At 36.6% G+C, this 288,358-nt stretch overlaps 13 protein-coding genes, 2 long non-coding RNA genes and 3 other non-coding genes across 26 annotated transcripts; 13 read left to right on the forward strand and 5 right to left on the reverse strand.

Annotated features, from left to right (window-relative positions):
• The first annotated feature begins 3,027 nt into the window (after window positions 1–3,027).
• On the forward strand, window positions 3,028–8,688 carry LOC137391890 (uncharacterized). Its single transcript, XM_068078438.1, has 8 exons — window positions 3,028–3,124; window positions 3,682–3,771; window positions 4,817–4,902; window positions 5,903–6,026; window positions 6,398–6,460; window positions 6,567–6,659; window positions 8,083–8,211; window positions 8,522–8,688. The coding sequence occupies exons 1-8, from the start codon at window positions 3,043–3,045 to the stop codon at window positions 8,530–8,532; spliced, it is 678 nt and encodes a 225-aa protein (XP_067934539.1). The 5' UTR covers window positions 3,028–3,042; the 3' UTR covers window positions 8,533–8,688.
• A 147-nt stretch (window positions 8,689–8,835) lies between these two features.
• LOC137391920 (PAN2-PAN3 deadenylation complex catalytic subunit Pan2-like) lies at window positions 8,836–42,777 on the reverse strand. 2 transcript variants are annotated; one of them, XM_068078479.1, is made up of 27 exons: window positions 42,639–42,777; window positions 42,171–42,479; window positions 41,880–42,049; window positions 40,397–40,517; window positions 40,118–40,195; window positions 37,153–37,304; window positions 34,936–35,056; window positions 32,776–33,009; window positions 32,364–32,665; window positions 31,098–31,287; window positions 29,747–29,875; window positions 29,150–29,296; window positions 27,646–27,695; window positions 27,371–27,513; window positions 26,877–26,989; window positions 26,107–26,270; window positions 25,816–25,887; window positions 25,328–25,460; window positions 24,454–24,648; window positions 24,253–24,343; window positions 23,977–24,134; window positions 17,468–17,553; window positions 15,712–15,805; window positions 14,706–14,864; window positions 13,197–13,290; window positions 9,923–10,054; window positions 8,836–9,805 (listed from the first exon to the last, which is right to left on the reverse strand). In XM_068078479.1, the coding sequence occupies exons 2-27, from the start codon at window positions 42,426–42,428 to the stop codon at window positions 9,702–9,704; spliced, it is 3,690 nt and encodes a 1,229-aa protein (XP_067934580.1). In that variant the 5' UTR covers window positions 42,429–42,479; window positions 42,639–42,777; the 3' UTR covers window positions 8,836–9,701. The 2 variants fall into 2 exon arrangements, with proteins under 2 accessions (XP_067934580.1, XP_067934579.1); XM_068078478.1 differs by having other exon boundaries at window positions 25,328–25,475.
• On the forward strand, window positions 18,096–22,242 carry LOC137391921 (uncharacterized). Of its 2 annotated transcripts, XM_068078481.1 has the most exons (3): window positions 18,118–18,216; window positions 19,813–20,004; window positions 20,810–22,242. In XM_068078481.1, exon 3 carries the CDS (start codon window positions 20,862–20,864, stop codon window positions 22,005–22,007), a length of 1,146 nt encoding a protein of 381 aa, XP_067934582.1. In that variant the 5' UTR covers window positions 18,118–18,216; window positions 19,813–20,004; window positions 20,810–20,861; the 3' UTR covers window positions 22,008–22,242. The 2 variants fall into 2 exon arrangements, with proteins under 2 accessions (XP_067934581.1, XP_067934582.1); XM_068078480.1 differs by lacking the exon at window positions 19,813–20,004 and having other exon boundaries at window positions 18,096–18,216; window positions 20,810–22,241.
• Window positions 42,778–51,880: 9,103 nt separating the features above from the next.
• On the forward strand, window positions 51,881–63,187 carry LOC137390228 (rac GTPase-activating protein 1-like). Of its 2 annotated transcripts, none has more exons than XM_068076540.1 (13): window positions 51,881–51,985; window positions 52,582–52,676; window positions 52,763–52,870; window positions 53,123–53,256; window positions 53,540–53,901; window positions 54,156–54,294; window positions 56,541–56,683; window positions 56,825–56,988; window positions 58,280–58,387; window positions 58,496–58,713; window positions 59,811–60,067; window positions 62,157–62,226; window positions 62,686–63,187. In XM_068076540.1, exons 1-13 carry the CDS (start codon window positions 51,907–51,909, stop codon window positions 62,741–62,743), a joined length of 1,935 nt encoding a protein of 644 aa, XP_067932641.1. In that variant the 5' UTR covers window positions 51,881–51,906; the 3' UTR covers window positions 62,744–63,187. The 2 variants fall into 2 exon arrangements, with proteins under 2 accessions (XP_067932641.1, XP_067932642.1); XM_068076541.1 differs by having other exon boundaries at window positions 59,823–60,067.
• A 665-nt stretch (window positions 63,188–63,852) lies between these two features.
• Window positions 63,853–71,686, forward strand: LOC137389496 (uncharacterized). The gene is made up of 3 exons (XR_010978068.1): window positions 63,853–63,899; window positions 71,288–71,375; window positions 71,609–71,686. It is a non-coding gene; the product is annotated as an uncharacterized lncRNA (long non-coding RNA).
• A 5,312-nt stretch (window positions 71,687–76,998) lies between these two features.
• On the forward strand, window positions 76,999–86,749 carry LOC137390301 (lysine-rich nucleolar protein 1-like). The gene is made up of 6 exons (XM_068076635.1): window positions 76,999–77,091; window positions 79,131–79,205; window positions 80,778–80,858; window positions 84,435–84,515; window positions 84,708–84,788; window positions 86,081–86,749. Exons 5-6 carry the CDS (start codon window positions 84,767–84,769, stop codon window positions 86,542–86,544), a joined length of 486 nt encoding a protein of 161 aa, XP_067932736.1. The 5' UTR covers window positions 76,999–77,091; window positions 79,131–79,205; window positions 80,778–80,858; window positions 84,435–84,515; window positions 84,708–84,766; the 3' UTR covers window positions 86,545–86,749.
• A 174-nt stretch (window positions 86,750–86,923) lies between these two features.
• On the reverse strand, window positions 86,924–90,317 carry LOC137390728 (uncharacterized). The gene is made up of 4 exons (XM_068077051.1): window positions 90,130–90,317; window positions 89,545–89,663; window positions 88,813–89,059; window positions 86,924–88,682 (listed from the first exon to the last, which is right to left on the reverse strand). The coding sequence occupies exons 1-4, from the start codon at window positions 90,315–90,317 to the stop codon at window positions 87,569–87,571; spliced, it is 1,668 nt and encodes a 555-aa protein (XP_067933152.1). The 3' UTR covers window positions 86,924–87,568.
• Window positions 90,318–91,415: 1,098 nt separating this feature from the next.
• On the forward strand, window positions 91,416–107,417 carry LOC137390150 (protein phosphatase 1H-like). The gene is made up of 10 exons (XM_068076422.1): window positions 91,416–91,557; window positions 92,197–92,666; window positions 94,282–94,408; window positions 94,696–94,785; window positions 97,434–97,604; window positions 101,818–101,930; window positions 103,853–104,056; window positions 105,157–105,328; window positions 105,469–105,626; window positions 106,553–107,417. The coding sequence occupies exons 2-10, from the start codon at window positions 92,353–92,355 to the stop codon at window positions 107,088–107,090; spliced, it is 1,887 nt and encodes a 628-aa protein (XP_067932523.1). The 5' UTR covers window positions 91,416–91,557; window positions 92,197–92,352; the 3' UTR covers window positions 107,091–107,417.
• Window positions 107,418–108,192: 775 nt separating this feature from the next.
• LOC137389623 (ATP synthase subunit gamma, mitochondrial-like) lies at window positions 108,193–114,514 on the forward strand. The gene is made up of 7 exons (XM_068075682.1): window positions 108,193–108,300; window positions 108,765–108,799; window positions 109,025–109,156; window positions 112,761–112,962; window positions 113,149–113,292; window positions 113,681–113,901; window positions 114,219–114,514. Exons 1-7 carry the CDS (start codon window positions 108,269–108,271, stop codon window positions 114,320–114,322), a joined length of 870 nt encoding a protein of 289 aa, XP_067931783.1. The 5' UTR covers window positions 108,193–108,268; the 3' UTR covers window positions 114,323–114,514.
• Window positions 114,515–127,935: 13,421 nt separating this feature from the next.
• On the reverse strand, window positions 127,936–135,278 carry LOC137390729 (UPF0462 protein C4orf33 homolog). Its single transcript, XM_068077052.1, has 5 exons — window positions 135,260–135,278; window positions 133,281–133,371; window positions 132,299–132,350; window positions 128,299–128,492; window positions 127,936–128,051 (listed from the first exon to the last, which is right to left on the reverse strand). The coding sequence occupies exons 1-5, from the start codon at window positions 135,276–135,278 to the stop codon at window positions 127,952–127,954; spliced, it is 456 nt and encodes a 151-aa protein (XP_067933153.1). The 3' UTR covers window positions 127,936–127,951.
• A 541-nt stretch (window positions 135,279–135,819) lies between these two features.
• LOC137390730 (uncharacterized) lies at window positions 135,820–141,268 on the forward strand. The gene is made up of 5 exons (XM_068077053.1): window positions 135,820–135,900; window positions 136,821–136,968; window positions 137,738–137,897; window positions 138,053–138,291; window positions 140,760–141,268. The coding sequence occupies exons 1-5, from the start codon at window positions 135,820–135,822 to the stop codon at window positions 141,266–141,268; spliced, it is 1,137 nt and encodes a 378-aa protein (XP_067933154.1).
• Window positions 141,269–144,431: 3,163 nt separating this feature from the next.
• Window positions 144,432–147,445, reverse strand: LOC137391678 (uncharacterized). The gene is made up of 3 exons (XR_010978152.1): window positions 147,365–147,445; window positions 145,483–145,587; window positions 144,432–145,014 (listed from the first exon to the last, which is right to left on the reverse strand). It is a non-coding gene; the product is annotated as an uncharacterized lncRNA (long non-coding RNA).
• A 7,899-nt stretch (window positions 147,446–155,344) lies between these two features.
• Window positions 155,345–223,432, forward strand: LOC137390731 (uncharacterized). Its single transcript, XM_068077054.1, has 41 exons — window positions 155,345–155,457; window positions 155,603–155,698; window positions 158,405–158,452; window positions 159,669–159,780; window positions 163,845–164,005; window positions 164,217–164,435; window positions 166,017–166,181; window positions 170,976–171,174; window positions 171,371–171,540; window positions 171,722–171,886; window positions 172,058–172,216; window positions 172,842–173,009; window positions 173,108–175,792; window positions 175,999–176,144; window positions 178,426–178,555; window positions 178,828–179,025; window positions 179,147–179,299; window positions 179,556–179,666; window positions 179,820–181,521; window positions 181,927–182,051; window positions 182,982–183,146; window positions 183,287–183,394; window positions 184,052–184,165; window positions 187,742–187,883; window positions 188,452–188,609; window positions 189,591–189,599; window positions 190,054–190,172; window positions 194,146–194,317; window positions 201,945–202,073; window positions 203,524–203,634; window positions 203,850–204,122; window positions 206,387–206,482; window positions 206,579–206,630; window positions 206,988–207,165; window positions 207,903–208,038; window positions 208,595–208,753; window positions 209,960–210,062; window positions 210,830–210,877; window positions 219,013–219,452; window positions 221,399–221,584; window positions 223,322–223,432. Exons 1-41 carry the CDS (start codon window positions 155,395–155,397, stop codon window positions 223,430–223,432), a joined length of 9,984 nt encoding a protein of 3,327 aa, XP_067933155.1. The 5' UTR covers window positions 155,345–155,394.
• On the forward strand, window positions 195,746–195,818 carry Trnak-uuu (transfer RNA lysine (anticodon UUU)). The gene has a single exon. It is a non-coding gene; the product is annotated as a tRNA-Lys (tRNA).
• Window positions 199,132–199,204, forward strand: Trnak-uuu (transfer RNA lysine (anticodon UUU)). The gene has a single exon. It is a non-coding gene; the product is annotated as a tRNA-Lys (tRNA).
• Trnat-cgu (transfer RNA threonine (anticodon CGU)) lies at window positions 206,664–206,735 on the reverse strand. Its single transcript has one exon. It is a non-coding gene; the product is annotated as a tRNA-Thr (tRNA).
• Window positions 223,344–261,473, forward strand: LOC137392236 (uncharacterized). Of its 6 annotated transcripts, none has more exons than XM_068078896.1 (38): window positions 223,344–223,428; window positions 224,871–225,043; window positions 226,275–226,484; window positions 228,390–228,537; window positions 228,719–228,831; window positions 229,425–229,616; window positions 230,911–231,005; window positions 231,335–231,472; window positions 231,575–231,694; window positions 232,994–233,191; window positions 233,977–234,159; window positions 235,331–235,522; window positions 238,046–238,174; window positions 238,621–238,641; window positions 238,994–239,119; window positions 239,595–239,708; window positions 241,535–242,755; window positions 244,746–244,788; window positions 245,810–245,941; window positions 246,298–246,455; window positions 246,670–246,849; window positions 246,990–247,160; window positions 247,259–247,421; window positions 248,733–248,943; window positions 249,289–249,309; window positions 249,657–249,807; window positions 249,914–250,125; window positions 250,553–250,691; window positions 250,831–250,968; window positions 251,190–251,357; window positions 251,457–251,633; window positions 252,214–252,342; window positions 252,756–252,887; window positions 256,495–256,656; window positions 258,658–258,715; window positions 258,799–259,224; window positions 260,018–260,203; window positions 260,809–261,473. In XM_068078896.1, the coding sequence occupies exons 2-37, from the start codon at window positions 224,941–224,943 to the stop codon at window positions 260,197–260,199; spliced, it is 6,456 nt and encodes a 2,151-aa protein (XP_067934997.1). In that variant the 5' UTR covers window positions 223,344–223,428; window positions 224,871–224,940; the 3' UTR covers window positions 260,200–260,203; window positions 260,809–261,473. The 6 variants fall into 6 exon arrangements, with proteins under 6 accessions (XP_067934997.1, XP_067934998.1, XP_067935002.1 ...); XM_068078897.1 differs by having other exon boundaries at window positions 251,460–251,633; XM_068078901.1 differs by lacking the exon at window positions 252,214–252,342.
• An 8,651-nt stretch (window positions 261,474–270,124) lies between these two features.
• On the forward strand, window positions 270,125–288,148 carry LOC137390732 (uridylate-specific endoribonuclease-like). The gene is given in 16 exon segments (XM_068077055.1): window positions 270,125–270,145; window positions 270,786–270,828; window positions 273,835–273,957; window positions 274,513–274,630; window positions 275,351–275,553; window positions 277,776–277,999; window positions 279,008–279,074; window positions 280,251–280,408; window positions 281,703–281,814; window positions 282,132–282,254; window positions 282,447–282,593; window positions 283,017–283,131; window positions 283,713–283,933; window positions 284,834–285,039; window positions 286,739–286,805; window positions 287,337–288,148. Coding segments are annotated over 16 exon segments (2,112 nt in total). The 3' UTR covers window positions 287,501–288,148.
• The last annotated feature ends 210 nt before the right edge of the window (window positions 288,149–288,358 follow it).

Genomic DNA, 288,358 nt, shown 5'->3' on the forward strand with positions numbered 1-288,358 from the left:
AATATCAAATATGTATGATCTAGTTTTAGTTCACATGCCTGACTGGCCCTGATTGTACAACATTTTATAGCAGCAGTATTCTGTCCCTCACCAAAGGAGTCTTTTAGGCCGAACTCTGACATCCTCGGCCTCAAGCCAAACAGAAGAAACCCTTGAACATTGAGATTATTTTTAAGTTTATCGCTGTAATGTTTCCCATTATATGAATACTAAATGCAATATTAGAAATTAAACACCTCTAATATTTCACCTTCACTCTTACAATTAATATCTTCCTTGCATTCGTTTTTATACAATGATATTATGGAATATATATAAACATACCTTTTCTTACAAAATTAAAAAAACTATAGCATTTTTTACGCAGAAAATGAAAAAAATTAGCAATTGTATGTCCAAATTATGTCCAAAGTTTTAAATATTTCTATAATATATGGTTTGGCTACTCTTTTTGTTGGCTTTGTTGAACTCTTGGCACAACATCAGGGTTAGATTTGTTTTGTATAGCTTGTTTCGGCTATGTCGCGATAGTTTCAGCTATCGAGTGATGCTTTAGCTATGTAGTGAGAGCTTTAGCAGTTTTTGAGCTAAAAAGTTTCTGCTCCATATGCTAACCGAGCTAAACTAACAGGAAAGGTAGTCATGGCTAATTTAGTAGAAAGTGAAGATGTAGCCGTTCAGACTGTAACCAAGCTGCTTGAACAGAATGAGTTTGTTTGTACAGACAGACAAGTTTCTCAGGTAAGTTCATGTCTCAATTGATTATAATTTTTAACACATCAATTCTTTGGAAACAAAATAACTACAAATGGTAGCATTCTCTGAACTTATCATTGTCAATTTGACGGGTGTTTGAGACAGCCTTGAGTTGTCCAATTGAAGTTTTCTCCAAATATGGTCTACTAGGAGAATATATAAATTGAAGATGTTTTGTATACATGCATTTGCTAAAATGACCAAAATATAAAGTTTCGCATTTTATACTATATTTGTTGTTTTCTGAGTTGCTAAAATGGTTCAGATATTATATCAGAACAGGGTGTGTCTTACTGGCCGTTTTGTGATTTATCACAAATTGTTATGGTGTGATCAAACAACTCCTAACATTTACTTAGCATTATCTATTATCGTCTATTGTAAACCTTCTATGTTTTAAAAAAAATACTTTTATGATAGTTTAGGAATACTCTAAGTTTGTAATATGTTTTTCTCAGCCACCTTAATATTATCAATGATATACAGCCCCCTGGGGGCTGTATGGGGGCTGTATATCATTGATATTATCTAAGGTATTGTATGCAGTAGTCACCCTTATCATAAACTAACACAAAGTAAAACATGTTCACACAATCTACATGTTTTTTGTCAACCAGTCAACTAGGTGTCACGATTTAAGCTTCAGCCATCATCTTTATCCCGAGCAAGTGAGGCATATTCGTGTCAGCTGTATGGATAATGAAGCTGTTGTATATGGTAAGTTTACGCCTGAACAACTACTGTTTCAATTTAGCTTGCGTTTTTCTGTATAATTGCTTAGTGCATTTGATGATTCATGCGGTTTCTTGCCTGCCTTTATGTTGCTCAAAACACTGTTTTTATGCAACAAGAATGTTGCCCGTGTTTAGTCCACTAAATGCTCTTTTTGCAAATAAGCTAATCAGCAAAGTCTTGCTTCACTTGTATACTACATGTATATTTAAAGGTATCCTTCCATCTGGAGTTGTTTTCTTTCCTTTTCCTGAAGGTTCAATAGAACAACAAATTAAAGGTATTCCTTCTACATAAGTTTTTATGTACACATTTGTGTTATGTTTTGCCATGAACAACAAGTTTTGCGAGAGATAAAGCTACGATTGCCTTGTTACAGATGGAGATGATGTGCAAGCATTAACTAATCAATTGAAAGAGGCTTTTCAAGTTGACTTCATTTGTGAGCTGAAAAGATCTATCGCTCAAGGTATGCTTACTTATTCTACTCACTACCTTGTTACTACTAGTGCTTGTCAGTTTCAGAATAAGGCTAAGGGAATTAGCTGCAATAGGAATTCAATGACAATATGAAAGAAGGAACAACATAGTTAAAATTGAAATATTTCATGCTAACTCATTCTGATCTGCTGTTTTTTTCACATTGTGTGCCAGAGTTCTCCAATCCAGCCTGCAAAGGAAACTACGGTAAGTGCAGTAATAGCTGCAAGAGTTTGAATGAAAGTATTAAAATGAAAAAATGAAATGTATTAACAAACAGCTTATTAACAGTGGCTGTTAATATAGTTGCCTGGCCCGTTGTCATTGGCTTGTTTGAGTAAACTAGTATCTGTATCGCCAAACTTACTAATGAGAGCCGTTGGAACGAGATGTAGTGATGTTGCGCGGAACGCAGAGTGCTATGCATATTTTAACACAGATAATGAATCATATCACCCGATGAATCCATTGCATCTCACGTAGCCTAATGGGTTAGGTTAATGCCTGGTGAATGGGAAGTTCCAAGATCAAATCTTCTGCGATACGGATTTTCATTACTAGATACTAATCGCTATAACTGAACAGACCAAATGACAGATAGACGATAAACTTTGAAATTTATATATAATGATAAAATAGTCATAGCAAATGTCATTGAAAGCCTAGTGCTTATTAACTAGCTTACTGGAATTTTCCATCGGCAATGTGCCAGGCTAATAGTGGTAGGTGAGCAAGTGAGCAAGTGGTACGCGACTCTCATCACTTCTCATTGTTTATAAGCTGATTTCTAATACCATTTTCTATTAGCAATGTGCCAGGCTAATAACAAGTAGTAAGCAACTCTCATAACTTCTCGTTGTTTGTAAGCTGATTTTTAATACCCGGGCAACGCCGGGAGGAACAGCTAGTATACAGTATGTGTATGCATAGGTATATGAATCATGTATACGCATGTACTTGTATACATGTATGTATGTGTAGATATGTATATAATTAAATAATTTGAATGTAAGTTTTAATATATTTATAGACTTTGACAACCCTGTGCGAAATCAAAGCTTAAAGGTACTTGGTATGAATTGGCCTTTAAACCGTCGAAGATTACAATATGAGCCTGAGAACTCTTCACTGACAATCTGTAAGAAAGATAATTTAGGTAAATGTTTTCTTCTGTTAGAAATGTACAGCTACACATTACACAATGCTAGAAGTATAGGTATTTAAGGCAAGATATGAAATTGCTAGACGTTTCTGAAAATATAAATACCTAATTTTATTGAATGAAACCCAGGTTGAAAGAAACATCTTACATAAATATCATCTAAATCATCAGAGAAGCTTGCCAACCCAAGTAATGTGTACATCAACAAGCTACAATAAAAGTGCCCCATGATGGCTATGGAAACAGAAACACAATAGTTGAAAAGGAGTCATGGCTAAACAGTTAAATTATTATGACTTATCTTCACCACACAATCACTGCATCTAATGTTGCAGTTTTGATTACAGTGAGTTGGAAACTGTCTTAAGATTTTCACAAACTGCAATCTAACGATTCAACAATAAATTCCTTTCTTTGATGTGCCATCTTGTGATGTAATATGATGCAAAACAATGAAGTTGGGCTGGAATACTGCGGAGAACACAGAATAGGCTCTTGTTTGATAAAATCTATCTTGATTACTTGTGTTTCTGGAAGGCGTTTATTTACAGCTGAATTCACCTTTGTGGTCCTGGAAGATAATTACGATGAAAAGCCAACTTCAGAGCTGAACACAAGTTCACATAGCCACCTAAAAAACCGTACGTGTTTTTAAATTATTTTCTACCAGACTATAATCTCTACTGCTTACATAGTTTTTATAACAAAATGGGAGATTTTACAATTTTTTTGCGGCATCAATTTACAGTGAAAATGGGAAGTTTATAAATCTGTCAATTTTTATAATTTGTGCTCATTTTGTTTTGCAAAAAGGAGTGCTTGCTTGCTAGAGGCTTCGTTTACAATAGGAAATATTTGACAAAGAGAATACTGAATACCCAGTAACTGACGAAAAGTTGGTACACTATTTCAAGGTCAACTACTTCAAGGTCAATTTTCAAAAGGAAAGTGTTAGAGTTGTATTTTAATAAGTCTGTTGAAGGAAAATGATACAACCATCTTGTTCGTATCCTTTCTTTTTCTGGCACATTATGAAAAACATCCAAGATATCGTATCGTCTGCCAAACCAAATTTGTGTATGTTAATAATGCTCGCCTTCGTACTTGTCTTGTCAATTAACCACTTTCGTAATGGTGAGTTTTGGTCTTTTTCTTTAAACCTAAATATAAACAAATTGACAAAAATGGTATGTAACAATTATATTATTAAACTACTTCTTGAAAAATAGGAGCCAGAACTTTTCTCGCTAGTCAGTGCAAGTGGTTTCTAATGCGCAGCAAAAATCTGTGTTTGGATTTTAGAGCTAAGGTGTGGTTGATTTTTTATGATGTAAGCACATCAGTGCATGTCCTTAAGTAGCAAAAATTTTTACAATGTGCGCAACTGTCCTCAGTTCAAGTATTTTAAAATGCTGTTAAAAATTCCAACCACTAAAAAATTTTCAATCTGCCATCTGTCTTTGCTACTTTGCTTTGTTCATGTTTTACTCTGAACTGAACGTTATTTCATGAAGTAAATTATAAGAAAACTATCACACTGACTCAAATAATCCTTACTATAGTAAGATCGTGGTCGTCCGTCTGTGCGAAACCATGGTTTTAGGTTGAAAATATTACATCGTGCGAGATTTAAACTCAATTACACAACTTACCATTACATTTGCAGATTCACATTCGGTGTTTTAGATTACGAGAGCCTTTTGGTCAAAGTTGTGCTACTCTTGTTTGCTGAACAAGGAGAGTTTACTTGTTCAGAACTCGCACATATTAAAGTAAGTAGCTTTGTCTCACCTGATAACTAATGTTTGCTCTCACTTTCATAATTTTGTTATTAAGTTTAATATTATTAACATTCTGCTGTTTAGAGGTACATCTAAATCTATTTGTGTCAAAGTCACTATGCAGGTGAAGCAGACACATTTTAATGACTTCATTTGAAGATGCTTAAACTGTTATACCTATTATTCTCAAGTGAATGACATTAATATTACTATATTTTTTGAACACTACACACATACAAACAAAATCATTTCTAGTATTTATGAATAAAAAATGGCTCTTCGTAAAGAACAAGATTTGCAAACTATAAATTTAATTTGTCATCTATTCTGATAAAATGACACGAGAGGTTAAAAAAAATAATTATACACTTGAAAATATAAATTTACGCCTTTGATAAAATGGAAAACCAGTGAGCTGTTTACACACACATATGTTATATGCCAAGCTATGTTGGCAGGTAGAACCAAGTTTGGTTGATAATAATGTAGTACTAGATAAACCATCTCAATATTTAATGCAAAATAATTAAATATAATTGAATAAATATATAATACATAAAAATTTGAAGCAGAATGTCTTTCATTCCTAATTCTTCTGATTTTATTAAACAAAGCCTGTTTTGTTTGTCACTAATTGCACAAAAACACAAACTACTTCATCTAAAAGTTCATAATTTTGTAAGAACCAGCACAGACTTCTGGAAGGCTTGTAAAAAAGTCTATTTTGAGGGCGGAGCTAAAGTTGTCAATTGTACTCAATCAGAGATTACGGTAGAACTAATTTGAATAAAGACTAAAATCTACAGAAACTAAGCAATTTTTTTATTGCCTTTTAGCTATCTACTTTTTGATAATAATGTATTATTTGATGCTTAACCAGAGTATGTGTGAATAAAGCTGTGGTCTTTGTATAGTGGGAGACTATTTGACATATTTGATATTTCCTTTGGCATTTCTTCCATGTTAGCTGATGATTGGTCTGTGATTTCAGCCACCGTATGTATACATGAGCACTAGACCAGGATGCTATGAGTTCAGTCTGGCACACCCTCATTACCCTGACCAGGTGGTGCTTATCCGTATAAGCATTATGACATTTGGAGTTGCATTCCACTGTAAGCTTTTAATCAAATCTGCACATCTAACGCGTGATGAATGTCATATGGATTTGTCTCCTTTAAAAAGAAGATAACTAGTAAATAAAGGGAAGTGTTTTAAATCTTAACAAATAATGCAAAAAATGATAAACATACTTGATAAATTGGTTTGTAAAAACAGTGAGATGTAGGCAGATTTTATGATCTGTGGGCAATCTTATGCCATTTTCTTGCTAATGAGTAAAGCGTATATCGCTGTTGATGATGGTATTTCTATATCAAGCTCTTCAACTAGCTAAGCATAACTAAATGATAGTACTAACAGCCTTCAAAACTTTTATTGGGTTTTTGGCCAAGCTTCAGAGCTCTGTTAATTTTGAATTTTTTAGGTCATGCTCCTAAATACATTTACTTCTGCTTCCGGAATGTACCAACATTAAAGCAAATCACTGGTAAGTCTTCAGCAATACAGCTGTGTGTATTAAATATATGGTTTTGTATGCAAGTCCAGAAGTCAAGTAGGTTTTCCTAAAGGAAATAACTCAAATCTGTTTATAGATGATTCTTCTGAAATCAGACTAATGGCTATGTTGCTGGAGAAGCAGTTCATTGAAAGGTTTATAGATCCCATCAAACAAGCGATGGACAAAGGTATCCTTGTGTTAAACTAACAAACTGACAGCACCATATGTTAGGCAATTTTGCAATTATATTACCTGATAGGAACAGTTACGACCAGGGACTAATTGCCTTTAATGCTAAGGAGCGAAATGTGTTTGTAGATATTTACTGTCTAAAATACTCAAATAGTATCTCTAATCTGCCTGACCATCCATTACATTCCTACTTCCCTAAAAATCCACTGCACATTATACCAGACACCGACATCTTACCAATCCACGTTCTATAGAACAGCATTATGCCAAGGGAGCTTTTTCTTTTAATACACATAATTTCACTTTACCATTCTTTATTTTGTCTCATTGCGTAATTTACTTTGAACAGCATCGTCTAGTGATAATAAAGTTTATATCTATATATACAATACATGTAATTACATGCTACCCTTAATGCTGGGGTGTTAAATGTGTTTGTAGATATTTGCTGTTTAAAATACTCAAATAGTATCTCCAATCTGCCTGACCATCCATTATATTTCTACTTCCCAAAAAATCCACTGCACCTTATACCAGACACCAGCACCTTGTCAATTTACAGTATAGAGCAGAGTTATGCAATAAAAGCTTTTTCTTTCAATACACATAATTTACTTTACTATTTTTTGGTTTTGTCTCATGGTCCAATTTACTCTGAATGGTATTGATCGGTGTGAATAGTTAATACCTACCTATCCATTTGACTTTGACTAATTTGCTCGTTATTGTGCAGCTTCATCGCAATGTTGTCTAATTGCACATTATGAAAGGAATTGATGATTAAATCATAATTTCTCCACTTTGAAAAACTTAAGTTTAACGGGCTTGAAAGTCATTCCTGCAGTACTCATGATAGTCAGCAGTTTACTGCTGCTGTTTGAAAGGTTTTGTTGCAGTGAACAGACCAATAGCAGAGCATGTTGATGTTTAATTGATTTACACATTCCTTTATTACTAGTGCTACCATAAAATGATAATTTGCCACTTTGAAGCTTTTTAACACTAACCAAACTTCAATCTGTTTTTAGGATTGTCTGTATGTTTTGAATCCAGTGTCAAAAGTAAATATCACACTTCACATCACAAGGCTAAACTAATAGATCGTCTATCAACTTCTAAAGCTAATTCTATGCTGGATACAAAAACTAAATTTTATAAGTGTCCAGTATAAATATTAATATTTTAATATTATAAATGTGAAAAAGAAAATTACAGCATTCATTAGCTCTCAGGATCATTATACTGCGACTTGTACAGATGTAAGCATTCCTACGTTCAATGAAACTTTATGAAAAAGGTTTCAACTGATTCTTGGTTATCTTTGACGAATTCAGTAACTGTTATCCTTGACTAAAACAGCCAAAATAGAATTAGTACTGGTATTATTGCTGAATTTATTGAAGAATTTGTTTTAACAGAAAAAACAAATCCATCTGCCTCGAAAGATTTTGAGTCGCTTACTAAAGGATGGTCCTACAACAGACGTCGACTTTGGACAGGCAACAAAAGTGATCTAATGAATAACTCTGCAGATGGGCAAAACTGTGGTAAGATATACAAAATTAGTTTTTATTTGACGTTTGCCTTAATTAATAACTTCCTATCACACCGCTTCCTTATCATAGCTCATAGCTTCAGAGCCTAAATTTATACGGTAATTTTTTGGCAAAATTTTGATCTACAATGTACATTTAATCTTGAAATTTTGTATTTTATAAATGTATTTCATGTATTATTTTATTCCTAAATGTGGCAAAATGCTGGAACACGAAAAAACACCTTAATTGAATGTTTCATATTAATGACAAGCCACAGACTCTATCTATCCTGCAGGCTCATCAAGTGATTATTTTGTAGATGATGATTAAAATATTGATGATGAAATCATTTGCTTGGTATAATATACCAAGCAAATACCATTTGCCCTGACCTATAATATATTCCTTGAACTCGAGATAGATGATCCCAGCATTGCTGTTTGATCTATTGCATGACTTCACCTAAGGCTGAAGGACAGACCAGAACTGTTATACCTAGTGTAATGCTCGTGCACAGTATTGAATGCCAATTTTAATGAGTGTATATATCTCTTGGGGTGTAAGTACATATCTGCTTGTGATACGGGATCAAGTGATGGAAAGAGTAAGGATTACCATTATGAGAACTCCCAATAAATTTAAAACCAAGAGTATGAAACACGTTATATTTCAATATACGCCTATGTTATACGAAGACCAATCGAAAAGTTCAAAGACATTTGCGAAATACATGCCATACTAACAATGACTGTGACATGGAAAATTATTTATCTGTTGATATCTTTAACAACATCAAATTTATTGAGATGCTACAGGAATATAACAAACTGTAAAGAAATTCATCTAAATTCTCTGTAAATATTTGTATTACATCACCGGAAAACCTGAAGTATTACAAAAAGACTTACCAAGAACCAGAAATGTTTGAAAACCTTCACCAAAAACGTAAGCTATAAAACAGACTCCCATTTTCTCCTTTAGGCCAGAATACCGAGGTATTGAAACAAGAGTCATGGTGAATGGTAAGTTTCAGTAGCTATATTTATAAGAAGAGATACAGTAAGTATACTTTCACTAATCAGAACAAATACTAATCATTAAAAGCCGCCTTGCCAGTTTACTTTATAAAACTACTGACCGAGTCATGGACCTCGTATTGCAGTTTGTCTCAGATAAATAAAATAGCAACTCTGATCCATCAGGGCAGTAGTGTCTCACTAAGACTATAGAAATTACTGTGCTACTATCATAGTACTAAAAATAGTTAAAATAAGTTGAAGAGATCAGAAGCTCACAGAAGCTACAACAGGACATGCTCCGAGAACGCAAAAGGTCCTCAAAGGGCAGACTGCTGGGCGGGATGAGATTGCATTTGAAAACATCATGCTAGTTTGAGAAACCGTGGTATGGTGGATTCCCGTCATGGCACAATATAAACACCACTGAATGCACAGCATAAAAAGCTTTTGACCATGATATGTACTCGCACAAGTTACAAGCTATTGGTCTCCAGCCGCACCGCTATCCGCAGCTGGCGCACGATATTCTATACCAGGAATTCCTTTGGGAGCATTTTCTGGTATCTTCCAATTGAGCTCTCGCCCTGTAAATACATGCTTCTGTTGACTATGGCCAAGAACACAAGAGTCAAACAAAATGACATTAGAATAAAAAAAACCATTGAGCCAAAATCCTTCAAGGTTCGAATAATGATACAAACCTCGTTCATATAGATCGAGGACATATCTTTTGGCCTCTCTATCAGTGCCCAAAGTCTTGTACTTGAAATAGAGTTTCAGTGCTGTCTGCGCATCCTCTGTAGAGTCGTGTGTCTCAGACTGAATAGTCTCCCCTGTAAAATGAACAGCCATTTTGAACTAAGATGCAACTCCCACTCACAGCCTTAACATACGTACAATTCAATTAACATGATTGCGACAAATACTCGGAAAACAAACAGTTCATCTCAGCCGTCCCGAAAATGGAATCTCTCTGAAAACGGCTCAAATGTGATGTAGTCGCGACCTCAAATTCGCTTCTGTTTACACTTTCATGCAACCTCAGTCGTTGAAATATTTTCACAAATATACTTCACGCATTCAATAAACCATGTCTATTGTCCTTACGCATTTATTTCATTATCATTGTAATACAGGCACTTTGAACACTGATATCTTATGACCTAAAATTAGTTTAATTTTTCGACTTTGGCTTGAGGTGGTGCATATCATCTTCTGATAATGAAGAGCCTGTTGGTCCCCTAAGTAAGTCGAAAAACGCTGCGGAAATTGCTGACACCATTTGGCGGGAATTATAGGTCACATGATCACATTATGACTAGATGATTTGATCAAGCTAAAACGAAACTAAAAGTAGCGAGCATCTATATTTGATAAGGGCTTTTCGGTAAAACCCGAAGTGTTTGTCATAAACTAGTGCTACGAAACGTTTTATATTGAGCCTTTTATTGGAATTTCATTTCACGTGATAACATCAAGTGTCAAAACAATAACCACATCGAGTTGAGTATGTCATCAAAATAAGGGATTCCAACCTACGACCATTTTCGTGATGACTGTTGGTTTTTGAGCTTTTAAGAGCTTGTAATCACATTTCCACATATTTTGTACCTACAACACATCAGAGTAAAACATGGTGAACCTTTTGATACCAAATAACTATAATGTAAATTTCGTTGCATGTCAACCTTTAACCATTAAGCTAATATAATGTAGTCCCACTAAAATTTTTAAAAACATGTTTTAAAGATGAAATTGCACAAAATGTTAGCAAATTTCGTATCAACGTTCTTCTACCATTTGTAATTTTTTTAATGTTTGAGGTGATCTGACTGTCATTATGTTTCAAGAGTACAATTGACAAAACCTGATTGTGGTTACAACTCTCAGATTAAGCGAATGTGTGATTATACGTCTATAGTCGTGAAGAGACTGACAGAATAGAGTCCCGCAATACTGCAACTTGAACGCAATAGCCGATATAAACTATAGAAAAAAACAGCGATGACATTTCCCACATATTTTTCTTCTGACTGAGCGTTTTAGCCGCGATTAAGTTTAGTCAATCTTAATCTTGAAACATCCTGGCAGTGAGATCACATCAAATATTAAAAACAATCGTAAATGATAGAAAAATACTGATACTAAAATTTTGCGCGAGTTCATCTTTAGAAAGCTTTGATAAAAAATAAGACGAAGCTTTAACCATTAGCTATATTGTGACATTTCTTGTTATAAAAAACACCAACTTATACGCTCATTAGAAACAGACAGGTAGGTTAAAATGGTCATGTCTAAAAGGCTTTCCAGGAACTACTTACTCTATCTTTCAGCATTGAACAAACAAATATGCGACAGGTCGAGCCGAAACATTCAAGTCTTATTAAAAATCTCAATGATATAGCGGCATCAAAAGGTTTTTGATATAGTTTAACAACATGTTATACAAAGTGACACAATTTCAGCATCTAAAATTAAGCGCATTCGAATAATAAACAAAATGTATCGTAGCTTAGCCATCTGTTAGCCTGTGTAAATGCAATGCGTATCCACATTATTTGTGCTCGATTCCGTCCAAACTTCACACGCATAGGCTCCGTGCCTTCACACAAGTTGCTAAAAATATTTGGCATCTTTCAGGTCCCTGAGAACCAGCCTCTTAAACACTCACCTGCGAGCTATCTGATTGACAATGAGACAAATCGTGGGCAAAAAACTCCATGGTTTACTACATCTAGTACACTAGAAAAGCTCATCTCATGGCGGTAAGATACAAAAAACGCAAACAGCAGATTTGATGCTAGGTCATGACCATAAGTGGTAGCACCCGTCAGGTTTATTGTAGGTTTGTATTTACAGTAATAGCATTGCATCAACGATAATTCGTAGTCTTGAGAGTAAAATACCCATTTTATATATCATCTGAAAGCTGAGATTCTGGCCTATGTCACTAATTACACATAAAGCAGACAACAACTTTTTCGGAAGACTTGTAATTCACTCAAAATAATGCGATATATTGAGTGAATTTGTAAATCTGCTCAGTTCGGTACTGCTAATCCTTTTGAGTAAGGTACAATTTCATTACAATAGGTAACAATAATGATATGAAATATCTTCCTAAAATCTACACTTGACGTTACGTCCACCTTAATGTTGTTAAAAAGTTTTAGCTCAACATTTAGTGGGTACAAGTGTGATAGAAGAGTAGTATATTTGAACTTCAAAAATGCCACGTGCAATTGGTGAAACATTGAGAGCTATAATTCTTCAGCTGTGTTAGCAAGGATTGGGTTATAAAAGTGTGCCTAATCAAACTGGAGCCAACAAATCTACTGTAAGATATACAATTAAGAAGTATAAAGATACAGGAGTTGGTGAACAGCATGAGACACTGATCCCTGGCCGTCATTAAATTTAGGGGTTACCCTACAAAATATTAATACTGTTTGACCTTCCAATAGACAGTTCACAGATAATAATCCAACTTTCAGATGCTTGTGTTACAATTTCAGAGAAGTTTGTACTCAAAATAAATGTTTATACCTTATCATACATACAACTTGGCTTCAGTACAGTGTCAAATAAACTTGCATCTACTTTTTTCCAAAATATTAATTTACACAAATTTAATAGCTGAAAGCTAGACCTTGAAAGCTTTCATTTGATATAATTATAACTCAACTTAAGAAGCTACCAGCGGTTAATAACGTGCCAGAGAATGCTAAAATGTCGAACACATGCAGGGGTGCTAACACTAATCTTATGATCATGACTGTATCTGCCGATGCACAAGCCATGCAAAAGACGCTTTAAAAACCACTAATATAACTATATTATGCCAATGCGCAAGAACACAATGATGTCGAAATGTCTGCATATAAGAAAAACATCAGTCCGAGTGGCCATGCTTTTAAACATGGTGTCGAACTAATAGATTATCTAGCAAACAGCACGAATCAAACAGAAACCCACCTAGAAAATACCATGCTAAAAACTTGAGAGAGATCATCCGTTGCCTGTGTAGATGGAAGAGCTCTGCAGTGTCACAAACTTGCTTGGGTGGAATCTATAAAGAACTTGACGGACTCATACATTGGCATATGACATAAGGCTGACTCATACCATAGCATATGACATGCCTGAGTCACATTTATGGCAGACTTACAAAATATTCCTAAAGCCCAAACCATTTGAGCAAAAAAATAGCTACTGTGAATACAATCAGCAATTTCAATCATGCTGTTAACTCCTTAATGGCGTCTCCATTATGCAAACTGAATGAACATAATCAAAGAGGATTCGTGTTTTGTGATTAACTGCGAACAAAGTCGATGTTATCAAATTAATAAGCACCTTTCCTGCCTATTCAATTGTTTGTTTGCAGCTGTTAAACACAATGCCTCTAAAGCACTGCTAGTTCCATGTTAAACTGAAAGAATTGCCTCATAATCGATCTACACACCCTTCGTCCCTAACCTGGAACAGCCTGTTCTGGCACACACTTGATGACAGAAGCCCTTCACAAAAATGTTGAGAACTTTTTTGGAATTTCAAGTTCAGTGGCGGATGCCAATCAGGCTTACCAATTTGCGCAAGACGTCAAGATAATGCAACATTCAGCCACTACGCGCTGCATACCGTAAAACCTTTATTTGAACGCCATGGCACTCCATTTTTAAACCTTTCTTCAGAGGAGCAGTTTATTAGAGGTGTCGTTCAAATAAAGGGTGGCGTTGTATTTTTTAAACACCGCGTCAAAATGCTGAGAAGATAAATTTAACTCTTTCACAGGTGAATCGAATTTTGCCTACATGTTGTACTCTCCTTTGGGCTGTGCGATATTAACCCTTTTGGAAGCAAGAAATTTGCTAATTTACCTTCAACTTAAAACAAAGAACTACTATTAGCCTGATACATTTACCAATTATTTCTATGGGGTTGCAATCAAAGTTTTTAACAAAAAACCTAAAGATTTGGAGTTGGAAAACAGACTTCGATATGAACAGAAACAACGACCGAATTAGTTGTTATTGATGTAATTGAGTCATTATTAGCACATTTTTGTAGACACTTTTCTACTGATCACTTGCTATTATGGGCTGCAAAGATTAAAAATATCAAATAGTTGCGGTCAAATAGAAGTGGGGTTCAAATAGAAGTGACGTTCAAATAGAAGTGGCATTCAATTAAAAAGTTGCGCTCTATTTTTCAACCCTTCTCCCATAGAGGCACTCAAATCAAGGCGGCGTTCACATACACGTTTTACGGTATTTACTTTGTAGCACTTTTACAGACAAGTATTTATAGGCAGCCTATTTATAGTGCAAATAGATTTTGGAATGACATGAAACATAAATAATAATACATGAATTTCAAATCAGAGGCTTACAACAGATCCTTACAACATAGTGAAACAAGCTAAACTTTGATTAGGGATTTATGTAATGTATGATCGTGAAAATACAAAATTATATATCATACCACAATGTTGATGACTCTGAAGTCTTTCTTCAAGCCATGACCAACAAAGATAACACCCTTGTGCACCATATATCTGAGCCTAATATACATAGACTTGAGAGTGGTGAGGTGCTTGGAGGAGAGAGCAACATCTAGGTCCCCAGGCTTGATTCCTGAAAACTGAGGAACAACATACAGAGTGTTATACACATGATCTGGTATATTCAAACGCGAAAGTCACATTTGTATTTAGAGTAATGCTAATAATTACTGTGTCTCAATGCTTCAGCGATAAGACTTTTCTAGCATCTTTCACAAGCAAAAATATAAAATTTGAGCCGCCCGAGAAAAGCAATTATTCTTCAAAATGTGTTTCCTCCAAAAGATTCCAAAACGAATAAAAATGGCAACTTGAAGATTTTGATAAAGTTTTTATCAAAGACAGCTTGCTGCTGTTGTTATTTATATTAATTTATTATAACTAAACTTGATATAAAATTACTTGAACTTCAAACTAAAATCACCAAAAACTGACTACTGATAAACTTATAAATATAAAGAAATGCAAACACTTGGATCATAAACATGACAGAATTATATTTCCAACTCATAAAAACTCAAGCATAGAAACGCAGTTAACGTTTGCATCTTTTTCTTGCGACTTTCTTTATGACCTCTGCACACGGACATTGCTGCTGCGACTAGCATACCTAAAGTTGATGAAATAAGAGAATCTGTTAAGCCAGTTCAATAGAGATAACATCTTTTAAAAAACTTTTTTTTCAAAACAAAGAACAAAAAACTAAGATTGATGTGTATGCGAGGGTTCATTGTTTTTGTACATATTGCATCTCTCAACTGCCTACACAATAAAAAACCCAAGTGATCTTATCTGACAGACCCAATAGGAATTGAACATTGCAAAACACCAATCTGCTTTTGTGAAGCAAATAGAGCGGCACATTAGTATAGCGTTGAAACTTTTGGCAAAAAACATTTAATGTGGGTTTGAGGGTGAAGATGATACCTGTGTGAGGTAGTCAACAACCTCCTCCTGAGTGCTGATATAGTCATCCATGAAAGGCTTGAACAGCAGCTTCTTATCCAAATATTTACCATCCCTGCAGCCAAAGACGCATGTTACTCATTGTGGCAATGAAACAAACAGACTAAATGTTTGCCGTCTAGAAAAGAGCATACTTTCTCTACAAGGTGAATACATATTTACTTACAACTCAATACCTAATCACAAATATACTCAGCAGTGAATGTCATCTAATTAAAACACTCCGAGCTCTATTTTTGATGTTTGCAGCACGCTCCTGGTCATGAAATCTAGCAAAGCACCGACGATACGCAGCTTCTCAGAATATCAACGTATCATTGCTAATACACTGTACAGTAAGAGTTGGGGCTTTAAGATTAGTACAAACAATTTCTCTCGCAAACCCAAATATCACAAGACTATTCCCAAACTAGTGAATAAAATCTGAGGGTAGCAAAATGCTGAGCTGTTGAGAGGTGAACCCGCATATCTAACCTATGAATTGAAGCTAAACTGCTCTGAGAATACACCCACGCCAAGTGAGCAACCACAAAAACACAAGCTAACTTTCATAATAACAGACTCGGTTGACCTGAAGTGAAATACTAATTTTGCTATGTGCTTCCCAAAACTATACTTAGCATTCCTTGCAGAGAACAAGTTATCAATAAAAACATGTGAATTGCTAGTATCAATGGATCATACGTAAGTTAACCCATACTAATCACACTTGCATTTACGACTTGTACTAAAAACACACTTAACAAAGGAAATGCAAGAAAAAGAGGGAACTGGTCAACGCAAGATCAGTAAAAATGAAAAACCAGCCAAAAATGCAAACAGGTTGAAGGAGAGCAGAAAACTTGTTAAATGTGTGTTAGCAAACATAATAAAAAGTGAAAAGTTGTTTTCACATGAAACAAAAATCAGTGCTGAAAGGTTAATACAAGACAGCGATACAACGGCCGGCCGCTGCTAATCCAATACAAGTGCATAGAGGGCTGCAATAAGTGCCGGCGATCAAAAGTAGAGCGAAAATGATATTAAAACAGCCTTTATTAGAGATTCCATTTCTTTGAATACGTTAACTGAGTTTGTTTGTTCTCTCATTCAATATGTTGAGACGGGCATAAAATACATACATGTAGATATAGGACACCCGCAGAGGTTTTTCAATAAGACAAGTAAACAAAAGGAATGTTTGTTTCTAACTTAAAATCAACAATGACTTTTAGCATAAAGAACCACGACCTCAGTCCATCTGAATATATGCTACAAGTCTATGACAATAAAAGCTATCAATCTATTTCTATCAGTTTGCTAAGCATAAATACTACCATATATAACCTTGAAACTGGTTGTGTGATACATGAGGCTGAAACAACCTGGCTCAATAAATCCAATTTTTTGTTCTATTTGAATGCTTTGGTTACACGGATACAAAGAATAGCAAGCAAGTAGTAAACTTTTCACAACGCTCATAATATGAACTAAACCGTTTATGCAACCACTTCTATCGACTTGTAACGATCAACGCAGCACGAAGCCTGTGACAATCAAACTATTGTGAGTGGAACATTACTTTTGACAAAATATTACGGCTTTAGAGATAGCCATAAGCCAAAGCCAGAGCTATTCAGTTGAAATCTTTGGTAGAAAGACTTGACTGCCAGCAATCAATGTGGCAGACAGCGACAGTAGAGAGCAGGAGTTCACTGAGAAGACAACTGTAACATACCCTCGGATGCAAGTGACTCTTGCTACAGACATCTGTGATGGCTTGATTGTTGACTTGGTCCCATCACTTCTCAACTCAGACTCCTCCTGTTTAATAAACAATATTATTATTACTTCAAGTACGAGTCATACACATTCAGGAAAGTCTGTTGATTGGAGACTAGCTCAATTTTTTCAACTGCGGGCGGTTGCAAAGCCCGCAGATATGACATTACTCAATCAAGTTAGAAATATTTGAAAATGTAGCCAACGAATACTTTCTTTATAAGGAATAAGGAGTCTCTTATGAATACATAAACATGTGAGTAAGAAAGCATGACATCGCACACTCAGGTGAAGCTGCTGGCTTGGATAAACTCCATTGTATGACTAAGTTTGATGTTTATTTTCACCAAGCGGTCAAATGGTCAGTGTTCTGAATCAAACAACATACTCAATAATAATCGTATACTTAGGGAAGAGTTTCAGTAGATAACATGTTGTTGACTAGAGGCGATGCAAATATTTACACATCAACTCCGACGACAGCCATACAGAACTGCCGTTAGCAATTGAGAGCATGCAATGTGATTGGCCAATTGGGAAAATAAGAGAGCATTGTTTAGACTCAGTAGTTGAATAGCTCAAGTGAGAAAGTTCATAACCATGAGAGTGCAGCCATCGAGTAGGGTGTTGAGAGTCATTCCGCCAGCAATGAAAATTTTAAATAAGGATTTTAAGGAAGACACAAAGTCATTCACGCCGAATCAGGTAAGATAGGTGCATAGATGTAACACATACTATTTCTATACATTTTTTACAGTTGGTAAGTAGTAAATGATTTATGTTAGCCAGGTGATAGTGACATTATCCATGGGACAAAACGCGATTTATTAAGCAATTCCTTATAAAGATATGCACTGTAAAGTATACTTGTTAACTAGAGAATGCAATTTGCAAATAGACCATGTTTTGAAGTATGTCGTTTGTAACCAGTAAAATTAAAACGCCAGCGATCAGCCATAAAAGACAAAAGTTAAGTGTGTGAATTTATAAATATTTTACGATATATGCTTGAAATTTGCATCTATCCATTTCTACATTTAAAAAACCCAGTATTTCTACTTTGCTGCTACCAACGAGGCTCAAGTGACTATTCAAAAATGAACATTTAATGCTTAAATACAAGTGATCAGATGAAAGCCTGGAAACTAAAACCTTATAACAATCTAAAGCAATGGCCCTACAATGAAATTTCTCAAGCCATTATATTCTCAAATGTGTTGTGCCACCAATCTTCAGCGTATCACGTGTGCGTGAGTGAGGTAAGAAACTAGCCCACTAACAATTAGAAATAAGATCCAATGCATTTCAGTATTGAAACTGTAGCTTTGAACAGTGCTTACTGTAAATGAATGCAAACATTAGCAACCAATATAAGTTTGTTCTTTAACAACTGTCAAAAGCTTTTGATATTTATAATGGTCTTATTTAGTGCCTGTTATATCTACATTTAGTACCTGTAATGTCTACATTTAGTGCCTGCAATATCTACATTTAGTGCCTGTAATATCTATATTTAGTACCTGTAATATCTACATTTAGTGCCTGTAATATCTACATTTAGTGCCTGTAATATATATATTTAGTACCTGTAATATCTACATTTAGTGCCTGTAATATCTACATTTAGTACCTGTAATATCTATATTTAGTACCTGCAATATCTACATTTAGTGCCTGTAATATGTATATTTAGTGCCTGTAATATCTATATTTAGTGCCTGTAATATCTATATTTAGTACCTGTAATATCTATATTTAGTACCTGCAATATCTACATTTAGTGCCTGTAATAACAACATTTAGTGCCTGTATTATCTACATTCAGCACCTGTAATATCTATATTTAGTACCTGCAATATCTACATTTAGTGCCTGTAATATCTACATTTAGTGCCTGTTATGTCTACATTTAGTACCTGTAATATCTACATTTAGTGCCTGTAATATCTATATTTAGTACCTGTAATATCTATATTTAGTGTCTGTAATATCTATATTTAGTGTGGTAATATCTATGTTTAGTGCGGTAGTATCTGTTTAATGCGAGTAATTTTGTGGTAATAAGATACATATTTAGTGGATGTAATATATAGATTTACACAGAAATCACTCCATTAGTGATTGTGTGCATGAGAATCCAAAGCCTGTCAATACTGTGATGAGATAGAACCCTTGCCGACGCAGTTATGATATACTGTACATGCACATAAAAGTTAAAAAGTAGACAGACAATGGCTTCAATTGAAAGGTTTATCAAAGGAAACTACTATAGGCACTATATTAAAGTAGTTTCTTTCCTAGATCAACAGTATGCAGTGTCAGGAATTGAACAACAATAGAAACCAGAAGCCAGCCAAAACTAGATGCTGAAAATAACTCTACACGGATGTCATTACGCATGTCGTTTATGCGTTAAAGCCTTTCATGATGGTTATTTCAGATTGCCCCACATTCCTGCCATGTCACGCGCCATGCATGTGACTCAATGAAAATGTAACTGCTTATAATTTTGTATCAAATTTGAGGCATTACTTACCTAAATTAGTAATGCCAACCTTGACGCAGCCAACAATAATAACTAACAATAATAGTAAGGCCAAAAATATAATTATCTTTTGTATTATGAAATGATGTGTAAGTTTACTAGGGCTAGATGTGAACTGCCTAAATCCATTGCAGTATATCCCTTAAAGTTCTAAGATATTGCAAATTCAGCTTACTTCAACAATATCGTTTGGGTGTTTCATTATTTAAAACCATTAGGCCCTCCATTGAACGCTATTACTAGGAGAATCTGCATATATAAAACTGTTCACACGAGTTCTTTAGAAGCCTTGTCAACATTTCTCTGACGAGTATGTCAAAGTGCTGAGAGTTGTTTGAATCTTTAATAAAAAGTAATATCAGCATCACCATTTAAAACATCTCTGATGCACCAGGCGATTGAGTTCAACAAGATATGTACAACATTCTAGATAAGCTAGAATAATTTTGATAAAATATGGTGATTGGAGAGATATGATTTGTTAAGACAACCGAAATATCAGAAAACCATAAAAGGAAAATTATTCGTGCTCACTAGATTTTAAGCTCTGCATTTACAGCTCTGTAAATGCAGAGCTCAAAATCTGTACCTTACATCTTATTTACAACTCATATTAGATCATATTTACAACTCTGTATTACGATTATTGATTTCGGTCGTTTGATAGGGTCGTTTGCTAGTGAAAGATTTACAACATATATTTAACATGCATATATTTAATCTATGATGTTTACTAGAAATATTGCTTTTCAGGTAGAAACTGAAAATAAAACAATTCTCCTGAAAACAGCCTGCCAATGCAACTATGACATCTGATGTTGATGAAACAAAAACACAAGACAGCCTGGAAGAAACGAAAGAGAAAGGTCGTAAAAAAAGAAGCATGTCCCTATATATGACTAGTGAACATACTGAGAGCTATTATCGTCATAGATCAAACAGTTGGCCCCCTCGACATAGCGACCATGCTTGTAACAAGAGCGATGACTACCAATACTGGAAAGCGACAATTAGCGAAAAGCACATTTTAGCTGTCATGACAAATATCTCTCACATTGTCCTAGGCTTTGCCATAACTCAGCTCGGTATCGTTGGCACATGGTACCAACACTATATGAACTTTGCCAAGGACCAACTTCAGCACATCGTATATATTTGTGTACTCTTCATAATACTAGGTGTCTACGGAATGTGCATTGTTGTGAAACGCCTAGCGATCACTAAAGCACACAGAGTTGCTTATATTGTTTTATCGACATTTGGCATCATGGCTAGCTGCTTTATAATGGCCAACAGCTTCAGAATTTTGGTATCTGACCGCTATCAATCAGAACAAACTGTTGTTGTATTGTTCGACGGACTCATGTTGACCCTCTCCGGATTTGAAATACCCGTAACGTTAGTCGCACTCTATGTCACCACCCCAAATCCTCATCACCCACCTACACCACTAGAAAAAGCTATGTCACCAAATAATGAGAAAGCGCTGAAGCCACACCATCACATCTGTTCAATTTTCACCATAATTCTAAACGTCGCTCATATAGTTCTCGGCCTGTGCATTACCGAACTAGGCATGGTGGGAATGATGTACAGGAATGTTATGAACATAGATAACACTGGCTTGTTTGCTGTAGTACTTATAAGTCTCAGTTTCATCTCTGTTGGGATACTGGGCATTTACAATCAGCTGACAGGGAAAGCATTTTCTTCCTGCAATCGGTCAATATACACAATTGCTTCTCTGCTTGCCGCTGGCTCAGCTGCTTTTATAGTGAGCGTCACTTCACTAACAATGTCAAGTAGTCATTATTATACTGGTATCGAGGCCATCGTGGCATTCGATGCCATGATACTGAGCATGAGCAGCATTGAACTGCTGGTGACAGTCGTGGCCATTGCACTTTGCCTCCTACCCATTTGTTTAGCCAAACTTGGGCAGATACGCTGACCAGACGGCAATTTCTAGTTGTACATACCTGTAATTGTATAATTGTATATTTTATATCTTAGTCACATTGACAAGAAAAATATAAGCGGAATTATAGAAACTATAAATCATTTTAACAAAAATCTCCTTGTTACCTTCTTGTTTCAAGAATCTCCTTGTTAACCTCTTACAACTGAAGTTTCCCTATTATACACCAAAGTAATAATATCTATATAGGCTCCAGATACGAGCATAATAAAAATAGAATTCACACGCTCTTTTATCATGAGACAATTTAATGTAATCTTTGCTTTGTTAAAAGCCATGTCAAACCTCCCTAGCTGGAGGCTGGGGAATAAAGATTGCATCATGGATTCAAACCTGCAAAATTCAGCTTTGCCGCCCGACATGCCAATAATTCAGCTTCCACCATTTCAGAATTATTGTATATATACATTTTATCTGCGCTTACTAACATACACACACACCAAACTGCCAGGGTAGTACCACTACATAAAGCAGTAAACAAGCAACGAATGACCAGCATGTCTAGAGTCTGCATACACTTTCATAAACAGCGTCAATACACATGCAGATGAATGATTACGAGACACACAGACACAAGCCAGACTGGTCTATTCTGTACATATTTTAAATCAGATTACCAATCTACTAATACCAATATTGCTATTGTCCGTTTTAAACCTACACCTGTAAGAAAAAATTTTAGTCGAGCGTCACAAAAGAAAGAGTAAACTTGTTAGTAGAAATAGAGCATTCAAGTCAATGAACAGACGGCAGTGTGACAGAAACAGTCCGAATAGCTAGAACTTTTATCGATCGATTAAGCCAACAAATAGTCTATAAGTGAACAAACAATGGACCGAGGTGTATTGTCTAGCTGACCAACTGCAAATCTGCTATCACTGCGAATTAATTGCTATCTACAGCAAGTTATTTGTGCAGGATGATTGCGGATCAGAAGGTTTTCTGTTCTGTTGTTGTTCTCTAAGCATTCAACCAATCATTTATGGGTGACAGCATCTGCCTAAAACTACTTTATTTTGATGATCAATAAATTTAGTGAGATCGAGGCCATGGTGATTATCGTGGCATAAATTTAAATGTGGCAGTGTAAATGTGGAAACAAAAAATGTTTAAAATCATTTTTGTTTATAAGAGGTAATATTTTTTAGAGGAGACATTTTGTCTCCCGAGGATTTTGCATGTAGAGCCTGTTGAAGGTAGAGGAATGACTGCAAATGCCATATTATTCCTACCATAATGTATCTTAATGCAACTACAGTCCATCCGCTGCAATATTTACTTTGGTATGTTAAAACCGCTATATATTAGAAGAAATATTATGATAAGAATACATTGCACTCCATTTAATTCGTACCACATCTCAAGAACTTAACAATGGGTGCTTCAGCTAAAATGAAAATATCGTCTACAAAATGATTTGTCTTCAAAACATATTTTTCATCTTTAAAACAGGTTGAGATGATATGAATTATCAAAAATATGGAAAATTATATTATTGACAACATAATTTACAGCAATCCTTTCCCATTCCTAGTAACACCAGAGCTATACTATAAACTGCTCCAATGACTATATTGTCAATTATTCCAAATTTTAAACTTACTGAAAAGTGCGCTAAAGAATCTTGATTCCTCCCGCTTTAGTCAAGTTGACATGTTTATAGAAGATTTAGGTCTATCAGCCACATGAGCAAAAAAAAGGAGGGGGGGGGAGGGTGTGCGGCCCAAAAACCACGAGAAAAATCCGTTCTTTGCAAACTAATAGTTAATATTATGTAAAAATTGATTCTGGTGCATTTAAGAAACCGGATAAATTTTATTTAACTTGTTATACCATACGAAACTGGCTATTGTTTCAAATAAAAGCTATTAGCATTTGCTGTACTAACAGTGACAGGAGCAGCTAATGCTATCAACAAGGAATTTTGCTAGAGAATACAAACCTGATTGAGGGATACAAACTCGGCATCAATACCAACTACATCTCCACTAACAAGCTTTTCCTCCCCTGTTAACGGTATGTTGGTTACCGAGCGGGCCCTGTCGCTAGCCAGGGCCGCCTCAGAGAAGAGGGACTCATAGTTCTCAAATGGACTTTTCACTGCGTAAAATATTAATACAAATCTAAGTGGATACTCGTCGCACAAAGCGAATGGAAGCATCCAAATTCCAATAATCAATTGTACTTGAGCAATCCATCAAGGCACATAAACACTCACATGTGATCTTATAATTGTCATTATATCTGCGGCGAACATAGAAGAGTGCACAGGGCCACTTCCATTCCATGTTGAACTTGACAGCATCTTTCTAAAGAGAGGAGTTTTAATGACAACTAAGGACACAACTAAGGACACAACTAAGGCATAGTAAGGCCGTAGAATGAAGGCAGTTACATGTATTTAAACCTGCTGACTAACCTTCTGTATGTCTATGATGGAGAAGTCATTAAACAGATAGAACTGAGTGGTAGTTACACCCTCTTTCCGTTGATGGTAAGGCTCTCCTACATGGATATGAGAGACTAGATTGTTGCCCGCTTTAGCTTCCCTAATATGGGCGACACTGGCTAGTAGCTCGTATATAACTACTCCATCCTCACCGGAACAGCGGCCCTGTAAATGAAACAGAGCCACTGGACAAGGTGATACAGGCTACCTAGCGCTTTCCCTTAAACAGACATATTGACATCAGAGTAGTTTGGTAATTGGAGACTATGATATTCAAACAATACGAACTCTATCACCCTCGCAATTTGTCAATTGCTGAGGTAAATCTGATACAAGTATCATTCCAAGAGTGACTCGGTGACCTCAGCAGTTGAATAATGTGTTCTTGTGTATTCGCTTACTGCAAAGCAACATCTCAGCAGCACAATGTTTAAACAAACCTATGGTGATGAGGTAATATAAATATTTGAACCGGGTCAAAGCTCGCAGGAAGACTCTCGAGGTCGGTCAGTAAATAGACACATACAAGTGGTTCAATAGTACGAAAAGAAATTACACAATTCAGTTTGCTCACTTCTTAAAAGCGATATCATCCCTCTAGAACTTTAAATATAATCTATTACCACTCTAAAACAAATCATATTACTCTTTTGCAACTTTTATAATAAGATGATAAAATGATATATCGCTTAACTGGACATGTCTTCACTAGTACCAGCTATAAACTACTGTGATGCTATACCAGAATTGACTTGTAATGTGCAGCAGCAATCAAATCCTATTCAACTCGCCTATTGCTATGGATATTAGCACAGAATCGACTATAAATAAATAAAATGTTTACCTCATAAGGATCCTCCACATCTGTCACAGATACTTGGCCATCGGGAAGCAGTTTGACAGCCAGTCCGAGTGACACCCAACTCGGTGGATCAGACTTATTAACAACAACATGCCCAGCCATACTGGCCATGTCGCTGCAAGAACAACAACTGTACCCTTGTGATTAATATTGAAAATATAATCCTATTGCACACCTGCTCCTCCTTGAGTGAATTATCCAGCAAATGCTACATCTAAAACTTTGAGAGGCAGATTTGGGATATATTCAATGAAATAATATCTTTATATTTTTATAGATAGACCATAGGAGTTGCTTGATCTAACAAACAAAAACAACCCAAATCCCAACAAACATAAGAAGCCTAGTTTAAGAATGGTTTCACCCTCTTTATAAAAGGAGAACAACTCCTGCTATATTATTGACAGTTATTTTAAGACTTTTTTACATACATGTATTTAATCCTGTGATAGTACAAATATGATACTTACTCTCTTCCTTCATGGTAAAAGTAACAGTCGGCTCTCGTGCAGCCGCTTCCATAGCGACATGGCTTCTTATTTCTAGAAGAATAAAAAACAATTAAATTCGCACTTCGCTAGTTTTACTCAGTTGAAAAGCACATTTTTCAGAAGGACAACAAAAAAGATTGTGTTTATAAAACTGAAGTTAAACTGGTGCGGACCTGTAATCAGTCGCAGTTTTGCTTGCTGACTGAGCACAAAACCATTTATAAACGTGCCGCTCTAATTTATGGAAACAAATAGAAGGTATAATCTTACACATTTCGCTTTTCAGTGGTCACAGGCTCTGCGTATGAATTATGGGCATGCTCCTGGGCCACAAGGTCAAGTTGTCGTTTCCAGAAATCACACGTTGTAGCATTATCTACTTGACAATTTAGTCCGATAACATCTGGTAAGTTCTTGAGCAATCTTTTTTGAGTCTAGAAACGTGGAACAAAAGCATTGAACAGCCAAGTAGGGCTTACAAAAGCACTGAACACCCAAGTAGGGCTTACAAAAGCCTTTACACATCAAATATGCATTATAATAAACATGAACACAGATACACACAGAGATGTGCATTTGTAAAGTAAGTTTTATACAAAAGGTGGGTCCAGATACATCAAACAAGAATATATATATACTGTAGATTAAATGCTACAAAAGAACACCATACAATCATGTACACTGTAGATTAAATGCTACAAAGAAACACCATACAATCATGTACACTGTAGATTAAATGCTACAAAAGAACACCATACAACCATGTACACTGTAGATTAAATGCTACAAAAGAACACCATACAATCATGTACACTGTAGATTAAATGCTACAAAAGAACACCATACAATCATGTACACTGTAGATTAAATGCTACAAAGGAACACCATACAATCATGTACACTGTAGATTAAATGCTACAAAAGAACACCATACAACCATGTACACTGTAGATTAAATGTTACAAAGGAACACCATGCAAGCATATCCATTCCAAGTACACATTATATTACGAATGATTAGAGATGTGCCCTCTACTCACATGAGGCTGGAAGCCATTACACTTGTTACAAAATGAAGGTTGATTTTGACTGGCCATCATGCTCCCGGCTACCACACTGGAAAATTGCACTCGAGGAAACTCAAAGCTCACCGCTGCAAAAAAGAAGTATAGCAACTCAACTGAATTAGATATCCAGATATATATCCTGGACAACCTCGATTGTCAGCAGCTGACCTCATACTCATCAAATGATGCAGCAGCGAGCAGCTAATAACTGCGCTTACCTCCTTTCATTCACCTCGTTTACTCTAAATTAAACCAAAGTTTTCCTCTTTCAACAAAGCTTAATCAGCTACAACAATGGATGTGCTTACACTAATCATTTTTAAAAGCCAACCATCCGTCAACTCCTCGTCACCAGGTTTACTGCTTACTAAAATGACGAGGCCTTGCGCAAACAATTTTCAAAGAATAAAAATGCTTAGCCTTAATCCGTGATAAGACTCATTACAAGAAGCGAACAAGCATCTCACCGTCTACAGGGGCTTCTGGATAGATCATATTATACATAAAGGCCTGCGAGTCCCTTTCAGAAGAACTCGCACACTTGCTGCACTCTCGTATTGTCGTGCTTGTAGTAGCAAACAGCTTCTCTATCACTGTAGGCTCACCACTCCTGCAGAAGAAGCAGCCATGTCATGTCTTACTCTAGTATACATATATCCGATAGGGCTGTAGAGAGGGAGGAAAGCGAGAGGAGAGAGGAGGTAAGAGGGTAAGAATACCAAGGACACACAATGGAACATACCTATCATCAGTAGTAGAAGAAACTGTATCATTGGAAGGTCTGCATATCTCCTAAAATATGAGTATATTGCAGGACTAGATAGATACGGATGATAACGATGAACAGAGCGGTCAACAGCTACAACCCATCATGACACACAACACCGGTTATATATAGCTGTACTGCAAGTTATTGGTGTACTAGTGAAAGTGGGTCTTCCTCGATGGCGCCTGTAGGCTTTATGTTGGTCATTACTGTGAAACGTTATTTTATGAGATGATACCCATTAAGATGTTTAAATATATTTTTATGACAAAGAAAAATAAAACAAGAGCTGCTCATGCAGCATTTGTAGCAATGACAACTCAAAACAGGTGGCAGAGTTGCCTTGTGCAGATTGGCTACCTAAACGAATTAATGGAAGCAACTGGCAAAAGACACTCAGTAAGTGATATATCAGATAGGCATAAGCTTCAGAAATACAGTCAAACATGGATAACTCGAACTTCACGAGACCGAGCGAAAGTGTTCGAATTATCACAGCGCTCAAGTTATCAGAGCTCTGTCACAAGTCCATGTATTTACTTATTTATTAGTAGATACATGTACATATACAAACTATAATATAATTCAAAAGCACAAATGGCTTGTTTCAAATTAAATGCTTCTAATGTAAAGTTTAAAACATTTTTATCAAAAAGTATAGAGATTTTTCTATCACTTGAGATGCGTGTGTTGTTTGAGGTGATGTTATTGCCAGGACGTTTTTTAGATTGACATCAGCAAAACTTGATCGTTGTTGAAATGCTCAAAAGAAAAGACGTCTTTTTCTTTTGAGCGTTTTACCCACGATCAATTTTGCCGATTTTTCTTGAAGTTTATGCAAAGATTACCTCACTTTACCTTGCTTCCGAAGGGCGATCGCTAAGTGGATGTTTGGTATAAATCAAATTTCACCAAACCTTGAGAAAAGTCGTTGACAAAAATATTTTGCCGATGGTGGTCATAACGACGCTTATGAATTACGAAAAGTTGAGGTTTACCTCTATGGATTGGAATAAAGTGATTTTCTAAAGCGATAACAACCATTTCGGTAGCCGTTGGGCAAAAAACAGTTCGAGTTAACAGTGTTGAGTTCGAGTTATCTATAGCAATTTATCATTACGTGGGAACGGACCAAAGAAACCGTTCGAGTTAACCATGTGTTCGAGCTATTCGTGGGCGAGTTATTCATGTTTGACTGTACATGCTATAATATTTATGTATATTGGCATTTTAATTGTAAAGTTTAATAATATGTACAACAAATAAACATCTCAGCAACATAAATAAATAATAACCAAAATGAATAAACAACACACTTTAAAGGACAGTAGAATTGACAAACTGAACAAACATGTATCCTAGTCTGAGAACCACAATAAAAAAACTTGAGCCACTAAAATCTTGCTTTTTGTCAGCAGTTATTGCAACAAGATAATCAGAATGGAAAAGTCAAGATGGAGAAATAAAGTGACAAACTCACAGTATGGATTTGCTGTAGAACAAATCTACTCCAATTCTGTATAATTCTAGCGAGATTCTTTTTGCTGGCCTCATCGTCATCGCCAAAATTGAGCTCGAGAGCCGATGCTTCTGGGATTGTTCTGAATGCCCGCAGAAAATTGTTGGCCTAAAAAAACCATTATTTCCATCGCATGTTTTACTTAATCCATGACAACATGAGCAGACAACTGCTACTACACACAGTAGGTAGATTACAATTGATGAATACATGAACAGATAACTCCTAGTACACACAGCGGGTATATTACATGTACATTTAATGAATACATGAACAGCTCACTGCTTCTACACACAGTAGGTACATTACAACTGATGACTACATGAACAGATAAGTCCTAGTAAACAGTAGGTACATTACAATTAATGACTACATGAACAGATAACTCCTAGTACACACAGCGGGTACATTGATGATGACATGAACACAACCCTCAAAAGTATGATTATAATTTAATCAACTGCAGGTGGACTATGCCAGCCCCTTGTGTAAGTGATAGTAACTTTCCAAGCTAAGATATGTCCGTGGCAGCAGGAGCAGCCAGAAAGTGGGCCTTACCTGACATGTCATCCCCTTAGACACATCCAACATATGAAAAAGGAAACCGAGCTCACAAGCGAGACAGAACTCTTGCTGACAAAGGTGGTTGAGTAGAGTGGCTCTCAAAGGCTCAATGAAGTAAAGCACCTGCAATTGTAGCGCAACATGTTTGACAACTTACAAGGAAATAGAAAAAATAGGAGGGCTACTCCATGAATCAACCAACTTCAAAGAGACAAATTGGAAGACAAAATTCGCAGCAATAAGAGTCCCACTATGATATCATGCCACTTAAAAGTTCGCAAACATTGTAAGGATGTTACTGACTTACTGATTTAATTTACCACCGAAAGCGGTAGCATTAGCTATCTGTTAATGTGAAGGCGATCAAAAACTGGATTGTGATAATTTATGTTAGCAGCTTCAAGGAATACATTATGTACTCTAACAGAAACATTTGTTATGTTTTACTTGCAACATTGTACATACAACGAAAGAAATTAATATAGTGCGACCTTCACCTGTCCTATATATACATTGTATATGCAAACCACATGAGAGTGGCATACAGATTGCAGCATGACCTATAAAAATTTAAAAACTACCCATTCAGTCCTCGGCGTTCTTATGATCAACTTGCACCTAGACTTGCACATACAAGCATTTTTATGAGGTTTAGTTTTGTCTGCGTCTCTCCAATGAGTGAGACTCACTGAAGTGAGAGTCACACAAGCTATCACGGACCGTTCAACTCATACTCCAATAGTAGTTTATACTGCCTGTCAACTAGATACTCTAGCTGCAGTTCAACTATTCAGTATATTTTACTGAATAGTTAAACTGGGTTTCTCCAAGCACTTACATGGCTCGTCTGTACATCACTGCGGTACCATGCAAGCTTTAAGGTTGATTTATAAACATCTTCACAGATCGTACAAACAACAACTTTTTCTTGCTAGGCAGTAAATATAAAGGTTGCACTGACTTCCCATGTTTGCTACAACCCCTGTTAGCACGCTGTCACTGACAATAGTTGGCATTGCTAATGAAAACAAAAATCCAATATGTAATCCTAACAGAAACTATAAATAAAGGTGAAGGAGCATTATCAAGCACTCGTGATAGAACAATTTTGTGAACCCCCACACGAGCCCGAGGTCTAGCACTCATACCTATAATAGACCACAGTGAGTTGATTGAACATCGTGAAGGATGCCATAAATATCTTTTGCTGTAACCTTGCATACACAGCGTGTCGTATGTGATGGGTTAGAAAATATTTACGAAGACCAGGAGCTGATGAACTGTTGTGAGACAGACGAATGGCTGGTTAACATTTTTAAGAGACATGAATTGACAGGATATTTACCTGCAGCATGCTGTTACAGTAAGCATTAGGTATATGCGTCTCCAGACCGGCAAAATGTGTACGATTATAGTGCCTAAAGTCAAAGTCCTCGACTCCCAGCTTCGAGTACTTTATTTCAACCTTGCGGTATTCCTTGGGCACTGTCATAAACGGGTCGTCCTCTCTGCCAATAGGAGAGGCTGGTACTTGTCTGCAAGTGACCAAAAATATTTGTAGATATGCCAGCATTTAGCACTGGTAAAAATGTTAGTGAAATCACCTCCACCAAATACAGTGCACAGGAGGTTAAACAAACGACATAAACAAAAAGGTTTCCTTATCATTTCATTGCTTCTATGACAACATTTATTTACTGGATGATAAACAAATTTAACATACCGTAAAACCTCTAATTGAACGCCATGGTGCTCTATTTTTCCACCTTTCCTCTACAGTGACAATCAATTGGAGGTGGCATTAGAATAGAGGCTGGCGTTGTATTTTTCAAATGGCTCATCAGAATTTTGGGAAAATAAATTTAGCTCTTTTTCCGGCGAAGTGCTGTCGCTTATATTTTGTCCTCTTCCGGTGGAGCAATATTAACCTTTTGGATGCAATAAATCTGCTAACTTACCTCAAACTTGTCAAAGATGTCTTAATAACTATGCATTGGGAAACTGAGAAATACCTCTACTGGTTGTTTATCTCTATATATTGTTTGCAATTAACCAATGATATCATAGCTTTATTATAACAATACATAGATATTATATACTATATATTGCTCGCTAAACTTAATCTTCGTACCATCATAAATGTTAACTGTTTATTATATATAGTACTTCTAAGTACAATATCAAAACCGCATTAAACAAGGAACTACTATCAGCCTGAGACAGTTACTAATTATTTCTAAGGTGTTGCATTCAAAGTTTTAACGAAATAAAAGAAAATCTTTGGAGTTGGATAAGAGAATCAATTGTTACTGATGTAAACAATTGATTATTAATAAAATTTTGTGGACACTTTTTTACTGATCAATGGATATTATGGGTTTGTAAAGATCAAAGCTTGTCAAAGTGGTGGGCAAATGGAGGTGGCAACTAGAGAGTGGCGCTCAATTTTTCAACCCTTCTCTCAGGGTGGCAGTCAAATAACGGTGGAGTTCAATTAGAGGCGGCATTCAAATAGAAGGTTTACGGTACATAAAATCACCATCCACTGTCTAAGTTGAGTCATTGTGCAGTAGAACTAAATACCAAAGAATTACCACACAGCTTGTCTTACCCTCTAGACCTGCCTCCACGACCACTGTGCCCGCCTCGATGTTGACGACCATCTTGTTGGTTGCTCGTGGTTTTGTATGGGAAACGAACATAGTTGGCTGGGGCTTTACTATAGCCTATGTTCCCACTCATGGTCATATTAGCCAGAATGCTGGGGTCGATGGATGCTGGCTCTCTATAAACTCTCTGTGTGTAGGCTGCAGGCCAATCCGACAGTAATGAGCCATGTCCAGGATAAGGCATGGGTACAGATGCGTAGACAGCCATTGGGTCATCCATAGACATGGGAGGCGGTGGCTCCACCTATATAGCATCAGTTAAGTCGAGTAAATGATAGTTACAAGATATCTACAGAAAAAACAACTTTATAAAACAAGTAAAGCTTGACAACTATAAATGTTGTAATTACTTACAACATCGGCAAATGTCGTTTCTTGTGAAAATTGATTGAATGGCGACACACTGCCATCTTGAGAATTGGTTGAATAGAGATGAAGGCAACCACCTTGATCACCAAAGACGAGATGTTGGAGCGTAGAAGAGACATCCATAGCAGATATCGGAGCAGTAGCAGCCTCTAGCAAGCAAACGTTGTGTGTTGGTGATGTCATGGCAGCTGTCGTGTCCATAATTTGATACTGTCCTCTCTTGAGAAAATGAGAAATTTGCAATACAATTGGCGCAGGGTTGGTTTGATATATATCGCTTGATATATAAATCATCGATATATATCGCCGATAGATTTTGAGTGAAAAAAATCGTTATTTTTGAAAAATGGCTATTTTACCATTCCGTTTTCACCTTACAACTATTGCCAAGTCTAAAAATACAAAATAACACCTAAAATTGTCAAATACTTGTACAGAGGCCTAATAGGCTTTCCCAACACAGATAAACAAGGACAGCCAGACCAAGGCAGTGACATTGGTTATCCCACGATCAAACACGAACGTAGCGAATGTTTGGGAGCTTTATGATAAATGCATATGCGCACACAACTTCCGAAAAATTATCCATTAACGGCCATTACCAAACCCTTGTACCGAAATCCAATCAAAAAATGTAACCATTTTCGTGTAGAGTCGTTTAAGTATAATAATGATACAAAACACATATAAAACTATTTAAATATGTTTTAAGTCTTTGAAAAGTTACTGCAATATCCTAAAACTTACCCATATGATCGGATTATACATAACTAGACAGATTGATTTGGCCTAAAATCGCCATTACAACTTGACTAGCGTTTTTTTAATTAAAATTAAGACCAACAAATGAAACGCGATTAGGCCGTGTGACAGGGAGTAGAACCATTAAGTCGTGCGCATTTCACGAAAAAAACGTGCACATTTCACCAGTCTGTGGTATTGTCCAATTGCCGAAGGTTTCTGTAATTAACGTAGAAGTACTGAAAAGTAATCATTTCTTTTTTTGCCGATTCTACCGTACTCTGACATTTTGGACACTTATAATGAGTACTTTGGTATTCCAACTGATGTCCAAAGCAGTGAAAGTAAAGGAAATGACGATGATATTTTTCTAACGATTCTTATAAGATTATTACAATATTTAATTGTAAGAATAATTATTCGATTTTATGAGATTATTATAATATTTAGTTATAAGAATAATCATTCGAATTTACAAGATCGCAGTATATAGTGACAATGCACTACGTTACTGTTATTTCTTTTTTAAAGATTTTCTTGATGATAATGCGGCTGTGCCCAATATCGCGGTACTGCCAAGCCGTTTTTAATATCTGCAAAATTATGTAAAAGGCCTACATTTTCTTATAGATATACATCTATTTCTATGACAACCAGCTAAAATCTGTTTAGATTTTTAAATTCAGCATAATTTTTAGATATAAATACAGAAATCTAGATAAATATCACAACTTCTTGATATTGGTTGCTATGACCAATGATATACAGCCCCCCATGAAAATGGTTTTACTCTCTGCCACATGGCCTTATCGGCGTTTCGTTGGCCGGTCTTAATTTTGATTAAAATAGGCATGTCAAGTTTTTATTTTGATTTTAGGCCAAATTAATCTGTCTATTTATGTATAATCCGATCAGATAGGTTAGTTTTAGGATATCGCAGAAACTTTTCAAAGACTTGGTAACATATTTAAATAGGTTTATATGTGTTTTGTATCATTATAATACTTAAACGACTTTACACAAAAATAGTTAAATTTGTTGATGAGATTTCGGTACAAGGGTTTGGTCACGGCCGTTAACGGATAATTTTTCGGGAGTTATGTGCACATATGCATTTATCATAAATCTCCCAAACGATCGCTTCGCTCGTGTTTGGTCGTGGGATAAATATCATACATATCAAAAATATCAATAAATATCATGATATATATCAGTGATATGTTATTAAAAATATCGATATTTTTGCCAACCTTGAATTGGCGTCATCAATAGACTGTCATCAAAGGTTTGTGTGTCACGTTCAAATCGTGGAAACCCATCGAAAATTGCAAGTTTACTTGCTGACATCGATGAGTTAGCGATAATACAGTATATCGACAGATCTCTATGAATTGATATACTCACATGTGAAACAACAAAGACTCTACTCGTGTAGCTGGGTACAAATCGCAAATAGTATGGTTCAATCACACACTGCAGGTTGGCTACTGACCTCATCATCCTCAGATCGTACAGCATTAGAAACCTGAAGAAAATGGGCGCTGATTAACGCTTTCACAAAACACAACAAATGGCTAGATGATCTGACCTGCTTTCGCGCATCAAGCTGCAAAATTACTGACAATTTTAAACTCTTACACGGTTATGAAAAGTTATTGATTTCACCATTAACATTCTATTCTAGTATGTTGAGCTGTGTTCTTAAAGAAATAATCCAAACTATTTTATACGTTTCTATAATACTCCAGTGGGTGTCTTATCTCAGTTTGCGTTAGTGTTGTTTTAACAAGGTGGAGCTTGTGCAATACACCTAACCCTTGTCGACCCACTACGTGATAACACAGTAGGCGCTCCAACAACGTAAGTAATCCGTTCTCGGAACGCTTACGTTATAGGGAATTTACGTGATAAGAACAGTAAAAGACATGTAAATTGTCTAATCCATTCCAAGATCTTTCCAAACTCTTCTCTTTGGCCATGCCAAAAGGAAAAACTTGACTTAACTCTTTTAATTTGTGGGCTGTACCGTAACTGCAGTATTATTCGTTTGCATCGACAACTTTTCTCCTTTTTATGGTCAATCTCACTGGTTTTATAGACGATGATTGCGGTAATTTTACAACAATTTGATAGGGACTGCATATTTTTACGTTCATTTACAATGATTTACTTTTTTTTTAAACAGCAAAGTCTATTATGCAAAGTAAAACTAATAACAAATACTTTATATGTCTACAATAAGCCAAAACAACAAAATCTCTACTATAAAAGCAGTTCTACCTGTTCGTCGTTTATAAGTATTCAGGGGTTATGGTTAGGATAAAAGATAACTTTCGATGATACTCCAACTCGTGACAACCACATTGGTAGACCAACACTGTAACAACTGCACCAATCAATTGCCTTCAAGTATTTATAGACAACTGCGCAGCTATGCTATTCTCCTTTTTGTCAACACATTCAACCATATACTACGACGAACTAGAATGCCCCGAAAGTTATATATGTAATGGATATAATGCTGTCCACTTGGCGCTTTTTCTTTTGCAAGTACGGCAAGATAAACTAACATTCAAATCAAATTTGAAAACTCGCTCGACTTGACACTTTACGTTATATCTTTATTTATAGTTTTAGTTATATCTTTATTTATATATTTTTTAGTTATATCTAATTCTTTAAGTAGGAAGCAAAAATTTCACATAAATTTTTTACGTTACCTGGAATTTACATTATAGGAGATATACGTTATAAGAGCAAGCATCTACTGTATATATGCAGCTTTCCTCCGGTGCAAAGGTGATGCATATTAAAAAGTTAATAACGCTCTTTTATCTGTTATCTTTTAGCTGTTTTGTCTCTGTTCACAATCAAAAACTGTGAACAGAGACAGAAAGAGACAGCGAAAACAAACTCTGGCTTTCCTTTTATATGGCTAGAAAGAATGTTACTGCTTCATTTAAAAAACAAAACACAGTAATTGAAATTAGCCACTTACGTGAAACAATGTCAAATAATATCAATTTTTGTGTGATGCTCTAAATATTGTGGATCATGAATCACACCTGAAAATATCAATTTATAACAATATAAGGTAAACGCCTTAAAAATACATGTATATAGTAATAGATGCTATAGCAAACCAGGTCTAAAGTTATTATGAATATTCTACTGGAAACTGCTATAGCCATGCACTGTGGTTTATAGGTAACATGATAAAAAAAGGTGGATATTTAATATAGGCAGTTGAACCAACAGACACCTACATTGATTTTGAGAAAAACCCATTCTAAAAACTAGCTAACCATTGAGAGACACTAAAGAAATTACCCTTTAAAGCATTTTTGTATTCCAAAAGGTTATAAGTGGTTAAATAGGTTATATGTGTGTTAAACACAGCAAAACCTATTCCATATTTTTACAGTTTTACAGGTCATGGCTTGACAAACGCTAGAATTGGAATGTGTCTTTCAATGGTCACTCATGAAGATTATTCATCTGTTAAGAGAGACAACACAAACTGCTTTCCAAACTACATTCAGGGAGTAGGGCACACAGACACTCGAATGCCTAAGCATATTTAGCAGCTACCCACTCTATACTTCAATATTCGAAACTTACCCATCTATCTGACTACCGCCACGCATAGGAGGGGCTTTTGAGAAGCCACAGGAAACGATGTAGTTCTCAAATGTGTCAAAGTCAGACAGCGTGTATGAGTGAGCCTGAAACTGGTTCTCGACTTTTAGCGACCGCGGATCTCTCAAAGAAATCTATATACATAAAAATGTACAAAGGCGATGAAGAGATGTTATGATAAATTAACAATGACCAGCATATTTGACTCCGTGTCATCTTCAGCCCAAAAAATCACATAACATGAAGATAAAAGCACAATTACTTATATTAAAAAACACTTACTTCCATTCTGCTTAAAAATAAATTGATTAAAATTGGGCTACAGAAAAAGTCACCTTTGAGTAAAAATACTACACTTCTATAGGCGAAGTACCACATCAGCCAAACATAAACCGAATTTTTCTGCATACGCTTGGTCAGCATTGTATGAATAGCGTACGCTTTGTCAGCATTATATGAATAGCATACATTTGGTCAGCATTACATGAACAGCATACGCTTGGTCAGCATTATATGAATAGCATACGCTTGGTCAGCATTATATGAATAGCATACGCTTGGTCAGCATTATATGAATAGCATACGCTTGGTCAGCATTATATGAATAGCATACGCTTGGTCACCGTGATATGAATAACATACGCTTGGTCAGCATTATATGAACAGCATACGCTTGGTCAGCATTATATGAATAGCATACGCTTGGTCAGCATTATATGAATAGCATACGCTTGGTCAGCATTATATGAACAGCATACGCTTGGTCAGCATTATATGAACAGCATACGCTTGGTCAGCATTATATGAATAGCATACGCTTGGTCAGCATTATATGAATAGCATACGCTTGGTCAGCATTATATGAATAGCATACGCTTGGTCAGCATTATATGAATAGCATACGCTTGGTCAGCATTATATGAATAGCATACGCTTGGTCACCGTGATATGAATAGCATACGCTTGGTCAGCATTATATGAACAGCATACGCTTGGTCAGCATTATATGAATAGCATACGCTTGGTCAGCATTATATGAATAGCATACGCTTGGTCAGCATTATATGAATAGCATACACTTGGTCAGCATTATATGAATAGCATATGCTTGATCAGCATTATATGAATAGCATACACTTGGTCAGCATTATATGAATAGCATACGCTTGGTCAGCATTATATGAATAGCGTACACCTGGTCAGCATTATATGAATAGCATACACTTGGTCAGCATTATATAAATAGCATATACTTGGTCAGCATTATATGAATAGCTTCAGTTTACCGCTGCGGTATAGATATGCTAATAACATAACACTAGACAAGTCTACCAAATTATGTCTGCTGTTTGCAAAACAACTCCCACCACACAATCACACAACAAATATTCCGACTAGCATTAAGCTGTGAGTTGATTTCTTTCATCTTCAATCAGATAGCCCACAGATGAGTAGATGTTCAACACTAATTGCTACACAGCTTTTATGACAACAGTTTATGAACACGTTCATCGAGGGCATTTGTCCTTAACACATGGGAAGATTAATTCTTGAGTTTCCAATCAGGTGGGTGTTTAAGAGGCTGGTTCTCAGGTACCAGACGGAGTTTAAAAACAAATATTTCTGGTGACCTGGCAGAGGGCACGGAGCATATGTGTGAGAAGTTAGGACGAAATCGTCAAAAAAAAATCTGAAAGCACATATTGTTCACACAGAATAACAGACACAATGGCACAGTGGGATTTGTTACTGGAGATTCAAAATGCGTATATAGTTTATGCTTAGGCAGTTATCGTAGGCAGTTATCTTGATAACGCCAAAACTGTGTCACAGAAATTGATAGATGATACTATGATCAAACAGTGCAGCATTTTAGGGCTTTGTAGATAACATTTGAAGTTAGGAAAAATGCTAACCTTCAACTTCTTCTAAGGAGTGATTATACACAGGCTCAAATGCAAAAATGAAGCTAATGAGATACAGCAAGAATATGAGCTCGACTAGACACAGAGCAAACATATACAGCAAAACCAATGAATCACACATCTAAACATACTGAACTAGTGGTCTATTGGCATAATAGTAGCAGTGACCAGATTTCTTCCTTTCCTATTTTTAGAGAAGTAGCTGACTGAATCAAATCCAACTCAAAAAATCTTTCTATGAATGTTCAAAACTATGTACAACAAACAATTTCTCACTAAAAACCACTACTAACAACATACAGTTATTCATTATTATACTATTATATTATATATATTATATTATACTATTATATTATTATACAGTTTATTCATTATTATAACAGGAACCAAATAAAATATTTAAGCCACCCGTATAAGCTCCGCTAACAAAAAGAAAAGTTGCTCTTATAATTTCATCAACTTCTCCTGACACTACCACAAAGAACAATATTTATTCTCGTAGAGGTCAATCAAAATAATAATAACAATAGGCCTATTATGATTAAATTACTAGCAAGCAAGTAAACAACTAACATACGAATAGCACAGAGATTATATGAAAAGTTGGAAGGGCTGCAGCGCATACAAATCAATCATATCACTAAGTCTATAATATTGGGTGTGCATCTAAAAACTAAAAAGGTGATAAATACGGGAGGAACCCTAATAGCACTCATTTGAGATGTAGTGTTTCACAGACAATAGGGAAACCCAAACCTGAATTGAGACGACCTTGTCTCACTATAACGCGGATTTATTAACGAACTGAAGTAGAATTTTTCAAATAACTCGTGAGTTATCACTGAAATAGTTAGCAGAGAGCAAATGAACATATAGCCATTGTTTGGTTGCGATTGCAGTGAGGTGCTGTAAAAAACTAAAGCTACTGATAAAGCAGAAATAGTTTTCTACCAAATCAATAAGCTGAAATTCGATGACATGCGTTATGTATGTAAACAGTTATTAAATCAAACAACACTCACCTTGCCTGTTGTATCACCAAATAGAAAATGCCTGTTAGTTGATCTCATAATGGCTACTCCAACATCATCTACTTGATGCTGTGAACAAACATCTGTTATTATACACAGTTTAATAGAGAACATGTCTACTGGCAGTATATTACTTTTACAAAAACCTTTGTAACAAGCTAATATCATAGTTTTTGAGTCTCTGTTCATATTTTCGATGATGTGTAATTTAAATTCAACATTTCAAACTTCTGATACCAGTTGCAGTCATTTAATATGTTTCCAACAAACCTTATTAATTGGTTGCAGTCTAGTCAAATCCATTTCAAACACTGTAGATTGATGTCCGCCAACAAGTAAACTGTTGTTAGGTGTGTGAATCATGCACTGCATATTGTGAAAGTCCGCAGCTCTGCAAGAAAGCAAGCCAAAAATCCTTGAAGTAATAGAGTTCATGAATAGTTTTCATTAGCTCATAAAAGCCGTGACAGAGACCAACAAGACTAGCCGTAGAGGTGGAACGAGACATCTCGAGTATCGACCTGTCTCGTATCGGTCTCGAGTTAACTATTGCCAAACTCGAGACAGGAAATAGAACTAAAGCGCCTGCGCACGGTCGTTAAAACATGGCTTCTTGCGGTAGCAACAACTCCATATATTGTAACGGATTGCGGGCAGCTGCCTTTAAAGTTCTACCCGGTCCGTTACTACCTGTGGCTATTGATTATGTTGGCCACTGAGTCTAATCATGTAGTCCGGACAACGACCCTGTTATATTTTAGTTCGGTTCTGTGTTCTTAAAACAGATACCGGTCGTATCTAATTGCTCTTCGGATAATCCAATTTAATAAATTGGATAACTTTTGCGGGTAAAATGTCTGTATTTTATCGTATCGTGTCTAAACACCAACTGACCTTCATAAAATTCGGGCCTCTTTTACGTATATACTACCAATCGCGGGTAAAACTTGCCCGGACACGGAGAAACGAACGAAAGGCCGTGTCGACCATAGTCCGTGTTCGGTTAACAATGACGTTTTTTCAACTCAATATAAGAATATACATGTATACAGTAATTAATATAATTTCATGAGTACAATTTAAATATAATTCACATACTACAGTTAACACATAAACAAAACTTAACATTAATGAAACGATAAGAATGAAAGTGTTATCGTGTGTTCTTTTAGTTGCGGTATTTCTTTGTAGAGCGACGGCTATCGGTTTCATTACACATTACATTAAAAAGTAAGAACTATTCAATAGATGGTAAAAATATACATGTACAAAGCAATATGTTTATAATAATTATGATCAATCAAGCTCAAAATTCTTAGAATATATAACTTCGGTATTCTAGAGCTGTTTGTGTCACTTTTGTTTACAAAAACTACATGCATATCACTATAATAATTAAAATGTTGTATTTAAATCGTTTACACCAGTTGAAAATTCAATTTAAAAATAGATTTATTAATTTATATATACCGAGTAGCTAGTACTTGTGTAGTGAAATCATCACCAAATGCTCATTATTTTACTGTCTCGTGTCTCAAGTCTCGACTTTTCACAAGACAGTGTCTCGAGTCTCATCTCGAACTTAAAAAACCTGTCTCGTTCCACCTCTAACTAGCCGTATAAATAACTTTGCTAGACCTGAGACGCCAGCGATTCTAACTTTCTGCTAAACCAGTAGACCTCTAAGTATCGATTTAGTATTTTTCATATGCTGATATTTCTTATACACCTATTCTTATATACCGGTACTTACACAAAACGTTGAGCAACTCGGCCTGTTCTGTAATGCAACCTAAGTTCTTCATGAGTTAGCGTGTAGACACCAGGCTGGGATGGCAAGATCTGTACAACTTCATCACTAGCGTGTACTCTAAATGCTGTGTATTTGTTGAGGTTAGATCCATAAAATGAGGCAACATAGCCCTAGAAATGATATTTGAAGAGCCATAAAATGCATTATAAAGGTCTTAAACAGTTGCTATAATTACTTCAACAAAATTTTTTTGAACTATGCAGAACTAGCTACATTAATCAAATCTCTTACCGCCCGAGTACCAAGCCACACCAACTCTTCCAAGTGATCAAATGCAGAGGCACTGATACATGAACCACCAGGTTCTCCCAGAACACTTATCCGATGGTTATATTCAGAGTCTCCAAATGGCGTATGCATGTCTGTGTGTGGGAGTGCATTAGCCATGGCACCCATATGATAAGGATTCTGCATTTGCATTCCATGGCCACTGGCCTGCTGATTGGAATGGTGTGGCATCATACCACCCATATGGTTAGGGTAGTTCATGTTTAAACTTTGCGGTAAGTTATGTTATAAGCATCCGTGAGTTCTGATACCCTGCAAACATGAAAGCTACAATAGAACTTTCCACTTCGTATCAAAGTTCTCCTACAATCGTTATCAACACCGAATCAATCTGAGATTTTTAAAAAAAATTGAAAACGATGAAGGCTTTATTTAGACAGCAATGACACGCAGTTGATTGAAAATATTTACAATAAATGCAAAGGTTTCCCAGTTTACAGTTATAAATCCGTGTTTTACTATCCGCAAACGGTTGACAATGCAGGTTTGGCTGTTGTGTTGTTGGCGATAATGAAACGCAGACACGATGTAATAGCTTACAGTGCATTCGATTTAATTAAAAAGTCTTGTACTTCGACATCGTGTTCGTTCGCCCACGTTCATGCTATTACTAATACTAACTGGCCGCCACCACCACGATTTGGGTATGTTGATTCGCGGAGAAATGCGGTTCGTAGATGAGAAGATAACTCCCATTACACGCCACTGATGATCTCAGGAAAAACAACTATATTACACATTGCTTGAGGATTACAATTAGTTATAAATTTTACTCTAACGCATCTACGAAATAGGCAATGCAAATGGCTCATACATAGAAAATTTGAACAACGTTGGTGGTAATGCTAATGAAATGCAGAAGCAGAAAACGGATGAGTCCAAGACCAGATGCGATTTGTCACGTTAGAGCAATTAGAAGAGACTCTTGAAACAATATGTGACCTTAAAAGAAGACAATTGTTAATGTAGTGCTATACTCAAAGTATTTCCCATATAATATTGTCAACCAAAATATCTTGACAATGCTCCCATAAGCTACATGGTATTGTATAAATGGCTGCCATAGATTGCAAAGAAAAAGTTATTTTTATTACACTTAATTATTACGCTCACAAGTATAAAGATATGTATGCAGTGAAACTTCGACCGATTAACTATCAAAAAAGGCTCACTTTTATTTATTAGCCAAAATACAACGAAAGTTCTAAAGGTCCAAAGGCCCTGAAGAAGATTCAATTAGCCGATTTCTTTCTGGCGTCCATACATACTATACCTTTGTCTTTGGCATTATTTTACAGATGAATGCATTCAGTATTATCTAAAGTTAGTTGCAGAGCTTTCATTTACATGAAATCTAACGCTAATCTTTAACATATTCAAGCTTCAAAGCTTTAACATATTTAAGTCGTCTTATTATAAAGCCGACAATGCTTCACAACAGCATGAGCAACGATATAAACAAAGCTCCATAAAGCCGACAATGCTTCACAACAGCATGAACAACGATATAAACAAAGCTCCATAAAGTTCAAATACCACGATATAAGCGCCTTCAAATGAGTTTTCTAATTTACACGACATCAAAAACCATCAATAAAAAAAGCTTTGCTTATCACTAATGTGTTATGTCACACCACTGGGCAAAAACATCATTGCCGCTTTGTAACCTTTATACATGTATGTACAGTCAAACATGGATAACTCGTCCACGGATAGCTCGAACACATGGTTAATTCGAACATTTCCTTTGGTCTGTTCCCACGTAATGATAAATTGCTATAGATAACTCGAACTCAACACTGTTAATTCGAACTGTTTTTTTGCCCAACGGCTTCCGAAACGGTTGTTATCGCTTTAGAAAATCACTTTATTCAAAGCCATAGAGGTAAACTTCATCTTTTCGTAATTCATAAGCGTCGTTATTACCACCATCGGCAAAATATTTTTGTCAATGACATTTTTAAAGGTTTGGTGAAATTTGATTTATACTGCGATACGATGAATAGCACGGGCTAGCCGGGTCACGCGCGCAAGGATTTTCGCCACGCACATACAAAACAAAAATCGCATGTTGTTTTGTATGTGCGTGGCAAAAATCCTTGAGTGCGTGACCCGGCTAGCCCGTGATGAATAGTTTTCCGATGTCGATTCCGTGTTGAATCAACGTCGGAATGTTGAATGTTTAAAACGTCTTAAAAATTGTTGTAATTAAACGTATACGTTGTCTGAGCTACAATAAACTATTCATCGTTTGACCTAAACACAGAATACGTGTGTACATTCAATAAGTATCTATTAAAAAAGCGTGAGTGATATAGAATGTACCGTAAAACCTCGTAAAACTTCTAATTGAACTGCCGCGGAGTGTTGCTCTTAACGAATCCCAGGTAAAGTAAGGTAATCTGCATAAACTTCAAGAAAAAACGGCAGAATTGATCGTGGGTAAAACCCCAAAAGAAAAAAATGTCTTTTCTTTTGAGCATTTCAACAACGATCAAGTTTTGCCAATGTCAATCTGAAAAATGTCCTGGCGATAACATCACCTCAAACAACAAACCAATCTCAAGTGATAGAAAAATCTCTATACTTTTTCATGAAAACGTTTTAAACTTTACATTAGAAGCATTTAATTTGAAACAAGCCATTTGTGCTTTTGATTTATATTATAGTTTGTATATGTACATGTATCTACTAATAAATAAGTAAATATATGGACTTGTGACAGTGCTCTGATAACTTGAACGCTCTGATAATTCGAACACTTTTGCTCGGTCCCTTGAAGTTCGAGTTATCCATGTTTGACTGTATTTGAAGTTTTTTTCAAAACAAAAGAGGTTACAGAGGCGAATGCAAAATTAGCTGTTTTATTGCTCAATTTGACTAAATAAAGTTGGTAACAATTAAAGTGGCAAGTACCGGTACATAAATTGGGAGCTAACTAACCCAAGCTATAAACATACAATTGTTATTATTTGTCTATTTTGCTGTTACATTAATATATGTAAGATATATTTATCCTCAGAGATTTTCTAGCCCTCAAATAATTATGAGCCCGTGTGTGTGTGACAAACCTTTTGCACAAACAAAAAACACCGTCTGCCCATTATGTCACTACTGAGAATATGTTTTTGTAACTGTAAGTAGTATAGGGTAATTTCTTAGTTTAATTTTAGGGAACCCAAAATATGCTATAAGTATAATAGAGCTACCGCCATACTAGTTTTAGCAATCAATCACACTAATTATGACGATAATAAGCTGAACGATAATTACCAACATCAGTTGGCTTGTTCATAATTAAACCAGGATTACTCCAAGTATTTTTTTCCATTACAGTTGGTCATTTTAAATAAAAGCTACCACCTTAGCTATTCAAAATTGACAAAAGAAAAACAATTTACGTATTTCATTCTTTGCAATGATTGGTCCTCATTAGACAGACTAGAATTTCCATTGTAACTCCTATCAAAAATCAATTTCATTTGAGATTCATTTAAAAGTGCTCACAGATTTGTGGTTAATAAAAGGTGACTTTTGAGACAATGTCAAGCTGTCAGAAATGATGGAGTGCGGCATAAATGTCAAAGCTTTTTGTTTTTGCATTACAATAGGAGTTGTTTTAAATGTATCAACTTTCACGCGCTGACAAAGTTCTGTATATGCAAGTAATGAGACTAATATGCTGGCCAATATGGGGCTCAAACATTCAGTTTATTAGACTGCCGCTCAAATCAACTGACCTCATCAGGTACCTTCCATGGCCAATAACGGGATAAGATTAGAATAAGGATTTGTGACTGAAAAAGCGATCAGACGGATAGACAATGGTTAATAATAATAGTACGTATAGATATGATTTCCTCAACTTTCCCTTTTCTAATCGATGCCATTTCTTAAAGGTTGACTTGCAACAAAATTCACATTACAGTTATTTGGTATCAAATGATTCACCATGTCTTACCCTGTTGTGTTGTAAGTGCCAAATATGTGGAAATGTGATTACAAGCTTTAAAAGCTCAAAAACGAAAAGCCGCCGTAGATTGGAATCTCTTTATTTCGATGACGTAGCCACGAAATTTGGTTATCGTCTTGTCACGTATGTTCTCACGTGAATTGAAAGGCCAATACAAAGCTCAATATAAAACTTATCGTAATACTAGTTTATGACAAACACTTCGGGTTTTACCGAAGACCCCGAATCAAATATAGATGCTCGCTACTTTACAGTTTTGTTTCGGCCTGGTCTAATTGGCAAGTCGTAATTTGATCATGTGACACAATACTTCGCAAATAATTTCTGCAGCACTTTTCGATTATCACAAGTGACCAACAGGCTCGTCATGATTATCAGACAATGATATGTACTCCTTCGAGCTAAGGTTAAAAAATTTAACGAATTTTTACGGTAAGTTATAGGATATCAGTGCTAAAAGTGACAGCATTACAATGACGATAAAACAGACGCGTAAGAACAATAGACATAGTTTTATTGAATGCGTGAAGTATATTTGTGAAAATATTTCGGCGGATAAGGATGCAAGAAAGTGTAAACAGAAACCATCTCTCACAACTACATCACATTTGAGCCGTTTTGGAAAGGGAATCCAAACTACGGCAGTCTCGTGTGGCTGCAATTTTCTGTTTGTTTTTGATCTTTTAAGAGCTTGTAATCACATTTCCACATATTTGGCACCTACAACACAACAGAGTAAGACATGGTGAATCTTTTCATATCAAATAACGGTAATGTGAACTTTGTTGCAAGTCAACCTTTAACTAAGCCTAAGAATAGATTCTGCAAACATATTAGACTAGTCACAACACTTTGTAAAGTATTGTTAGAGCAGTATCAAACCATGTACAGTCAGCTAACTTCAATGTACAGAAAAGACAGAGCTATTAGTAACAAACTTAATACTGAGAAAATTACACATGATTTTGTTAACATATCCATGCGTACTTGGCACATTCTTATTAATCATTGCGAGACCTATAGCAGCAGTTTATGCAACTAAACAATACCAACTTCAGTGTTTTCACCCAACACAAAGTATAATCTATAACTAAAATTTATCTTAATACATTATCTATAAATGAAAGTCTATGGCAAATAAAAATTTATCTCACCATAATTTATTTGAAATTGTAACCACTTTGGAGAAGCGCTACTAGAAAAATCAATAATTTAATCTTCTCCTCAACTAAGATTCCAGTAGTATAAACCACAACAAACTCAATTTTCAAAATTGGTTTGCTCAATAGATATGGTAGCAACTTGAAGTTATATCCAGCAAATGTGAACACAAGTATAATTTGCATGTCTTGCATTAATACAACATAAGTGTGGGAATGTAATAGAAACATAATTTATAAGGTTATCAAAATTGTTGTATTCTAGGAACTTCTGTTAATACCTATTATACAGCCATTGTTTGACAAGGCTTAATCAAACTATAAATACATTGCTGAAAGCACAAATTAAAGAGTGTTTGTGCGAAAGTCACTTCAAAAGACTTGTTATTTGACGTCAGTACAACAAAACGATCACTGAATAGCCATTGTCTATATAAAAATAAAATCTTATGGGGTCACAGCAAGCAGCTGCTGTTTTAAAATACTATGTTTGATTATTCTCAATTGAGAATATGGTGAAAAAACATGTTGTCCGTCACAACTATGTATTAATTAAATTTGTCATGGTAGTTTGTTATGCATTGAACAGTTTCAACAAATAATCATTCGGGGATTAGATCATCAGGTTCAAAGGTAACTTTCCAGATTTAAAATTCATCAACAGCTAACAGCAAAAATTTAAACAGGTTGGCTAAACACTGCTAAACTGTGTAAGGATGAAATGGTATTATCACGATAGCCCAATTTTCTTTGCTTTATTTGGTTTTTCTTCGCTCTGGTCGAGTTTAAAAAGTACCGGTATTCAAAAGTTACAAAATAAAACCAATTACAGAAAAAAACAACGTTATTCTATTAGAACGTGTTCTATAATAATACACCTTTGATAATATTGCCAGCTTTTTAAGATGCATTGGCAAATATATACCACTTAAGATAATATGGCTAATCAATATTTATGTCATGCAATAACTTTTTAAGCCTGACTCAGGGGCAATGTAACGCCCAACCGTTGTCAAACGAATCGATTTTTACAAAGCCCAAATCATGACAACTCGAAAGCGATACCTTATGTTTAAAATATCTCTAGCTAGATATACTTATGGTGAAATAGTAACAATTTATACAGGCATATCGTGCATATTTTAGAACAATCTTCAACAACATTCGCTGCGATAACCGAGAGAAGCTGGCGAACGAAAACGACAGATAATATTTTGAGGCGAATGCATTTTAGTACAGGTCCTGACACCGATAAAACGATTTAACCAAAAATTCGATGCTGCTATCCACGCATTCACTTCTTTGCTACAGAAGACATGAACAAAGTACGTCACGTGACAACCAATTCAGAGCTTTTATCTGCTATAGCCTCAGTTATAGCCTCGGAAACAGCAACGGTTTTATCGAAGCTATAATTCGAGTAGCCCGACTTTTCCCGAATCACAGCAGTTCTGAACATACTAACTGTAAGTGCGCGAAATTCGGATTTTATGAAGTGAATTTTTTTACATAAAGGTAACTATCATCAGCAAAATTACTACATCCTCACAAATGTAACGATTTAATTTGATTTTTTACACACAATAGGTCAGTAAAAGAATTTTAGATTGTCGGTTTTGAATAAAATACATCGTGCCCATCGTCAATACCTGTGGTACCTTGTGGAAAACATATAGCAAATTATGACTATTGATTACCACAATAAAGATTGCTCATATATAATACCACAAATAGGGACTCGTTGCATCGCATGTTGGAAAATTTGATTGTTCAGCGTGAAGACTCGTGGTATGCTAATTAATGCAATTACAATTGAATTATAACAAATCGTTTGCGCTAACGGGTAGATGATTCAAAACATTTTTTGTGAATTTGTACAGAAAATGCAAATAAAATATTTAAAAATCTCGTTCTATCTGTTCAATCCGAGTTTGATATCGCTTGCAAATAGTTGCAGTAATAGACAGACTAGTGATAGCACAAAATTCTGGTACGCTGCAAACAGACCTGCCAACCCAAGAGTGGGGCAATGCGTGAGATTTGGTTTTGGGGCAATTGATGTATCAATGATAGTATATATAAAATTGTGGAAATTGGGGCAAAAATCTCACGCATTTCTCACGCATTTTCATTTTTTCTTTGGGGTGATTTCGTGAGTCTCACGCCCAATGCGTGAGAGTTGGCAGGTATGGCTGCAAAACTCTTTCCAACTGCGAAAGCACAGTGTTACCCGCGGCGTGTGTGTGATTGGCGATCGTTCTATCTAGAACTGCTATTTACATGGCAGCATATGAAGCTGGTATAGGGTTCCCATCTTCTCATAGCAAATAAGGCGATAATCTTTATGGCAATATTCAATTTTATTTTTTTAGCCCTCCATGCTCTAGCATTAGATATCATGAGCGAGCAAATGCTGCTACCCTGGTATAAAGCCAGGTGCAAGGCAGCTAGCTTCGACCAGGTTACGCAGATTTCTATCAGCTTCACAAGTGAACAATCAACTTAATTATGTTGGTAAAGCGGAGCACAGAATTAGATGCGCACAATTATTAGATTCAACCAGAACTTTTTGTTTTGTTGGCTAACTCGCCAGCAGCTCCTTTTTTATTGTTATAAAATAAAAAAACGTGCAATTCAGCCAGTCATGCCATTCTACTCGCCGGAGCGCGTTGCAAGACAAGGGAGAATACCAAAATTGTTCTATACCTTAATATTACCTATAGAGTATATGCAATCATAATAACTTTTAATCAATTGTGGTTCTATGTCAATCACTGCTATATATTTGGTCCGCTGTTTACCAGTCACATTGAACACATTGTCTGTTACATGTATGCCACATGAACTGTTTAACTTTACACGCTAGCCTATTGATATGCAAGTATCTGACACAAAACATTACTTGCTGGTTCTGAGATTACAAAGTTCATGCAAGTTGGCACTCACATGCCCCAACAAGTGGTGGTAAGATATATTTCGGATCAAAACACGCAATGTGTAACATGCCAAATGTCATGGTGTACTTATGTGAGTGTATTGCTTACACAAAATTCGCATGCTGTAATGTGCACAGAAATCGGTTGTTCTCTGATGAAATATTACAGTTGATGTTTGGTTTTAACTCATCAACCATTGACAGAGGTCTTTAAATAATTAAAGCAAACTTTGCTACTTCATACCCTAAGCTTCAACTAGCTTTTGATGTTGTGGTAGTTCTTGTTAGACTGTTACATTGATGTTTGAATACATAACTGCTATTTCATTATTAACTATGCAGCTAAATTGAAATTAAAAGCTTTTGAATGTATGTGCAGATCTTTGCTTTTTTTAATGTGTGCTGCATAAGCATTTTTATCGTCTTTGTACCATATTCTGTAAAACGTCAGAGCATTCCTTGGTTTTTGTGAAAAATTTTCAGTATTTTCAAAAAATAATATACAGTCCATGTTTGTTTGCTACCAAGTATGAAGGAGTGTGTTTGTTTCAGTGGGCCAACACAGTATTTTTTATAATCAATTATGCGAGATATACATGTGTCTATTCATTAATCTGGCTAGGTCTAGTCCTGGTGAGCAGAGGGTTGAATCTGATTCATTGTTTGAGTCAGCAAGTTGCAGTGCGCCAGCTGATTTGCATCAGTTCCAGGGTGCTAAAACAACATTAGTGCTATCTCTCTATTTAGAAAATCACTGGTGGTCCCGTCATCTTACAAAAAGCTTATGTAAACCTTATCCAGATGCAGAAGGAAATTTTATTGTCAACGTACAAGAATTAATTTTCAATGAACTTAATGACACTTTTGTAAATAGTGATACTCACTGTTCGACGATGTTTATAAAATAATTTGTTGCATACAATAGGGTTAATGTTGTATCGTCTGAAGGAAAGTGCAAAATATAGGCGACATTTGATGCGTCCGTGTAAGAGTTAATGCGCCACTTTTAAGAGAAGGGTTGAAAAATACAGCACCATGGTGTTCAAGTTAAGGTTTTACGGTAAATATTATTGTAATTTCACTCTATACCCAGCCAACGCTGGGTCTCAATGCTAGTAGATACTAAAATCATATATATATGTATATATTATTATACATAGAAACTAAGACACATAAGGAGCTCAACTACATTTTATTCACTTTAAAAGTAAATATATATTTTTAATCAAACTGAGTTTATATATCTTCTAATTCGATAAAATCAATTTGAAGGCAAAAAAAACAATCTCGTTTAATTTGTGTACCTTAAATGCTTTTGTATTTCAGTTCGTGTTGAGTGATATTATTTTGTTTCATAAATGTTTGAATGAGTTAAATTGAACTATGATTCTGTTTACATAAGGGTGAACTTCAGTGATGCTCATATTCTCAAGGATTATGTTCATGGTAATTGAGCTCATATCTGATATAACAGACCTTTTTGCGTGTGCCTGTTAAATTTAGGGAAGAAATGGATTTTATTTAAAATATCACGCTCTTATTGTTAATTTGTTTTTATCTAGTCTTGCTGTTGCCAATATTGTCACGTCTCAAGCTAGAATATTGTCCTCCATGGATTGGAAGGAGCTTTCTCTGGTAGCCCGGTATGATGATTCTATTCGACACCCTCTCTTTACCTTCCAAGAAGGAGGTGGGTCGCAGGAGTAGTTCTACTTGCATCTTTTATTTTAGCACAGTTCTTTTGTTAGGTGTACTTATTACTCTTATTTCAAGATTGTTTTTGATCAGTTTCAGTATCTTATTAAGTTTTCAAATATGTAATACATTTTAGTACATTGGTTCGGATTTGTAGTGCAGTCTGTAGCACATTTGTTATAGCTTGCATTTCCATTAAACCGGGTTAAACAATCTTTTGCAAGCGATTAGATCACTCGCTTTTTAACTATAACAACCATGCAAGTCGCTTTTATCGTTTAGCATGCGCAGATTACAGTATATCTGATATGTACAAAGCCCTTATTGATGCCAAAAGTTTTCCATTGAACTATGGTCCGAACAATGCTTTTCTGGATACTTGTAGTGTCCAAATGTAGTGTGAATATGTATTTTTATGAATCAGTCATCAAACTATTATGAAGTACCCTAAAACAATAAGGCTTATGTTTAATTAGACTTGCTCATTTGTCTGAGTTCAACAATTTCTGCCACATCAGGTCTTGTCCGTAATCAAGACATAATTGACACACAATCTTGCAGCATAAAATTATCAATTGAACATGATTGTAGACTGGCGAAATTTTATCAGTCATGAGCTGAAGGTCCGTCAAGAGCTTCGGGGTAAAAATAGAGCAACAGATAAGTTGGAAGCTGACTTGAAGCAAGTAAGTGTCGTTAGGTTATGATAGGTATGACAATCAGTTCACTGAGGATACTGCGCTTTGTCTAGCATTGCAATGCTTTCTCATAGGCCAACAATGAGCGAAAAAGACTCGAGTTCACGCTTGCACAAGTAAGACGGGAGTTGGAAGAAGAAATGTTAGAGCGCAAGCGGGTACAAACTGAGCTGGATCAGTTGGTATGCTTCCTCCTATTAGTAACATATACTGAATTGTACCAGTCGAGATAGCAATTTTCTCCAATTAGTAATGTCTGCCAGGTGGTAAATTTCGCTCCTATTTGTGACATATACCGAATGATTGTGGTGGGGTGGGGGCAGTACTTACTATTAATAACATATACAAGTGGTAGTAGTAGGGGTAGTACCTTTTTTCCTATTGGTAGCATATGACAATTGTTAGTCAATAAGGGTTTTCTTACCTTGTCATAGGCTCGTCAGATGCAAATAATCAAGGAACTCGTTGGGAGCAAAGGCAACCAGAGCTACAATTTGTTGAGTGAGGAAGAGCGGCAAAAGTTGGCATTTCTAAACAATTCAAATCCATATGGCTGGGGTAGTCCAAGGTACGTTCTTGAAACCCAAAGTTGCTAATGTAGTGCTACTCAGTCCAACTATTATTCTTGTATGGTGGTAGGCTCTTTAAATGATTGGTTGTATGTCGTCTTGAGGCCAGCAAATATATTTATGCGATTAGTAGTTACTCTTCCTTGCTTAGTCGCATGTGTCGGTCTACTTTTAGAGTAGCGGTAGTAATAAAGTTTGTCTTCTATTATATATCTTAAAAGATTGTGTCCTTACACTATGTTGATCACCTGGCATTCTGTAGAAATATTGAAATTATTACAGCATGATGGATACAGGTCTGCTGGATGAGTCTTTATCACTACTCTCGGAGTCCGAGTATGATAAAACAGGTGATGACATACTCCAGTCTCGCGTTGTACGCCGCAGCAAACGTAGGTCACGTCCAAGTGAGCCTCGGAGTCCTTACCGTGTGCCCAGTGAGGCAACATTGAAGAACTACTCTGTGGAGCCAACAGCGCCTCCTGAAAGTGAAGAAAAAACTCCACCAAAGAGACGTAGATTGCTTGGCGGCGATACCGAGACTTCAATTGAAACAGATGACAGCAGCACTCGACCGCCGCCTCAAACTGATGTGAAACCAAGAAGGTCAAGTCGGAACAAGATGAAACGGAGTTTGTCTGCTGGTGCGATAAACATCACAATATATATGTATTTTATTATATAGCAGGTCGTAAATTTGCTTCAGTAGTCTTTTTAATGCCATCTACCATTCAAAGCAGTCAAGACACTGTCAAGTACTAACCTACTGTCAAGTACTATCTTACTGTCAAGTACTATCCTACTTTATCTAGATATTATTGAAATCTTTTAATCGGCATGCCTTTTGTAACCACATTTCAGCAACAAATGTTGGTAAAACTAAGTTTTTACTTTCTAGGCGCTCGTATCGATGATGAAGATGTTGATACAGATTCATTTCATGACATTGACACTGGACGCAGAGTACCTTTAAGCTCAATTCCTCCGAAGAGTATTCTTAAGAATGGAGGGTTTGAATCTCCTACCTCACCACCTGAGTAAGTGTTCATTCGAGAATTGGCAAATATAAAATTGCAAATGGCACATCAGGTTATCTATACTTGTTTCCATCCAAACTGGCTCACTAAAGGCTGGTTCCCGTATAGGCTGCAAGCATTGGCTACTGGCTTGTTGGACTAGCATAAGTTGGTGCTCTACATTCTGAGTACTATTATTAGCTCTCGGCAGCAATCAGAAAAGTTCAACATTGTTCAACTTTTTGGAAACTTGTAGTAGACAAGATCTTTTCAAAATGTACTGAATGGGTGAAGACCAGCATGGGATATGGGAACCATGCTTACCAAGTTCTGTCTTCTGTTACTAACAGCAATTTTTTAAACAACCTTGACCTTTCGTAGCAGTTTGGCCAAGCGTTACTGATAAGGCAGGTTTTGTGGGCACAAGCTGCCAAGCCTCGTGTCCTAGTGTTTTTCTATTCAAAATTTCTGTGAGTCTCGTGGGCGATATGGCAACCACGGTTTATGTACATTTGTGTTTGAAACTGAGTTTGCGAAGGGCTAACAGAACTCAGTTTACTCTTGCAACTCTGTTTTAAGGAACAAGCAAAACATTGCACGCCTTGCATTAGGGACTTGAGGCCCCAACTCAAACTGAGCACATGCAACCTAACTTTATCCTGTAGACATTAGTTCTCACTGTATGCCAAGGAATTGAGTGCTTACCTTATACTAAGAGCCCAAGTCCTCGCCTCTAGCTGTATACAAGAGACCCTACTGTATACCGAGGCCTTGAGTCTTCACCTTATACTGAAGATTTGACTTCTTGCCTTAAACTGATTGTAGAATAAGAATCGGTGATATACTGTAGACGCTCTTTTAACGTAAATGTCCTATAACGTAGATTCCACTTAACATAATGGATTTATGTCAATTTTTTCATTCTCATTTTGTAAAAAATTTTATATGTCGTAAGGCGTCAAGTCAGTGCAAGTTCTCAAATTCAATATTGGTAATGAGAATCTCATAGTTAGCCTTAAAATATCGCTTTCTCTCCTGCTGCATTTGAGAGAAAACATTGTCTTGGGGCATCTCTATCACATATGCTAGTATGCTAGTAGTCTAGCGTTCTTTGAGAGATCATCAGGTGTGATGCCAATAAAGCACAGAGAATAACTGGTATCTGCACAATTATTCAGAAATAACCAAAGGCAGATTGGTGCAGGTGGCAGATTGGTGCAGGTGTTGGATTAAGTGGAGTTTGACGAGTTTAAGTCTCGTTGAAAGTGATTCTTTATCCTAGCCTACAACACTGGCTCGTAGCTATAAGCGGGTACAAGAGACTGATGAAAATGTCACGAGGAGCCCGTAAGATCACAAAGGGAAAGACGTCAAGCAAGACATTAAAAAACTAGGCATAGACGCTGCCACAGCTAAAACCTTGACACGGAGGAAAGAAGAGATTGTTGACACGCAGTAAAAGTCCTAATTGAAAGAGGGAAATTTGAACAAATAGAGCCTTTCGATGATGATGATGAGGACGGCTTCGGAAAGACGGACAGACATACACCACCCTTATTATAGCAAAGATATATTTTTGTTTCACTTTATTTTAGACATACTAAATTTTTGTTTCTTTGCACCATTCAGAAAATATCGAAATCAAATTGGCATTGAAGGCGTGCGTTTCTCTTATCTTGGTGTAAAATTACTGTAATCATTGGCCCTAAACCAAGTGGAAGTGATGAGAAAAAAAGAGAGTTGTCGATACAAACCCGTAATACCACAGTTGCTGTACAGTCATTAAAGTAAAAGGTTTAGTTTTTTTTTAAGGGTTTGTGTGGTGAGTTTGGGAAGACCTCGCAACGGATTAAGCAATTGTCATGTGTGTTACCGGTCGTATAACGTAAAGTCCTTATAACGTAAACATCCTCAAAACGGATTATTGACATTGTAGGAGCATCTACTGTAGTATATATATATATATATATATATATATATATATATATATATATATATATATATATCAGCTAACGAGATGTTATTGGGCCCAGGATGTGCTGCAGTAGGTAGAATAGTTTATTCAAAGAATTGCTAAAAGCATTGGTGTGTTAAATTGAACACTTAACACCATAAACCTAAAAGCTCAAACTGGTTTGTCACTAAATGTACATGTATGGCAGATTATTCACAATTGGGGAATATTGAAGAATGCTTATGCTATGTATCAAATAGCACCGTTGGCTACTATCATAACTTCTAATGCACGTGAGCTGTATTTCATTCAGGTCACCGACAATCAAACGATGGGCTTCAGCTAGTAAACTGCAGCGCCAGCATAACCTCTTTAGTAAAAATGTGATGCGACCCGAATCTTGCACTCCATGTGGCAAAAAGATCAGGTTTGGACATCGGGCATTCAAATGCAAAGGTATTTCTTCCTAAGATTTAATCATCAGTTACTAGTTTGACCTTTGTAAATGCCTGCTAGAGTGTCTTTGGATTGTCACATGGGTATCTACAATGATGCCCTCTAAATACCTTTCTCACACATAAGACGCTTATCTTTTAGATTGCAAGGTGGCAAGTCATGTCGAATGCAAGGCCAGACTATCTCAGCTCTGTATCCCGACTGATGCTACGCCCTGCAAGGGTACACAGGGCAATCGTATCATTGACTTCGCACCACCAGATCCCCCTTTTGTACCAGCAATTATCTTGCAGTGTGTCAATGAGGTATGCCTTTGTCATCGTTGATACGCGTCTGTCATACATCTTTATTGTTGCTCAGTTTCTGAGCTCGGCTTTTGCAGAACAATTTACTTCCATTTTCTTTTCAATGGTCCACACCTAGCTAGAACGCCATTAAAAGAATAACTACAACAATACATTGAGTATCATCAAACACGAGTGCTAAGGAAAAACTTAAGATTTTTAAATGGTACTCTTTGTTTTTTAAAAAGCGATCATAACTTTGAACAAACCATAATGACAAAAAGAGATCCAACAAGATGACTGCGCGTATAACACCCACTTGCAGTTTTAGTTGGTGAGGACTGTCCTAAGGTGAAATTCTAAGAATGTCTCACCATTCCTACCTAGTTAGCAGGTTTTAGACCATAACCATTTTGTTCCTTTTAGGTGTATTAGACAGTTGAAACACCTTTTGAAAACAAATTTTGACGCGAAGTTCTAGTAAATGGCAGTTTTCATCTTGAGTGGTCGCTATTCAGGGATAGCATGCGCTGTAAAAACGACATATCTCCTTGATCAATGTTAAAAGCAGGAATATTATGGATCAGTTGTGTGTCTGTTTCGGTGGCTGACATGTGTCGTAAAGATGTGATTGTGCCAAATTTTAGTTGATTTTAACAGAAATTAACTATGTTTTTCTATCATTTGAGATGTTGTTTGTAGTTTTAGGCGATCGCACTGTCACGATATTTGAAGATTAAAATCTACAAAAATTTATCATGACCAAAAATCTGACTCAGAAAAAAAAGATGTGCCCAGGCTTACCCAAAATGATGTTTATAGTGAGACAGCCTGTCACTATCTCTCGTATTCACATCGGCTATTGCAATAAAAGTCTAGTCCTCTATTCGCATATATTTTATTTTGTATTTGCTCATGATTGCTAGAATAAAATTTTAACGTTTTTAACAATCACATCTTTAACTGGGGTTTTGTGTGTGAAATGAGAAAAAGGTGACATGGGCTCGTGTCATATAATCCGCCGGGGCAGTTTAAGAAATCTGACTGGAGGATGTTTGGTAGTTTTTTAAGTCTTAAGCAGGTATGACTTTAGTTTCAAGATGAAATACACCTGTGTAATTTGTACCGCTGACTTGTCAATCTAGAAACACAAGTGCAAACTACTGACTTCACCCTCTCACCTTAATGTAAAGGTACCTTTTCTACGTTGATAGCCAGTTAGAAACACTCGCATCAGGAGATTTTCTGTCACATATAACATCTGCTGCCAAAAAATTATATGTACTTAGTTTTGCTTGTACCTGCACCATAGGTTGAGTCAAGAGGTTTTAATGAAGAAGGGATCTACAGAAAGTCTGGCTCTGAACGAGAAGTCAAAGAGCTAAAAGACCGATTTATGAAAGGCAAAGATCCTAAGTTGGTAGGTCATGGCGAACATGGGTCTTTATGACTAGCGGAAGTAGCCTCCTAACCACCATCTTATTGGTCCCAGCCACCACTTTATGCACTAAACTAACCCTGGTTGTAGGATTCGGTCTCAGACATACACGTCATCTCTGGATGCCTCAAAGACTTCATACGCAATCTCAAAGAACCTCTCATCCCTACATCTCTCTGGACGTCATTTGTCAATGCTGCTCACTTGACTGGTGAGCATCAAAGGTCACGCGGTGTGCGAGAAGCTATCAAACAGTTGCCTTCTGTCAATCGAGACTGCATTGCTTTCCTCATTCTTCACCTGCAGAGGTGAGTCTTCAGTCCTTAGCATTACATGTTTCGTGCAGTCTTATTGCATTACAGTCATACCTCACATTATACAAGCTTGATGTGTTCTCGGCTGAGCTCGTATGTCAATTCACTCGCATCTCAAGGCACTATTTCCTATATGAAATAACCAAATACAAATTAATCCGTTACCATACTATGAAAAGCCACATAAAACAGGATATTACGACGGAAAATGTGTGTTAACTGTTGTAATTCAGTACCTACGCCAACAAAGTAATAAATATCTATTTATTACTTTGTTGAAATAGATGTTAGTTGTTGAAATTTACAATAAAATGTAACATTATGTACACTGCTGCAAGTTTTTACCTTCAAGACTGACGTAGTGGCTAACAGCGGTCTGAGACTTGACAGCAATGCATTTAGTACACTAAACTTTTGTGATGCTACAAAACAGAAACTTTGAATTGAACTAAAATGATTTTAGCTTACTAAACACACATTTGAAGTTAAGTTTTAAAATTCACTAAATTGACTTTAATTCTATTGTTGTAATTTTTATTATCTATTTTTGGCTTGGCGTTTTTTGCCTCGCATTCACTACAATTTTTAGCCATCCTTTTGAAAAAGAACTTTTGTCAAACTGATTCGAGGAGAAAGACCGAGCGATGCTGTTTTCGAAAGTGGCCGCTTGCATGCTTGGCCATATAGTGGCCATCAAGAACCAGCTCGTATCTCAAAGATACTCGTATCTCAAGGAAGAAACTTGCTCAAAATGCTTCTCAGATCTCGATTTTCTTGTATGTCGAGGTGTGACCGTACTTGCCGAGTATATGGCTAACTTTTTTATGCCAAACCATGTTCATCTGCTGCTTTGTTTAAACATAAGAGTTGATTCTGACTTGAATCAGAATCAAACCTTATGTTGATAAGGGTTTCTCATTCAAGTGTTTATTTTTTGATCAACCTCGAAATACTTTTTACAATTATAGAAATTTAACCTTTCTATCTAGTTCAGCTGTTGATATGCTAAACATTTTCTTTCGCCCATTTGTGACGTATTTTATTGTTGTTTCATTTTCGAACTGCTCACATAGTTTTTCATTTATAACCAGGGTGGCTGAAAGACCCAATACACGGATGGGAATAGACAATTTAGCTAAAGTTTTTGGGCCAACTATGGTTGGGTACTCCGTCAAGGCCCCCGAGCCTGCACAGATGATATCAGAGACGCATCCACAACAAGATGTGATGACTTCACTGTTGGAGCACAGCACAGAATTTTGGACAAACATTCTCCGTAACAATTACAGTGATGCCGGCTCATGCGACTATGATTATGCTCAAACTCCTGAGACTGCTAGGCGTGGAGGTAAATCATCTCATTCTTTTCAAATGTTTCACACTCTAAAGCCTGGTTTCCATATACGTCGCAAAGCACCGGCAACAGTACCGCAGGCTATTAGCGGTGAAATGGGGACATACGCGCCGAGGATTGTCGGTAATTGCCGGTGTCATCGCAATAGTTTACCGCTAATGTCGCAGAAGGGCGCAGGCAAAAACCTTCTTAAAATGCACTGTGCATGTGAAGGTCACCATTATAGAAACGGCATGGCGAGCGAACATTTTATTTGATTCCGCGATTATGTTTAGCGATGCAGCTTATATGTGAACAGATGCCACCGAGCCTAGCATCGCAAGCATTTTGCTGGCGCAAGTTACCGCCGGAGTCTCGCAATCGATATGGGAACCAGACTTTAGCCACTCGGTGTGGCCATTCGGTGTAGTCACTCGGTGTAGCTACTCGGTGTAGCCACGTGACTGTCTTTAAAGGTTGACTTGCAACAAAATTCACATTACAGTTGGTATCAAAAGATTCACCACGTCTTACTTTGCTGTGTTGTAGGTGCAAAATATGTGGAAATGTGATTACAAGCTTCTAAAAGCTCAAAAACGAACAGTTAATCGCAGCCATCACGAAAACGCCATAGGTTCGAATCCCTTTCCAAAACGGCTCAAATGGGACGTAGCTGAATGCGATGGTTTCTGTTTACACTGTTATGCAACCTCACTCGTCGAAATATTTTCACAAATATACTTCACGCATTCAATAAAACCGTGTCTATTGACACGGTTTATTGAACGCGGTCCATACGCGTTTATTTCATCATCATTGTAATGCTATCACTTTGAGCACTGATATCTTAAAACCTACCGTAAAAATTTGTTTGTTTTTTTAACCTTAGCTCGAAGAAGTGCATGTCATCCTCTGATAAACATGAGAAGCCTGTTGGTCACCTGTGATAGTCGACAAATGCTGCAGAAATTGTTCGACCTGTTTGGTAGGAAGTATGGGTCACATGATCATATTATGACTAGATGATTAGGGCAAACTGAAGCGAAACTGTAAAGTAGTGAGCACCTATATTTAATAAGGGCTTTTTGGTAGAATCCGAAGTGTTTGTCATAAAACTAGTGCTACGAAGCGTTTTATATTGAGCCTTTTATTGGCCTTTCATTTCATGTAATAGCATCACGTGTCAAAACAGTAACCACGTTGAGTACGTCGTCGAAATAAAGGGATTCCAAGATGTGACATTTTTGTGAAGGCTGCGATTAACTTCGTTTTTGAGCTTGTAATCACATTTCTACATATTTTGCACCTACAACACAACAGAGTAAGACATGGTGAATCTTTTGATACCAAATAACTATAATGTGAATTTTGGTGCGAGTCAACCTTTAAGGTGTACAGAATTACTGTTTTGTTTCTGTGTTAGTTTGTTAGCACTATCTGTATTACTAAAAGGAATTTGGAGCAGGAACTTGGAGCAGCACGGAAAATGAGCCACCACTGAATGGCAGGTTTAGGAACTTTTCTAATATAGCCGGTACTCTTTTAAGCATGTTCACATTTATTAAATGTTGAAAAAGATGTTGCTACGGTTGCATGGTTACCGTAGCGATAGACAGGCTTTGAAATTAGGGTTGCTTCATGATTTATACACACAGAGATTACTTACAGGATGTTCCAGTCACTCCAGACATACAATAGGCATAATGTAGAACTTTACACCAGATTTTCTATCATCCATAAGATTACATATCAAACAGAATGGTAACTGTGTTTTCTGGTACAGTTGAACAATCAACAATTTTTCTTCATTGGAATTCATATTATTTTTGTTCTTGATTTTGTTGCGTCGATTACTTTAATCAGATTTCCTGTACATGTACTTTAGTATATCAGGATATTAAAGATTTTACTATAATGATCGCAATTACTTTGGTACAAAGGCGAAAATCTTGTTATATGGTTTATTCTAATATTTTATTCACAGATAATATTATAACTTTTCAGGGAATAATCTAATTGTATCATTTTTATATAATTTAGTAATAGCAATACTGTTTCATTAGTTTCCTATCGTTTGTCCAATTGTGATATTCTCCTCCTATAGGTTCTGACAGCGATGCTTCGGTGCCAAAATCGTCTGCTAAAGTCCGACAATTTTTTGGCGAGTCTCCAAGGTTTGTGCACATTTTACTGCAGTATTATAATATACTCTTAGGACTACTATAAAAGAGTAGCATGCTTTGTGAATTGGCGAAATAGCGAATCTATTCGGCATCACTTTTGTACTCCTGTGGCATGACACTGGCTCACACGCAGTGCTGTTCTATCAATTCTCTAACAAGGAATTCATCCTAAAGTAAGTGCTTGGACACCATTTGCTGCCCACAAAGGAATAATTTTATTGCTGTTTTTGGGTATTTAGATATTTGAAATAGATGTATAACTGGCAGATTTTGCTAGTTAGCCATGAAACACAGGAAAACCTAGTAGAACTAGTTTTATAGTTTGTCCGTAGAGATAGTCATCTAACAAAGAACTATTAGTTGAATTCATGGAATTTAATGGAATTACATTACTAGCTGATGTTTCACCTATGCCATTATCTGCTCTAGACAATTCTCTGCTCATTTCAGATTTGAAGAGAGTCAGCAGCATAACCGGACATATTTCCCATCACCAATGCTCAAGTAGAAAAATACATGTCAACTATATACCGTGATAGTTATTCAAACTAATATATATTTTAATGACAACTACTTACATTCTGTTTTCTAGTATATCTCTTCTTATTTTACACCTCAGTTTATCTGCTGAATACCAGTGACGTATTGTTCCTCTGCTGAGTATTCGCAGTAGGTTGGTATCAGTCTAGTTGTTAGTATTGATATAGTTAATAACATTCCCCTTGTGCTGTTCATCAGTGGTAGGCTGTGTTGTCACTCTACATACGTATATAGGCTACAGATCGTTGTTATGCACTTATGTTTATACATTTGCTTTTGTTTTCAATTAAATCTTGATGAGCACTCGCAATAAATTCCCTGTAGTATCTATGAAGAACGATATTGTACAATTTTACTTTTAGTCTCCTTCTTGTGCACAAAAAATTTAAATAATAAATTCACTGATATTTTAGTCTAACTTATAAAAGTGGTTCACAGTTATGCATGCAGAATGGTTCTAATCTAGCAATCGTTTGATTCCGAACCTTTCAGACCATGACACTCTTCAAGTGCAATATGTATGTGTATTAGCATTAAAATATATTTAGTTACCTACTTGTAAATGCTAAACACAATTCTGTTCTTTACCTACCAAATAATAGAAGACATTGATGAAAATATTATAGCCATATTGGATATATCTATATAAATCACAATCTTTTAGTGCTCATGGTTTTCAGTTGTTGGAATAAATTTTTACTGTATTATATAAGTTCAGGATCCACACCAGCATTGTATAGCGGTGTACCTATTTTACCAAGGCTACGTATAATAGTTTGCTGGTACCTGAGTGGAACGTAGAAGAGTTTAGACATTTGAAGTAGGATTTTGGAGGTTTTTTAAAAGTTAGTGTCTCAGTAACATGTTATAAATTGGAGGCGTGGCATTTCCGCCACCACGGCTAGCTAGCTATAACGTCATTGTCTAAACTCTCATACGGTAATCGTAGACTCAGGCTGGTACTTTTAGTCGCCCTGTAGGATTAAAGTAAGCTCATTGGCTATGACCGCTTAATAAGCTGTGATTCGTGGAGCGTCCAGTCACAATAGAACTAATATGCGCTTAGCAAATTTACATTACTTCTATGAACAAAGATGTATACAAAGGGCTGCAAACTGCACGTGGTTCGGTTCAAGAAAATGATAGAACAGCATTGTTAAAAATAAGTTACTATTCCTGCGTTTTAAGAAATTAATTGGTGTCTTCATTTATTGTAAATTTAGTAAAGTTATGAACGTATATAGTTGCAAGTTTTATTATGAATTTTTCCATCTGAAACATCTATATCGATGTATAGCTGGAAAATCAAGTCTGCTGAAGGGTTTGTCGTGAGAAAGGTTGTATTCGTTTTGCATCTTCATCCAGGCCTAATTTTTTGGTTGGGGGCTGTATATCATTGGTCACTAGTAGCAAATCAATATCGTCAAGATAATGTCTACAGTAGAAATGCTACATTGTAATAATTTTTGTTGTTTGTTTTGTACATCTCAAATGAGTTTTTGTAACTGAAACGAAGCTTATCTATAGAAGGCCTTAGCAAGTGTAAATAAATTTACTATGCCGAAGTTACAAATTTTTTATTCTACATTTTAACCGTGCTAACATGGTTAGATATATATGCTTTGCAATTTTGCTAACCCTTCTGCTCGTTGTCGCTATTGCTATCGCGTTGTGATCTGGTCTGAACGGATGTTCCTAGGTTTGCCTTGTGGTTTAGTTTTGGTGGTTTGGTTATACAAAAATTTAAAAGTCTGTGACTATCTCAGAAGTTTTCAGAATAACGTGCTCTCTGTCTTCTATTATGTGCGGAAAAGTTGTACAGTAACCGTGCAAAATGAAATCCTAATACCTGCAAATATTCTAATATAGGAACTGTTGTATTGATATGTTTTATATGTTGCTATTATTCAATATTTATATCAGATAATATATTGTAAAAAAACTACTGAGATAAAAGTGCATTAGTCTCCGAGTGCAAAAACTAAAACTGGAGTAGTTCCAAAACAAACCAGTTTTGTATTCTGAAGACCTGAAGCATAACTCCAAAATATACATGTATACAACTATGCAACATCTCCCTCTTGAGAACATAGTCGGTCACTCCACAGCTGCCCTTGCCATTTCACTAAATTTGGCTATTCATAAATGCCCTTCATGAATACGATTAAGTACATCTCTCCTCTCCAGTTTGTTTGTTTGTTAGTTTGTATTTTCATCAAGAATCAAAGAAACATAATAGAAAAATCAATCTATATTTAATGATGAGGGCCCACGTGCACAATAGCGTAGCTAGTCGAGGTGCAGAGCCCGGGTAGACAGTCAACAAAAAAACAAAAGTTCATTTACTGCAACAAAAAAAGCTATGTCAGAGAGTCAAGGAGCCATTGTTTCAGAGTAGTTCGAAAAACAGTGTGATTTCCAATCCGCCTCAATCCGACCGGCAGTCCGTTCCAGGCAGCCGCCAGCTGGTAAGCACAACGCCTGTGGCCAGCAGCAGAGGTCGAAGGTGGCAAGGGAAGAGAAAATTGAGAGTTTCTGGTATCATAAGGTGGATCTGGCTTAGATTTAATATAGCTTTTAAATTCAGAATGAGCCAATGTGCAAATACGTAAAAGATATAATTCATGAATAGGTAGAATATTTGCTTTTTTGTAAAGATCAGAAGTATGATAGGTGGGGGGTTTATTAAAAACTATTCTCAATAGTCGATTTTGAATTACCAAAATTTTATTTAGGTGACTCCGTTGACTTTACTGTTGATCAGACTGTTGTAAAGCAAAATCAAAACATTTCTAGGTAATAATCCTGATGCTATATAAATCAGACCCAAGCTTTGTCTAAGTTTTGAACGGAGGCTGTCAATATGGTCTTTCCAGCTTAGTGAGCTATCAATGATAATTCCAAGAAATTTAACGTTATCTGAGTAATTCAGTTGTCTGTCATTTAAATAAACCACTTCGTTTAATTGAAGTCTGTTTTGGGGATTTTTAATTATCATATAATTAGTTTTATCTACGTTTAACGTCAGTTTATTAGCAAAACACCAAAATTTTAACTTCTCTAGGTTCAGGTTGATTTGAGCTATGTCTCTATTTAGATTGTTACTCTCAAAAAATAAAGTGGTATCGTCTGCAAACAGAATTGTTTCAAAAGAATTTGCGCTTTCAACTAAGTCATTGATATAGAGGAGGAATAAGGTAAGACCCAAGATAGATCCCTGGGGTACCTCACAGGTAATGTTTAGAGACTGAGATGTGACTTTGTTTACATTTACACATTGTGTTCTATTAGTTAGGTAGTGTTTTATTAGATCAATAGAGTTGTATTGAAAGTTTAGGTTTTGAAGTTTATGCAAGAGGATTGTATGGTCAAGGGTATCAAATGCCTTCGAAAAGTCTATAAATATACCAATAATCACCAAGCTGGAGTTTAGCGCTGCAAATGCATTGCTCACAAATTCTATTACAGCATGGTGAGTACCTTTGTTTGATTGGAAACCATATTGGGAGCTAGATACTATATTTTCTTCTTGAATGTGCAATTGTAGCTGGGTGTCTAATACTGATTCGAACCCTTTAGAAAAAATTGGGAGTATGGAAATAGGGCGGTAATTAGTTAGACTGGATTTACTAATTTGTTTTTATATATAGGTAAAACTTTGGCACATTTCATTTTAGAAGGCACTGAACTAGTCAGGATAGATTGATTTATTATGTGCGCTAAAGGAGCGGCAATGTAGTCCGCGCTATCCCTAACTAACCTCGCAGGAATTCCATCAATACCTTCAGCTTTGTGCTCATTTAAATTTTTTAAGAGTTTGACAACCAAGTCAGCATCAATTAGATGAAAAGTAGATGGTTTATGTTGCGTTTGCTCAGAGAATGGATAGCTTGGACAGGATGGAATTATATTAGCTAGATTTGGCCCTATTTCAGTAAAGAAAGTGTTAAAAGAGTTTGCTATATCTAAGGGTTCACAAAGGGTGTGTTTATCATTATCTATAAGCTTTTCAATAGTCGAAGGACAGCTATTTTTGCATCCACAAGCTTCATTTATAGCTTTCCATAGCTTTTTAGGATTACTAGAAAGCTATGGAAAGCTAATCCTAGGTAATTCTAGGATTACCAGTCAGTAAAGGTATGATGACCCTGTCATGGTAAAAGAGCAGGTCATGGGAACGGTAAACCGACATAGCTCCTTTTCCTCTATTAAATTCTTCGAACATCATCACTACATGACAGATATGCTGGCCAGTCTTTTTCTACATTTTACCTCACCCCCTGAAGCATATCATCAGATCTCTGAGATTTTGATAGGCTCTCAAAGAGAGTGTCACTGGCAGGAATGGCCATTTTGAAGCTGTTTACTTCTTTCTTCTGTTGCACAAATAACATGTACTGTCAGGTTGCTTGTAGAGTACATTTAGAGAGCATTAGTCGAGTTGTATTCTTTTACGCAGCAAAAACTACGTGGAACTTGTTGAGCATCAGCCTTAGTTTGAATTTCTGCGTCCTTGAAGTTGTCTTGTCCGAAGGTAGATAACTGAAAATCGGAACAAACTGCTTGTGATCCGTTTTAACAGCGAAGTCTTCCAGTCTTAGTAGATACTTGCAATATTTCTCCTATGCCTAGTTTGAATACCTCCTCTATGACAGCATACCCTTTGTCCGATTGAGTTAGAGCTCAGCTTGCTGTTGCCACCCGCTTCTCACTACTGTCTGGTTGTTTAAAGATGACTGGCCCTAACTCTTGGATGCAACTGTGGAAGGTAATGTCCTCTGATTAACATCATATGGAACCGGCATTGGAGATTTCAGGAACTCCCTCTTGAGTTGTTCAAATGCCTTTTGTTGCTTACATTCCCATGTCTAGTCAAAATTTGTCACATTGTCAAAGTTCTTCTGGAGAAGACCCCTTAGAGCTTTGATAGTTGTTGCTTTGTTGGGACTAAATTTGGCTGACTGATTCACCGATCCTAAAAAGATTTTGATATCTCTTGGCTTTGTTGGAGTTTGGAAGTCCAATATACTCTTGATTCTTTCCTCACTGGCATGTATGCCTTCGGCATCTATTGTGTGTCTAAGGAAAGATACACTTGATATTTTGAATTCACATTTATTTTTATTTTGAGTCATACATGTACCTTTGATCTTCTTCAATACTTGCTTTAATCTCTCATCATGTTTAGCCTCGTCTCTTCTAAAAACTGGCACATCATCCATATGTGCCAATACTTCAGATCCCTCTAGAATTCTCCACATCTTTCAGTAGAGTTCTGGTGAAGAATAGTCTAAATGGAAGTTTTTTTTATGCGAACTTCCCAAATGGTGTCAGGAAGGTAGTTAAACTTTATAATGTTTACACAGTGATATCTTTTGGAATCCACTAATAGCATCGAATTTGAAGAAACTGTCCCTGATACACGTGACAAGCTGTCTTTAACTGTTAACATTAGGAATACTTCACTCTTGACATATCTGTTGAGCAGAGTCGCATCAGAACATATTCTGACAGTACAATTGCTTTTAGGGATTACCACCATAGGGAAACACCAATTTGTTGGCTTAATGACCTCTCCTATCTCTCCTAGATCTACCATTCGCTTGAGCTTCACTTTGGTTTCATCGAAAAGATATATCGGTACAGCCCTAGGAACATGGATAGCATATGGCTTTTTATCATTTGATCATTTTATCGCTTGATATTATATGAAATATTGTTCACTTGTCTTAGGCCTTTGAAAACTGATTTATATTCATCAATTTTTTGAAAAACAGTGTGTTTTGTTAATCCAATAGTTTCACACACTTTTGCTCATTAGATTGTCATTCTGTTTCTTTACTACATACATGTATGTACAGTCAGTATCGCTGCAATCACCATACGATAACACAACTATACAACCAGAGCCAGCACAAAAATTTTTGTTTTTTGTTTTAGAATGGCGAGGTCAAACAATAAGTAATATCAATCAATTGATCAATCATAAATTCTTTTGTCTGCAAAGGTTAAAAACTCCAAATCATTTTTACCTTTTAGACAGTTTTTCAGAAGTTGACTAGCCGTATACTGTGAAACCAAATGATAATTGCTTACAAATTAATGAATAATAAAAATATGGCCAAAGCAGGAGAGATAATATAGTTCTCATCTCACATTATTGCCAATGTAATTGCCAAGACATTGTATTGCATACGCGCTGGCGCCGTGACAGCACGTAATGTTGACAAGTAGTCAGTATTTTGAAAATGATACACTGTAAATCCTCTAATTGAACGCTACCTCTATTTTAACGCCACCTCTAATTGACTGCCACTATGGAAGAGTGGTTGAAAAATAGAGCGCCACCCTTTAATTGAACACCACCTCCATTTGACTGCTACTTGAAAATTCTTTGATCCTGACGAACCCATAATAGCAATTGATCAGCAGAAAAGGGTCCACAAAATCGTATCAATAATGAATCGTTTACATCAAACACAATTAATTCTCTCGTTGTCCAACTCCAAGTCTTTTCTCGAAGTTTTTTTCTTCATAACATTTTGAAAGCAACATCATAGACATAATTACCGTATGAGACTAATGGTAGTTCCTTGTTTAATGCGGTCTCAATACTTTGAAGTACATGGTTTACATTTATGATAGTATATGAATGACTAGTTTTAGGCTGTAAGTTTTGCTAAAAAGTTCAGCTAAAAAATTGTTTGGACGCTAATATCAACTAGTTCAGCAGTGCAGAAGAAGGGTTGAGGTCAGAAAACATTGTGGAAAGTATTGAACACCCAGAAGATGTTTGTTTTATCGAAAGCAACAATCAGAACGCAGCTGGCCGAGCAAACAATGCAAATATTTTTGTTTCAGAAATGATAATTTTTCTTTCCGCATGTATTATAATTATGGTTCATTTATGTCACTTGTTCTTGAATATATATTTGTAGCGCTTGATAGATTATTGTGTTATAACTTCTAAATTTGCAATTTCATAGCATATTATTTGATAGCATCATTGCAGTAATCTGATCTTACAATGGATCGACGCTCGTAACTCTTCTATTGCACATAAATAGCTAGTTTTGGCTGCAAACTGTATCAAACATATCAATGAGTGCAATGAGTTTTTTTTGCAACATTGTTGAATATAGATATAAAATAAAAATATGTCTTCAAATTTAGAATGAAATAAAAATTGAAAACTCAAACAAATTGCAAACAGGACACGGGCTATAATATCATTGCAGGTTAATTGCAAACAATAGATATCAACCGGTAGATACAGTTTTTTGACTTCTCAATGCATATTTATCACGAGAGATCTTTGACAGGTTGGCGGTAAGTTAGCAGATTTATTGCATTCAAAAGGATTAATATCGCTCCACCAGAAAAAGAGTGCAAAATATAGGTGACATTCGTGTCACCTGTAAAAGGGCTAAATTTATCTTCCCAAATTCCTGACGAGCCATTTGAAAATACAACATCAGCCTTTATTTGAACGCCACCTCTATTTTACCGCCACTAGAGAAGAAAATTGAAAAATCGAGCGCCATGGCGTTCAATTAGAGTTATATGGCATGTCATGTATATAGCATTATGTAGTATTGTAAACATTGCCACAATACAATCAACCCTACAATTTCATTTCAGCGCTAAAAGTTGGTCTGGTATTAGTATTCATACCAACAGGAGATACAGAAAAGTCAGCATGATAAAAACCATTCTCTGTTACAGTACTAGCAGCCTGATTATTGGATGAACCATAACAATTACAACAATAAATAATGCACCATAACAATTACAACAATAAATAATGAACCATAACAATTACAACAATAAATAATGCACCATAACAATTACAACAATAAATAATGAACCATAACAATTACAACAATAAATAATGAACCATAACAATTACAACAATAAATAATGAACCATTACAATTACAACAATAAATAATGCACCATAACAATTACAACAATAAATAATGAACCATAACAATTACAACAATAAATAATAAACCATAACAATTACAACAATAAATAATGAACAAATAAATGACAGCAATATTCATGACCAATGTCAATATTCAGTTTGATGCTGGCACAGACAAGATTCATTATGAAATCGTTACCCAAGCCGCTAGTCTGTTTGCACAGATATGTATTGTTGCAGTACGCATAAACGAACGAAACTTTGTACATATTCTTTTTAACATAATAAATAGACTTGTCGTTTGTCTGTCTCTCTTGTGTGTGTCTTCAAGTATTATAATCCGCTTTTTAACCTTTTTGTTCATACTCGGGGGAATTATATTGCTTACAACATGGATGGTGGTTTCTATCATCAGACCTCAGTCTGTAGCAATGGAGCCGTTATATCATAGTCATAATTGGTGGCAGCAGTAGTTGAAACTATTTTAGTGTGTATCTATATAGCAGCAGCCAACTTGAAGTATGTTAATTATTTTTAATGGAGGAACACTTTGGAGAACAAGATCTATTTAGGTAATTTATTGTAGGAAGTTTCTCTGAGTCTGAGTAAGTCTGAGGATCTACCAGACATGAAAGAGAAGAAACACAAGAAACGCAAGCTGTCGGAGCAAACTGGTAGATATTGTTTTGTTAGTTAAATATTACGATTAGTTTTGATATCAAGTTTAGCTTGTTAAAGCCTTTTCATACCTTTTGCTAATCTTGCTGTTATGCTTTTGTATATACATGCACATGTATATTGTGAAATTTGTATTTGGTGGATTGGGAGTATTACATCATTGAAGTTTTTAACATGTGCCGTACTAAATCAATAAGGATGCATTTTAAAAAGGATGCAATTATTTTAGTGGAGCCTTCTACTGAGGAAATTCAAAAACCTAAGAAAAGCAAGAAAAGCAAGAAAAAGAAACCAGAACTCGTGTCAGGCAAGTATCTAAAGCAATCTTTCTTTGCCATCCTTTCTGGTACACTCGGCTCATAATCGTTTTGTTTTAAGTTTTTTACCACCTACTCATGATTAGCTAATCACTGAGTTGTTAGCGTTTGCTGTATGTTATTTGTATGTCTTGCATATACATAGTATCCATATAATTATCCTATACAGTCCAACTTTATATGCACAAATTTAATTCATTCGGAAATCTGCTTCAAACGTTAAAACCATCATATCTTGCTATACCGTAGTAACTTGCTATACCGTAGTAACTTGCTATACCGTAGTAACTTGCTATGCCGTAGTAACTTGCTATACCGTAGTAACTTGCTATACCGTAGTAACTTGCTATACCGTAGTAACTTGCTATACCGTAGTAACTTACTATACCGTAGTAACTTACTATACCGTAGTAACTTAATATACCGTAGTAACTTACTATACCGTAGTAACTTACTATACCGTAGTAACGTACTATACCGTAGTAACTTACTATACCGTAGTAACTTACTATACCGTAGTAACGTACTATACCGTAGTAACTTACTATACCGTAGTAACTTACTATGCCGTAGTAACTTGCTATACCGTAGTAAAGTATAAACTAACTTTTGGGCTTCTGTATAATTTATATGACTGTATAATTGAATTTACATTTTAATTTTTGCCATCCTTAATTTATTTCCCAAACTAATGTTTTAAAAAGCATCAGATGTTGTGTTAACAATTTCTTTCAGTGTCAAGTCAAATATTTACTCAAATTTTACATCATTTGTAGGAAAATTTATGTTGTGTTGTATTAATTATATATATTAAACTAACACAAACTAAACTGTTTAGTCTATATATATTTTTAACATTTTCCCACGACCAAACACGAGCGGAGCGATTGTTTGAGAGATTTATGATAAATGCATGTGCACACAACTCATGAAAATTATTCATCAACACCGTCGCAAACCCTTGTAACCGAAATCTCATCACAACAAATTCAACCATTTTGCAATGGAGTCGTTTAAGTATAATAATGATACAAAACACATATAAACCTATTTAAATATGTTACCAAGTCTTTGAAAATTGTTGACAATATCCTAAAACCGACCCATCTGATCGGATTATACACAAATAGACAGATTAATTCGGCCTGAAATCGTTATTAAAACTTGACAAGCCTTATTTTTATCAAAATTAAGACCGGCAAACGAAACGCCGAGCGACAGAGAATAGAACGATTAAGTCGTGTGCATTTCACACAAAAAAACTGCGCATTTCACCAGTCTATAGCATTGTCTAATTGCTGAAGTTTTCTAATATTTTTCCGTTTTTAATATCTTGCAAAAATATTTAATTATAAGAATAATTATTTGATTTTGTAAAATTATCATAAGAATAATTATTCGAATTTATTTGTTCGAAGGCTTCTGTAATAAACTTAGACCGTTTGAGGCGTAGACCGATTTACAGGTACGAAATTGTGGTACACAGTCTATCAGCCTATGTTTTTTCCCAATTACCGAAGGTTTCATTAAATTATTTAAAACGTTAACCAAAATTCTTTACATCTTATGTACAAGCTAGGGCCGAACTGCAACCCCCCTTTATGACGAAAACACTTTTTTATTTTGCTCCAGTTTGCAGAAAACTTCTAGACGTGTGAACGCTCATACTTGCTTTCTGCTAGATCGCTATCAAAACCATTCTATATTCAACACAACCAACTTTCAAACTGTCTATATTACTCAGCAGCTTGCCATTTTACTTCTAATATTGCATTTCAGAGATATAATAAACATATTTCCTTATTGCTGTTGTTAAATTACATACATTACAGTAGGTTAGGCCTACAGCTTTAATTAATATTCATTTTATTGTTGTAAAACATAGGTTTGAGATAGTAGTAGATTAGCTGTGAATTTTTCACAACCTTTTGTTTTGCATAATTGACTTTTTGAATTTAATCTCAAAACAACTTGACAACTACCATGGACATACAACTTCCCAGAACACTACATCGTGGCCGGCGCAGTGGCCGTCCACGTGTCTCTCAATTATTACAGCTCAATAGGAGGATAAATAGAAGGTCCTCACAGCAACCATCAACATCAAATGCTAATGTTCAACAACACGCTACTCAAATTAATAACAACAACTCACCTGATTCAGAGAATTCTTTAGTAGATGTTGTAGGCGATGTAAATGACATGGACTTGGCAGTCCCTTTGTTTCCAGATGATGATCATGATTTTATGGACATCATTGACCATGCAAATATTGCACAAAACAATATTGCTCCTCCTAATGCTGCCCCCTTCATCACATTTCTCATTTTCAATCTTTACGTTGTCCTGATTTTCAAGAACTGCCTAACAACTTTCTAGACAGACTTGACAACAACATATCACAGCTCACATGTACTGGATGTAATGAGAAACATTTCATTACATACAATGCTCCAATACAACTATGTCATATGTGCCAACAAGTTCCCCTGTCAAATTCCTAGATTACTAGAATTTCCTTTTTGTCGTGCTCCCTCAAGTTTATTTCATATCATCTCGAACAACTCTCATTTACACTATACTCTGTCAATTCCTGCTGACAACTACTTTTTCAACAACCAGCAGTACCCTTTCTTTTTTCCATTATCACTTATTCGATTATCAGGTCGTGGGCTGTATGACAGGGGAATTTCTAGTATATTTTCACATATAAAGCTGCAATGTTTAGAGAAATTTTGAACAGTAGTGTAGTTTCAATCGTTTTTGTTACTTGATTGGCGATAATTTCATTCCAAATAGAAATTTTTTTCAAATTACGGTTATGTCACGCAAGACTCATAAAACAAGGCAAAGGTTAGTCACTCAAATAAATGATTTGACATATACTGTTTAGAATACCTTTATCTGTTAACAAAATGTTTGGTAGATTCCAATGTTGTATGATGAAAAACTTGTATGTCAAACCAATCGTATGTAGGGCTTTGGTTGTACATATATAGGCAGTTTGGCTGTACACGTATAGGCAGTTTGGCTGTGCGCGTATAGGCAGTTTGGCTGTACATGTATAGGCAGTTTGGCTGTACATGTATAGGCAGTTTGGCTGTACATGTATAGGCAGTTTGGCTGTACATGTATAGGTATTTTGGCTGTACATGTATAGGCAGTTTGGCTATACATGTATAGGCAGTTTGGCTGTACACGTATAGGCAGTTTGGCTGTACATGTATAGGCAGTTTGGCTGTACATGTATAGGCAGTTTGGCTGTACATGTATAGGTATTTTGGCCGTACATGTATAGGCAGTTTGGCTGTACATGTATAGGCAGTTTGGCTGTACATGTATAGGTATTTTGGCTGTACATGTATAGGCAGTTTGGCTGTACATGTATAGGCAGTTTGGCTGTACATGTATAGGTATTTTGGCTGTACATGTATAGGCAGTTTGGCTATACATGTATAGGCAGTTTGGCTGTACACGTATAGGCAGTTTGGCTGTACACGTATAGGCAGTTTGGCTGTACATGTATAGGCAGTTTGGCTGTACATGTATAGGCAGTTTGCTTGTGGGGTACATACTATACATACTTCACATAGTATGTGCTGATTGCAGTTAAGCCATATGTACTGTGATTTCTTTAAATGCAATGTACATACAGTAGTTGTTCTATCATGCTTGTCTTATGGCGAGAATTTATGTGTAGTTATTATCATGATTATTCATTGGAATAATCATGTAGGCAATGCTATGAGCTACATAGCATTGCCTACATGGGGGTTTGTTTTGGCCATATATATCGATCTAACTTTTCTCCCAAACCAAAGTTGGAGTTAGAAAACACATGTCTCATTCCTGAATCTGAACGCAGTGCCTTATCGTACAAAAACTTTACATCTCAGCAAAAGTTTTTAGTATTTTCAAGGGAAGCTGAGGTTTATTCATGACATATATCAGTATGTTGGTTCAGTATAAAGGCTACCTCTATCACTAATGCTGTCTATTGATCAAAGCACTCGTGAACTGAGAGTGCTTGTGTTCAGCAGTCTTGTAGCTGGTTTGGTTTTATATTCTGTAAAGGCTTTAAATAGTAATAGTGATATTTTAAATTAATTTATATTCTAATAATAGATGAACCTGCCGCTGGTGATGATGCAAGAGATATTGAAACCAAGCAAAGTGTTTGTAGGAGTAAAGATACCATATTAGGAGATCTTACAGAGATACTACTGTATTTAGTCATAGCAGTCTGTATATCTACTCAGCTCCCTTGTAAACATTATTCTGGTAGACAATGAAGATCACTCATCAGCCAAAAGTCCGTGGTTTTATTCATCTATTTCATGCCTTGACCATCATATCGGTGCTGTCAAATGCTTCCATGGAAGTTTAAAAAGTATTCCTCGCCGAAAGTTTAGCCGGCAGTATTTTAAAATTACATATATTTGTACCAATATAACTTTTATGATTCACCTTTTTGCGTTGGTTTTGATGTTAGAAAAACGAAAACTGGTATGAGTGACAAAAACACTTTCGATGCAAGTTCCCAGCTGTGATTTGAGGCAGTCCTTTTTTTTCAGCAAAACACAGCCTTATAATGGACTACGATGTCAATATTGATGACTAGCCAATGCGTTAATGCAAGACAAAAAGCACTCCTGTTTGCCGCCATTCTTATACGTTTTCCCATCTAGTCACTACACTACGATGTTATGGTTAACTAATATGGCAGATAATTATAACGCAAGGGCAAAACAGATACTATAGATACCAAAATGTCTTCGCTGTATTTATGTCCCGCATAAACTTTCAAGCGATGAATTACACCAAATCAGCTTATGCTATCTGTGGAGTGCGAAAACAAGAAATTTTTCCTTCACAGAAATAGAAAGTTTCACGAAAGACATCTGTTTAAAACCTATTAACGGATGCTCTGCTTTTATAAGGGTTTTGAATGGAGAATTTTTAGGTAATCTAGTTCAAAAAACGAGCAATTTTAATATTATATTTTATACAGCATCCGGTCAATATTTTGCAAAGATTGTGAATATCTCTGTCAATTTTCGCGACTTGAAGCTGTTGATAAAACCTGGTATTTAGTCAACATTACGCAAAAATATTACTGAAACCTCAATTTGTTATGTTATCCGCTGCTAATAATGCAATAAGAATTTGTGCTGTCAGTTAACCTTTAACAGCGCAAAATAATAGAACTCTAATTTTTGGATCAGAACAGATATGCAATCGTACATTGAGATCTCATATCTAATTGATTTGTTGTAATAAATAAATAGCATTACCTAACTTGTTTTAGTTGAACATAATGATTGCAATCCAACATTGCCTAAAAAGAAGAAAAAGAAGAATAAAGATGATAAAGTAGGAGACTCCTGCACTTTGGGTAGGAAGTTTATCTGTACTTGTTGATCTCTAACAACAGGTTTTCTACAAGTGTGACACAATATGACACAAGACATGGCCATGAATTATAAACACCTTGTGCATGCTAGGTAAAAGTTATATATGCTAAGTATCCATACAGTGATAGCGTAGGGACACCTGGGTGAGTCAGTGCCGAAGGGCTATGCTGGGCCGACAAGCAGATCATATTTTTATTGGGTGCTATAGTGGAGCGATGGTTGTGTGACACCTATGTTCGTACACAAGTGTGACACTGTTACTAGCTACGACCGTTTCCATGGCACAAAGATGGCGCATCACATGTGTGTTTCACTTTCAAGCAGCAATCATGAATTGTGACAGAATGGGAGCCACACAGATGTTTCCACGATTGCATTGCAGCGCCGTACGGAGGTGTGTTGCTAGGCTATCAGCTGTATGGACACTTATATTAGAAGCATTTATGGTTTATTCACAGATGAAATTGTGTACAACATGGAGGAGTACGTCATCAGCAACTAAATGCCAGTATTTCCTGGTAAGAAGTTGTAGTGAACCTTAAAGGCCAATGTTAAGATTGCTCATAGTAAATTTCTCAGTCGATGTTTGTTCTCTGCTCATGACGGTTATCCTGTGGTATTTGACTGTGTGACTTTTTGATAGCCCTGGCAGCATATACACACGATGAGCACATTTTACATACTTAGGTACACAAAACTGGAAACCTGATTAGATATTTATTTTGCCAGCTATGTTAATTCTTGGTAGTAAAACAAATTCACCTGTAGACTCCTGATTGGCTGGAGAGATTCAGATGATCATTGAGCAATTTTCTGATTGTAAGTAACAAAATAGTATGTTGTCTCTTGCTAAAACACTGCCCATAGCTACAGTAGATTCTGGCAGTTCGATCAGTTTGGCAGCTCAGATTAGATTAGATCAGGTGCTCAAATTAAGGGTGTAGATACTGAACCATCTGGTACACTACTAATATTTGCAAAATTCTTATAAGCTCACTATTATTTCCTATAATATTATAAAAATCACACTGCGAAACCCATCTATATATGGAAACTCCAGCGTTTTTGCAAAATGCATTTTTCAACCTTTATAAAAACCTTGGAATTACACAGAGAAAGCAGTTTTTTCAAACTATGATTTTTATAATGTGGTAGGAAATCATATAGGTCTCACAGGGTGCTTGCAAATGAGGACAGTATTGAAATGGGTAACTTATTAGGATGGCAGCAAGGAAGTAAGGTCTCACGCCTACTTTCTATCAAGCCAAAACCTTGCACTGGTAACCACCAAGAGAAAAACAAGAAGTAGTTGTGTAAATGAGAATATGTGTTGTTTTCCCACTTATGGTACCGCAGATGGATTACAGTTGCGATTACTTGTTGAAAAGTCGCAGCCAGCAATCAACACAGGTAAATGGAAGGTGTCTTCTCCTAGCGTATCCAAAGCCAGGCTGGCAAAGATTTAGTCATCAGAGTGCTTGACCAGCTTTTTAAGCAGATTCATGGAGAGAACAATAACTGCATGCTAAAAAAAATTCTCAAATTTTGAAGGGAAAAAATTGAAAATCAGATGAATGAGATAAAACCATTAATTCTAAATTATGATTGGCTTCTTTACACAAATAGACAAATTGTTGATCTGTATTAAAGTTTAGTAAAGATTATTCGCGGATTGAAGCCAAACGTGACATATTTGTAATTATTCGAGCGCTTACTATTGTGGAAATTTAATCTCGACAGATATATTCTTTAATCTGTTTGCTGTAGTAGCTAGTACCCTGGCAGTTCTATGCACTCTGAGATATTGTCAGGTGTAATAACTATACGTACAATCATACCAAAATGCAGCAAGGCAATCCATTGGTACAAGTGGTAGAGTGTCTGTCTACCAAGCGGAAAGTCACCAATTTGATTCTCATTGAAAACAAACTTTTTTCCTAACCTCTAATGATGGCTTCAGACGGAGGCACACGACTCCTATTATAGTAAAGATTAGATCATTCTTATGCTGTAATTGCAGATGCTGACTTGAGTCCAAAATCGTCTCGAAAGAAAAAAAGTAAAGAGCATGCCGCTAAAGATTGTGGTGTTTCTGGTAAGAAGCTTTTATGCAGCTTTTCAGTTTTTGCCTTTTTCTTTACCCAGTGCCTGTACTTGTTTTACATTATTACTGAAATACGTAAGACAGATACTGATACTTGACATACTGATGACAGCTTTCGAGCTCCTTTCGCGTGCCTCGATGCGCTTTGCTCAACAATGTTTTTGGATATAGGATGTATATATAGGTCAAAGGCTTATGTTATGTAAGTTCTAGTCCAGACGCTGCTTACCTGTTCTATACAGATTTATATATGATTTAATTTTTTCTGTTTCTGGGACAGGCTCTAAAAATTGTGAGATGTAATAATATGTATTTTATCTTATTAATTCTTATCCTTCTTATTGTTTGATGTGAGTGTATTTAATAACGTGTAATAATAAGTGTATTCTTTAATATTGAGTGCAACACTCGATATTTTTACTGTGCAGAAGTTGTATTTACGCTTGAAAAAATTTCGTTTGAAATTTCTGATTTCAATTTTTATTCTAGCCAATTTTTATTCAACCATTTTGATGGAGATTTTCAGGAGATCCTTTACTTAAAAATAATTAAGAATAATTGTATTTATTCTAAAAATATAAGGGAACATTTGAGCATTTATACATTAAATTAATTGATCAAGTCAATTGTTCATGTATGTGCTAAGAGACAAAGCTCTTCATTTTAACATCTTTTATATCATATTTCATGTTTTGATAAAGAAAAGTAATTTGGTACTCATTTGACTATATTGAAACAGGCTGCAAGTGTAACATGACGGTGCTTTGGTTTGGCTGTGATGATCTAATCAGGTCTTCTACTGACCTATTAAGACTATCCTATGCTATTATTATTACTAGTACGCTGGCAGCTCAAGATCCTATGTAATATCTACGTGCATAATTATTCCACAATGCAGCAAAGTAGTCGAGCAGCGCAGATGGTAGTGTGCTTGGCTGGGAATCTGAATATATGAGTTTGATTCCCGTGTGGTGCAATCTTCTTTCCTATTGATCTTAACGTGGCTTTGGACAGACGGACAGGGCTTTTATTATAGTAAAAATTGATATACTTAGTCGAGTCTCTTTAGAATATTTGCTACCAGTAAGGTCTGCTTAAATGGCTTTGACAAGACAAACTTACTAGAGCTACATTTCTTCTAAGAATAGGCAAACTACAAACACAAGCTCTATGTTAGGATGTGTTGATGCCACATAAGGTAGTTATGCATAGATAGCATTGCATATAGGCAGCCCTTGGTTACTGTCATTTGTACCAGCATGAGAGACTAACCATCAGGCTTACTACATTATAACTACCGGTATGTTACTCCAATAAACACTGATGTTTGGTAGTTCTGAAATCACTTAGTACCTTTGGTTCCGTGATTGTTCAGAGTTGTTTGCCCTTGCTGATTTTAGTTCCCAGATCACAACAAGGCTCTTACTTGATAACATACAATAATGCGATCATTCTGGTTTCATAACAAATGTGGTCCAAAACATTAAGACGTCATATCTAATTGGTTCGTTGTCGTGAATTGAGAATATGATGAACTACCTATAATATCTTGTTATGTTTCAGATAACGATGTTGAGTGTCCTATTATACATAGAAAGAAAAAGAAGAATAAAGAGAACGTAGACAAAGAACTGGTAGATTCTGGTTAGATTTTAATTGTTCCTCTGTAATTCTTCTTGTATCCAATCATTCTTTCATGCATTATGATGTATCAGATTTTAATAACATTTGCTGGTTTAGTAACGACGCGATATCTTAAAGATGTGGTTGCGTCAAATTTGAGTTGATTTTAAAAGAAAGTATTTTTCTTTGTCTCTCAGTTGATATATTATTTGTTGTGTTAGGCAATCTCATTGTCAAGATATTTGAAGATTAAAATCGACAAAATTTGATTGCGGTAAAAATGCTCAGGCCAAAAAAGCATGTTCAGACTTGCCCAAAATGATGTAACGCGTGATACAACCTGTCTCTATCTCTTGTATTCACATCGGCTATTGCGATAAAAGTCTAGTCCTATGCGGCTCTATCGGCATATATTTTATCTTGTATTTGCTCGTGTTGGCTAGAATAAAATTTTAAATCCAGCTACAGATACATTATTACCAATGTCTCAAATGTCTCAAACAAGGAAAATTACAAGCTTGTCATATTAGCTTCTTCTAAATGCTCTGTAAACATCTCAGTACCGACTACCAATTCTACCGGTCTACGGTAATTCTGTCAAGCAAACTATGTAGAACAAGGTCTTTATATCGGCACAGTACCGTCGTTACCTACACTAATGATGTACAGCCCCCCCCCCAAAGCCCCGCTCACATTATCCCCACCGCCTATCCTAGGAGGGGGCTGTATATCATTGCTCACACCGAAAACTAGTTTCTTACTAAGTAAAATAAGCAAACCGCGTCTTTGAAAAGAATATGTTGCGAAACCAGCTACATCCCTAAAAGTCATGTACATTGTATAGTCGACTGTCAACTTTATCGAGTCATTATTGGTATCAATGTGTAGAAAAAATTCACTGGTCACAGTTGATTAGTCGATTCAAGTACTGAACAAATGGTCGGACTATGCCAAAGTGCCTGTCCATACAGTTCTGATTGCACTTCATAAATTCATCTATCAGACAAGATTTCAGCACAGGTGTCAACGGGGCTATGATGTATTTAATGTTCTGCAAATCATGTTTTGCATTATCTTCAACAATATTATTTTATTACATAATTTTTACAAGCAAAAGATTTTCATCTCATCATAAAGCTTTTATTAAAAATATCTGTCCAAGTCGAGGCCACTCACATAGTTACAGCTCATACAATAGGACAAATTCGTCTACTGCAGCAAACTCAAACAAAACATATCATGGTTTATGCAGCACACATTCAAGTCTCTCTTTCCCATTTATGGCAGTTTCCACACTGACAAAGCTGCTTCTGCGGGTGAGACCACATAAACATCCTGTAATCAGTAAAACAAATGCAATAAATATATGTCATTCATAGATATGTCATTCTAACGCGTATGTACTGAAAGCTTTCAAATTTGGAGTTAGATAGGTTGCGAGTGTAATTTTAAAAACGAATAAATGTTTAACAAAAGCATAAGTATGCCAAGCCAACGATTCAAAGCTTTGGTTCTGGAAATTAAAGATGTGCATTGATCAATCGATTTTCTTCACTTTCTACAAGTGAGAAGTGAACATCTAATGTCAAATCATAAATCTAATATACTAGCTAAAACTGCGAAAGAAAATTTAAAGCAAATATAGCTAGGTGAAATGATAAAAAATTATAAAATGATTGGTGAAAGCAAAAAGTTATAATTCTATTAATTAGTACATGTATTAATGAGTACTAAAATTATTACCTTGAGAATAATATTCATGAATCTAAGCCATTGTATTGCCAGATGCTATGGATTAAAAAGAAGCCATCAAGAACTCACCGTACATACGTATCTCGCACACGCGCACAGGAAATTACATTATGACCTCAAACAGGGAAACATAATCTGAATGTAAACTCAACAGTATATCTATAAGAGACTCAAAGTAAAAGATAAATTTACCTCCATTCTCCTAACTTCCCCTGTAGCACATTAACCACCTGATGCTTAGAAAACTCGGAGTCACCTCCGCAGTAACTTTATAGTAATTTTTACAATTCTGTTTTTTGTCAATAAAACGTGTCGATCGAGTAATTCATTAAAGTAACGGTGTTAATTAATTTAGTAAATATCGATGTCCATGCGATTTAATAATAGAGTAAAATCCCTAAATTTGAGATCACAGACAACGCGTCTTACAAGTGATAACATTTATTACGACCTATATAAAAATTTCGTGCTGATGATTGGCTAATGAAGCGATCTTATATTTATCGCATGTGGACTCTTTTCAGATGTATCACTGGTTACGTCACGAATGAAGCACCCGCTGGAATCTGAGCTTTTTAAAAGATGGCCTCATTCAAACGCATTTATCTCTGGACAGGGTTAGTCTACAAAGATGAAAATGACATCAAATTGTAGCTGATGTTTTAGCCTTTTTATTGGTTTTAATTTCATTAAATCGATCTTTTTGACGCAACCACATCTTTAAGTTCCTGTTTACCATAGATCCTTTTTTTTAAATAACAAGTTTCTCCACTGTTTACCTTGACCACTCTTAATTGTAAACCTCGTGATAGAGTTAGCATGTGGTTACAGAAGTTGCTGTAGAACAAGTGGAGATAATGACTTAAGATAATGGGTGTTAGTGAGGAATACTTGCTTGCTTTCTCTTATGGCAATATTTGGTCCAATATGTGATAGTTTTAATACACGGAGCAGCTTTTGGAATTAATGAACTTTGTAGGAGTTTGACTGTAAATAGAAACTTGGTTCAGGTTTGTTTGATATAAACTCTGAATCCATTGAAAAACAGATAAAAAGAAATTAGAACACTTTCACAAATAATGTTTTAGGGTTATGCTACCCTGATATTTACAGTTCTGATCAGCATCTAAGTGCCCTTAGTGATAATAAGCTAACTGTGTTATTAAATATTCACTGTCTAAACTACTTAGAGTGCATCTCTTATCTGCTTGACCATCCATTATATTCCTACTTCCCCACAGAAACTACTAGTAATAACCAACAACTAACCGATTAGTAGCATATTTGCTGTTTAAAATATTCAAATCGTATCTCCATTGTGCCTGATCATCCATAACATTCCTAATTCCTCAGAAAATGTGCAACACTTTATAGCAGACACAAACGCCTTGCCATTTTACATTATAGAACAGAGTTATGCAAAAAGTACTTTTTCTTTTTTTCAATAATTTTAATTTATCAATTTTTATAATTTTTTTATCGTTACATTTGCTTTGAATGACATTGACTGGTGATAATAAAGTTCATATTTATCTATTGATGGAAAGTAGTACGTATACTATCTACCTATTTATTAAATGCTTGAAGTTATTTTCACAAAGTCATGATATTTATATCGTGCATTTCAATATTCTGTATTTTAGCTTCGAAAAATGGGGTTTGAGGTCTTGCATCAAATCAGACTTTTTACTCTTGGATGCACAATATATTGGGCAATTATATAAATATATTATGTTTATATTAATTTATTTATTATATAATATATATTATATTAATCCGCTGCAACAACTAGCTGAATTGTTGCAGCGGATTAATAATACAATAGAATCACTTGTGGTGTTGCAGCCAGAGAAGATGACTGTCATTCAGCCTCCCTTAAAAAGAAGAAGAAAACTAAAGATGATGTTGAGGATTTTAGCACTCCTGGTAGGAACTTAGTAACTATCCTTTCTTTCATCTCTTCTGTTAAATACCTGCCTTAGTTAACAGCGCATTGTTACAATTCAAACATCTTATTCCCCGCCTTTGAACAGACATGTAATAATACATAGAGATGTTATCTCTAATTAATCTTCAATGTTCAATTAATAACATGACTAAATAAAGTTACTGGTGCAGAAGACGGCTGTAGTCCATCATCATCTAAAAAGAGAAAGAAGAAGAGTAAAGAGAAAGTGATGGAGGAACTGAACCTTTCTGGTAGGAAATAACGCATTACGATTCTCTTTTAGTTCTTTTGTACGTTGTGAGTTATTAGATTCTCTACAAATTCGCAGTCATTAATATTATAATACTTTAATATTATAATACTTTTATATTATAATACTTTAATATTATAATACTATTATATTATAATACTTTTATATTATAATACTTTTATATTATAATACTTTAATATTATAATACTATTATATTATCATACTTTTATATTATAATACTTTTATATATAATACTTTTATATTATAATACTTTAATATTATAATACTTTTATATTATAATACTTTTATATATAATACTTTTATATTATAATACTTTAATATTATAATACTTTTATATATAATGCTTTTATATTATAATACTTTAATATTATAATACTTTTATATTATAATATCATATATAATATGTTTCTGACTTGAACCTCTTGCTAACTACCATCAATACTTGATCTCTATGCTGGGTATAACAGTGTCCACTCTTTCTCAAAAAATGTGTATTAGATCTCTTGTCAAGTCAGATTTTTCATATTATACAAGCTTTAATATAGACGAGCGGTAAGCCCGGCGTTGCTTGGGATATTGTCACATTTTCAATCAAATGGCCTGTAGGTGGGTGTTTAAGCGGCTGGTTCTCAGAAACCAGATAAAGTTCTCAGAAACCAGATAAAGTTCTCAGAAACCAGATAAAGTTCTCAGAAACCAGATAAAGTTTTAAAACCAAATATTTTTGGTGATGTGGCAGAAGGAACAGAGTATATTTGTATGAAGTTTGAATGAAATCGGCCAAAGAAGTGAAACTACATAGCGTTCCGCAGACTAACAGACAAACACACAAAGAAAACGTGCTATTAATATAGATATCTGTATTTGATGAAGTCGCTGAACTGTGAAACAGACAAGAATTGTTATATTTATCCAGAAGATCAAACAGTGCAGTTGAACTCATAGACATTTGCATGAATAGCTCATTGGTTTTCAAGATTCTCAGTTATTCTCAATAATCAATAAAATGGCTGCAGGGGTTTGTATTAGTTGATAACATGCTCAATCCCAAAAGTTTACTTTTACAGTAAATTTAGCCAGTTGATGATATGGAAAATTCTAAAATCTCTATTAGCACTTGAGAATAAAACATAGCATTATGAGAAGACAGACAATAACACAGACAATAACATTGTATTGTACTGCGTGATATTTTTTAAATTTTGCAGGAGTGTGCCACGATCTCAGTTGTTTGTATTGATATGGTTGGGAATTATTAAAATCTATTTTTAGAAAATGAGACAGAGTTGGTTCCACGAGATACTGCAGCCATGGATGATGCTGAAGCCAAAAAAAGAGAGAAAAAGAATAAAAGGCGCAATCGGAAATTGGCTACAGAATCAGAAAATGAGGCCAAATCCGTACAACCGGCAGCGGTTACTATGGGTCAGTGGAGTACTGCCGATTTGGGCAACTCGGACAGACAGAATAAGTTTTTTAAATTGATGGGTGGCTTTGGTGCCTCGCATAAAACTAACTTGTCAAACTCGAATGCGTCACCGAAACCTTTTGCTGCCAAGTTCAACGCAGCACTCGACAAAAAGAGGGAGTCTCAACTGCAGAACCGACTTGAGCAACAGTTCGACCAGGCAAGATTCACAAGTTTGAATGCCAAAGGTCTTGGACTTGGCTTTACTCAGCCGAAAAAGAACTCGATTGACATCTCAGCTGTTCGGTCTAAAAGGTTTGATGATTAGTTGGTGCTGATCATTTTATTCCTATTGTATTAATATTTACGGCATACCTGTGTTGCTCGCCTCTCAAACTGGTATTGTTTGTAATTTGGATTGAAATATTTCAAGTCATATACGTGTATAGGACTTGAAATAAGCGAATAGAAATGTATGTGGTGTGATCATATCTGTACAGATTGTTATTTTCTATTATTAAAAGGATGAAATGTTCAGAATTTATCCTACATAATTATTCAAAAACATAACTTTACAGCTGCTTGGTTTACATATTTGAAATCAAGACAAGTGTGGGTTAATTTAATATATAATTTATAGCTAGCTAATGACTAAATTCACTATGAGTAACAATGTTGTACATGAGAATTTAGTTTTCCAACAAAGAGATCCAGTTTATTTTACACACCACTAAATAATTGGTTTCTTGTCCATCGAATTAATGAATACAGGAAGTACATACGTCCTCACTGTGTCTACAGCTAAATGAATGGGTAAGAGTTGATAGCTATAATAGCATGAAAACACAGTTGTGGGCAAATATCTTGTATTGTGCATAATTTGTCTTTCAATTCTCCCTCCACATCGGCTCTGCTGTCTGTGACTTCATCACTCATTAGCTCAGGAAGGTTTCATTGTACTTCTAAATTTACAAATGCCATTTCTTCCTGAAACCACAACTGAAAATAAATATAGTTTGGAATCTGTAGGAGCAGACAACTTTTGATATTCGTGAGTGTAAAAAAATATTCTAATCACTTACATTTATTGTGCATCCAGCTGTACAATATAATATCAGTGTTTGGTTTGAGATGGCCATTTAGCAAGATCTGAAGAAATAGTCACGATGATATACAACTCTTTAGGTCATTAAAATCCTATGCTAAGGCATATCGTATTTACTCACGCTGATTAACGATGGCCTTACAGTACAATAAAATCACCATCGCAACAATTAGATGTATGGTAATAAGCGTATGAAGTACCGCCATGCATGCAATTAGCTCCATCCTGCCCTTAATGAGTTGATAATTTATAGTTTGTTTATCTTGAACAGCCACCTATGTCCATTTGTTGGCCTGCCATGGCGTTTTGGAATCTTCATCTTAGGATGAACCGCCTGTAAATAGACAGAGGAGTCCATGCTTTCGCTGTCAGACATTGTGTTTGATCTGCCCGAGGAACAAATTCTCGCTGCAAAATTCCAGCGAGAAATTTTTCGTTTTTTTCTTTTTCTTAAAGGTTTCAAGTTTATCTGTTGTCTCGGATTGGTTATTGTTGAGAGAGTGTCTAGAGGCGTGCTATGAGCAAGCGGAGCACCCATGCTCGAGCTCCTACTGTTTCTACTCTCCGTTTGGTTGTTGATAACAACATCAGGGTAGACTGTGTCTGTGCGGCCATTTTGGAGAAATACCGCAGCAGTGTTTTTACTTTGAATTTCATCTTTACCATTTTCAACATGAGGAGAAATGGTCTTGCTCGTATTGAAATCTCCATTTGAAGTATGCTGTCCATTATCTTTCCCTTTTGCACTAAAGATCTTAGCCTTAGTCCTCGAGTCACAATCCTTTGAAGAGAATTGCTCTGGAGAGTTGTCACAGGTGCCTGAAACAAGAGAATCCAACCTATCCAGAGCACTAGCTGTCGTGTTCACTGGATCTTCAGAGCTCCTTATAGGTAATGCAGTGAAATCTAGTTCACTCAAGGAATACTCTCTTGCTGGTAGGTCAGGCGCTGAAATACTGGAGCTTTCCTCACTAAATAGGATAGATGTTCTTTGTGCCGATGTTGTACCACCAGGCGCAAGTGGCTTTTCGCGATGTTCGACACCACAGAATTTTATCGAGTCAGACAGCTGTAAAGTGCCTTTTCGTTTGTTCAGTTTGCGTGCTAGTTCCTCTACAATCCAACATTCGATGTCTGGTGGCAAAACCCGTAGGATTCGTTCGATACTGATCTTTGCATCAGTAAAAACAACTGTCTTTGGTTCGGTGGTCTCCAAGAGCTTCGCAAAGTTAGGACACACATAAGCTAGCCTCTCTTGTAACTTTGCAGGTAAGGAAAATACTAATTTGAGGAGGTCATTGAATGCTGATGCTTGCCAGGCCTGAGTAGATGCTGACTCTCCAACCATGCGGCATACGTTTCTGTAACACAACAATACATTCTTTTACCTCATCAGCTAACAAAACCCCAATATTGACCTTAGCTTGCAGACACAGCATGCTCGATACTGGTTAGTAACAGTTCTAGTTCAAGTAACATTTTATTACTTACTGGCACAATAAATCCATCAGCTCTTTGTGCTCATCTATCGAGATTGATCCTGTTCTTAGCTCCCTCTTCAGATTGCCTACTTCCTGCTGAAGCTCTGCGTTATCCATAGTGAGTTCTGCTGTCTGTAATGACCAGTCTTTGATGGCAGCCTGCAACTTCTCATTCTCTTCTTTTAGCTTACTAACTCTCATCTGTGTCTTTTGTAACATCGCTAAACCTTCCTGGTAGGCCAGCTGCAATGTTGCTACTAAAATAATGAGAAGATCTTTGTGCAAAAGTCTGTTAGCACACAAGATTATGTAGTTATCTATTTGTATCATTGACATGATTGTCTAGCAAGTTGGCAGCTTTGGTCTTGCATAACTGACATGGGTGTAGGCGTTCAACCTAGAAGTTTCTAGATTATAGATTTTTATCTTTTCCAGGTTGATCCAAAATAAATTTTAACTTTTGGGATTCTAGCAGTTGCGCAATTTTCATTGCTATTTTTATCGCACTTTTTTTTATGTATTCATTGTAATTTTGCCTAAACAAACTTGGTTTATCTTAAATTTATTTCACCGGCCGATATCAACAAAATCAAATCAGGCTGTGTGGGCAAAAATAATAATAATGCATTTGCGCTCTGTGTCAAAGGTTTTTGGTTAATTCAAAAAGTTACTTATATTAAAATTTAAAGCATATGCTATTAAATATGTTTTAATAAAAGGAAGCATGTTTTTATTCACTTACGATCTTGAACAGAAACTCTCACAAATAGCCTGCCTTGATCCATGTCAGCATAAGGTACTATATCCCTGTTGTTAGGGCTGACATTAGCCAGCCTCTCTAAGCCGTAAGGTGTTGTTAGTCTAAAATCAATCCAACAGATTCTTCATAATTTTTTTATGCCTTATTATGGGGAACACAGGCTAGTCAAACACAGCATTTTTAGTGAAAGTGAATATTATACTCTGTATAATGTCTGTGAGATGAAACCTTTGAAGTTAAATTGTTTGCTTCACAGAGTGTTGATTATTATCATAATTATTTTGATTATAAGTAAATATGTAAAATTATGTATTCATAGTTTTCGTTCATACAATTAAATGAATAAATTAGAAGAGCATTTTTAGACAAGAAAATTAGCACAGATTTGTTGCGTAGTATTTTCTTTTAACTGTTAACTTCCTATTTAACCATTACAAAATTTATATCTAGGATGTGTCCTAGATTTGGTGCTACCGACCTAATTATACATTTAGGATTTGATTACAAGTACATATATTAAAAGTTCTGGAGAGGTAAATGACTATATAGCAATGTTAGAAGCCTTACCCCCAATTGAGAAAGTCCCAAATATAATGTCCTGATGGATTGGATATAGTTGGACTAGAGCTGTAGTCTTTAGGCCTCCTCTGGCTGCCAATTCGAATGTAGGAGAGCAACCCAGTTTTATCAATTTTTGCCTCATTCATAGACGACTTTGGGTTTTTGCGCGAGTCTGAAGGCGGTTGCTCAGCCATCGCACCAAATGTGATATTATTTCTGCTGCCTTTGCGCCCATTCAATATAGACAATGTAGACGGGTAGTGATAATTGCTAGCTAATGAAACAGCTGCTTACACGCATACAGAGGGCCAATAGATCATGCTATACTCATGACAGGTGAGCTGTGCAAAGGTGTTCATATTCTGCACCCAGAGTAAATTGAGGCAACAATTGATACCATCAGTATTTCATGTATTTTCTTTTCAGCTGTTGTTTGTATCATAAGCCTCCGCAATGTAAAACACCAATGTTACACACAAATAGAAATTATCAAAATATGTGAAAATAATCACTATCTTAAAAAATTGTTGTCACTGAATAGTATTTTTTCCAATCTAATTTGTGAAAATTTTCTTTCCTGACTATTAGAACCGTGGATTAAATGCAGCTTAAAATGTTCTTCTGTGTTTCATATTTACTAACAGAACTTTTACTTATTTGAAGTTAGTATATATTACATAATGAAAAATAAATCATCTTTTTCATAATTTGCAAGTTTGTAAATCATTTGCATAAATTTAGTGATTTTGGTTGAACTCTTTGAATATAAAAAACATGTGCCTAATGATTATAAGCCTATCAAGAATCTGCTGTTGAATGTGTGAAAAATGATTGGTTAAAGTTAGTTGTTTAATTAAATATGTTGATCCTTTATAACCTTGATAACCTCAATCTTGAATAAATGATAGCTTTGCTACCAGTAGTATCAAAATTTTCTTTAATTGCTCATGTGCAGTTGTGTGATGTGGACTTGTTTGAGTCTTGAATGTTTTGGTATTAGCAAGTTTTGTTCTGGTTTATTCAGTATTGCAAAACAGTTAAGGATATGTCAATTTGTGTAGAATGCATATATACATGTACTGAACGTGGGTTTACAGTATCTTTGTGTACATGTATTTGAAGTTTGTCTCTCGGCGACAGCAAGATGTTCTATTCGCCATTGTCTGCTCTTGTTCAAAGTTTTAGTCTACGATATTTGTACTATCGCGCTATTGACCATAGGAAAAGTTGCTACTAGTCACCTTAGTCTGACCTTCAGACAGTTTTGCGTGCAAAGTATTATTCAGCGAAGGAGCGCAGCTAGGCCCTTGCTGTTAGAGATAGGTTGTTCAATAGCTTTCGTTGGCATATAGAAGCTGTTGTTCGGCGTGATTGATTAATGCATTAGTTTTTAGTTTACATAAACTGTTCTCATAAAGAAGTATAGAAGCAACGGTAAGGGATTTATGTATGGCTATCACGAAAACATTAGGAAAGTAAGAATTTCAAAGTTACACTGTATTGTTTTATTGTACTCATACCTGCCAACTCTCACGCATTGGGCGTGAGACTCACGCAATCACCCCAATGAAAAAATAAGAATGCGTGAGATTTTTGCCCCAATTTCCACAGTTTTATACATACTATCATTGATACATCAATTGCCCCAAAACCAAATCTCACGCATTGCCCCACTCTTGGGTTGGCAGGTCTGATTGTACTACTTACTGCTGCAGTTGTTGTAATTAAGATATTCTGAAAACCTTTACTTTGATTCATTCTTTGAAAAGGTGTCGTTGAAAGTCACGAATTGAAATTGAAAGTCACGAATTGAATTGAAAGTCAGAATTCAAATTGAAGAGTGGTCGCATTCGTTATAATTGACTAACCGAAAAGTAGTGTTGCCGTGAATGCGAACATTCCAAATGTAGCAAATGAGTACATTCGTATGATTACTTGCTCAGTTTTAGTAAGTACAGCCAAATTGTAATTTTGCAAATACGTTGTATTTGATTTCATGTAACTGCTCATGCGTTGTATAGGCCTACATGGCATATCAATTTGATGTCCTGACTCAAATCTCTTTACTCATAGGTTGACTCATCAAGCTTTTGTTAGCGAATTACGCCTTAGCATCAAATCTAAAGATCAAGACACTTCCCAAACTGGATATTATTTGAAGAAAACATGAAGAAGTGAATCTGCTGCTGTCTCTTGCAACGTTTTTTCTGAATACGAAGACAGTTCGTTATGTTTAAACTTTTGCGCGACTGGAGTAGTGGGTTTACTGCAGTTTCAGAAACGAATGCTAAAAATCCAACAGACAAAGAGAACAACGCTGGAATGGGAAAAGGTAACAAAACCTCAAATCAGAAAAACTTTAAACTAAAGAAGAAAGATGTAGTAGAGGAGCTTCTAAATCTAACAACTAAGTATCCATATTCTCGACCAACGTTTATGGGTCTGCAGTCCTATGACGAGCTCCAAGTAGCTTTAGAACATGCAGAAAGAGTCATTGTTTTGCCCAAGCGGTCTACACTGCCGAGAACTGCTGGATATGCTGAGTAAGAATTCGTTTTATACAAGTTTTAGCTACACAATTACTTTTTGGCATCTTGATTGGGAATCTCCAGTCAGCTAATCTAGCTTGATGTTTTTTCATATTTTAAAATCATCATTTCTTGGAGCGAATGGATAAGAATGCACATGTTTTGGCTAATTTGTTCAAAGGTCTAAACATGTACCTACCATTGGAATAGATACTTTATAAAAAGCTACTTATAAAAACTAGTCCTAATTATAAAGTATTTGCTGTTTAAGAAATTAATATTGTAATAATCAATGAAATGGATTCTTAAAGACGTGAACATAGGTACTGCTTTGGCGGTACAGGAGGTTAATAGTTGATAGGTTGGTAAGGATATGGCATCATTTATTTATTTTTTTTAAATTGGTGCTGTTTTAAATTTCATTTTTAATTGTGTTCTGCCTATCCACTTTTAATCCTTTCAGACTTTTTAAACGTACATATCACTCGTTCCATGAGAAATGGTAAACGGTTTTTTAAGAATAGGTCTGAAGATGTTTGCTCGATGTTCAGGAAGACTTTTTCTTTTTCCTCTTCTGACCACTTGTTACTACTGACACTGGTCTTCCTTGGATTCACCATGTTAGTACTGCAAAGATAAATATGAAGCAATGGCTATTATTATTTAAATGCTGTAGAAGCAAACGATGTGAAAGATAACTTAATTTACAAAACTGCAATGTTGTGAGGAACGGCTGGTGTTATATGTTAGAAATAACTTGATATATCAAGCCAGGTATTTGCTCGAGTTTTACATTATTTGTCGAAAAATTTGTATGTTGAGATTATTGTAAGTTTAGGTTTGACAGTATGATGAATACATTGAGTACAGTTGCTCACTAGCAGTCCTGTTTGAGTGTCTCTATAAATTACTTGAATCCTCTTTAGGTGTGGTATTCTAAGCTGTTGTTTATGTTATACTTTCTGTTCTACTCTTATCTCTTTGTCTGATTGCCTATTAGTACATTTATGACTGTCAGATTTTTCATTCTTTCCTTTAGTTTCAATTATTTTAGCTAATTTTAATTATTTGTTTGCAGTTAATTTATTGCATTTAACTTTATTCAATGTTTTTATTTTTGGCTTTAGTTATCTCCTCACTTTGACATCCTATTAATAAGAAGAAATATGTGCAATTTAATGACGTAGGTACAACATAATGCAAACAACGATGGCTCATTTTGCCGCGTCATTTATGCATCGCGTACCACTGTGCTTCAGTCTCGCGCATAAACAATGACATAATAGTCGTCGAGTTCTGTATGCCGTAAGCCTATACTGTCTCACTTTGTTTCTAATCAAGACAATGACGGACGACCTTGATGATGTCAACTAAGTTATGTTAGCATCTGAGTACATTCTTTGTTTGCCTGAGATTCATAGTCAGAGTTGCTTGCTATATTCCCCAATCTTTATAATACTAGCGTGTCGTATGTCATGAATGCCTCTGATTGTTATATTTTGTGCATGCGTAATGATGCCACTATATCACATCGCTTTATATCTAATCTGTGTTTTATTATCCTAAAGTGGGAAGCCTCTGTACTGTGAAGTGCTTGTAGTGGTGATAAGACATCCTTTCTTTATTCTAGGTGCACAAATGCTGGTAAGAGTATGTTCAATGAAGACCAGGCAGCTGCCATAGAATGTACTCTTGCTGTTGCTGATGAACAGCTTCCTGACCCATTGCTCACATCTTCCGACCTTATCATGGCTTTGGTACATCTTTATCTCTTGATTGTGTCTTTTCTTTCTTGATTTCTGTCATTTCATTTCTTATACTTTTTTGGCGTGTAATGAGAAAACATCAAATTGTTGATGATCCCAATGCTAATAAAAAGTTATACATACAGGGATAGTTTCCTCACCCAGCCAATGATGTCCACAGCTGTGTGTAAACCTTTTATTTATCTATCTGACACGTATAAAATTCTCAGGATACAACTAGCTGAGACAGAGTCTTCTACTTGTAATAAATGAACAAGTAATACTTGCTCTATGTTCAGGATCAGCTGACGATATTTGGAGTGTTTGATGGCCATGCCGGTCCTGATGTTGCTGTCACTGTCTCCCACGAGCTGCCGCATCGGATTAAGGTTAGTTTGGGTACTGGTGAGAGCTCACATCTGACCCCCACAACATGTGGTTGTTTCTTGCTACATACTAGTACACAGGCTTCGACAGACGGGAGCCAGTATCTGTTAGATTAGCAAAACTATCACATTCACCCTACTTCAATATTTGTAGGGCATTTTAATGAGACTATATTTAGCTTTGTATACATATATATATATATAGTATACAAAGCTATATATATAGCTCAAGATATATATACCTGAGGCGAGTGCTCAAACCTGGGAATTTGAGCACTCGCCTCAAGAACTTAGCTGGGAACAGCTAAGATCTTGAGGCGAGTGCTCAAACTCCCAGGTCTCTGGTAGGAGACCCGAGTTAGAGCAGAAATTACCACCCATGCGGGTTAACCGGGGTGAGGAAACAATTTATATATATATATACATATACCAAGCTGAATACAAAGCTATTAAAGCATATATATATGTTCTAATAGCTTTACTAGGAAGAAGGAAGTACACATTTTCATGTGCAAGTCGTTTGTATAGTGAATATGACTAATTGCTCTGACATGCTAGCATTGGTAGGAGTTATCAGTGTGCTTTGTTTAGACCCTAGAGCAAAAGCTATGTTTCCCTTTTTTCTTCGGGCAGATTTTTTTGGTTTGCTGGAATAATTGTTTGCAATCAACGAAATCCACTCATGCATAACAAGGGGGAAATTTTTTGTAATCACTCACATTGTTGACATTTGTTACTGTCATTAAACCATAACTGTCACGAACAACTTTTATCGTATTTACTAGGTAAATCAGACACGCTGATTCCGATTTTGTAATCAAAATAAAGATTAGGCCACTAACTTTCAGAGTAATGAAAGATTTTTTATAGCGTTTTAATATCGGTCTCGAAAACAACACGATCGGCATAACAAGCTCCGCCCATAAATACGTGACGTAACCTAGCTTTTTAAGAACAGAAGTTACGTAGGTATGTTTAGACCGATTTAGAATAATAGAGATGGGTGTTTTAAAATCCATTAATGTCTAAATTCAGCCTTAAAAATAATATCAGTCTTTTCAGAAAGGTAGATAAGCTATTTAGCATTGCATATTTAAAAAGCGCGATAACAACGCTAGCTTGTGATAAAACCGCGCTTTTTGAGCTAATTTTTCTCGGTGTCCAGCCCATTTAAACATCATGTAGCAAGTTGCGAGCAATTTTAAATAGTTTATATCCCTTTCATAAAAACTGAAATTATTTTACAGGCTGAATTTAGATAATAATGAGTTTTAAGACACCCATCTCTATTATTTTAAATCGGACTAAACATTCCGAACTTCCATTCCTGCAAAAGCTAGGTTTCGTCACATATTTATGGGCGGAGCTTGTAATGCCGATTGTGTTGTTTTCGAAATGGACATTGAAACGCTTTAAAAAAGCCTAAATGACTTTGAAGGTTAGTGGACTAATCTTTATTTTGAGTACAAAATCGGAATCAGCGTGTCTGATTTACCTAGTAAATACGTTAAAAGTTGTTCGTGACAGTTATGGTTTAAAATAACAACAAGCTCTGAGCTAGTACTTTGCAACCTGTGGACTGTAGACTAGTGGCCTGTAGACTGCAACCCGTAGACTGCAACCTTTGAACTAGTGGACTGCAATCTGTGGCCTAATAGACTGCAGCCTGTGGACTAGTGGTCTACACCCTGTGGACTAGCCCACTGCAATGCTGTGGACTAGTGGTCTATACCCTGTGGACTAGCCCACTGCAATGCTGTGGACTAGTGGACTGCAAGATGTTGGCTAGTGAAACCACAACTTGTTGAATCATACAGTATTGTAGCATTGTTATGAGGCAGTGTTTAAAACCTACATGTAAATAATGAGATGCTTATCATGTGGTTCATAGTAATGAAGGCCGTGTAATGTGATATCATAGTGCATGTATTAATTTTGTTATCGTTTTGAGCGGCTATCAAGTATATCTTAGTTAGGGCAATCTCTGTACATGAAATAAAAACCTGGCTGTTAAGAGTTAAGCCTCCATTTCCCACATCAATGACAATTTCTTGAAACTCAATAAATGTTAGCCACAGATCTTTTAATGTCTTACTCAACATCATGAGATAATTGTCTTTCACAAGTATGACCTGTTCTCATATACATAGTGTGTGAGTGGTCTTCTTAGGAAGATTAATAGAGCTTTTTATACTTGAGTCAGGAGGTCAAGATTTGATACTAGGATTTGTCATTGTCTATTGCTGACTGGCCGCTCGATACATAATAGTGCATCGAAAGGGATAAGCTCACAAAGAAAAATGGATGTAGTGAAAGTTTCAGCCGAATTGTCAAAATTATATTAGGACAAGTGTTTCTCTCTATTATCAAGCAAGAGAGCTAATAATGTGAATGTTCAATTGAGTTACTTGTAAACAAATACGTAAATTATAGAAATGTTTTTGTCTTAAAACAATAGATGTTAGAAAGTTTCAAAAATATAATTAAACAAGAACTAAAACGTGTGTAAATTTTATTGGTATTGCTGCTATCATGAAATTCTTACACTATCATGGGCAGTTAACTCCTAACACTTTTAATGATTATTACCCCATTTTCATGAAGAAATGTTTATTAGTTGGTCTGTCATAATAGTTTTGAGGTTCTTTCAGGAGCGAATATCCTCCGTCTTGCCTGAGCTGATAATGGCCATGACTGATGCAAGAGAAGAGGACCTGTCACCGCAGACAATCAACGCACCGGCATCGTTTTCCGCAATAAAAAGAAAGCCTACTGTTGATCGGCTCATTACTGGTGCCTTAGAAACTGCTTTCCACGACATGGTAATTAATGTTGTATCTTCTGTATGACACACCATTTTCTTTCACATCGAGCCTCCTAACACAATATCTTAATAGCATTAGCTGTGAGCTCCAACACTGCTGCATAAAATATTAAGTCCATCCGTACGATTCACAGCTGTCAGCTATGTAAATCTGTCAATGATGTTTTGGTTTAGTTATTCTTTATTAACATAATCTGGGGAATACCTTAACACAAAAAGTAGATAGTTTGTGATGAGCTCCAATGTGGATACTGTTTAGTCATCAGAGGGGAGGTAACTTCAGTTTCAGCTGAGTCGATTAAGAACCAGCATTTTCATTGCTTACTGACAATAAGCAATAAAAATGCGTGTGTATAAATATGGTAGGCGTTTCTGTAGGAAGGTCTCGCTGCTCAATGGATTTGATTGATTTGAAAGGTTTCCATGTATAGATTGGCTGATTAAGGAATATATACGCATTTGTTTTTATAACCTATTGACACTTGTGATAGAATCTTCCGGATTATTTCGGCCTCATCCGTGAAGCATGAACTGCGATCGCTTATTGCTCAAATTAATTTCAATTTACAACAGTGGTGCCTGATTTTGAAAATTTCCTACATGGAAAGTTTTTTGTTGTTCGTCATTGGCAGTTTGTATAAAGGATTAGTTTGTGCAGTCAACCGAAATATCTCTCTAAGAAATGTTCACTTCCTTCTCTCCATGGATACATGCTGTAACCCATGTCGGACTACATCAAACAAGCAGTGCACTGAAGGTCAAAAGCCTGTGTTAACATTACAGAAAAATATTTACACTAGAAATTCTCCTGTCGTACAGCCCACGACCAAAGTGATATTGGATAAAAGAAAGAGTACTGCTGGTTGAGAAATGTAATATTAGCAGTCAAATGGCACTGCAGTGCAATAGGAGAACTGCAATGGTAGCTGCAATAGTAGCTGTAATGTACTGGGTGTTATTATGTACAACAAACAGCAATAATGAAAGGAAAATATTATATGTTTATATCTCTTCCCTGCAATAGGAGAAATGCAATATTAGAAGTAAAATGGCAAGCTGCTGTGTAATATACACAGTTTGAAAGTTGGTTGTGTTGAATGTAGAATGGTTTTGACGGCGATCTGTAACCAAAGTGAAGAAATGGGTCATGATCACAGAAACCATGTTGGGTGTGTGAGATTTAGAGTTATCTACACTAGCAGAAGGAGAATATTCTCAGTTATTTAGCAAAAAAATTTGATTCCAGCTTAATTACAGCAGATGTTATGGTCAATAAACTGAATGCATGTTTACCATTAGTGCGAAAACATAGTTCTGAGAAAACTAGTGTTAAAGTTTGAGAAACAAAAACCAATGCACAATTTTGTTTACATTTTAAAACGTCATAGCAACCAATATCAAGAAGTTGTGATATTTATCTAGATTTTTGTATTTATATGCAAAAGATTATGCTAAATTTAAAAATCTAAACATATTTTAGTTGGTTGTCATAGAAATAGCTGTATATCTTTAAGAAAATGTAGGCCTATTACTTAATTTTGCAGATATTAAAAGCGGCTTGGCAGTACCGCAATATTGGGCACAGCCCAATATCATCAACAAAATCTTTAGAAAAACAATAACAGTAACATATTGCACACCATCGGTCACTATATACTTCGATCTTATAAATTCGAATGATTATTTTTATAATTTCGAGTCTTAATTTTGATTAAAAAAGGCTTGTCAGGTTTTAATGGCGATTTTAGGCCAAATTAATCTGTCTAGTTATGTATTATCTGATCAGATGGGTAAGTTTTAGGATATTGTCTACACTTTTCAAAGACTTGGTAACATATTTAAACAGGTTTATATGTGTTTTGTATCGTTATTATACTTAAACGACTCCACATAAAAATGGTTAAATTTTTGGATGAGATTTCGGTACAAGGGTTTGGCTACGGTGTTGATGAATAATTTTCGGGAGTTGTGCACGCGTATGCATTTATCATAAAGCTCCCAAACACTCACTTTGCTCGTGTTTGGTCGTGGGATAATGCTGATAATGTATCTGCTAATCATCAGGAGCGTGACATTGACTTTTCAACCAATGCCATGCATTTTAATTTGGGTGGTCTGTTTAAAGGATTGGATAAGAATATGTTTACCACATGCTAGGGTTCGTCAGGATCGTCACAGTAAGATTTAGTAAGATTTTTAGAATTTCAGTTTTAGAACATGTTGCTCTAGAATGGCTTTGTTGGTGCAAGCCTTAGATTCACGCCTTCAGTATACAACTTAATAATGTTTCGTCATTTTTTAATAATAAACTGCATGCAATATATATTATATTAGCAATATATATTATTTCACCTGTTGCTGTAAAGCACATCAATCAGTTAAATAAACGAGTATAATTAAATCATTGTTGTTGCAGCATGACCTCTAATGTATTTTAACAGGACGATTATAAATCAATATACAATTGTAGATCTTGTGTATTAGGGTTTAAGTACCATGAAACGGTAGGGCTCATTTTTTTGCTTTTTTTGGGCGTGTAATGAAAAACATCATTTTTTAGATGATTCCCGATGCCAATAAAGGTTATACATACATATGGCTTATAAACTAAAAGATTTCATAACTGAATTGTTGAAAATGTAATAAATAATAAAACATTTTGTATCATGATTTACAATCCATCCTCAGCCTACTATCACCACTATGTGCAAATCTTAATACATTCAACATTCAAGTTGAACAATTATTTGTCTCCATCTATGGAGTAACTTGCAACATACGTCAGCAAAAGAAATTTTTTTTTTAAATCAGTTTTATTAGTAAAAGTAAAAAAGCTGAAGAAATTAAATGTAGAAATGAGAACAATTACTCTATATCAAGTTAATTGAAACAATATCTAAGGTGAGGCGGAGTAGTAATGCTGTGTATTGTAATATTCATTCTGCCACTAAACCTACACATTGCTGCACCTACACTTGTGTTTACATGTCTCCAAAGTAAAGTGACAATAAAAACCTCTTTTTCACTGATTAGTACTTTATTAATTTGATATTTTACATATGATTTAGGTCTCAAATTTGTTTTGTCACAAAGTTATACACTGCGTGTTTGTTTTAATGCTATATGTAATTATATGTGTTTATTATTGTTTTTAGGCTTTGGAACGAATTAAACGCAATGCAATATATTCTTCTTATAAATATATATGTTCTGATTTACAAGTTTTTTATGCAAAGAAAATACCAAAACAGATTACTTCCATATGCCAGGGTTTGACTGTATAAAAGCAGTTGCCTTTGAAAGTAGCACCTGCTACATGATATCCCATGCAGTGAGTTGGGTCATATTATACAATTCTCTATTTGTTGATCAGGTCTCATCATGCTGTGCAGCTCATTTTTCAACTTTTCCTAGGGATATTCTTGGTTCAATATAATTGAAGTTATTCTCAAACCTCTGAGAACTTTGAAATACTTCAAGCCATTTGCTGTAGTATTTTTTAACAGAATTTAAATGCTGACAGACCTAACAGCTCTGCTCTACAACCACTAATAATAGTATTGGGATATTCTAACGTGACAATGCATTGTCAGCAACATTAATCAGCGTATCTGATAGTAGTGTCAGCTGCTGACTCTCAGCATACGCTAGTGCTGCACCTTCCAGCTTGTGTGATTCACTGAGTCAGAGTGCATACACCAAGCCTTCCTGGAGTTGTTATCATCAAATGGCAGCAGGAAACAATCTTCCTATATATCTCTCAATACTGATGTGCATGTACCACCATAATTGTTAGAGCAATGTTGTCGAGTGCTGATATAGTGGTTGCAGCCAGCATGGCTACATTCCCACTCTTGATGCATAAAGGCAAAGACGCTTTAGGCTGTTGGTGACATATGGCTTAAATGTCATGCCCATCCTTTTTACAGCCTTCTGATGCTGTTGCACTTTACAATCATGTTCGGTTGTGTTATTTCTAGCACTATTCTGAGACGATTCTAAGAGGGCTGGCCCAGCCAATGATACGTTGAGGCTTTGTCTTACAATGTGTTTTTAGCATTGTAGTTTCTAGCGTTGTAGTCTTAGATTATCATAAGAATAGGAGGTGGAGTTGTGTTCTTTTGATGTCATACATAAGCCCTGCTGAGCTGTAGGCTAGATTACCTTGTTCTGAGGTGGTCTTGTTGTCCAATGTCTGGGTTATACTGTAGGATCGCAACCTGGTAGAGGATGAGACACAGTATACAGTGAAAGGAGGATGCGCCACACTTGTCTCACTCTTCTACGCTAATAAACTCTATGTGGCCAATGCTGGTGACTGCAGGTTCGTCTTCTCTTGTTCAGTGGAAATACTTGATGTGGGCAGTGCCATTTCTATTTAATTCACCCGCTAGCAATAGCTACATCACACTATATCGCCGTGTCTTGGTGTTGATAACACAATACTTTGGTGCTCGTCCGGTGATAATAATGTTCACACTATCACAAACCCATCTGCGTTTGCATCAGTGAATATTCGACGACGTAGTGTTTTCATTCTTTTTAACATTTCTTTCAAAGAAACGTTTTTGTTGTCGTGTGCTACTGTCAAATACTGGCCCCACAGCAGCTATCAGGAACGCAAATAAATAGATCACGGCTATCCGTGACGGCGAATTACCATAGCCGAAATGGTGCACATTGTACAGGCTGTCATTGGTGCTTGGCGAACTATCTGGAAAGAATGATAGCTGCAAATTTTCCCGACGTATCCGCATTGCTTTGTCAAAGCCATCGGTTTACGTTGCATACAGTCAGTGATGAATGCCAAAATGCCTCCAACATACGCCGATATAGTGTGAACCAGCCTTAAGAGAAATCATTACGTAAGTGCCACGCGGTCGCCACTGTACCCTCAGAATATGATGGCACCTGTTCAACTGCTAGTCCGGTACACCTGTAACTACTCCATCTTGTAGTGATGGTCCTGAGTAACTGTTCCTCAGCTTAGCCAGGTTATTTATACGTTAGTTGCGTCATACGTTCAACTGTCGAATGGTATGAACCTTAAGTCCACAGACTATATGAAATGACTGGTTGCTCTATACTATCCTTCATTTTTTGTGACGTCATTTCATCAGTGCAGGACTGTAAATTATCGTGGTCCGTCATCTTTGTAGACAACTTTTACCATTGAAAACATGAAGCTTCTCCAATTAATTTTCGCGAACGCCGCTGATGTTCGCAATTTTGTATAGCTACGCTGAACACTTTTCCAGAGACTTCCGATATAAACTTGAAATAACACAAAAAATACTATTCAAGAACGTAAGGTGAACAAGAATCAGGATTGTTTGTCTACAAATATGGTGGCGTTTCTGCGAACGAGAGCATGTGCATATGAATTTATGGCATTAATGGAATTAATTAATTAAAAAAACGAATGATTTTAAGCACGCTATTGAAAAAGATATGCCCAATTTGTTTGCCAAAATAGTTCGTGACGTTACAATAAATTATGCATAAAATATTTAAATTGTTGTTTATCAAACTATCTGTCATTCAACACAGACACGTCTAATCGAACATCGACTGTCTGTTTAACTAACCTTAGCAATGTGCGACGAGTCTCTACCATTTATAGCTAGTCCAGCTTGTGTTGTGCCTCTGACTAAAGTTTAGTCAAAATCTCAGGCTAATATCTTGTCGCAGTTATTATTCACAGTTTTTTCACCAAACTGACTATCTATGACTAAAATGACAGCTTGCCTTCATTTGCAGCCATTTTGCTCCATGCTGTAGTAGGCAGGTCGAGCTAATATCTATTGGCATAGCTTTGCATGAGGCTGTAGTACTGGTACTGTGACAATTGCCATTGTGAATATGTGTACATATGTGCAGTAGCTCAATATGCTGCCCAATCTCGCTGGTAGGGTTGACAAAATCTTACTGTTCTTGTAGATAATTTAAAAATCACTTTTATGAGAATGTCGATAGTCTTGTTTACATAGTTCACAGTGGTCTTCAGATTAGTTGGCAAGAGTATATGACTCAATAAATTCCACCATTTGTGCCTACTGCAATCTCTAATATGTTGGACTGCTGCCAAAGCACAATTATCTTCAGCGAGGAAGTTGAAGTCTTTTATTGGCTATCTAGATCTATGTGGTGCTCGCTGTCACCCATCACCACTTGCTATAGGCTGCCAGCTTGTCACCACTTGCTATAGGCATAGAATGAACACGATATTTGGGATATATTCTTTAGAGCTGTGATGAGCCTAGCAGGAGAGGCAATTACCATGTCTACTGACTTCACCCCTGAGTACGAAAGAAGACGATTACAAAGCATTGCTGAACGTCACCCAGACTTGCTCGGTAATGATTTCTGCCCGACTCAGTTCACCCAGCGAGTTACTCGTAAAGATGTTGGCACACAGATGCTCTACAGGGACTCCATGATGGAAGGATGGTCAGTTTCCTTTGCGCTGCCAGCATTGCATGCTGCTAGTACTGCATACTACCGTGTATTGAATACTGCTTGTATTGCATGCTGCTTGCATTGTATGCTGTTTGTATTGTATACTGCTTGTACTGTATACTGCTTGTATTGTATGCTGCTTGTATTGTATGCTGCTTGCATTGCATGCTGCTTGTATTGTATACTGCTTGCATTGCATGCTGCTTGTATTGTATGCCGCTTGTATTGTATGCCGCTTGTATTGTATGCCGCTTGTATTGTATGCTGCTTGTATTGTATGCCGCTTGTATTGTATGCCGCTTGTATTGTATGCTGCTTGTATTGTATACTGCTTGTATTGTATACTGTTTGTATTGTATACTGCTTGTACTGTATACTGCTTGTACTGTATACTGCTTGTATTGTATGCTGCTTGCATTGCATGCTGCTTGTATTGTATGCTGCTTGCATTACATGCTGCTTGTATTGTATACTGCTTGTACTGTATGCTGTTTGTATTGTATACTGCTTGTACTGTATACTGCTTGTATTGTATGCTGCTTGTATCGTATACTGCTTGTATTGTATACTGCTTGTATTGTATGTTGCTTGCATTGCATGCTGCTTGTATTGTATGCCTTTTGTACTGTATGCTGTCTGTACTGCTTGCTGTCTGTATTGCTTGCTGTCTGTATTGCTTGCTGTCTGTATTGCTTGCTATCTGTATTGCTTGCTATCTGTATTGCTTGCTGTCTGTATTGCGTGCTGTCTGTATTGCTTGCTGTCTGTACTGCTTGCTGCCTGTATTACCTGTTACTTGTATTGCGAGGCTCAAGACAATAGATTTAGATGCGAGGAGATCTCACTTCTACCAGGGCTTGTTAAGGTCAAATTCATTGCAATTTTCCAGTGTATGTTTTTAGAGATAACATTGATTGAGTTCACCAATTTGGCCTTTCTTATAGGTTGTGTAACAGTTTGTAATTTTATTGGACGAGATTGTATGCTTGCTCAACACAGCTATATTTTTTGGTTGATTTATGTACCAGTCATATCAAGGTGTTAGGTTATTCTTTGGTGTTTGTATTTGCTGGTTTCTTTACTTGTTGAAGGGCATATAAGACAGTTACTCAAGAGGATTTACGGTTTCCGATGATTCTTGGAGACGGACGGCGATCCAGGCTTCTGGCCACAATAGGGTTGACTCGAGGTCTTGGAGATCACAATTTAAAAGTATTTGACTCCTGCATCAAAGTGAAGCCTTTTCTCACTTGTTTTCCTGAGGTGAGTAAAATGAGAGATTATTTATTCATTATTTTCATGTTTACATCCTTTTTTAGTCTACAACTTATAGTTGAACATGATAGTCTATTCATGATATCTGGAAGTTTATAAATCCTTACTTTTCATTTGTAATTATGCAGGTCAAAATATTTGATTTGGTAACGCACCACCAGGAGCTCAGCGCTAATGATGTGCTCATCATGGGCACAGATGGATTGTGGGATGTTATAACCAACCAGGAAGCTGTTGATATGGTTAATGAAGTTTTAAAAATCTCTCCAGCAAGTGATGTTACACGGTATGTTTTGTACCCGCAAAATTTGAAGCGATGTTTTTTAAGCGGAAATGTTTGCTAGTGCCAAATTTTTTTGATGCAAAACTGGTTAAAAGACATACTGTTATCTTTGCTCGTGGCATATGTATTACCGCTGCCACCTACAGTACAAACCTCAATGAGACCTCATAACATTAAACACTTTAGTTTTTAGGGATTGATTTTAAAACATAAATTTCAGATTCTTCAAAACGTTTTAAAAATCAGCTATGAAATGATGCTACTTCTTTTAATAAAACTGCTTCTGTGCATTTCAAATTTTTCCTAAAACATTTTTAGTTACACCAAATGCTACTGATTTCCTGTTGCAAATCGGCTGCTCAACCATCTCAGACCTAGTCAGCCAGTTGAGCGATTGTCCTCTATCTAAACTAGTACCCCAGCAGTGTAATGTGCCGTGAGAGATCGTCAGGTTGGCCGATAAAGCACAGAGTATAACTATGTGGACAATTATTCATACAGGAAGGCAGTCAATTGGCACAAGTGTTCGGGTGTCGGGCTACTATGCCAAATGGCATGAGTCTTAATCCCTTGAATCTTAAAGGAAGCAATCCATTACCCCAACCTCTAACTGTGGCTCCGAATAGACAGACACGGCTCTTTTTATAGTAAATATTGGTTTAAAATTAATTTGCACACAATTGAAGCGTTTTTATGAAATATTTTAAAATTGAAGTCTAGATTTTAAGTCAAAATTGATTGCTTTAATATGGTTAATTTCAAACGTTTTTTATTTTTATTAGTATAACTAACAGTGCCAGGCTCAATAGTCACTTATGGCACCTGAACACCTTCATGCAATCCAAAGGTTATCATTTGCTACTCGTCAGCTCTGCATTGAGTAAATCTCTTGTCTATTTGTTGATTATCAGCCCTCTGCTTCACTCCAGGTATATATCAGCTGCCCAGGCATTGGTTTCCTATGCGAGAGGATTGCTAAAGGCAGACAGAAAGGATGTCTGGTTGCTTAAGGGTACAACTTCCTATGCTTCTCATGATGACATCTCATGTTATGTGATCCCACTGCTAGCAAAGCCGCAAGATTCTGTTACGGTTTCTGAATCACTTAACACATCGAATGATGCGAACTCCGAGCTAAGCAGTACCAGCAATGGAGAGGAGTCTTCACCATCCGGTTCTGACGCAGAAAGTGCAAATTCGCAACAAACACATGATAGCACTAGGGCAGCAGGTGCTAACGTAACTAGTAGTAGCTCTCCAAGTGTCTCCCCAGTCAGGGAGAATATTTCCAATAATGTTGGCCAGTTGAAAGCAGTGGATGATAGTGCTCAAGGTGAGCAAGAAGGTGATACGCAATCAATTAGATTGGACAGTACGAGTGGCGAGGAGGACAGTGAAACGTTGAAGAAACAAGGTTTGACAGTAAATGAAGCTGAGGCCGATAACCCCGTCTCCACAGATCTTTAAGTTTTTGTTGGTGATATATCAAGTATTGCTTTTGAGTTCTACTGTATTGAGATTTTATTTAAACATTCATGTTAAAAACAAACACCAAGGCTATTTTGGTTGCTATACCTGACTACCAGTACTATGCAGTCAGATTTAATGCATTCTTTTTGTATTTATTCGTCCCCATAGTTTATGTTTCTCAAATCATTATTTATTCTATTATAGTTTCCAGTATCCAATATGGCTGTCCTGAGGTTTTTATGCTTTTAGCTAATTTTGTTTTTTGTTATTTGTATTTCATTGGAAGATGCTCAATTAGGTGAATAAATCTTATTGTTCAAAGGATGTAATTGCTATTCAATGTTTTGATTTCTGTGAAAAATTTTAAATTTGTTAGAAGTCTAGATATCCAAATGATTCTGGTAATCTGTATACGTGGCTCCAACTGAAAAGAACCTTTGGGACTGTAGAACTCATATATCAGTTGATGCTGTAATGCTAACCACATCCAGTAAACTCCATTATTTCCACCAAAACCTTTCTCTGAAGTTTGTTAAGCAGCATACTATATTTTGTAAGGGATATTGTTCTCTTCTACAACATTTCTGACTGACTAATGCAAGTTAGTCTGCACTGATCTACATTAAAAAATTAGTCACATATGCTGATGTGAATATATACTTGCTTTATACTTGTCCATATAAATTTATGTGCATGAATGCTAGCAGATTTTTGCTTACTTGCAAATGCTTCAATTTTTCTTGCCAATGCTTGCTGCCTTTCAAATGTAATGGTAAGGCTTCTTTTAAAATTCATTAGGCTACCTGTTATTTCTTGCTTAGTATCTTCTGCATTAAAAAACCTTACTCTCTTCTCTTAAGCTGTTTTGTATTCTTGAAAACAAATTTGTTCAGCATTTTTTCAACAATAATGGTATTGGGTTAGTTTTGCTGCGACGGAAATAGCATTTTTTATAAATACTGTACGTATGTCAACTAGTGTGTTGTGACGAGTAGGAGTTATAACACCTAAAGCTAAAGGGTGAAAACTCCTACAAAATCGGCCGGCGTATTGATCTCTTCATTGTATCACTACAAAGAAACGTTACTGTTCCGCAGATGTTTATGCGCAGGACATTTCCGGCGCCGGCTCTTAGAAAGTAACATTACTGCTGTTGTCGAGCTTACAGCTACAAAATGTTGAAGTCAGCCGGGTTCACTGTACAATGGTGAGTAACTTTATCGAAACCATTAACATTCAAAGGTTTTAAATTATTATGTTTAAGGCTTTAGCTTGGATAATGATAAGTTTGGTTCCAAAATTACCTCAGGATTGGTAATATTTTAGTGTGCTTACGGTATGTCGAGCAGTGCCCTGTTTGCTAATCGACAGCAACGTTATTTGAGAACTGTTATGCAAAATACTTTTAAAATATTTGTAGAACAGTTGCAAGATTTTGAAATGTGGAAGAGGTGTAATTAGGCACATTGTATTTGTAATGGCAAATGACTTCCATTATACGTCAGAATACGCTTGAAAAGGATACGCTTTTCAAGCGTATCCTGCACTTATTCCTGCAGACGCCGTCCGATATAGCTTTAGAATCTAAATGCATTTTAGAAAGATCCAGGTGGACAGAAGTTTGTAGACTTTCAAAAGTTGTTTAATATTTACAATATTTTGCTGTTGTAGTTACCAAACGAGAAACATGGCCACCTTAAAGGATAGTGAGTATCACTTCAACATAGGTCATATTTGATTTTTGCACTTTTTGAATTACTAGCAAATTTGCTACTGTCTTCAAAGACTTGGTAGTTAATTTTTGCTGTGTTCCTTGATTTTTATTGAAGTGAATATCTTTAATATATATATTTACAAAGTAGCTTTACCTTACATTTCCCTAGTCAACTCTTGTGCATGCGGATTCTCAAACATTTTCACACATATTTTAGTTGCTTCTCGTTTAAAATCTGTCAAAAACATTCAGAAGATCACCAAATCAATGAAGATGGTGTCTGCAGCCAAATTTTCAAAGGCTGAAAGAGAGCTAAAGCCTGCACGAACATATGGAGTTGGAGCTACTAGTAAGCAATTTTTTTTCTTTCTGCTTGTATGTTTTAGAGTGTTATGCTTGTCAACAAATAAAGGTAAGGTAAGATTTTTACTATGATAATTGCCAGTTTTTGGACCCTTTTAAAATTTGACTGAAAATATACTTTAGCATGTAATTTTACAAAGAGTTGTATATTTTCATAATCTCTACATTTTATTCAATCATTATGCGGTACAATATAATAAATATGAACTTGAAAATGAAATTAAACATTTCATTTGTCATTGAGTAAAGTGTCATTCAGTTTTATCATTGTTCCTCTCTGTCTATATAATATATATATAAATCTCAAAGTTTGTCTGTCGTTTGTTTGTCCAGCTTTAGCGATAAAGTTTTAGCAACGAAAAATCACCGTCGTGCTAGATAGGAACTCACTACATTCAAATTGCAAGTCTACTAACAAGGCTGTATATCTTTTTCACGATTGCACACGTTGAATGTGTACTTTTTATTATTAATTAATACAGTGTGCCCTCGGATTATGATGCCCCTGTTAAGATGTTAAGATTCATTTCGCCTCATTATACGAAACATGATGTTATTTCGTCCTCGCCACGTCAGGGCGAATTTTTTAAAAACTTCATGCCATATGATATCAACAAAAATTTATCTCAAAATTAAAATTTGGCAGCCGGTGTACTGATTATGACGAAATAATGAAAATGCCGATATGCTGCACAATTCCTGAAAGGGATATATATACAATGCTAGCTATCTCAGTTGAGTGTTATTCATTATAAGTTATAGTAAAAATGAATTCGAAAATAGATAAGTGATATAATTTTAGCCTATGACACAGTTGAAGTTTAGTAAAATACATACTAAAACTTTAGCTTAAAGTATGTGTTTAGTAAGCTAAATCCATTTAAGTTAAATTCAACGTTTATGTTATACGTCTGTCTTGAAGGCAAAAACTCTTCACAGTACATACTGCACGTAGTACATTGTAATGTTACATTTAGTTGCAGATCATAACCACTAAATACACTAAAGTTACTGTAGGTAACTATGTATAGTTACTAAGCTTAACTTATTATTTTGTTACTAATTCTTAATATGTACAGTACGTATATAAAATTTTGATTATTTTTACCAGGAGTACTTGCATTAGATACTAATTACTAGGGGTTTCTATACCACTCTATACAATATTTTCGTTTTACACTGCCAAAACTGAAACGACTTAAAATCAGATAATTGTATTAGTTCACATTTCTATTTAAACACCTTTACAGTTGTTTTATTTTTTCTCTTAATTTATTTCAACTTAACACTTCTTTTATGATCTGAAATTTAGAGGCTACAGCTGTTTGAAAACCTTTACAGCTGTTTTATTTTTCTCTTAATTTATGTGAACTGCACAAAACACTTCTCATGATATGAAGCTTGAAAGTTGGAATGATAACTGTTGTTATATGTTAAATAAAAATAAATTTTTTGTTCATTTACTTTTTTGATTACTCGGGCAATGTCTGGCATTCTTCTACATTGGTATAAAAATAAAATATAAATTCTTAAATGTTCTCAAAGTAAAGTGAAACAAGTTTTGTTACAGTTTAAATATAATTCACAAACATTTTAATCTCTCGGAACCAGTTTAACTGTTAGTACCAATCGCAATACACTTGAATACAGCATCTGGCCGGTCATTACAATTTGCTGTGATAATAATAAGCTCACTTGTAAAAATTGTTATAGTTGCCTTACTACTCCATCCAAATGAACTTTTTGTAAATTAGAAAATTTGACACTTCTAGCAATTTTTTTATAATTTAATAATTGGTCTTGAAAAACCTGCGTTGCAAAAAAAATACATTGTGAACATGACACTCTTATTTAACTATGATTATCATGCCAGCAGCGCAAATTTCAAGTTATTTCAGTGCTTTTCCTCAATAATGAATAAAAGAAAGTTGCAAAAGAGATCATTGTGAAAATTGCTCTCTATTGGTTTCAATAACAGGCTGGTCTTACCCTCTTTTAAATATATAGTAATACTGATGAGGGTATGGATGAACAGAGACGACGGTCACAGTCATTACTCTTTAGTGCATGTATAACTACAAGACCATTAGTGATTTGCCATGTAAACAAATACCAATCTGGTAGTAAATTTTCATTTAAAATAAAGTTTTTATATAATATACTGTTTACTTCGTCTCTGCTTTACACTAATGAGTAAGTTAATGTGCTTTTGAGATATTCTTGTCACTTATTTTTTTGGTAAATAACGATATAGCAAAGCAAACATTAATTAACACTAATTAATTCCATTTTTAATAATGTGTATATAAATAGTATCGTTTCGAAATTATAATTTTTTTATTCTTACTTGAAATTGAATAGCATTTTTTAAATAAAATTATCTAACAAGTATTTCATATTTATTTTTAATATGTAACGTACTACATTATATTCATTGTTTATTCAATTTTAATTTACATTTATTATCTAAATAGTAATTATTATATTATTGTCTAAATTTATAAATATGATATACGTAATAGTATTAATAATAGTTTTATTATTATTAATTAATATAACTAGTACAACACTCCATTAAAATATCACCTCCTACGCTCAGATTAGAACTGCTATTAGTAAATATTAATTGTTCATATTCTATAAAATATTTATTATTAGTGTTTCAAATTTATGTTAGTTATCAAGAATTTCACAAGTAACAAGATGAGTTACTCATTTTTAGAGGAATTGATGAAAAAAATTTTTAAATAATCTTCAATAAATATATTTATTTTTATTAACTGCAGCATCTGTATATTGATGCAATTTTATTTGAATTAAATCACTTTTAATTTAATAATGGTTATGGTGTTAATCTCGATACATCAACTGAACAATAATGGTTTTACTTAGATCAGTTTAGGAATAATGTACTATAATAGCTATGTAGGCTACCTGGTATACTACCCTACTACTGCAACTAACATATGCCGTTTCAAATAGGCCTTTAAAAAATACCACCTAAATTGAAAGAAGGTAAGAGTTACCTAAAGCTTTGCAAAGAGCAGGAAGAAAAAGCCAAAAACAACAGTCAGTCGTGTCGCATGTATTATTACAATATGACTGAGGAGAACAGACAAGCTAAGAGTATGCAAAAGTATGCAAAACACCAAAACGATATACATTGCACTATATTCCTGCAAGTCAGTAAACCTAGAGTAACCATAGTAAACATATGCTACCGAATTCATTAGTGCCTTATGACTATCATTTTGTCCTTTTGTTGCATGCATTTGCATTCTGACAAGACATCACAAAATCGTCAATGCATGTCGATATATTGGCTGATTTTTAAAAAATTTTCGAGTTTTAAATAGCCAAGATATTATATTATGACGTACTAAGATTTAGTAAAGTTTGAAAGATTCACTAAATTTCACGCAAGATTCTCATAATAAAGAATCTTGCCCCTAAGAGAGTTTAATGTTTAGACTATTGCGACTGTATGCAAATTTGTACATCTGTGATCTTTTAAAATAGTCTTTATTTTGAGTTTTTTATCACCAATGCCGATCATAACCTATAATGGTTGTCAATTGTGATTATTGTAGCATTTTATGATAAGTTGGAGGTAGAGGCTGACAGCAGCAAGCCTAACCACCTTGTAGTGGCCATTTCATCGGACAAGGGTCTTTGTGGTGGTGTCCACTCAGCCATTTGTAAAGCTATCAAGGCTGAGGTGGCACAGAAGTCTGCAGATGTTAATGTCAAGATTGTAGCTGTTGGCGATAAGGCCAGGGGAATTCTGGCAAGGTTAGTCACCCATATTCGCAGAAGACCCAGAAGAGTATAACACATTCTGTATTATATATTTGTAGGATTCAACTCGCTTTACCGTTTTATCATCAAACAGACAGAAGATTATGGTTAACGGATAAAATATCAGAATTTCAGGCCACTGGTACAAATACCAGTTGCTATTTTTCATTGCTGTTGCAGAACACACAAGGAAAATCTGATGATGGTGTGTAAGGATATTGGTAGGCTACCACCAACCTTTGCTGATGCCTCTGTTGTTGCACAAGAAATTATCAACTCTGGATATGACTATGAACATGGCACACTGTTTTATAACAAATTTAGGTAAGGATAACTTGTGCTGTTTCCTGCACGCATTATGTTTACCTATTTATATCACCATAAAGTTTTTGCAGGCTTTATTGAATGTAGCCCAAAACATTATATGTACTTGCATTCTAGGGACACAAGTATCATTCATTGTCAATAGAGATATTTTTTACAATTACTTCTAACCAATTTTGGTGTTACTTTTTTTTTCTCACTGATAGGGATCCTGTGAAGTTAACCCAACATGTCATCAGAAGGTGTACTAAAAAATTCAATGTTAAAAAGAACATAACTTTTAAAAAAATTAATTTTGTACCACCGTTACGCTGTTAGAATCAATATGTAACTGCTGACTAAATAGTGAGTGGTACCACATAGTTAAGACATACATCTATTTATGCAGGTCTGTCGTGTCTTACTCAGTCACACAACTGCCTCTCCTCTCACTTAATACTGTCTCTGCCGCGGAGAACTTGGCATTGTATGACAGTGTGGATGAGGATGTGCTGACAAGCTATAACGAGTTCGCATTGGCTAGTCTTGTCTACTTTGGTATGAAGGAGGGAGCAGCCAGTGAGCAGAGTGCAAGGATGACAGCCATGGATGGAGCCAGCAAGAATGCAGGTATGGCGCCCATTAGAAAGAACAGCTGTTTTCAGCACAATTATTACCATAGTTATTACGTCAAGCTGTGAAATGATATCTTAATAGTTTTTGATAGTTAATCATTTACCTATCTCAGACTGAATAACGTTAACATGATATATCTTGTACACTACACGCTAGTTTGCACCCATAGTGATCTAAGTAGAACATACATGTATCTGTCTCTCTTTTCTAATTAATAATTATAGCTTGGATTGCATTCTCTCGAACATAATTGATTTTATGTAGTGTGACGAGTTGAGTTTGAATGTTATATGAAGTTATTCTTACTGCAGGTGAGATGATTGATAAGCTAACACTTACATACAACAGAACAAGACAGGCTGTCATTACAAGGGAACTTATTGAAATCATTTCTGGAGCTTCGGCGTTGGAATAACAATGAGTAGTTTGCACTCGAATCGTTGCTGTCGTTCATCTAAGCAATACAATAAAATGGACGGTGTTTAAATATTTTATGTTTGTATTTTGAAGTTTGCTTAGGTGATTTTGTGTTTTGCAAGTATGTACAAACTGAGTATGTTTTTCTGTATGCAGAAGCACTGGTCAAATACATTCTTTGTTAGTTTAATACACGCCCATTTCGCATGTCCTGTTGCATGCTCATAACCTATGAAGGTCAATGGACAGGCTTGCAGGTATGTAATGGAAAAGTCGTATAAAAACAATGCACTGGCCAGTAGTATAGATTGGTAAAGTACATGTACATCCGACCATGACTCAACTCATGCAATCAGAACACTTTGTTAGGCGAAGCAAAAGCGGAAAGCTATACAGTAAATCAAACAAAAGCAGCAAATTATGTGAACAATAAGGAGTTGTCTACTTCTGATCATCACTATTGGCAGCCAATAAATATGGATTGAGTGAACTGCTTCAGGCAACATTTTCTGGAGAGTGAAACATAGTTGATTTCACTGAGCAATTGAATGTCTAAGCCAGCTTTGTTCTTAAAAATGTTGAAACTTTTTACAGAGGCAACCATTAAACAAAAATTTATAAATTACATACTCGCATAATGGCTGGCTATTTCGCCGTCCTACAGCTTTCATTGTTAAACTATTCGATCATTCAGCATTGCTAAAACGTACCTTAAAAATATCCACTGGTAATATCATAAATATAGTAAGGATTTACTATATTTATGGGGAATATTATGTTCTGTGACAATACTAGTTAGAAATGTTTTTTTCATGCATAATAGGCTTTGTAAAGAACATTCTGTGTCAAAGTAACTTCTCTGTCTATTACACTTACCTAAAAAGAATATTTAGTTTTGATGTAATTTCCTGCTGGATCGAGTTATGTGTTATATTTTTTTATAATACTGTCGGCCAAAATATTAATAGCGGAAGCAAATATTATTGATCAATTAATCTGAACACGACTTACTAAACAGGCACAGCACTATAACCTAATTTGTAAATCCCTTGATAATTACATTGCTACTACACAAATTTTAGATCATATTTACAAAGTTAGGCACTTGTAAGCGTATTTTGCAGTTTTTAATGTGTAGACAGCCAAACCTTGATATATGAAGCTTATTAATTCCTATCACAGGCAGTAAATGTGTAGTGTAAGATCAGTAGTTCTGATATTTCTTTCATATGTCAAAATTATTAACTGTTGAAGCAAATATTTTTATAAAAATACATTGTATTCTGTTCTATTCTCAGCCTAAAAACCATGGTATACACACTTCAAATATGTATTAAAACTATGTAATGTATATGAAACTAGGTATGTAAAACGGCTCAAATCAAAGAACTAAATTTAATGATCAACTAAATTGACCAAATAATATACAACACAAAAGCTTTCTATGGTTACCTTAACAAACCGCGGAAGTGTAGAATAGTTTAGTGTAGAATTGGCAATACATGTACTTAAGTTCATTGGTAGAATGAGTGATAAAAACATTGTGTAACTTACTCAAACGTACACTAGATATGCTTTACATTGTTTACATTGTATGTCCAATGTGTACATATGTAGAGGTTATCACAAGTTGGCAATTGTATAGGTTTAGTATTAAATGAAGTGGTACAATCAAACTTTGACATAAGAAGTTAATTCATTTAGTATTTGTTTTGTATATTGAAACTGGCCAATGTTGTAGCAAATATTCTTATTATTTCAATTCGCTTCCAAAAGTCTAACTTAAAGTGACTGCATAAAGCTTTATAAACATAAAACACAAAGCATTTTGTAAAACTACATGCAAAAGATCAAATAATATGTAAATCATTCAATATTTAATGAGATGTAGTTATTGTCATTCAACATCTACATTAAAGGCGAGTAAATGGATGTGTAGCCCTAGTGATACAGAAAACAGATGGCGCGAGGGATTCAAGAGCAACCGAGATACAAAACTAGCTTAAATTGAACTGTGAACTTTTGATTTACGTAATAAAATTTAGACAAATAGGTACTCTGGAAGTTGAGGTTTCAATACTTGGTTTGTATGTCGAAACCATTTAATGCTAGCAGCAAATATTCTTATAAAAACAGGTTCTGTTGTTTAAGATTTAGAGCTATTTCAAAATTGAACTCAAATATGCATACTAAAAATATTTTCTTTAATATACAAGTTTCATCATGGGATGAAGACATCAAAACTGCTTAACTTAGTATGTAAAGTTGATTCTTAGTCGAGGTTTGTCGCAAAGTCAAATTAGACTAAACTTTTGTCATATGAAGTAATTTATGCCAAGCGACTTCCAGAATTTCTCACATCATTCTATTAGCAATATTTTTTTATGAGGTATTCACAAAATATAGAGTAGTAGTGTAGTTCAATTCTTGTATCTTTTTGTGCAATGGGACTTAAGCAGTAGCCACTTACACCTGTACTGAATGCCTGTTGCTGTTTCTAAGAAGTTCACTGTGCAAAGTTGCATCCTTCAAAAATCTGCACACCCTGATGAATTTAAGTTCTCCATTTTGCTCTACCTTTTTAAAGTAATACAAAGTGTTGAGCTCAACAACACACTGTTTCAAATAATGCCTAAAGCTTTCTTTGAAACATTTTATCTTGCCTCTTTGCTTGTGTTTACCAGTTCTAAATTCTTCACATGATTCGGGTATCAGTGGTCTTCTATTCGAATAAAATGACTTATTCTTTTCAGATTGTTCTTGACTAAACGTGCCTCTATACGAGAAACTTGAGGCGCTTTCCGTATGCTACCCAGGTTTCTGAACCATAGCTAAGCGTTGTTGGCGTAAAAAATGCGTGTACCATAATCTTTGTATTTGTGTTCCGATTAATGAAAACTATAGATATCAGGGGTGGATCTAGAAAAAAAGTGTGTGGTGCAAAATTTGTGTAATATATTTAGAGTGGGAGGGGGTGCGCGAGGCGACCCCCTTACCTGGCCCCGCGCTAGCGGAACTTTTTGAAATTTAGGCATCTTAGAATGAAGGAGAGGTGTGTTTGAGCCCAAAAGAGTCTAATCATTTATTTGCAGCAAACAACAAGTTTAGAGGTAAAAATTGACATTAGATATGATTAATTAAATTGATGTTTTATAATGTTCCTTAAGCTATTTATATCAAGATTACATGTAAACAGAAAGTTGACAAACATTTGTGCAATAAAATGAATTCAAGACAAAATCAATCACAAAACCTCAACAGCCATTTGGTTTGGCTGTGCAGAAATTAGCCATAATTTCTGTAAACTACCATAAAAAATGTTTCGTAGTATTAGCTACATAACGATGCTATTATAAAACAGATATATTAGAGCGTACTTTTTTGAATTGTTGTTTGTTGTCGAAAAAAATGATCCAAAGTTCGTTCTTGACCTTTCTTTTGAGACATTTTGCTTTCAAAATTGCTTGTAGTACTTCTTTCGAAAAAGTTGTGGCTCAATTGGGGATGTTTATTGGGACCACTCTCATTTGTTTATAAGCTAAACAAATTTGGGTCAATGTAATTAAAACTGGTTCGTTATAACGAGCTCTACTAGGCCGTTTTTGTTCCTTTTTTCCCAAAGCAAGTTCTCAGTGAAATGAATTATAATTTACTCAATTCTTGATGGATTTTAAATTTTTTTTTAATTTTTGCCATATTTATGGTGGTGCATTAATTTTGCACCATATGCACAGTAGATCCGTCCCTGTGAAATTCACTTACTATTCCAAACTGTAAATTCAAGTCTGTAGAAAGAAGAAACATCAAACTACCTTCAAGATTTCACTTCTCCCAAGCACTCAGGAATGAGATGTGCAGTTTCGCACTTGAGCTAAGCCAATCAAATAGTATTCACAAAAAGGATTTCCCAGGGTTTTCCATGGCGTTACGGGGTTTTTTACTGAGTGAGATAGTGATCAGAAAACAACCAAAAACGTCATTATTTTTTAATAAATACCTATCTCAGCTATTCACAATTGACTTATTTAATCATTAAATATTTAAAAAGAGCAAAATATACTAATATAAATAGAGATCATACAAAGGTCTGTTAAAAAGTCTGTTAGCCATATTTGATGCGTAAAAATACCTCAATTTTTACGGTAAATTATAAGATATCACTGTTAAAAGTGACAGCATTACAATGACGATAAAACAGACGCGTAAGAACAGACAACATCTTTAACCATGTCTATACATGGTTTTGAGTGCGTGAAGTATATTTGTGAAAATATTTCGACGAATAAGGTTGCATGTAAGTATAAACAGAAACCGTCTACCACAGCTGCGTCACAGTTGAGCCATTTTGGAAAGAGAATCCAAACTATGGTGCTCTTGTGTGGCTGCGATTAACTGTTCGTTTTTGAGCTTCTAAGAGCTTGTAATCACATTTCCACATATTTTGCACCTACAAAACAACAGAGTAAGACATGGCAAATCTTTTCATATCAAATAACTGTGTTGTGAATTTTGTTGCAAGTCAATCTTTAACACGGCTTACAATGGATACACATTCCTAACTCTTTTTCTATTGCACATTACAAGCTATAGTTTTGGCAACAAACTTTAGCAAACATATCAATGAGTGCAATGATATTTTATTTAACACTGTTAAATATAGATATAAATAAAAACATGCTTTCAAGTTTAGAATGAATTGCAGAAAATGCAACAGTGCATTTTTAGCATTTGTGTTATAACATCATTTAGGCGCATTATCTAACTTTTTCAAGTTTTCTTCTTTACATTGATAAAATTGTAAAGTTACACTGTTTTTGGGAATTCACAACTTTAACTATTATGTAAAAAATGCCATGAATTTGTTATTAATTGAAAAAAGAGCATACGTTTTAAACTATAGCAACTTGCATCCTGCCATGGTCAGCCCTCGAATTATGTTTCTGTCTTCACTCTTTCTAGGACTAACTTGTTTGCTAATGATAACAAAAAATGAAATGCAGGTATATCTTAGACCTGAGGCTAAATTGTGCCAAGGGTATCAGCAGACATCGTAATGAATCTCTCATTAGTGAGTGAGGAAGGAGTCTGGTATTGTGAGGTGATGAGTAGGAACTGAAGAACTATTATCTTTAAAACTGTGTTACCAAATGAGTTATTATCGCTAGGGTTATATCAGGTACTATATAACTACTACTAATATACTACTTCGTACTCTCCCTTACATCACCAAAGATCTCTCTTATGATACTGTGGTGACCGATCGCCGAGACCAGAGCCGGGTCAAAAAGAGAAGCCGACCCTGAAGCAACCGACGCCATGACAGGGCCATGCCTCGACTCGGCAGACAACACGGCTCCCGGTAACACTTTCGGGCAGCCAAAGGTCAGCTGCCGAATCGACCTTGCTACTGAGGGCGAAGCTAAGCAGTCATAAAGAGCTGTAAGAGACGCCGCAGGGGTGACCAACAGCAGGACGCCTGGAAGTCTTTTATTGTGCAGTTTACTGGATGTTCATTGCGTCTTGAACTGTACTCTTATATATAATAGTTGTGCTACCCAGCGTTGCCAGGGTATTAAAAATCAGTTTATAAACATTGAGAAGTAATCAGAGTTGCCTGCCACTTGCTATTAGCCAGGCAGACTGCCAATGAGAAATTTGAGTAAGCTAACTAATGACAATCACTTACTTATGCAACGACCGTGTTTACCCAACCTGCAAAGCCGTTGGGTATGTGCTCTCAAGCTATCAACTGATTCTCTGTGGCCTAGTGGGTAGGGCGTCGAACTGGCGAACGGTAGGGTATGAAATCAAATCTTCGGTATGAATTCATTATTCCAAGAATTTAATAGCTATAGCTAGAATGCATACATACACGCATACCTTGAGAAGTATATATATATATATATATATATTTATATATACTATCCATGTTATAGTATATATATAGTTTATATCTATCATATACTATATATATATATATATATATGGCGAGTGTAAAAATTAAGCGAGGCATCTATCAAGGTGACTCCTTATCACCGCTGCTCTTCTGCATATGCCTAAACCCTCTAAGCAATATGCTGGAGGAGACTCAATATGGGTACCAGTTTAAGAGTGGCACCAAGATTAACCACCTCTTCTACATGGATGACATCAAGATGTATGCTAACAAAGAAAGGGACATTGATTCGCTAATACACCTCACTCGGGTATACAGCAAGGACATCGGAATGACCTTCGGTATTGAGAAATGTGGAAGGCTAATTCTCAAGAAAGGCCATTCTATGCTCACAGATGGCCTAAGAATGTCAAATGGTACCATCAAAGATATAGAAGAAGGGTACAAGTACTTGGGGATTTTGCAAAGCAACATCAACCACGAAGCCGAGGTACATCACAAAGCCATTACCGAATACAAGAAACGCCTTCGGCAGGTCTTACGGAGCCAGCTCAATGCCAAGAACCAAGTCATGGCAATAAATACCTACGCACTGCCAGTAATAAGATATCCAGCAGGCATAATAAAGTGGACTGAGGAAGCCATCAAAGAAACGGATATAGCAACTCGTAAACTGCTGACCATGCATGGAGCACTTCACCCAAAATCTGATACTACTAGATTGTATCTTGGTAGGAAAGATGGCGGTAGGGGGCTCAAAAGTGTACATCAGACAGTGAAAGAGGAGGAGCAAAGCATCAAAGCATATGCAGCCTCCATATCCATTTCAGATAAGTTGCTAGCTGAATTTCAATCGGTTGCTCTTACAACGGACCTACGTCCTGATGATGAGGAAATTGACTGGCACACGAAACCTCTTCATGGTGCTTACCATCAACAAATATCCAAGATTGGCGATCTTCACCAGACATATATGTGGCTGAACAAAGGAAACCTAACGGCCAATACAGAGTCGCTAATCATGGCAGCCCAGGAGCAAGTGCTCCCAACAAGGCAACTCCAAACGAAAATCTATCACACTAGAGACGATCCTAGATGCAGACTGTGCCAAGATGCACCTGAGACCATCTAACACATCATCAGTGGATGCAAACAGCTAGCAGGAAACGCATACACTGAGCGGCATAATCATGTCGCAGGTGTTGTGTATAGAAGTCTATGTGATGAGTATGGCCTTAATAAACCACAACACTGGTGGGAAGCTCCTGGTAAGGTCAATGAAAATGACCGCGCTAAGATCTTCTGGGACTTCTACATCTGAACTGACAAGCATGTTCTAGCAAACCAACCAGATATAATGGTGGTAGACAAGGAGAACAAGAGAGCTACTATAATAGATATAGCAGTACCTAATGACTACAATATAGCCAGCAAAGAAAAAGAAAAGGTAGAGAAATATCTCCCTCTTGGAGAAGAGATTGAAAAATACTGGAATGTAAGAACAACTGTAATCCCAGTAGTCATTGGGGCACTGGGCGCAATAACACCGGCGCATAAAATGTGGCTTACCCAACTACCAACAACAATCAACTCAGGTGAGTTGCAGAAAAGTGCGCTATTGGGAACAGCTAAGATCTTGAGGCGAGTGCTCAAACTCCCAGGTCTCTGGTAGGAGACCCGAGTTAGAGCAGAATTTACCACCCATACGGAGTATCCGGGGTGAGGAAACAATTTTTTATATATATATATATCTATAGTATATACGTATATATATATATATCTATAGTATACATATATATAGAAGATTTACTGTGAAATATATATTCTTTGTCTTGCATTTGAGTGGTTTGTTTTGTTGTGGGGCAAGTAGAGGAACTTGATTGGTTCTTTTACAGTATGCTGAAGATTATTCTTATACTTCAGAATGCATTCTTGTGAGTTAACTTGGTGGTGTTGGCCTCACAGTCTGAAGGTCATAGGTTCGAGACCAGAGCGAGGCATCATTTTATGAAGCACTTTATTTCAGAGTGACAGTTTCAAGATTACAAGATCAGAGTCTATATAGTAATAGAAGCAAATACCAGTAGATAGATTTAATGTTTATATAATGTAATATAATATAATTTTTGTATGCTACAATAACAGAACACTCCCGGTGTATCAAACACATTTAGTATATACTAGAGCAGTTTTATGGTATTTGTTGTAAGTAATCAATGGAAAACCGAAAGCATCTAAGAATGTGGCATTTTGAAGGATAAATCTATGTTCAAGGATAAGAGTGAGGCTATATGGAATCTATTTGGAAAAAGAATTATCAAGATTGGTGGGTTGTATCCCGACCTTGACATAGCTTAGAGAACTCGACCATTTTCATGGAATTAGCTAAACAATAAATAGTTATTTCTAATAGTAATAAATATATAATAAATAGATATTTCTCATCATGTATAAAATATTTTCATCTAGCTGTCTCCGCTAATATTTTTTGGTTTTTAATAAGTACTTGTCAGCGTTAGTAACAGAACGCTAACTGACAGCAGTCATGCATCTGACTGCTGTTATTATAGCGCATGAGATGTGCTGATATGTAGAAAGAAACAGGCTCTAAAATTGATGAGGAAGCTTGCAAAACACTTTAAATATTTTTGGCAGTAAAAAAGTTAATGAAGGAAGTTATTATACATTTCATTTGCATTGCTCTATTTTTAGATATAAAATAAAGTATGGAAAGAGTATGCTTTTCTATTGTCAAACGACCTTATTGATAAGACAACTATAACAAAACTTAACACACAGTTGGTGCAATAGGTTCAATTCAACTATATAGTTTATTCACAAACAAACAAAAATAACATATATGTACAACAATACTTTCTAACGAACATTCGGTTTAAAACAACCGAAGAACAATTTTTTGAGTCGACCACCATTTTGTGGTGGGGAAACCTCAATATTGCCAATGTCCATGTCCAATGTAACATATTTGGTTTGAGGGTGATCAGCTTCCTGGCTACAGGAAGGCAAGATGCTGCTATCGTCAATAACTGTCACGCGAGCTTCGAGGTCAAGGCTTGAGTTGTCTTGTTCCAATGTAACATATTTGGTTTGAGGGTGATCAGCTTCCTGGCTACAGGAAGGCAAGATGCTGCTATCGTCAATAACTGTCACGCGAGCTTCTAGGTCAAGGCTTGAGTTGTCTTGTTCCAATGTAACATATTTGGTTTGAGGGTGATCAGCTTCCTGGCTACAGGAAGGCAAGATGCTGCTATCGTCAATAACTGTCACGCGAGCTTCTAGGTCAAGGCTTGAGTTGTCTTGTTCCAATGTAACATATTTGGTTTGAGGGTGATCAGCTTCCTGGCTACAGGAAGGCAAGATGCTGCTATCGTCAATAACTGTCACGCGAGCTTCGAGGTCAAGGCTTGAGTTGTCTTGTTCTAATGTAACATATTTGGTTTGAGGGTGATCAGCTTCCTGGCTACAAGAAGACAAGATGGTGCTATCGTCAATAACTGTCACGCGAGCTTCGAGGTCAAGGCTTGAGTTGTCTTGTTCCAATGTAACATATTTGGTTTGAGGGTGATCAGCTTCCTGGCTACAGGAAGGCAAGATGCTGCTATCGTCAATAACTGTCACGCGAGCTTCGAGGTCAAGGCTTGAGTTGTCTTGTTCCAATGTAACATATTTGGTTTGAGGGTGATCAGCTTCCTGGCTACAGGAAGGCAAGATGTTGCTATCGTCAATAACTGTCACGCGAGCTTCTAGGTCAAGGCTTGAGTTGTCTTGTTCCAATGTAACATATTTGGTTTGAGGGTGATCAGCTTCCTGGCTACAGGAAGGCAAGATGCTGCTATCGTCAATAACTGTCACGCGAGCTTTGAGGTCAAGGCTTGAGTTGTCTTGTTGTGATTGTTCAATCTTTTCCAACTTCATCTGAGGCCTGAATTTTATTGCAAAGCCTTTCCATTTACCCTGACCTTTCTTTTTGATAAGGTATTTCTTTTTTCTTTGCTGTTTGGGTTTACTTCTTGGAGCTTTAGAAGCTTTAGCCTTTGTACCAGGGATGTTAAAGAATCTGTAAATATAATGGTGGAGTAATTAATGATTGTCTGTTAATCAGCACAAACTAGTTATGGTACATTTTACTTTAGATGAGAAGAACAGACTCTATCACTACTGCTGTCATCATTAATAGGCATAGTATTAAATACTGCCCTGAATTATGATAGAGAAGATATGGTAAGATTACACTGCTCTGACAACGCTGGAGTTGTACTTCTCACATCACACGCATTATCATTAGTGTTATCAACCAGATGAGATAACTTTAGGTGAAGCTGTTGTGTTGTGCACAAAGAGAAACTAGCTGCTCTGAATAAGTTTAATTATATCCGATCATACACAAGCCTGTGTTCTTACAAAAAGTAAACTATTTACTATAATACAGTTAAGTGTATTCATGCGCAGGGTACAGGTACAAATTGTAGTATTTTAATTGTTAATTGTATTTTTAATAGATATTAGCTGACTTACAGTATCTTCTCAATCAGTGGGACGATGATAATAGCTATCATAAGAGCTACACCATTTCTCTCTATATAATCTCGAACTATCGGTATGATCACTTGAATCAGCATGTGATCGCATGACATAATCACAAAACAAACGAGAAGAGCCTGAATAAACATGTTTCCTATTACAAGTTTGTTCAGCAAGTAAAATCTGATTGTTTACGTAATGCTGCTTCAGGGTTTCTATTGTTAGGGTAACGATGGGTGACTGCATTTGAATTGGTGGGAACTTTTCGAAGCAAATTACTGTAAATCAATTAGAAGGAATTAACATTTGAAAGATTTTTTTCAATGAGAACAAACACTTCCTTATAGGCTAGTATAAAAAACTCATAAAACATATGTAGATTCATACATCATACATGTATAACATAGATACCATCATATAATATAGATACATACATCATATGAGATAGATGCATACATCATATAACATGGATACCATCATATAACATATATATTTACATCATATGACATAGATACATGCATCATATAACATAGATACATACATCATATGAGATAGATGCATACATCATATAACATCGATACCATCATATAACATAGATACATACATCATATGGCATAGATGCATACGTCATATAACATAGATATTTACATCATACGACATAGATGCATACATCACATGACATAGATACCATCATATGACAGATACATACATCATATGACATAGACGCATACTGTACATCATATAATATAGATGCCATCATATGACATAGATATTTACATCATATGACATAGATACATGCATCATATGACATAGATATATACATCATACGATATACATGTAGATACATCATATAACATAGATGCATACATCATATGATATAGATACCATCATATGATATACAGTAGATGCATGCATCATATGACATAGATACCATCATATGACATAGATATGTACATCATGACATAAATGCATACATCATATAACATAGATGCATGCATCACATGACGTAGATACATGCATCATATGACATAGATACCATCATATGATATAGATGAATACATGGTATGACATAAATACCATCATACGACATACACACAGATAAAAAGGATGAAACATAGAGAAAGTGTAAGGCAAAACTTACCCAGAAAACACCCACCATTACAGATATTCACATATAGTGTAATGGACTACATTGAATGAAAAGCATGGTTACACTGACCTTCAAGGAGCTATCCATGCACATTCAAGGAGCTTTACAACAATGATAACAATGGACATGGCAAGAGATTATATCTTCGATTATTACTACTTCCTGTTCCGGTATGGATACTCTTTAGTCAGATTTATGTATACATACATACTTCTTACATTTTTATGATTTCAGTGAAGCCTTGAATCAAGTCTTTTGGCTTGGGGAGGCTTTCTAAAGGTTTTGTAAAATCCTCTTCTAGAGAAGGCAAGACAACTCCATGAAAGATCTATGCTGGAACTAATGAATGAGGGCCTGCAAGTGATGGATTTACCTATAACTTCTGTTCAGTATTTCACCTGCCCACATGCTTTTCATAAACATTAGTGTATGGAGGTAGGATTCAACTGCTGCTTTACGTGAGCATGCCCGAACAGGTATCTCACTGCCTGTCAAACAAAGAAAAGGCGATGCAGCACTCTTAATACAACCTGAGAACACTACTGTTGACTTCTACACGTTATAAGAAGTAACGAGAAGAGCCGGCAATTGCGTGCTGTCTGTACAACAAAGTCGCTTCACTGACTTGGCCCTCACCCTTTTTCAAATACAAAAAAGGAATGGTAGCAGCCTAATCAGCTGTTCCTCGGCTTTATCAAGCTGATCATTTGAGCAAAAGAGTGTTTTCATGTGCTTCATATTTTCACCACAACATCAGGACACATTTTACCCTCCTAAACATATAACACAGCTGCTCTCATAGACACACTCTACTCTCAAAGACATTCTATGCTCATAGACACATATTCAACACAATATATGCTCATAAACACACCCAACATATTCTATGCTCATATACCCACTGTCACTTGCTGAACTTTTTACCGAATGCCACATTTCTTCTGTAACATTTATTTTCGACACAATGACTGGTGAGAATTAAAAGTAAAGTAATAGCTATTCGCAGGGCATAACCACTCACAGCTCATTCCCACTGAGAGAGAACATGAGCATATGACCCCTGACATATGTAAAGCATGACTAGATCCGTCTTGACCATCTGTAGAGAAAACTAACACGTCGGTAGAAGTCTGTACATACAGACAGAATCTAAGCAAGTAAATACGTCATAAGCATATAATACTACTAGCAAGACTTTACAACAATAGCCGGAGCGATGCTGAAGGAGGATTATTTTCATAGCTTTAGCGAAACTCAACTGACTGTATTATTTTCTGGTAGTTAGAACAATCAGAAATTTCTTTAGTACCCTGAGAGTTGGTTCAAAACTAAGAAACATTTCGCACAACCTGAAGAACAAAAAGCTTCCAAATTACTGATACAAGGTGCGGACCACATTAGTCGCAAAGCAGCAATTTAAATTAACAAAATATAAAAGTAAAACAAATAATAAATATAGAAGGCATGACCAACTGCATCACTCTTTTATTGAAAGTGTAAGCTAGTAGCCTCAGATCAGAGTTGTTCTTTTTACAATAAAGTCGGATTAACCAACAGCACAAGGAGTTATCTTACCTTACTTGATATAAGCAGTTACCAACCACCTCTTCTTAGCTAATTTTTGAAGCAACAATGATCCATCTTTGCAATAAACAAACTTAATTAAATAATAGATGTGACGAAAAATTCAAGCAAGGTAATTCAAGACCAGCTTACCTTTTTCTCATAAAATATATCTAACAATCTACATGTGTTTGATCAACTACCTACAATAGAGAGAGCAAGCGGGGAATGGAGAAAAACAAAGTTTTTCCTATAAGAATACTTTTTTCTTTTTAAAAGCAGTAAATTACTAAAAAAGATATATAAAATTTAAAATTAGATTGGACATAGCAGCAGTGATTTACTAGTAATTAATGAATAAGGAACATAACAGCAGCCAGTGAAGGTATGTTTGTAGATCGTACATCAACTATTCCATATTTATGGTCAGTTTATCATATAAATCATAGTATCACTTGACTTGCACCTCCCGAGCGCTACTTCATCTTGGCCGTCCACATGGGTGAATAACTCCTGCACATGTTACTTGGTATAATTGCTGAGAATTCTATGGGTTTAAAATCTTCTTGTCTGTGACTACGAACATAATGATCATAATCATGTAGTAAGCTACTGCTATAGAGCAGTAGAGCTACTTTAATAGAGACGTAGAGTTCCTATAATAGAGACATAGAGTTCCTATTATAGATACATACAGTTCCTATTACAGAGACATAGAGTTCCTATTATAGAGACATAGAGTTCCTATAATAAAGACATACAGTTCCTATTATAGAGAAGTAGAGTTCCTATTATAGAGAAGTATAGATACTGCAGAACTCACAAGTCTGGCTGAGCAGATAATTCCATCTGATGATAGAGCTGTTCGTACTGACGGTTAAAGCCAGAACCGTGAATAGCAAATGCATTAAACTTGTCCACCTTTGGGGGGAAATAGTCGAGAGGTATGTTTGCTTGCCCCTGCCAACTACCTGTGTCAGCACACAATGTCGTAGAATACTTGAGGGGTAGCAGAGTCTGTATACAAAATCAACGACGTTAGGTCAGCCAGTCCTAGGACGATTGAGGTAATAACCTGTTCAAAAAACGATAGAAACTTATTTTTATAGAATAAGCGAAAAACGACTTTAAATTAATTTAACTTATTGCTATTAGATTGTAGGGAAATAATTTATAGTATTTAATGTAAGTACTGGGTAAACACCGAACTCTCTCATGACGAGCTCAACTGACTGGCTTACAATAAGCCTCGACTCTAGAACGTTGTACAACCGTGAGATGTCATGCAACTACATGAACGTGCCACTAGTTATCATTGTATAAACAATTTTTAAATATGTTTACCGAGGAAGAGGTACATGCAGCTTGTAAACACTTTTTTGCATTTTATGTGTACTTGTTTCAGGATGACCTTATTACTCTTATTATTACTCTTGTCTGTTTATTTATTGTCACTAATAGTGTTTTATCACGACTAGATGCGCCCTCAATGAAAACAACTGCTAGTAAATAATGTGTACAGGAGTGAATACTTATTTAGTAATTAATGTGTACAAGAGAGGATAATTATCCAGTAAATAATGCATATAGGAGTAGATAATTATCCAGTAAATAATGTGTGAAGGAGCGGATAATGATCCAGCAAATAATGTATACAGGAGCGGATAACTATCCAGTAAATAATGTATACAATAAAATCAAAGTATCTCAAAGTATTTATTCCTTATGTACTGCTATCATATCTGAACAGATATGCATTTGTTATTTATTGCTTAGCTCTCCTACCCTACCTGACTTATTGTCACCTATTGTATTAGAATTGATTTGCATGATCTTTATGCAGTTGACATTTCAAAGGTGGGTTGTAGCAGAGTTGTAATAATAGTGCACAGAGTCCCGCGACCAATGAAGCATATATGGGAGCTCGCTAGTTTCCAAATAAACAGGAGCGCCCACCATTTTTATATAACCTATAATTGAGAGTCAACCATTTTTATATAACCTATAATTGAGAGTCAACCACATTACCAAACAAAAATACTCCCATTTGCAGTTGCCCTAAAATTCATTGTTGTATTACATACCATATAGAAGAAGACAAAATTTCTTACTAAATGCTATCAATAATTTTATAATTAAAGGTTGACTTGCAACAAAATTCACATTACAGTTATTTGGTATCAAAACATTCACCATGTCTTACTCTGTTGTGTAGTAGGTGCCAAATATGTGGAAATGTGATTACAAGCTTTTAAAAGCTCAAAAACGAAAAGCCGCCGTAGATTGGAATCTTTTTATTTCGATGACGTAGCTACGAAATTTGGTTATCGCCTTGTCACGTATGTTCTCACGTGAATTGAAAGGCCAATACAAAGCTCAATATAAAACTTATCGTAGCACTAGTTTATGACAAACACTTCGGGTTTTACTGAAGACCCAGTATCAAATATAGATGCTCGCTACTTAACAGTTTTGTTTCGGTTTGGTCTAATCGGCAAGTCGTAATTTGATCATGTGACCCAATACTTCGCAAATAATTTCTGCAGCACTTTTCGATTATCACTGGTGACCAACAGGCTCGTCGTGATTATCAGACAATGATATGTACTCTTTCAAGCTAAGGCTAAAAAATTAAACGAATTTTTACGGTAAGTTATAGGATATCAGTGCTAAAAGTGACAGCATTACGATGATGATAAAACAGACGAGTAAGAACAATAGACATGGTTTTATTGAATGCGTGAAGTATATTTGTGAAATATTTTGACGAATAAGGTTGCATGAAAGTGTAAACAGAAACCATCTCTCACAACTACATCACATTTGACCCGTTTTGGAAAGAGAATCCAAACTAGGGCGGTCTCGTGTGGCTGCGATTAACTGTTCGTTTTTTGAGCTTTTAAGAGCTTGTAATCACATTTCCACATATTTTGCACCTACAACACAGCAGAGTAAGACATGGTGAATCTTTTCATATCAAATAACTGTAATGTGAATTTTGTTGCAAGTCAACCTTTAAAGAGGGTTAATTTATTTTAAATTATAAAATTATTGACATCATCTTGTAGGGAAATTCTTTTAAATGGTATATAATACAACAAACAATTTTAGAATGACTGCAAATGGGAGTTATTTTTATTAGCTGCTATTGCTGTCTCTCCATTACAGCTTATGTAAAATGGTCTGTTTGTTTGAAAACTAGCCTTTTTGTTTCCGGTTTTGGTCACGGGACTCTATGCGCTATACTCTATGCGCTATACTCTATGCGCTATACTTTATGCGTGTATACTCTATGCGCTATACTCTATGCGCTATACTCTATGCGCTATACTCTATGCGCTAGACTTTATGCGTGTATACTCTATGCGCTATACTTTATGCGCTATACTCTATGCGCTATACTTTATGCGTGTATACTCTATGCGCTATACTCTATGCGCTATACTCTATGCGCTATACTCTATGCGCTATATTCTATGCGCTATACTCTATGCGCTATACTCTATGCGCTATACTCTATGCACTATACTCTATGCTCTATACTCTATGCGCTATACTCTATGCGCTATACTCTATGCGCTATACTCTATGCGAGTATACTCTATGCGTGTATACTTTATGCGCTATATTCTATGCGCTATACTTTATGCGCTATACTCTATGCGCTATACTCTATGCGCTATACTCTATGCGCTATACTTTATGCGCTATACTCTATGCGCTATACTCTATGCGTGTATACTCTATGCGCTATACTCTATGCGCTATACTCTATGCGCTATACTCTATGCGCTATACTCTATGCGCTATACTCTATGCGCTATACTCTATGCTCTATACTCTATGCGCCATACTCTATGCGCTATACTCTATGCGCTATACTCTATGCGCTATACTGTATGCGTTATACTCTATACACTATACTCTATGCGCTATACTCGATGCGTGTATACTCTATGGGCTATACTCTATGCGCTATACTCTATGCGCTATACTCGATGCGTGTATACTCTATGCGCTATACTCTATGCGCTATACTCTATGCGCTATACTCTATGCGCTATACTCTATGCGCTATACTCTATGCGCTATACTCTATGCGCTATACTCTATGCGCTATACTTTATGCGCTATACTCTATGCGCTATACTCTATGCGCTATACTCTATGCACTATACAGCTCTGGGTTGTAGTATCTTAAATTGAGCAATAGAGAAGGATTTACAGCCAAGTATTCTATCCATGTTTATGTCATGTTGACTTAAACGTACATTCTTCAATGTTCACATTGTCTACAAGAGTGTAAAAAATTCACATTTTCGCACTAACTACACAAGTTATGCAAAAATTGCTAGCTTGTGTAGTTTATCGGCTCGATGGATTTGATATCACATGCGAGGAGTGCAAACATTGTACACATTGTACGTAGTGTGTAGATGATGTGTAGGTAGTGTGTAGGTGATGCATAGATGTGTAGGTAAAGAGTAGGTGATGTGCAGGTGATGTCTAGGTGTTGTGTAGGTGTTGTGTAGACGATATGTAGGTAGATTGTAGGTGATGTGTAGGTAGTAGTAGATGATGTAGAGGTGCAGGTAATGGATAGGTAAAGACAATGAATGAACATTTCATATATATGGAATGTAATAATAGTCTGTAGAATCAAACATAATGGAGAGAAAATGTTCGTCAATGCAATCTCACAAATTGTACACAAAAGTTTCTAAAGAACTAAATACTGTTAACCACCAGTAAGGACAGTAAGTAAGTACGTACATACCACCAGTAAGTACATTTGATGAAATATCGCTGCTTGGTCTATTTACCTCTGTAGGATTACGCCTCCCTTGCAAAAGAAGTACGATGTAGTGTCCATGCCTGCATCATAAAAATGGAATCAACAATAAAGCAGTATGTATATTCATTTAACAACAACTATCAAGTAGCAAGTTTTCATAAATACATGTGATATTCTCCTTCTACTAGATGATAAGTTTTCACAGATGTAGTGATATTCTTGTCTTTCATACAGGGAGCACTCACCATGCAGGATGTATTGTAGCAAGCATATTATCACTAATAGCAAACTTCCAACCTAGATAAAGCAACAATTTTTTCAGCGAACAGCATTTATTGGTTTTCGGATAACCAAATTTTTTGCAAAATGGGCACTTTTACATGTGCCTTTTTGTGCCACATATTTCCATTGCATGACCATTGAGAATAGAACCTGATGCAGAACTTTTACTATATATGCTGGCTGCGCAGCTATCTGACATAATTATGTCTGATGCTGACAATGAGCACATTGAAAGTTAAGACTGTCTTATGACAATTCTCAACAAGTATCTCTATATTGCTGAAAAGGCTGAGAGTCAAACCTGCTAAGAGTAGAGATCTTTGTGCAACTGCATGTTAAACTGCAGAACCCCATACTCACAAAGCAGCTTTTTATATGTATTACTAGGTGCATATAGGGGCTTCAGAATGATTGCATACATGTAAATACTCACGCGCTACCAATGCTAATCATAGATATAAAGACCCATATATATCTATGATGCTAATACATTAAACTCTAGAAGATAATATAGGAGCAAGTGCTGTCATTCCTGTGTTACCCTAGTCCTGTCAGGGATTGTTGTCTAGCTAGCAAAATGCATAAACAGGTCAGCTGATAATTCTAGCATAATATTATGAAGATACTCACATAAAGAAATATTCGCTCATTTGGGCAAGTGTCAGAGGCCCATGCAAGCGTACCAGCAGCAACTAACTGAAAAAGATTGCGCAAATGAGATGACTCACGGAGAGTATTCGACTTCCAGGTACGTATCATTTTGAGAATTGCGGAAAGATGCCTCGACCACCTCATAATCCCATAAAAAGTCTGTTGGTCCTATAATTACATATAAGTTAATGATAATTAACTATTTCGAAATCGATGTGAGAGACTTACAAATCTAAAGATGAGAAAATGTTGGAAATATGAGTGCTATGAATGAGAAAACAATAGAGCTGCACAATGATCGTGTTAATTAAACGATTAACGTGACCAATACAAATAAACGATTAACTGAGTTTGGCTGATTAATCTTCAATTAAAATGCACCCGAGGGGATGTAGTAATAATACGTTAGTAATACTAAAGTAGCCGGTTACTACCCAGGTTTGGATCTAGGAAAAAAGTGTGTGGTGCAAAATTTGTGTAATAGGTATATCTAGAGTGGGAGGGGTGCGCGGGACAACCCGCTTACCTGGCCCCGCGCTAGCGGAACTTTTTGAAATTTAGGCATCTTAGAATGAAGGAGAGGTGTGTTTGAGCCGTGTAATCATTTGTTTGCAGCAAACAACAAGTTTAGAGGTAAAAATTGGCATTAGATATGATTAATTAAATTGATGCTTTATAATGTTCCTTATACTATGTATATCAAGATTACATGTAAACAGAAAGTTAACAAACATTTGTGCAATAAAATAAAATCAAGACAAAATCAATCACAAAACCTCAACAGCCATTTGGTTTGGCTGTGCAGAAATTAGCCATCGTTTCCGCAAACTACCATTAAAAATGTTTCGTAGTATTAGCTACATAACGATGCTATTATAAAACAGATATATTAGGGCGTACTTTTTTGAATTGTTGTTTTGTTGTCGAAAGAAATGATCCAAAGTTTGTTCTTGACCTTTCTTTTGAGACATTTTGCTTTTAAAGTTGCTCGTCATACTTCTTTCAAAAAAGTTGTGGCTCAATTGGGGATGTTTATTGGGACCACTCTCATTTGTTTATAAGCTAAACAAATTCAGGTCAATGTTATTAAAACTGGTTCGTTATAACGAGCTCTGCTAGGCCGTTTTTGTTCATTTCCTTCCAAAGCAAGTTCTCAGTGAAATGAATTATAATTTACTCAATTCTTGATGGATTTTAAATCTTTTTTTTAAATTTTTTGCCATATTTATGGTGGTGCATTTGCACCATATGCACCACAGTAGATCCGTCTCTGGATATACATGTATTCGCTTAGTGTAAATCAGATTAGCCGTGTATCTCTGTCACTAACATTACCTAGGCACCCTCTATTTTCTGTATCGCTAAGGCTATGTTATATAGCCTAGGTGTCCAAATGGAGGCCCGCGGGCCTGATCCGGCCCTCCAGCTGTTTTTATCAGGCCCCCCAGTTGTTGTAATTTTTAATGTTTTGAAAATTTTAAAGAGTTTGTTTGGCAATGTATTATTGTATCAGTAGTGATTATTACCGTACTTTTCGAACTATTAACCGTACCTCTATATTGGCCGCATCTGCTTTATTTAAAAAACGGTAATAAAACAATACATAGCCTTTTGTGTACCTATGCCGCAGAACTCATGACGGGGCTTTTAACACGGCAGCAACTTTGGTCGTTAAAACAGAACAGTGCCGTTAGGCACTGTTTCGTATTAACCGATGCTTTTAACCCAGTGCCTCACGGAACAGTACCGCAGTAGGCAAAGTTTCGTTTCTTATTTCACCGCTAGAGGCGCGTTAACCCTAGAAGCCAGTTAATGCGCCCTAGCGGTGAAAGAAAAAACTGCAGAATAACCGCAGCCTCTAAATCAGCCGCATGGCTCAAAATATCGCAAAAAAAGTAGCGGCTAATAGTCCTCCAAAAGGTACGGTGGTTATCTGAAGTCACCTGACCAGCATTATCAACTGTACTAGGGTTTAGTTTTGCGTTAGTGTTGTGGATTTCTCAGCATAAATTGTTTGATTGTATGACTTGTGATAAAAAAAGTGGATGATAAGTACGACACTGAATTTCCGCCATTGTCGACGCAGAACAAAACCCTTAAAATGGAAATGGTGGCCCTGAGAAGGGCCGAGGTGGTTGGTGGGACTACTGGCACTCAGAAATCGATTTTGACTGGTGAGTCCAGTAGCCCGAGAGGGTCACTATCATCCCCGATGGAGTCTACCGATGGGCGGACGATGTTGGACTCCACTTCATGCCGTGGAGTAGGGCAAGCATCACGGGCTGGCCTCCAGTACGGCCGTCGGTCCTGCCGTGGCCTTTGGTAGCGTTGCCCTCGGTGATGGTGTTGGCGACTGGGTGAACACGCCCTCGGTCTCTGGGGTTCAGTCTGGGTAGACTGTGTTCTCCGGTGCTCAGCAGAGATGTGTGCATGCAGGAGAGGCTGAGTGGTGAACACCTCACCACAGGAGGAGCAGTGGTGTCTGTGTACACGAGCGTGCCTCTGTAGGTCACGCTCCTTGGTGCAAGAAAAATCGCAAAAAGTACACGAGTGCTTCATGCTTGAAAAGCGAATGAACTGTGAATCAATGTGTACGCGTATTTATAGACAGTCAGCATGCGTAAGAGAGTTGATGACATCTTTTCTAAGCCTATAATTCGGCAGCTTCAAATTGCTGACTCAATGGATCTATATTACGTTCGTCGCAATTCAGACAGATTTGAATAGTCATTTATAAGGCGCACGCTTAACACTTGTCCAATGTATGGGTTATACTAGCAATTTTTTTATGTTAACCATTTATTACCATATTGTTCTAAGATTTGTATGTTACTATACAAACACTAAAAATTATTAATACTCATATTGCGTGATTAGTTAGTGACAAATGTTATCATTTTTGTGTTCGAAATATGTTATTGTGGAATTGGTTGACCTAATTACTGTGCAGCCAATCAATTGTAGATTTTTCCCTGGGATTGCTATATAACCTGTCAGTTTTATCATTGCTGGTGTGTTACTGCTTGGCATTGAGCGATATAACACCAATAAAGATACTGCGTTCTTGACAATAAGCTCTGCTTGATTTTCAAAAGCAAATAGGGTATAAAATTCTTGTCACTGTTTCTGACTTTAGCATTGTGATATTAGCCAGCGTATCATAGCTGCTTTCACTATAAAAGCTATTGACCGAACATCAAGAATTATTGCGCTTGGCTTGCTAGGGTGTAACAGTTGAGAAAAGACACCATCGAGTCTGTTTATCGGCTCACTATCGAGTCTGTTTATCGGCTCACAATCGAGTCTGTTTATCGGCTCACTCCCGAGTCTGTTTATCGGCTCACTCACGAGTCTGTTTATCGGCTCGCCATCGAGTCTGTTTATCGGCTCGCCATCGAGTCTGTTTATCGGCTCGCCATCGAGTCTGTTTATCGGCTCGCCATCGAGTCTGTTTATCGGCTCGCCATCGAGTCTGTTTATCGGCTCGCCATCGAGTCTGTTTATCGGCTCGCCCCCGAGTCTGTTTATCAGCTCGCCCACGAGTCTGCTCATCAACTCATCGATTTTATTTCACATACTTCCATACAGTTACTATATGCTTAATTGTTCGAATTTAGCTTTTGGCGGACAAAAAAAAGCTTTCCTTGACCCATCCTTATCCGCTTCCAACTACGCAAGCTCAGTTTTTTGTTCGTCAACTGAAGTTGGAGCACGCACTGTTTCACAGAATTCTCTCTCTTCAGTTTTCAGCTTTAAAAATGGCAGGTACGTATCATGTTTGTCCCTCTTTGAGAGGGACAGCATACCCCTTGCCTTCCTGTCAAGGGGTAGTCGATGGACGAGTTCTTTTATACTCCGAAATCGACATTCTCTTACCTTGACTTGACTCGGTTGATTTGCACCCGACCTAACCTTCGCCCTGTCCTTCCGGAAGGGGATACCCAGGTCGGAATCTCCTTGTCTCACCCTCTTTAGCTCGAAGCACACGTGTAAGCCTCCTCATGAGCTATCGGTGGGATATCTGTTATATCAGAAATACCTAACTGAAAGGTCTCTGTTTATAATGGGTTGTCAGGGCTCTCCTTGATCAAGTTTCCGTACCGTTATGTCTTGAAACTTGAGAAGGGGGTTCATTACTTTGTTGTTAACGAATATGTCAGATACCCTTGCCTTCCTGTCAAGGGGTAGTCGATGGACGAGTTCTTTTATACTCCGAAATCGACATTCTCTTACCTCGACTCGGTTGATTTGCATCCGACCTAACCTTCGCCCTGTCCTTTCGGAAGGGGATACCCAGGTCGGAATCTCCTTGTCTCACCCTCTTTAGCTCGAAGCACACGTGTAAGCCTCCTTATGAGCTATCGGTGGGAGATCTGTTATATCAGAAATACCTAACTGAAAGGTCTCTGTTTATAATGGGTTGTCAGGGCTCTCCTTGATCAAGTTTCCGTACCATTGTGTCTTGAGACTTGAGAAGGGGGTTCGTTACTTTGTTGTTAATGAATATGTCAGGTCCTTCTCTTCTCTTTGACAGACAATCAAGAAGCAGAAGACCAGCCTCAACCAGTGACCGTTGATGATGAAAACGGGACAGGGGAAGATGGCAAAGACATGTCCTTGAGGGAGCTGAAAAGGAAAATCTTTGAAGTACTCCCGGATTCCATACTACCCCCTCCAGATCACAAAGTAAAGAGGTATGGTAGCTTCTATGTATATCTAGTTGATATTGGTTATATTCCATGTTGATATCATGATAGATATAGTGGTTACATTGTCTTATAGATGCACATGATATACATCTAGTGAATAGATATTTATCAGTACATAATGCCATTTTCTGTTCTCGTAGCAAGACTATCGCCGAACAGATGCTATCTCAAGACAGACCACAAGATGATGACGATACAGACTATAGTCTGCCCTTGTCTCAGGTCATGACTTCAGCCATAGAAGAGGTCAAACACCAGAAACAAGCCTTCACATCAAAATATCCCAGAATAAGAGGGTTCCATGTATCAAACTACCAAGTACAGGGGGACACTCTCAAATCGTCTTACAGCCGCACTGACGAGGACGCTGCTCTTCTGGGTGAGGCATCTAACAAAGCCCTCATTCCATGCAAATATATCGAGGAGATGGAGACCCTTACAAGGCAGCTAATGCTTGTTGCTAGCCATTCAGATTGGGTCCTTGGCAGCTCTGTTGCGCTTTTGCAACAGGGTGATACAGGTGCAGTCATCAGATCGATTGAGAGCTTATGTCTTGCACAATCCCATACTGCTGCTTTGCTTGCACGCTTACTTGCTAATTTGGTGCATGTCAGGCGAGATCAGTTGGTCTCTACCTCTGCTCATTCCTCTGCCACCAAGTCTTCTTTGCTAAAGCTTGCCATGCCGCTTAATTCACCACTATTTGAAGGAAAGTTAGCTGATTTGACCTCACAGGATGCATCGACAGCATCCAACAGAGCGTTGATATCAATAGTCAAGCAGCAAAAATGGTCACTACAACCAGCTCAACCAAAATCAGAGAAAGAAGGTGACACTGGTAAAAAGTATACTTTTCAAAGTAAAGGAAAGGCCCGACAGAAAGGCAAATCCTTTAAGATTCCCAAGAAGACCATCGAAAAAAGTAGGCGGCTGTCTCACCAGTTACTGGCAGGTATGGAACAATCTGCCCAGTGCCTCTACTTGGCTAACAGATCTGTTAAAACATGATTTACGTTTAAACACAAAAGCCCCTTTAAATTATCCAGTACCACAAACACTCTCAGAGGACTTGGTATCGGAGCTAATGGTTTTAGAGTCCAAAGGTGCCGTAGAACCTGTCACAGGGGACCACGAGGGTTTCTACAGCCGAATATTCTCAGTACCGAAGACAAACGGGCAGTTGAGAATAATTATAGACTTATCCAGATTGAACAAGTGGCTCACTGCCCCCAAATTCAAGATGGACAACATACAAACTCCTCACCTAAGACAACGGGGTGTGACGCTGTTAACATACCTAGACGACTGGCTGATCTACAGCAAGTCAAGGGAGGTCTTACAGTCCCAGGTTTTGACCGCTACCAACCTGCTACAGGACCTGGGATTCCATATCAATTACGAGAAGAGCATGCTAAATCCCACACAAGTATGCACATTCCTAGGCTTCAATCTAGACCCCACAGACGCCTCTGCCTCAGGATGGGGCGATATAGTCTGCGAGGAAACAGCTCAAGGAAGGGGGGAGTCGAGGAAAGTAAATTCCACATAAACGTTCTCGAACTCCCGGCACTCTACAAGTGCCTTCAAACTTTTCAGAAGAGTTTGCTCGGAAAAGTGGTCTTGTGCCAGATAGACAACACAACAGTCGTAGCCTATGTAAAGAAACAAGGAGGGACCAGATCGTCACAGCTATGTACCCTAATCTGGGAAATCCTGCACTGGTGCGACGAGAGGAAGATCACACTGAAGGCATGCCATCTGCCTGGCAAACGGAATGTTATCGCAGACATGTTGAGTCGGGTGACTTCACCAACAGAGTGGTCTCTACACCCTCAGGTGGTCAAGATGATTTTCAAACAATGGGGCACTCCAATGGTGGATCTGTTTGCAACCAAGTTGAACAACAAGCTACCGATATACTTCAGCTCTATGAAGGACCTTCAGGCAGCAGGAGTGGATGGACTGAGTCAACCATGGGACAGACTGTGGGGTTATGCGTATCCTCCCATAAACTTGCTTCCCCTGGTGCTGAGGAAAATTCTCCATTCCCAAGATTGTCAGATCATAATTATAGCTCCAAACTGGCCCAGACGGAGTTGGTTCACAGGACTGTTAAGCCTACTGGCATCCAGACCGCTGGAACTTCCTACAATGGCGAAGCTCCTGAAACAGAACGGAGTATACCATCAGGGGACAGACAGACTGCAACTTCACGCCTGGATGCTGTCCAGCAGACAAGATGCAAGGAAGGCATTTTTTGAAAAGCAGCCTTTTATGCCACAAGATGCGTCAGGGAGTCTTCATCAGCCGTCTATGATGGGAAATGGAAAGTGTACTCTGATTGGTGTATTAGAGAGGAGAGAAATTCGCTCGAGCCCACTATCTATGATGTAACTGACTTCCTTATCTATCTGTTAGAGGAGAGAAAGCTGTCAGTGAGTACAATTAAAGGCTACAAGGCTGCACTGGTCAATACTTTAGGTAGATCTTTCCCGACAGGAACTGAGGACATAATCAGGGAGATGCTGAGAGGCTTTGCCGCTTGCTCTCATAAAACCATCAGAAGGCACCTACCAAAGTGGGATCTCACGGTCATCCTCCACCACCTCTCTAAGTCAGACACAGATTTGAGGTAATTCTAGTTGCCTTATACTCACTAATCCTGCTTGCTTGCTGCTTTCTATCAGCATGTTACAACGCTTGTTGTACACACTACACACTGATACTGCTTGCTTGTTGCTTTCTATCAGCTTGTTACAGCTTTTGTATTAACTTGGTGCTGACACAACAAGTTATAACTTGTATTGTTTTTCAGGTCGCTATCCCTGAAATGTGTGTTTCTTCTAGCCCTGAGCACTGGGAGGAGGAGATCAGAGATCTATGCCCTCACTAGAGAGTCCATCAATATCTCTGAAGATACCATTCAACTCAGAGTTAATCGCGGCCTTATGGCCAAGACACAGAAGGCAAGCGATCCGGAACTGAAAATCCTCGTTAAAGCTAACCCAGGAAATCCGAACCTGTGTCCTTATCTGACATTACTAGAATATCTAACAGTTACTAATGATTTATGTAATGATAATGGTAATCTGTTTCTGTCTTACATCAGACCTCATAAACCCATCACTCAAGATTCTGTTTCAAGATGGATTTGTTGTGCTATTAGAGACTCTTATAAAGTTTTAGATATGTCTTCTCTACCAGAAACCAATGCCCATGAGGTTAGGGCTATAGCGGCCTCTATGTTTATTTCAGATGATAATAATGTTGATGACATTTTAGCCACTGGCCTATGGTCAAGCAAGTGGTCCTTTCTGGGACACTATAAAAGAGGTATACCGTGGGACCTGTCCTAATTTAAGTCACTGGTGGCCGTTAATAAAGTGTTGAAGCTCTAATCTACACCCTTATCACTTTATACCCAAGACCCCTGCCATGATGATTGGGTCCTTTGGTGCATACTATCAGACACTCCACAAATAGATAAATTCCTTGGGTGAGGAGTTTTCTCCTCCTATCACACCTTATGAAGAAAAGGGTTCGGGGTGATATCCTTTATTATCCCCTCCATTTACCCTTACATTTTAATCCGCTTAGTGAATTCCGTACAAGACAACTCCTGCCCAGCCACCTGTGTCTGTGGGATTCTATTAAGCATATAGTAACTGTATGGAAGTATGTGAAATAAAATTCAAGATTTTTTATAGTAAAATCCAATTTTATGATCATACTTACCATACAGTTACTATAGACCCACCCTTCCTCCCCACGGGAGTTGCCTTCTTTCTGCGTGCAAGTTGACTCACAAAACTGAGCTTGCGTAGTTGGAAGCGGATAAGGATGGGTCAAGGAAAGCTTTTTTTTGTCCGCCAAAAGCTAAATTCGAACAATTAAGCATATAGTAACTGTATGGTAAGTATGATCATAAAATTGGATTTTACTATAAAAAATCTTGAATTTTGCTTGAACGCGCTCTCAAGGTGGTGAGTTGTCTATCCTCGTCGAGCAGAATTTACTTCAGACCAATGACTTAAAAAAATAATTCGTAAGCAATCATGGCTCAGAGATTGGTAGACAGAGAAAACCGACGTTTTAATCCAAACTGGACTACACAATTCTTTTTTCATAAAGTAAAAGGGAAACCTATGTGTTTGATATGCAATAGTTCAGTCGCTATAAACAAGGTAGCAAATATCAAAAGGCATTACACTCAAAACCATCCTGACTATGACGGAAGATTTCCTCTAGGGACAGCTAGGAGGCAGGAATGGCTATGATGAGGGGAGCTACAAGCTTGCAACAAAGAGCAGCTACTGCTGGTTATGAAGTTTGTTATAAAATTGCCAAAGCGATGGCTCCATACAGCCACAGTGAACTGTTCAAAGAATGCATGGTTTCAGCCGTTCAAGCGCTCTACCCCGAAAAGCTAGATATTCAGCAAGCTGTTCAGTCAGTACCGCTATCTAGGAATACGTGTGATAGAAGCTATTGCCAATCATGTGACTGAAGGTGTCATATATAACATGAACAGGTGTAAATCATTTTCAGTTGCAGTAGATGAGAGTATTGACATAAACGATGTTGCTTAGCTGAGTGTGTTTGTTCGGTATTATCTCAGCAGCAAGTTTAGTGAGGACCTTGCAGCAGTTATTCCACTGACAGAACATACGACTGGAGAAGATATATATCAGGCATTCAAGGCTTACATGGACTCCCATAAAGTGTCAATGCATAAGATAATTTCTGTAGCAACAGATGGCGCCCCAGCTATGGTGGGTGTATATTCTGGTTTTGTTAATCGCCTGAAAGAAAACAATCTTCAGATGATTGCATTTCATTGTATCATACACGAAAGCATTCTCTGTGCACAACTGAAAGATGAATATGGAAGTCTTATGCTGGACATAATGAAACTAATAAACTTTTGCAGATCAAAATCATCTCTACGACACCGCCAGCTTAGAAAATTTCTGCAGGAGTCTGATTCTCAGTATGATGAATTGTTAGTACACAACAATGTCAGGTTAGTACCATACTTCTATCTTCGAGTTATATTTGACATACTTATTTTCATTACATTATGATGAGGTGAAAAAGCACAGCAAAGTTGTGAATATTATCTAATATGAATATATTAATATGTTGTCAATTATTTTTAATATACAATGTACTTTAATGTATATTTGCAGATGGCTAAGTAAGGGTAGAGCTTTGCAAAGAGTATGGACTGTAAGACAGCATATTGAGCAGTTTCTTAATGAGATTGGAGCAGTTTCTTAGTGAGATGAGATGCAGCAGAACGATTTTTAGAAATTCTCAGATCGGAGCATTCACTGAGAGACATGGCTTTTCTGACAGACATTTTGGCTCATCTGAATGACCTAAATTTGAAATTGCAGGATGAAGGTCGTAATGTGGTAGAACTCTGGCAGGCAGTAACATCTTTTAAAGACAAACTCCACTGCTTTTACGAGGACATAAACAGTGATATGAACCACTTTCCAATCATCAGAGAATTTGTGAATGGTCGTGATGATGTCGTGGAGCTTACAACAGCACGCTCTTTTCTCATTGATGTATTTTCAGAGATGGAGCGTCGCTTTTCTGCCTTCGATAGTATCAATGGCATTATTGAGCTGGTTGCATGCCCATTTCAGGCACATCAGCTTTGGAAGGCCTAACTTGATAACTTTCCGCATGTTCAGAGAGGTGTGGCAGAATTAGAGCTGTGTGATTTAAAGGCAGATATATTGGCTAAAGCTCAATTTGCTGAGCAAACTATTGTAGGGTTCTGAACGCAGCCTGCTGTCCAGGAAAAGTATCCTATGCTATGCAATATGGCAGTGCACTTACTTACTTTCTTTGGTACAACCTACTTGTGTGAATCAATGTTTTCAAAGCTGACATTTATAAAAGGTAGGTATCGGAGTGTACTGACAGAGGAACATACTCAACAGCTCTTAGCTGTAGCAGTAACCAAAGATAAACCAGATATTGCCGCAATAGCTGCAAAGCAAACTCGCTTTCCTGTGTCTCATTAACATTACAGATACTTCTTCTGCACAGTAGATTTTGTTGAGAATAAACCTACACGTGTTATTATGTTACACCTAGTTACTTTCACGTTTATGTTCATGCATATACGTTTACTTATACATTACTTAAAATACACATACATTTACATATATACAGCTGTATTTATGCCTGGCCCTCCTGATAAGGCCTGGTTACCTGTTTGGCTCTCCAGCAAAAGTATTTGGGCACCCCTGTTATATACTGTAGTTACAGTCTTTTTTATACGGTTTTGTTTTACCTTTAGCAGTTGTGTTATCTCACTTTGATGTGTAGACAACTCCCATTTTAACAGTAAAACTTACAGGTACGTAATTCTAATGATCATGCGATGCGAGGTTACTAGCTGTTTTTCTTTTGTTGAAGGTCGCCATGAAATATTTATATTGATTTTAAAAAGATTCAACATGATGCAAAAGGATACAACATGGTAGTAGCAGTGGGTATTTTTGGATATATTTTGTGAAGGCATTACTAATAATACAAGAGATGAGTCGACCAAACATGAAAAACACCGCATAATCAAAATAGGCAGTGAGGGATAGACCACCACCACCTACCATGTCAGATGCATTTGATGTCAGTAACCCTAGCAGTTGAAAAATATGGTTATCTAAAAAGAGATGATATAGGAGACGTAAAAAATCGCCAAACATACTGACTAAATACGCCACTTCTCTACACTCAGCATGACCAACCAGAAGTCAGTATATTAGTAAAACCACCCCAGAAGACTCACACGATGATGTTTTGAAGGCTTTCTACACATACTTTTGCCTTCCAAAAAATCTGATGGCAGAAAAAGCCAAATTCAACAAAATTATTCAGAGAAATGATGGCATGACCCTTTTTATCTACCAACTACATCAACCAGACAGAGTTTTATCATGATTAGAAAACACTAAAGCTGAAGTTAATACAATGAGACTTTGAACAAGCTAACAGCTAAATAAGAGATGATCTAAAGTTTCGAACACAAACTCAAATGAGTGATGTCGCTGTGGTTTTCAGTCCTCCCACCCGTCTTGACCTGCAAACAATAAATCGTGTAAGTAATACCATAGGTGGAACATTGTGCAAGGGAATGCAGCAGCAAAAAGTTGGGTGATATAGATAGGGCAAAAGAGAAAGTTTGTAATTTATATTAAAGAGTTATAAAGAGAGATGAAGCAACCACAACATGGTAGACAGCCAAGGTCACTACAAGGTTACGAAACAAGAACATTAAACTACTGGATATTATTGCAAGCTAGACAGTGGTGCAGCGATAAGTGTGTGTGCCCAATGAACGACCACATGGTATAGCTTTGACAGTATGAGATAAGTCTAAGATAAGTCTAAGTCTAAGTCTGAGATGAGTCTAAGTGGTAAAAAATGCAATGTCTTGGTGTAAGTGTAAGGAAAACAACCCCAGCCTCATGGAAATCCATCATACTTTTTATTGGTTGCTTATTGCAAGTATTTCGTCTGTGACTACTGTATGTCTTAAAAACTTCACCTTCATTTTGTCAAACTTGCATTTCCTTCAATTCAGTGTGATACTCAGCTCTTTGATTTTCTTGAGTGCTGGCTAGAGTTTAGTGTCTTGCAGCTGTCAATCATCCTAAAAATTAAAACATCATTGGTGCAAACAACAGCTATTCTTTTTAGACCTTGCACTAGTTTTCCAGTGATCTAAGTGTACCGACTCGCATAGGTTCAGCAAGCCAGAAAATCATATCTCATGTTTTTTACAGGTTCATTGAAGCAGTACAAACAGCGTGTATATAGAGGTGTCAGAAACTTCATGCTGTAGTTTTTAGTTGTCAGAAAAAGTGCACTAACAAATCATTTATGTCAGAAATGTGCTGATATATATATTTTTTCATGTCATTCAGTGTACCGTGGGTCTAAAAATAGAATGTGTTTTGAGTTGTTAGAAGTCATAAGTGTTTCGCACTAAATTATTGAAGCAGGCCGGAAAATCGGTATCTTTTTATTTAGGAGTGCAATGGTACAGGCCTAGTAATACTGATAGCATATGAATTAACATCATTTACTAGTTTGCTATCATATAGCACACCTCTAAACCTGGCTTAGTCCTAAAAATGAACTTGTATTGGTCAAAATTTGTTTCACTCACAAAATATATTGAAGGACCTAATGCTTCTAAGGCTCTCTAACTCAACAGAATGGCTATCAGACTATTCACAACATAGATACCCTGTACAATAACAGGCAAACAAGACAAAACTGCTTTGCCAAATGAACCTGTATTGGTGAAAATTTGTTTCACTCACAAAATATATTGAAGGACCTAATGCTTCTAAGGCTCTCTAACTCAACAGAATGGCTATCAGACTATTCACAACATAGATACCCTGTACAATAACAGGCAAACAAGACAAAACTGCTTTGCCAAATGAAGCTGTATTGGTGAAAATTTGTTTCACTCACAAAATATATTGAAGGACCTAATGCTTCTAAGGCTCTCTAACTCAACAGAATGGCTATCAGACTATTCACAACATAGATACCCTGTACAATAACAGGCAAACAAGACAAAAACTGCTTTGCCCACGTACACCTCTCTCTTCAAAAAATTGTACCATCAAAAGGTGCGTTTAATCGTTCCCCAGTCGTGACTTCTTTTCCAACCCCCTCTCCATCTGTTATTTCTTAAGTTAGACAATTTTGTAGCTTGAGTGTGCCATGTTTAGGTAATTTTATTTATAATATTTTTTCGGCTGAATTATTCATAATTATATTGGAATTTTCTATGGGACGGATGCGCAAGGCATACCAGTTTAGATAAATTGTGCGCTTGATCGTGATTGGCTAAAGCTTGTAACACAACAACTACACGTGGCTACTACATTAATGTATGGTTCTTCAATCAAGGTACAGGCATACAGTGTTATATTATAAGGTTTCATTAGTAGTTGTATTATTATGATGGTGATTGATAATGGTTGAATTCCATGTTGTATTGAGCTCTGAAATTGGATGAGATACAATTAAAATTTACAAAATCCAGGTCAGTTAGTTACTTAGTTATTCTAATAAGATGCACCACACATAACCCCCATAGGCTTTAGGAAGGCTATTCGGAAATTAAAAACACATCAGTACAATGCAGGAATTATCGGCACCATCAATAGCATCATTGGTACTACTTGGTGCAAAACTATTAGTTAGGGTATCACTTTCAAGTAAGATGTTATTAGTGTGTACGCATATGTGAGTCTGAGACACGGGTTACTGGCTTGAAAACATTGAACAAGAGGTATGTAATAGCATGCATAGCACACAGAATAAACAGTATGATGTGATAAGAATGACCTAAACCATTGAGGAAGTATATATGAGTAAAATGATTCCAACTAAATGGATTTGCTTACACTTCACACAGTTATACTAGTAGATGTCACCAGTCACAGGGCAGAATGCTGATGCTCAAACGGCATGACAACTACGGTGGTGTTATAGCTGAAAATCATGTTTTTGAAATAGCTGTATATTAGCAATGTTCCCACAAACGTAAATGTCAAGAGATTAGTTAATAGGTAGGAAACTTAGCAGTTACAATACATTCCTACAGCATATATTATCTCCCACCAACGGAAACAAGTATGTATCAACAACCATTGCTTACATGCTGCATACGTGTACAATATTCTTATCATTTGATTGTGGAGTTGGGAATTATTTACTCAGTCCATAGCAACACTATAGTAGGGACACAACTCCTATTCAGTCTATCCATTTATATAGAAGTAGCTTTATAGTTATATCCATTCCATGTCTAGCAACTAAGGAAGCAACATCATTTAATTGTATACTAATAGCTGATCGATCAACATGTATATTGTATCATAATATCTTACGTCTAGACTGCTAATCTAACCCCAACCCAGTCTTTAGAGGATTGGTTGGAGGTGTACGTACAGTAGCGTATATATGAGGCATCGTTACATGAACTATAGCATTGGATTAGCCTTGTTGTAGAACCGTAACCTGACCATCACTAGACTACCTCCCACCTATTGGCATCGACACTCACATAGACGGTGAATAACATTATAGCACCAGCTAACCAAAGTCCTCTGCACCTAACGACAAACACAACTGAAGTGAAGACTATCCATATATAAGGAGATTTGGACTCATACTAATACTGAAAGCAGATAGCTCATTTACAACAAAATAAGCTACAACAGTGGTACCACTCCTTACAATGATGACATTCAATCATATCTCCGTCCTTTTTACTATAAGGCTGGCGACAGGTGCAGTAAACCTAAAACCAATTCAGAGAAAAAAATTAAATGACATTCTAGAAATGGTAAGACCAATACCGGGGTTGGGTCCACTCCACCAGTCGATAGTCCACCACATAGAGTTATCTCCCCCTAGAGTGATAACTACCCTAGAGTTTCCGGTGCCATCAAGGAGCGTTTAGGCCACGCCCATTTTTTGTGCTAGTCGCTCGTAGTGATTGGCAGAACAATAACATCAGTCATTAGAATGATCATGAATTTGCACAGTTAAGATAGTAATTATTGCTCATATTAAAGAGATGATGATTATAGTTTATTACTCTAATATATGCTTATCATTTAAAGCAATTCAATACTTACATAACATGCAAAGACACTGAATAGACAGTGTTAAGTAAGTGAGTTAATGCAATCAGTTACTCATAGATAAGATAGATGGTCATACTGGGGTTGTATTACATTAGTGTGATAGAAAGCTAATTGACTGCTATCAACTATGAGCTGTACTACCGGGCGTTGCTCGAGTAATAAAGAAGTCTTTGGACAGAAAATTTATTTTTACATATTATAACATACTGTATACAACATTTACCATTCTAACTTTTAAACTCTATTCCCTGGTTGCAAATTGGAACTGTAAATGTTAGGCAACTCGTTATGAACACCTGGGGGTTTGGGGGGTGGTGGCAGCCCCCAATGGGGTTTGGGGCAGCGCCCCGAAGCTCTAGACCTTTTAAGCATCAGCAACCTTCAAAGTATGCATAAAGGCAATCAATTGTAAGTATCAAAATCTATATAAATATATTGTTTATGGTTCATAGTAGGCAAAACGCTTTTTTTATTCAACGACCAATATAAAACTTATGACACTACAGGTTTCTGTAAGGGAAATTGACAGAACAAGAGCTATTACTTATTTATTGCAATAGCTCTAGTTCTGTCAATGTTTCGATGACACAAATATTTCATAACTGATTCTGTATCTCTTTCAACATCTTTATATATGTAAAATATTAGAAGATTATTTAGCCGAGCCTGCTCCATGGTGCTCCTCGTCGATGTTTTGATTTGCTTCAATGCAGAAAAGGATCTCTCACTCACTACATTACTGGCAGTCAAAACCAATACTAGATTAGTGAGCCTGGAAATTAGTGAAAATGCAAGTTTGGGGTCTTCACACCCTTTCTCCCCAATTAAAAGCAATAAAGTTCAGTTTATAAGTCTTAACAAAGTCTTACAAGATCACTCATTTGGCGAAATCACCACGGAGACATTAGTAGTAGAATGCTAGTAGCTAATAGATTAGTTATTGGAATTTCCAGCCGGTCTTGGAATTTCCAACTTGGAAATTCCAAGTGAATGAGCTTAGAACGTAATTCTTAGTACATAGCCGCCGACAATCACTAAAAAGTTGGGGCGGCTCAGCCGCCCAGCCGTTCCCCGAGAAGACTGGAACGAACTGTTCCAGAAGGCAGACTGTTCTTTAGTACTGCTATTTCTTCTACGTTTGCTTTGCTTATTCTATGACTGTGATCATCACATTAACAGTATGCCAAATGGTAGTTTTTGTGCAGCCTTTGGCTGCTCCAATTCTAGTAGCAAGACACCAGACAGAAAATTCCATGGGTGAGTCGTTGTAGTTTAGTTTAGTTTTGTCAAGTTACTCGTTCATTTTTTCCGGTATATTTTATATTCACACAATAATATCATCAGTAGTTGAAATTAAAAAGGCTTGATTAAGCTGTATCAACAACTGAAATGAATGATCAGAGGTGTACCTAGAGAGATGATTGATTTGAATCATGTCCCTTGTTCTATCAATCATTGTTATGGTGTAGTAGGTATGCAAGCAAGTCAGTTACTTGTTTGATTCTGAAACCTCACTACCCTTTGTCTGTGTCCTTCCACTACCAGCCACTGGAGTTGATTACTGTTAGTTTTTGTTATCTATGACCTAATGCGACTGACCCTCCTTCATTTGTCACTCATTCACTATTCAGTTCATTTTTTATAATGTATACAGATTCCCGCTGAAGAATGAGAAGATGGCAAATAGATGGGTTCTTGCAACCAAGAGAGTAAATTTAAAACTTACTCCGTCAACCAAACTGTGCTCAGATCATTTCACAGATGCTGACTACACAGGTCCTCCAAAACAATCAAGATTGTTTCCAACTGCTGTTCCTACTATCTTCAACTTCCCAGAACACATGCAGGTTAGTTTGTTATGAACAGTGTTATCATCCAAAATAGACTGTGCATGTAAAGCTTCTTGATTTTTTATAAATGCTTTTATGTATGCACCCGGTTTGGCTTAGATCTTTGGTATTCTTGTAGTGTTTCCATACCAGGTGGAGACCCATGAATTATCACGGAATTATTAACATAATTTTCAATATTGATCGCCCAAGACGCAAACTACATAGTATTAGTTTAATACAATGTTTATGTCCCTAGCCGAAGAAATCTCAACCAAGGAAGAAGAGACCACTCTCGAGCTCCGGTGATGAGACAATAGAAGACTCTGCAACAGCTAGCTTTATTGACCCATCTCCCTCTGTAGCATCAGAACATGACTACTTTGCTGATAAAGGTTGGCAAAATCACTATTGCAGTAGTCATCATACCATGACCAATTAGACGCATGACAAAAGTATTCATCTATGTTACTTGTCGGAGTCATCCTGTCCAACAAATATTAGTTGGAAGAAATATAATCCATCATCATGAAAGTTACGTGGCAGTAAATCTATTTTGTATAAAGGTTATTATTATTAATACGCGAGTCTGTTTGGATACAACTGACTGTGATTTCAGATGAATCTCTCCTGAAGCTGAAAATGTCAAAAGAAAAACTTACTAAGAAGGTTAAGACACTTTCCAACAAAATCAGAAGGCAAAGCCAAACACTCACGAAGCTTAAAGACTTGATGTTGGAGCTCAAAAAAAAGAATCTGATTGAAATGGAGCAAGCATCAGTCATTGAGAATGCATTTGATGGAGATATTTTGGATTTGGTCAAGAGTGAGCTCAACAACACCCGTAAAGCTCTAAAGGGAAGGAGGTATTCACAGCAAGTAAAACAATTTGCTATGACCCTTCACTACTATAGTCCTCAGGCATATGAGTATTGCCGCTCCATCCTATCCTTACCCCACTCTTCATCCTTGCGCAACTGGCTCAGTAACATTGATTGTGAGCCAGGTTTTCTTGCAAATGTTGTTGAAGTTTGTTCTCAGTCCACCTGTAAGGATTTCTCGCTTGTAGTAGACAGCATGTCCCTTATGAAGGGCACCTCATACTCGAATGGAAATTTCACAGGTTATTGTGATTATGGTGGGCTGGTAGGTGAAGACAGCGTCAATCTTGCCACAGAAGCACTTGTTTTCCTGCTGGTTCCATTGCACTTCAGTCGGATGCAGTATCCTGTTGGCTACTTTTTAGTTGACAAGGTTAATGCTCAAGTACAACTTGAACTTGTAAACACTTTGCTCAGTATAACAGCAGAGAAAGGCATCAAAATCCGTAACATTACATGTGATGGTGCTGCAGCTAATCAGTCTATGTTGGCCAAGCTTGGTGCCAATCTAGATCCCCTCAACCCTAAACCCTACTTCATGCACCCTATATTAAACTACAACATATATTGTACATTAGATATATGTCACATGTTAAAGCTTGCCAGGAATGCTCTAGCTGATGCAAGATCTTTTGAGTGTGGTGATGAGAGGATTTGTTGGAGCTACTTCGCCAGTCTGTCAGAGCTTCAGGATAACATAGGCCTCCACCTAGGAAACAAGCTCAACTCTCGCCATATATCTTGGAGAAAACAGAAGATGAAGGTCAAGCTTGCGGCCCAAACATTCAGTCAGTCTGTGGCTGATGCTCTACAGTATCTACAGGATAGCAAGACTGAAGGATTTTTGGATTGTGGCCCTACTATCAAGTTTACCAAACAGGTCAGAAGCCTATTTTTTTGTACCAACTTACAATCTGCTTTATGCCTACCAAACTGTAAATCTAACTGACTTTACCCTCTGTAAGTGTTTATCCACTCACTGATTCTAGCTATGAACCTAAATATTTATCTATCCCTCTTTGTTTTGAACCTGGCTCACTATTCTTCCTCTAACTTTTAATCCACCCAGCTATAACCTACTCAGCTCATCCAAGCTCAAAAAATTTTGCTCATACATTTTGTTCACCATTGATTCAACACTAATATATTTTTGTAGATTGATCAGGCATTTGACTGTCTCAATTCAAAGAGTGTTTATGGAAAGTGGACCAAGGAACCTCTCACACCATCTAATCTAGAGTCCAAGAAGCAGTTCTACGACAGATTCAAGAATTACTTACTGGGTCTGAAAACAATCGAAGGGCAGCCACTTCACACTTCAAGAAGGAAAACTTTTGTTGTTGGTTTCCTTTGTACATTCAAGGCAGTGTTAATGTTGGCGGAGGAAATGTTTTCCAAAGGTCTAGGTTATTTTCCTACATTTAGGATAAGTCAAGATTTTGTTGAAACCCTTTTCAGCAAGGTTAGGAGAATGGGTGGCCATAACTCCAATCCTTCAGCTCAACACTTCAAGGCTGCACTGCGCAAGCTGTTGTGCAATCAATCCATCAAAGCCTCCAAAGCAGCCAGTGTTGTTGATTGTGGGTCTACATCTGGGGTTTTTTCCCTTGAATGGAGCAAACGGTCTGCTCCCCTACCAAACCAAGATTGCCAGCTTTCTCAAGATTTAGTTGACCGACTCAGCACTCTTGTTTCCCGGTCAAACACTCACAGGGAAAACATTCTTGTATACATAGGAGGTTATATTGTAAGATCACTGAGTGGTAGAGTCAAATGTGATATCTGTGCTTCTGCTCTAACCTACCTCAAACCACCCACGTATTGTGATGATGGATTTTTTGCTATCAATGATAGCCATTATCGCCTTATTAAGACGAAAGATAGGGGGGGTCTTATCATTCCTTCACAGCCAGTAACAACCATTCTGCAGCGGTGTGAGCAGGTCATTCTCACATTCCTGGACCCTATGTTTTTGACTCAAAAGTGTGTAGTCGCTAAGCTAGAAGCATTGGTGTTCAAAAGCCTGATGGAGGATCAACCAGCCAGGCTTTTTACACACCAATGTGAGCTGGTTGAGATGGAGTTGGAACATAGGCTCCAGCTTGTGAGAATGGTAGCCAGCAAATATCTTGACATCAGGATAAAGCACTACATCACAAAGCACAACAGGCTGATTGTAGAGGGAGGGAAGGGGAAGGAAAGATCAGTTCTCTCACGACTGATAATTTATAAACACCAGTAATATATATATATATATATATATATATGTATGGGGATGCAGTATCTGAGTATCTATCTACTGATTTCATTAACTCACTTACTTAACACTGTCTATTCAGTGTCTTTGCATGTTATGTAAGTATTGAATTGCTTTAAATGATAAGCATATATTAGAGTAATAAACTATAATCATCATCTCTTTAATATGAGCAATAATTACTATCTTAACTGTGCAAATTCATGATCATTCTCACGGCTGATGTTATTGTTCTGTCAATCACTACGAGCGACTAGCACAAAAAATGGGCGTGGCCTAAACGCTCCTTGATGGCACCGGAAACGCTCGTGTTGTTGAATGCACAGTTATCACTCTAGGGGGAGATAACTCTATGGTCCACCAGTCCAGCCCCAACCTAGACTGAAGACTGGAATATTCTTATCTATTAATTGGGACTTGAGTCTGGAATTTCCTGATTCTCATAACCGGGACTTGACTGTAGACTAACATTTTTAGGTGATCGTTACTGAGACTGGGCTGGAGACTGGAATATTTAGATGAGATTGAGTAAAAACACAACAGGTAGGCTATCAATAGTGTTACCTGGTAACTGTAATTTGGAGCTGTAGTTCTCTTATTACTACCATCTGTTTTTGGAAATTGCGTCCAATCTCCAGGGCTAACACATTTGAATATATGCCTTCTCATATGAATCTCATCAAAGCTGCACTCTGCAGGGGATGCACAATGGAAAAGCTCCACAAGGAATGCTAAACTGAATACACCGCACGAGGTACTATTCTTTGGACGGCAATTATAGAAGATAAAAAACCGTTACAAGAATCGTTACAACAGACAGCTAATATGCGACAAAAGCCCGTTCCGCCGCTCTTACCAGATATGCCAGACCAGTGTCGTATAGTTTCACAGAGTCCCGCGACCAACAGAAGCGTATACGGGAGCTCGCTCGATTCCAAACAAACAGGCCACGCCTACTATTTTTATATAAGTTATAATGGAGAAGCCGCAACATTAATCAACAAAAACTACTCCCATTAGCAGTCACTTTAAAATTGATTGTTGTATTATTAACCATTTGAAAGAAAACAAAATTTCCTACAAAAAGCTACTAATAACGTTTTGTAAAAACGTAAAGTAAATGCAAAAAAGAGCAGTATTGACAGCGAGGTATGAAAATTCCATTAGAGATCAGTATGTCGATCGGGTTTGTTTGGAATCGGACGTTTTTGTTTCCGGTTTTGGTCGCAAGACTTTTTAAAGCTATATGACTCTGACAGTACAGAGCTGTATAATTTCAGAGTTTCGCTGCCAACGGATGCGTATATCGGAGCTCGCACGGCTCCAAACAAATAGGCCGCGCCCACTATTGTTTTATATAAGTTATAATGGAGATGCCGCAACACTGACCAACAAAAATTACTCTCATTGGCAGTCGCTCTGAAATTGATTATTGTATTATATACCATTTGAAAGAAAACAAATTTTCCAACAAGCGACAAATGATTTTTTGTAATAAAATCAAGTAAATGCAAAAGAGTGAGATGTTGAGAGCGAGGTAAGAATATTCCATTAGAGATCAGTGTGTCGATCGAGTTTGTTTGGAATCAAGCGTTTTGTTTCCGGCTTTTGGTCACGCGACTTTGTGAAACTATACGGCTCTGTGCCAGACGTTTGGTTGCGACAGACCACGTGTTAATGTTTACGAAGCCAGACATTTGTTTCCTACCGCCATATTTCGTCCTCGGTGGCAGTTTCTCGTTGTATATTTCTTCTTTTGATATTACTTCTAATATGTTTTTAAAGATTTGAATAGTGATGTCTTGAAAGACGATAATGGATACTCTTGATCCCGAAGCTGAAGAAAAGGCTGCCAAAGTCGCAGCTGCCAAAAAGAGGGTATTGTCAACCTTACCATAATATTTATAAAATATTACGTTTTATAATTTGTACATATATCAGTTGCCATTATAAGTCTATGTTAATTTTTTTAGGCAAATTGGCAATAACCTTAATGTAACAATTGTTTTTATTTAATTTGTAGCTTGCTGCATTTCGCAAAGCAAAAAAGCCGAAGAAAAAGGACCGTGATGTTGAGGGAGAGTTCTCGGATACTGCATCCGACGTTTCTTATGCAACTGTAGGTTTTACACAATCATCTTTTTTATTTGTTTATTTTGTTACCAATGTTTAATTTTACACAGTGTCTGCTTTGTTGTTAGACGGATCAAACTGATTTGTAGGTACATTTGCAGTTTTTACCCTTTTTAATCATTACCGTAACACATTAAAGGCTGAGGATGCGCATGCTATTATAGCAACGCATATTTATTGTGTTTAGCATTGAATAAAACTTATCATGCTACTAAAAATGCCGCTTTGGACAAAAATCTATCAGTTCCCAGTAAAACAATATCTATTCCATTCATACGTTCAACGACGAGCTTGAGTTGGAATTTTCTCTTGAGAGAAACTCACTCAGAATTTATAGATTAATGCGCAGGGATGCTTGATAACATCGATTACATCTGATATTATTGTTTTGTATAATTTGATAATAAAATAGTAGGTAGCCTATGCCTACTTTCACTGCAGCTCCATTAATAAAACCTAAGTTGCATCTGAGAATTTTAAAATACTATTGAAAAGTATTACCTTGGTAAACTAAAAATATATCACCTTGACAATATAGTTTTAGTTTTTGTATCGACCGGTATTTACAAAACATGTACTAAAGATACAGATGAAAAGGCAGTGCCTCTTAGGGAGTTGAAAAGGACGGGTATGTGTTATAGCGTTGACATTAGAAAATGGGAAACAGAAGGTCAACGTCTTAGCGTTTTAATTGCCATCAATAGTAAATTTTGTTAATATATGAGCACAGTATATATACTGACCATGAAGTATAGCTTTATTTAGAACTATGCCTTAACTCTTTCCCTACATAAAGCTGTTATAAATGCTCGCGTATAGGCCTATCATTCATTCTGCTAGAAAGCTTTTATAATGGCTTTCTTTAGTACCTAAGCAAAAACACGGATCACAGAGGTAACTCCACCAAACTTTTTTCCACAATAATTTAAGGATGTTGGGTTATCATTTTGCAAAGAATCTCAGCATTTCTCCCATGTCCAGTCCAATTGGAGACTGAGGCGAGCCGTTACAACAGCTTTTCCTGAGCAAAAGAGTTAAGCATATTAATTTCCAAAAAATAAAGCTATAGTCCCTGATGAGTATAATATAGTGTGCTCATATACAGTGAAACACGGATAACTCTAACTTCAAGGGACCGAGCAAAAGTGTTCGAGTTATTAGAGCGTTCAAGTTATCAGGACAGTCATAAGTGCACGTATTTATCAGTAGATACATGTACATATACAAACTATATATCAATCAAAAGCATAGATTGCTTGTTGCAAGTTAAAGGGTCTCTCGTGTGAAGTTTTAAATATTTTTAATCACTAAGTATAGATATTTTTCTATCACTTGAGATTTGTTTGTTGCTTTAGGTGATGTGACTGCCAGGACGTTCTCGGATTAAAATTGGCAAAACTTGATCGCGGTTAAAACGCTCAGAAAAAATACATACGTATTTTTCTACCGAGCATTTTAATCAAGATCAATTTTGCAGTAAGTCAGTTATTACAAAACTGCTTTACTATTAAAAACCCATTATCAATTTTGCCGATATTACTTTAAAGTTATCCTAATTTTACCTTGCTTTTCTTGCTTTCGGAGGGCTTATCGCTAAGCGGATGTTTGGTAAAATTTGATTTTTGCAAATCTTTAGAAAAGTCGTTAATGAAAATATTTGCCGATGTTGGTAATAACGAGGCCTAAGAACTACTAAAAGTCGATGTTTATCTCTATGGCTTGGAATAAAGTGATATTCTAAAGCGATGGTAACAACCGTCTCGGTAGCCGTTTGGAAAAAAACTGTTCGAGTTAACAGAGTTTCGGTCGAGTTATCTAAAGCCATTTATCATTGCGTGGGAACGGACCAAGCAAATCCATTCGAGTTAACCATGTGTTCGATATATCCGAGGGCGATTTATCCGAGTTTCACTGTATTAACAAAATTTACAATTGATGGCAACTAAAATGCTAAGACATTGGAATGAACATTAGACAAGTTGGTTTTTTTTTTACTCAGAAAACAGCATAATATCGCGGTTTTCAAATTTGTCCATTTAGGATGGATAAAGAGAAAAATTTTAAAGAACCACCTAAGCATATTTCTGCTTCGAAATTCTTCAACGTTGGGTCTCAGATATTTCTGGTAACTACATTTTTATTACCATAGAGAATGGGATTTGTGGTTTGATTAAGCTGCAAAAACTATAGCGTTTTTTCTTTTGCAGTCGGTTTCACTAAACCAAAAAAGATATTAAACATGACTTTTGTTTGTCAAATGCATTAGTTCCTGTGTAGAATTTTTTGTCGATTCTTAAAAACTTTAGATTAAAGCTGTCTGATATAAACTCTAACTTATACAGCAAAAATGCTGAGTCAGCAAGAGTTTTTCGGCACAAATTAATTCCCTTAGAACGAGAGAAAAATTCCGTAGTGAAAGAGTTAAAAAGTGAATTTAACGCCACAATCTATATTTTAATGCCCGTGAATCATGTTTCATTCCTTTTTTGCAACCCGTTTCAGTGCATCAAAACTGCGCATAGAGTATATTTTTACCTTTGCGATAAGCAAAAACAAGAATATGCTAATATCCTAAACTGGCACTACTCAATGATTTGCTCATGTATAATGCTGAATATATATATTTGTTATAAAAGAGTTTTAACTACAGGTATTCTTTATTATTAAAATATTTTAATCAACTTTGTTTTAGTCAAGCGATGTTGCTTCTCTTGCCAGTGTAGATGATAGCTCAACTCCAGTGAGTATGGTATAGCAGTATGTGAATGGCTATAACAAAATGTTAATACATTGTGTGTGAGATACGTAGAATCACATTGATATATAGTCAAGTCCGTCTATATCTTACGCTATCATTGAAGAGTCCACAGATGTATATCTAACGGCTTAGCGCATGTAGCTTGTTTGCACTCAGTTTTTACCCACACAGGCAGCCAGCTATAATTTCTAGATACATATTTGAATGCTTGAATAGGATGCATGTGTATAATTGCTAAAGCCTGGTTCCCTATACGCCGCAAGCACCGGCGACAGCACCGCAGGGCTATCAGCGGTGAAATGTGAACTTACGCACCGAGTACTGCCGATAGTTGCTAGCGGTCAACGCAAGAGTTCAGTACTGTTCAACTTTCGCAAAAAGCCACAGGCAGAACCTTCCCGAAATACACTGTATAGGTGAAGGTCGGCATTTTTGAAACAGAATGGCGAGCGAACATTTTTTATGCGATCATTAGCAATGCAGCTTTATGTGAACAGAAACCGTCGAGCCTAGCGTCGCAAGTGTTTTGCTATGCAAGATTACTGCCGGGTTCTCTCAGCTGATCTGGGAACCAGGATTAAGGCTAATCAGCGCCCCCAGTTTTATCACGACTGCTAATGAAAGGTTACTAGGCTAAACGCTTGTGGTTTAGTTGCGTGATAGATTGTTTGGTCAAGCTTCCCATAATTTTGCTTTATAGTGTTTTCATTGCCAGATAATAAATCACTGCAAGTGCTTGTCATTTGTTAACTACTATACTGCCTTTATGCGGTCTTTTGTGCCCTTGACAATTATCATTGTCAGGGTTTTGTTCTTAAAAAAATATTTCAATAGCAATTGTAATTGGTTATTATATCTTCTACTAATTTAGCTAATGCCCATTGATTGGAGCTATGCCTCCTGCATTGTGTAAAGTTTTGAAAGCGTCGCGGCAGCAAAGTGCTCAATAAATGAAGAATGCTTCTCTTGGATAAGTGTGTGTAATGTTATGATGGTGTCACCTCTTTGCTGCCAGTGAGCTCTCGCTGACCTCTGTTCAGTTAATTGTGACTAACACTGTTTATTAATGTCCATGACTCACCCTTTGCCGAACCTATAAGGTAATTACCTGGATACCCAACTTACTCAAAATAAGAACAACTAGCCCGTGCCTTGAATTTTTCAATTTTCCTGTTTCAACTTCAGTTATACTCAACAGGATAGCGAAGCAGTAGCGGACACTACGAGACAGTCAGCGAATATGATGTCTTTAGAAAAAGAATTGTCCATTTATTCCAATAAACTATCTGCTTTAGAAGAGACAATTACAGGTATGTCAACTGGGTGGTCTGGCATTTCATCATCAGTTGTTATCCTTTATTGCTATAGAGCAATATGCGTATAACATGGATATTGGTGCTGTAATATCTTGGTCATCAAAGATATGGTTGTTGCAGTTTATATTGGTACTGTAATATCTTGGTCAGCAAAGATATGGTTGTTGATATGATACAGCAAACACATACATGTACATGTACCTACTTATGAAAACATAAGTTATTAGGTATTATCTATTTTAGAGCAGTGTTGTAACATCTTAGCTTGTTGACACCCGTTTCGTTGTTAGCATACAGTGTGTCCTCGGGTTATGATTACTCTGTTATACGATTTTTTTGCCCTGTGATGTAGAACACGCTGATCTTTTGCCCTCCGTACAAAACATTTTTCGCCATACGAAATTAACAAAAAATTTCTCCCAAAATTCAAATTTGGCAGTCGGTGTGCTGATTACGTCTTAATAAAAAATATGCCGATATGCTATTCACTGAAATTTCTCTATCGACGAATGAAAGAGATAAGATGCTCGATCTCGCTCAGTTTGACACTATTAGTTATTATGTAAAAGCTACCGGAAACAGATAGGTAATAAAATTTTAGCGATGAAAAAGTTGAAGTTCAGTAAAATAGTTAAAAATACATATCAAAACTATGCTTTGTGTATGTGTTTAGTAAGCTAAATTCAATTAAGTTGAACTAATTCAACCAAATTCAACTAAATTCAGCGTTTATGTTATACAGTGTACGTCTGTCTTAAAGGTAAGAACTCCCTACGGTACGTACTGCACATGTTGCATTGTAACGTTACATTTTATCGCAGATCATAACCACTAAATACACTAAAGTTACTGTAGGTAGCTATAGTTACTAAGGTTAACATATCATTTTGGTACTAATGTTTAATATGTACAGTACATATATATAATTTTGATGATTTTTACCATGGGTTTTAGCATAAGCTATTTACCATGGGTTTTTATACCCCTCTCTACAAAATATTCGCCCAATGATGCCAACATCGAAACGATTTAAAATTGTATGGTCCATTGTACCTGTATTTTTATATTACGATATTAAGAAATGGTTATTCGACCTTTGGCACCTATATTCATTTTGTAGTTAACTAGCAGCCTTTACCTGCCATGTCATGCTATTTCTTACTGTAATTAACTTTTCTACCGCTAATTTCACACTGGCCAATGATAGCAAAACTAACAAGATTTTAGCTGAATACAGTCAGGTCTCACTACTACGCGATTCACGCTATTGTGCGACTCCAGATCTCACTACTACTTGTATGACACTGAAAAACAGAATTGCATGCGTATTGTATTCATTGTTTTGGCGTCGCTATCATTGTTTACCAGGCACCGAATAATTAACAAGAAAGCTTATGATTTTTCTGCTAATCCGCTATTCAACCTAAATAGAATTTTAACTATTAAAAAGTTATACAAGTACAAAATAGTGATAAAAGCACACAACACATTTTATGAAACAAACCAAAACAGGGCAATAACACATTTAACTACTCGTCAAACACACATAAACCTAAAAATACCATTGTTTAAATCAAAAGCCGGTCAATGTTGTTTGGATTATCAGGAGTCATTGCTATGGAATCTACTACCGGTTACACTGCGTAAAATTGTAAATGCTAATTCTTTCAAAAATGAACTGAAGCGCTACCTCAGACAACCAGACTAGAATAAACTAACTAGACACACTTCTGCTGACTCTGCTTTCAGGTTCCGCGCCTTGATTAGCCTTGCTATTGCGCACAGGGACTTCATCATCACCTTCTCTGGAGTGACATTTTTTTTCTATTTTCTTGTTCTTGTATACTGTAAGAAACACTCTTCATATTATTTTTTGTAGTTATATTAGATGAAAATAACAAACAAACATATTGAAATTTCTAGTGAAGTTTAGAGGGTATAGTTTGTCCAAGTAGAAAAGCATTAGCTCGTTGTGTAGCAGCTATGGGAGTTATAAAGTTGAGTAAAAGATGGCGGTGTCCTTGCTAGTATAATTTTATAGCAAGGTGGGCTGAATTGGTCAGTTTAGAAGATGTGATGAGTGATCTGTTTTTATTCACTCATGAACTGCTCGCTTTTGTCATCACAGCTCTTAGACAATGTTTTTTTAGTTTAGTGTGTCATAGAATATATTTACTTGATTAGCTAATATAATACCATATATCCTGAGGATATAAGCCGATCTCACATATAAAGCTGACCCTGGAAAAACAGCCTTAAAAAGGCGAATTTCTAAACATTCGCACATAAGCCGACCCTACAAATCGTAATGCACCATGCACACCTAGCGCAACAAAATGTTGCAGAAGAGAATTATTGAAAATGATAATCATTATTGTTGTTTTACTTTTATTAATAATGGTAAAATGTTTTTAATTGTGCTAGGGGTACCATTCAAATAAACTGCGTGCCAAGTTGTGCGATGAGCGTAAACACGCAAGCGATCGTGCGCGTGACCAACCAATCACACACTGTTATTGCTGTCATAGTGAACTATTATCAACCAAATGATGCTTCACGTGTGTGCGCACACATTGTTATGAGAACAAAAGCTGGACAGGAAAAAGGCGAAACGTGTCAGTTTCGTCGCATTTTTTCAAGGGCAAGCACTCGCTACGGTATAAAACAACCTGTAACAGGCTACCGGCCGCATGCTTAGCGTGGCTCAAGTCATCATTGAAATTGAGTCAGCATAATGTTATTTTGTTTGAGTGCGTGCGTCAGAGCTATGCATGTATAAACTGACCCCTTAGTTTGGTAACTTTTTTAGTTTAAACTTTGCTTACATGCGAGGATATACAGTTAATATTTGATATTCTTATCATAGTCATCTAATTTCTAAAAGCGTTGGATTAAACTAATAAAAAACTTAATAAAATAAACTTGGAAATCGCTCGTCAGTCTTCTGATTATGATTTAACTGTAAGTTCACTTCGTATAGATATTTTACTCCATGCTCGTTTACTCGGCCCTCAGTGCTATGCCACTCTCACTGCTACAGTAACCCCTTTATCTTTTTCTCCCTCAGTGCATCACTGATTTTCAATAGCTGATTCTCTATTGTATTCAGCTTGTTAGGTTGGATCTGGGCTCAACGTAAATTCGAGAACAGTCCAAGCCAATAAAGAAACAAGCTACTAACTAACTTCTTAGCTTTTTAGATTAAAAACAAGATATGGGGAGAAAAGTTGCTGAACTAGCTCATTCTTTTTCAATGGTGACATGGTTGAAGGCTGTTCACAACAATTGCTTCAGCTGCATGGTCTTGTTGAGCATTTTGTTTCTCGCTAAAAAGATGAACCAGTCAGTTGGTCTTTTAAGTAAAAAACACATGATAGACAAATTATTTTAATCATAGACTTTTTTAGCACAGTTCGCTCAACTTATGAACTACTCTGCTGATCTGATGTATGTAAAAAGTAGGCATGTTGCTGATACTTCACGATTTTTCATTTTTCGCTGTCAGTAGTGGTCCCAATTTATCACAATAATTTTGAGATCGCTATATACCACTTTGAACTCGACTCCGCCAGATTGCATAACAGCTAGCTTTGAGTATCTTCTTGCTATATCCTATCTCTGTATGCCTGTATTTCAAGTACTTTTAGTTTGTACGCACAATGAATATATTTCTAGTTCATCATTAGTTTTACTGTGGGCAGATAACTCTATGGATATAGCAGGCTGTCACAGAAGGTTTTATAATCTTCTCATGGTACCAATGGAAACTGAAGCATAACCTGAACTAGTCCTACCCTAAAAGCTGTCAATAATTCAGACAGTGGCCATTTTTTACCACACCATGTTAACATTAGGGTGTGCTGGGTCTCTAGCGTGATCTGATCAGAATGTCAGCACTGTGTCATACGTGGAAGCTTTAGCCAGTGTAGAAGGGATTAAATTCATAAAGCTGTCGAAGCTGTGCAATGTAGCTGTCCTTAATTGGCTGAGGCTTTATATTACGTTGTGTCACGTTATTTTTACCGTTGAGCTTGAAGTGAAAACTTCTACTATTGCAGGCAAGGATGGAGCCATCATGAGTCTTAGTGAAGAGAATGCGCGTCTCACGGCAGAACTGGACTCCTTGAAACAGGATGTAGGTCTGAGTAATGGAGTGAGCAATGGGGATAGTAAGGATTCACATCAACTGGAGAACACCATCAGAGAACTATCCGCGCATGTAAGGTCACTCCTGCTGTCCTCTATAGTAGATCTGTGCTCCTATATGCATGTTACAGATGACTGTCTCTTGTTTAAGTCTGCAAACTACATGTTTTAAAAAGGGCTTACCGCTATGTGTGAGAGGCCAGTATTTTGTTGGGTGTTGTATCCCATTGACATCGCTAAGATTTTTCAGTCTCTCACTTGATATCATATGTGGATTGTTATAGCTACAAACATACCAGGCTGCAGTACTACAGAGAGACGAGGCTATCCAGCAGCTCTCTGAGCAAGCGCGACTCCAGCAAGAACAGAACAGGCAGCTGCAGGAGCAGAACCGTCAACTGCAGACACCGAGTAGGTCAGCGAGTGAGGATGGACTGGACTATGCTGTTGAGACAGAATCTCTTAAGCAGCAGGTGGCATTGCTCAAGGACCAGCTGGAGCAGGTTGGTTGTGCATCTAGTAGGTCCTACTTTTTACTGGTCCCAAGAGATGGTGGTTGCTGTTGCAGTGTAAATAAATGGGTTGGTTTGTGTAAAATAATTCACAGAATATATATTCTGTATTTTTTATTCACAAGAATAAATATAATTTTTCCATCGCAGTTTTGGCTGCTGTCGGTAAATATGGTGCATCTATCACTCATTTACAAAAATACCTTTGGTTATATTTATTAGGAAACATTTATTTACAGTCAAGTTTTGAAATGAGAACTGGTTAATTTTCGGCTACCGTAAAACCTCTAATTGGACGCCACCTTTATTTGAACGCCACCTTTATTTGTGCGCCACCTTTATTTGAACGCCACCTTTATTTGAACGCCACCTTTATTTGAACACCACCTTTGTTTGACACCACTTTGGCATTCTTTGATTTTTACGGACCCATAATAGCAAGTTATCAATAGAAAAGTGTCCACAAAATCCTACTAATAATGCCTTGGTCGCATCAATAACAATTAATTATTTCGTTGTTTCTGTTCGTATCGAAGTCCATTTTCCAACTCCAAAGATCTTCGGTTTTTTCATCAAAATTCTGAAAGCAACACCATAGAAATAAGTAGTAATTGTATCAGGCTAGTAGTAATTCCCTGTTTAATGCAGTCTTGATACTTCAACGTATGTGAAAAACAGTTTACATTTACGATGGTATATGAATGACAGTTTTAGGCTAAAAGTTGTGCTTAGCACCTACGCGGCTAAAATTTTTGTCATTTGTGCGAAATGCTATGCATGAAGGTTTTGCTCTGCTAAAAAATTGTTTGGATATTTTTTGTTCTGCTACAAATATCGACTAGTTCAGCTGTGCAGAAGAAGAGTTAAGGTCAGAAAACATGGTGATAGGTATTAAACAGCCAGAAGATAAAATCGTTCCAAACTAAGGCAACAATCAGAATGCAGCTATACGAGCAAATGAGGCAAATATTTTTGTTTCTACATGTATTATAAGTAGGCCTATGGTTTGTTTATGTCGCTTGTTCTTGAATATATATTTGTGGCACTTGATAGATTCTTACATAATTTAGAAATTTGCAGATTTATAGCATATTATTTGATAGCATCCTGGCAGTTATATTAACTCGGCTTAAAATAGATTGACACTCATTACTCTCCACATTTAGAATGAAATACAAGATTGAAAGCACCAACAAATTGCAAAGCAAGGCACAGGTTATAATATAATCGCTAATTAATTGCAAGCAATAGATATCAACTGGTAGATATCTCTCGGCTTCCAAATGCATATTTATTTGGAGATTTATGGGAAGTTGGGAGGCGATTTAGTAGATTTCCTGTGTTTAAAAGGGTTAATGTCGCTACGCCTGAAGGAGAGTGCAAAATCATAAGCGACGCCCATAAAAGGGTTAAATTTATTTTCCCAAAATTCTGACAAGCTATTTGGAAAATACCAACACCAACCTCTATTTGAATGCCACCTTTATTTGACCGCCACTATTATACGGGAAGGGTTGAAACATAGAGCACCATGGCATTTAAATAGAGGTTTTACCCAAATTATTTTGGCAGGCTAACGCTTCTCTATCCCGGCAGTCCGCTCCCTCTCCACAGCCCATAGTTGATGCAAAGAATGAGATCATTGCTCTACAACAGAACCTCGCTGCTCAGCAGCAGTTGCTGCAACTGATGAAAGCCGATCTCATTGAGAGGGACTCTGAGATCAGTCAGCTCAAGGTAGTTGTCTAACTGCTGCTCGAAAGTTTATTAACTTTCTGTCTTATCAAACCTGTCTCTTTTATTGCCTTATCAGTGTAAATAGTGTAGTATGTTTGTATACGAGTTTTATCTCATGTTTATAAGTAGAATATCAGCTAGTCTGTAGTCGAAAGTGAATTTCAACACTTAGCTGTTCAACATTTGTGGAAATTGCTAATATTCAAGTCCAGTTTACAAGCGTTATAATCAGTACAGTAGGCACTCTTACTATGTAAAGATTCCGTTCCAGGAATGTTTACGTTGTCAGGATTGTATGTTATACGAACAGTGAAATACATGTAAGTTGCCTAATCCATTTCAAGATCTTTCCAAATTCACCCTGTTGGCCATGCAAAAAGGAAAAACTTGACTTAACTTTTTAATTTGTTGGCTTTTTATTTGTGGGCTGTACCATAACTGCAGTATTATTAGTTTGCATCAACAACTTTTCTCCTTTTTCTGATCAACTTCACTGGTTTTATAGACGATGATTGCGGTAATTTTACAATAGGTTGATGGGGAATGAACATCTCCGACATTCATTTACATTGATTTGCTAATTTTTCTAAACAGCGAAGTCTATTCTGCAAAGTAAAACTAATAATAAATATTTTATACGTCTACAATAAAGCAAAAATAAATTATTTTTACTATAAAAAGAGCGATACTACCTATTCGTCGTCTTTTTGTACCCAGGGGTCAAGGTTAGAATTAAAGATATATATTTGATGACATTCGTGAAATTCAGATTGGTAGGCCAGTGCTCTAACACCTGCACCAATCAATAGCCTTTTAAGTATTTATGAACAATTGCCCATCTCCCCTATCCTCTGTTTTGTCAACACATATGACGATCTATCACGGTCAACGAGCTAGAATGTTAGGAAGCTGTATATATAAAAGATATAACACCATACGCACGTCTTTTCTCTTGCAAGTGCGGCGAAATAGATCACCATTCAAATTGAGTTTGAGAACTTTACGTTATATGGAATTTTTTATGTAGTACAAAGTGAAAAAATTATATAGATTTTTTACGTTATCTGAAATTTACGTTTTAGGAGGTACAGTGCACCCTCGAGATACGATGTTGATCTGTTCCAGGGTTGGCATCGTATGGTGAAAAATTCGTATGTAGGGGTATAGAGACCATTGTATAATTAGACAATGCAAACATCCCTTGGTGAAAGTCGTCAAAATATTTATAAAAATGTGTACATATTGAAAATTAGCAACAAAATAGTATGTTAACTTTAGTAATTATAGTTACCTGCAGTAACTGTATTGTATTTAGTGTATTTTAATGGTTATGATCTGCAATAAAAGGCAAAATTATAATGTGTGTACCAAATGCAGTATGTACGGTAAGGGGTTCTTACTTTCAAAAGGTACGCATAACATACACTTTGAATTGACTTCAATTAAGTTTAGCTTGCTAAACTCGCACCTAAAACTAAGTTTTAGTATGTATTTTGAACTATTTTACTGAATTTCAACTTTTCATCACAAAATTTTATCGCTTATCAGTTTCTGTCTTCACTTTCATTATAAAATTTGATGTCTGGTTGAAACATTTTTCAATCTAATTCAATAAGAAAGGCCGAGCGGTGCAGTTATCGAAAACTACCTTGACCACTTGGCGCACACTTGACCATTTAATGGCTGCTGAAAAGAAAAATGAAATTTTATTTACTATACAGGACGTACATACCTTTGGAGTAATGTGACTTTAGCTGGTACATGTAGTGAGTAAGGCAGAGAGGAGACAAACATGTATCAATGCTAATTATGCTGCTGCACACTTGAAAATATATTTAATAAATAATGAAATGGAATTTTTTTAGCAGGGTAATAGTTGTCTAATCCTGTCCAATTTTTCTTTTGGTTTAAAAGAACAAAATGCTGGTGCAATGCAGAAAACTGCTAGCTAGCTACCGCTTGTAAGGATCCAGAGAAGGTGGTACAGTAGTTTGTCTTGTATGAAATGTGCACAAGAGTCAATGTAACCATACATACAAAGTTTGTACGTATTTATACCCTAGAGGACAGGGCTTCTAGAAAGTAATGTGGATGCGTCAACTATCTTGAGTAGCTAGTTATATATGAGTTACATACATACGATAAAGTGTATTTACGTAGTAGAGAACAGGCCCGCCTGCAAAGACATGGTTAAACAAGAAAATAGAACATAAAATCAAAATGAAATGAATAAAACATAAAATGAAATGAATAAAACATGGAAAACCTGCCACACAAAGGAGGTAAATAATTATATACATTATACATGCATTGTTTTTATGTACCAGTCTACATGAGTGAATTAAACACTTGAAATATTTCTGCCGATGTAGGTTTTTCTGTATCTTCTACTTCCTCGCACCCACTAAATGGTTGCTCCTCTTGAATGCTGATCGCGCGCATGGCCTTCCAACTCCTTCAAATCGTCAGTCGTAAGCTCCTCCTTGTGCTTGCTATAATGGAGTTCTTGTTTTAATAATAATTGTAAATGTTGATTGGTTGCGACTATATTTATTGACAATATTAACAATACGGGCGCTTTCTTATTTATTTATGACCTCCAACTTTGTTGACATGGAAATCATTTTCCTTCGTTTTGTAACGTTAGTATTGGTCTCAGATTCCATAGTTAACGAATTAAATATAGATACAGTCAAACATGGATAACTCGAACTTCACGGGACCGAGCGAAAGTGTTCGAATTATCAGAGCGTTCAAGTTATCAGAGCGCTATCACAAGTCCATGTATTTACTTATTTATTAGTAGATACATGTACATATACAAACTATGTATATGTACTGTGTTGGCTGTGTATGGCTTGTTTCAAATTAAACGCTTCTAATGTAAAGTTTAAAACGTTTTTATCAAAAAGTATAGAGATTTTTCTATCACTTGAGATTGGTTTGTTGTTTGAGGTGATGTTATTGCCAGGACGTTTTTTAGATTGACATTGGCAAAACTTGATCGTTGTTGAAATGCTCAAAAGAAAAGACATCATTTTCTTTTGAGCGTTTTACCCACGATCAATTTTGCCGATTTTTCTAGAAGTTTATGCAAAGATTACCTCACTTTACCTTGCTTCCGAAGGGCGATCGCTAAGCGGATGTTTGGTATAAATCGAATTTCACCAAACCTTTAGAAAGGTTGTTGACAAAAATATTTTGCCGATGGTGGTAATAATGACGCTTATGAATTACGAAAAGTTAAGGTTTACCTCTATGGCTTGGAATAAAGTGATTTTCTAAAGCGATAACGACCGTTTCGGTAGCCATTGGGCAAAAAACAGTTCGGGTTAACAGTGTTGAGTTCGAGTATCTATAGCAATTTATCATTACGTGGGAACAGACCAAAGAAACCGTTCGAATTAACCATGTGTTCGAGCTATCCGTGGGCGAGTTATCCATGTTTGACTGTTCTTGTTGTTATATACGTGTGCTGGCTAAGTTTATAGTAAAAGATAGTATAATGCTACAAATGAATATTTGCTCTCGCTTGTGTATTTTACACAAATTTTCCCACGCGGAATGCTGACCTGAGAGAAGTCGGTCATCGTGTCACTTATAAACGTTCTAAAAATGTTTTTTACGAACTGTATTTCGGTGTCTTTGTTATTTCGCCGTGCGTTTATGAGCACACCGACCGCCAAATTTTCACTCGGGCGAAACTCCTCGAATTCGTATGGTGAAATAAAATTCGTATGGTGATATCACATTGTTCAACTTCGTAAGGTGAAAAAATCGTATATCAGGGTAATCGTATCTCGAGGGTGCACTGTATGTGTTATAGTAGCGTCCACTGTAACTGTTTATAATCAGTAGTAGATGTAACTGTTTATACTCAGTAGTAGATGTAACTTTATAACCAGTACTAGATGTAACTGTTTATAATCAGTAGTAGATGTAACTGTTTATAATCGGTAGTAGGTGTAACTGTTTATAATCGGTAGTAGGTGTAACTGTTTATAATCAGTAGTAGATGTAACTGTTTATAATCGGTAGTAGATGTAACTGTTTATTATCAGTAGTAGGTGTAACTGTTTTTAATCAGTAGTAGGTAGATGTATCTTCTTCAGAATAGATAGTATGTAGATTTATTGTAAATGTATGCCTTACATTACATCAATTCCCTCTTAAGTTCTATTAGTGTGATGAAGTTTTCTTTACTATGATGGCACAATTTTTTATCCTACTAATACAATTGATGTACTCGACCTGTATGCATATTCTGATTAGTGTGGACTCAAAATTGTTGCAGTGTTTATTATTTGCCTTTTTAAAGAGTTGCAGTTGTTAATGAACTGTTTCTAGGAGTAGTTGGTATTGGTGTGAGATCTGCAGCATCTGATACTGAGATTTTGAATTAAATTGTGTTTGTCTTAATCTGTCTTAGTTAAAAGTAACCATAACTCCTATACTCAAAATAACACATACATCCACTTTTACTTTGAGGAATGGTAGTTTTAACTGCACTCTAACAGAACAGGAGTTCTAAACACCTTTAAATATCTAAAGTTTTGATTTGTTAGTAGGTAAAGCAAAGTTTGGATATTTTTTTGACGATTTGTTATAATTTTGCCATCACATTTACATACATGTATATAACAGTAGTCAGTATGGTTTACACGCATACTCATGTGACAACGATCAATAATTGCTTTTGTTGCATTAATAAATGTATATCATGGGAACGCCAGCACGTTGAAGATCTATAGATTTAGATAAGTATATTATGCAATTTTTCGCTTTGGTTTGCAGTCAGAAAATGCTGAAAAGGACTTATCAATTCAATCTCTGGGAATGAAAATCTCAAAGAAGTCGGAGGCTCTCAGTGAACTCTCTGAAGAACTTGATCTCTTCAAGGCAAAAGATAATGAAAATATTCAGATAATCAATGAACTAAAAGCTCAGGAAAAGGCAAATGGATCAGCGAGTGGGGGTGATACGGACAGCATAGGTAAGGTGGCTAATGTAGTGCACTGAGATTTTAATCTTTATGGAGGCACGATATTTCTATGGTGCACATTGCCCTGTCTCCCAGGCCTATCTGAATCGGTGTGTAAAGCATTTAAACCTACTTTTTAATGCTAGGATGTAGTTAACTGAAGGGGAGTTACATAAGTTTGCTATTATATCTTCTCATAATCTTGTAGCATCGGGTGGCTATTCAGAGGAAGACCTTGAGGAACGTGAGCAAGAGCTGAGAAACACTCTTGATGAACAATTTGGACAGAATATGATGATGATGAAGGAGAGCATGAGTACGCAGTATGAGGAAACACAGAATTCTCTGAAGCAAAAGTTAGAAGAGGAACAGCGGAAGGTAACGTTTTGCACACAATATCTAGTTACTGGCAGTTGTCTGCCCTATTATTGGTAAGAAAACTTGCAGCTTATACCTATGATATCAATAATGTTATGTCGTACAGTCGTAGTTAGACATGTTACGATGGGTTGTATGATGTATTTTGGCAATGCAATGATGATTTGCCCTTGACTCTCAGGTAGCTGAGCTGACAGCTTGGGGCCAGAGTGTGACAGGGCAGTTCCAACGTGAACTGGAGCAGCGTCTTACCGCTCTTCACCATCAGCTTACAGAGAAACATGAAGCCGAACTTGCCAAAGTACAGGAAGCGCCTCTCACTGCCGGTAGTCCTCGCTCTAATACAGTATGTTGAATATCTACTGCATTCCTTACAAATCTATTTATTATCACCCACTTGATGTCCGTCTCCGATTTTTAGTCTTGCCATGCTGTTCATCCGGATTCGTCTCATCACTCCTAGGCTCTCTACAAGCTGCTTTCATTTAGCTGTCTACAAAAAGCTTTTCCATTTTAGTCATCAAATGAAGAAGCGCTTGCGCGGCTCCGTGCCCAGCATGAGGAGGAAACAAGAGTGCTAGTAGACACTGCGGAAGAGGAGGCTAACATTCTGAAAGAGCAGATAAGGCAGCTAGAGCAGCGGGTTGCTCAGTCTGACATTTCCCCCACACAGTCTGTGAGTTGGAAATGTTCCATAGACATATATTTTTTTATTTTCAAAGGATTACTTTCATGTTGTGGTGTTAGTAAATAAAAGTATTACTGCATTCATAGCTTCTGACTGGTTGTAATAAATTTCTTCGTTGCGTGTTACATTATTTTCATCCTGACTAAATTAAGATAAGATGTCTGTTCACTGAATGTACTATCTACATTCTCAGATATTTCTGAGTGACAAAAATTTGCAGTATTTTATATTTACTAGTATGGTAGGCTTAGATGATATTTCTATGATCAATAGTGCGCTTGTGAAAAGTGTCGGATGTTTCAAGTTTATTCGTAGAAAAATCAGTTGATATCGACTCAAATGATTACACTGATAACAGAGTCGAGACAACATGAATTATCATACCTTATTCATGCAACAAACCCTCATTTTTATCGATCAAAATGTAGTTTTGTTGCATTACTTTTATGAGCTTTCCCTAAATTCAGTACTTATTGTGAAGATGACCTACTGCAGCATAGTGTGTAAATATAACCTATTAATTGCCACACGCTCACCTCAAATATTTGTTCAAAGCAGTAGGTCAGAATTACGCAAGTCAGCTTACCCATATTTTTCTCATAAAACATTGTAGGATTCGTCAGAGTTGCAAGCTCTTCAAGAGCAGATAACTCAGTTGAATGCCCAGATAGATTCTAGTCATGCCCAGTTGGGCGAACTGAAGTGCTTATATAGTACATCGCAAGAACAGCTAGCCAGTCTAGTCTCTGCTATGGAGACCAAGGACAGCCAATTATTGCAGGTGAAAATTATTTTTGTTTTGGTATTAATATTACAGTGAAACCTATGAGGTATCTTGATTTCATAGTAATTCTCGTATCTGCTGGATGTTTTTTGTAGCTCACCAAGAAACTTGAGTCAGAAGATGGGGAGAAGGAGTTGTTTCAAAAGAAATTAAACTCCGAGGCCGAATTACGCCAGGCTTTGAGCAAAGAAGCAGATAATTTACGTACTCAACTGACGCAACTCAATGCCGAGTTGGACCAGAGCCAAGGAAGCAATGGCGAGATGGCAGCTGAGTTGGAGAGTTTGAGAGAGACCTGCGCCCATCTGAACATGACTAACAAGGATTTGCAGGAAGCTGCTGCTGCTCGAGATACAGAATCCACACAGGAAATAGAAATTGGCAACTTGCGGATTGAAAATAGCAATTTGACTTCCAAGCTGGATGAGCTAACAACTGAAGTTCAAACCCTGAAATTAGATCTCTCCAACGGAAAAAATTCATCTGAAGCCCTAGCTATTGCTCAACAAGTGAATGAAGACTTGAAATCTGAATTGGAGATGGTTAAGTCTGAGAATGTTACTATGCGAGAAAAGGTTTTGAGTGCAGATAAAGAGCGATATGGGATCGAGGATAATATGAATCAACAATTGAGCTCACTCGCTTTTGAAAACGATCGATTGAAGCAAGCATTGACAGAAAAAGAACAGCTGGAAAGTGATTGCAGAGAATTGATTGAAGCAAGGAATCTAGAAAAGGACAAAGTCCAGTCACTGACACAGGAGCTGGCTGAAATTAAAGGAAACTTGGAAAGTTCTTCGCTGGCTCAGCAAAATTTGCTAGAGGACAAAGCTAAACTGTCTGCAACTGTTGATGAACTGCGCAGCCAGATTCAACAACTAGAGGAGATGAAGACTGAAGTGAATGAGCAACTGGATTTGGGAGAGGATGCCAAGAGCAAATTACAAAATTTAGAAATGGAGTTGCAAAAAGTCAAGTCCAACTTGGAGAAGGTTTTTCTAGAAAAGCAGCAGTTGCATGAAGAAAAGTTGCGAGCTGACGCTGTCAATGCTCATCTTCAGGAGTCATTACAGGAGTTGGATGGTATCAAGGAGAGGGCCGAGTCTGCAAAGCAGGAACTTGAAACGATTCAAACAGAGCTCAACTGTGTTAGAGAAGAGAAGCAGCAACTGATAGAGAACAAAGATGAATTGTCCGCGAGCCTGGAGCGTGTTACCAATGAGCTTCATCTGTCGCAGGAAACACAGTCTAAGGTAGAAGAGAAGCTTGAGATTGCAATTGAAGATAAATGTAAGTTGAATGCTGAGCTTGAAGATATAAGAATTGCCAGTGAACATCTATTAACAGAGAGGCAGCAGTTGCTTGAAATGAAGTCTGAGCTTGAGGAAACAATCAATAGGCAGGTTGAGATGGCTAGGCAAGATGGAGAGCATTTGAAAGAGGCCTTGAGTGAGCTTGACGATGCCAAAACACAATTGCTAAATACCACAAAGCAATCAGATCTGCTTGAAGAGGTTGAGGTACAAGTTGCTAGTCTTACCCAGCAAGTAGAACGGTTTGAAACAGAGCTTGATGATGCCCGAGATGAAAATCAGGCGTTGATGAAAGACAAAAATGGTTTATCTGCAAGCTTAGAGCTTGTTACCCATGAACTTGAACAGTTGAAAGAAACACAAACTCAAGCTAAAGAGGAACTTGATTTGATTGTCGCTAGCAACAATAAGTTACAAATGGACTTGGAGGAAGCAAGAAATGAAAAAGAGCAACTTTCATCAGAAAGGCTGCAGCTACTTGAATTTAAATCGGATCTTGAAAGAAAGCTGAGTTGCGAGGTTGATCAGGCTCAACAAGAAAAGCTATGTTTGGATGAGGCTTTAAATGAACTAGCAGATGTTAAAGTTAAACTTGAAGATGCTAATAGACGTTCTGATTTACTCGAGAATGTTCAGCTACAGGTTACCAATCTCACGAATCAATTGGAAAGAGTAACTGGAGAGAACGAGGAGCTGCATGCTGACAAATTAAAACATCTGCAAGAGATGTCAGGCAGTGAAGCTGTTAAAGAGGAGCTGCAGATACTAGCTTCTGAGAATCAGTCTTACAAAAAGCAGCTAACCGATTACAACCAGCTTCAAGTAGAGGCTGAACGTTATCAAACTGAGCTACATGAACTTGCCGACAAGCTTCAGGTTGTTTCCGAAGAGTACGAAACATTTCAAAAAGCACATTCCGATTATGACGATATGAAGTTACAACTAGAGGGTGTTTCTAATGACCTGGCTATTGTTTCTATTAAGTCTGCGCAGATGGAAGATGCTCTCAGTAATGCCAAACTAGCATTAGAGCAATCGGAACATTCCAACCAATCACTACGCTCTGAATTGGACAGCAAACAGCAATCTTTAAATGATGTTAATAGTAGGCTGACGGAGATGTCTGATGCTTTAGAGAACCTCAAACATTCCAACCAAACAGCATTAAATGAACTGCAAGTAACCCATAACTCGGCAATTGGTGAGTTACAAACCAAAATGTTCACACTGCAGCAGGAAAGGGACTCACTCGTTGAATCTAGTCAAGCCGAGCAAGCTCGGCAGCAACTCGAATTGAAGTCATTGGAGGACCGTCTTGAGAAGGCTCAGCTAAATTCAATGTCTCAGGCCAATGATCTAACGCACAGCTATGAGGAGGAGAAGATGCTGTTAAATTTTAGGATTAAAGATCTTGAAGCTAAACTTGAAGACAGTCAGAGAGTTGCGCATGAAGATGTTCAAGATGAGGCAAGTTGGCCATTAGTATTATTGCGGTTGTACTTCTGTTCCTTTTTGGTATCTTTTCATTCTGGCAATGACTATCTTTAATATGTATAAAATCTAACCAAGATCAGTGATGATTCAGAATGTTTGTATAAATTTTTTTACTGGCATTGTCTGATATTTGCCAATAGACTTATGCACATGATTTATTGATTTACAAATTGTTGCAGATAAAGATAGCTGTCAAACAGGCACTGCGTGACCAAAAGGCCGAGTTGGATGTGGCCTGTGAGCACGCTGTCACAAATGCAGTCAAGGAGAAAGAAAGAGAGTTTGAATCTGAGCGCAAACAAGTTGAAATGCTGTCTGAGCAGAAGTAAGTAAAATATCGGAGAATGTATGGACAAGATAGATTCTATGAACTAGTAACCCATCTCCTGCAGTTGTAGTCTGGGCATCGTCTGGCTATTAGTGTTTGGTATATTTGACTAAAATGGTTACTTCTACTCTATACTTCTACGTGTTCAATTATATTATGGTTATTCACTCATATTTCGAAGTTTTAACTTAGCCAAAGCATTTAAAATTATTAACATATAAAATAGGCCCTGTCATAACCCCACCTCGTGTTTTATAACTAAAAAAGTACTGATAGTTTTTACTTCTGATCGCATGCTAAGAAAAATGTTTCAGGACTGAAACTTTCTCCAATCAGGCAAGAAGTTGGAAACTGTTATATACAAACAACTGCTGACAACCTATAGCCGAAATCTAATTATGTTGGTTGTTAAAGAAAATTAATCTCTATGTAGTTAACATGGTTTCACATGAACGGGCAGTATCTTGCTGTGCGTTTGATATACGAGGCCTGATCCAAAAGTTCCCGGAATGGAGTTGTATACTCGTGCATATCTGCACGATGGAAAAACCCATTGCAGCGTTGGCTGGGAAACACCTCTGGAGTGTTGTCACAAAAAATTTCAAGCTGCTATGACAACGTGTTCTCATGTGAACCGACGATATGGCAAGGTCTGTCAGGTGCTTCCGTCGACTTTAAAAAAAAAATTTATTGTCATATCTAATAAACCAGAACAGCGCGTTTGCATTAAATTTTGTGTGAAATTAGGGAAAACAAGGATAATACGACCTTTAAAATAAAGTTTTGATCATTCCTGAAAGCATCCTTAAAATCTTTGCAAGCGTGCATCCTGAGCTCGTTTTGGTCATCAGTGAGCAAGCTTGGCATGAACTTTGCTGCGACTCGTTTAAATTGTTAAAAAATCGTTTAAAATGTTTAAATTGTCAGTTAAAACTTTTTGAACAGTTCCGAAACCAAGTCCAGTCTCTCCAGATATCTCTAATGGTTAGAAGTCGATCTGCCATGACTAGTTACCTCACACTGTCAATTTACGAACAGGTTCTTGCTGACGCTGGTCTGCCAGACCTGGCGTCATCTTCAGTGATGTCTCTACCTTCACAAAAAACGTTTGTACCACTCAAAAATTTGTGTTTTCTTTAGACCAGCATCTCCAAAAGCAATAGTTAACATTTCAACTGTCTGAGTATTTGTTTCCCTAAATTCGCACAAAACTTAATGCAAATACGCTGTTCCGATTGATTAGACATGACGATAAATTTGTTAAAAAAACGACGGAAGCACCGGACAGACCTTGACATATCGTCCGCTCACATGAGAACGCGTTGTCATAGCAACCTGAAATTTTGTGACATTACTCCAGAGGTGTTTTCCACCCAACTCTGCAATGGGTTTTTCCATCGTGCAAATATGCACGAGTACACAATTCCATTCTGGGAACTTTTGGATCAGACCTCGTATATGTGTGGTTGTCCACGGGATGGTTTTCTGTGAAGTCTATTTATATACAACTTCGTTTTTGGTCCTAAAATACATTTGAGTAATCATGTTAATAATTTCAGTAATCGCTAGTAACTCTGAAGAGCGTAAAACTATTTGCTAGTGAAGCTGTGTTTAAATGATCGCACATTTTGTAGAATTCTAGAAATTATGGTACAGATAAACTTATAGCACCTATGTATGTCCTACTAATATGCTGAGCAAATCGTGAAAGCTTTTACACAGCGGGAAAGTTTTTTTTTTGGTTTTTGAGCCAAGGTTAGCACAAAAAGTATGAGGATATTTGCACATAAATGCACATGCTAATTTCGAGCAGCTATCAGTATCATTACAGCAAATAACTTTCGGTTTTGAACTACATATAATATTTTTTACACGCCTATTGCCTTAATATTTCAAACGGTTCAATATTATGATAGTTGAAAGACTAACTCAAACAGCATTAGTAGTTTGCTTTTTATTTGCATCAAAGATTGTAGACCTGGTTTTGGTCATGGCTGTGTAAATTCATCCGTGAATTTGGAAACTCGGTTGTGGAACAGTAAAATGTCATATTTTCAAACTGCTTTTGGAAAAGGCCTCTCTTGGTTTTCAGGACCACTTGGCACCAAGGAAAGTTGGTGCCAACTACATGAGATATTTTGTTCTGATAGTCATGAAACATTGACATACAAAAGACGTGCCGTTCAGAATGGCTAAACTTGTATTTCTACTGTAACATTTGTTCTGTCAGCCTGCCCCCCTTGTGCGAATATTGATGCCATTTTATGGCCTGTTGCAGGTTCATAAAGCAGATGAATGAGACTCGCAATGAACTAACGAAACAGCAGCAAAAGGAGGTGCAGGAATGGCAGCAGGCTTTCAGCAAGGACTCCGCTAAACAAATGCAGGCTCTATATGAGCAGATACAGGTAAAATATTGTTAGCATTGGCATTGTACATTATCTCACCTATGCAATTCCTTTCTCATATGACTATTCAGCTTTGAGAGCATCCGAGTATGAGAGCATGATGTCATGAACTGTAGCCTTTACAAAGAAGCCTTTACAAAGACCTCAATTGTTTCCTCTTTTTTAAAATATTTTTTAATATATTTATCATCCACATCCAATAATTTACCACTGTATTACAATAAAATCTTTCTCTAATCTTTTTTGGCCCTGACCTCGCAATGTATGCCTAGGAAAAAGAGAAAGCCTTGGCAACTCTCAACAAGGAGCTCAGTCAATCTCAGAACGCCATCACCAGGCTGAGTGAGGAGACGATGGCCATGGAGGAACTGAGGACAGAGAAGGAGCATGTGCAGGCTCAACTGGAGAAGGTGCAGAGGGAGCTGGAGGACTTGGATAGGGCAGCCTCTCCGACTGAATGGACTGATCAGGTACAGCTATTAATTGTTTGTGGTCTCTTGTCATGTTTCTCTTAAATGGGCCCACCTTTCTCCTGTCTGCACGAGAATAAACTCATTCATGTTTATTTGTTCGGTTGCCAAATCTTTACAGGAACGTCTGCTAAGAGAAAATCCTGTAATGCTGGACCAGGTAGAGGATTCTGGAAAGTACCAAAGTCTGGCCAGTGAGAACGAACAGCTGAAAGTGTTCTTACAACAAATGAGAGAGTCTGATGCTGGCAAACTGCAAATCTCCTATGAACAGGTTTGTTGTTTGATAATGTTGCTATCTATCCGCTTTAAATATCTGTTTTTAGATAGGTCTTAAGAGACTTCATTCATATACAGCTCCAAACGTCCTAACATGATAGTCTTTGGTCGATGGTCTGCTGCATCTGTTTTAACTTGTTCAGGAAGACAACTCTGCGTGGCATTCCTGTTCCTAGGCTACAAGGCTTCAATACCTTTCTACCGATTATTGGGTAATACCATTAGATACATTTGACTATCATATGCTGTAGCTGAGACAAGAGAATGAAGCCCTCAGGGAGCAGCTCCAGCATTCCGTGATACCTGACAGGCTTAGTGAACCAGTTACAGACTCTAATCAGGAAGAAATAGAATCTCTAAAGGTTCGGCATTTGTATTTTCATATTGTTCCCTTCTTCAACTTGAATATCCAGAGTAAATGCAAACACTGATCATTAGCAATTGCAGCTGTTAATTACTTTTGGATTGCTTTAGTTCAGGCAATTTTCAAATTATGTTAATCTTGTTAATTTTAGAAAAGCCTAGCGGAGGAAAACCTGTCTCGACAACAAGTAGCTAACCTCTATAAAACTCTGCACTCACAATACGCTGAAATGGAGGCACAGTACAAAGAAGCCCTGGACACCGCTAATCAGAGCTTCTCACAGGAAGTGGAGGCGCTTAGGCTGAATTGTCAGACATCTGAAGCCCGTATCCAAAGCCTAGTAGACGAGACATCACAAGTGCGGTCAGAAAAAGAGGAGGCTGTAGAAAATCTGAAGGATGTAGAAGAGAAATTAGCTGCTTCACGGGAGGCTTTACAGCGAATAACATCTGAAAGCGCTGTTAGGTCTGAAGATGAGATGGAAGCAGTGAAGCTTCAACTTTCTCAAGTAGAAGCTAGTCTAGTATCCAGTAGAGAGGAAGTTACTAAGGAAAGGGCAGCGAAGGACTTGGCAATCTCCGAGCTGAAAGAGGCAAAGGCTTACATTGCTCAATCTCAGAAAACTGCAGATGATTTGTTGCGTTTGAATCAGGAAAATGATATTTTACGTGATGCTCTTTCCAAATCCAAAGAGGTCGCTGAATCCAATGTTGTACAGGAAACAGTTGTTCCAATGCATTCCACTCCGAGATACGAAATGCCTCGCAATGTCCGTGTAGAGTTGTTTGAAGAGCATCAAGCTTCAGGAAAAGACTTGTCTGATGATGTGTCAGCCTTACGGCAGGATATGGACAATTTACAGATTCAATATAACAAGGACACATCTGATCTCCGTCTGCAGCTGGAGGAAGAACGAAATAGTGTATCAGAATTACGGCAAGAAATGCATGAGTCACTCAACTCGTCAGTGCATTCAATGGACTCTGCCAACATTGCTAACTTAACAGACCTTGTGACTACGCTTCAGGCGAAAAATGAAAAACTACACATGGAGAAGCAGGAGTTGAACAAACAGCTGATGGAACAGGAGAGACTCTGTGAAAAGTTGCATGAACGACTTGGAGTTAGTGAGTCTCTCTCTACTGGTGTACAAGAGAGCTATGCCAAACAGCTCGCGGCTGCCCAGCGCCAACGAGATGAAATTCTTCAGCAACTGGAGGAAGCAACAAAGGTGAATGAGCAGGTTACCCAGCTTGTTGCAGAGCGAGATTCTCTGCAGCTGGACAGGTCTGGCATCGCATCTAAGCTGAGGGAAGGGGATGAGCTGGATGTTGAGTTGCTCAAACTCAAAACGCAGCTCGAGTCACTTACTCGTTCACACTGTCAAATGGCTGAGACTCTGTCTCATAAGGATAGAGATGGGTTGGAGATGAGCAAACGTAATGCAATTTTGGAGGGTGCGGTAAAACAAATGGAGTCAAGGTTACGCGAAAGTGAGGAGGCGTACCAGACTGAAAAACATTCAGCTCTGACTAGCAGAGAGCAGGCCGATGGTGCTAATAAGCGACGATTAGAAATGGAGCGGCAGGCAAATGAAGAAAAAACATCATATCGAAATAAGCTGGTAGCTGAATTAAAGAAAAATAAAACGGCCACTGAAAAAAATCACCTACTACTTATCCGTCAGGAGCGGTTGGAGATTGAAAAGCAATATAAAGAGGCAATAGAAAAACTTCGTCTCGAATTGGCTGAGGAGTCCTTGAAAAAACAGGAGAGCCTCAAATCCCAACATTCCTCGCAGATGAAAACGATGGAGACGCAACACGAAAAACAGGTGCTGCCTATTGAGTCTAGCTAATGCAATACTACTTATTACTATTTATTGTATTTTTCTATCGCGTCCAGTTTGTGCATTTATATTTCTATAGAGGCTAGAAACTAGCTTTTGTTAAGCGCTCTCCAGCAAAAGTTGTTATTTTGATAGTATTTAATGTTCGTTTTGCATTAATTTATTTGATTTTGATCGCGTGCCTTTTGGACTCTTCTTTTTTGCCGTACTATTTGCTTGCAAGTGTGCTATAAGAGATTTCTGAAGCTGATGCAATTGATGAAGCTATGTAACCTATTGGAATTACCAATACGTACATAACTTACCCAGTCGACAAGTTTTTATTCTCTCGTAGTTTTTGTAAGTTAGATATTGCTAACCAATTTTTCTTTGTTATATGGTATGCTTAAAGCTTGCTTGTGCGCTGTAGCTTTTACTGTCACCACTTTGGAGCCTGGGTTTTCACATGACCAAATAAATAATAAACGAAACAGTATTGCACGAAATTCTATGAAAAGTAGCTTGGCTTTGTGTTTCGATCGACCGTCCCTTTGTGTTTGAATTTACATTCTAAATTTCTGTCAAAATCCAGGCTACGGAAAGTTGTGATTGGAAAGATTGTTGCTGTTTAATTAATACTAACAACTATTATTTGTTTTTGGGATGTCATTGAAATTATACAGATGTGATTGTTTTGAAAACCCAGGTTTCAAATACAATTGATGAAAGCATATTCTTGCTTTATGCAATTCTTTGTAGATGGTACTCTTAGGCACTCTTAACTCTTCAATTTCATAGATGTCAATTTCTAGATGCATACTGGATACTTATTAAGTGTACCTTGATAAGTTGGCTAGGTAGAGCTGAAGTTCTACTTGATTGGTTAGCAGATTCCTTCAAACCCTTGTAGGTTTCGATCGATCGCCAATTTGCATGTGGTCAATGGTGCATGGCTATAGGCAGATAATGACTATGATACTTGTTCAAAAAGGTTCGATGGTCGAGTGAATATGTACAGTCTATACCATAAAAATTTTATTAGGACTTGCTTGCTCATGCCAGTGTCTGCCTGCAACACAACATTGCCAAAATTGCTGGTCATTTTGATACAAAATCACTGAAGTTCACATGGTTCATGATGATAATAACGAGTGAAAGGTTCATAATTCAAAATCCTTCGTCGTAATCTAGCTTGACCGGTTGTTTCAAGCTAGACACTTTTTAGATGGTAGAAAGACAAAGGCATTTGATCATTAGACAATGCAACTACAAACAAGTTGGCTCATGATTAGTTTAATTAGTCAATCGTGTCAGCTGTTCTATAAAATTCTGTTACTGATTGGGTAATACACAGTGTAATAGTAGTCGTTACTAAGCAGATTTTTCCTCTCAAGTTAAGGCACGCAAAATACAAGATGTTAGAGGTGAATTTAGTTTAGCTGAATTTTAAAGTTTGCACTCGAACAACATTTGCTTAACTGGTAGCTGAAGGATGTCACTGAATCCTTTGAGCGCCGCATACATGATCTCAACAACCAGCTCGCTGAACAGCAGACGGCTCAGCTCACCATTGTCAAAGAAAATACTCAACAACTTGAGTATTTTCTTGAGATGGAGGAAATTGACAAACTGAAAGATCAATCCAAAAAGGTTGGTTTCTTGAGTTATCATATTTTTCAACCACTTAATTTAACTGAAAAACCGGGCTATGCTCATGATAGTTTAAGAATTTCGTGTGAAGGACCAAGCAAACTATATGCATTTTTGTCTACTAAGTAATTATGTTACAGAAAGCTGAAAAGATGCGCATGGATATAGATGTGGCTTATCACGAGCAATTTGATGAAATGTTGCGTACACAAAATATCTTATTCCAACAAGAGAAGCTGGATGTACAGGTAAACGGCAATAAAAACTTATCTATTTATCAAATGCTGTTGAATCAACTTATCCAGATGCCATAAGTAAACCTTTACCACAAGTAAACCTTGTTACCTTTACTCGATAGAACTTTGCTGTTAGGCGCAAAGCGTTCCTGCATAAGACAGCCAGCTGCGCAGCATGACATTTTTTAGGACACTTTAACCTTTCTATACAAAGTTTTCCTCTACAAAGTTGCTTTATATATTAAAACCATCGTGTTCTAATGACCAACTAAAAATCTAATGCTGTTCTGGATTGTATATATTCTATCAAGAATACACTGAAATTAGTTAAATTTGTTACGGTCTAAAAACCTACGATAACTCCTTAATATAAATTAAGGGTAATTTATATTAAGCACTCATAGCATATTAAGCACTCATAGCATAGTGATGTTTATGTGGATTTAAATTTTAAGTTACTCACCTCAACTTCTTAACATTTTGTTTCAAAGTTGGATTACCGTTAAAATGTAAGCGTTGCCATAACTGTGATTTAATCTTTAAAGACTCAAGATGGCTGGTCAATATTTGCTATAGCACTGTTCGTCACAAGCAATAGATGTCGAAATGTTCTGTCCGTTTTTAAAACATCCACTAGAAACAAAGTGGCTAACATTATTCCTGCTACAGGTTGACATGCAAAACCAAATGCATGAATTGAAGAGCTCATTGGAGAGAGCGCATGCTGCACATATTCAGCACTTGACGACCACCCTCAATGCGGAGAAGGCTCACAGTCTAAAGGTATTGGAGAGTGAGCTTCAACTTCAACACACCGAGTCTCTGTCTAGTCTCCAGGAAGAGATCAACCAGACAAATAGACTACTAAAAGAAGAACATAACATGGCGCTGGCAGAACTAAAAAGTATGTGATCTAAAATGAGGTCAAAAGGTTTGGTGTAGATTCCCTGCATGGAGTAAAGTCATTAAGACTACATGTTTGTAAAAAATAATGGTTTTAGTACAGTGGACCCCGGGTTATGGGGTCCATATTTTGCGGTTTTCTCGCCTTACGATGTGGAACAACAAGTTGTTCTGGCCCCTCATTGCCACATCTTCCCAACCATACGATATCAACATGTCTCTCCGAAATTCAAGTTGGAACAGCATCATTCGGTCTTTCATGGAAAATTAGTCTGAAAAAAGTTTTAATAAGGTCGGCTAAAAGCTATAGTGAAAGCTAGGCACACAACTCCGGGAACTGGTAATATAGATTTAAGACGGTGACAAAATTAAAGTTAAGTTTAGTAAAATATTAAAACTTAGCCTTAAGTATGTGTGTTTAATGAGTTAAATTCATTTAAGGTAAATTCAAAGTTTATGTTACATGTACGTAGTGTCACAAAGGTCTAGTGTACCAAACGCGTTGCTGTCCAAGTCTCTCTGACCCCGCGATTAGCCACTACCTCTGTCTTGAAGGAGAGAACTATACAGTACTGTACATAGTCATGTTGCATTTTATTGCAGATCGTAACCACTGAATAGGTAACTACTGTTACTATGGTTACCATACCATTTTTTTACTAATTTTTATATGTACAGTACATATGTATATAAACTTTTAATATTTTTACCAGGGGGTGTTTGCATTAGGTAATTACTACGGGTTCCTATATTCCTCCATACGACATATTCGCCTTACTATCCCAACACCAAAATAAAGTTATTTCGTATGGCGGTGTCCACTGTACGGCGGGGTCCACTGTATGGCGGGGTCCACTGTACCTCAAAATATTCGCACGAATTGATGGAAAAAATTATTGAAAAAAATATTTTTGGCAAGGCATTCCTCAGTCTTATGACTCAGTGGATAGTAAGTGCCATAAAACATCTGTGTGCACCGAAACCTTCAATCATAAGAGTTAATAGCAGTGGTGGATGTTTGCAGTCAGAGGATCAACAAGGCTCCCACTCTACTTACCCTAATATAGTGTCACCAGACAGCACTCAGACCACCTTATTACCATTAGTCATGCTTTTCATATTTATATTCCTATATATCTAATGATCGTATTTATATATCTCCTCACTATATTATAATATATTTGTAATAATATTTTCGATGGCTGAAAAGGTATGTGAAGGATACATCAGCTTATCTCACTTCTATCAAACACCTTTGATATTCACTCTCTAGGTCAGTGTGATATCCAACTGGAAGATGAAAAAACAGTAGCGCTACAGGAAGTTATAGATAACTATGACAAGCAGGTTCAGGTATGTTTTTGTTTAGCGTAAAGTCAATATAGAATAAATGAAACCTGGCAGTTTAATACTGTCAACATTTGTCAAGTTACAGAACATCCGATGTAGAACTATTCACTTCGTAAATACCCCGAAGACAACATGAGCCATGCATTCATTCTGGTCTGTTTACATGTCACACAGCCAGGTACACTGTCAAACTTGTGGCATATAAATTTTTACGAAATACAAGTTACAAATATACTGTTAAAGCCAACTGGGGCACTTCTCTCGACATCCACAGTAATTTCTAGCAGGGAGTTTCTTAAATGTTTCAAAATATTACAGTTTGGTAAGTAAAATTTAAAAAAATTAGTAAAAATGAAAAATATAAATTTATAAATTAAGTTAATTTAACCTATATCAAGTGTAAGTTACAGCTAGCCGCGTCACATATTCTCATCATTCAATCCCTGAACTTACACATTGCCGAGTTGGAACTCCCTGAACTTACACATTGCCGAGTTGGAACTTTTATTCATGTGTCTAATGTAAAATAATCATAGAAACCTCTTCTGATTATCACTTCATCAAATTGTTAGTTCTTCATGTAGGTATACATAATATATATGTTCTAATGAGATTACTTCAAGTATGTACGGTTAAATCTTTGAGCCAAGAAATGGATTAAACAAAAAGCACAATGTATTCTTGCGGGAGTGTTTGCTCCAATATGCACCAGTTCTGACATATGAAGAGATCAGAATAAAGTAATTTTGTATGTTAATATTTGGGTGTATCGTGCCGACTGTAATGGCCATGGCTGTATTTTTTGAGAACATATTTCGAGTTTGGTTTCTGTGAAAAAATTATCACTTGCAGTTCATTAAGAAAGGTTCTGACTAAACTATAACTTTGATTTATTTCCATTTTGATTTATTTTAAAATATTTTTGAGATATTTTTCTTTAAAGTTCATATCATTGTCTATTTGCATGTACGTTTTCAATGATTGGACAGTTAAGAACTACACATACTTGTATACAGTCTTCTAAGTTCTTGTTGTCTGAACTTTTGTTAAATAGATGAAGTTATATAATGTATATGCTGTTGTATGAAATAGGATAGGATAGAATAGTATTTGATTGGCAGCTGACCACAGATTTAAAACTTATCCAATCAAAAAATTCTTTAAATTTAGTAATAAAAAATTCTCAAAACATTTTATTTATTTTGGCCGAGAGCAAAGTCTGCATCTCCAGCTGCAGTAAACAGTAAAATCTTGAAAACCTTCTGATAGTAGGTGTAATGAATAAACAGGTGTGAGCCTGTCAGAGATGTGAGAAAATTTGTTTTGCTGAGCAATAATGAACCAACAGCAACCATTATCAAACACGAGTTCAATAGTATAAACTCTCGACCACGTAACCCACTATGGTGGAACATTGCAAGCCAATAACATTCATATCACGTAGTGGAATGGGGCAAACTAATAACTACCCAACATTCCTAGTAAAATTGGCAACTTAGTAAAGTAGACCAAGCCTTTAGCCCGCATCCTGATTGGATATTGTTCAACTAACAACTAGTTGTATATAACTGAGAGCTGCATATCATACTGCTAAACCAAATAAAGCTTGCATATTCATGTGGTAAATAATCCCAGGGTCATGTTATATCATGGGAGTGCTGATGCCTTTATGTACATACGTGATGAGGTAAAACATGAGTGTGTGAAGAGGGAGTGAAATACCAGCTGTGCTTAGTAAGAGAAAATGATCACTAACAGTTTTACTAGTTGATATCAAATCATCAGGAAATGAATACTTACAAAAGATCATTGGCTAACTCGAGACAAGCAAAGCAGGCAAATAAAAATATTTGGTGCTTTTACATTTGCTATCATCGACGATAGAGGTATTTAGTTTGTTGCTAATTCTCTATTTCAAAATATGTTTGGGATTTTATATTATTTGGTTATCCGATAATAATTGTTTTTATTTTGATACAGGTTTTAAAGGACGAACATAGGAAGGAGCTAATAGACCTCAAACAGGAACTGAACGAGAAATTTACCGAGGAAAGGCGTGCCCTTGAAGAGGAGCATTTAGCTCAGCTCAATACTGCCAGAGCGCAGCTCATCATAAACGACTCGTTGGAAAAAGATTATAGCAGCCTTGCCGAGGATCTAGAGAGGTTGAGCATGGAACAATACGTCAACTCGGATCTGATCAAGAGACTAGAGGAAGAGAAAAATGTGTTGAGGCAGCAATCATTAGGTGAGTATTAATGCAAAATAATGTGTTGCTAGTGTTTAAACAGGCATGGTTGAGAGTTGTCTTGCCTTTGTGGTTCTCGATCAGAATTTGACAACAAAATATGAAGAGATATTTGTTTGTATTTTGTAGACAATTGTAAGACTATAAATACATTATATTTACAGCGCAGTGACGAGAACATAGCCTCACATATAGTAGTTTACAGAAAGCGACGATACTTTATACCTGATGCGCGTTTTAAACTACTATCTTGATATTGTGCATGCACTAGCCGATCGTCTTTAAGATGCTCCTTAAGGTTTTTCATTGATATCGGTCATTTCATTGGAGGTCTGAACAATAGTGATTTTTCACTATAGTCTAAAAATTAAAAGTAGTCTTTTCAGTTTCATGTTTCATATTCAATTTTATTACAAGCTAGGTTTTTTATAGATTGGTTTTTGGCCGACTAACCGCCAAATTTGTTTCTATATGAATTTGATCTTGTATCTTGTTTCTTCAAAATCCTTGATCTTGAAGGAAACGCTTGTATTTGCTAATCATCTACTGACTCGTGCTGACCTTGCAGAGTCGAGTCAGAAGTTGAGCAGGATACACGATGAGGAGATGTCTGAGCTGAGCCAATTCTTTGAAGACAAATTGGTCGAATCTGAGAGAGAGCATATCGAGGAAGTAACTCAGCTGAAGGAACGTTATGAACTGATGCTAGGTTTGTCAAATATTCCTGTGACGCACATTTATTGGCTGACTTCCTCTCAACTTCCTCATATGATCATTAATGTTGAGGCACTGCCCTTCAGCTTGTTCCAATGGGATGCTGTTATTACATTGCTTCAAAAGAGCATTCTATAGTTGAGAGGCAAGATAACGGGTGTAAAGTCATCATATATAAGTCGAACAAAGTTTCAGCATAAACCATTTGTGGTGAAATATATTACGGTATCGTTTGCATGGAAATTAATACATTTTCTAATAATGCTCTTGTTGATTTTCTTTAAAACTTTTACAGTACTATATTCCTATGAATTGGTTGCATTCATTCCTACCCCCAGGCTCATTAGGAAATCTTTGAAACTAACCCAAGTTTTGCAAGCATTCTGTTGCATAAGCTGTAGTCAGGACATTTGTGGAAGTGGTGTTAGTACTAGTAGTATTTACAGTAATCACAGTAGGGCTGTCAGTACAAATAGTCTAAGTAGAAATATGGCTAGTTATCTTATCACAGAAACATTGCTGGGATGCTTGAGCTACAGATGTGACATTCATCTCCAGCAGATGTCTTTTCAGAGTGTAATATGTTGCTGTAGTTACTAATCTCCCTACTAATACAAATCATACCATTTATTAATCACTACTATTAGTATGTAGTGAGTGTAAATTTGTAACTTCACTCGACATAGCTACACATTTTGTTCTCCATTATCTGTTGTTTACTCAGCGTGTTTGTCTCAGGCAATCATAGCCATAGAGCTGTATGGCTGTTATTAACATCTTTAGCTGTAAAATTCTTATGGCTGTATCAACTGCCCTTGCAGTTACAATGGATCATAAGCTAAGTATCAGCGAATCTCTTATTCTGATTTTAAAAAGCATTACTTTGATTATTTATAACCCAATAGCTATTGTATGTTCAAGAAACGATATTCCATCATCTGCTAAAACTGCAATGAAATTATCATCACCTTACTGCTATGTTACTGTTCTTAGCTAGGAGCTGCTTCATGCTCGTAACTCAAGTTATTTTAAATATGGAAAGGTTAGAAATTACAGCTGTAAATTTGAGCGTCTCTGTTAACTGCAGCTATCTGTCAAGAAAGCCTTCTTTGCAGTTTGTAACATAAAACAGTTATATATATACTAGTGAGTCTGTGATTAAAAATGGGTGTTCTTAAAACACTTATCCTTATTCCTCCAGGTGTGGTTTTTCAGGTGTGTCTCCAATTTATAGCACTCTATGTGATCGTTCATTATATACGTCAACATTTACTTCAAAATATTGAGCCATCTTAGAAAAGCTTTTCTCAAAAGCCAAAGCTTGTTGAGACTTTCTGGTATCGTATTTTTTGACTCTCGCAGCGATTCTTGCTGCGAATAGTAGCCATGCCAGTAGATGAACAATAGGCTATTGTTGCATGTTGGTGTTTCAGACAGCAGCAGCGCGTCACCAGAGTATCAGAAGCCATACCATACCGGGGATTCTTTGACCGAGTCTCTCAGAGACAAAGAGAAGGCTAAGACCAGACTTTACCACACTATGACAGTTCTGAGTGACCTTGACAGCAGTGAGGGGTAAGTCATTCATCAAGTCATTTTTACTCTCGTGTATATCCTTTTACTGACCGCATAAACCACATCTTTTACGAAAAGTTTTTATTTATTGTTGTGTCAAACAGAGCGTCACAAGGAGGAGGTACAAAAGGTAAAACTTGCTTAATCTCTAGAAGCATAGCGAGTGTACACAGTATTAACTGGTAGATAGCAGCATCTGCTTATGACACTCGAGATACTATTAATAGTATAAATTATTATTTATAACATAAGACACTCGAGAGACTGAAATTAGGTAGCACCTACATGTATATGATCTATAACACGAGTATATCATGCAGACTTCATGATGCACATGAGGTGAAAGAGTCAACACGCAGATGTTTCTAATATTACTAATAATGACTCGATTACTTCAATAACAGTGAATTCTTTCGTGGTTGCTGTAGTGGTTGCCACGATTTTAGTTACAATGTCAGTTAGAAGATCGATTGTCACAATCATCAAAACTACACTCTGATTCGATGTAACTAAGGTCTAAATCATATCCATTGTTTACAGATCTGTCCATAATGTTGTTTACAGTCTGACCTGAAGACATTAAAGCGTTTATATGAACGATGAGAATACTCTTAAGAAACACTGTACGATGTAATAGCAGCCATTGTTATGGTGCATTTTAACTTTAAAACATTAAAAAACGTCAAGTGCAAAAATATGAGTGCAAAATATAAACGACATATTAGCATTGCTTCACCCGTAAAAGAGTTGTATTTATCTTCCCAAAATTCTGATGAGTTAGTCGAAATCTATGCCACCCTCTATTTGAACGTCACTCTCTATTTGAATGTCAAATCTAATAAAACGCCACTATAAGGAAAGGGATAAAAATAGAGTACAATTGCATTCAAATAGAGGTTCTACATTAAATAATATTGTTTATTTATTGTTATATATTGTTGTATTATTAACCCAAATGTGTGGTAATGTAATTACCCTAATGTTATTGCACCTAATGCTCCAAATAGTTCGTTTAAAACCTTGATTCGTGAAAGCAACGCAAAGGTTAATAGGTTTTTGCAAGATTACTTTTGAGAATAATGCAGCTAATTTGTGTGAAAAATGTTTTTAATTTTTAGTATGTGAAAAGGAGGAATTTATTGCTAGCGCAATCATCAAGATACGACGCACAAACCGATTGGTGTGATTCTATAATCCACACTCGAGAACTAGTACTAGAACTAGTACTAGAACTAGTACGCAATGTATAAAAATGCTGGATTTTTTTGGTAGTCATTCAATTTTGTTTTTGGATTCTGTTTTGCGCTTTAGAAGATTGTCACCAGACGGTAAACTGATTACCATACTTTTAAAGATGAACTTTCACAAAATTTTAGTAGATTTTGTCAGAAAATATCAGTGTTTTTCTATCATTTGCGATTGTTTTTTGTTTGGAGTCGTCTGACTGCCAGGATGTTTCAAGATTAAAATCGACAAAACTTAATAGCAGTTAAACGCTCAGATCAAGCGAAAGTGGGATTATGACGTCTATAGTTGTAAAGTGATTGACAGAATAGAGGCGCGTAACACTGCACCTTGAGTGCATTAGCCGCTATCAACTCCCACAACAATAACAACTAGTGACGTCATTTTGCATGGCTTTTTCTTCTGAGCGTTTCAATTGCAGTCAGACCAACTCAAACAAATAATCGCAAATGATAGGAAAATACCGATACTTTCTGATAAAATTTACTAAAAATTTTGGAAGTTCATCTTTAAATATGGCTCAGCAAGTACTACCAGTGATAATCTTATTTTTGCTGTGAAGTTTTATTACTCTATTCATAAGATGTTAAAATGCCTGTTGGGATGCATTGTATGTAATGGTTAAGCTAATGGCCAACATAAGCTAATTTGGTCGTGTAATTTGGTCGCATTGGTTAGTCCACAGCATTGACATTAGCAACTCATACACTTAGGTATGTTCTTTACATCACAGCCCATAGCTTACCTCATGAGTGTTTTTGTCCCAAAATTAGTTGTTAGCTTTTCCAACATCAAAATCAAGGATGAAAAACAAAATGTGGTGATTATATTGTTATAAATTTATGTGATTTTAAAATGCTGATAATTAGCCTGTAAGAATAACCCGATGATACAGTTCAAGTTCTGCTATGCATCAGTAATATACGTTGACGAACTATACTGCTTGGAGGCAGAAAAGCGATTCACAAGGGGAATATTACCAAGATTTACCTTGTGTATATCGATTCCCTCCCATAGAATAGGCTGAGTTCTACGCACAATACCTATGGGATGAGCCAAGCTTTACAAAGCATTCTTGGCACACTCAAACTGATGTGCCAAGGGTCATTGGCTATGCTTCAACAGTCCATTTGTGTGTCGCTTAGCATTGATTTATAAAAATGTGGTAGGCTATTGCGTGCCCACTTCGTTGATGTGGCATTACTTCATGGAAACTTATTGAATTACTGTTTGTTATTCTTCAGTGATATATGCCGACTTACAGTTAAGAATGGAAGTTTACTGCATTGGTCAGTGCATCATCAGCACCTCTCGGCCGACATACAAACAACCGACATTACCCTGACATGCTCTTAACTCGTCATTCTTATCGTTGGTAAAACTGGCCGTTTTTCAGTTATGATGGTCAAATATTATGTACATTAGTAAGCACCCTGGCACCTGTTGGAACCGGAAACGCTCGTATTGTTATCACTTTAGGGGGAGATAACTCTATGGTCCGCTGTACCTTGAGAAATTATCAATCGTAATAACTACATGTACAATTATTCTGGAATGCCAAAATGTGGGGTTGATTGGCGCAGTAGTTAAGGTATCAACTAGGGCATTTGTAGTTTGGAAAGGTGTGATCAACTATCGTTGGAATTGTCCTACTGATAGCGATAGCCATCGAATTATCAATGAGCAGACAGAGTTCACCGATAGTTATCACGTGACTTTGCAGCTGGTAAAACTATCGTATTATCGAGAAGATGACTTCACAAGCCAGATGACCACACGTGCCTGAAAAGATCGAGGATTGTGGGAAGCGATGGGATAAGGAAAAGCCGCAGAAAAAAATCTGCAGAAGAAACAACAAAAACTATCTGCAAAACTATCGGGTTATATTATTTTTTATAATTCGATAACGATATATAAGTTTTGGATGTTTTGATAGGTTAAAAATAGGCAACATATTCATATCGAGACGACAACTTCCGACTATCGCAGTCGACTATTGAGCTATCGTGCAACCCTAGTATCAGCCTCCCATGCTGAGAGTAGTCAGTTCAAATCCCGGGCAATGCAATCTTTTTTCAAACTCCGTCCGTGATTTCAGGCAAACACAGACAGTTCTAATTAAAGTAAAGATTAATTCCAATAAAGTTTTTATTCTGTCACTTTTATGAACAAATAACATTATGTTTTTTAGAAAGTTTTAATTGAAGCTGTAGTATGTACACTAGACAATCTGTTATCAGCTTATGGTCAATTTTTGCGATTGACCAATTGCTTTAAAAATATGCATATTGGCTGATCTGCACTGACGATTAATATTATTCGAACAAATTTGTGCATTATTCTTATTGGTTATGAGCACACGCTAGCTTGTTCTGCTAGAGATACTGTAACTGCAATCTATCTGCTCTGATTGGTTGTCGCTACCGAACAATTATTTGGAAATTGAACAAGTTCAAATTGCAGTTCAGCCAATTTTTCGAAATATTTCTAATTTGATTAAAATGAAAGCTTTAAAAACTTTGTTGGACAATCCATATTTTAGTTAACTACGCATGACTATTGGCCAGTACATACACAACTTAATGGCTCTAACAGTTTGGTAGGGATGAAAGGTTTAGTTGATATTCTAGTTACCAATGTGAGTATTGTATCTTTGCAAGACTGGAAAACAGACAAATTCATTTGTAAAATGCATTTATTCATATCGTTACTGCCGTTATGGCTGTAGCTCACCACCAGCAAGAATGACTGCCGAGGAACTAGAGCGAGCAGTGGCTAAGGACAAGGCAGATCAAACGGCTGAGTTGGAAAAAGAAGTCGACGAATTAACTAGGAAACTAGTCGAAACTGAGAACAATCTAGAACAACAGAAACTTCAGCTCCAAACCATCTCAAAGGAAGTAGGTGATTATAAGTGTACTAGTATTGAGCCAGACGGTGCTCGGGATTTATTTCATTTTCAATGCAAATTGTTTCACGAAAAAAATCCATGAACTTGTTCATTGAGGACAATTGTCTTTAATGCATACGAAAACAGATTCTGGAGTTTGTAATCAGATAGATCGTTGCACATTTAAACAAAGACCGAAAGTTCTTAGATTTACAATTGAGCCTGGTATTGCTTGGAGTCGTTTGCTTTTACTCGTTAAGTGAGTATTAGTGAGTCTCCTCTTGTAACTCCTCCCTGTTAACCTCACAGCACATCATTCTTATGATACTAAATATTATTCCTCAACTTGCGGTCGAATGGCTCAAGTGGTAGACCGTTGGTGTCCGAAGTTGAAAGTCCCAAGTTCGAGACCAGTACCGAGCAGCCTTTTATGAAGCATTTTCAATATCGCCTATATTTGTTCAGTGATTATGTGGTAGCTCACCAAGTGCAAATATGACAAATTTGGTGCGCGATAGTAAGGAATAGCTGAATGGAGCTAAAATAACTTGTATCATGTCTTGCTAAATACAGTCAAACATGGATAACTTGTACTTCACGGGACTGAGTGAAAGTGTTCGAGTTATCAGAGCATTGTCACAAGTCCATGTATTTATCAGTAGATACATGTACATATACAAACTATAATATAAATCAAAACCGTCAATGGCTTGTTTCAAATTAAATGCTTCTAATGTAAAGTTTAACAATTTTTTACCAGAAAGTATAGAGATTTTTCTATCACTTGAGATTTGTTTGTTGTTTTAGGTGATGTGACTGCCAAGACATTTTTCAGATTAAAATTGGCAAAACCTGATTGCTGTTGAAATGCTCAGAAGAGCAGACATCTTTTTCTTCTGAGCGTTTTAACCAAGATCAATTTTGCCAATTTTTCTTGAAGTTTATGCCAAGGTTACTGCGCTTTTCCATAGCCTTTGAAGTACCTACACTAAGCGAATGTTTGGTAAAAATCAAATTTTAACAAACCTTTTGAAAAGTTGTTAACAAAAATATTTTGCCGATGATGGTAATAACGACGCCTATGAACTACTAAAAGTTGAGGTTTATCTCTGGCTTGGAATAAAGTGATATTCTAAAGTGATAACAACCGTCTCTGTAGCCATTGGGCAAAAAACTGTTCGAGTTAATGAAGATGAGGTCGAGTTATCTGAAGCAATTTATCATTGCGTGGGAACGGACCAAACAAAACCGTTCGAATTAACCACGTGTTTGAGCTATCCGAGGGCGAGTTATCCATGTTTGACTGTATTATTGCTTGTCGTTTAGTTCAGCTTGGTTAGTTGCAATCATTGTGATTAAATTGCTATTTGTCTTCAGCCTTATATTCACTACCAACCATATTTGTACAGTTGTAATGTGGGAACTAACTTCTTGAGCAGCCCGGATAGCTCAGTCGGTAGAGCATCAGACTTTTAATCTGAGGGTCCAGGGTTCGAGTCCCTGTTCGGGCGAAGCTTGTTTTTCTTATTATTAAGCATAATAAGTCTTATCACTTATATGGGAGCTTGTTAGTTTTCAAACAGTGTGAATAATTCAAGTTTAGTATGCCATAGCAAGGAATGGCTGAATGGAACCAAAATAACGCAACTCATATCATGTCTTGCTAAAGATTATTGGTTGTCATTTTGTTTGGCTTGGTTAGTTGCATTCATTGTAATTAAATTGCTATGGTTAAGGTATTATAGCCGTAACTTCACTGTATTGGGCCGATACTCCTATTCATCTTACATGTATACATGAAGAATTCATACTCTGTATGCTCAACCTACAGGGTATGTAGCGCCATATTCATCATGTCTTGCAGCTGTCTCAGAATGTATACTCACTCTCTCCTCTTAACCCTTTGAACCCTAACGGGAGGTTTTCCAGCCTTCACATGGCTTTGTTTACAAAAGCTGTTTCTAAGTAACAGCGTAAACCGATCAAATTAATTTTTGCACAGGATGTTAGACCAGAAATTTCACTTCCATTTGTAACAGTTTTCAAATATCTTTACCTACTTCCTTCGTTTTAATAACAAATTTTATTAGAACAAATTTATTGCGAAAAAATTTATCGCGAAAAAATCGATATGACTCGTTTGTTGTTAGGTCATTAATGTTGTTGATGCAAATAAAGTATTTTATGACACTAATTATAATTTTCCAGTATATTTGAGTGATGAAATGATGATGAACAAGTGCTAAATGGATATGCTGCTACTGTAAATGTTTACAGAGTTTTGTAAAATCGTGTAAACTCTTACAGTTTTGGCTGAATAATGGTGAAGTACTGTTTTTTTCTGTTTAATGACATTTGCTGTGGGTTGCCGAACTTTTTTACCAGTGTTTTACCAAATATCATTGTATTATGAGCACGTTTAGATCCATTTAATAAAAGTTCAAAAACTTTGGATCATTGGACAGATTGCCCAGAGTTACTGACATACATTGGCAAAATAGCCAGGGTTCAAAGGGTTAAAGGATTGCTCATCGACATTTCTGGGAAGCCTGTGGCCTGATCTACTGTATGTTCCTGTATATTAGCCTATCTTGCATATAAGCTAACCTTAAGAATACGATTGAAATCAGGGAATTTATAAGAATTCGCATATACACCAACCCTATAAATCCTAATGCGCCGTACATGCAAATGCTATCATAGCAAAAGCTTGCGGAAGTGGAGCGGCTTTTGTAGGCTTTGTACAAAATGTTTCTGATTGCTGAGAAGTTGTATCATTTGCCTATTGTCTCCGCTTAATCGAAAGAACACAATTATCAGTTTGCGTTGATCTAATGAACAACATATTTGCATCTCACAGTGACCTTAGTTTCGCTTTGAAAAAACACTTTGTTATATCTATTTCTTCATCGGGCCATGATCAGACGCATCACAGCTATGTAGGTTTCACAAATTGTAGATCAATGGACTTCTGATTATTATCTTCTGGGTAATAGTAGTAGCGACAGCGGATATTTGTTTTTAATAGCAATAATAATGCCGTAAGCTATAGTAGTAGTGGTAACTTTTCTGACTCACAACATGCTCAACTTGTCAACCACAGTAGTATGAAGAGGACAAGAATGTGTCTGAACTCATTCTGCAACACATTTGAGGCTTTTTTATGGCATCAGATGATGTAAAATTAATTTAGTCAAATGTTATGACAACTTATATGCGCCAATGTCAAATATTTAGTTTTACAGAATATTTAATTGTCGTGATAAAAATTTTTATTTGGTATTAAAACAGTTAATGATTATGGTAACCATTAATGTTATATTTTACTTTCATTAATAACAGTAAAAAATGTCGCAAAATCTTTGAACTTTATCCTCGCTATCACATTTCTTCTGTAAAATATTTTTAATCGTACTATTGATACTATTAATGCAAGTGCATATGACGTACATAAAATGCAATATAATTATGCTTAAATGCGTATAAGTCGGACCCCTTCGTTTAAAATTTTTGTGTGTTCTAGAATCAGCTTATATGCAGGTAGGGCCTATATGCAGGTATATACGGTAAGTCATCAATACTGCTAGTTTTTAATGAAGAGACATCAAAAGTCGAGTAGAAGATTGACAAATCAGTGAATAATAAATTTAATAAATAGCAAATCATCAAACTCCGTTTGTTGCAAAGTGTTGACTATTCAAAAAAGTAAATAATTGCTGCAGTTTCCTGTTTCATTTTAATGCAATTCCTTCTCAAGTGCATAGATACCGTAATATAGATACAGGTATAGGGAGATATTAAAGTAAGGTTAAAATTCAAGATTTATTAATCAAATAAAATTCAGTTATTAGCAATGGTCTATTAAATTAATAGTTAGTAATAAATACTGTATGTTTGGTATCTTATAAAGTGCACAGCTAATTTTTTCAAGTGAGTTTCTGTCGATCATTGTAGGTAGAATGCGTCTTGTAAGCTTAGATGTTTGTTTTAAATATATTATATAGTTAGAGAATCATGCTGCCTCATAGCGGTTACCATCTCACTAAACTCTGGTTAAGTGGTCTTCTGCTGTGAGTGTGTAAAAAGATCTGATTTGGCAGAGACATATTTTTAGTTCAGAGACTTTCCTGTCTAGAAAGGCTAGTGATAATATCACTGGCCTTTCCGGGAGTTGAACCCCATTCCATTGCTCCCAGCTCAGTCATTCTGATACACTAAGCCCCAGCTTCTACTTGAAATCTTATATTATTCACAGGTTGAAGTACATATCGTAGTAGTGGCTGTAAATGATGAAGTGTATTTGAATATTTGATCATCACCAAATATTCACACTGCCATTATTGAGCCACAGTTTTTTGTGTTGCTTCTTTATAAGTTGTTAATGAAATTTAAAGCGAATTGCCCTTGTAGAAGAGCACCGATATGTATAGAATTTCCATAACGATTCTGTGCAGCAAATAGTAGAAGTCTAGCTAGAAGCTGCGCTTACAGTATGTCATTTTCTTTGATCATGACAAATATAAACTAGCGTTTGCTAAAGGCATATGTCCCCATGAATATTAGGATGGTTTCAGTTCGTCCTGGAATGAAATAAATGCTTTCTTCTCTTCAAAAGGATACATTACTACTTTACGTACTTGTTACACACTCGTGAATATCTCACCTAGCCTATGTAAAACATTCCAGATGCCCGTGTAGACCTTTGTCGACTCGTATCTTAATAAATTATTTAGTATTGATTGCTACTATGTTTTCATAATCTTTCTTCGGCAACTAAACACGCTCTTCGATAAAGCATACACTTAGCCGGCCAGTTATCGAGCAGCCCGGATAGCTCAGTCGGTAGAGCATCAGACTTTTAATCTGAGGGTCCAGGGTTCGAGTCCCTGTTCGGGCGAAGCTTGTTTTTGTTATTTTATGCGTGATAATAGTCTTCCTCATCACTTACGCCACCATTGTAGCAGAGCCATATCGCTCCATAGCAGGGGTTCCCAACCGGTTTCATTCAGTTTCCCCCTTATGCCTTTTCATAAATTTGATTCCCCATGCACTTGTAACTCACATAACTATAAACAATCGATACAAATTATAATCCCATTTTATTGTACATATGTAAGCATACAACAACACATTATTAATTTTTCTACCGCATGCATACAATACACAACAATACATGACCTGCGGCCTGGCGGTGAATTGGTTTATGACTAGGTTAACTTACTATCCAATCAAAATCTGGATGGATGTGTTCACATATATCTGGGTTCTGACTAGTAGCTCATTAATAACAACTAGTGTTATAGATAAAACCAAAATGTTGAATCATGAAACCCAAACGCATACGGCACTGCAGGATGTAAGTTAAAAATTTATCCAATCAAACACCCCGTTGTATATTCAAAATTCTTTCTTAGGGGGAATTCTTCCCTGGTTGGGAACCCCTGCTCCATAGCGTCCTGCGAGCAACCAATGGAAGCATATATGGGAGTTCGTTAGCTTCCAATCAGACAGACCACGCCCACTATTTTTTATGTAAGTTATAATGGAAAGACCAAAAAATTAAACAAAAATAACGCCCATTTGCCGTTGCTCTAAAATATATTGTTGTATATATACTATTCGAAAGAAGACAAAATTCCCTACAAGATGTTGCCAATAATTTAATAATTTAATTTTATAACTTAATATATAAGAAACCCTTTTAAAGCTCAAGTCAAAGCACAAGTCTTACCTAGGTTGGCATATTCTCAATTCATATATTATATATATGAGAGCGCATAATGAAATTACATTATAGATGATGATATATAATATCATTATATATTGTTCATATAAATAATATATAATGTATAAATAATTCAATATATACATATTGTATAATTTTTTTTTATACTACATATATTCTATCATATATTTACTATATATAATATAAATTATGTATATAAAATATATTTGTATTTCATCTATATATAAATATATTTTATATACACCGGTACATATATAAAAAGTTCAATGCATAATTTAGGTTCTTCAGCGTTCAGATAGTATATTGGCGCGCTTGTGAGATAAACAGTTCAAGGAAAGATCTCCACATACAGTATTCAAATAAATACTGCTGCCAGCCACTATGTTGTTATATCTGTTTAGCAGCTGCAGCACCTAGGGTTACTACACTGACATCAAAACATAATTCCTCTAGAAACCCAAACCAGAAACTGGTTGCAGATACAAAACCTATCAGAATTTGAGCTATATGCCAATCTAGGTAAAACTTGTGCTTTGATTTGAGCTTAAAAAAGGTTATCTTGTCGTAAATTATAAAATTATTTGTATCATCTTGTAGGGAATTTTTTCTTCTTTCAAATAGTTTATAATACTGCAACTCATTTTAGAGCAATAGCAAATGGGAGTTATTTTTGTTTGTTAATGTTGTGGTCTCTCCATTATAGTTCATATAAAATGATCTGTTTGTTTGGAAACAAGCATTTTTGTCACCAGTTTTGGTCGCGGAACACTGTGAAGCTATACGCCTCTGCGCTGTAGCTGACACATTTTTTTTGATTTTGAAGCAATTTATTCCAGCAGTGAGTAAAAAAGGTTGAGTTTGTACATTTCCTTGTGTTTTTTTGTTTATGAGGATTAAAAGATATATTGATATCCAATTTATCACTATGAAAATATGCCGACCAATTTTAATATTTATAACTCAATTTTTAAACATTTCTGAGGGCAGAGTAGGCCAGAATAGAAGAGGCCAGAATAGCTTTAGCAGAAAAGCACAATTTGTCAATTACTTCGATGTATAGCAGTTTTCCATATATAGCGGCCAGTTTTCCATATATAGCGGCCAGTTTTCCATATATAGCAGGCAGTTTTCCATATATAGCGGCCAGTTCTCCATATATAGCGGCCAGTTGTCCATATATAGCGGCCTGTTTTCCATATATAGCGGCCAGTTTTCCATATATAGCAGGCAGTTTTCCATATATAGTGGCCAGTTCTCCATATATAGCGGCCAGTTTTCCATATATAGTGGCCAGTTTTCCATATATAGCGGCCAGTTTTCCATATATAGCGGCCAGTTTTCCATATATAGCGGCCAGTTCTCCATATATAGCGGCCAGTTTTCTATATATAGCAGCCAGTTTTCCATATATAGCAGCCAGTTTTCCATATATAGCGGCCAGTTTTCCATATATAGCGGCCAGTTCTCCATATATAGCGACCAGTTTTCCATATATAGCGGCCAGGATAATCCATTGTTTTTTTACGTCATCACCCTGTTTGCACATGCGCTCGTCCACGAAAAATCCGCCATCTTTGTAGAAAACGATCGTCATTCTCTTGATTAATAGTATTTTTCGGTGTTGTTTTGACACTAAAATAAAAATTTGCAAACAAAAGCATTGTTTGCAATAATTAATCGCAGAAGCTTCGTGCTTTTAACGATAAAATGTGTCCATAAAGATGGCGGACAACGATAGAAGGACGTCACGAAAAACGAAGGATTATTTCATAAAGCAAATTGCAACCCAAGTCCCAAATTCAAAACTTTTTGATCGAGGCTCTATGTAATGCCAAATTGTAAGCAGTGCCAGTTACCATTTGTTTCAAACAGAAAAAACATGTATTTTTAGAAAGAAGATCTGGCAGTCAAGTTAATCTCAATGGAGCACAAGAATACTGAACGAGAAGAGCTACACAATGATACCAAAACTAAGCTCGAGTCAGCAGTCATCGAGCTCACAAACCTTCACAGACAGGAAGTAAGTCGTGCTCGTTGCTTTGCCAAATTGAAGGTTCACAGCCATAAGGAACATGCATGGGATATATTCACAGTTATAGAGAACATGCATGGGATATATTCAGTTCTAGGGAACATGCATGGGATATATTCACAGTTACAGGGAACATGCATGGGATATATTCACAGGTATACAGAGCATTCTTTGAAATATATCTTTGGCTCTACAGTCTACACAATGCTTTGGAATATGGTCCTAGATTTACAGAATATGCTTGAAATATGAAGTCCCAATTACTAGTGCCAGTTTTCAACAGAAATTGAGTGAGGTCTTTTCAGGTGTAGTTATAGCTACAAATACTTCCAGTTTTCGTTAGCAAAAAATGTACATAAGACGTTGGTTTGCCTTTACTGTTTGCTTATACATTAAAAAATCGTCCTTGTGAATTTATCAAGTTACATAAGAGTAGTGCTGAGGAAATCACCTGCATTCACCCCACTAACGCTATTCACTTGTCGGGACCTTATTTTTATTAATCTTGCACCTGTATAAAATGGATGTAGAAAAAGTCAATCTTGACAGCAATAGAAGAATATTCATAGACCTCATTTAACCCTAACTATAGGTCTATCCAGTGATTGTTGTTGTTAGTAACTATAGCTTATACCTCACACACGGACTACTGAATGTGACTGCCAACAACAACAGAGCTGGTGGAGGGCTCGCTGTCATTCTAATCATTATGGATTCCAGGCTGAGTTGGGGGCAAGTGACGTGTGTTGCTGTAGCCTGCGCTAGTCTCTGAGACTACATGGGGACTCATCATGCTGCAGTCTGTGCCAGTCCATAAGAACACACAGTGACTCATGCCATGCTGTAGTCTTTGCCAGTCCATAAGAACACATATTGACTCATGCCATGCTGTAGTCTGTGCCAGTCTATAAGAACACACAGTAACTCATGCCATGTTGTAGTCTGTGCCAGTCCATAAAAACACATATTGACTCATGCCATGCTGTAGTCTGTGCCAGTCCATAAGAACACACATTGACTCATGCCATGCTGTAGTCTGTGCCAGTCCTTAAGAACACACACAGTGACTCATGCCATGCTGTAGTCTGTGCCAGTCCAACATAGTGACTCATTTGATGCTGTTCTACCACTTGATGACTCATGTCAAGTCTGTAGACAATACTAGTCTATCGGAACACTTGATGACTTGTGTTGCTTTAAGCTATGCTAGTCCACTAGTTCACTTGATCACCATGGCTCGCCACCAAACTTGAGATCAGACTTTGCTTCTCAAAATTGTTTCTTCCTTTGATTTATTAACAGCCAATCATTTTAATGCGCCTAATATATATCATCTGTCTGTGGTGATGTATGAAGTGACGGTTTCTGCTAGTAATAAATAGAATATTCGCAATAACTTGAGACAATCTGGTATCTGCTACTTGTGTTCATTCTACAGATGGACGCTCAAGCTGAATCCCACAAACACATTCTAAATGACTACCAGGAGCGAACCTCAGCAGAACTTACCAGGTGTAAGCTGGAAATAGCGAGCCTCACTGGCCAGCTGGTAAGCATATCGTCATTTTCAGTCATCCTTGTTTAGTCTCTGTGTTTTTCTGTCTCTCTCCGGTCCTTTTTCTCTATTTTCTCTCGTAACGTCTTCCTCATTCTATCTTGCTTTATCTTACTTTCTCACGTTTTCTCCCCTCCTTTTTCATTCTTGTTATTCACTTTACTCTTCCAATTATAACTCGCTGATCAACTTGGCTGTGTCTACCATAGGTGGAAGCTCAGGCACATCTTGAGGAGGCCCGTGCTGCCACAGAAAACAAACAGCATGAGCTGGAAGCATCGTTCAGTAAAAGGCTGTCTCAGTTGCAATCAGAGCATCAGCTGCAGTTGACTGCGGCTGTTGATGAACTTCGAGATTCCTTGCAAGAGTCCCACACTAAAGCCACTGTGGCCATGAGGCAGCAATTAGAAATGGACAAAGAGGAAGCGCTAAGCTTAGTAAGAGAGCAGCACAAGGATCAGACAACTCTCTTGGAAGAGAAAGTGGGTGTTACACTTTGCTAGTGATTGTTCAAGACTTCGGCATTTATTGAACCTCAATAATAAATGCCATCTCTTGGAATTTATCAGGTTCATCATAGATCTATTTGCAAAGCTCAGTGCATAGGGTAAGACAATGGGTGATTTAATGCTTTCAAGAGTATGAGCCGTTATTTAGCTTTCTTGCTGGACCAAGGGCATACATTTTCTCTTTCTTTTTAAAAGACTTCGAAAATCAGTTTTCACATTCGGTATCTTTTCTTTACTTTAATTGTAAATCCTTTTTACGATTGATCGCAGGCTTGAATATCTAGTTTTTTTTATACTAAAATCACAATTATGCAAAAATCTAATGTTTTTGTCCAAGTTTGACATTAAGGATTGCAGTCAAATCTTGACTTACAATCACTTCTACATACAAATTTTTTAACATATGTTAAATGATAATTTCCAACATGCTGTCATATATTTCTTGAAACGTTACTGTTTTTTAAAGTGAAACGCTGGTGAAAAGAAAAATAGAATGGAAAAAATATTAAAATGATGTGTAGGTTTAGTTTTAGTTGGAATGAATCACTAGTGTTAGTATCACCTCATCTTTCTATCTTTCATTCTATCACCGATCTTTTGTATAGTCGAGCCTACACTTCCCTTCAAGTGTCTCTAAAATAAAATCTCTTTTTTTACTAACGTTATAAATTATTCCTTAAATTTAGTTTAGGTTTTTATCTTTGTTCACATGTTTTTATATATTTTCATTTGTTTTAATGCTATATGTAATTACTTGAAGTCCTTATCATTGCTTTCAGGCTATGGAATGAATTAAAGCACATAAATTACATAATTTTTTTTATTATATATTTCAATACAGCAGAGTCTTGGCTTTCGAATGAGCCTATATTCAATACACAAAGAATAATAGAACTATGAAAAACAGGGTGTCAAAAGTTATGTCCTGCAAAATAAAATCACTTGGTTCAGGTTCTCAAAATGTGATTTCACAATTATTATTTAGCCTTAGGTAGTCGATCCCTTTCGCTGCCATTGAGGCTGCGCTTTTCTGTGACAATCGGTGCTGTTAAACCCAGAGAGTGCTAATAATAAACTAGGATTCTAGATAATCAACAATGCCCGGGATCTTGCTAACGCCTGACCAATACAAACACATGTTCTGGGTTAATTAATTATGCTTCAATAAATGTACTGTCGTTGATAAAGGTAATGAAATCACATCGATTAAATTGTGACCTGCGGTTGCGTGGCCCTAGGACTATATGTCAATCGCACTTTCGCGAGATCACGCAATGCTTGAAACTAATTAGTCTCAGTCGCGACCTTCACCATCACAATAAAGTGAGAGGGCTAGTGCATAATATCATCGGGAAAACATAGTATGGTGCTTGGAATCTGAGTTATTTATCATAGAAATAATCTGTACATGGAGAACTAATGACACTGATTCCTTTGTCATCATCATTGGTTCTCTGGAGTCATCGTCGTAGTTGATAAATATAAGTGGTAAGCAATAAAATAGGCGGTAAGAGCACACAACACCGCATATAAAAATTGTGACATCACAATTTCCGAGCCTATGCCAGTAAACATTTCTGCGGTAGAGCTCTGGGGAAATCCTATAAACACCAACCAATGTCTGTCTCACCATGGCAAACAATAGCTCATTCAAAAGCCAAGACTCTGATGTATTGCAATATACAAAAAAACTATGTAATTTATGTGCTTTAAACTAGACATAATGCATTCTTGTAAAATTACCGGTGTTTGCTCTAAATACGATGGTTTTGACATACAAATGCAAATATTGGAATAGTTAGACTTTAAACAGAGATGAGCTTGAGTTTGTTGTTGGGCAAGTAAGTGCCATTTTATTTTGATTCATACGTTATATCGCTAACAATGTTGTAATATCGCTAACAATGTTGTAATAAGCTTAATTAAGGAGATTTTTTAATGAAGCTCTCTATATCATATTGTAAGCGATTTGAGAGATATTTTAGTCAAAGCTGAGTAAGTTAGTGCACTAAAAAGCTGCAAATGAATGACTCGCGTCAAACACTATTTGTGTTAGAATATGCTGTTGTTCCAGCGTCATCATGTCTGTTTTTGCTAGCTGTTTTTTATGTTAAGCCGCTATTCATTCTTCATTCTTTCTATTCATTCTATTCATTCATATCTCCATCTACAATCATTATGACCCCTTGCAATTTGGCAGTATTTTTACTTCTCAACATTTAACTGTCGCGTTGCAGTTGCGCATGGTGCAGGAGGAATGTGATCGAAGACTAGAGCAGATGGAAAATGAGTACAAGATAACCCTTGACTCTCTTCAAACTGAGAAAGAGCAGGTAATTCCTTGTATTTCATTTCCAGAATCAATAAAATTCATAGTCTATAATTTGCTTCTTAAAACAAATGCCCTTATTGAATTGGCGTTGTTCCAGGTGGATTATGAATGTCAAAAAATACATTCCGACTACCAGAGTCTGCAAACAGGTATGTAAAAATTATAGTTCAATAAACAACACAAGCCCCCAGTGGGGTTTGAACCCACGACCCCTGCTTTACGAGAGCAGTGCTCTACCACTGAGCTATAGAGGCAGCTGACATAATTTATTGATTTTTACAATTAGGCCAACGCAGCAAGGCAAGGTGCTAGCCCTTTTGGTTGACAATAATAAGTTTATGCTCTGTGATTTTACTGATAGTTACACATATGATAAAATCTACCTGTTTCGAGTTGGTTTTTGTTGTAGCCTATACCATTGTTATCTTTACAACCCTTACAAACTAAAAGTCCACACAAGCACCGTGGTCTATTGATTTAGTCACCTAAGTTCTTTTGTATTGCAGCCTTGCGGGATGGTTCTGCCCCTGCCCTTGTTGGATTGCAGCAGAATTTGAAAAAACTTCAAGAAGAAGAGCAAGCCGAGTTAAAGAAAGAATATAAAGAGAACATGAGCAAAGTTATAGAAGATTATGAGGAAAAAATTGCTTTGTTGAATATTTCATCTGCTCAACAACTTACTGAGTTAGTCATTTACTATTATATTGCATACTATATTATTTACTATTATATTGCATACTATATTATTTACTATTATATTGCATTATCATCAGGCTTGTTTCTCTCCCTCCTACACTTGAGTTATAAAAGTCACTGTTACTTTACAATTCAAAATCAATAGAGATACTTCAAACTTTTTGTAGTATTATGAAGAAGACAAGCAAATTTTGTAGACACAACTGATTACTTCATGGATAATTTAAGGATGCAAATCGGTGGATTATCAAAACTTTTATTCATGTTTACTAAAAATGAGGTTTGTTCGTCTCGTAAGTGAACTTCTTATCGTAATTTTACTTCTGGCTCATCACAATAGGTGTACTAAATTGCAATATTAGTCCTTGGATAGTTGAGGAGTTATCTACTCCTTTGATTAATGTGGTATTCTTGGTTTAGGCATGTTATTTGCTATGCCTGCTTTTAAGTGGTTGAAATTTTGTAATTGGTTTGTGGTGTCAATTGGCAGTAAAAAAGTTAAAACAGCATTCAGTGCCATAGAAACCCTAACGAGAATTTTTTTTACTGAAATGGAATGCTGACTCATCGTGCTCATATGGTTTTGGGTAGACAACTCCTGATTAACTTAAACAGCTATTAGTATATTTTATAGCTATTGCTAATTATTTTCTTCAAACTTTTCCTAACGCAGTCCAACTTGTTTTGCTATCAATGGCAGCTGTAGTCATAGCCAACGGTTATAGGTTGAGGGCTGAGCATAGCGCTCTGCTGGAGATGGCACTCGAGGAGAGGAAGCTTGAAGTACAATCTATCATAGAGGAGTACGAGGCCAAAATGGATGACTCAAGAAAAAAACTGGCGCAACAGCATGAGATAATTGTGAGTATAGCTAAGGTTCTTATATGCACGATTACTTACGCATATGAGTGTACCAACAGTCTACTGCTGAAATAATTTCAACATGAAGTTTCTCCATGTATTGCAGTTTTATTAGTGAAAGTGAACAGGTTTAAGGTAATTGCTAATTATCTGTAACTAGCACAGCTGCAGCACCATCTTTTTTAAAAATTGTTCTACCAAGGAAATTAAATTGACGCATGACATTGTTGCAACCATGATAGAGCATTCAAAATGGCTGTTTAAGCAACCTTATTTTCACAGAATTGTAATAGCAATCAATTGCTGATTTGGGTTCAGCTTCAAGGATGTGGTTTCTGGCAATAGTTGAGCTCAGTCTAAAATAACCCAGCAAACTTAGCATGGAGTGATCCTTGGATTTGACAAAATATATTTGTCTATGTATCTAGTGTATGCCTCGGTGTATCATAGTTGACTTGATGAGTTGGTCTGGGTTAGTGTATAGGTGTCCTCGAATTCGTTATAAAACAGCTTCATAAAATGGATTGTTTTTCCCTTAAAGTCACATGCATTACAGTTAAAGCAACTGGAGTCAACTCATGCATCCGCGATATCCGCAGAGCGAGAGATTTGTATGCAGAGATTAAAAGAGTTAAAGACAGACCACAAAAATCTTGATAAGGAAAAAGAGAGAGAATTCCAGACCAAACTTGAGGAAGCCCAGCTGCTATTGAAGGTGAGACAACTCTACTCACTAAACTTTTATTACTTGCGCTGCGGTATTAACTAAGACTACTTTTTAATTCTCTACACATGTCCTAGGAGGATACACAACTAAATATCAATAAGATGGTTCTTGTGGAAAGGGTGTACATGGTAAGCATTTGTCTAGTCGTATAAGTAGCCATAAACTTGGAGTTGTCCTCTATATACCATTTTCTGTGATATGTGACCGACACAGTAATTACTCTATTGAAATTCGCAAATGAATGTAATAAAGCATTTTTAGCAAACCCCACGTGCTTTTCTATGGCAAGTATTCAGTTATTGTAGCCTAAAATCATTAAAATCATATTTGCAAAGATCTAGGGCCATTGATGAATTGTCACGCGCGCTCTTATCCAATGTTGGTGGACCTTACTCGATTTGGTTGTTGTGTACCTTGTACCCAACAACCAAGGTTACTGTTGTGTATTTTGTACACAACAGGTACACACCTGAGACACATTGAGATACACAACTGAGGTTGTTGGGTACCTCATTGTGCCCCAATTAAAGCAAAAACTAGGATATTTCTTCGAAAGAAATATCCTTTTATGTATTATACTTATAATTTATTCGAAATAAATTCTAAGTAGTATACAATGGGAATTTGAATGCCTCACAATTATGTACGTGTATTCCTACACAAAAGGAATTGGACTTTTAATCACGTTAAGGAGGCATCTATATTAATAAATCTATTATAATACATTATCTCTATTAATAAATCCCACTTTGTCATCATGTGTGTCTGTTAGTCTGAGTAAATTCAATGATTTCCACATTTTTTGGCTGATATCATCTACACTTCATATGTACCTCTGTACCTTCCACCAGGTTCCTAAAAAGGGTTTCAAAAGTCCATCTGGTTCTAGAGAACCAGCCTTTTAAACACCCATATGCGACCTATCTGATTCACAATGTAAAAATCCTCGGCGTCGCCAAGCTTGGCGCTATAAATATTAATATAACATAAAAGTGTAGGGTAAAGCTTGTTCCAAAAATCGGTCAGTATGTGATAGTTTCTCAAGAAAAGTAGGTCAGTGCTTACCGGATTGCTAAAGTGACAAAGGAGAAAACGTATTTGAAAAGGATAAGTTTTAAAGTTCACACCGAAAATAGTCTCGGAGATTTTTTTATAGATGTATGTAGCGTGAGTTACAGCCTACCTTGTTTTTAGGAGCAATTACTGGCTGAGAGATACGCTGATGTTGAAGAGATGAAAAGCGATACCTCCACGGCGATGGAGCAGCTCCTTGACTCTCTCAGACAAGAACAAGCAGGTAAAAAAGTTGTTAATGTTATTGCAGAGGCACACAGCTGTGTAACTTGTCGTTCCATGAAAGATTTTTTATCATTATTCTCATGATATGAAGTTTGAAAGTTACAGTTGTTTGACAAAGTTAGAATACTTTTACAATTGTTTTATTTTTCTCTTTATTTCAACTGCACAAAACACTTTTCTCGTGATATGAAGTTTGAAAGTTAGAATGGTAACTGCTGTTATATGTTAAATAAAAAAAAGTTTTCTGTGCAAAGACTTTTATTACCCGGGTAACGCCGGGCATTCACCTAGTATATATATATATATATATATATATATATATATATATATATATATATATATATATATATATATATATTTCTCAAAGTATGTGGAATATGCGTGTATGTACATGTATGTGTGTCCCTCCAGCTATAGCTATTATTAGAATAGCTTAGCTGGATAGTGCTTAAGCAATGTCATGGCTTACCGTCTTTAGAAGCCTAGTTTTAATAACTAGCTTACTGGAATTTTTCATTGGCAATGTGCCAGGCTAATAGTGGTAGGTGAGCAAGTGAGCAAGTGGTAGGCAACTATCATCACTTCTCATTGTTTATAAGCTGATTTCTAATACCATTTTCCATCGGCAGTGTGCCAGGCTAATAGCAAGTGGTAGGCAACTCTCATCACTTCCCATTCTTTAAAAGCTGATTTTTAACACCCGGGCAACGCCGGGATGCACATCTAGTATATATATATATATAAGGACATGTTATATCATTATAGATGAGTTGATGCAGCAGCAGGAGACCCATGAGAGGGAGCTCAGAGAAGGTATGTATGACTTACATCCACATGCTTTCTCTACAGTGCTATTTTGTTGTAATTGGCTTCATAGTATTGGCATTTGTGTCTCTTTAGACTTTTAGAGATAAAAAAGGGGACAATCAATTGATTATATCAGAACATACATGTATATGATAGAGAGCAAAAGGAATTATCGTTATTCTTATAGCATGAAAACTTGTATATTGGTTGATGTCTCTGTCCATAAACATACCATATTGGGTACTTATCATTTTTGTTAAAGCAACTCACCTGGCTAGTTTACAATTGTCACTTTCACTGTCCCACTCTCCTTCAAATTTAAAGAGTATTCGAGTAATTGACATGGCCTATGTTAGTATGTCTATTGCTTCAAACCAACATCAAGCAACATTATATAACCTTAATTGATTTGGCATTAACAAACTGTGACACGTTTGATTGCCAATCCTTTTTTATACGTTTATCATTTTAGCTTTTTAATAATTACAGTGTTGTGTTTAAAAGTTTTTAATTAAAATTTAAGTTGATTCTAATGAAACAATTTTCGAAATACCTTTGACAACCAATTCCTTAAAAATAAATATTACTTAACGCCCCAAACAAGGCATCTTCAATAAAGAAGTTGACAATTTAAATTTTCACTACTTTGTTTATACTCGTCATCAAAATTTTGGATTACGGAGAGACACATTTTTGCATGAAATTAAATTATCAGATAATTATATATAATTTTATATATTAATGTTATAATAGTTATAGTATTAGGTTTAATTGTAAAGACTTATCTATGAGCGTTCAAAAGTGGAGCAATTCACCCGGTGTGTTTCTCTGTGTGTTTCTCTGTGCATTACTTGCCATAATAGAACATCACTATTGAAAGACATTTCCGATGTCTGACATAAAAAGTGATTATCCAATGTCTGTTGAGAACAATTCGCTCATCATGAACGTTCAGACAGGCTATACATTTCCCAAAGCCATTTTCAAAGTTCTCAATGTTTAATCTTTTTCCATAGCATCTTTAATTTGAGTTTTTTTGCTTGTGGGCCTCCAATTAACTAGCCTTTGTTTGGTCACTGAGTAAATATAGCTCTTCATACTTGTGTAATGTAAACATTTGAGTTGTCAAAATGGACGGCGGTTAGATGTCAGTTAACTTTACAAGATTTTATGTTGAAACTATTTACATTCATGATAAATTTAAATATAAATTAAATATATTCATTTGCATTCATTATTCATTAGTTCATTATAAATAATTACAATGACATCTTTTCAATATTATCATTGTTTTAAATATTGGTCGAGTAAATAAAATAATGGATCTAGGTATAGTAGGTTTAAAATGGGAAAATGTTTTGTCCTGTGGTCAGATAAAAATCATATATGTGCCTCCGTGCATGTTGGTAATTATTATAAATGAAACTGTTTGTAATTACACCAGATCTAGAGCTCAAATGTGTTCCTGTTTCCTTGTTATATATGGACTAATATTTTAGTTGACATTATGGCTAAGTTGTACAGTCTACAGGTTTAGTATACAGAACTACATTTGGAGGCATCAAATATCATGCTGAATGTTTATGGTGTTTTATACAAAACTGCTATTTCCAATGATAAGTTTTATAGCTATGAAAAACCCTTCACCAATGGGATCATCATTTTCAGAAACTGCGCAACACAAACAGCGTGCTCATTGCTAACTTAATTAGCCAATAAGATGTGAGCAATGCCAATCCAATTCCACCTTGCATAAACTATGACTTGCTCTCTAAAAATGTACTGAACACAACAATGCCGCTTTGATAAAATTCATACAGCCACCTATTTTCATATATGTTTCTTTACTGAATCCATGAGTCACCTAATCACTCATATAGTAATTTCTAACATTGCTTCGATGTCTCCTTCCACATCAGATATTCATTCTGTTTAGCACCAATGGCAGCCATTGCTGCCTATTAACATATTCCTGAAGTAATATGGATGCTTCCAAGCAAACTATTAATGGTTTTATGCAACTACTATGGTCACAGGGTAGTTTTTTACAGTGTTGTATTCTTGTATGACTATTATAACACATTGAAAATATGGTCAGATCTCTATATACAAAGTTAATTCATTCTGAAATCAGCTTGATATGCTAAAACCATAGCATGTTGAAGCAAATATTGTCAAATAAATACTGTAATTTGTTTAATTTGTTACAAAATTCAAACACCAATAGTGATTTCTTAATAAATATTCCATGAGCATTCCTACAAAGCTATGTGTATTCGTCAACTTGGAGTTATCCCAACTACACAGTTTCCAACGATAAACATTGCATACATTAACTACTCTATAGATTATAGGATATTTTGCATAGCAATCCTATAACAACATGTTGTGTTTACCAAGCGTGACTGTTATCATAGCCTACAAACATTAAATATTCATGAGGGTCCTAGGTTATATTTTTAATGATATGTCATAGAGGCTAACGTATAAACACTTTTAACCCTTTTGATTTTTGCATATCGTTGCGCACCCCTTGGTTATCATGTACTGATGTGTACACCAATTATTATAAAGTTTCTGTATCTATTGCACAGTTGTAGCAGGTTTGCTATTGGAACCCAAACTCCATATGCATATTTCAAAATACATGTACCCTGAAATGCCTATTAGATTTTTCAATGTGAATGTAGTTCTCAATTGTGTATTAAAGACTCCAGAGTTTTCAGAAGCAAAAGCCATAATATTGTAGTACTGTCTTGAAAGGATTAAAAGGATATATCAAACCTGCTCTACCTGCTTAAGTACTTCATGGATAACCTTGTTTTATGGACATGCTTGTTTATGTGGTTCATTTTCAACCCTACATGTAGTGTGTGCATAGGAAATCATGAGTATCGTAAGTACAATTAAAGTTTACTGTCTATAAATTGATATTATAAAGTTATCTTCATCAGCCAAATATGTTAAAAATAAATTATGTTACTAAAGCTGAAAAACATGAAACGTCAGTTTGCTGGAGTTCACCAGAGCTGGATGCTGGTGGATGATTCCCATAGGCTTATTACCAATGATAATGATAGGCTTCTGATGTCTGGTTCATTATTTCATGATGAACTGTCTAAAAGTGTGTGCAGAATAAACTGTGTAACCATACAAATGTTTCCTGTTTACTATTGCTCATGTTATATAACCTAATTCATAGTTTTCCATCTCAGCATATCTGCTTATATTAATAGTGTTCATTAGACAATTCCTAGCTTAGTTCTTTGACCTGCATCACTTGTAGTAATGGAACATTAAGGGAAGTTCTGACATTTTTATCTATGTATATGAAAACAGTAAAATTTGACTTGTATGGACTGAATTGTATGACTCATATTGCATTTGCACTAAAATTTGACTTGTATGTACCCATCATTGCGAGAGAATCTGTACGAGAAAGGACACGTATACATTATCACTACACACTGTATTTGATGGATTAAATATTAAATGCACCCGATGTTATAATATTTCATTATAACATTTGTCTAGACAAGTCTTCAAGTCCATCTTACACAGGCTGGCTGATATTGAATCATAAGTAAGCTATATAAGTGACATAGAGTTATTCTCATGAATGTCATAGAGTTATTCTCATGAATGTCATAGAGTTATTCTCATGAATGTCATAGAGTTATTCTCATGAATGTCATAGAATTATTCTCATGAGTGTCATAGAGTTATTCTCATGAATGTCATAGAGTTATTCTTATCAAGTGAATTATTTAATGAATGACAGAGTTATTCAATGTTACATGACTAGCTTTCTAGCTAATATTCGAAAGCCAGATAGAGCTTTCTAGCAAAGCTTACAGGTTAAGGATAGATGCTCCATCTTGTTATCAATAAAATATTCAGTGCTTTTTACAAGCTTTTTAGTAATGTTGTACGTATAGGTAAGGGTCTCATCTAGGAAATGTCTGTTTCTGTGCAATAAACCAGGAAGGTTACAACAGAACATTCATATCCATTGTGTTTCCATACTTCGAATGGGGTCAGGGCTGCTTCCACTACGAATCACAGATATAATAAAATAGAACACGTTTGATGCCATTTCGCTTCACTAAATTTGTGGGAAGGCATTCGTTGTGAGAGTATTTTGACTCTGAGTATATAAACTCTCACTACTGATGGATCTGAATCGATAATGCTCAGCTAAGCTCTCCCCAGCGGAGGTAAGAAATTTCAGTGTACTAACCATAACCACGCTGGTCTCCGCTACGAAAATGTTCTACTGCTGCTCGCTATTGTTTCTGCTTGACTTTCTGTTTTTAAATGAACATTCACAATCTAAGGATGGGTCGCTCATACGAGGATGGGTCGCTCATACGAGGATGGGTCATTCATACGAGGATGGGTCGCTCATACGAGGATGGGTCATTCATACGAGGATGGGTCGCTCATACGAGGATGGGTCGCTCATACGAGGATGGGTCGCTCATACGAGGATGACGAAATAATTACTTTTTGAGTGTAACTAGTTGACTATGCATGAATTGAGAAGTGACCTTGACCCGAGAGGGAGTCTAACAAGTTTTTTCTTGAGGAATACATTGCAAATCATAGAAAGAATTATAGTGCAACTCCGAATCGTTGACACAGTAGATTGCGATTTCTTCGGCATTGAGCAACACTAAACCTATTCGAAGCATAGAAACACAGTGAATGGTTAGCTATTGCAAGTTAATTCGTTTTAGTTTGATTTGTATCACAATAACGTAGCACTGCTTTTTCAAAATTATTTTTAGTCATCGTGAACTTGATTTTTCTATTGAAAATAGGCGTATAGACATTGACGAAACCGCCTTAGCAACTAAAGAACTATGGCGGGCATCATTTTTATATTTTTTCCTCACATGGCATGGCCTGCTAGTGGTTCAGATGGCCAGTGCACTCCATAAAATGTTTTCCTCACATGGCACGCTCAGTGACATGTACCAATCTGGTTTATCTACAAGCAGTTAACAATAGTTACAGTAGGTGCATCGCATCTGCAGCCTTGTGGTAATGAACCTTTGCAAAGCAAATGATTTCAAAAACAGTTTCATGCTTCACCACTCATCTAAATCTGGGTATTTACAAGCTACTCTCAACAGCTACCTCAAAGTAGAGTTATAGCTAAAAATGATTGCGTAATGACCTTGGCCTTGCGCGGCTGATTAAAAGGCTTTACAGTCCTTATACTAGTACCTTCTTTACCGCTGTCTCTGCGTTGCATGGTTACTTATTTGAAAATTCACTTTTTCTCTGGCTAAGCAAAGCCTAAAACTAGCTCTTACTGTAAATAAATTAGCAGTTTTATTTCATGAGTTAAAATTACCCTGCCTTTCAAGCCACACCCCTTTTCAATTATCACGCCTTTAACTGAAGAGAACACATCAGAAGTTAGTGTAAATATTGGTCTCCTGAAGAGTGATAACAATTACCTATTATTTCACAAGCCTTGCTGATATATGCAGTAGACAACTCATATATATTCTGATTCGGGTGGCAGCACTTCTCGTGTGAGTATATGAATCAATTGAATAAAGGCATTCTTAATACTCAGTTATCGCAGTATTGTAAACAGTTAATAATTTATGACTAACGCTTGTTATACAGGTTGATAATTTAGCTTGCTCTTATCAGTTTTGTTAAAAGTTGACTAAGTAAGGCTGAGGTAATGTCTTCCACTAGTTGCTCACCCGTAAGTTAATGTTTGTAAGTTTATAGAGATAATATACCTTGTTCGATATATTCTCCAGAGGTTAGAGGTTAGTGAGCTCTTATAGACCGAACAATGTTTCTGTATACGATGAACCTTCCAGCTGGTTGTACTGTAATTGTGGTCTATCATAGATGTGTCCGTAACAGAAAGAGGATTTGATACATCACTGACCTCAATGTAATTTCTGTGCAATTTGTTAGTTCTGTGTCTGATTGGCATGATGTAACTACTGTCCTATGGAGTTGAATTTGTGTACATACATATGTAGATTTGTAAGTCCGAGAGTGTACCATGTTGAGAGTGTACCATGTTGAGAGTGTACCATGTTGAGAGTGTACCATGTTGAGAGTGTACCATGTTGAGAGTGTACCATGTTGAGAGTGTACCATGTTGAGAGTGTACCATGTTGAGAGTGTACCATGTTGAGAGTGTACCACGTTGAGAGTGTACCACGTTGAGAGTGTACCACGTTGAGAGTGTACCACGTTGAGAGTGTACCACGTTGAGAGTGTACCACGTTGAGAGTGTACCACGTTGAGAGTGTACCACGTTGAGAGTGTACCACGTTGAGAGTGTACCACGTTGAGAGTGTACCACGTTGAGAGTGTACCACGTTGAGAGTGTACCACGTTGAGAGTGTACCACGTTGAGAGTGTACCACGTTGAGAGTGTACCACGTTGAGAGTGTACCACGTTGAGAGTGTACCACGTTGAGAGTGTACCACGTTGAGAGTGTACCACGTTGAGAGTGTACCACGTTGAGAGTGTACCACGTTGAGAGTGTACCACGTTGAGAGTGTACCACGTTGAGAGTGTACCACGTTGAGAGTGTACCACGTTGAGAGTGTACCATGTTGAGAGAGCTTTATAGATGAACTTTTACAAAATCTTTGTAGATTTTATCAGAAAGTGTCGGTATTTTTCTATTATTTGCAATTCGTTTTTATGTTTGATGTGATCTGACTTCCAGGATGTTTCAAGATTAAAATAAAAAAACTTGATTGCGGTTACGAACGTTAAATGCTCAAATCAAGCAAAAGTGCGATTATCTCGTCTATAGTTGTAAAGAGACTGATCGAATAGTGAATCGTAATGCCCCAACTGGAATGTAATAGCCGATATCAACTGTAGCAATGATAGCGATGATAGCAATACGTGCAATGATACATCATTCTGCGCGTATTTTTTCTGAGTATTTTAGCCCAGTAATGAGGGTATGCGTGTGTGCGGGGAGCTGTAGGCAGAGTCCAGCATCATGTAGTCTATCTCCATTACAAGCTGACAATTGAAGCCTTTTGTCAAAGCTGGAGTTTTTCTATGGTCTGTTTATAGTGCCATAGCGAGTGTTTACTCATATACATGCCCAAAAAGCTAAGGTCTTTGTCAACTTGAATTTCAATTAGTACAGGCGTAATGCTATGAAATCAATAGTCACGATTAATTGTCTCCTAGCGTTGCTGTTCAATACAATCTTGTACCGCCTGTGGCATGCCTCGTGTCATCTCCTCACGTATAGTTACAGAGATTGCTGTTGAGGTTGTTCAAGGCTGGTTCACACTATATCGCCGTATCTCGCAGTTGATACCACAATACTTCGGTGATCGTCTATAATAACAATGTTCACATTAACCCAAACCCATTCGTGTTTGCATCAGCAAATACTCCGTTATGTAGTGTTCTAATTTTTCGCAAAGATACCTTTTTGTTTTCGCATGCTGGAATCAAATACTAGTCCCGTCGCAACCATCATAAACAAATAATGAAATCATGCTATCCGCGACCGCGAATTACTATCGCCGAAATGGTTCACATAATACAATATGTTGTCGATGCTCAGCGAAATATTGGAAAAGTTTGACGGCTGCAAATTTTCCCAAGGAAACTGTTACAGTATTCGCGTTGCTTTGTCGATGCTATCGTCCCTCAGTTCATATAATCAATGATGAACGCCGAAACAAAAACGGCGATATAGTCTGAACCAGCATTTAGTGACACAGAATAGATGGGTAGCTGCCTTGCAATACTCTCCAAGCTATGCTCAGTCTGTGTACTCGGGTTTATCTCATCTCGTATTGATAAAATGTGTAAACACTGCCATTTCAAATATTTGTGATTTGTCAACATTGTAATTGCAACAAAGCCTAGTCAGAATTCAATTTTAAAGAAATGATAAATTTCTATTCTACTATTTCGGATAAGCGGCTTGGTGATTATACGTGATCAGACGCCAGTCGACCATTATCTCTAGCATTGCTATTCATTTGAACTCAAGCATTGAGAGGCCACTGAGCGCTGTGCGTGGTGCCGCGGGCTTTTCAAGCATTGCGATAATAACTCAAACGCATAAGCATTTCTCGCGTTGATTTCAATCTAATCAATTGCTATACTTTAGCGAACCAAAAGGCTGATGACTTGGATGCGGCACACGCCGAAGAGTTGAAGATTTTAGCGGACGAGCACGACCAGCAGCTGCAACTCTTACAAGAACAACTCAGTGCGCAGCTAGAGAAGATGGCAGCCGAGTTGCAGTCGCTGCAGGTGAACCACACGGGACAGCTTGAGCAGGAGAGGCTTGCGCATACGAAGCTGCTTGAGGAGGCACTCATCGAACAGCATGAGAATCACGAGCAAGATATCGCTCGTCGTAATGAGGCGGGTGACACGGAGCGAGAGGGGTGGGAGGCCGAGAGGTTGGCTCATGAGGCTGAGATTCAGGCTTTCCAGGACCAGCTGAACTTGGAGCGGCGCGAGTATCAGTCCAAGTCGGAGGAGAGCAACAAGAAGGTGCAGGAGTTGAAGACTCAGTTGGAAGGAGAGCGCTCCCAAGCTAAGGTAAGTTTATCAGGAGATCATTACTGAGTATAGTTAGTGTTTTGCAGACCAGAATACTTCAGCCATACTTAACTGAACTGACAAAAAACTGGTGATAGTAAACAGCTCGCTATAAGCTTTATTTAAACCAAGATAACATGTTTGAGCTGCTAGCGACTTCTCGCAATTCTGCTCACCTAAAAAACTCATCACTCTCTATATATTTGGTAGCGTAGCTCTGGACTCGTCATCTCTCTTAGTGACTGATGTTTATTCAGTTATTTTTTGTGTCGTAAGCCTTAATTTGGGTAGTTACAAATTTTATAACATCTTTATATTATTATGAGTGTTCAGTCGATGCTTTTCCATCTTGCGCATTGTTCTCAGTTGGTTATGGTAGATTTCTGCAAGAGCGCTTTATGCATTTGTAAACTATTAGGCTTGGTTCTCTTTCAACCCTTAGGAATCTGGTTTATCACTATTACACTCACTATTAAGATTTATTCCGAAAGCATTCCAATTTTGTGGCTTTATAAACTCATCATATCCAATTCCATCATGAAGGAAGGTAGGCTCTGCCTCGTCACTGCTCAAGATTGATCCGTGTTTTAATTGGATTATGAATAGCCTCGAGTCTGCATGCTTATACTCATTGTTGCTCCCTGTTGTCCTCTCAATTGCCTTGTTTTGACTTGTAAGTATCTCTTTAGAAAAAGGTTTTACGTGAAGGTCATATTCCTTTAGCAGTGATTTACTATACCATTCCACGCTCCATTCACAGAATAATAAACTAGCTTGTGTGTTTTGTTAACATAACAGCAGTTCCATTGATGGCCAATTCTACTGAGCATCGGACAGAGCTAGCGCAGGGTCTGTACGACTCGCAGCCATCCATTGTGTATGCATTGTGTAAGAGCACATCGGGCGCTTGTAAAAGCCTATTACACGTATCTCAGTCGATGTAAGCAGTTGGCTGCGCGGCGTGTCACCTGTTACTGAGCTATTAGTGCGGTACTTTCAAACTAACATATGGTAGCGTTACAGCCGATGAATGGATTGACGGGGCGGAGGGTTGTACAAGCTTTTCATATTTTAGGTAGGGTAAAAGTTTACTGCACTCTTAGTTTGTTTCTACCTCTTCTAAACCAGCTAGCAGGGATCCATTCCCTATTTATGTACAGGTAGTGCAGTTGTGAAAACTTATACAGTATAATAGGCAGAGGGGGAAATAGTGTCTTGTTTTCCTTTGAGTACTATTAGTTTTCCATCGGTGTGCCTGGTCATTCGTATAGTTTGTCAACGGATTTGTACATGTTCAACTACATGATAGAGATAGTATTAAATAATGTCCAATTCGTAAGCAAAAAATGTCTTCCTTTGTTTGTGGAAAGGACAAATGATGAAGACACTACTATGCGCTGTTCGTGGACATTCATAAAACATTTCGCTTAGCGTATGGGTCAAACCTTTTTTCTGTTAATATTGTACCTACTTGTCATTGCTTATGTGAAATTTCCCATGTTGAAGTTTGACTTTGTATCTTGCAGATAAAATTAGCCTTTTCCAGAAACCTTTGTTGTTCTTGCTTTTCAAACCCTTATACGCTCAAATGCTTAAGTTGGAGCATGCCGTGTGTTCTTCAGTCTTGATATTGGTTCAGAAAGACTCCCCTAGTAGCGGGGGGGGGGTGGCTGGATTAAACAGCCTACCACTGTGACTCATACGTTCACCACTATGACTCATATGTTCACAGCTGTTATAGTTTATGTGTATACCACTGAGACTCACATGTTCGCAGCTGTAGTTCATGTGTATATCGCGGAGACTCATATGTCCACAGCTGTGGTTCAAATTTTCATAATTGAAACCCATATCCAATGCTGTGACTCACATGTTCGCCACTGAGACACGCTTTGACTTGTATGTTTACTGCTGTGACTCCTGTGTACACTGGGTCATTTGTTCAGGAGACAACCAACTTATGGACTAGCAACATGGCCGAGCTGCAGGCCGGGCAGGAAGAGTTAAAGAATGAACACGAGAAGGCATTAGCAAGGCTGGAGGAGAAGTACCAACAACAAATTGACTCCCTTCAGACTCACCTGCAAAGACTCGTCACAGACAATCAAGCTAAAGATGACCTCATCCTTAAGGTATTGCTTTGCAGCTGACTCGTTGAACCGAAAGCAGCGATGAAATTTTCATCAATGTTTCTGATGCGGTAGAACGAAAAAACTTGAGTCTTTGTTATTAAAGAAAAAATTGCACAAAATTTTAGTAGATTTTTTTTAGTACCGGTATTTTTTGTATCATTTGTGATTGTTTTTGATGTTTGAGGTGATCTGATTACAAGGCTGTTCCAAGATTAAAATCAACTATACTTGATCGCGTTAAAACGCTCAGTTTAATATCCTGGCAGTCAGATCACCTCAAACACCAAAAACAATTGCAAATGATAAAAATATATAATCTTTGATAAAATCTACTAAAATTTTGTGCAAGCTCATCATTAATATATAGAAATAAGGGTTGAATGCCTCTCTTCCCACCCTCTTCTTTCCCCATGTCTCCCTCTCATTCTTTCTTCCACTTCTTCTTTAGCTCCTCCTCCCTCCCAAGCTCATCTCGTCATCTCCCAAGCCCCTCTTCTCTTCCCCCCCCCTTCTCTCTCCCACCAACCTCTCATCTCACGCCCGTTTTTTCTTTCCTTCCACATTCTTGACTTCTGTTGCTTTCTACCCAAGCTTTGAATAAATTCACAGCCAGATATCAAGGGTGTGTTGAGGCTGTAACTGAAATATCGTGTAAATAGCAAGCTAGTTTTTTACAAATCAAGTACTAATATCAAACAATGCTGGCAAACCCTTAGAGTAAAACAAACACTTTGTTGACTGCGAAATCGTTAGGTATTTTATACCTTGTTTGTATTTATACACATTTCCCAATATTTGCTTATACTCAGAGCAGTTGCATTACCTTCCTAAGTGGTTGTATCTAGATTTAAATATGTATTCCTGTATTAAATATGGGTATCGCTGCATTTAGTATAGCATTTCTACTCCCAGTTTCATAGCCCTTTACAAGAATTACAAAGTTTCTTTCCACATGTCTGTCACAAGAAGGGTTTGCACAAGTAGGAGAATAACATGAGGTGTTAAGCTGGTTTCAAAGTGGATACACCATGTCATTTCTGTAACAGAAATCATTGTGCACAAGATCTCCCTTTTTATTTTTCAATTTCCTTTTTTTGCACTGAGATTTTTGAAGTTCCTGCGTCATTATCATGGTTGACATCTTACCATGGTTGACATCTTACCATGGTTGACATCTTATCATGGTTGACATCTTATCATGGTTGACATCTTACCATGGTTGACATCTTATCATGGTTGACATCTTACCATGGTTGACATCTTACCATGGTTGACATCTTATCATGGTTGACATCTTATCATGGTTGACATCTTACCATGGTTGACATCTTATCATGGTTGACATCTTACCATGGTTGACATCTTATCATGGTTGACATCTTATCATGGTTGACATCTTACCATGGTTGACATCTTATCATGGTTGACATCTTATCATGGTTGACATCTTACCATGGTTGACATCTTATCATGGTTGACATCTTATCATGGTTGACATCTTACCATGGGTGACATCTTACCATGGTTGACTGCTTTGTAGTCATTCATAAATCTGTTCACTCATAAAAAGACATTTGTACTTGATTTTTTTCTCTGTATTTTTCTATTTTATACCAATTTTATAATTTTGCTTTAGTACCTATCAACATAATTTCAAGTATACTATTCCTTATTTGTGTGGCCACTTTCAATCACACGTTCTTTACCCGTTGCTTACAACTTATCTCTTATCCGTAGCTGAAAACGGAAACTACAAAACTTCAGGAAAAAATCTCTAAAAATGCTGACTCAGACGAGCTGATATCACAGCTACAGGACGACCTTGAGCACCTCAAGCGAACAAAGTAGGTTATACCGGGCTGGCTAACAATCCTCAATGTTTAGGTATTTCTACTTCAGGCTTTTGTTTTAGGGTAGTTACATAAATTATAGACTATAAAATTACAAATAAATTGAGGTGAACACTAAAGGGGCCTACCATGTTTGGTAGAAGAAAGATAGAACTAAAATACTTTGGTATACCAGCAGTTGAGTTTTAAAAGGGCACCAATTACTTACTATTAGTTAGCCTCTGTTCATAGCTAAAGTTAGCCTCTGTTCATAGCTAAAGTTAGCCTCTGTTTATAGCTAAAGTTAGCCTCTGTTCATAGCTAAAGTTACCCTCTGTTCATAGCTAAAGTTACCCTCAGTTCATAGCTAAAGTTAGCCTCTGTTCATAGCTAAAGTTACCCTCTGTTCATAGCCAAAGTTAGCCTCTGTTCATAGCTAAAGTTAGCCTCTGTTCATAGCTAAAGTTAGCCTCTGTACATAGCTAAAGTTAGCCTCTGTTCATAGCTAAAGTTAGCCTCTGTTCATAGCTAATGTTAGCCTCTGTTCATAGCTAAAGTTAGCCTCTGTTCATAGCTAAAGTTACCCTCTGTTCATAGCTAAAGTTACCCTCTGTTCATAGCTAAAGTTACCCTCTGTTCATAGCTAAAGTTACCCTCTGTTCATAGCTAAAGTTACCCTCTGTTCATAGCTAATTCATACAGTTTCATTAGTTTAGCTAGTCAATTCATAAACTTGTTCTATGGAGCTTCGTTCAAGAGTCCCTAGTAGTAGTAGTAGTCCAAAAATACATATCCATCTGCTGCTTCTGCTATAGTATAGGTGTAGAGGCAGACCAAGGGAGATAAGTCTAAAATTATTTGTGACAGACAAGAATACATACCAGTTATTACTTCTTAGTTTTTTAAAACTGGTATGTCAAGTCATCCTTGAAATGTATTTCTAAAAAGTGGTCTCTGTGTTCAATGGGACTCTGCAGTCACTCTATATTGGCTTTGTAATGATCTTTCAATTTACCTTCACCTTGTCTGAACTCCTGTGTATTTGCCTGTTTCTGTGTCTTAAGGTCGATCACATACTAGGTTTATTTTTCTCTCATCTGTTTGTAATTAGGCTTAAAATATATTGAAATAAATTTTTGCATTCATTCTATTCTAAAAAATCAGTTTTAGTGATAGTTTGAGGATGAAAAGGCAACTCCTAATAAAGTTTCATATTTGAAATCATTTGTGTTAAGAATTTTAAGGTTTCTAAGAATTGAGTGTTCATTAATTTAATCAAAAACAGTAAGCGACAACAAAACTCATCCACTATTATGACTTTCTGTTTTTAACAAGGTGAAGTTTTATATGAGTTTTACTCTGTATAAAATATACACAACGTGGAGCATGACATGTATCTTTATTGACATGGTATTTGGGCTGTTACTAGTATTAATCATGATATTGGACCATTGCAGGGATACTGTCAGCGGTACAAACCAAAGACTCTTAGAACTACTGTCAGGCACCGTGGAAAGTCAGCGAGCAATGGAGGCCCAGATACTTGGCCGAATCGGCCCTGCACATGGATTTCTTCAGAATGGCCGAAGTACTCCGACCAACCGGCCCGCTCGGCCTGGTTCACAGGCTGGTATGTTGTTTACTTTTCACAAGTTAGGATTACTTGCAGTGCAATTCAAGAGCTTTAAAATCGAGGTAGATTCTGAGGTTTCTCACTCAATTGCTTAACATACGTATGTTTAAAGAAGAAAGTTTTATCTTGTTTTTATTTTGTGCTTGAGATTTTTATTTCTTGATTATCATTTTGTAAACCAAAAGATTTTAATTGTAGAAAAGGCTTTTTGTTTAACACATATTTAAATAATCTCTATGCGTAGTAATACTGGTTGTTTTTCCATGTGATGTTTTTATTCAATTTTGCATATCATGCAATTTTCATGGCATTATTTCTGGAGTGTTTTGAATCGGCCACAATCAAGGTTAACATTTGTTCATCTTTGCTATTTCTGCAAAACAAAACATTTGCCTTTTTTAATGCCATTTAACCCTTTGAACCTTGGTCATCCTTGTCAATGTATGTCAGTATACCTGAGCCATTTGTCCAACGATAGGAGTGTTTGAAAATTTTATTAAATATGTTGAAATATCTTCATAATCCAATGATATTTGGTAAAACGCTAGTAGAAAAAATCTAGTATCACGCAGTAAATGTCACCAAATATACAAAAATTCGTTTCACAGTTCTGCGGCCTAAAACCATAAAAAATCGTACAGTTTTAAAAACTTTACATGATTACTTACATTAACATAATATCCATCGAGCATACATTCATCATCGTTTTATGTGTCAAAATAATCTACAAAATTATGGTTAGTATCATATAATTCTTCATCTGCATCACAATCATGATATACCAACAAATGAGTCGTATCAATTTTTTTCATGATATTATCCCGTCTTAGTTAAATGGTTATTATAACAAAGGAAATAGATAAGGATATTTGAAAATGGTTAAAAATGGAAGTAAAATTTCCAGTCTAATGTCTTAATGTCTTGTGCAAGAATTAATTTGATTGGTTTATGCTGTTACTTAGAAACAGCATTTGTAGAACCATGTGAATGCCGGTATTCCAGCCGTCAGGATTCAAAGGGTTAAGAAGCAGTAATAAAACACAAGATTTTTATAATTCAGGTTTGCTAGGAATTACTGTCTATTACTGTCTATTACTGTCTATTATTTCAACATCTAAAAACTACAAGTTAATTTCAAATAAAACATAGACGCTCTCCGTCATACTATTCTTACTGAAGCGTAGATCACCCGTCCCTTGAATCTAGAGAGGCTAAACTACTCTTTTAGATGCCAATTCAGATGTTCCCAGAGGCGCTGCCGCAGCTCCATCTCCGCTGGGCGCTGCTTCTAATGATGGAACTTTGACTCCTCACGAAAAGAGCTTTGAATCTGAAATGGCTGATGAAGGGTTGGACTTGAGCCACATGTCACAGACAAGGGATGTCTCTCTATTCGCTGGCCCCTTTCTCAATTATAGCGAAGAGGAAACTGTTCTAGGTTGGTCTATGTTCAGCCCTGTATTCAAAGTGTACCAAAGCTTTCACAGGTTTATGATTTGCTTTATGTTGATAATGTTGTTGAGTGGAAGGGATGGAGGTGGGTACCCCACGGATGGAGATGGGTACCTCCACACGCTTGTACACCAAACTTTGAACTTTAGTAACTGTATGGGCCACAAAAATTTCAATTTTTGTACTTTTGTCCACTTAAGGATTTTTTTTATGGAGAGATCATTTAGCAGACAACGTGCATACTCACTTACATACCTACCTACACACCTACCTACATACCTACCTACATACATACATACCTACCTACCTACTTACATACCTACCTAAATACCTACCTACATACCTACATACCTACCTACATACATACATACCTACTTACATACCTACCTACATACCTACCTACATACCTACCTACATACATACATACCTACTTACATACCTTCCTACATACCTACCTACATACCTACCTACATACATACATACCTACTTACATACCTTCCTACATACCTACCTACATACCTACCTACATACATACATACCTACTTACATACCTTCCTACATACCTACCTACATACCTACCTACATACCTACATACCTACCTACATACTACATACATATATATGTTGAACATATTTTACTAATATACCATTTTAATGAAATCTGTGCAACTTGTTCTACCTAGCTATATAGTTACAATGAAATGTGTAAAAGGGTAAAGCTAAAAGTTACTACAAATAAGCTAAGCATTTTTTCCTCTTAACCATATTATTATTTTATTACATAAATATTCTGTTTTCAGTGCGGAGTTCTCATTAGTTAGCATTTTAACAATACTAACTGTGTAGCTATATATTTATATACACAGAAATATTTATAAACTAGATTGGCTGTGATAAATCAGTGTGAAAATATAAATTTGAAATAAAATAAATAATAAATAAAATATAAATTTAAATGACTGCAGATGCTGAGAAATGCGTAAACTCAAGTATAGTATTGAGTTTACGTTGTGACATTTGATCACCTACTCTGCAGCTCTGCAGTAGCGTAGTAGGAGGTGCGTTAAGAGAAAAAGAAACTTCAAAATCTACCATTCGTAAATCTGACAATCATTTGAATAATTTACATGTATAAAACAAAATAGAGTTATGATCCATTTTATAATATGCATGATTATTAACGATAGTATTAATCACTTAACACTGTGTATATATTTATTAAGAAGTAAACTACAAGTAGTGTTTTAAAATTTCTTGATGTGAGCATCGTTAATCGTTGAAAACTTGAAAATGCTATTGTTATTTATGATGAGAACTAAACTGAAGATTTTACGGTCTGCTAGAATAATATAGTACGGGACACTTACTTATGCTACCAGCTCAGAACACACACTGTTCTTAGGCCTAAGTTACGCTGTGTGGCACAGAAGAAAGATATGTTATTAGCACATTTTTCACATATAAATGACCAGCTTTAACTAGAAACCATTCGCAGATTTAAACAAATACATGATTCTTACTGGTTCAGTGAGCCTGTATGAATCATGAGAATTTATTTTTATGGCTCGTTGAACCAATGAAAACTGGTACATCTAGAGCACTTGTTTAAAAAGTGCTTAAAATATAGTTATTCAGTAGTATCCTCAACTATCATACAAATCTAACCACTCAGCTGTTTACTGTAACAAGACCAGATGTCCAAGTTTTATTGCATCCCGTACCCGGGATATTGTATTTGTACCCAATCATTAGAACTATAGATGACACTCTCATCAGTTGTTGTACAGGAGGCTCTTACCATAACCAAAAGAAATTCAGCTGATTGATTATTGACCATCGATAATAAACAATATTAATAGGCTCCTTATAAATAAGCATGCTGACTGCTGCAGATACTGGCAAACATCTACAGGAAGTTGTAGAGATGCTTCTCTCACGCATAGAAGACATGAACCAGGAAATAGCAGAAATGAAACAGGAGCAAGACCAGCTGGCGTCACAAATCTCGCAGAGAAATAATAATATCAATGAATTAAAAAGGTATATTTGGTAATATTACATTTTATTATATAAAAAGAAAATTCTGTAAAAAAAATTTAATCATGGTTACTATTTGGATCGTCATGGTTTCTAACATTCCACTTGTACCATGTATGGATGATTTTGTCTGTACGGATGACACTCACACTTTTCATTGAATGTGTGAGTCTGTGTTTGATAGAGAATTAGCTAAAGCGAAGAGCATCAAGGAGGAGCTAGAGGAGGAGACTGAGCAGCTTATGCAGGAAAATAGAGAGCTGAGAAACTTGAGATCAGAGCTTTTCGAACAGAAGAGTGAGTTTCCTATTTAGTTACTTCTAGTTACCCTTGCTTAGTTAGATGCTGCAAGTGATTTGACATTCGCAGTTGTATAGTTTTTGCTAGCAAAAAAGTTCAGAAAAAAACCTAACAGAACTTTTGAGAGATGTTAGAAGAGTGAATCATTAGCTTGTCCAACAAACATAAAAATACTTGCTCTATGCAAATGATAATGAATATATCTCTCTGGATTTATGACTGTACTACTGAAAGAATAAAGACACCAGAGACCAGAGCAGTATTATGATTTTGCCTGATGTAGTATCAATTTAAATAGTATTTTGTGTCTTCCAGATCGTAATGTGTTTACAAAAAACACAGTACGATCTGGAAAGTTAGTCTAGTAAAAAGGAGTCTGAAATAAACTGACGACTCCTGAGTGTCTTATTACGAATCAGTTGAACACACGGAACATTATGACATTGCTTTAAGCTATAAGGTGTTTTCTTCTCTTCACATTTAGTACATTGCTCCATATTTTTGTTGCAAAGTTATTAACTAGACTGTTATTTTAACTATAGTCAAAAGCCATTACTGTTAGGTGTTGTTCGAAACTGTGTTTGCCTTAGAGCTCAATGAGGAACTTCAGACCGTTGGAGGGAGATCAGAGGAGCAGTTAGCCTCGACTCAAGAGACTCTGGCAGCCCTCACTGAAGAGGTGAATGAACTTAGGGCAGAGCGAGAGGCAGTACACCAACTCAAGGATCATGTAGAGAAACAACACAAGACTCTCACCAACGGTGCGAATGAAGCGGAGAAAGGTTAGAATTATGTCATCTCTTTTGACTAGAGAATTGTTGAATTGATTTCCTTTCTGAAATCTTTTCATTTAGCTGATTTCAGATAATCAAATGTTGAAAGTTTGTTCAGGGTGCTGCAAGTTTTTTAGGTGAACAGGTTAGCAATGCGATTCTAATTTAAGCTTTCACCCTTCTGTCATTAGAATATTTCTAATGCATGAAATGCTTTTCACCTTGAAGATATTCTTGCTAATAATTCCTGTCACATTCTATCGAATGGAATGCTTGCCCGTCGTTACAGCAAAAGATGGAGATGAGGCGACGTATGAAGGTAGTGTGTCTTAGCGGCTGGCTTTTGGTGCTCTCATAGTTTGTCTGATAATTGACGTAGATTTCATTTGTCTTCTCTCTCTCAACCTATCTATCTTTCTGTTGATTGTACAGTCGATTTTGTACCTAACTGTGAGGTCAGTATTCATCACTGATTAATCAGATATTTTAGTAGTGAAACTGTCTGTGTTCGGCATTATTTTTTTATGTAGCAGTGTTTCAGTCCTCCTATTAGTCCATTTTGCTCTGACCATCCTCCAACCACTTCTATAAATTTCTGTCACTTCTATATCCCTGTCATCTAGCTGTGGTAATTGGTTGGCACAAAATCAATTTACAACGATTGACTACAAAGAAGATTACAATTAAATGCGGTGATGTGGCTTTCTACTAAACGTTGCTAGGAAAAAATCACTACTTGAAAATTAACCACAAGAGAAGCATACAATTACATGTGTATATGTGGCTTTGTACTAAAAAAATTGAGCAAACATTGAAATTGAGCGTTCATCCAGCTCTGAAAGATAGTCTCTGAAGAGAACCATAAACAGACAATAGGTATACTGAAGTGCAAATAAAAATCCCTTCAGGATACACCATTTTGTTTACAACTTGCTTCAATTTGTTATGATTTGGATGAGCATCTACTATTGTCATTATTATAAGTTGAAATCGACTGCATTTAGAGGATGCGATAATCAGATTAGAATGTCCAGATGATTTCTCACTTCCAAATCTCGTATACATTCAAGTATAATTTCATTTCAACATAGGAAAGGCCTATAAGTAGTAGCACATCTTTGCAGTGTTTTGGTTGTAATTTACACATTCAGTACTAACAAGTTCGTTACTAATAACAATTTGTTTTGATATACTAACCTTGTCATTTCGGATCTCAGTTACCACTGATGACAGAACCTTTCGCAAGAAAGCCATTACTCTCGATGTTCGTGTGTACTGATTGCGTTTTGTGATTATTTTACAGAATTGCTCACCATGAATTCGGAACTCGAAGCCCGTGTCCGAGATCTTGAAGAGCATAGTGCTCAGTCTATTAGTCAGCTGAGTGAGAGAGTAAAGGTTGGTTTTATTTTTATTATATTTATGAAAATTGAGAGGGAACTAGTACTAAACATGACAGTTTATTACTAGTTCCCTTGTCTTTTATTGAAGTATTTTAGTATTAATGTTTTTTCTGGTCATTGTAAGCTTCAAGTATCAGAGGCTAAATACCAGCTGACTGTTGCTCGCACTCATTGTAAGTTGACTACTACGTATGTGTAGGTTGACTGCTACGTATGTGTAGGTTGACTACTACGTACGTGTATGTTGACTACTACGTACGTGTAGGTTGACTGCTACGTACGTGTAGGTTGACTCTACGTACATGTAAGTTGTAAAATTTCTAGGAGTTAGAAGCAGAGAAAGGCAGAATCGATGAACAAACTGTTAATGAGCTTGAGTCACTAACGGCCATTAATGCTGATCTACAGCTGCAACTTGATAGCTTGAAACGAGCCAACCAACATGACCGCGATTTTATCGAGGTACTTATCTTACTAGATTCCTTTCTGTACATCTACTTGTATTTGCCTTTAAAACCTTAGGCTGTTTATCTACTGTGAGTCTGTGTACTTCTTGGAATGTAGCAACAGACTGTCGAAAGGGAGGCTGAAAGGGAAGAAGCCTCAGATCTTCAGAAGCAGCTCACCGCTGCACAGGAGCAGTTGAAATCAAAGGAAGGTGTCATTGGGACCCTGCAGACAAAGGTATAGTTATCAAATATTGATAGAGGTTGGCATCTCCAAGTATTCATTTTCCACTAAATCATTTAAGTACGGCTGGACTTCGAAGTCATTTCTCATTTTTTCTTGTAATCCAGTTATCTATCACAGTGACTGATCGGTACATTAAGCTTATTTGTAAATCTGTTGTTGTAGGTTAAAAGACGTGTTCCATAACATACAAAACCTTTGTTCATCTCAGCACCGAAAATAAGTTAGCAAGTGGCTCAGCTTGTTTTTCTTTTTTGAATAAAATATGTAAGCAATATGCTGTAAAATATTTAAAGAGAAAGTAAAGCTGGGCGGTTTGTAGGTATTACCGTTTTTTTCGCAGTATCTGCTTTTAAAACCAAGCGGTCAAAACGTCACAACAGAACCGCGCAGTGCGGTTCGGGTGTTCACGCACCGAGGATACCGAACAATTATGTTAAACAAACTTTAAAGTCTTAAAGTTTGGTGGAATGAACCAACAGGTGAATTGTGTAATCCAAATGCCATTCCTTGCGCAAGGCGCACTATGTACTCCAGTAAAGTAGAGCTGTAGTTGCCTTTCTCCGACTAAGCTGGCTAGTGTTGCATAGCAATGGTAGGTGGAACACAACTCCCAAAAACTCATGCGGTTTTTGTCTCATTTTGCAGTATTTGTTAGTGTTTAAACCGAACTGTATGTTTTTGAGAGTTGTTCTCTCAATGTCGATGTGTGGTATAGGTTTTAGCAGGTGCAGTCTCAGTGTACTGTTGGTGCCCAAAACCGCCCAGCCTTAAGAGAATGTAATACGGCTGATAAATAGGCTTAAGGTCATGGCTGGGCACAACCATAAAATGTTTAAGTTTGCATAACTGGTGTGTTGTGTAGACATCTACTATGGCTAAACTCTCCAACACTTTTGACATAACGATGTCGGCTGCCAGATTTACCATTAAAGAGTTTCATGTTGGAAGATTAAATGTAGATTTTGCAAACATTTATTATTTGTATTTGTTATTTTATTATATGTTTTATTATTTATATTTTATATTTATGCTTTTTATTATATTTTATTATATGTGTTGTTATGTTTTCACTCAAGAAGAAAGTCTGTGAACTAACAATAAGGAATCATCACTCAAATTCAAATAGTTTGAGCTGAAAACGAATGAAACAGATTTTGAATTCCATTCAATGAGAGCAAACTAAACTTGCAGACGATGTACGGCATGTCAGTGTTAGAGGCAGCGCACACAGCTTTAGGCCTACTCTGGCAATGTTGTTTTATATCAAAGTCATCATTTTATTGTTTTTAGCTGGAAGAAGCCGAGTCAGCAATGCATGATTCATCCAATCAGCTTCTTGGAGAAGATGAGGCTAGTAAAAGTGACGCTCAGCTTGCCCTCGCTGACCTAAACGAGAAGGAGGATGCAATTTGTCGCATGCGTGAGATGGTCGGCTCTCTTGAAGAGGAGCTGCAGAGCTCAGTGCGCCGTGAGCAAAACCTCCGAGTCGTAAGTGTTCAGTTTATAATATCATATTGTGGATTCATGAGCTCATAGCCTAGTTATGTTTGTTAACACTAGCGGCTTGCTAGCCCTCTTATTCTTGGATAGGTCTCACCATTTTATGAACACATCATAATTCTTCTTCCGTTGCTGCTAACTCTTTGTACCTTGGTTGTCCTTGTCAGTGTGTGTCAGTATCCCTAGGCAATTTTTCCAATGATTGGAAGTTTTTGAACATTCATTAAATTATCTAAATATGTTCATAATACAATGATAGTTGGTAAAACACTGGTAAAAATAGTCCCGCAACATACAGCAAATATCAACAAATAGAAGAAATAAGTGTTTCACAGCCCTTCAGGTTAAAACCATAAAAATTCGTATGATTTTAAAAACTTATAAAAATCTTTACAGTAGCATCACATCCATCGAGCACACGTTCATCATCGTTTTATGACCCAAATTAACCTGGGAAATTATAGTTAGTATCATATAATTTTTCATCTGCATCAAAATCATCCATGACCTACCAACAAATGAGTCGTATCAATTTTTTTGCGATGTTGTCTAATACAAATCATTATTATAACGAAGGAAGTAGATAATGATGCTTGAAAAAGGTTAAAAGGGGAGTGAAATTTCTGGTCTAACTTGGTAAGCTTGTATAACTTTTTGTCATAATCAAACTGTATTTTTCAATGACCAAAAATGATGTATGCAATGACCCAAGGCTATTAGAACCGCATGTCATTAATACAATGAATCAATGATGTGACGAATTAAACTTACAGCAACTCGAAAGCTTCCATGGTGAGCAAACAGTGTACAATGATCCCCCTAGCAACACAGTAAGCTCTACCTTGGTGGACGATCTGAGCCAGCGTCTGGAGGATGCCCTCAAGTCCATTCAAGTGCTACGCGCTGAAAAAGAAGACCTCTATGATCAGATTCATTTGTTAAAAGCAGCGTCAGAGGTTAGATAGTATGACTGTCTTTGGTACTTTTTAATTTTTATTCTAAATGTAACTATGTTGAAGAGTAGCTAGGGACATTTAGATAAACAAAGACTTCTGCAGTCAAATCTTCTAAAAGAATTCAAAGGAAGTTATCTCAGGATTCACTTATTCTCAAAGCTATTTCTTTAACTTCGGCTTCAGTTGGTACATCTTATTATTTTATTGTGGATATTAATAATACTAATAGCAATCATGAAGTATCTTGCTTTTAAAGATTGAGACGAAATACCCTTAAATGGACCTGGTCAAATAAATACTTGGATGAATAAATAAAGGAGAAGAGAATTGTGTGATCACAAAAATGAAGCGCATTCTCCCACAGTCCTTGTCTGCCGCATTCTCCCATGGTCCCTTTTCTGCCACATTCTCTCATGGCCCCTTGTTTGCCACATTCTCCCATGGCCCCTTGTTTGCCACATTCTCCCATTGTCCCTTGTTTGCCACATTCTCCCATGGCCCCTTGTTTGCCACATTCTCTCATTGTCCCTTGTCTGCCACATTCTCCCATTGTCCCTTGTCTGCCACATTCTCCCATGGCCCCTTGTCTGCCACATTCTCCCATGGCCCCTTGTCTGCCACATTCTCCCATGGTTCATTGTCTGCCACATTCTCCCATGGTCCTTTTTCTGCCACATTCTCTCATGGCCCCTTGTTTGCCACATTCTCTCATGGCCCCTTGTTTGCCACATTCTCCCATTGTCCCTTTTCTGTCACATTCTTCCATGGCTCCTTGTTTGCCACATTCTCCCATGGCCTCTTGTTTGCCACCAATGACTTCAGCAAAGATCAGATTGATTGCTGGCGATTCCTGTAGATGCATTCTGTACTGTTCATGATTTACTGTTGACATATGTAACTTGTTAAATTGGTCAAACTCACTCGTCTTATGATCGACCTATGAAGTTGGTATTTTTCTGACAAATATCTGGCCAGCCCATTTGGTCTACAGACTTCCATATGTTAGTTTGTGTATTTTATATCGCTGAACATAGTGAGTCTAAGTATGTGATCACATGATCTCACATGACTGTTGAATCATTGATTCATACACAGATGGCAAGCTACTGCTGCAATCGCTGATATCAAATACTTGTTGTTCTGTGCACATTCATGCAATGAATACCTTTAGGAGTACATGGGAGAGAAGGCGACTCTGCAATCGAGTGTCTATGAGCACATGACTGTCATCAGCAATCTGAGAGCACAGCTGGAAGAGCTCAAACATCAAGGCTCTAGCAAACCTGCTCAGCTTAGCCACACGGAGCAGCTCGCTGAGAGACTCAACGCTGCCAATGATGCCCTCGAGAAGAGAGATGGCGAGGTACGGTCGGTCAGCTTTCCTTGTTGTATTCACGAGTGCATCTACCATCGCCCTTTTATCCCATGTTTTTAGATTCTGGTTTAAGATAAACGTAATATTAGTCAAGAAAACAAATCTCACAAATAATTTAGCTGTAGGTCTTATGCTATGTACAGTCAAACATGGATAACTTGCCCTCGGATAGCTCGAACACATGATTAACTCGAACAGATTTTTTGGTCCGTTCCCACGTAATGATAAATTGCTTTAGATAACTCGACCTCAACTTTGTTAACTCAAACAGTTTTTTGCCCAACAGCTACCGAAACGGTTGTTATCGCTTTAGAAAATCACTTTATTCCAAGCCATAGAGGTAAACCTCAACTTTTATAGTTCGTAGGCGTCATTATTACCACCATCAACAAAATATTTTTGTCAATGACTTTTCTAAAGGTTTGGTGAAATTTGATTTTTACCAAACATCCACTTAGCGATGGCCCTTCGGAAGCAAGCAAAAGTAAGGTAGCCTTCGCATAAACTTCAAGAAAAATCAGCAAAATTGATCTTGGTTAAAACGCTCAGAAGAAAAAGATGTCTTTTCTTCTGAGCATTTCAACAACAATCAAGTTTTGCCAATTTTAATCTAAAAAATGTCCTAGCAATAACGTCACCTCAAACAACAAACCAATCTCAAGTGATAGAAAAATCTCCATACTTTTTGATAAAAATTTTTCAAACTTTACATTAGAAGCATTTAATTTAAAACAAACCATTTATGCTTTTGATTTATATTATAGTTTGTATATGTACATGTATCTACTAATAAATAAATACATGGACTTGTGACAGAGCTCTGATAACTTGAACGCTCTGATAACTCAAACACTTTCGCTCGGTCCCGTGAAGTTTGAGTTATTCTTGTTTGACTGTATCTAATTTCTTTAAGTACGCAAGGCATTTCTAAGGAATCTCGGTCTAACTTATTTGAGTTTATGTCCATATGATATCGATTATAGAGAATTATAAATATTATAATTAATAATAATTATAATATGCAGTATACAGTACAACTATAATTAATTAATAATAATTATAATATCTATAATTGTTGATAGATAGGAATGCACTTTATTATTGCTATTAATAGACGAGACAAAAATATAATAAAGTTAAGTAAAATTATGCGTATTAAAAGAAAAATTTCCTTTTGCATAACATATAATTCATATAATTACAAACTAATAATTATTATATTGCAGATCCATTGTAAAGACTTAGTTTTGAGTTTATTATCCCTTGTCTTTACTTAAATTTAAAACTTGTCTCAACGGTTCAGGGATTCAGCCTCTGTATTAGAACTGATCTTTTTCAGATGCAGTTGTCTGACTGTACTTATGGTGGAAATTACTGAGAGATTACTCAGGTTGTTTTGTAGTCAAAACTCAACTTCTAGTTTATTAGTCAAAATATCAAAAACACCTTTATGTATAAATTATTCTCGAACAAAAGCTATAATAATGTTTAAAATACACAATACACAAATTCTAAGCAAATTATAAAACCTGCTTGTTAAAATGATTCTAAAGACTCAATCCACAAGACTGGATTGTACAGAGAAATACAGATAGAATTATAAGGCGTAAAACACAAACCTTGCGAGCCGCAACCGTAATAAAACTTTTGAGAACGTCAAACTGTCTTAGCTATATACTTGATTAGATAAGGCGCCGAATAAGTTGCGCGCCAGCATTATATAGTAAAAATAAGAATATTAATTAAAAAGTTCGATCAAATTACTTTACAATTGGCCTATGAAGAGGAGATGAGTCGATAATTAAACTACTAAAAATAAGTCCTGCTCTTAGGTCAGTGCATTGTCTTCAGTGGGCTCCGGAGATGTACTTGGCGGTAACGGAGGTTGTCTTGAAAAAGCGGAAATAAGTAAAGTATGGTCAACAAGTGTAAATATAATCCTCGGGTTAATGTTGGATGGATCTGTATGGTAATTGGATGATATGGCGGAGATTGATGTGGTTCTGTTATAATGCTCTGGTTAGTTTCTCTCTAGGACGATGATGGTAATGTCTTTTGAGTTATAATTGTATCAATGTCGTAATCGGTGTGGGGTGATGAAGTGTTACTAATTGATGACCTCCGATGTGTAGCTGAAATAAAAGTGTTCATTCCTGATAATGTGTATATAGTAATAAGTGTTCTGTAGCCTTTACACCCATACTGTCTTTTTGAGGGTTGGCTTATTTAGCAATCTGAAACCTCATGATAAAACTAATTAATAACAAGGAAACATACTCGTATCGCGAGGGATTCCAGATTATATTTTATTACAAATGGATTTTTCCTGTCTCGCGAATTTTTTAAAAATATAGAAATAACACATTCAAAATCTCTCAATTGGTCTTTATACCTTCTACTATATACTCAGTGGTAAAATTCTGAGTCAGCAGCATTGAATTGCGCTGTCACAAAAAGCAACCCAAGATAAACAAGCTTACCTTACAAATGATGGACTTAAATTCTTTTCAGGTTGAAGTGCTCGCCCAAGAAATCAATTCTTTAGCTTTAGAGTTGACTACCAAGTCAGCAAAGGTGGAGGAGCTAGAGGCGCTGTTGAAAGCGGAAAAAGATGAGACAGCATCACTGATGAAGTTTACGGTATGTTTTATTATGAAAGGTTTATAATGAAAGTCGCATTAGATAGCTTGCTGCCATACGACTTTCCTGGTTTGGTAGATCAGATAGCTTGCTGTCGTATGACTTTCCTGGTTTGGTAGATCAGGTAGCTTGCTGTCATATGACTTTCCCAGTTTGGTGGATTTTAGATCATTTGCATATTTCTTTTCGCAATTTCTAGAATTGAGAACATTTAAATGACAGTAGCATTTGCAATGGCTGTGTGTTGGATGTATCTGTATTATACTGTTGCTATGGCGATGAGCGTGAGTTCTGTGTATAATTTAGTCATTGTCATTACAGGCAGTTAAAATAGTTAAACTGTCACTAGAGGTCATTATATTAGTTATTTGTACTGTTACTAGAGGTCAATATATTAGTTAGTTGTGCTGTCAATAGAGATATTTATTAAATTTACTTATTGCCAGAAAGAGGTTCGAGCAGCGCAAGTAAGACAATGGCTATGTTACTAATGTATTTTCGTTCAACCAGCATGCTGCTGGCTCGCTTGCTTTTAAATGCTCTGACTCTTCCTCGTGTTGTGCTATTATTTACCTTTTGAATTTTTGAACCCATCTTCAACAACCGGTATTGTTTGTTAACAGATTTGATTTGTCATGCTGTGACTCATCACCAACTCTGCATTCCTACAACTATGTCCGATATACTAACATGGATTGCCTTCTTTTTTGTAAATCGAGTTGAGTTTTTGTAGATTGATATGTTAGCTGTTTCACTGAATGTGTTGCCATAGTTATTCTTGTTAGTCGGCTGGGGAACTATTGCTTTTATTTTTAACAGAATGACCTGACAAGCGATTTCGAAAATCTTCAATCGCTAGCAGAAGCTCGAGAAACTCAGCTCTCGAGTATAACGGCTAATGTAGAAGCGCTTGAGGAAGAACGAACAGAGCTGCTCAACGAAAAGGTAGCGCTCGTGTCTGTTTGTCTGTCCACTCTCTTTCCTAGAATCTATTATAACCATGCTGCGAGGTTCAAGAATTGTCATTGAAAATATTATTGTTTTAATCAGAACATGGAGTTAGGCATTTTTGTGTACATTGACGCTTCCGATGCATGAATTGGCAAAATTATTTTTTGAAATCGGTTTTTAAAAATTCATCACAATAAACACCAACCAATCATAATTCTGTTGAACATCTGATGTTGGATGAACTTCAAATCCCCTCGATGTCCATTCAACATCAAATGTTTTGCTGATTGGTAAATGCGTTTAGTAGATATGCGACTCTTAGGAGGTCACTGACATGACCTAGTAGATCTTGCTAGCCTTTGGCCATAAGATGTGGATGAACACTGTTTGTACATTATTGTGAGAATCATTATTCTAGAAAACTGCATTACTATAAATAGCTGAGCTCTGTTGCTTTGGATCTCTTCAGGAAAGTTTGATGCAACGGGTGATTGACCTCGAGCGTCAAAGCAAAGAGAGGCAGAATGTGGTCGATGAGAAAGAGGAAGAGCTCTATCTGCTCAATGAAAAGCTCGAAGCCCTGGTGAGGTTTTTAACATTCCGGAGTTTTCTGAAACAAACAGAAACAGTTGACCAAAGTGCTTAATTATTGCTATTAGCGTCAATTTAGCGACTTTTCACTTTAACTGATCTTTCTTTAAGTTTTGAGATTTTATAATAGTTGTATCATTGATTTTTATAGCAAGTGTAGGTTAAACCAATCCAATGTAATTTATGGGTATCAAATGTTATGTCGATCATTGCTGTGTAAACATTAACTTGTAACTGGTTTCGTCATGCGGCAATTAGTATTGATTATAACATACACAAAAAAATCTGTTGATGTGTTAATTTGATAAAAAAGTATTAACTGTAATTTGGTTTACTGTTGTTTTTTCTCATAAACTTCAAGGGAAAAATGTTTAGAGTAAATACATTTTGTCACATTTTTGTTTGTCCAAAATTTTTGTTTAAACAAAAGAAATGATGAATTAGATTTTTAAGAAGATACTTGATTTTATATTTGATTAAATTGTTTTTCAGATTTGTTACAGTTTGCCTCAAACCTTTAGGTTAAAAACAACTGCAGAACTTTAAAACTAGCTAAAAACCATTATAAAGCAATAATTCAAGTTATTTTGTGTAATTAAATTGCTATTTTTGTCATTTTGCTTTTTTATAGCATTGTCGGGTTTTTTTTAACAAAAACTGGTAGTGCATGAACATATGTTGAAAAATTTGCTGATTGTAAAGGATTAAAAAGCAATTAATAAACGGAATAATTTTTTCCGTTGTTCAATTGGAGTAGAAATAGAAAATAGAAGGAAATTTAAATATAGTAGTTGAAAAGCTAGTATTTTTAAATACAGTCTTGCTGTGAGGGTGACACATTTATTTCGGGGCCCAAGAAAGGCCTTAGCAAGAAAATCAGCCCTATTTCATCTGGTCAAAAAGATAACTTTTTGTTTTAAAATAGCGTTTACGATTTGTGGTGTGCTAACTTTAGTTACTCGTTGATTACTCCATCTGTTATTATTTTCTTTTGCAAAAATCATGATGAGTTTGTTTAGATAGAAATACTTCATTCCAGCACATGATGTGTCTCATTTCAGTATTTACCCTACAAGATGAAATTATTCGATGGATTTAATAATTCGCGAGTTCACGCACAGTCATTTCCGCGAATTATTAAAATTCGCGAATAATCAGTTTTATTTTTAACACAAGGGAAAATAACTACTACCTTAAATTAAAAACTAGACGCTAGGCAGAATTAGTAAGCGTAGCCGAGTTCTAAACTCTTTTAAAATCATCACCGAGGCTTTGAGTTAAGCCCATTGCCAATGCATCACACTTCTTTACAAAATTATTTAAGGTTGTCACAAGTTATTCGGCACGGCATCATCATCAAACAAATCTCTCCTGCAGTTTTTCATGTTGAAAAAACTCAAAACTTACCACAGTTTGTTGATTCACCAAAGGCCCCAGAACGATGAACATTCATGAAAACCTCTGGATGCAGCCAAAATTTTATAGCATGATCGACATAAGTTGCTCTGCTAAATAGAAACTAAACAAGCGGTATACGCGCGTGAAGGTTTTACTTTATTGCTATCTGCTTTTACGGATTAATTTATTCGCGAATGTGTTCATCCGCGAATAATTTTGTCCGGGAATATGGATGAAAAGACATGTTTCGCGAAATTTAACTCGGCAAATAATTTCATCCTGTAGGGTATTTTTTGTGGTAAGGATTTTTATTATGAGAAAGTTCTTAATATCCCAAATAGACAAATAGAGTAATCTTAAACAAGCAAACTACATAGCCTCTTTCTTCTTCATACTAAGAACTGGTATTGTGACCTACAGGAGAAAGAAGGGGCAGCTTCTACACATTCCTATACAGAAGTGTCGATGCAGAAGGAGAAGCTAGCTGAGACTAACAAGGAGTTGGCGGTAGAAGTAGGTGCTCTGCGCAAACAGGTATCGGAAAGAGATCACCAGCTAAGTCAGGCTAAGGAAGAGTCTGGAGTCGAGAGGAGTCAGTGTGACACTTTAAGTGAAAGCCTCGACGAACTGTCAAAAACTAATCAGGAGTTGACAGGTGAAATAGGTGCCCTTCGTGATTTAGTAGCAGAAAGGGAGCACCAGCTACAACAGGCTCAGAAGGAATCTAAAGTTATAAAAAATGAGTGTTACGCTTTGCGTGAGGGCCTTGACAAGATGTCAAAATCCAATCAAGAGCTAGCAGCTGAAGCAAGTGCCATGCAGAAGATTGTAGCCGAGAGGGATAGCCAACTGCACTTGGCTGAGGAAGAGTCAGGAGTAGCTAGGATTCGGTATGATAGTCTGAGTGAAAGCCTTGACAAAATGTCAAAATCCAATCAGGAGTTGACAGTTGATGTAGGTGCTCTACATGAGCTAATAGCAGAAAAGGATCAACAGCTAGCCCAGGCTAAGGAAGAATGTGAAACCGTGAGAAAACAGTGTGATGCTTTGAGTGAAAGATTTGAGCAACTGAAGGCTTCACTAAACGAGACGGATAAATACCGTCAGCATTATGAGGATTTAGCTAAACAATTGTCCGATATGAGAGCTAGCGATGAACTCTCCAAAACGGAAATGGATGCGATGATATCGGAGAAGATATCACTGGCCATGCAGCTTGCAAAAGAGCGAGACGAATCCTCTTTTGTCGCTGCCAAGCTCGCGAACAGTGAGGCCGAACGTAACGAGTCTCTAATGGAGCTAGACGAAGTGCGAGCGGCTCTATTGGACACCCAGGCTAAGCTGCAAGAGCTCAAAGCTGAACATAGCCAGCTACTAACTGTCAAGGAATCTATGTCCTTCACCATGGATGAGCATGAGAAACGGCACATGGCAGATATGGAGTCGCTGCAAGAGGCATTTGCACCCCAATTAAATCAGCTCCATATTCAACTCGGTCGAGCCAATGACGATCGAGATACTGCTATGAGAGAGGCCTCCAGCTTACGAGATGAGCTAAATGCTGCACAACAGAAGCTCGCGGCATCACATGATGCTGAAGAAGTGGATGCACGGCTGACAGCGCTGCAGTTAGAGCTCGAGGTTAGTAGTTTTATCATTCCTTTTGCTAGTGTCATTGTAGTCTTAGGGCACACATGGCCTATCTCTGTGTATTAACAAGGGTGAGTATTTGTACTGTCCAAATGCAAATCACTTTCTGCATACAAAAATTATCTCCCCTACACCTTGTATGTATTTTGTAGCAAGCACGAAATTGACCGTTAACATTTTGCATATAAAAATAGTTAGTATAGCACAATTATTCACATGTATATGTACTTAGTAAATGTAAGTATTTTGTTTGCTGATTTCAAAATTTGCTGAATTTCACCGTATCAGGACATTGGAGTTAGAGCTCATTGTTTAGCGCTATTTTAGATGTTTGAAACTATAGGACTAATTCTACTCCTTCGTATGTCAGACACATAAAATTATTTTGTTCTGTGTTTGATAGTCTCTGCCATCCAACCTACTAGCACCTCCTAGCTATCTCACATCAATAGAGCAGTCTTGCTCTGTGCCAAATTATTGCTGCACTTGATTACTCATCAGCCTTGTTTTTCAATTTATACATTTAAAATGACAAATTGTATATGAACTATGTCTTGGCACAATAACCAACAGAATTCTTATAAGCTTTGTTGTTTATAATAGAAGGCAAAGAGGTCAAATGCTTTAGAGCCATCGTGCATCTTAGCCACTCATCAGGAGAGTATCACGATAATGAAATTTTGAGTTTTGGCTTGTCAGTAAATTCAAAGATAAAATGGACCAATTCTGGTATGAATCACTTGTATTTTAGAATCGGCATATGCTGTACATAATGCTGCGCGTATCAAATTTGCTTAGTGTCCATAACAAGTAATCTGGTTCCAGAGAACCTTCAACATATAAAAATTGTCATTTTATGTGAAACACTTGCGCTTCTCTACTGCTGTTGAAGGCTGTCCCTACAGTCAGCACAAAGCCTATGCTGCTGTGTATCGTTACATCATATAATTGTATAATTATCATACAATAATTATAACTATACAATATAATAATTATTGTACAATTACAATACAATAATTATCGTGTATAATTATTGTCAGCATTTGATACCGTGCTAGTTGTTAAACTTGTACCAAGTGACTAATCCAGCTTATGCATGTTTATTATTGGATTTATCTTGTCTTTCTGTTATAGGTTTGACAGTAAGAGTTGTGCCCTCTTTTTTTGTTGAGCTTCTAAAGCCAGTAAAAAGTACATAGTATAATTATATTCTATGGCGACACAAAACTGTCAGAGCTTCTTGCCATTTGACTCAGCAGATGTTTAACGGATGGAAGTTGTTTAGTGTATAAGTTATTTACATGATGTTCCCACCATAGAGGTAACTGAAGAGAGGAAATAGTGCATACATTATTTACATAATGTTCCCACCATAGAGGTAACTCAGGAACAGAGACTAATAGAAACAGGAGTTGATCATCCTTTATAACACGAGAGTGTTGTGAATTTAATCTGTATTTTTATCACTGTAGCTTTAGAAGGCAGCTTTAAGTATGATATTGATAGTAATATGATGATAGGTTGGTTACTTAGTAATATGTGTTATAGCAGTGAGTAGGTTTTACATCGCTTCACCTGTACTATTAAATTGTGGCACTTGTGTGCAGCCTGAGAAAGTTGAAAAGTGAGAATACTTCAATTAGCGGCTAATCATGGCAGTGGAGTCTGGTTATAAGCTTAGTGTCTTTTTTGTTGCTGATAAGAGAAGACTACTCTCATTTGCCCACACGGCATGATTAGTTTTTATCGTCATTGGTCGGTGAAACAAGGTTAAGGTCAATTCGGACACTTTCCGTATCAATATGACACGTTACATCTGTGTAGATGTCTTGCTGAATCTTAGCGACTGTGCAGTCGTAATATATATAGTAGATGTGGATGTCTGTTTAGTTGGTTGTATCTCTTTTAAGAATTTCATTAGGCCCTTCATAATATTGGTTATCTATGCTCTGCAAATTCTGTCATTTCATTCTCTTTGTAGGCAAAGACAAAAGATTTCGAGGAAGACATCCTCGAGCAAAAGGGTGAGTTGTTCCCTATCTTTAACTCAATGTTGTGTGATATGTGGTGACAAAATGTTCTCATAGGCCTGGGTCTTGTTGTTTTACAAGGAAAAGTCATTTGATTTCTTTTATTAAATTAAACCTGTAAAATAACAGGAATTTTTAAGGCTATTGATAGGTCCTGGCCAAAAGGTCCTCCTGACCTGTTGGTGTGTTTAGTGTGAGTGACATTAGCATAGACTAAGTGACTTATGTTTAGCTTGAGAGATATAGGTTTAGTGGGTGGTATCAACATTGACTGAGTGACTTGTATTTCAATTGAGTGAAATCACATTCACTCAACGGTTATTATAGCTCGTCACAATTAGCAGACAAAAGGTTGGACACAGATCTAATTACGTAATATTGATTATGTCAGTCCAGGTGTATTATTGATTCATACACACTGCCTAGCTGCGGTATTGTTAATTCACACTTTCGTTAATAAAACAAATTGTTTGTTTAATTTTCAAAAGACACTGCATACCTTGAAATCATTGGTAAGGGCTGAGCAATTATGCATATAATACTTTTACATAGAGCTGTTTACAGATAGCCTATCGACGTGTCTAATACTTTCACATTCGCTAAGGTATTACATAAAACTAATATAATAATCTCCCTTCAATCCATTCACTGCCACGCTAGGTGTGACTAATTGATTGTAAATGTTATCCATTTCATACAAAACAGCATTGTTTGATTTTTTGTTTGTTGACCACTAGCGTGTCCCAGAGCTTTTGTGTTTCATCGCACTGATTAATATTAGCTTTTTATTTATGGCCTCCTGCCGGCATTCTCAGACACCCGTCAAGCACTTGCTCTTGTTTGCCACTGCATATCAAGTTACTGCTATTGAACTATTTGCTGCTTATTTTGCTGCTGTTGTTCTGTTAAGGTATGTGATGCTTTAAGCTTCTAGCAAATGTCTTTCTTTTAATAGAATGTATTATTATAATAGTGTAAGGGTAATGATAGCTTATTTGTTTCCATTTTATTCTAGCAAGCTATGAGGAAGTTATAACATCACTAAACGAGAAGATCGTTCAAATGAGGGGGGAGTTTGAGCGCGAGTATGGGCGACTCAAGGAGGAGGTAGTGTCGCAAGTAAGCCAACGTCTCTGCGATACACTCGGTAAGCGTTCAGTTTTTGTTTCTCTATGAAAAAATTTTTCATGCTGTGTTACAAGTATTCATGCAATGTTAGGTCAAGGCTAAACATCTTCACGTGAACAAAGCAGTTCTCTAATCTTTCCAACAGTTTCTTATCCTGAGCAGGCCTTTTTTTAAAGATCTTTTGTTGGATAGTCGAGTCTAAATGATAAAGCATCTGAACCATGGCATGGCGTATAATTGTTCACCAAGATTTTGCTTCCTGGTAGCAAAATCACTCGCCAATCACAATTAATAACAATCAATCGCAGCCAATCAGAGCACTAGTAATAACTAAAGCACTCTGTTCATTTTTGTTGTTTTTAAATGCTTTTGTAGATGAAGGAGAGTCTTTCAGTGAGTCCCTGAAGAAGGACATTGAAGGTCGCATAGCCATGATCACTGCTGTCTCTCATGACAGCGACCAGGATACCATTGCTGACACTTCTTCTCAGCAATCCCTGGATGATGAAGCCAATGTAAAGGACAGACAAAAGGTGCCCTGGACTTAGTTGTTTCCTCAAGTTAGCATGTCTGATTGTGCTGTCTTTTACCCTTTAGCCAATTTTTAAAACAACTTTGCAAGTTTGGTTGCTCATTTGAGAGTTTTTTCTTGTCCGGTGTAACGCATGGAGTATAAGCACTAAAATGCATATTCAGATTGGTATACTGCTTATTTGTCATCCGTGATGAAAGATTGTTTCGCTGTAGCACCACCTCGACCAAATTGAGAAGGAGAGTCATTCCATTTACAAGCTGTCACATCGGGCTGGCAGCGTAGGAGACAGCGTGCTTGAGAGTGTTCTTCAAGAGAAGGAGATTCTAAATGGCACGATCCAGTCACTGAAGGATCTGCTGTCTCAAGTCGATGAGTGTCGTGCTGACTCTCAGGTGAGTCATCATTGTTGCCTCTGGACTTGTCACTCTTTAGTTGATAGTCTAATAGCTAATGAACATAGACTTGTGTTGACATTGACATAGACATAGACTCGGGTTAGCATAGACATCGACCATCTTAACTCATTTTACAGATGAATGATGGTAATCCCCGAGATTGGCGAGGAGCCCTGGTGCAGGCAGTGCATCAGGTATTTGTCCATGAACGGCAACTATATCTGCAAGAGCTCCGGTCGTTTGTGGCAGCGAGAGGAGCGGCCCAGCCTACAGAGATAGCACGACTTGAGTCAAGACTGCAGTCTCTCGTTTGTTATTATTAGAATCTTTTGATTTTGTATGCTTATTCTTTACGACACACATTGCTGATGTGGTAAGCTGGCTTATGGTTTATTTTGCTTTTCAGACGGCTCGTCAGGAGCTCAGTCTCGACAAGCTGTTTGAGGCAGACCGACAGTCCCTCCTTGATGAGATCTGTGAGCACAGATCCTTGGTTAATAGCATGCAGAATGAGATCGTGCAAGTGCTCGGTCAGCTGGAGAAACAGAAAGCAGAAGCAAAACAGCAAGGTAACTTGCATATTCAGGATGGTTATTAGCTTTAGAAGTACATCAGCGTTTCATTATGGCTATCTATATAGAGAAAATATGTTTGTATTTGTATGCTTAGTCTTTACTTAAAGATATTATAACTTCATCCTTAATGAGTGCGTGTGCTATCATTGGATCAACCTATGAATGTTTCTGGAAAGGTTTGGAGTAAGAACTAGGAGTTTTTAGTAAAGTTTGAAGTGTAAAGAGGTAGTTTCTGGAGAGGTTATGGGGTACGAAGTGGTAGCATCAAAGCTGAGACGAAACACGAACTAGCCACATCAAAACTTGCCATATCTCTTTGCTGATTGGTCAGTTCAAACTTGACAGCTTTAGTCTACACATAATGTGTGAGGGTAGAGGATGGTTATCCAAATTGGTCAATCCCCGTTTTATAGTCTGTTTGGGCTTCATAATTTGCATACATTATGATTTTGTGATGCGAATATTTTGTTCTATCCATATATCAGCTCTGTCATTTCTTTATTCGTGGGATCTGGCACTCCCCCATGTATTTCTTTTATTTTGTTCAGCTGTGGGCATAGGTAATCTAGCCTCCTATCCTCTAGTGCTGAGGAACTCTTGCTATATAAATAGTTAATCTAGCCTCCTATTCTCTAGTTCTGATGAATTCTTGCTATATAAGTAGGTAATCTAGCCTCCTATTCTCTAATGCTGACGAACTCTTGCTTTATAAATATATAATGTAGCCTCCTCCTATCCTTAGTTCTGACGAACTCTTGCTATATAAATAGGTAATGTAACCTCCCATCCTCTAGTGCTGATGAACTCTTGCTATATAAGAGCTTTCTTGCATTTTTTGGCATTGGTGCTTTTAGGCAGTATCAATACTTACACCTTTATGATTTTAGTACACTAATCTTCTTACAGACTTCTTCAATTACGAGTCTTCTCTTTTATCCACAATCTTCTACCTTAATTCTATCAACATAACCTTCTTCTGTTGTACCTTTTTATTGTTTATCCTAAATTCTCTCCTAATGGCAATGTTTAAAGCCATTTCTCTACAGCAGTTGCTCCATCCTCCTTGAGTCTAAGAATAAAGATGAAACCTTTTAAAGTTATACGCAGCGTGTAGGCTGGTACAAGAAAGCACAACTCCACAAATTACTTTAAAAAGCTATCAGTTAGTGTAAAGTTGAAATTTTATTTTTAGTATTACTAGGATAAAAACAGCAGATTTAGAGGTAATTACTCAGTAGGAGCTGCTTGTTAGATGATGTAAAAATGAAATACATAACCAACCTAATCTGTTGTTTTGGTTTGCAGGAGAGTTGATGGAAAGCAAGCTGTTGCAGCAGACTGCTTTAGCTGAAGAGGGAACACTGGCTAAACAGCAGAGTGTCATTTTGGCAAAAGAAGTGAAGCGTGTTCAGGAGCAGCGTGATGCATTGGAAAGTGCGCTCAGCGTCTGTCAGTCAGAGCTGGAGCAGACGAAACAGACTCTCTGCACAGAGCAGAACAACTCTGCCTCATTACAGTAAGTTGAAACTAATCAACTTAGTTTTCTGCTATTAATTTTCCTGAAATTGTATCCGTTTTATTGGCATCATTGTTGTGTTTTTACTACTGCATAACCATTATTTTGTTTCGTTTGTTTAGTGTTGATTACATATTCATTTGTTTCAGCTCAAATAGATCTTATGTAGTTTCTTTTTATTGATGATTACAGTGGTACAAATACATGCAACGTGCTTTTGTATTGTGCTAGTATTAATAATAGCAGTCACTCCATTATTGTGACATATGAAATCTCATCAAGCAGTATTTTAGTTGAGCGAGTGTTTTAGCTGAATACAAACAGTTAATGTATTTCTTTCCAAAGACTAGACATGGATGATTCTGGGTATGTATACGGCTGGGTTTATGCATAATGGAGGTAGACACGACTTGATCGCCATGTGCGGGTGTAACTAGATAATATCAGTTCTATTAAGTTATTATGTTACTTCTTCCTGGTCTCTCGGGTATTCTCACACGTCTGCTATCCTTTCTCATACCATCTGTTATGGTTATGTGATTCACCTAGACTTCGCCATTGCTTACTCACATAGCATTGGATGCTTCATCAAAGATTTTCTGTTCTGTCGCAGTCAGACTATAGCTTGCGGTTTGGTATTGGTACTGTGTGTTATACGCACACCGATCTGTTTCTGTTTTTTATCTCAGGTATTTGTCTATTTTCTGCTACAGGAATCAACTGACATCTGAAAGGGCAAAATGTGCCATGCTTGAGAAGCAGCTGCGGCAGCGAAGACAAGAAGAGGAAAGGCTACGCGGCTCTCTACGGGAGCTCGAGGAAAAGCGACACGCTGATGCTCACGAGGTGCAGCTGTCTGCTCAGGTATTGGTCAATCCTCTCTCACACTCTCCCTTTCTCATGTCCGTATCTTGTTTAGTGCTTATCTGTTTAACTCTTGAAGTAAATGATGTTTAATCCTTCTGTTTAGAAACTGCGTCAAGACTTACAGATGCTTAGAGATGCCAACAGTGAGGTGCAGGCTAAGCTCGACAAGGAGCTGCTCATGCATGAGATATCAAAGAGACATTTAGTAGAGAATGAGCACGCAGCGTCCGATCGAGAGCGTCGCTTGAAGAACCAGATAGCCGAGCAGGCTATAACGCTCGATACAGAACGGGCGAGGCATCTAGAACTTTCCGAGTGAGTATAGTCCTCCAGTCATAGGATAGTCTGCTGTAGATTATACTGAGCTTGATCCAGCAGTCTTTGAATAGTGTGCTGATAGTTCATGCAGTGCAATCGCATGAACTTGTAACACACTGTAGTTTTGAAGTGTGCTGCGAGTTCATGCAGACAACTTAAAATGGTTTGTGTGAATCCACTGTGAATGTATCATGCAGGCAGGTGGTTTTATTAGTAATGTAGTTTGTTGTTGCTACTAGTACAGAAAATGGCATTTCTTGTCCGTTGTAAGAACTGCTGATGATAATGTCAAGTAGAGTGGACAAACCATTGTTAAGCATAATAAGGCATGTTAAGCATAGCGTTGTACAGCTGTTGGGTTAGTCCCTCGTCTAACTCTGCGTGTTGGCTGCATGAGTGAGAATAAATTTAACAATGCATGCAGAGAGTTGAACAACGAGAAGATGGAGCTCGCTCAAATGAGGGAAGATAATGCCGACTTACAGAGGAGACCTCAAGTCTCGGAATACAAACTCATCTGTGACCAACTCGACTCAGAGAAAAGTCGCAGCCTAGACATACAGGTAAGTCAACTACTACGTTATGCAGTACAAAAAGCTTTATTAGCTTTCTCATAGTACATTTGCAGCATTTATTGTGGGAAGCCTTGATAAATTGTACATACATACTTGTACATATATGGATCATCTGTTATTTAATTAGAGCGCATTGGACATCGAGCGTAATCGCTCAGCTAACCTGAGTGCTGCCCTTGACCTTGCCAAGGCTCAGGCCCAAGAAGAAATGGAGAATGAGAGACGGCGCATAGCTCAACTGAAGAGTGAAAGCAAGGCAAAGCAGGTTTCTGTCTTACAAGTTTTTTTAATGTTTTGTTTTTATGATCATGAAAACAAAATCATATTTTTGTAGTGGAAGAAGAGCGTGTCTTGGGATGTGTATTCATGACATGTACGCTCTGTGGGATAATCGCTTGTTTACTGTTTTAGCCCTGCTCTGTAGCTCACTAGTCATACAAAATGGAGTTTCTCTCTGAATTTATTGTCCCTTTTTGGTTTTGTTAGCGAGATCTCGAAGAGTTGCGCTCACGTCTGAAGTTGGAAATGGCCGCCGTGCAACATGAAAGAGATGTCGCCCAAGATGCAGTAGATGCCAATGGAGTGCTGAGACAGCAATTGGCAGTCGCTGAAGCATCACTTAAAGATCTTGAGAAGAAGCTCCAGAAACTTTCCGTATGTACAACAGTAAAATGTGTTAAACCTGTAATGTGTGGCGGTAGAGAGTTTGGACAGTTTAGAATTCTGTATATTGCTAAGATTTTGTATATCCAGCAGGAGAAGAAAATTTCTCAAGACTCGAATGATCATTCGGAACAGATCTACAAGAAACTGAGGCTGATCGCTCTTAGATTGAAAGATGCAAGCTGCAATGCCCAGGCAGAACTCTCTGATGTCTTTAGCGAGTTGACTGTGGTGAATGATGCCTTGGACAGTTGCAGAGACTCTACCGTAAGTATGCCTTCGGTGCTGCCAGAGTTGTCTGTCTTGCTGTTGCTCTCTCATCTAGTTCATCTTAGTACTTGTCTCATGACTGGTGCCGAGCTGTCTTATACTATCTAGCGTTTGGCTGCCATCTTGTCTCTGTTGGTCTTTCAGTTTACAATTGATTTCTTTATTTAATTTTGTCAATAGCACTCGTTGTTTGTTTTTCACTCGAGAACTCATTGAGCATTTCATCAAATCCTTTCTTTCAACTTAACGACTCATAAAAGGACATTCTTCAAGTTTTTTGCTCTTTGTTGATTGGCTCTTTGTTGATTGGCTCTTTGTTGATTGGCTTTCTCAACACCCTCTAGTTGATCCTGCATTGTTCTGATCTAAGTCACACCACTCTTCTATTTTCTGGCTCCATCGTTATTCTGCCTTGTTCATTGATTGGTCAGATATGTCAACTGTCAACACAGAATTAACATCTCACGTATGTTCACTCGTACTACCTCACAGCCAGTGATACAGTCAATTAATGAGGAATCACCAAGAGCTCATGCGTGGTGTGATAGCACTGTTGCAGTGGGTGTTGCTTTTGCAGAGCTTTTCTAATCCCAATGAGTCGGGCAGACTCCTAGAGTTCGTTGAGAAACTAAGTAGTGAGAAAGAGGAACTAAGACAAGCCCTTGCTCTACTTGAGGCAGAGATTCAGCGCTATAGGCTTAGAGAGGTAATGCCGATGTGTCACGCATTGTATTATTAGCTACTTGCACATCTGTAGAATATTCTAGAAAAACAGTTACAGTAGTCGATCAACTTCCAGTTCAGTATTATTACTAGTTTTTTATATTATGTTCTCATATCATAGGATTATATATTGTGTATAGCATTACTTTGCATGTGTGATGTTTGGTCCCTTCTAAGCATGCATTTGCTTGTGTACACATAAAACACTAACACTTACGACAGCTATTTTTAATAATATTATGTTAAGACTCAATGTGTTCCCTCACGGTTTGTTTGCATTTCCTGTTGTCTTGGCATTGTGCTACTCACCCATGAAGCTACCCCTATGTGCATAGACTTGTTGAGGTTGTAACCTGAATGTTTCCTGTTACTAATCATGCCCTTGTTTCGTATAAGGGTTCTCCTCTATCCCTCCACTGGAGGTCAGTCATAACTGATCTTTATGCTCGTGCAAGGAAGGCTGAAGCAAGAGCAAGAGGCTTAGTCTATCAGAAAAAGGTTCTTCTGCTTCAGTTGGGAGGCTATGAGGTAAAGCGAACGAGTTTATCTCATTTTTTCTGGAATTATTCAGCTTTAGCTTATGCAATTTTGCTGTTTTTCAGTATTTTTAGACTGAATTTTGGTTAAATTGGATGGGCTGTAAAAGAATGCATTTGAATAAAGAACCAAGATACAGCATTATAGTGGAATCCCTGGTTACGGCGTCTCTGCTTTGCAGTTTTTTCACCTTCCGATGTGGAACACCCAGTTGTTCCGGCTCCTCGTTACATCATTTTCCCCAACCATACAACATGTCTCTCTGAAATTCAAATTTGAACAGTATCGCTTGGTCTTTCTTGTCAAATTAGTTTGAAAAAAGTTTTAAGAAGGTTGGCTAAACGTTACAGTAAATGCGAGGCAAAAATCGCGCACTGAAAAGGAATATTAAACAATTGAAATGACAAAATTAGAGTATGTTTAGTAAAATATTAAAACTTAGCTTTCAGTGTGTGTTTAGTAAGCTAAACTCGTGTAAGTTAAATTCAAAGTTTCTATTACGTAGCGTCACAAAGGTTTAGTGTTCCGAACACGTTGCATTCAAGCCTCTCTCACTGCGGTTAGCCACTACGTCTGTCTCGATGGTAAGGCCTCCATACAGATTTGTACATGGTAGGCTAATGTTGCTGATCATAACCACTGAATCCGGTTTAGAGCCGGTTCAGAGCCGGTTCAGATCTTATAGCCTGCGTTGCAATTCGTTGGAGCTTTCAATTTTTATTTTATTTTCAAATTTGTAAGCATTTTTTATAACTACAGTGAATCTTCGCCATACAACATTAACTCGTTCCGGTGTTGGCATTGTATCGGGGTATTGAAATCCATAGTTATCTAATGCAAACACCCTCTGGGGAAAAATATCAAAATTTGATATACATGTATGTACGGTACATATTAAAAATTAGTAACAAAATAGTACCTATATAGTTACCTACAGTAATTTTGGTATATTTAGTGGTTATGCAATAAAATGTAGCATTACTATGTACAGTATGTACGGTATGGAGCTCTTATCTTCTAGACAGATGTATAACATAAACTTTGAATTTAACTTAAAGGATAGCCTATCAAACACACACTAAGTTTTAGTTTATAATTTTATATATATAAGTTTTAGTATTTTACTAAACTTGAACTTTGTCATCGACTTAATCTTTATTTCGTTTTCACCGTAATTTATAACGAATAGTGTTGAACTGAGATAAAGAGCGAGAGTGAGCATCGTATTCCTTTCAGGCATTGGCGAAGGGATTCCGACGATTAGCCTATTAGTATTTTCACTATTCAGATGTATTCAGCCGCCAAATTCGAATTCTAAAGATGTTTTTGTTGATGTCGAATGGCAAAAAAATGAAGTATAGAGGAGATGAAAAAACATGTTTCACATCAAAAGGCGAAAAACAGTAAAACCGGGACGTCGTAACCAGAGGGTGCGCTATATATAAAAATAGCCTAGCAAAAAGGCTGAGGCTGATGGCATTAGCTTGGCTCCACCCAAAGGAGAGTGCAAAATACAGGCGACATTAGCATTGCTTCGCCCACAAAAGGGTTGAATTTATTTTCCCAAAATTTTGACGACTAAGACGAAAAATAGAGTGTCGCCCTCTATTTGAACATCACCAGTAATCGCCACTATAGATTAAGGGTTGAAAAATAGGGCATCATGATGTTCAAATAGAGGTTTTACTGTAGTTTTTTTCAAACCTTTGTGCTTCCGCGTGTTTCCATCTTGTTTTGTGTACCTTGACTGACAGATGATAGTAACCTTCCTTGCCTTTCCTAAGCAGGGTTATATGACCTTAGAGTCTTAGACTATATTTGACTACCGTCATACCTCTACATACAGAGTGTCCCAACATGTGAGAAATTCGAGATACGAGCTGACTTTCTAGTAAGTTTCTTTGTTGAGATTAGAGATGCCCCGATTCTAAATTCACCAGCCGATTCAGATACCGATCCGATATACCGATCCTAATTGAAAAATAATCCGATTCAGATACCGATTCAGATCTTTTGTGTTGCATAGATAGTAGCTCATTTTATTATGCAAATACAAACATAATGCAAAGAAAACATGAATATTATTGTATTTATTTGTTTGCATTTATGGAAAAAAATATATACATATTCACATACTGACATACCGTGCATGTAGTAACAAAACAGTCCATGTTTCTTGTAATTTGTAAATAAAGGTAATTACTGTTAGTGGTACAGTTCTATCTGTGATAACGAAGTCCCTCTTCTATTGTTGGATGAACTGCTGTGCCTGTACAAGTTTAGAGCAAATCAATGTTTCTTTTAAAAACCGTTAGTGATTCAATTATCTCAGTAAGACGTCTCTTTTCTTCCATCATTATCAATGTAGCCGAGCGTACTGAAGGGGGATTCCCTTGCAACAGATGTTGGAGGACAGGCTACATACCGATACGCCACCGGGGTTACCGTTTTTTGTACAATACAAACGATCCATTGTATCGTCAGGATCAAGAGAGTGATGGATAACTTTATGCGTCGACTGTTTAAATTACTTTCGTAATGCTAGTAAATAGAAATATTACACTGCGTTCTTGTTTCCCACTTTTGTTATCTTGTTCGTGATTGCTTGCAATAAAACCTATCGCTGTGATTGGGAAATACCACACTTTTTGTTTACATTCTGGCTAAAAAGTTTCCTTCGCTGTGTTGATCAGGCTATAGGCATGAAATAAATTGTGTGGCAGACCTGAAATTCATTAAGTAAAAGTAAGAAGCTTACAGCTGATGATTTTTTATTAGTATAGCAGGCTAAAATACAGTTTTCTGCTAAATGGTTGATCTGTAAAAAGTATCGGAAGGTTCAGATTTTTTAAGAAAAGATCGGCCGATACCGATTCAGATACTTGACACTCATATCGGCACCGATTCTGATACCAAAATCGGGGCAACTCTAGTTGAGATACGAGTAATCTTTGGGAGACAAGCTGGTTCTTGATGGTTATTATGTGGCGAGTATGCGAAAGGCCGCTTTTGAGAACAGCATCGCTCGGTCATTCGTATTGAATCAGTTTTAAAGAGTTTTTAAAAGGTTGGCTAAAAATTATAGAGAAAGTGAGGCAAAAAGCGCCTAACTGAACACTAGAAAAAATAGGAAACACAAGTAAAATTGAAAACACATGAAAACTTAGCTTCAAGTGTGTGTTTAGTAATCTAAATTCTTCTAAGTTAAATTTAAAGTTTTTACCAAGTAGGGTCACAAAAGTTTTGTGTACCAAATGTGTTGCTCTCAAGTCTCTCTCAGACCGCCGTTATCCACAACAAACGTCTCGAAGATAAAAACTCCATACAGTATTAGTGTCCATAAAGATGTTGAATTTTATTGCAGATCACAACAACCAAATAGGTATTTGCGACTTTGTTAGCGTAGGTACTGAATTAAAAACATGTTTTTTCACCGTAATATCCTGTCATAGTGTGCTAATGGATTAGTTTGTATATAAATATTTTATATAGGAAGTAGTGCCTTGTGTCGCGAGTAAATTGACATACAAGCTCAGTCCTAGAACGCACCAAGCTCGTATGTCAAGGTATGACTGTACGTATTTTAACAATTATTTAGGAATGTGAGCAAGAGGTCATGAAAAAACTGACCAATATGGGTGCCATCAACACCTCTTCAGTGCTCAATGTCCGACCTCCTCCTCGCAGAAGATTCCGGGCTTGGGTGCGAGCAGTGATTGTGACTAGACGCCTCAGGTGGCTAGTCACACGTTCACGAAAGGTGAGGAAGTTGGGACTGTGTTGGCACCATCAGATGGTAGCATCTCTAAATGCAGGTTTTTGGAAGCTGAATGATAGTGTTCAATTCTTCTTGCAACTCTGTTAGTTCAGCTCGAATATGGGTATTCATTCGTGCAATGAAAATTGCTTGGGCTGACAGCAATGATATATGTGTATATGTGTATATCTATAACACATATATAGAGTTGTACATCAAAGAGTGGCAGCTGTGATGATGGTCACAGTTCATACATACCCTTATCAGCATTAACTATATAAAAAGGGGTAAAGCCAGTCCATGTCACTGAAACCAGTAGCGAGCAATTCGCAATGATTTCTTTTGCTAATTTCTGTATATTCCATTTTGTCAACGAAGTACATATATATGGTAACTCTTTTTTTATTGTTGAAGATGGGGACATGGATAATTTTAAATTAGCGCTGCTGGCGTGATAATCATAGTTGAATATGAGTGTCACGTTCACAGTATGATTGCTTTGCAATGCTGGTGTTTTCAGACCAATTCTCATTTTAAAAATTTGCTAGAAATGTCAAATTTGCTATTTTATTGAAAGTTTGTTTCAATAGAGTAGTGAGGTAATTATAATAATTGTTCAAGTAAGTTCAAGTGTGCCCACTACTATCACAGCAAATCTCAATGCTGATTGTGGCGCTACATTGCGGGTGTTAATAACTGTGAAACTGGTGCTCAGAGATTGAAATGCTTGTGAATTATATTTAAATTGGAACGAAGGTTGTTTCTTTTAAGAACATTTTGGAATGTATATTTTATCTTTGTACAGAGAACAACAATGGTAACACCTGAATGACTTGGTAAAAACTTTGGACACGTTTCCATCACCACATCAACGACCACTAAAACATATATTTTAATTTCATTTTAATTTTAACATTTATTACATTGTACAGTTTATGTTAGAATAAAATGTGGAGATTATAAAAACAAAGATTTTTTTGTAAAATTACATTTTAAAATATATTTTCCGTTAGCCCTTAATAGGAAGTTCCAAAATCTGTTGATTCTCATATTAAAAATTTTTACCCACATATATTTTATATTATAATATCTAGAACAGTGTGTTGGATTAGAAATGAAGTTGGAGCTTAGAGCTGTGAAATCAAATTCACTAAAAGTTTTATCAGAAATGTTCTAGTAAAAAAGGTGAAATGTTCTGTATAGTTACATGTGATTATTGTGAGGAAGCATGCAGCCACTTGTCAGCGCATGATCATAATCATCTTCTGCTGAGTTGTCCCAGATGTCATTATTTTAGTACACCTTTATTAGTATAAGTTTACTACAGAATGTTAAATATATTACTGTTATGTTATATTACATATTATGTTATTCATATCAACCAGCCACGCAAAGTTAAATTTTAATTATCCATTTACTAATGCTCGCTTCCGTTGCTTTTTTTGGTGTTACTCCCTGGCATTTCTAGAATGTGTACCATTGCTGGTGTGCAGTGTGGAAGTGTTCAAATCTTTTGAAAAAAATCTATGAAAGGGTTGTATTCACTAGTTGGTTTATTAGGGCTTTTTCTACTTTTGTGGATGCGGTGTATTGCCAGGCTATACAAATGCTCTTTTACCGAGTCCAGTTCTAGATCATTCCAAAGCAGCAGACGTTCGGTTGAACTTTAATCAGCACCCTCTGAGCTGACAGCTTATTCACATAGAAATATTTATAAATGCTTCATTAAAAAAACTTGAGCTTATGCAGCTAATGAAAAATGTGTCTGTTTGTACATGCTGGAAATATTATAGACATTAGATTGTATTTGTATGTAATGTAGCAATCAAACCTGCATATTTAAAAAAGTTCCATCAAAAAGAAATATAACTTTTGTCTTTTCGAGCAGAATAATTAGGTTAAACATGTAATTCAGTTCCAATCAAAACTTTCCATGCTAATTGATTGGTTGTTCGTTGTTCTATGACTCTGGTCATAGCCTGTACATGTATTGTATGTTGGTAGCTTGTGCGAGACGGTGTACACCATCTACTCCGTAATGAGCCAGAAGCACCCACAAATGGTAAGACTTATTCTATAATGAAGTTACTTTTATCTTATTTTTAATCATTCTATAGTTTGCTGACAGTCGCTATCTTGTTACAGAAACACAGGAAGCACCAGCTGCTAGTCCAGCGCCAAGCCAACCTTCAGCTTCTGGCAGCAAAGCTTCAAGGTCACATCGTACTGCCAGACAGTCTCAACCCAGTTCCACTATCTATGGTGCTGGTCACCGACCAGACACAAGTAGAGGTGGGCGGTCACCGCATCCATCCGTCCAGTCTTCCAGACAATCTAACAGGTCCTTCAATTCTGCTGGCAAAAAAAAGTCGAAAGTAGTCAGTGAGGATGAGCAGAGACTATCTTCTCCAGGCAGCTCTCGCTCCACGACTCCGCATGGTGCATCGGGAGGGAAAGAAAGACGTAGCATCTCCTCCTACACACCAACATCTTCCAGAACGAACTCTCCATCCCTGCACCCGTCTCCTTCAGCGCCCAACAGTCGACGTCGCTCTCCATTCCCTAGGGAAAGTATGTTTGCCATGTGTGGTGTTTTAGCGCAGCTCTAAATTTCTAAGGAAAAATACCCATGACGGATACAGGGTATATTCACAGAATTGCCTATTATTGCCTATTATTACAGCTTGTGACAATTATGTTAATAGAGCTCCTAGTAAAATTAGGGAAGTTAGTAATTTTCAATGGCTAGTCCACTTGAGGTTCTTTTACTTATTTAGTTTGTAGCAAACATCAGAGTTTAGCTAGAGGCTAGTTAAACACAGAGTTAAACATAGAGTGTATTACCCTGCATATCTAAATTACAGTATATTGAAATGGGGGATCCCCCTCAATTTGGAAGTCAAATTCAAACATGCAGTTCTTTCATAGAAAAATGCAAGCGCTATTTAGTCATCATGTGTATAGGATAGTTCTAACAGTTGACATGCTTTCACCACTGGTGTGGTGTAAGTGTGATGTAAGTGTGGTGAGATTTTATTGCCAAGAAAAACAATAGCCGGGGCAAAAATGGCTTTTTACCTTGAATTAGATAGACTTCTGCTATATGCCTATGACAGTCACCGGTAGACATCTGTTTGGATATGGTAGCACAAGGCAGATCCATAAACCTGCACCAATTTATCTTAGACTTGTCTCTAGTTGTCATAGTTTTATCAACCTTTGTAACACCGTTATGAGTGCTATTTCCTATTGAACGAATATCCCTGAAATGTTTCTAGTATAGAATTAGGTTTAGAACTAAGCAAATCAGAACAGCATTTCTATTTGAAGAATCAACTGTCATAATAATCTCTTATTGTTTTAGGCCAGAGTTCTCCCGCCCTTTCGGGGTCATATAATCATAATCGACATCGCCAATGCTTTCCCCAGGAGGTATATGATAAGCCCGTTGATCGGCCAATCTGCCATGATGACAGCGTCGTCGAGAACATAAACCGGCTGGAACGGTTGCAGGAAAGACTTTCTGAAATGCCCAAGCCAACATAGACTGGTTAGTCGAATGTATCTGCTGCAAGTTCTGCAGCCGGTACACAGAATTACACAAAAATAAACACAATAAACAGAAATAAACAAGCACTTTCATTCAAAAGGTAGAGTGGTAAATGTTGGTGTTCAATATGTTGAATAAAAGTAAATTTTCTGTACAAAAACATTTTTATGACTCGTGCAACACCGGGCATCCATCTAGGAGCGGATAACCCTTACTTTTAATGCTAAGCACTCATTAAAACACCACATCAGTTTAACCTTTGACCAGCGCTGCCTACTAACTTGATGTAGGCAGATAACACCTTATATTTTTAAGGTGGTTTCTTTACTCTGTATAAAAGGTTTACACTCATATGTATCCTATGCGCGTACTGAAGGTAAAACAAGCTTTATACACAAAGAAGTGTCAATGTTGTTATACTAAAGTACATCTAATAAGTCATGGTACTTGATTATATCAGCAGGTAACATCATTTGAACCCAATGAGCTATGGTTTTGTTTTTCAAAGATGTGTTATTCACCTTGTCAGAGATATGTTACATCTATCTCACCATTACATTGTAATATTAAAATAGGTTATTAAATACAAAATTTTATACTTGTAGGGGCTCTACTTTCCGTCATGGAACATTCCAGTGCCTGCAACAGACCTGTTTGCTGCCATCAAGCTGCTGATAATTCCCTGTACATTTATATGCGCCTCGTGAACAGTTATACGTAGTCTAGTGAATGTGATCACTGCTGGTTTATTTATGAATAATTATTCCTTGTAGTTGTCTTCTTTTTAAGTTTATTTATATCAAGTCTTATCTCATATCGACACTGTGGTGCTCGAGCTATCATTCTGGAGGCATGTCTCTGTGATGGCTCTACGCAAGTTCATATTTTGTTTTATGGATGTTATTTTTAGTTAAACAGGTCAAATCTGATCTATGAATACAGCTCCAATTTTAATCACTATAAAATCTAGTGGCTGATGACAATTAGCACGGTTGTGTGCGGTTTTCTAATTAAATTCTCCAGAGACAAATCATGCCAAATGTAACAATTGAAGTTAAGCATTTTAACCTTTTAGTTTTACAGAAATAGCACAGATTTCCTGTGACATTTTTCATTTGACCTTCAATGCAATGTTTAAACGTGTAGCCAATACTGCCCTAGATTTAAATGTTATAGATTTTTACACCTACTCATTGCGTTCACTATTCATTGCAACACATTCTTTCTATAGAATACAACAGAGTCTCCTGATGCTCTTGTAGAACGGTGAGTTGTTATCCATTTTAACTGTTGTTTATAGCAGCTAAAACAACACAACACAAAGTTGTACAACACAACACAAAGTTGTACAACACGACACAAAGTTGCACAACACAACACAAAGTTGCACAACACAACACAAAGTTGTACAACACAAAGTTGTACAACACAACACAAAGTTGTACAACACAAAGTTGTACAACAGTTGTGCAACATACAAATCAAGTCATTTATTTACAGACAAATCATTTACCATTTGAGTTCTTTATTAAACATTCAATACATATTATGTAATGATCAACATAATCATTTTTTGTAAAAAATTATTATTTATCAGAATATGGGCAAAGTAGCATGTGTAAAAACCGTGCAACAAATTGATATGTATTTGCTGAAAACAACATGAATTGCTATAGATTGCGTGACTAATGTATAATTACAGTTATTTATTGTGAGTATAATCGGTACAACACGGTTTTCTGTCTGTCCGTGCTGTTTTTGTCTAGTTGGAAACAGTAAAATTAAGCAAAAGATCATGTCGTGTAAATGCCTTTTTAAGCACCGGTCTTACAAATTGTTATTATGACATCACAATCATGTTAGCACAATGTAATGGTCCCTTGACCTGTAACTTTTCTGAAGTTAGTAAAAAACTCAATATATGTAGCTCTATGTTGGTTGAAGTCCCTATTATAACATGCAGGCCACTGGCTATTTTCTCCTTTTTATTACACAGATAAGTAAACTATTTAATTATTACTGTTACTGTTGCATTCATTACTGTTACTTCCCTCATTTAACTTGCAGACTTGATTAGCAGCAACAAAATATTTAGCGCTTAACATTTCCATTTAGTCATGTAACAGGCAGAGATTCAGCGCTATAGGCTTAGAGAGGTAATGCTGATGTGTCACTCTTTGTATTATTAGCTACTTGCACATCTGTAGAATATTCTAGAAAACAGTTACAGTAGCCGATCAACTTCCAGTTCAGTATTATTACTAGTTTTTATATTATGTTCTCATATCATAGGATTATTTATTGTGTATAGCATTGTGTATTTATGTATTTATTATGTATTTATTGTGTATACTTTGCATGTGCAGTTTTCGAGTTCTTTTAAACAAATCCATTTTTTGTGTACACACAAAATACTAACATTTATGACAGCTATTGTTAATAATATTACGTTAAGACTCAATGTGTTCCCTCAGTGTTTTTTATTTCCTGTTGCTAGGCACTGTGCCACTCACCCATGAACCCAACCCTATGTGCAAAGACTTGCTGGAAGTCGTAATCTAAATGTTTCCAGTTACAAATCTTGCTTTGTTTTTACGAGGTTTGTCTCCCCTATCTCTCCGGTGGAGGTCAGTTATAACAAATCTGTATAGTCACGCGAGAAAAACTGAGGCAAGAGTGAGAGGTCTCATCAAAAAGACATTTTTCTTCTTCAATTGGGGGGACACGATAGGTTTAGTTTATCAGAAGAAAGTTCTTCTGCTTCAGTTGGGAGACTATGAGGTAAAACTTCAGTTGGGAGGCTATGAGGTAAAGCTTCAGTTGGGAGGCTATAAGGTAAAGCGAACGAAATTTTCTCAATTTTTATGGAATTATTCAGCTTTAGTTTCTGCAAATTTGTTGCTTTTCAGTATTTTTAGATTAGATCTTTTCGTCAAATTGGTTTGACTGTAAAATAATGGATTCGAATAAAAAGCCAAGATATAGCAGTATCTTACCCAATTTTGCGGTATTAAATGAATGTCTGCAATGCAGTCGGGTATTGGCCAAACTTAGCCCAGGCATTGTATTAGAGGGGTTGATAGTATTCTGATATGCAGTGCATCCAGTTAAATAGAGAACATGCATATTCATTAGTCAGTCATCAAAAAGCCAGTTGATGAGTCGACGCTTTTTCATTCTTTAAAACACAAAAAATATTTATCAAATAAAGTTCTCCGCAAGCAAATTTGTTTCAGCAATGATGTTTGCAAAAGGCATCGCGTGTTTTCTATCATGTCTATAGTCAAATCAATTAACAAAGAAGTATTTGTTATACTCCAAGCGGTACATCGTGTTAGGAAAGTATTTTATAAATTAATGCTTGTAGCATTAATGCTTGCGATTAATTGAGAAGATATCCATCCAAGTCCCACGAAACAGTTATGCCTTGTCAGCCAATCAATCTCATCGATTTAATCAAGTGTATCATTAAGATGCTTTTATGTACATAAATAAATTTGTTTGTGTTCATGTTATTGGTTAGGCAGCAGAAATTGTTCTGTTACCTGAGTTTCAGTTTTGCAGTAGAGAAACAGTTTATTTCAAACCTTTGCATGTTTCCTTGTGTTCGCATCGTATAGGTTGTGTACCTTGACTGAGAGATGATAGCAATTAACGTTCATGTGTTTCTGTAGCAGAATTATATGACCTTAGGCTAGATTTGACTACATATTTATACAAATATTTAGGAATGTGAGCAAAAGGTCATAACGAAACTGACCAACATTGGCGCTGTCAACATTCGGTGCTCAATGTCAGACCTCCTCCTCGCAGAAGATTTCGGGCTTGGGTGCGAGCAGTGATTGTGACTAGACGCCTCAGGTGGCTAGTCACAGGCTCACAGAAGGTGAGAAAGTTGGGACTGTGTTGACACCATCAGATGGTAGCGTCTCTAAATGCAGGGTTTTTGGAAGCTGAATGGTATTCAATTCTTCTTGCAACTCTGTTGGTTCCACTCTAATATAGGTATTCTTTCATGCAATGAAAATGTTCCAATGATAGTGACCTAGTTTGTGGTAGGTACTTCCTGTTAACTGCTGCTGACAGTGTTACCATGCTTATGGTATGCATAATGTGGACTGATACTTTTCTTCTCCAGCAGTTGTATAATTAATAGCCTAAAGACACAGAAAAATTAATATTTCATTATTCTGTGTCAAATTTCAATTGTTTTGATCAGTGATTATGTACATGAATGCTTAAATAGATATTCAAGTGAGCATAAGTCAATGAGAGCAGGCAATGGCATGCATATCTCACAAAGATGTGATTGTATTGGCCAGCAACAATGATAAATGCATTGTATTGGGTGATAGTAATAATATATACATTGTATTGGCTGACAACAACGATATACATTGTATTGGCTGTTAGTAATGATTTATACTTTGTATTAACTGATAGTAATGATATATACATTGTATTGGCTAATAGTAATGATATATACATTGTATTGCCTGATAGCAATGATAATATATACACTACATGAATGCCCGAAGTTGCACGAGTATTAAAAACAGCTTATAAACACTAAACAGTTGCTGGTAATGTTGTTGCCTGCCACTTGCTATCAGCCTGGCACATTGCCAAAGACTAATTTGAGAACGCTACTATCCGTATTACTAAACTTACCAACATAAGCCGTGAGAGCAAGCTTTAGTCACATTGTGTTGTGTAACATAGAGTGCTATGCCTATTTTAACCGGCATAGCGGCTCGTATCACTTTAGAATTCAATGCATCTTGCATAGCTGATTGGTAAGATATTTGCCTGCAAGCGAGCGGTTTCGAGATCAAATCCAGCATAAAACGGATATTTCATTTCTGAATTTTGATATATATTAAATTTGAGTTTTGATATATATATATAGATTGTATTGGTTGGTAGTAATGATATATACATTGTATGTATTGGCTAATAGTAGTGGAGTATACATTGTGTCGGCTGTGAGTAAGGATATATACATTGTATTGGTTGATAGCAATGATCTATACATTTTGCATTGTAATATCTAAAACAATGTGTTGGATTAAAATTAATGTTTAAATTTAAATTAAAGAGTTGTAAAGCAAATTCCCAAATTGTTTTCTCAGAAACCCTGTGAAATATTTTCTATAATTACATCTAATTATTGCAAGGAAACAATGTTGTTTCTAAACAAACAAATGTTAGTGCATGATCATTTTCAGAACTGTCTCAGATTTCATTATTTTAGTACATGTTTGTTAATAGAAGTTTTCTACAGAATATTGAGCATATTACTGGTTCATTTCAGCCACTCAAAAAAAGTTCAATTCTTTTTAATAGTTAATCAAACTTGAATTAGATAGACTTCTGCTATATGCCTTTGACAGTCACCGGTAAACACCTGTTAAGATATGGTAGCACAAGGCAGATCCATAAACCTGCACCAATTTATCTTAGACTTGTATCTAGTTGTCATAGTTTTATCAACCTTTGTAACACCGTTATGAGTGCTATTTCCTATTGAACGAATATGCCTGAAATGTTTCTAGTATAGAATTAGGTTTAGAACTAAGCAAATCATAACAGCATTTCTATTTGAAGAATCAACTGTCATAATAATTTCTTACATTTTTTAGGCCAGAGTTCTTTTGCACATAGAGATTGTCAATGCTTTCCCCTGGAGGTGTACGATAGGCTCATTGATCGCCCAGTGTGTCATCACGACAGCGTCATTAAAACATAAACCGGCTGGAATGGTTACAGATTTCCTGTGGCACTTTTCGTTTGACCTTCAATGCAATATCTAAACGCGTAACCAATACAACTACAACAATACCAACTACAGGTCTAAATGTTACAGATCTGTACACCTACAGCTGGCTATTCATTGCAATACATTCTGTCTCTAAAATACAGCAGTCTCCTGGTGCTCATGTAGAAGGATGAGTTGTTATCTCATCTGATGTTTACACCAGGTGACTGCAGCATGCAACTTGCAAGCAAATCTCCACTTATTTACAGACTGAAAAATAATTGTTTAGTACAGTGGCTCTTAGCCTTGTTGGACGTACTGAAGCCACCAGTTTTCTGTGTGCTTTCACTGAGCCTTTCTTTATTGAGAAATTTAATATAATTTTTTTTACACTCAAGGCAGGTATACATTTTCCTGGTGCACAAAATGTATTGTGCATTACTGCATTGCAGCACTGTGTTCACAGAATCAGACCACTACAGTGCATGAACTCACAACAAATTACATATCTTTTTATCAAGACATGACCTTGCAAATCAATGGAACTTCTTCTGTTGCTTTTGAGAGACCTCCACCGAACCTCTGAGAGTGACTAACCAAACACGTAGGAGCTTGATCAAACCTCTAAGGTTCAATTGAACCCAGGTTAAAAACCACTGATTTAGCAGAACACTTTAGCGCAATTTGTAGAACATGAATGTAAATAAAGTAATTGCTGAAAACAAGTTGACCTGCTACTGATTGTTTGACTAATGTATAATTCTAGTTAGTTATTGTGGTTGCAGTTGGTACAAAACATGGTTTGCTGTCTGCCCGTGTTGTTTTCGCCTAGTTGGAAACTGTAAAAGTACGCAAAAGATTTTGTTGTATGAATGTATTTTCAAGCACCAAACTTACGAGCAGCTTACCTGAGACTAGTGAATAGTTTATAATAGATGTAGCATGGTTGGTTGATGTTCCTGTTATTCTAGTTATAACATGCAGAGCACTAGTTCTTGTCTCTCCTTTTTATTACGCAGATAAGTAAACTAATTAGTTGTATTACAGTCCTGACTGTTACTTCCCTCGTTTAACTTGCAGATTTGATTAGAAATAGCAAAATGTCTAGCGTGACGCGCGTACACAACGCTATGTGTTCTTTGAATTGAACATCTTAATGCAAAGTTCAGTTGTGACGTGCTGGACAAGAGGTAACAACTTCTGCCCTATTTTTTCAGTAACTACAGGTTAAATTTATATTCTCAAAACCTTCAGCTCAGAAAAACATTTCGACATATATTGTTTTTCAAAAGTGCACTTGGCAGCGAGACACATAGCTAGTGGGTAGCTACTTTATATGTAATATATAAATTATCTTTTTACCTGCTTTTCAGCTGGTGCAAATTATTAGCCTAGCATCTGTAGGGCCAGTTGGGCTGTTGTGGTCAATCTTTTATACATATGTTTGATGATTTGTTTTTATGGGTTTAGTAAGTTATTTGGCATGGTTGGGTAAGTTAAACTAAACATACTGAAGCAGTTGCCAGAGCACTTTGTTAACATATGTGTATATACTAGTACATGTATATATCAAATTTTTATTGTGTTTTTTATGCAAGTGAAACCAAAAATCTCTTCAACTTTTAGACATCAAAGTCTAAGAATATGAAAAGAGGAAATATGTTATCATTACTTTGGCACTTAGGCTAATTTCTTTGTCATAAGATAAAGCTGTCAAGTCGGAAGTACTTAAACCATGTGCCACACTGAGGCTAATGTTTGGTTTGTATCTAACATGATCTTCTCCTGCACTAGATACATTGATGAAGGTATAAACACTAAACATTGAACGCTATAATTGAACATGGAACATATACAAGTTGATGACACGCAGCCCTAGTCTAGTGGGTGCCATGCATGTTAAAATACTGTGCTTCCAAATGAACAGGTTTTTAGAGATAAGACAGTTTGAGTTTGTTAGTTTAGCTAACAAGTATCTTTATTGGTATTTCAAGCGGTAATTGTCTTAACTAGCTAAACCCGTAAAAATTTCACGGTTATGACATTTTGTTTAGTTACCAACTCTTCAACACAGACAATTAACAGATCAAGTTAGCTTTCGGTTGACCATTAACAAAGATGAGAGAACTCCCCAATTTTTAATTCTACTCTATGCTTACTTTTCCTCATATTTACCTTTCTCCTTGTTTACCTTCCATCATGTGTTTTAAACTTGTAAATTGCATCACATGTTATTTTCAACGTAAACTATCTGGTCTCTAACCTATGCATGTTTGAATTGAGAGGGATTAGTACAAATGCTATTAGAACACATTATGTGCATTAGTTTTTTATCATTATATTATATTATTATCTATATATATATTTCTCAAAGTATGTTTCATGCCTGTATGTTGTATGTCTGTTTGCGTTCCGGCTATAGCTATTATTAGAATAGTCTAACTGGACAACAATGCTGACGCAATGTCATTGCCTATTGAAGCTTACTAACTAGGTTGGTGGAATTTTTCATTGACAATGTGCCAAGTCACTTGGCAATGGCCTGCCACTTGCTGGAGAGTTGCCTGCGAGCAAGTGGTAAGCAAATCTCATCCATTCCCATTGTTTATGAGCTAATTTTTAATACCCGGGCAACGCCGGGAGGCACAGCTAGTTATTTTATATTATTAGTTCTCAGCTCCAAATTGCTGTTGCTTAACAGATTATGAACAGTTTATCCCTTAATTACACATAATATAAAATTAGTTGGCTATACAATTACAAAAGATTATGTTCCAATATAATGTTATTAGAACAGATTATCAGTTGCTACAGCAATGACCAAAATTCATCACATTTCAGGTAGCATGCAGGTATGTCCACTCTAATCCTCTTACGTATAAGTGGTTGTGTTTACATAGCTGTCTCAGATGGGCTGTCACTGACATTATTCTAATGACTGCAATATTTATTGCAAATTGGAATGACTACTAAATTTGTTTTTTTAAATTGTCATTGCTTTTTTATTTTTGACAGTTTTTTTTAGATGATTCGAATAAAATCCAATAGTGGATTTTGATGCTTAGTGAAGACTGAGAATATTTTGAGAATGCAGCGTTTCTCGCAATGGCATGGGCTATTTTAAAACAAAGTTCACAGTATTTTGTGATGTATATTATGAGCATTAATAAGCACCTTGACACTCTCGTGCCCCATGAGAGATCATGTGTAGTAACTATATGCATAATTATTCCATGATCAGCATCAGTAGGGAGTGGAGAGATTGGTATCGCAGTTGGTAGTATGCTAGGCTTCAAAACAGATTATCTGGGTTCAACTCCTGCATGGTGTAATTTTTTTGCTAACGATTTAACTGTGGTTTCAAACAGATTCTTATTATTTTCATTATAGTAAATATTATCATTGCTATTATTATTCTTAAGATGATAAATGCAGCATTCGTAACACAGGTTTGAGCAGCCTTTGTTACGAATGTACTGTTCCAGAGCTCCATGTTCATTCTGTCCTTCAGTAAAGGACATAAATAATTGTACAGCTATCTAGATTGTATATTTATTTCGTGATGAACGGTCAGTTAAAATTTTCATAGAATAAGCAGAGGAAACAGAGCAGGGTAGACATAGAAGCATGGAAACAGAAGCTTTTTAAATCAACCAACCACAATTACAGCTACGTTATGTAAAAGAATGACACCTGACATCTGACATCTGACATATGAGAATTGTGATGTTCTTACTAACTCAGTTGACTTGTAAAAATAAGCTGAACATTACAAAAATGTATCTTTAAAAACTTCGGAAATAGATGCATTGCTGTCAAAAATCTAATTAAAAGTAAAGATTAGTAGTTGCGTTCCCTTGCATGGTTGCCATAGTCTTGAAAAGGAATACTTGGACAAGCTTCACTATGACCTCTGAATGTTAGCAAACAGAGGCTTACTGTAGTGTCAATAAACACTAATCCTATGTATCCTAAACTGTAGGAAAGAGAATTAACCTTTGCGGGAGATTCTAATCTAGCACATTTATCATTTGTATGTTTTAGCTTATTTCTGTCCACGTGTATACATTATCAGTTAATCTGTCCATGTTTCTGTAGTTGCAGATGTACCATCTTTCACTTAAAATCTTAAATGGCTTGCAATGAGGCAAGGGTCTACCATAATGGCTTGCGATGAGGCGAAGGTTTGCCGTAATGGCTTGCAATGAGATGAGGGTTTGCTGTAATGGCTTGCAATGAGGCGAGGGTTTACTGTAATGGCTTGCAATGAGGCGAGGGTTTACTGTAATGGCTTGCAATTAGGCGAGGCTTGTATTAGGAAAGTAAAATGTCATGCAGACATAAAACATCATATCATTTGGTGGATGAGGTAGCAGAGTTGGGTTAAATAATTCATACAAACGGCTCACTTCAAATGTTACATTTGTCTCTATAAAGTTGCCCAGAGAAAGTTTAAAAGTGAAAGAATTTCAATTAGCAACAATTCATGGCAGTGGAGTTTGGTTGTAGGCTTTAGTGTCCTTTTTTGTTACTGACAAGAAAGATTGATTGCTCTTCTTTTCCCACACGGCATGATTTGCTTTTATCATCATTGGTCGATGAAACAAGGTTCAGGTCAAATCAGACACTTTCCGTATCAGTAGATATGACACGTTACATCTGTGTAGATGTCATGCTGAATCATAGCGACTGTGCAGCTGTAATATATATAGTAGATGTTAATATCTGTTTAGTTGGTTATATCTCTCTTAAGAGTTTCATTAGGTCCTTCATAATATTGGTTATCTATGCTCTGCAAATTCTGTCATTTCATTCCCTCTGTAGAATAAAACAAAAACTTTCGAGGATGACATCATCGAGCAAAAAGGTGAGTTGTTGTCTATCTTAACTCAATTTATCAAACTACCACTGCCAAACTGCTACTTGTTCTTCTTGTACTATTTGATGAACCTCTGCAGGAATGACCGTTAAAGAACCAACCCTCTTAGGAGAAAGAACGCCATTGGCCAACTTTCAATTCCCTGTGTGTCTTCACCAGCGCACCTCTATAAGTGAAATATGAGAGATTGAGAAGCATGTACTTTTCATAAATAAATCATTTACTTGGTAACTAACAATGCTTAACTTACTTAAATAGTTCACATGTATGGTTGTTGATAGTCGATTCTAGAAATGGCAGTGCATCACCACAGTTTATCAATATATGACTTACCTCTACCAAGAATATCAACGATCAGTATATATCTTGCAAGGATATCTCATGCAGCTCTTAGTCTTGCAGTAATGTGATTCGACGATTCAGTGTCATATCTCTTCCTTTTTTCTTTAGCTTATTACACATCATGCAGACAATCAGCGTATCTTACAGCCATCGTCTCTACTCGCTGTCTCTTTCCATTTTAAGCAACAAGTACATCAGCCCCTGCGCGCTTCGCTCAACTTCAATACGCTCCGCATCTCAACTCTTGCGTATTTGACGCAAGCTACCGACTTCTATATTATGCTGACAAAACTGCTGACCAAATTTTAAGTATTGAAGCAACAAAATTATTACAAGCATGAAAAGATTCCATAAAATTTCACTTATGCAATGGCAGCAAACTATCGATTAAAACAGCAAAGTTTTAATACATTTTAATAAAAACATAATCCACTTATTATTTTTGTTGAAACATAAATCAGTTGCCTTCAGAAATTTATCAGTTGGGGTGTTGTCAGCTTCCCTAATTTGTGTGAGCTGCTATGTCTATTTTTATGATTATTGTTCTAGAAACTTATATTTATCTATACGTTTACAGACAGTTTTATGACTTGAGAAGTTACATCAAAACTAACGTATAATAAAATCAAGCATCGGTCTATAAAGCGCAGTGCATTCAATTTTCAAATGAAACTCTAGTCTGATGATGATATGAAACAATCGTTATTCTGTTTATTCATGTTTCACTGCGCCATGTGGATGTGTTCGTGGTATAACTCATCATCATGGCTAACCTGTGAGAAAGCCATACATGTGAGATTAGACTAAGGACCCTTACGATGTTGCCAACAACTTGTGAAGCTAACAGCTGATGATAATAAAATGTTGAGAGCCGGTGTGACTATAACACGAGCAGGTAGCGCAAGCAGCCAATCTATTCTAAACATTGTCAGTAATTTGGTAAGTCACTTTTCATTCCAGTTCATCTGTTCATTCATGTTTATTTGTTGTATTCTTTACTCTGTTTATAGAATAAGTTTATATCTTACATAGAGTCCTATCAGGATGCTGCCAATCCTTCTGCTGCCGTTATTAATACTGAGTGCTGAAGCTAACCTCTTATCAGGCAAGTGTTTGACTAGAAAAGAAATATAGTGATATTAATACTAGCTTTACAAATCTCATTATTAAAATTCATATAAATATTATTGATGGCAAAAAGATCTATCATTACAAATATGTTTTTTTATTGAAAGGCACGGAAAAAGAATTGTGGGTAATGTCTAATTGTGTGTGAATGAATGTGTGTGAATGAATGTGTGAGATATGGTAGGACAGAGACAACCGGCGCGTGCATGTATTGAGGTGAGTACGCTCTCCTGGCTAGAATCAATGTTTGTACTCGAAATAAAAGATATTTTTAATTCTACTTAATAAGTCTACAAAATCCATATAATAACAAAATTAGTCAAAATGGCTCAAAAATAGAACTAATATAACATTGCATCATGAATTGCCTTAATATAATATTTTATAATTTCTTTAATATAATATTTTAATAATTGTCTTAATACAATATTGTAATAAATTTCCTTAATATAATATTTTTATAATTTCCTTAATATAATATTTTAATAGTTTTCTTATTATAGTGTTTTACTAAATCTATTTGTAACCAGAATGAGATAATGAGTCTTAATAAAAGTCTGTGTTACTCTTTGCACCTTTTTCTTTGAAATATTCATAACAGAATGAGTATTTTAGCAATGAGAGCAACCAGTAACAATGTTAAAGACCAGGCGGGGTTTTAAAATTTATCTGACAGAGTTTATGCAAATACCGCAGTGAACATTACTAGATAGTGTGAGTTTTGTGTCATTCGTATTTGAAGGCTCTGCTCATTGCAGATGCAGCCAATACCCTCACTGCAAAGCCGCCATCATTTTAGGCTCAAATGAGCTAAGGTTACTGTACTTGGTCACAAATTGGAAAATGACTGAGTACATAGTCATTGTTGGAACAAGCTAGTCATATAGGTTTTGATGCCAAATTCAAGACTTCTTCTGAGTGTCTTGTAAGTTATTTCTGTAAAGCTGTTGGTGAGTGCGTGTTAACTCTCCTTTAAGCAGGAGTTACATGTATATACTAAATTGAGCTCCGCAAAAGGGTGCGACTTACAAGTGTAGTTCAAATTTTGCCTCTTTGTTTGGTTAGCCAACAGCATGTCTACATATCGCTGCCTTTGTTCACATGTAAGCATAAATAGTTTTGCTTACATATGTCTAGCTACTGCAACACCAGTAGCACACCACACCGCCTCAGTGTGATTCGGTAGAGCTAACGCATTCCTCACCCTTGCCTCCCAGAATTAAAGGAGTGTGCAAGAATGTTTAGCTCAATGGCTTTGCTGGTATTGGCTGCACCTTGCTCCTAATCACTTTTCAGGACTATCTTTACATTCTGCAGAAGTAAACTTGTTCTTCTTAATCCATCTTGCGTACTTTGTGAGCATTGACTCTAGATGCCTACTTTGCTCTACTAACACCTCGGCAGAAGACAACTCCTCAGTGCAGGTGTGCAAAGTATTGATACAGACTATGCATAACTCAAGATCATATATTGACCACCCACAGTATATGAATAGCTTTTTCATAGTATATTTCTAAACTGCAGATAGTTGTGAAGGAAGATGTGGAGACAACTTAGACACTTCGCGTTCATGCCAATGTAATGAGCACTGTACTAGGTTCGGGGACTGCTGCCATGACTACAGCTCCATCTGCTTGGGTGGCCCAGGTAACTTATTCTAGTCAGTTTTTTACACATTCCACATACACACATGAAAAACAATAAAAAAACTATATGTGAAAAATATTACTTCTTAAATCAAAAACTGCAGAGAAAAAAATTGTTCTAAATTAGTTAACTGTTGAGGTCAGAGACATTTACTGCTAGTATGGTTTTAAGTAGATAGCTTCGTTGTCATTTGTATGATTTAATTTGTTGGCTGCAGATAATAGCTTTATTGGCTGTTGTGTGTAAAATCATACATATACTCAGAATGTCTGAATATGAATTTGCTGCTGCGCTTGAATCAATGTGCTACTAAAACTCCTAAACTATACCTATATCCAGAACATACTACTAACAGAGTAATTTGTTATTTTTACTAGTATTGTAGTTCTTTTTAGTAATTCATAATGGCATAAGATATAAAAGTCACAACTTGTAGATTAAGTAGAGCATGTGTAGTATGCTTAGACGACACGTCACTCTTTCCTTCAATCATTGTAAAAGACGTGATTTTTAAGTTTGCTGTGATCCTTTGCTATGAAGTTTTTATCATTTTAGGGCAAAATGATGAAATCACCGATGAAGAGCTACTTCAGCTTGGAGACCAGCTTTGGAATGCTGACCACCAGCAATTTCTACCATCGGATATCTCCCTCAGTGTAGATTCAGAGGGGAGGTAACTTGTACTCAATCTGATTGCACCTTAAGTTAGGGAATAACTAACATATATGAACAATGATGCAATTAGAATCAATGACAAACAAACCTTATGGTCCCAGGAGACTTCTATTTTTCTCAAAATATAAACTAGTACTCTATATTATTCTGATCTGTAGATTTATTAAACTAATAAAAATATAAAATCTAATAGAGAAGGAAATAAAAAACCTTGAACATCCTTAAAGATACCAAAAGTTTAAATTGGGGGAATTGATTCTATCAAGCTTTTAAAAATTTTATCGTTCCCAATTTTACTTCATCAGAAGTTATGCTCTCTTTGTCAAGCTTACTAGGTGAAGTAATAAACTGTAACCAACTGAGCCTTATTGAATCGCTGCTGATGACAGCAATATTAAAGGGTAAACAGGTTGGCTACCTAAGCTTGTCAGATGGTGCTAGAACAATTGTGTATGAGTTTAAGCTAGGTACAGCGTTGTATTAGAACTGCAGCCTATACATGTACATGTACTATGAATAGACTGATTTAATAGATTTTAAAACTATGCACTGAAGCTTTATCTAACTCTTAATTAAGCTGAGAAATTATCTTTTCTTTACCAGTTGATGTATATAGGCCAGTATTTTGAGAAATTTTTGGCTTAAGTTCATTACCTGTTGAATTTCATGAGATGTAAACATATTTCTAAAGTCTATATTGCTATGCTGGTTGTTTTAGACTATTCAGTTGGGTGAATGAAGCTAAGCTTGCATCCACAAGCTATGCTCTGTTCATCGACCTCCTAGACAACTACAACCCAATCAACGGAGAGCTCGAGCCACCTCTGACCTCTAATGAGGCAGCTGAAACCTTACAGTTCTTGAATCACGTTGTAGATAGTGATGTAATGCAGATCATAGAAGGAGTTCTTATACGAGCCGGTATGTATTAAAGCTGCTCCACGCTGAATGTACAGATTCAGACAGAATTTTAAAAAGAACTCACTTTAAACCATAATCCATAATTCATAACCATAATGAGCTCATAATGGGAGTCGAAAAGATTGCACAATTTCTCAAGTGCTCAGACAAGCAAGGGTTCTAACCATCCTTTCTCATCTTCTTATTTAATCTTATGCAAAGCTAAAGCATATATTTATATATGATTTAGCTGTATGCATAATTCAATGACTAGATGGGGCAACCTATAAATTACATCATGCTAGGATATTAGCTCATGCACTTTTCCACACTAGAGGAATCCTAACAGGAAGTCATGGCCACATTATTAGTTATGTTCTACAATAGTGTAAAGAAAGAAAGTGCTGATTCCCTTTTCTGCGCAGCAAGAATAAATACGCTGAGTGTAAGCAACAAGATGAATATATATTTCACAAATATATATAAGTAAATGTGATCGATGTGTGTGCAATATAATGAACAGCGCGCAGAGAGACTACTGCTATCTTTGCCCCGCATTATTTCCTTCCATCGTATACACAGTTACTGTTAGGCTTCTGTCCATTATTGTATCGGTACGCCAGCTCTTTGTTGGTTCTACTCCGCTCTTTGTTGGCTTGAATCGGTAGGCCAAGTCGTCTCACCTACGACCGAGTCTCCTGCTGTGCTGAGACTTGGCCCGGTCACGGCGTTGGTCGCAGGATCGGCTGGGCAGCCAGTCCTTGTCTCGGTTCACTGCCTCCACACTAGTTGTTACAATGAACTACCCAACTTGTAAATCAGCTACAAGAACATCCTGATAAGCTTAAATACATGGTTAGAAGGTTCTAGAATGTTCTATTATAATGTCCATGTAATGCCTTGTAAGTCTAGGAGACTTACAGGGACATACAAAGTTAACACTAATCTACCTTTTTCTATGGAGCACTTATAAAATTATATCAATAATTTATGGTAAGATTTACATACAGCCTTAGTTATTAGATATCCAAATAGTGGGCAAAATAGACTTTCCTATAATAACTTTACAAATAATATAAAGTACCGTACAGATTTGTGTCATGAGTGCTGTTCATCTATTATATGTAACTAAAAATAACACCGTTCCAAATTGAATAAAGACCACAAAAAATGAGATTCTATATTTTTATACAAAACGGGTTTTGGCAGACAAGTCAGAGCTAAGGCAGCATTTACAATCTTCTGTTTAGAGTTAGACTTGATTTATATAAATAACTAAAATTGTTTTTATTTAAGAGTTTTAACAAATGTAAAAAATCTAACATAAACAAATGTGAAACAGAATTTATCTCAATACTTACAGGTAAGTTATGTACAAACCTAACAATTAATGATTTTATTAAGACTATTACACTGACAGATCGGCGTCAGATGAAAGATCGCCATGGGTAATAAGTATGTACACAACTACTTTTAGATGTAGAAAGGTGTTTGAGTGGTGCAGTAGTAAAGCATTTGGCTTTGACTTGAATACTTGTGTTCAATTTCCGTGTGGTTGATCTTTTTTCTAACGCTCTTAGTGTGGCGACGGAAACGGCTCTTATTATAGTAAAAACTAGCTGAATGCTCGGTAGTGCGCGGGTAATAACTTCTGGCATCTGAAGCCAGTTTAATAATTGTCACGTAATGATCTCTCATGCAATCATGATTTTCAAACGTGCTAGTAATAGCCAATAGAATTTTTCCAAGCACTTTAAGAGTGCGAGTTAAGAGTGCAATTAATTCGCTGTACAGCCAATGTATCTGCTTAACCAATGTATAGTCTAGTGGTTTAGCAAGCCTGTTTTCAGACTTGGAGGTTCCAAGTTTAAATCCAGTGCGAAGTGCACTTTTCGTGTCTATAACTTTATTGCTATAATTGGACACACGAATAACAGATAGACAAACAAACACTGAGATTTATAAATGTCGATTAAATTTCTCAAAATGTAGCTATGCCAAATCGAGATACATACATAATATCCAGTGGTCGTTAGTGTATCGCTACATGAATAAGGTTTTGGGAAAACTTTCACAGCAAAAAGAAATTTTTAAAAACGTGTTCTTTAAATTATACAACATTGATTTTGTTTATAGGCTATAGTGAGGCATAAACATAACATCAGAGTCTTACAAGTTCAATAACACCTTATTTCTCTTTAACCATTTACGAAACTGTCTTGAATTAGTCTATCTATATACAGGTAAGATTGAACCCAATGGCTTGATCAACACTCTGAAAGAATTATGGTTTGACTTCTATGGACGATCATCCAGCATGTCTTTTGCTGACAGCAGCGGATTTGAACATGTTTTTGTTGGTGAGAAGAAAAGCAGCAAAGTGAATGGATTCCATAGTTGGGTGCAGATGTATCTGCTAGAGAAGGCTGGTAACATAGAGTACCTGGGAGCCAACTCTGTTGCTGAGGTGAGAGTGAACCAATTAGCTGTGAGCAAGACATGATAGGTGTTATATACTTATCCGCTGGTACATATTATATAACCTGATAACATTATATAATTGCTCACTTAGGATCGTAGGAACAAAATACTATTTCTACTCTCTTGAGTTATAGATAAGCATTCAAAAATTTATTTAGCACAGATATAAGTGAATGATGTTATTAGACACGAGATCTTCTAGAATGAATTTAAACAGCTTAAATGGACAAGATAGTTTCTTTAGAGATTTCTCAGGGACTCTTTCAGTTTATGGTTTCTGTCATTCAACTGAATGTATTAGGGATTTATACCATTTGAACATAGACTTATTAACTAAACTATTAACTGCATTAGTATAGTTAATAGGTCTATGCATTTGAATGATAACAACACGCAGTCATCTGACTGGGTAAACACAATTGATGATGTCAGCATGAGTCAGCATCTCAACATACTCAAGCATCTTAGGTCAGCTGCCTCGCCAGAGGTTTTGATAAACCGCATTTCTCAGTGAAGAGTTTCTTAAGCCTTTATTTAATGATTATATTATTTCATTTTTTTCTTTTTGGTATGTAATAAAAAACATTATTCTGTTTATTATCAATGCAAATAAAATGTTATACATGCATACATGAGATTGTCTCAGAACTGTACATTATACCTCATGAACCACACTAGTAGGGTGAGAATGTTCCATAAAATACTAATCTTACAAAGAGAAGAAATTAGCAATAGCATAGCTTCCATGAAGTGTCATCTTCAATGTTGCAGCTATACCAGGAATCGGCCCCTTAACCACTTTACACAGCTCATAGCTTGGCTATAGCAGTGTTTAACATTGCTCCAGGTCTTAGTAAAGGTAACATATCTCTAGGAACACATTGTTAACCTCTGGAGGCTGGGTAATACCACTGATATTACCTTAGCTCCCACTTGTCTCAACCATGTGACATTCTGTTATCAGGTATGAGTATATTCTTCGTTTTTCTTTTAGCCAAAACTCCTGGAAGCGCGCTTATTGTGGGACGGGCTTCTAAAGGAACGAGCTTCAATGTTTGTCGGTGAGAATCAAAGGCAGATAGAATACTTTTTCTGTATGCCTTCTAATAGGATTCAAGATAGGCCTACTGTTCTCTAGTGCTTCCAGTTATTTATTATTGTTTTTATTATTTTGTATTATAACTTTTGAGCAACATAGTTTGGAAATTCTTCAACTCATTAAGATAGTGAACTAGACATTAATTGTTAAGTTAATAAAAGAGTTCTTATAACTGATCAAAAATAATGTGCTAGGATCTACATTCACATGTGTATACAGTGTTAGCAGCTACCTGTTAAAACTAGTCAGGTCAGCTGACGTGTATACAATGTTAACAGCTACCTGTTAAAACTAGTCAGGTCAGCTGATGTGTATACAATGTTAACAACTACTTGTTGAAATTAGTCAGGTCAGCTGACGTGTATACAGTGTTAACAGCTACCTGTTGAAACTAGTCAGGTCAGCTGATGTGTATACAATGTTAACAACTACTGGTTGAAATTAGTCAGGTCAGCTGACGTGTATACAGGGTTAACAACTACTTGTTGAAACTAGTCAGGTCAGCTGACGTGTATACAATGTTAACAACTACTTGTTGAACAAGTCAGGTCAGCTGACGTATATACAATGTTAACAACTACTTGTTGAAATTAGTCAGGTCAGCTGATGTGTATACAATGTTAACAACTACTTGTTGAACAAGTCAGGTCAGCTGATGTGTATACAATGTTAACAACTACTTGTTGAATGAGTCAGGTCAGCTGATGTGTATACAATGTTAACAACTACTTGTTGAAATTAGTCAGGTCAGCTGATGTGTATACAATGTTAACAACTACTTGTTGAATGAGTCAGGTCAGCTGATGTGTATACAATGTTAACAACTACTTGTTGAATGAGTCAGGTCAGCTGATGTGTATACAATGTTAACAACTACTTGTTGAATGAGTCAGGTCAGCTGATGTGCATACAATGTTAACAGCTACTTGTCGAAACTAGTCAGGTCAGCTGATGTGTATACAATGTTAACAACTATTTGTTAAAAGTAGTCAGGTCAGCTGATGTGTATACAATGTTAACAACTACTTGTTGAATGAGTCAGATCAGCTGATGTGTATACAATGTTAACAATTACTAGTTGACACTAGTCAGGTCAGTTGATGTGTACACAATGTTAACAACTTCTTATTTATTACAGGTACATCACCAGAGTTTGACATGGCCCTCTATACCTTATGCATGTTGGCTAGACCAGGACAGAGGTGTACAACAAGTATCGCTGGATACACTGTCAATATTCAGACATATGATGTCTCTCATGTTTCTGGATTACAAGTAGCCTCTGCCTTTCCAATGGTTTAAACTGTGTTCCCCAGTCTCAGCAAGAATGACTCAGATAAGAACCAACCAACATATTGCACTGGTTGTGTTTCCTGATGAAGATGAATGTACATGTACTTTTTTTAATTTGGAAGTAAATAAGGAAGATATTGCTATGCTGCATATGACTTCATTTACCACAATATTATTTTTAACTTTGGTAAGAGTTTACAAACAAATCTCTGGGTTGTGGTTAGGTATGCTTAGATGACAGTTACAGTATTTCAGAGGCTGATATAAACATATTTAGATAATTCCCTCATCATGCTGTATCCGTTTATCATTGCTTGCTGAGAATACCAGCGTAAACATGAAAACATTGAGCAATTTGTTTTGCCTATAAAATACAAATTCTTGCGACTTGACCAATATTTCATGCTACTAAATATTGCCTCATGTTCTGGAAAACAGTAGGGTTCAGGAATGCAAGCGTGTTATAACAAGCTCACTCTTGAACACTGATTATCACACCACAGGAAGCATCTCAACGAGTCACAACTACTAATCTTGTGAAGCAGCCTGGTAAGATAACTATTTCTATCTCCATGTACAGTGTACTCAATCTCTGCCAGTCTGCTGCTTTGTCCTTGTTCAGTTTTACCATAAAGGAACTTGGGAAGTTTCAAGCAACTTGCTTCACAGCATGTTAAGTAGTTTATTAGCACCGTTTCAGAGTGCACAAACTCTAAAATATGGTTCTCAATAGAATGCCATGAAAATGAGCAAACCATAAGAGTAAGCGTTGGGAGTGATATGCTCAACTCCAACTATTTCAGCTTTGTCAAGCATCATCCTTAGTGAAGCAAAGAGCAGCATGGGAGATAAATCCTATTCAGGACCTCTAGTTTTGCTTCACCTTTAACAGCGGTAAAGGACAAAACTTGCTCTTAAAAATCAAAATTAGCCATTGAATTCTTGAATTAGCTGACATTCCCTCAAAAGGTAGGGATCATATACTCGATTTTTTTACTAATAACTTCCCATCTCCTAATGTAGTTCTATATGCCTCAAAATATTATTATTGAGAATTATTGCTAACAAACATAAACTAGCCAAGGTTGCTCAACAGCATTACAAATAAATGATCATTTAAGTAGCAAATCTGATGTTTATTGCATCTGCTGATCAAGGAATTCCATAACTTTAATGAAATTGAAAGCCTGTTGAATTTGTTTACTCCTCCATTACTATTTCTGAAGCAATATTACAACCAAATACGGTATTTATTGTGTACTTTATGCAATAAATTCTGAATCACATTACAGGTTAAGAAGTGATTATAGAAGTGGTTATAGGAGTGGTTATAGGAGTGATGAAACACACGGCAACCCTTGCTCTTCTCTTGTTAACGATAGCAATAAAGAGCAGCATCACTGCGCAAGGTCACTATTCGACTCTCTTACTACGCTGCTGCTTTCTTGTCGAGTCTGTTACAGTAGCCTATCAGTGTCTCCAAGTCTATGTGAACCACAGACTGCTTGAATAAATAAATTTCTAGACACTGTAACTTACCTTTACCAATATGTGACAATCCGTTAATTTTGCCTCAATTTCTGTTTGCACATTCTTAAAAATTTTACAATTTTTTATATTCACAATTTTTTAAAAATTGTGAATAGAAGACTTGAGAAATTTAATGTTGATATTCAAGCATGTTTATGATTTACATGGGCAACTAACTAGTTATGGTTTCCAACAGATAATTGCAAAGGAAGATGCGGTGACAAATGTGATTTCTCAAAGACTTGTCAGTGTAACGAACATTGCTTAAAATACGGAGACTGCTGCCCCGACTACAGTTCAACATGTTCACCTAGTACAGGTAACGACTCGTCTCCACCTTTTAGTTTTATCATTAGTAATGTTCATTACATTTGGCAAAAGTTGTTTGAAGGATTTTTAACTTTAGCTTCTTAAAAGCCTAACAAGTAAGACAGCCGTAGAATCTACCCACAGACGTATTAGAAGCGCGTTTTAAGTTTTTTGTATTAAGTCAACTTTCATTTCTAACCAGATAACTGTGTTGGGAGATGTGGAGATAAATGGGATTCTTCCAGACCATGTCAGTGTAACAAACACTGCAGTAAACATGAGGATTGTTGTCATGACTACGTGTCCGCTTGTTCGGACTCCCCTACAACTCCAACGGACACAGAAAACGGTGCGTAGCTGCAGTAACCATGGCAATTCTTTCTCTTGATTGAGTACTGCATTGTCATCGCTGTTATTAAGAACGATCAAAAAATTTAAACACGCCTGAAACATGCTGCAAACCCAAAAAAAAGAAATTTGGTTCGTAGTATTTTTTAATTTTGATTTATTCATAACAGTGTTCAGAAATGATTAGTGAATTAGAGTGTATATATCAGATGAATATCAGGAGATTAATGTAAACGGAGATGGCGAGACACAACTATGGGGCGAGACACAACTATGGTTGGTCTAATCTCTTATTGCTTATAATGCAATGTCATTTAAACATAACACTAGACCTTTTGCACATCCCTAAAGAATACCATATTAGACATATTTAATTTTCTTGCGTTAAATACTTGATATAGTGTCTATGTCTATTTTGGTTTAGTAGAAGCCAAGGTAACAGACGCTGAGCTACTGGAGCTTGGAGACCAGCTATGGAAGGCAGATAACCAAAGGTTTCTGCCATCTGATATCAAATTGAATGAAGACTCAAATGGAAGGTGATATAATATACTCAATCTAATTTCTTTGCATTTAAAAGTATTTAACACGACAAAACATATGCTAACACTCGAAGTTCCGGACGATTTTCATAAATATCATATTTGATGCTAAAAATTGGCTATCGTAAACACATATATGCAGACGATCATATTAGTATCAAATACAATTCTCAGACTACAATAATTTTAGCACAATTACATCATTGCTGTTGCAACTGTGTTAACTGAAATCAAAAACAGACTTTGATAAGATTATTTGTTATTTTTATTATATATATTATTATTATATGTATATATACTACATATATGCTGTCAGTACCAAAATTGCTCTCAAACTATGTTTCGAATAAATAAAATGGGAAGGAAAATACAGTGGCTGATTAAATACAAAATTCTAAGGCTCCAATGTGACACAACTTATGTGCTGTTTGCGCATACGATCTGCAAACAATTTTTACAAAATAAAACATAAATTAAACAATATATTATTTATAAACTGTTAGAACATAAATTGACAAGGAGAGGTCTGTGACAGCAAATGAACCTCATGTTTTAAAGAATTAATGTAACTATTATAGGTTATTCTATTGGGTGAATGAAACTAAACTGAAGAACCCAAGCTATCGATTGTTTATTAATCTCCTTGACAACTACAACCCTCTGAACAATGAACCAGAGCCAGAGCTTACCTTCCATGAACAGTTGGAAACAAACAATTTTTTGGAACATGTTATCTCCAGTCCAGTGATGGAGATTCTTGAAAGTGTTTTCATCCGTACAGGCAAGTAATAAAGATGCTGTGAACCTTAGCTGACTCTCAACAGGTGTTGCAGCCGATGCCGACGTAACTTCATATGACAGTTTAACTTTTGATATAGTATTCAGTTTTCAAGATTTTAACAACGAAGCCCAACCTTTAAATGTTGATGAATAAAAAGCTGTAATATGTTAAAATGTACGTAAAATGGAGTAACATTATATCGCTAATTTAATGGGCTTTGCACTGTAGTATGCAAAACTTAAGATAGCTAGTTTTTAACAAGTCAAGTTATGTTTTTCATAAAGGTACATTAGTTACCTAACAATTACAGCTACTACCTAACAATTATAGCTACTACCTAACAATTATAGCTACTACCTAACAATTATAGCTACTACCTAACAATTATAGCTACTACCTAACAATTATAGCTACTACCTAACAATTATAGCTACTAGCTAGCGATTATAGCTACTAGCTAGCGATTATAGCTACTACCTAGCGATTATAGCTACTAGCTAGCGATTATAGCTACTACCTAGCGATTATAGCTACTACCTAGCGATTATAGCTACTACCTAGCGATTATAGCTATTATCTAGCGATTATAGCTACTACTTAGCGATTATAGCTACTACATATAGCGATTATAGCTACGACCGATCCTGAGGAGAATATTTATGCTAGTTGATTGCCTTATATGGGGAAAATGATCAAGTACGTGTAGTACTTTGTAGTATAGCTACAATGTACAGCTATTTAGTGTATTATGTCATAGCGATGGTGGTGATGGTGTTCCTTGGATAACAACTTGAAGTGTGATAAATAATACACGTAAATACCTATCTGCCTCTAATTGGCATTAAAATTTTGCTGAAGTTCTGTCTTAATATGAAAGCAATTTTGTGGCAATGTTAGGTGAAATCCGCAGTCATGAAGAACTGTTCACACGCCTGTGGGATCTATGGTTTGACTTCTATGGACGATCATCCAGCATGTCTTTTGCTGACAGCAGCGGATTTGAACATGTGTTTGTTGGAGAGAAGAAAAGCAGCAAAGTGAATGGATTCCATAGTTGGGTGCAGATGTATCTATTAGAGAAGGCTGGTAACATAGAGTATCTGGGAGCCAACTCTGTTGCTGAGGTGAGAGTGAACCAATTAGCTGTGAGCAAGACATGATAGGTGTTATATACTTATCCGCTGGTACATATTATATGACCTGATAACATTATATGATTGATCACTTCGAATTGTAGGAATAAATTCAAGTTTTTGCCAAACTTATAATAGAGAAAATAGATACAATCAGGCTTGGGGCCACTAGTGAGTATTGAGCGCACTGCACTATTTGCTGGCTAGACGATAGTAAGGTGCACTAGGCACTGCACTAGCACATGGCATATAGTAATAATATAAAATGCACTAGGCACTGCACTAGCAGAAATTCTTGTGCACTAGGCACTGCACTAGCACTAGTGCATGGCATAGTAATAATATAAAATGCACTAGGCACTGCACTAGCAGAAATTCTTGTGCACTAGGCACTGCGCTAGCACTAGTGCATCGAAAAGTGAAGTCAAAAATGCACTAGGCACTGCAATAGCAAAAATTCTTGTGCACTAGACATTGCACTAGCACTAGAGCAGTGTAAAATCATAAATGCACTAGGCACTCATTACACCACTGAGCTGCAGTTGGGCAATTATTATAAACTATCTCTTTAGAAATTCCATTGACTTTCAGACAACTACAGCTACAGTACCTACTGGCAAAATTCCTCTAGTCATGTTCAAGAAAGTCTGGGTCGGAGATGTGTCACACTCACGCTGGTATAAACATATCACTCATAGATCAAGTTTCATTTTACTTCAAAGATGCCTACATTTATTATATAATCATACCATCTCTGGATTGGTCTCATTTTGCTTGTGAATATGTACATAAGCATATGTAATTGGTACTTAAATACATGTATTTAAAAACATAAGTTTACAAGAAACTTATTGAAAGTTGAAATTTAGTCAATAAGTTACTTCCACTCTATCAAGGATAGATTTAAACTGAAATCCTACATGTACATCGACAAATACTGACATGGAGACAAATAGACAAGACAATAGACAAATGGTAAATAAATAAAGTTGGTTTGATTGTAGTTCTAGGGATTCATGGAAACTCCAAACACATGCTCATTTGAGTAGTTAACAACATTGCAAAGAAATATCAAAGTTCCATATTCAATACCAATATTAAAGTAAAACGTAATGCCATCTCCATCATCTCCATCAAAGGAAAATAATAATATTCAATATGCACTTGGCACTGCACTAGTGCATACTGTGTCGCACTAGGCACTGCACTTGCACTAGTGCATTTATGAAAAGTTTCCAATCCGTACTAGGCATTGCATTAGAGCATTTTATGTTGCACTGTGCACTGCACTTGCACTAGTGCACCCAGGGACTCATGTCAAATTTGCACTAGCATTGCACTAAACATTTCTATTTTTAAATTGCACTGCACTATGCACTGCACTAGTGCAGTGTGCACTGCACTGCTAGTGGCCCCAAGCCTGGATCATACAATAATTAAATTATAAAACTATTTTTTTCTTATTTCACATCAACAGTATTACTGAAGTCAAGCCTTTGTAAAGCAAAGAACAGGCACAGTGTGTTATCTTACGTAATCATGTTGTCATGTGTCATAGTAATGAAGCCTACAACAAGTGCCTGCTGCTTATGCCTATGGCTGTTTGGTTTGAAGAACGCTTCCCTAAGTTTATTAATTGCACAAAGAAATATCAACGTAGCACATACCTGACTAGTGCGTTCTTTTATAGCCAGCCCTTATGGAGATCAGACTGACTTGGGACGGACTCACCAAGACTAGAGCATCAATGTTCATAGGTGAGTGCCACAAGGCTCATTAGAAAATAACTATATCGATGCTTATGTATTGAAAATTTTAGGAATCATCTTCACAAATATTCTTTTTAATACAAGAAAGAACTGCTGTTTTTATTTGTTTCACATGAATATCACTCGTAAATAATCGGAGTTCAGCTATTCTAGATTGGTTTCAATATGCGATTAATCACCCACAAAGCTAACACTTCCCTATGAGCAGGTGTGTTATGCAATGGGGGAGATGTAATAGATTCAACATTGATGAGAACACATTTACTTTCAAAGATATACTTTCAAGGTTGAGAGAGTATTTTTTATAATTTCTTCGATAAGTAATATAATAATTTTCATACAGTATAAAGAATTGACCTCCAGACTTGAACATGCATTGCTGCTACTAATTTCAATGAGGTATAGAAAAGTGTTTGAGAGATTATCATGCATCCAACAGCTTACAGCTTGCGCTTGTAACCCAAACTTTAAGCCTACATTGTGCCTTCTTTACCCAAACTTTGCAAATTATGCCTACAGGTACATCACCAGAGTTTGACATGGCCCTCTATACCTTATGCATGCTGGCTAGACCAGGACGGAAGTGTACAACAAGTATCGCTGGACACACTGTCAATATTCAGACATACGATGTCTCTCATGTTCCTGGATTACAAGTAGCCTCTGCATTCCCAATGGTTTAGACTGTGTTCCCCAGTCTCAGCAAAGTTGTTACAAACACGATCAGACCAATATATTGCAGGTTAAAAATGACTAAAAGCACTTTTTTCCAGGCTAAAATGCCTTCATGTTGCTAAATTTATTACGGCCAGTTTATTAGCTCTAATTAACTTGATAGGCAGATATTATTCTATACCCTGAATATTCATAAACATCTAATGTCAGTTTGTAAACATGGTTAGTTACCTGGCCAGCACAATCAACTAAAAAATGTACAAATGAATTTTGTTGGGTTGGTATGGATACTATTTTAAAGACAATAGGAATATCATTCACATTACTTTTCAGTTTAAATGTTGTTTGCAGTTTCCAAAAGGTTGCAACTGGGTGCTTGTATAAATTGCAAACAACCTAGTGTGTCATCCATAATGCCAATAATACAATTACTTATATTAGTATACATGTATCTAACACTTATAATTTTTATACATTACCCTATACATTCTACAGAGCGGTTAGACCGGTGTATCAAAAGCAAGTATTTTTCACTGGATCGGTCGTCTTAACACGAAGCTCTCATAGTTTGTATCTCTGTAACATCACTTTGCCTTATGTGCTCCAACAGATTGTAACAATATTTTTAAATAATAAAACTGCACTATGTTCCCCAATGCTTCACTTGTAAAGGTATAAAGAAGTATTACGCGACCACAATGTCAGTGAACAATGGTTCTTGGACCGAAACACTGAACATGCTAAAAATTACGTGCTTCAATGCTGATAATGGGAAACTTACAATGTTGTCATATAGTAGATACTTCCATCAAATCTTCTTTATAATAAGAACCATGTCTGTCTGTATGTCCATCCAAAGCTGGAGG

The sequence above is a fragment of the Watersipora subatra genome, chromosome 3 (assembly GCF_963576615.1).
Source record: "Watersipora subatra chromosome 3, tzWatSuba1.1, whole genome shotgun sequence".
Taxonomy (NCBI): domain Eukaryota; kingdom Metazoa; phylum Bryozoa; class Gymnolaemata; order Cheilostomatida; family Watersiporidae; genus Watersipora; species Watersipora subatra.

Bases quoted from the DNA above. Each gene is read 5' to 3' on its own strand.
- LOC137391890 (XM_068078438.1), top strand. From the start codon at position 3,043: ATGAATTGGCCTTTAAACCGTCGAAGATTACAATATGAGCCTGAGAAC. The intron at 4,903-5,902 runs GTAAGTAGCTTT...CTGTGATTTCAG, and splicing joins CAGAACTCGCACATATTAAA to CCACCGTATGTATACATGAG. The intron at 6,660-8,082 runs GTATCCTTGTGT...TTGTTTTAACAG, and splicing joins CAAACAAGCGATGGACAAAG to AAAAAACAAATCCATCTGCC.
- LOC137391921 (XM_068078480.1), top strand. From the start codon at position 20,862: ATGACATCTGATGTTGATGAAACAAAAACACAAGACAGCCTGGAAGAA.
- LOC137391920 (XM_068078478.1), bottom strand. From the start codon at position 42,428: ATGAACTACCCTAACCATATGGGTGGTATGATGCCACACCATTCCAAT. The intron at 40,518-41,879 runs GTAAGTACCGGT...GCTTTCTTGCAG, and splicing joins CGAGTTGCTCAACGTTTTGT to AGCTGCGGACTTTCACAATA. The intron at 14,865-15,711 runs GTATCATCTTCA...GTTGTTCCTCAG, and splicing joins TTGTTGACTACCTCACACAG to TTTTCAGGAATCAAGCCTGG.
- LOC137390228 (XM_068076540.1), top strand. From the start codon at position 51,907: ATGGATTGGAAGGAGCTTTCTCTGGTAGCCCGGTATGATGATTCTATT. The intron at 52,677-52,762 runs GTAAGTGTCGTT...GCTTTCTCATAG, and splicing joins TGGAAGCTGACTTGAAGCAA to GCCAACAATGAGCGAAAAAG. The intron at 62,227-62,685 runs GTTTGTGCACAT...TGCTCATTTCAG, and splicing joins TTTTTTGGCGAGTCTCCAAG to ATTTGAAGAGAGTCAGCAGC.
- LOC137390301 (XM_068076635.1), top strand. From the start codon at position 84,767: ATGGAGGAACTGAACCTTTCTG. The intron at 84,789-86,080 runs GTAGGAAATAAC...ATCTATTTTTAG, and splicing joins GGAGGAACTGAACCTTTCTG to AAAATGAGACAGAGTTGGTT.
- LOC137390728 (XM_068077051.1), bottom strand. From the start codon at position 90,317: ATGGCTGAGCAACCGCCTTCAGACTCGCGCAAAAACCCAAAGTCGTCT. The intron at 89,060-89,544 runs GTAAGTGAATAA...TCATTATTTTAG, and splicing joins GAGAGTTTCTGTTCAAGATC to TAGCAACATTGCAGCTGGCC. The intron at 88,683-88,812 runs GTAAGTAATAAA...GTTGTGTTACAG, and splicing joins CTGATGGATTTATTGTGCCA to AAACGTATGCCGCATGGTTG.
- LOC137390150 (XM_068076422.1), top strand. From the start codon at position 92,353: ATGTTTAAACTTTTGCGCGACTGGAGTAGTGGGTTTACTGCAGTTTCA. The intron at 94,409-94,695 runs GTACATCTTTAT...CTCTATGTTCAG, and splicing joins CCGACCTTATCATGGCTTTG to GATCAGCTGACGATATTTGG. The intron at 101,931-103,852 runs GTTCGTCTTCTC...TATATTCTTTAG, and splicing joins GCCAATGCTGGTGACTGCAG to AGCTGTGATGAGCCTAGCAG.
- LOC137389623 (XM_068075682.1), top strand. From the start codon at position 108,269: ATGTTGAAGTCAGCCGGGTTCACTGTACAATG. The intron at 109,157-112,760 runs GTAAGCAATTTT...TGATTATTGTAG, and splicing joins ATATGGAGTTGGAGCTACTA to CATTTTATGATAAGTTGGAG. The intron at 113,902-114,218 runs GTATGGCGCCCA...TTCTTACTGCAG, and splicing joins TGGAGCCAGCAAGAATGCAG to GTGAGATGATTGATAAGCTA.
- LOC137390729 (XM_068077052.1), bottom strand. The intron at 128,493-132,298 runs GTAAATAGACCA...TTTTGTATACAG, and splicing joins GGAGGCGTAATCCTACAGAG to ACTCTGCTACCCCTCAAGTA. The intron at 128,052-128,298 runs GTGAGTTCTGCA...TTATGTTCGTAG, and splicing joins TTATCTGCTCAGCCAGACTT to TCACAGACAAGAAGATTTTA.
- LOC137390730 (XM_068077053.1), top strand. From the start codon at position 135,820: ATGCGTAAGAGAGTTGATGACATCTTTTCTAAGCCTATAATTCGGCAG. The intron at 137,898-138,052 runs GTATGGTAGCTT...CTGTTCTCGTAG, and splicing joins CCAGATCACAAAGTAAAGAG to CAAGACTATCGCCGAACAGA. The intron at 138,292-140,759 runs GTGAGGCATCTA...TGTTTCTTCTAG, and splicing joins CGAGGACGCTGCTCTTCTGG to CCCTGAGCACTGGGAGGAGG.
- LOC137390731 (XM_068077054.1), top strand. From the start codon at position 155,395: ATGGATACTCTTGATCCCGAAGCTGAAGAAAAGGCTGCCAAAGTCGCA. The intron at 207,166-207,902 runs GTTAGTCATTTA...CAACGGTTATAG, and splicing joins TCTGCTCAACAACTTACTGA to GTTGAGGGCTGAGCATAGCG. The intron at 219,453-221,398 runs GTAAGTTTATCA...TCATTTGTTCAG, and splicing joins GAGAGCGCTCCCAAGCTAAG to GAGACAACCAACTTATGGAC.
- LOC137392236 (XM_068078896.1), top strand. From the start codon at position 224,941: ATGGAGGCCCAGATACTTGGCCGAATCGGCCCTGCACATGGATTTCTT. The intron at 225,044-226,274 runs GTATGTTGTTTA...CTACTCTTTTAG, and splicing joins TCGGCCTGGTTCACAGGCTG to ATGCCAATTCAGATGTTCCC. The intron at 248,944-249,288 runs GTAAGTTGAAAC...TTCTTTCCAAAG, and splicing joins AACAACTCTGCCTCATTACA to ACTAGACATGGATGATTCTG.